We start from the raw sequence: 288,358 nt of genomic DNA, 5'->3' as shown, positions 1-288,358 counted from the left end.
ATATGGTAATTTTATTTTTAGTTTTTTAAGGAACCTCCATACTGTTCTCCATAGTGGCTGTATCAATTTACATTCTCACTAACAGTGCAAGAGGGTTCCCTTTTCTCCACACCCTCTCCAGCATTTGTTGTTTGTAGATTTTCTGATGATGCCCATTGTAAGTGGTGTGAGGCGATACCTCATGTAGTTTTTTTTTGTTTTTTGTTTTTGCGGTACGCGGGCCTCTCACTGTTGTGGCCTCTCCCGTTGTGGAGGACAGGCTCCGGACGCGCAGGCTCAGCGGCCATGGCTCACGGGCCCAGCCGCTCCACGGCATGTGGGATCTTCCCGGACCGGGGCACGAACCCGTGTCCCCTGCATCGGCAGGCGGACTCTCAACCACTGCGCCACCAGGGAAGCCCCCTCGTAGTTTTGATTTGCATTTCTCTAATAATTAGTGATGTTGAGCAGCTTTTCATCTGCTTCTTGGCCATCTGTATGTCTTCTTTGGAGAAATGTCTATTTAGGTCTTCTGCCCATTTTTGGATTGGGTTGTTTGTTTCTTTAATATTGAGCTGCATGAGCTGTTTGTATATTTTGGAGATTAATCCTTTGTCCGTTGATACGTTTGCAAATATTTTCTCCCATTCTGAGGGTTGGCTTTTCGTCTTGTTTATGGTTTCCTTTGCTGTGAAGCTTGTAAGTTTTATTACGTTCCATTTGTTTATTTTTGTTTTTATTTCCATTACTCTAGGAGGTGGATCAAAAAAGATCTTGCTGTGATTTATGTCAAAGAGTGTTCTTCCTATGTTTTCCTCTAAGAGTTTTATAGTGTCCAGTCTTACATTTAGGTCTCTAATCCATTTTGAGTTTATTTTTGTGTATGGTGTTAGGGAGTGTTCTAATTTCATTCTTTTACATGTAGCTGTCCAGTATTCCCAGCACCACTTATTGAAGAGACTGTCTTTTCTCCATTGTATATCCTTGCCTCCCTTGTCATAGATTAGTTGACCATAGGTGCGTGGGTTTATCTGTGGGCTTTCTATCTTGTTCCATTGATCTGTGTTTCTGTTTTTGTGCCAGTACCATATTGTCTTGATTACTGTAGCTTTGTAGTATAGTCTGAAGTCAGGGAGTCTGATTCTTCCAGCTCCGTTTTTTTCCCTCAAGACTGCTTTGGCTATCTGGGGTCTTTTGTGTCTCCATACAAATTTTAAGATTTTTTGTTCTAGTTCTGTAAAAACTGCCATTGGTAATTTTTTTTTTTTTTTTTTTTTTTGGTGGTACACGGGCCTCTCACTGCTGTAGCCTCTCCCATTGCAGAACACAGGCTCCAGATGTGCAGGCTTAGCGGCCATGGCTCACGGGCCCAGCCACTCCGCGGCATGCGGGATCCTCCCAGACCGGGACACAAACCCGCGTCCCCTGCATCGGCAGGCAGACTCTCAACCACTGTGCCACCAGGGAAGCCCTGCCATTGGTAATTTGATAGGGATTGCATTGAATCTGTAGATTGCTTTGGGTAGTATAGTCATTTTCACAGTATTGATTCTTCCAGTCCAAGAACATGGTATATCTCTCCATCTGTTGGTATCATAATTTCTTTCATCAGTGTCTTATAGTTTTCTGCATGCAGGTCTTTTGTCTCCCTATGTAGGTTTATTCCTAGGTATTTTACTCTTTTTGTTGCAGTGGTAATAGGAGTGTTTGCTTAATTTCTCTTTCAGATTTTTCATCATTAGTGTATAGGAATGCAAGAGATTTCTGTGCATTAATTTTGTATCCTGCAACTTTACCAAATTCATTGATTAGCTCTAGTAGTTTTCTGGTGGCATTTTTAGGATTCTCTGTGTATAGTATCATGTCATCTGCAAACAGTGACAGTTTTACTTCTTCTTTTCTAAATTGTATTCCTTTTATTTCTTTTTCTTCTCTGATTGCTGTGGCTAGGACTTCCAAAACTATGTTGAATAATAGTGGTGAGAGTGGACATCCTTGTCTTGTTCCTGATCTTAGAGGAGATGCTTTCAGTTTTTCACCATTGAGAATGATGTTTGCTGTGGGTTTGTCATATATGGCCTTTATTATGTTGAGGTAGGTTCCCTCTCTGCCCACTTTCTGGAGAGTTTTTATATAAATCGGTGTTGAATTTTGTCAAAAGCTTTTTCTGCATCTATTGAGATGATCATGTGGTTATTATTCTTCAATTTGTTAATGTGGTGTATCACATTGATTTGCGTATATTGAAGAATCTTTGCATCCCTGGGATAAATCCCACTTGATCATGGTGTATGATCCTTTTAATGTGTTGTTGGATTCTGTTTGCTAGTATTTTGTTGAGGATTTTTGCATCTATATTCCTCAGCGATATTGGTCTGTAATTTTCTTTTTTTGTAGTATCTTTGTCTGGTTTTGGTATCAGGGTGATGGTGGCCTCATAGAATGAGTTTGGGAGTGTTCCTCCCTCTGCAATTTTTTGGAAGAGTTTGAGAAGGATGGGTGTTAGCTCTTCTCTAAAGATTTGATAGAATTCGCCTGTGAAGCCATCTGGTCCTGGACTTTTGTTTGTTGGAACATTTTTAATCCCAGTTTCAATTTCATTACTTGTGATTGGTCTGTTCATATTTTCTGTTTCTTCCTGGTTCAGTCTTGGAAGGTTATACCTTTCTAAGAATTTGTCCATTTCTTCCAGGTTGTCCATTTTGTTGGCATAGAGTTGTTTGTAGTAGTCTCTTAGGATGCTTTGCATTTCTGTGGTGTCTATTGTAACTTCTCCTTTTTCACTTCTAATTTTACTGATTTGAGTCCTCTCCCTCTTTTTCTTGATGAGTCTGGCTGATGGTTTATCAATTTTGTTTATCTTCTCAAAGAACCAGCTTTTAGTTTTATTGATCTTTGCTATTTTTTTCTTTGTTTCTATTTCATTTATTTCTGCTCTGATCTTTATGATTTCTTTCCTTCTGCTAACTTTGGGTTTTGTTTATTCTTCTTTCTCTAGCTCCTTTAAGTGTAAGGTTAGATTGTTTATTTGAGATTTTTCTTGTTTCTTGAGGTAGGCTTTTATTGCTATAAACTTCCCTCTTAGAACTGCTTTTGCTGCATCCCATAGGTTTTGGATCATTGTGTTTTCATTGTCATTTGTCTCTAGGTATTTTTTGATTTCCTCTCTGATTTCTTCAGTGATCTCTTGGTTATTTAGTAACATATTGTTTAGCCTCCATGTGTTTGTGTTTTTTACGTTTTTTTCCCTGTAATTGATTTCTAATCTCATAGCATTGTGGTCAGAAAAGACACTTGATATACTTTCAATTTTCTTAAATTTACTGAGGCTTGATTTGTGACCCAAGATGTGATCTATCCTGGAGAATGTTCCATGCGCACTTGAGAAGAAAGTGTAATCTGCTGTTTTTGGATGGAATGTCCTGTAAATGTCAATTAAATCTATGTGGTCTATTGTGTCATTTAAAGCTTCTGTTTCCTTATTTATTTTCATTTTGGATGATCTGTCCATTGGTGTAAGTGAGGTGTTAAAGTCCCCCACTATTATTGTGTTACTGTCGATTTCCTCTTTTATAGCTGTTAACAGTTGTCTTATGTATTGAGGTGCTCCTATGTTGGGTGCATATATATTTATAATTGTTATATCTTCTTCTTGGATTGATCCCTTGATCATTATGTAGTGTCCTTCCTTGTCTCTTGTAGCATTCTTTATTTTAAAGTCTATTTTATCTGATATGAGTATTGCTATTCCACCTTTCTTTTGATTTCCATTTGCATGGAATATCTTTTTCCATCCCCTCACTTTCAGTCTGTATGTGTCCCTAGGTCTGAAGTGGGTCTCTTGTAGACAGCATATATATGGGTCTTGTTTTTGTATACATTCAGCAAGCCTGTGCCTTTTGGTTGGAGCATTTAATCCATTCACGTTTAAGGTAATTATCGATATGTATGTTCCTATGACCATTTTCTTAATTGTTTTGGGTTTGTTTTTGTAGGTCCTTTTATTCTCTTGTGTTTCCCACTTAGAGATGTTCCTGTAGCGTTTGTTGTAGAGCTGGTTTGGTGCTGCTGAATTCTCTTAGCTTTTCCTTGTCTGTAAAGCTTTTGATTTCTCCATTGAATCTGAATGGGATCCTTGCTGGGTAGAGTAATCTTGGTTGTAGGTTCTTCCCTTTCATCACTTTAAGTATATCATGCCACTCCCTTCTGGCTTGTAGAGTTTCTGCTGAGAAACAAGGGAGTTCCCTTGTATGTTATTTGTCATTTTCCCCTTGCTGCTTTCAACAATTATTCTTTGTCCTTAAGTTTTGCCAATTTGATTACTGTGTGTCTCAGCGTGTTTCTCCTTGGGTTTATCCTGTATGGGGCTTGCTGCGCTTCCTGGACTTGGGTGGCTATTTCCTTTCCCATGTTAGGGAAGTTTTCGACTATAATCTCTTCAAACATTTTCTCTGGTCCTTTCTCTCTCTCTTGTCCTTCTGGGACCCCTATAATGCGAATGTTTTTGAGTTTAATGTTGTCCCAGAGGTCTCTTAGGCTGTCTTCATTTCTTTTCATTCTTTTTTCTTTATTCTGTTCCGCAGCAGTGAATTCCACCATTCTGTCTTCCAGGTCACTTATCCGTTCTTCTGCCTCAGTTATTGTGCTATTGATTCCTTCTAGTGTAGTTTTCATTTCAGTTATTGTATTGTTCATCTCTGTTTGTTTGTTCTTTAATTCTTCTAGGTCTTTGTTAAACATTTCTTGCATCTTCTTGATCTTTGCCTCCATTGTTTTTCTGAGGTCCTGGATCATCTTCACTATCATTATTCTGAATTCTTTTTCTGGAAGGTTACTTATCTCTACTTCATTTAGTTGTTTTTCTGGGGTTTTATCTTGTTCCTTCATCTGGTACATAGCCCTCTGCCTTTTCATCTTGTCTATCTTTCTGTGAATGTGGTTTTTGTTCCACAGGCTGTAGGATTATAGTTCTTCTTGCTTCTCCTATTATTATTTTTATCTTTGTTATTACCACTGCATTATTATTATTATTTAGGAATATGCACCTGATGGCAAAACTATAAAGCAAGGAAATGATTAAAACAAAATTCAGAGTAGTGGTGTCTTTTAGAAGCTGCTCAATTATTAATCATGTTCTGTTTCAGGAGCCAAATGGTGAGGACACAGATATTCATGCGATTATTATTCTTTAACTGCATATATAGATTTTCAGTGTTTTGTAGGTACGATCTGTTTAACGGTATAAATTTTAAAGATTAAATGGAATTAATTATTGAAGAGGATCAGAACCTTTCTCTTCCCACTCCCAGCTGAAATCTGGCCTTCCCTGCAGGCCTCTTGGTGATGTTTTTGCCTTCACAAAGGGAGCCTCAGCCTTCTGGAAAGGAACTGATCTGTTCAGCAGCTTTCCCCATTCATCATCCCCCAAGCAGTGTGTTTTACATTCATCTGCAGATGAAGATGAAAGAGTGGTGTGTTGCCCTCTTTAAGATTGCTGGTGGGATAAGCGTGAAAAGGAAGGCTTTCACATTTTACCCTAGGCTTTGCAGCACTTGCCTTCCTCGGAATTGAAGAATCTTAGCTTGCTTGTAAGTGCTATTTGAGAAGCAAAATGCCCAAGGAAGAACAGGAGATTCTAAGTCCCAGAAAAGCAACATCTCCAGGTTAAGATTTTCTCACCGATGCCATCACATCATGTGAGCAGTCTGATGTTCCAGGGATTTACCCAACAGGCTTGGTGGCTGTTAGTCCTCCATCACTTTTGAGCTCAAAAGCTTTATAAAAATAATAATGGTAATAATTGATTAAGCACTTGCTATGCACCAGGCTCTGGGCCCAGCATTCTGTATGCATGATATCCTGTAACCCTCACAACAGCTTTATGAGGAGCTCACATCTATCCCCATTTTGTAATTATACAGAGAGCCAGAGAGGTGAAGACACTTGCCCACGGTCACACAGAGCCAGGATTTGAATAAAAATTCATCTCCTTTACACTCATAATCTCCTTTGATTGCTCCATAATTCTGAGAGAGGAGAGGCTTTCCCATCCCTCTTTGACAGATGAGTAAGCTGAGTCTCAGAAAGGTGAAATACCAAGCCTAAGGTGATGCAGCTAGGAAGTAGCAGGACTCAGTCCGAGCCCCATCTGACTCCTGAATGGAAAGGCTTGGCCACTCCCCACCCTGCCTTCCATTCCCATGAATAACAAAGGTGAATTTCCTGTGAGCACAAATGCCAGTCTACACTACACTCCAAGAGTTGATGGGGGAAAATAACTGCCTTCCATGTAGGGTTTGGGCAGAATTGCCTCGAAAACACTGGACCAGAAAAAGGATGGAATCAGAGCACAGGGGGCAGGAAAAACATTAGAGGGTGTGAAACTGAGTCTGAAAGGGCAGTGAGCAGGCAGTTTGCAGCTGCAGAAGTGAGGAGGGTCACAGGCATCTCTGAGGAAAATGTATGTGGTAAGGACATGACAAAGCGGTAGAGGTAACAGAATACATGAAGCGAGAACATGTCATGAGAGGCTGTATACAAGAAATCTTGTGACAGGTATGGTGCCTTAGCATCCAAATGTTGGGTGTTGTAAGGTTGTCATGGGTCCCAGTGGGTCCCCCATCTTTCCTCTCCATCCATCCACCCATCCATCCACCCATCCATCCATCCATCCATCCATCCATCCATCCATCCACCCATCATTCCAGCTATCATTTCATCCATCCATCCATCCATCCACCCACCGTAACCCTAACTCCAGCCTCTAGAGTTAGAGTCTATCTATTCATCTATCTTTTTATTCATCCATCCATCCATCTACCTATCCATCCACTGAGAAAGTGAGGTCCTTATGAGTAGGAACTTCACCCGTATTGCTCACCACCATATCCCCAGCATCTGGAAGAGTGCCTGGCACAGGGTAGGCATTTAATAACTGCTTGTCAGATGAATGAATAAACCCTTCCACTGGGCAAACATCAGCCACCCTGAGGAGAGCATTCTTTACTTCTTGGAGCTTATGTTCTAGTGGGAAGAAATAGACAATAAAGAAAATAAATAGATAAATATATATCATGTCACATAAATGCATCTGGCCAAATAGTGCGTTTTAGTGTGGTTCCCCCTAAAAGAAGACTGAGCAGGGGATTCAAGTAGAGGTCATTTATTTAGGAGGTGGTCCTAGAAAGTACCATCAAGAAATGGGAAATTGAAACAAGGAAGGGAAGAAAGCCAACAAATAGCATGTTAATGAGTAGGTTTTGCTGTGGGCAACTGGGGTTCCATCCTGCAAAGAACACACTTCGTATTTGCCCACCAAGAGGCAGGGTAGCTGAGCTATTTTCCACCGACTCCTGCCTCTCGCGGCAGGGTATGGATGCGTGTGCGTGGATGGGGGTGGTATTTTATATAACATAGTCAGGAAAGGTCTCTCTGATAAGACAAGGTTTGAGAAGCGACCAGAGGAAGTGAAAGAGTGAGCCGTGCACGTGTCTGGGGGAAGAACACCCCAGGAAGTGGGAAGTCATGTGCAAAGGCCATGTGGTGGGTGGAGTGGGCAAGGAGGGGAGAGGCGGAGGAAGCCAGATCACAGAGGAGCTTTTTTAGTCACTGGTAAGAATTTCCACTTTGACTCCAAGTGAGATAGGAAATCATTGGAGAATTTTGAGTGCAGAAGTGTCATGATTAGATTTTGTTTTAAAAGGATGCTTCTGGCTGCTGTGTGAAGAGTGGACTGTAGTGGCCGGGACAGAAGCAAGGAGGACCACGGCGGGGGCTACTATGGTAATCCAGGGTGTATTCGAAAGTTGCCAAGATATTAAAGTTGTCATCACAAGGAAAGAATATTTAACTCTGTGAGGTGATGGATAGTAACTAATCTTATCATAGTAATCATTTCACTATATATATGAAATCATTATGCTGTACACCTTAAACTTATACAATGTTATGTCAATTATATCTCAATAAAAATGAGGACAAAATAATCCAGGTTATATATCATGATGACTTGGGCCAAAATAATAACAACAGTGGAGGTTTTTAAGAAGTCATCAGACTCTGGATTATTTGGAAGGTCAATATTTCCTGACAGATGATACATGGAGAGTGAGAAAAAGGAAGCGACAAAATTCAGTCTGAGCAGCTGGAAGGCCAGAGGTGCCACTGATGAGATGTGGGGGAAGGTGGACACCTTAGGTTGGATGCCTATTAGTCATCCAGGATGTCCTAAGCAGGACGGTCTGGGTTTGGAGAGACGGAGGCTGGGGATGTGTACTTGACGTGGGAGTTGTCAGAGCACAGCTTGTATGTGAAGCTCAGACGTTGGATGAGACTCAGTGGAAGTGAGTGTAGAGGGGAAGGGTCCTGAGTCCCAGGGTGTCCCAGTGTGTAGAGGGCAGGCAGTGAGGAGGAGCTCAGAAAGAGATGGGAAGCAGAAGCCAGGGAGGGAGGTAGAAAACCAGGAGCACGTGTGTCCTGGAAGCCAAGTCAGGAACGCGTTTCAAGATGAAGGGAACAACCAGTTGTAGCAAATGCTGCTGACCTCCAAGAAGATGAATGTTGAGGGTGGCCCATTGCATATGGCAAAATGGAGTTTATCAGTGACCTTGCTACAGCTAGTTTCAGGGCAGCCCGACTGGACTGGACTCAAGGGAGAATGAGAGAAGAAGTAAAGGAAGCCGGACAACTCTTTTGAGTCTTTTTTTTTTTTTTTTTCTAAAGGGAACAGATGGTGGCTGGAGTGGGATGTGGAGTCAAGGGAAGTTTCTTTTTTGTTATTTTTGTTTGTTTTGTCTTAAGAAGGGAGCTGTTGGACCAACTTTGCTCACTGATGGGAATGACCCCATAGAAAGAGAAAAACTGATGATGCCAGAGAGAAAGGGATCAGCTGCTGGGGTGAGGAGTTTACGTAGGTGCAAGTGGAGGAGCCCAGGGTCCCAGGGTGGGGTCTGCAGCTCAGATGGGCCTCGCTGGGCACGGGAAGGAGGCAGGAGCACAAGTTCACCCCGGGAAGCTTGACAGGTGTGGATGTGGCAGGAGCACAGCACGGGGGAATAGCTTCCTGTTTTCTCAGGGGAGAGCACTCGAGGTTATTAACTGAGACCAAGGAGGAAGAGTTGGAGCGTTGGAGAGAGAGTTAGGAAAGTCGTCCAGCAGCTGGGATCAAGGAAATGCCACAGGGTTGTCAGGTCAGCGAGCAGGAATTTAAAGTGAAAAGCAGCAGCAGTGATGTGGATCTGTGGAGCCACAGGTGGGGAAGGCCGGGACTCGGATTTAAGCTGGGTTGAGGCTTTGCCAGGTGAGTGGGAAGGAGGTAGAAGGTTGAGAATATGAAGGTTGAATGCAAAGGAGTGATTACACCAATGGGCCATCTCTCTCTGTCTCTGACACACACACACACATTTACACACCTAGATACCTTGAGGGGATGTGGGGTAGGTGTTAGTAACTTTCAGAAACACAGTAGAGCTGTCAGCTGTGTGTAACTGTGAAGTGAGCTACATACATTGTGATCATAAAGTGACTGCCGCATCTGCTCTGCAGCAGTGTATCATATTTTTTCCCCGTCAAACCAGAGAAGAACAACTGTGAGCATCAGGGAAGGAGGAAGTGGGAACAACCATGACAAAACTAGAAGCAAGTGTCTGAGATTGTTTTCCACTCCTCCAACCCAGTGTGTCTTTAAAACAAAGCACTCAGGACTCAAATGGGTCCTGAATGATCCTCTCTCTCCTCCCGCCCTGGAAGGGCATAAATCTCAAGGGGACCCATTTGGGACAAGCAGGCTCTCACTGGCATCTAATTCAAGTCCAAGAAAATGGCTTGGGACTGGCAGCGGGCAGGGAGCTAAATTCAGCGGGGAGGTGGGAGGAGTATGGACAGTGGTGATCAGTACAGGTGGGAGCTTCAGTCTTATTGGGAAGGACTCCTAATTATGTGATTCAACACCTAGATAAAGGATTTTTTTGAAGCACAAATAGCTCTTTCTGTGATAGCTGTTTCTTTTCTCAGACGTCCCTGGGCAGAGAGCCAGAGGACAAAGGAAGATGTCCTAGTGACCCAACCAGTGCTGAGCCCTGTGTACTCAGTAAGGCATAGCAGCCCAGGTTCCTGGGCTCACGACTGCCCAGGGCAGGACACTGGGGCTGGTGGGGGAGGGTGGGATAAGAGCAAAGAGTTGCTGCTCCTGGACCCAACACCAATCTCTCATAAATGGCTGCCCATTTACAATAGCCCTAGACAAGGAAAGATGCTGAGGCTCAGTGGGGAAGACTGTGGGGATTGATTAGCAATGTCTGCCATGAGCTCAGAAGTGGAGAGTGGTGGTCTATATGCCATGTATCAGCCACTTGTGACCCAGGGTACTTCTGTGGAAAGCCCATCAGTCCAGCTAGATGGGAGTGTGGCAGTAGGGCAGAGTGTCAGGTCATTAGACCCTTTCCAGAAGATAAATCTATTGATAAAACCCCCTTCCACCATTCTGTTGGGTTGGCCAAAACGTTAGTTCAGGGTTTTCCAACATCTTACGGAAAAACCCGAACGAACCTTTTGGCCAACCCAATATTACTCATGTGATTGGGGGCAAATGACTACATCTCTTAGAGTTCCTTTTTTGTTTTTTTGGTCTGCACAATGGGGGGAATAATCACTACCTCATTGGTGGTTATGAGGATAAAACGACTATTAAAACCCTTTGTGAATTTCTGTACAGGCACAAGGTATTGTTAATATGGTTACATTGATTTCTGTTGTTTCTACTATTCGTTTTTTGTGCATTGTCAACTATGGGACAAGGACCCTGCTTGGTGCTTTTCTGTATATTATTCCTGTCTCGTAATGGCTTTGCAAGTTAGGTACTCATCATGGTCTCCATTGTACAGAGGGGGAGGCTGAGTTTCATAAAGGGGAGATGACCCACTCATTGTCACACGGGCAGTGGAGATAGATCCAGGATATGAACCAGGCTGGAGAGATCCCTCAGCCATTGATTTTCATCTCCATCCTGTGAACCTCTTACCACCAACCAGCCTAGGAACCCAGCTTCCCGGGTCCCAGTCCCAGTTCCTTTGAAGACTCCCTGTGTGTCTTAAGGATGCTACATCCCCACCTGGAATTCAGTCTTTACCTCCTGGAAAGAGACAGTTGGACTAGACCCATGGCTTTCAGACTGTGTTCCTTAGAGTCCCAGAGGTCTGCAGAGTTTCCCCCAAGGGAAAGTGAAGGGAATCTAAGCCTGGGAATGAGGGAGATTGGCTTTATTTCTCACGTCAGGGTTCCAGGTATGATTTAATTTGAAAAGGAATACTGCTGCTTAAAAGAAGTTTGGGAACCATCCCCTTAAATGATGGTGGCTGTCATTTATTCAGCACCCATTATATGCCAAGCCTTTCACATATACTATTCCCAACCGTCAGTAACAAAACTATAAGGTAGGCATTATTATCCCATTTTTAAGAAAAAGAAACCGAGGTTCAGAGAGGCTCAGTCTCTGGCTCAGTATCACCTAGGTAGTTGTGTCAAATCAGGGATTCCAACTGAGCTCTGTCATTTCGAAGCCGGTGGTTAAACCCTCAGGCTGCTGGACCATATCTCTCATTGGAGGCAGTTTGTAATTAGTCTTAGTGCGACGTTGTTGTCAGAAAAGACATTTCCAGGGAGTAACAGTCCAAATGATGGCCGTGAGGTCAGCTGAGGGAGTGTTGGGATTCCTCACCAGTAGAACTGGCTGACAAGGGCGGGAACCTGTTTTAACAAGCAATCTTCTCGTTCTTTGAGACCTTTCCAAACAGAGTGAGCGTTCGTAGCAATGCAGAACTGAGAACGAGATTTCACCAGCCGAGACTGCATCAGAAAACTTTTTTAGTCTTTTGGGAGCATCACTGGCAAACATAATTTGAAAATCTTTCTCCTTAATCTTTCTCCTTTGACGCTGCCTCCTGTCAAAGACTAGGATTCTCACGCATATTTCATTCCATTTCTTTTTTTTTTTTTTTTTCGGTACACGGGCCTCTCACTGTTGTGGCCTCTCCCATTGCGGAGCACAGGCTCCGGACGTGCAGGCTCAGCGGCCATGGCTCACGGGCCCAGCCGCTCCGCGGTATGTGGGATCTTCCCGGACCGGGGCACGAACCTGTGTCCCCTGCATCGACAGGCGGACTCTCAACCACTGTGCCACCAGGGAAGACCCATCCCATTTCTTTTTAATTAAAAGCTATTATATATTTATTTTTCAGCTGCTGTAGAGGGAGGGAATGTAAGCATTCATTCAATAACCATTTATTATGTCCTTTTCCGAGCCAGCCCCATGAAGTGCGCTGGGACATGCAAAGATGATTAAGCCACAATCCCTCCCCTCAAGGGGGTTACAACCCAGTTGTGGGGAAAGAGAATAGATGTGTAAGTAAATAAGCACATGAAGGGGTGCCAAGTGCTGTGGTGGAAGCGTATTCATTGGAGGGTGGTTCTAACCAGTGCTCTCTGAGTCAAATTCGGCCCATCAGCATATGTGGAGGCCCCCATAAAAATTGAACTTGTGGGGCTTCCCTGGTGGCACAGTGGTTGAGAGTCCGCCTGCCGATGCAGGGGACACGGGTTCGTGCCCCGGTTTGGGAAGATCCCACATGCCACGGAGCGGCCGGGCCCGTGAGCCATGACCGCTGAGCCTGCGCGTCCGGAGCCTGTGCTCCGCAACGGGAGAGGCCATAACAGTGAGAGGCCCGCGTACCGCAAAAAAAAAAAAAAAAAAAAAATTGAACTTGTGGCCAAGAATCATCTAGAGTTTTCACATAAAAATCTAGATTTAAAGCTCCCCAGGAAGTCAAGAAATCTGCCAACACCGGGCCTGGATTTCCACGTAGTAACATCAGCTGGAGCTGAGTGGTGGCCACCCTCTCCTGGAAGGACTGCGTTCTCTACTTTGCCTCAGTCACCACCACTCCCTGTTGCCCTACACTTGGCCTACTAGGCTCATTGATGCTGCCACTCCCCGGCCTCTGGAGGGTTTGAGTTTGTGACTATCGGGAGGTAAGATAGCAAGGCCTGTGGCCTTGACTGGCTGCTGCTTTGATTTTCCCCTGGGTTACACCTCCTGGTCTTTAACTCCAGCTCTTGATGACCTGGGGGAGATCACTTCTTCTCTGTAGACTTCAATTTCCTCATGCTTTGTAATTGTTGAATTCTTGTCCAGGGAGGCATTCCAAAAAATGTTGAGGGAAGGAAAGAAAGGAGGGAAGGAAGGGAGGGAGGCAGGGAGGGAGGGAGGAAGGAAAGAAAGAGGAAGAGAGGGAGGGAGAGGCCGTTGCATCACCTTCACAGACTTTTTGTGAGAATCAAGCAGGATGTTATGAACATGCTTGTAAAATTTAAAGTGATATGCACATGTAAGCTACTTCTAATAACATAGTTGTGTTTCTGCACTTTGCAAAAAGCCTCCTGTGGAATCCTACAATAGTGAGATTCTACTTTAAAAACAGGTATTTCAGAGAAGTTTTGGAAGTGGAGTTAAATTCGTTATTATTGGTTTTTTTTACTGCAGAATTGTCAGAGCCTTCATTATACCTTAAAATGTAATATGTGTTCTCAGTAGAGGAAGATCCCGTGTGGGTATCTCATACCTAGTTGGCCAGGAAACGCTTCTTTCACAGAAGTTCATGAAGAACCAGTGTTCTGTGGTACATCCTCTGAGAAATGCTGACTTGGTTTCATGCAGGAGACCACCCAGGTCACTAGGGAAACCGACATGTTCATTATTATGGAAAAAAAAGTGGCAGAAAGTATAGATGTTGATTCTGAATTTCAGTCCAGTGTTTTTTGTGTGATAGTATCTTTCTTCAGGGATCCTTCCCTGACTACGATCATTTCTCCCCACGCTTTAGGCTGATTTGGGGTCTCCCCTTGGTTCCCCAGCTTCCCCCTCCTCCATGCTTGCTGCAACCCAGTATATAGCAGCTGGGTTATAATCCCCTAGATGATAAATTCCATGAGTTCCATGAGCTCTTATCATGTGCGTCTTGTACATCACTGAATCCCCAGAGCCTGGCACAGTGCCTGATACATAGATTCTCTCTCTCATTCTCTGATACATATTAGATTCCCTTATATTATATATACAGATGAGATTCTATACATAGATAATAGGTGGGCAGAAAGAAAAAAGATAGGATCACATGTTTAATATATGTTCAGATAGGTACAGATAGATAGCTAGAAAGAAAAAGAAAGAAAGAAAGGATCTAATGTATATCTAATATACATTCAGATAGATATCTATATAGCAAGATGGATAGATAGATAGATAGAGATAGAATAAACCTCTGTTTACAATTGTGTTTCTATATAAAATTTGAGGACGGAAGATTTTTCTTGAAGCACTCAAATAATTCAAGAGGTGAGGGAAAAGCAACATTTTTATGCTAATTATCTGACAGACAGATTGCTGCATGCTCATCCGACTTCCCTTCTGGGTCTGCCTTTTCAGCCTGGAGACATGAACAGACTCAGCCTCGCTCTGCTCCAAGTAAATTACCTTCCATAGAGTGGATCACGCTGTTGGAAGCATGATGGAATGTTCTTTCGCTTCACAAAGTGTGTCCTCAAAGTTTGCCTTTGATTTGCCTTCCCAAGGCTTCACAGCCTCCCGGCTTCTCCAGAGTTGCTCCTTTGATAAAAGCGTTCAGTCTCTCTGGTTTCCATTTTGCTGGGTACATTGGGAGCCTGTGGGGAGGCAGGTCCTGCTGGGAAATGAGCAGAGCATTTCAGCCCATGTGACCTGAATTTCACAGCATCTCCGGCCTCCTGGCTCTGTAGCTGGCAGCTAAGGGGCTGTGCAGAAACCCAGGACCCCAGATGGGAAGGGACAGTGGAAGACATCTCCCCAGATGTACTCCGCATCAGGAAACTGAGGACCAGCGAGGGGAGAAGCCTTCCCCAGTGTTCTGAGACTGCTCCCCTGAGACAACATGAACTTTGTATCTTTTCAACATCTCTCTTTAGATGTTTTTATGGGCCATGATGTTTGTTTATTCAGTTGTTCTTTGTTGTTTTGTTTGTAGCCAGAATTTCCTCAGCCAGACCCTAGAAAGAGACAGTAGATAGTATAATGATTAAAGGCATGGCCTCTGCAGTCAGACTACTGGAGTGCAAATCCTGGCTCCACCGATTTTCCTGCATTGTGACCTAGGGCAAGTTACTTGACCTCTCTGTGATTCCGTCTCTGCATCTGTAAAGTGAGGGTAATCATAGACTGTTGTGAGGATTAAGTAGGTCAATTTGTGTAAAGTGCCTAGAATCTAGTAAGCACTGTAAATGTGCTTGCTACTTTCATTACCCACCAATGCCATTATTTTCCTAATACATCCTTTTTTTAAAAAAAGCCTTCCCTTCATGAATATCTTTTATTTATTTATTTAATTAAAAAAATTTTTTTAATTTTGTTTTTGGCTGCGTTGGGTCTTCATTGCTGCACGTGGGCTTTCTCTAGTCACGGAGAGCGGGGGCTACTCTTCGTTGCGGTGTGCGGGCTTCTCATTGCGGTGGCTTCTCTTTTTGCGGAGCATGGGCTCTAGGCGCGCGGGCTTCGGTAGTTGCTGTGTGTGGGCTCAGTAGTTGTGGCTCGCGGGCTCTAGAGCGCAGGCTCAGTAGTTGTGGTGCACGGGCTTAGTTGCTCCGTGGCATGTGGGATCTTCCCAGACCAGGGCTCGAACCCGTGTTCCCTGAATTGGCAGGTGGATTCTTACCCCTGCGCCACCAGGGAAGTCCCCAATACATCTTCTTTTAAGACTTATATTACGTATACATATATAATTTGTTTGTTTGTTGTTTGGCCGCACCACGCAGCGTGCAGGATCTCAGTTCCCCAACCAGGGATTGAATCCAGGTCACAGCGGTGAAAGCCCGGAATCCTAACCACTAGGCCACCAGGGAGCTCCCTGAGTCACACTATTGTCCTTCTTTATTGAGTTCTTACTATGTGGAAGACGCTGTGCTGGCCACCTGGGCTGTGTTTCCTGGTTTCATCTTTACATTCTCCCCATTTTTTTTTTTTTTGGCCATGCCTCATGGCTTGTGGGGTCCTAGTTCCCTGACAAGGGATCGAACCTGGGCCCTTGGCAGTGAAAGAGCTGACCCCAAACCACTAGACTGGAATTCCCATATTCTCCCCATTTTTGAGAAGGGAAAACAGAGGCTCCTCAAAACCTGTGAATTGCACAAATCAACTCTCTGAAAACATCATGTGGCCTCTTTGTACCTACATCACCAAGCCAGAACCAAGGGAAACTTCGCAGGATCTCTCATTTTCCTCCTGCATCACGTGGGTTTTCACATTTACCTCTGCAACAGAATGGAATAAGCAGGCATGCGTTTGCAAAGGTCGCAGAATTCAAATAACGGGCATCGTGCTTCCTTCTCCAAGAAAGCACAGGAAAATAGCAGGAGTTGGCATTGCTTTGCATTCATTACTGGGTCGGTTCCTGGGGAGCGGTGGGTGGCAGGAAACTGATGAGCTGGTCCCCTAAGGTGGAGCCATGCAGCCTGAGAAGCCTCTCTTGCCTGAAAACAAAAAGGAAGTGATGGGCATCGACACTTCCTGTGAGCAGTGAGGATGCTCCTTCCTCCTTGGAAATGCAGAGATGAACCCCTAGGACACCTGCCAAGGGGCGCCTCTACTCTCAAATGTTTCCTAACGCACTGTCACAGTGCACAGATTTCTAGCATGACTGTTACCTTTCTAAGAATAACACAAAGGCTCAGTCAGTCAGTAACACAATAGTGTGAATTAGTTAGATCTCAGAGTGAAACAAGTACTGGACTGGGAGTAGAGAAACGTGGCTTTTTTTTTTTTTTTTTACATCTTTATTGGAGTATAATTGCTTTGCAATGGTGTGTTAGTTTCTGCTTTATAACAAAGTGAATCAGTTATACATATACATATGTTCCCATATCTCTTCCCTCTTGCGTCTCCCTCCCTCCCACCCTCCCTATCCCACCCCTTTAGGTGGTCACAAAGCACCGAGCTGATCTCCCTGTGCTATGCGGCTGCTTCCCACTAGCTATCTATTTTACGTTTGGTAGTGTATATATGTCCATGCCACTCTCTGGCATTGTCACAGCTTACCCTTCCCCCTCCCCATATCCTCAAGTCCATTCTCTAGTAGGTCTGTGTCTTTATTCCTGTCTTACCCCTAGGTTCTTCATGACATTTTGTTTTTCTTAAATTCCATATATATGTGTTAGCATATGGTATTTGAGAAACGTGGCTTTGAAACCACTGTGGCTTCAGCCACCTTGTCAGCAGTGTGGCCTGGGCAAATTGCATTTCCTCTGCAGAGCATAGAAGCTGAATTAGAGAGAAAGTTACAAGTGGTCTGTGAGCCACGTGGGGCCCCCTGGCCTATTTTTATCTCTGTTAAATATTTTTAAATGTTTAAGTGGGATAATTACTTTTAAATGACCAATTCATTTAATAATTTATTTAAATATATTTAATGCTTAATATTTCAATGTAATGATTTATTTAAATCATAAATTTTCAAATGATTTTTGATTTAGGATAATTAATTTTTTGGGGTTTTTTGTTTGTTTGTTTTGTGGTACACGGGCCTCTCACTGTTGTGGTCTCTCCCGTTGCGGAGCACAGGCTCCAGACGCGCAGGCTCAGCGGCCATGGCCCATGGGCCCAGCTGCTCCGCGGCATGTGGGATCCTCCCGGACCAGGGCACGAACCTGCGTCCCCTGCATCGGCAGGCAGACTCTCAACCACTGCGCCACCAGGGGAGCCCAATTTTTTTTATTTTGAATTGAGATAATTAATGTACACAATTAGGATTTGCCCCAGACCCCAGTGTTCCCCGATGCCTCACATATGACTGCCTCTCACATTCACTACATCTGCTCTGGCCTCTGTACTTATTTGATTTTGATTCTGGATTGGAAACATCTCTCTGGACTTTGATGTATGACAGTAGGCTGAAGGCTGAGCTCTAAAAGGATGGGTCCCCAGTCAAGTAAGTTTTGATGAAGGGGAAGACAGAACGTCTGTCTTTACAAACGAAGTGTTTTCTGGAGAAGGTGAGGTATAGTGAGAAGCCAGGAGGTACCAAGGACACAGGCAGTGTCACTTCTCCAACAAAATGTTAGTGACCTTGCTGTGATGTAGGATACATACCTAGTTGAGGGACTTCCTTGGTAGCGCAGTGGTTAAGAATCTGTCTGCCAATGCAGGGGATACAGGTTCGAGCCCTGGTCCGGGAAGATCCTCACATGCCACGGAGCAACTAAGCCCGTGTGCCACAACTCCTGAACCTGTGTGCCTAGAGCCCGTGCTCTGCAACAAAGAGAAGCCACTGCAATGAGAAGACTGCACACCGCAACAAAGACCCAGCACAGCCAAAAATAAATAAATTAAAAAAACAAAACAAAACATACCTAGTTGAAAGAAGAACCCTGGAGTCCAGTCTAAACACCAGGCTTCAAACCCAATTCCAACCCTCTTTCCCTTGGGCCAGTTACTAAACCTCTCCGAGGCCCTTAACACACAAGTCAATGGTAGTTACCTTTTCCATGTTTTTATTTTTTTCAACTTCCTGTCTATACAAGGCAGGACATTTCTATGTATACTTCCTCTCTTCTCCACAAAATAAGGAAGAAATTTCTTTCCCCACTTTATAAATGAAGTGTCTTCATAGACCCAGGAGTGTAGGAGGTCACACAGCGGGCCCCAGGCAGGTGTCATCCAGCCCCATCTCACCTTACGTGCCACCATGATGCTTCTGGGCTCCACCTGTCAAGCTGGGGTGTTGATGAAACACGCCTGCCAGGTCAGATGTAAGGATGGAATGTGAGTGACCACCTGACTGCAACTCAACTATGTCATCCAGAAGATGCTCATTCATGAAGCAAATGATTTAGCGGGCAGTTATGGAGCTGCTGCCCACGGGCTGCCTGCAGGCCTGAGAGGGAGAAGGACGGGTTCCTCCCTGAAGAATGGCTGGTGGTGGTGTTCCTTCCAAGGGACCAGTTCCTCACACTTGTTTCTGGACAGCCTGGAGAGGGATGCTTTACCCTGAAATCAAGATGAGGAGGGGCCTGATGAGCCGTTTCCTTTCAGAATGCATCTCAAGACGAAGAGGAAGGAGTAGCGCAGGGCATGATGGAAAGGGAAGACCATATCCATAAACTGCTCCCAAAAGGAATTACCTAGCAGCCCATGGCCCATCCAGAAGCTGGTGATGGAGATGAAGCCAGGAAGTCTGCGGGGGAGAAAAAAATCACCCAGCACTTCCCTCATATGTTATCATAGTTGATTCGAGTCGCTTTGTTTTTCCTTTTCTTAAATTATTACCATTTCCACCTTCTCCCTGTTGAGTTTCATGGCCCGTTACAAGGGTTTTCCTCTGGAACAGAGCACAATGTAAATTCCCTGAACACTTTCCTCCTGAAGCCTGAAAAGGAAGCCTGAAAAGTGATCCCTTTTCTGCCCAGACCGGCTCCTCACAGTTAAGAGGAAAATTGGAGAGTTATCTAGGGAATGCGGCAAAGTGGGCCTTGCCCCCACCAAAAAGAAATTAAGGATTTCATATATATTTTTTTCTTTTTAGACGCCTACTCAGAACCATGATCATATTTAAAGTCTCACACCAGCCCTGCGAGTAGGAAGGAGAGGAATGATCCTCAGGTGGGAAAACAGGCCCAGAGTGGGTAGGTAAGTTTGCACAAGATCACACAGCAAGCCCCAGCAGAGCCAGGTCTTGGGATCAGACCTTCTGACCAGACCTGTTCACCATACCCTCTCTAGAGGGGTCGAGGGGAATCTGTTCACTTCCCAGGCAGAAGTCCAGCCCATAGTTTACAGACTGGACACCCAGGGTGTCCCAAATCAGGAGATGGGGGTTGTGGGTCTCCACACCGATGGTGGTCACTGGGCTCTGAGTTTTTCCCCTCTTCCCCAAGTGATATATATCAAGGAGATAAAGGCAGCTCTTTCTCTCCAAATAGGTAGAAGCCCTTCATCTGGAAGGTGTTCAATTTTCCACTACCTTGTTCATTTTCCAGGTAAGTTTCATGTCTCTCTTTCCTACATTTGATACCATAATTGGGGCATTTTCCTGGTGCCTTAATTTAGCGGCTCCATTTTGAAAATGTTCATTCACTGTCTCTCCAGGTCTCCTTTTCCACACTCCTCCGTCCCTCCTTCCTTCCCCACCTGGTTTCTATAATAGCATCCCTTCATTCAGTGCAAATCAAAATAGTTTTTTTTTAAAAAAAAATAAACAAAACCTTGTCCTTACAATTGATATCCTTCAGAAACAAAAATTTAATGACTTGAAATATTTCTGGATCATTTTAAAGCTCCAGCAGGACTGCTGCTCTAGTCAAAAAGATGTCTGCAAACCCCCTCCTCATCTTTCAGGGACAGAGAAATAGACGTGGAAACAAAATGATTACACAAATCCTGTGTTTCGTGTTGGGTTTCCTATCAAATATTAGCAACTCACCTCAAGGTGAAGGAAAGGGAAAATGAGATCTCAGTTGGAAACAGCAGGAATCACCAAGCAGACGATGCTCTTAGCTCCTGGCTTCAGCTCACCCCACCCCAGCCAGAGCCATGCACTGGACTCTCTGCTTAGGAACTGGGTTCCAATCCCAGCTCTGCCACTTAATGGCTGTGTGACCTTGGACACTAATTTCATCTCTCGGAGCCTTGGGTTCCTCTTCCTTTACTTGTGGAGTTGTCGGGAATGTTTATTAACATAGTAGTGATAGTCTTAAACAGTGATAGAGTCAGGCACTCGTTAGTGATGCTTACTCTTCACCCACAGGGGGGATTTTTACTCCATCCCTGCCGCAGTTTTACAAGGGTCAGTGTGATGATTATATCCATCGTACCGCTGCAGACACTGAGGACCAGAGAGGTGCTGCAACTTGCCCAAGGTCACACAGCTAATATGCAGCATGTCAGAACTGATTCTGACACCTGTGTTCTTAACCATGCTTGAAAACACCAGGACACCGTGCCCTGCACAAAGTACATACTTGGAAAAATTTTGTTCCTGCTCTTCTTCCAAAAATGACCCTGTTAGGACAAGGGCTCACCTTGTCTGTCTACAGCATAATAATTCTATGTGCGCCCTCTCCAGAGACCTCTAGAATAAAGGCCCCTTTAATTAGTAGAATGGTGCTCTTTGGGGCCAAAGTAAAGAGACAGTAAAGCAACTCCCGGAGTGGACAAGCACGTGCACCCAAGCCAAGCACTTTGTCCTGACACAGAGGAGATTAACGGCCCATAAAGAGGTGTAGCAGGGCTTCCCTAGCGGCGCAGTGGTTAAGAATCCGCCTGCCAATGCAGGAGACTCGGGTTTGAGCCCTGGTCTGGGAAGATCCCACATGCTGCGGAACAACTAAGCCCGTGCGCCACAACTACTGAGCCTGTGCTCTAGAGCCCATGAGCCACAACTACTGAGCCCACGTGCCACAACTGCTGAAGCCCACGCGCCTAGAGCCTGTGCTCCACAACAAGAGAAGCCACTGTAACGAGAAGCCTGCGCACTGCAATGAAAAGGAGCCCCCGCTCGCCACAACTAGAGAAAAGCCCGTGCACAGCAGGCTTTATTTATTAATTATTTAATAAATAATTTAATAAATTAAGTTTAGAAAAGGGGAACAACTGTGAAAATGATTTATATAAAAAAAAGAGGTGTAGCAACCGTGAAGTTCAAGCTGCGGCTTCTGGAGGGCAGTCAGCCCACAGTGGTTTTGGAGTCACTGATGGCCGGGGAGTGGTCAGACCTGCTTCCCCAACACCTGGCCCACTCAGCTGCTGTCATGGAAGCCTCATCTGGCCAGGGTTGGCAGCCCTCACTATGGAGTGGGTCCAGAAACCCCAGGGCAGTCTAATCCCAGGTACCCAAGAGGGATGCCAAATGCTTCCCTGCCTGTTAATTGTAACTGCCCAGTCTCTCTTGTTTCTCAAACTTATTGGTCTTAAGACTGTTGACACTCTTAAAAATGCTGGAAGATCCCCAAAGAGCTTTTGTATATATGTGTTTCATATCAGTAAAAATCATCATATTACAAATTAACACCGACACATTTTTAAAACATTTATTCATTTACAAATCACAATAATAAACCATTACAAGTTAACATACCTAACATGTTCTACTGAAAAATAACTATATTTTTGCACAGTAGAAATCCGGAGAAGAGTGACATTGATGATGGTGATGACAACGATTTATAATACATCCCAGACGCTGACTACCATCATGGGGATCTTTACAAGAGCCCCATACGTTAATTCCAAGATTCTTTTCATTTTATCATTGAGGACACACAGAGATTAACTTGCCCAAGGGCAGAGCCGGGATTCAAACCCAGGCAGACGGGCTCTGGGTACTGTATTCTTGGCCATGACAATGTGTAGACAGTCTCCATTACAGATAACAGTCTCAGGCAGAGAACTGTGTCAGCCAAGGTGGTACATCTCCGGCGTTGCACTTGGCAGCTAAAAACACCAAGAGCATATGCCAACCAGGCAAGGCTGGGTTTATCCAGTGTTATGTCTGTTAAATATTTGATCTGGGACAATTAAATGGCAGCGTCTCTCTAGAGAGCCAAAGCTGATGGGCCCAGAAATAAAGTTGATGAAAACAGCCCTAATTGAAATCATACTGGAATGTGTACAGTTTACAAAACCGTCCCATATGTGTTAGTTTATTTAATCCTCTGTTTAAATGACGCTCACCCATCTTCCCGCAAATCTGCACTCTGTGCTTCGTTCCCACAGCTGCATCCTTGAACCAGGCATTAACCTTGCTGCTCTGGACTTCTGCCGCAGCCCCTTTAATCCCCATCCTCTGTCTCCCGACGGGCTCATGCCACTTGAATGCTACCTCCAGTGGTTTCCTTCAATAATAATAATGGCAGTGAATATTAACTGATCACTTGCCGTGTGCCAGACACCCCGCTGAAAGCTAGGCATGGATTATATCCTCTGCGTCTCTCGGTAACTCTGAGTTATGTATTTTTAATCACCACCTTCCCCATTTCGCAGCTGAGGACAGCAAAGCTTAGACCTGGCACATGATTTACCCAAGGATACCAGCTAGGAGCCCCAGCCCTGGGGTTTGTGGCAGCAGTCGGACTCCCCGGCTGGTCCTGAGCCTCTGAGCAGCCGTACCTCCCATCAGCAACGCACCCTGATCCACCGCTGCCCTCCCTGGTCTCCTCTGGGTCCTCAGTGCCCGTGAATGCTTCATTGTGGCATCCAGGTCCTTTAAAGTTGGGTTCCTGACTCCTCTCCCGGACTCTCCCTCCTGCCTCACCTTATTGCCCTGCACTCCACCCTCCAGCCACACCGAGCTCCCCCGTTCACCTTGTCACAGGGCCACCACACCTTCGCACGTGCCGTTTTGTCCCCGAAAGCCATGCCCTCCTCACCAAACTCCTACGCAGCCTTGACGACCGAGCCCCGCGGTCCTGTCCGTTCTGAAGTCATGGGTGACTTTTCACTCCCTTCTGAAGGCACCGTCAGGGTCCTCCATCCCCACGCAGATTTAACCTTATCACCTTGTGTTGTTTAGGGCACTGGAGGAGGGCAGAGACGGTGGATTCAGAACCGTCGGGGATCCACTGGGTTGTTGCCAAACGGGTAAGCACTTACTTTGCTGTTTCTCAGAAGAATTTGCTACTTCCCTATCAGAGCTGCAGCACCCACACTATCAGAGCGGGCGTGCAGGGTCTCCTCCCTGCCCCAGGGTTTAGGAATGCAGCCTGAAGCTCCTGAGTAGCTTACCTTGAAACGTCTTTGCTGGCTCTTGGTCTCAAAAAGGAGTGTAAATTTTATGTTCTATTCAATATTATCTGCATTTGTTTTAATATAAAAATGTTTTGCATTACCTACTTTTTCTGCCAAAAAAATCTTCAAGTAAAGATGATCTAGGAAAATGAAAAACAAACAAACAAAAACAAAAAAAACATCGGGTCCATGTCCAGCCTCCACTACTTACTAAATATGTGTAACCCTGCTCAAGTGATTTTGCACCTTTCTGAGCCTCAGTGGCCCCATCTGTGAAATGGGTCTGATAACAGGGTGACTTGCCCTCACAGGGGTATTATAAGGATGCAAGGGGGGACTTCCCTGGTGGTCCAGTGGTTAAGGCTCCGAGCTTTCACTGCAGGGGGTACGGGTTCAATCCCTGGTCAGGGAAGTTCTGCATGCCGTGCAGTGCAGACAAAAAAAAAAAAAAAAATGTAAGGGGACAAACTTTCTGGAACACTAAAGAGGAGGGTAGAGAGGTTGCCCAGGGTCACCTGGCCACTGCCTTCTCCTCCCAGGTGTGGCCATGGATCTAAGGATGGGGCTGCATTTGCCTGAGAACTAGAAGAGGCCCAGGTGTCTGAGATTTTCCTAAGACGGGCATAGACTGTGAAGGTTCAATTGAAAGGAGATAAAAACCTCAAGTAAACGGGCTTGTGGGGCCACGAGAAACAGGTGTTTCTGGGATCTGTCAGGACACACGTCTAACCTCACGGAGCGTGTGTTGGAGTTGGGATGAGTGGGCAACATCTTCTCCAGTCAATCCCTGGCCATCTACCCGGGAGCCCGCAGAAGGCCAAGTCACTTCCACAGCACCCAGGACAAAGTAAATGCATTATACATGTTACCTGTTTTTAATCACAAGAACAGTACAGACCTGTTCTCTGTTTGCTGCTTGAGGCATCTCGCCCTGATCTGGTTGTGTTGAGAGCTGGGGTCATCCCCCTTGGTATAAAAAGATCAGTTTGCTGAGCAAAGGGTCCTCTGGGCATTTGAAATGACTGATGAGAATGTGTGTGTGTGTGTGTGTCTCTGTGTGTCTCTGTGTGTGTCTCTGTGTGTATGTCTCTGTGTGTGTGTCTGTGTGTGTGTCTGTGTGTGTGTGTCTCTGTGTATGTCTCTGTGTGTGTGTCTGTCTGTGTGTGTGTGTGTCTGTGTGTGTGTCTCTGTGTGTGTGTGTCTCTGTGTGTGTGTCTGTGTGTGTGTGTGTGTCTCTGTGTGTGTGTGTGTGTACACGCCATCTAGTAACCGCTCCCCGGCTGCTCAGTCACCATGCACGGTGCTCACCCCACTCTGCCCTGACCAGCCTCCACTCAGCCAGTTTCCTCTTCAGCCTCCTTACAGCTGCATGTACTCCAGCCTCTCTGTTTCCCCTCTCTGTTCCATCTCTTGCCAACCATCTCAAGAAAATCTCACGTCCTTTCCAAACCGACTGCCACATTGCTAGCTGACAGTTTCCTCCCCATCCTTTTCTGAGCCCCCTCCCACCACCAGCCCAGTGCTGGGGACTTTCCGAAGCTCTCAGCCCTCTATCATTGAAGGGAGATGCTGCAGCCCCCTGTAGGGAGGAGAGAGCTGCCACCTGTCAGCATCGCCACCTCCACCAGCCAGGATTCTCTCAGCAGGAGTGAGATCAAAACTTCACTCTGTCCCCTGCCGGGAGCTGAAGGCTGTGCCCTGGTGCACCGTCTCTCTCACCTGAGTTTCTGGACCTTGTACACGCAAGGTTCTCTACCTAGAATTCTCATTTCCCCACCTCGTCTTCATTTATCTAACTCCTCCACTAACTTCAAAACTCTTCCTAGACATCACCACCTCCTGGAAGCCTTCTTTGATCCCCAGACTGAGTCAGAGGCCTCCTCTGGATGCCCACAGCTACCTCAGTTCCCCCCATTAGAGCGTTCAGGATACTGAATCATCATTGCCTGACTGTGAGGTCGTGAAGCCAGGCTTGTTCACCACACTATTTCCATGACCTGGCACGTAGGACACCCTCAGCTGATTGCCGACGTTGTTTAAATGAATGATAAAAATGCGATCTGCCCCCAGGGAAACAAACACACGACTGTGTGTTTCTGGATGATTTTCCAGGAAGTTTCCCCAATATAGCCTCTGTTCCAGAGACAGCTAGAGTTTTCTGGCTCATGATGTATAAGTTCCCACAACAGTGGTGGAGGATGTGGCTGAGAATCCAGAGATGCTCTTCTCTGTCCAGCCTGGTGCCAAGGCTGCGCTCCTAACCTCAGCCCCTGCAGGGTTAGCCGGAGCGCACATGGCTCAGAGCTGTCCACTGACTCCACGGGTGAAACCTCAGTGGGTTTAGGCAGGGACGGGTGAGGGGTCCAGTGGGGACCCAGAGTATTCTCTCTGCTAGGGCCACCGGGAGGCTGTCATATTATCGTTTGTCTCTTATAACTCCTTTGGGGAACCTGCCGTCATAGAGCATGGGGGTTTTGGTCCTAGGAGGGTATTAGTCTCTTGTACAACTGTACAATGGTTTCTGTCCATTGCTATCCGAACGTTGCCTTTTCTAGGGACCTTTAATGATATATTTTTACCTAAGAGCCATGAAAGAGCTTGGCAAGTTGTATTTTCCAAGGATGGAGATAGATACATTCCCATAAACTCTTCCTATAATGGGACTGACACTCCTTCTGCTTAGAAGGGGGTCTGTGTCTCCTCCCTGGAATCTCTTCAGGGACTAGTGACTGTTGCAATCAATAGGGTGTAATGGAAATAAAGCTATGGGATATCTAAGACAAGATCGTAAGAAAGGATACAGTTCTTTCCTGGAGTTCCCACTCCCCCTCCCCCCCATCTTCACTTCAGACCGCAGCCATCTTGCTAGGAGGGAGCCCAAACCAGCCCATGCTGAGAGACCACCTAGTGGGGCCATGCTGGGAAGAACTGAGCCTACATCCAATAGTCAGCTTCAACCGCTTGTCACAGGAATAAATGAGACCCGAGATGGTTCCAGCCACAGGCTTCAAGTCTTCCAGCTGAGACCCCAGGCATCATAGAACAGAGATGAACCATCCCTGCTGTGCCCTGGTCTGAATTCCCAGCCCCCAGAACCCATGAGCATATAAATGGTGGTTTTGCTGGGTTCTGGGGTAATTTTTTATGCAGCCGTAGTAACTGGAATGAGACTGGAACACAAAAATATAGGGCAACTCCAAGAAATTGTAGATGCAGAGAACTGGGTCACGGAGGCCACCAACCTCCCATTTCTGTATGAGCAAGGGCTTTAAAATCAGAACCCACCAGCTAAAGGGGAATACCACAAGGGACCACCTCAAAGGAGTAAGATGATTAATAACCCCATCTTATAGATGAGGAAACTGAGGCTCGGAGAGAGTGGCCATGAAATGATCAAGCAGAGACCCACCCACATCCAGGCACATGATATATATAATGTAAGCATCTCTCCTGGTGAGAATTGTAGTAACAGTGAGGATTTACTGAGTGCCCATCACACTTCACCCAAGTTGCTATATGTAATCTTCACCATACTTCTTCAATGTAGTCATTATTGTTCCCTTTCCACAGATGGTAAAATTAAGGCTCAAGGATGGGGAAGTGACTTGTCCCTGGTCAGATAGCCGGAGGGTGACGGCCCTGAGTTCTGAACCCAAATCTGCTCCACCCAGCCCAGGTGGCTTCTCACAATTTGTGCTGCTTGTTCCCTTACTGACACTGCTGGCTTCCCCCCATTCCAAGAGCACAGATGCTGTCTTCAGTGTTAATGCCGTGGAGACACTAAGTTAGTGGAGGGTGTGGCTGCTGCCTTCCAAGTCAGAGGCTCATGGTTCAGATCTTTCATCTGCTACTTACAGCCTGTGTAACCTTGGGGTAAGATGTCACTTAACCTCTCTGAGCCTCACCTCTTTTGTGAGTAAAATGGAATTAAAATGCCTTCTTGCTGTAACTATCAAAGGAAACACGATATATAAGGGACCGAGAATGGCTCCCAGTAAGCATTAAGGATCTGATCCAAGTTGGTTTTCCTCTCTTAATCCCCATTCAAAGCACCCCCTTCCAAAAGGGTTTCGATAATCATACTGACAGCTTACAGCAATTGAGAGCTTTGTCGTGTAGTTTGGCATGGTTTAACATGCTTGGCATAAATTGCATTTAATCCTCACAGCAACACCATGAGGTCTAGATACTATCGTTATCTTTACAGATGAGAAAACAGAGGCACAGAGATGTAAAGTTGTTGTATTAATGTCCTAGAGCTGCCATAACCAAGTACCACAGACTGGGTGGTACTAGTTTAACAGCATAACAGAAATCTTGTCTCATGGTTCTGGAGGCTAGAAGTCCAAGAGAAGGTGTCAGCAGGCTTGGTTCCTTCCGGGGGCTGTGAGGGAGAATTTGGTCCCTGCCTGTCCCCTAGCTTTGGGTGGGCTGCTGGCAGTCTCTGGCCTTCCTTTGCTGCAGAAGCATCACTGCGATCTCCGCCTTCATCTTCACACAGCTTCTCCCTGTGGGTGTCTGTGTCCAAACTTGCCCTTTTGATAAGGACACCAGTCACGGTGAATTAGGAGCCCACCCTACCCCAGCGTGACCTCATCTTAATTATATCTGCAGTGACCCTGTTGCCAAATAAAGTCATGTTCTGAGGCACTGAGGGTTAGGAATTCAGCATATAAATCGGCAGGGGTGGGGAGCACAATTCAGCACATAACCGTTGACTTATCTAAGTTCACACGGTTAGTAAACAGTGGAGATCAACTTCAAGTCCAGTTGGGCTGCCTCCAGCACCTGGTGCTCGTGACCACACCACTGATAATGATCCGAATGCCCCATAGGTGGATGAGGCAGAGGGTTTCCTGGGAAGAAGACATCGCTTGCAATCCCAGTTGTGCTCCCTTAGAAGCTCTCTGGCTTCCCAAGACCAGCCCCCATTCTGGTGGTGACTCAGAGGCAGCCTGGGAACACTGGGGGTGGCTTCACCAACAATTTTACCAGAGCACAAGAACAGTTCGTTTGCTAAAGCAATTAAAAACATAATCTGTGCTATTAAATGCCTCCTCTATTTTTCTGCTGTATGCATCCCCCAGCATGCTGAGTTATGTGCCTTCCCTAATCATAGCTGGCATGTCATCTCCCTCTTCAGCTGCCATCCTTAGAGATGATGGGGATTCAAGACAGTTTGTTTTAATGTCAGGATCTATGTCTCTGATAATTATATACACACACCCCATTTTCGGGGAGTTCACTGCTTGAATAAGAGGCTAGGTTGACAGCTCTGACACTCCAGCCCTCGCGTCAGCTGCAGATAGGGTGCATGCCAAGGGCACAGGTACCAGTCTCATCACTGTGGGAGTTCACTCGGAGCTGGCTTTCGGTAGCGTCAGATGACAGTCGCTACAGGGTCTGAACCAGAGATGTCAGTCCCTGACAGCCCAGACCATGCAAGGAAAAATCACCCAACCCACCACACTGCCTTTTCCACAACACATTACCATTTGGATATGTGAGAATGAAAAATGAGATGTACACATAGAGAGGATACTCTGGTCCTCTTTTAATTGGAAGCATTTATTGTTGAGGCTATCATGGGGGTGTGAATGGAAAATATCACTAATTAAGTGCCTACTATGTGTCAGGCACTGCTAGACCATTAACGTTGTCTAAATTTTCACAATGACCCTAAGAAGGCATATTTTATTGCCGTTTCTGGATGATTAAACTAAAGCACACAGGAGAGAAGGATCTAAGCAAGTTAGCTCAGCTGAATTGGATTTCAAAGCTATGATTTGACCTCTGTATGCCACTTTACACTTTTGATAATACCTTTTCATATAACTCGTTTTCCATGATCCTCTGAAGCAATTCTTGGCTTCATTCATACCTCGCTGGACCTTTCTTCATATTTCTCTTTCTGTCAAGGTTCTTCTCTGTTGTTCTATCGTTGAATAACAATGCTCTCTAGGGATTTTCTGTGCTCATTATCCCCACTACCCAAAACCCTCCCTAGAAGATCCCACCGAAACCAAATGGCTTCAACCTTTAGCCACAAGAAATAATGATGTTATTTCTTGAATGAATACATTTTAAAAATTAATCAACAAACAAATGAATAAATGAATGGAGGGGTGGATGGATGGATGGATGGAGAAATGGGAAGATAGATGGGTGAGTTGGAATTGCTAGGCAATATTCTTAAGAAACTAATGACCTGGTATAGGAGCAGAAATGTACAGAACTAATGATACCCAGCTTAGTATTATAGTGAGTTCTGAGGTATAAGGATTTCATGCTGTAACAAACATGGAAAGTACACATCAGGTGAGCAGAGGAGAAAGGGAATTAGAATAGGCTTCCTGAATAAAGTGGAACCCAGGATGGATCCGGAAGATGGAAAGAAATTGACAGATGCACATGGAAGGAAAGAGTATTCCGGGAAGAGAAACCATTGAGATCCCTATACATCTATTCTCTCTATTTTACAGTGGAGGAAACTGGGACTCGGGCAAGATGAAGTGAGAGTCAGAATTCACTTTCCCAAAGCGACACAAAAAGTAACCAAAGTGACATGGGATTTAGACTCAAGTTTGGCAGTCCTGACAGCAGATGATTATGATTTGCAGATGACTGGAGAATGAGGCAATAGCTAAGTATAAATCCCTCCTCAAGTTTGGATAAGAGGGTACTCATCTCTTACTGAGGGTCATGGATTTTGGTTGAGTGTCCAGCCTCAAATGAGAGGCAAGCTGAGACTGGAACATCCAGGGGGAGGTGGGAGCAGGGGCTGAGGCAGAAGCTCGTGAGAGGGGGCATCCCATTAGCCCTGACACACTGTCCGACAGGGACAGGCAAATCTGGTCCCTGCTGGGCAAGTCCATTAGGTAAGTCAGATTCGGGATCAGGGGCTCGTGTGGAATAGAGAGATGGCCCTAACTGCTCTTGATCACCTACTATGTTCCAGTTCTACATAAAACTCCCACTTATTGACCCTTCATTACGTACCTGGTGCTTTATTAAGCGCTTTATGAGGAAGCATCTATTATAAACATCTCCGTTGTACAGATGAGGAAACTGAGGGTCAAGGGAAATTACTGGCCCAAAGTCACATAGCTTATTAGTGGTGAGGTGTACAACTGGAAGAGGTATGTCTGATTCCAGGGCCTAAAGACTGTTTGCCTACATCAGAATAGTTAATCTCCTTAACGGCCCAATGGCATTCATCTCACCACCCCACCCCCACCTTTATAGAGGAGGAAACTGAGGTTCAGAGAGATACAGCAAGCTACAAACCATTACACAGCAGTGGGAAGACAAATTTGAACTCAGGTCTCAACTTCAAACTTTCCCCTTTACATTAATGCAGCTTCTGTTTATATGCAATAAACCCAGTGGGTTGGAAGGAAGTGGTGAAGGTATGGGACCAGGGTGACTCTTTCTATCCTGGATGGAAGCAGGTGATGTATCTAGATCAGTGGTTCTCAACCAGGGAGAGTTTTGCTCCCCTAGGGGACATTTGGCAATATCTGGAAACAATTTTCATTGTCACAACTGGGATGGGGGAGGAAAGGCTACTAGCATCTGTGGGTAGAGGCCAAGGATGCTGCTGAACAGCCCACAATGCACAGGACGGTCCATCACAGCAAAGAATGATCCAGCCCAAGTGTCAGTAGTGCCAAGGTTGAGAAAACCCAATCTAGACCCTTGGTGAGGGATTTGGGGTTTAGGATTTAGCCATGTTCTTGGGGTTCCAACCATAGTGAGAAGGAGGTATGCGTTGGAGATAAAGGCAAAGGCAAGGCTTTGGGCCAGAAAGAGGAGAGAGATGCTCGACGTCTCACCAGCTGTGTGACCTTGGGCACGTGACCTCACCTCTCTGCATCTCAGTTTCCTTGCCTATGAAATGGAGAAGATAACACCTACTTCTGGGATGGTTGTGAGGTGGAAATGAGTTCACAGTGGTTCTCAAACTTGAGCATGCTTCAACATCCCTGCAAGGCTGGTGACAACACAGATTGCTAGGCCCCGGAGTTTCTGATTCAGTAGATCCGGTGTTGGGACTCAAGAATTTGCATCTCTGATACATTCCCAGGTGATGGTGCTGTTGGACCAGGGACTGCTTTCTGAGCCCCAATAAGTTAATTCCTATGAAGAAGTTAACAGGGCTTCCCTGGTGGCGCAGTGGTTGGGAATCCGCCTGCCAATGCAGGGGACACGGATTCGAGCCCTGGTCTGGGAAGATCCCACATGCCACGGAGCAACTGAGCCCGTGCACCACAACTACTGAGCCTGCGCTCTAGGGCCCGCAAGCCACAACTACCGAGCCCGTGAGCCACAACTACCGAGCCTGCATGCCACAACTACTGAAGCCTGCACACCTAGAGCCCGTGCTCCACAACAAGAGAAGCGTAGCCCCCGCTCGCCACAGCTAGAGAAAGCCTGCGCGCAGCAACAAAGACCCAGTGCAGCCAAAAAAAAAACGTTAACGCATCGCCCAGCATATAATAAGTGCTCAATAAATTACTGGCTGTCATTGCCAGCTTCATCATCACTATCATCATCATCATCACCATTGCATGATCCTGCAGGCTCAGAACTTTCTGGAAAGGGATCTGGATCTTGCTAGCAGCAAAGGTGACAGGAATCAGGACAGGCATGGTGGGAGTGTGTGACTTTATGTCCCCTGCTATGTTCCCTGTAGGGAAGGGAAGAGGAAAGAGGGTATTAAAAATCCTGTTCATGGGGCTTCCCTGGTGGCGCAGTGGTTGAGAGTCCGCCTGCCGATGCAGGGGACACGGGTTCGTGCCCCGGTCCGGGAAGATCCTACATGCCACGGAGCGGCTGGGCCTGTGAGCCATGGCCACTGAGCCTGTGCATCCGGAGCCTGTGCTCCGCAACGGGAGAGGCCACAACAGTGAGAGGCCCACATACCGCAAAAAAAAAAAAAAAAATCCTGTTCAGAGTGACACCTCCTGAGCCAATGAGGGTGAGCATAGGGGGCTGGGAATGCAGAGGGTGTGAGTCAGAGGATCCAGCTGTAGTAAAGCAGGGTCATAGCAGTCTACAGCACTGGGCTCCCTACAGGGCTCTGACATCTGGCAGAGCTGAATTTGAATTCTGGTCTTGCTTCTCCCTGGCTTTGTGACCCTGGATAAGCCACTTATCCTCTCTGTTCCTCAGTTTCCTTGGCAAAATGGGAATGATACTAATGGTTTCTACCTTCCAGAGTTACTTTTGCAAATTAAATAAGATATTTATGGAACGTGTTTAGCATGTAGCACTCAAGATCTGAACTCTGTTGTTCGTCTCCCACCCTCCCGGTGCCCTGAGAATAGAAAACATTAAGATCCTTGACTTCCTGGCCTCAGAATCCGAGACTCATTCTGGAAGCCGGAGCTCTGTGTCTGCGGATCATTTTTAATTTCTTTGCATTTTCCTCAGGGCACCTGCCTCTTTGGATGAAGATTTGAATTGTTACCTCCTAGAGCCCATAATATACCTCACCTCTCTACAGACAAAGGTAAATAGAATTAAAAAGTGATTATAATCTGGGACTACTTTCATAAGCTTTGCTAGACCTAATTATACAGTGAGCGCAAGTCTCTGGGCGTCAGATCCTTCCTAGGAGGAGCTTACTGACACTGTCAGCTGTGTGCTGGTTGAGCAGGGGTGAGATTTGTGCTGTTGGCATCAGGGTCTGAGCTGCAGGAGGGGCACTGACCCAGGGCGAGCCATGTCTGGGCTTCAGTGATGCTCTTGGTCCTGTGTTTGTTCATCCAAGGAGCATTCATGAAGCATCATCCATGGGTCAGATCCTGCTCTCAAGTCTTATTAAGGGAGAGGGGCTTGTCAGTAAAAGCAGAGTGATAAATTCGTAAAAGGGCATTGATTTACTAAAGAGGATATAGAGATGGCAAATAAGCACATGAAAAGATGCTCCACACCATTAGCCATTAGAGAAAAGCAAATTAAAACCACAGTGAGATATCACTACACACCTATCAGAATGGCTGAAATTAAAAAAAAATAGTGACAACACCCAGTGCTGGCAAAGATGTGGAGAAATTGGATCACTCTTACATTGCTGGTGGCCGTGTAAAATGGGACAGACACTCTGGAAAGCAATCTTGCAGCTCCTTACAAAATATGCACATATCATAAGACCTGGCGATCACACTGGGCATTTGTCCCAGAGAAATGAAAATTTATGTCCACACAAAAACCTGCACATGAATGTTTATAGCAGTTTTATTCATAATAGCCAAAAACTAGAAACAACAAGATGTCCTTCAGTGAGTGAACGGTTAAACTAACTGTGGTACGTCCACACATGAAACACCACTCAGTAACAAAAAGGAAAGAACTGTTGATACCTGGAACAACCTGGATGAATCTATAGGGAACTATGCCTGGGGGTGGGGGGTAGCCAACTGCAAATGTTACTGTATAATTTCATTTATATAACGTTCTTGAACTCCAAAATTATAGAAATGGAGAACAGATGAGTGGTTACCAGGGGCTAAGGAGGAGGTGGGTGTGGGAGGGAAGTGGGTGTGACCGTAACTGGGTGACAGGAGGGACCCTTGTGGTGGTGCATCAATTCTGTATCTTGATTGCATCGATGTTAACATCCAGGCTGTGACACTGTACTCTAGTTTTGCAAGACGTTACCACTGGGGGAAACTGGGTGAAGGGTGAGTGGGATCTCTGTATTATTTCTTACCACTGCACGTGAATCTACAGCTCTCTCAAAATTAAAATTTTAATTTTTTTCAAAGAGCATTGTCTCCCTAACTAAAACCATCCAAAGTGTCCTACTGACTTTGTGATAAAATCCAAACTCTCATCTTGACCTACAGACCCCACTGACCTCCCAAATCATCCCACAAAGCCACATTCTCCAGCAGACTCTAGCCACCCCAGGAAGCTTTCATTTTGTCTCTCATATGATTTCAAACCTCCCTCTATGGTGTTTCCTCTCTGTGGAATATTTTTTCCCCACTTCTTTGCTCTTCAGCTCCTTCACATCATTTGGATTTCAGCTTAAATGTCACCTCCTCATGAAAGCCTTCCTTGATTTCCTCCAAAGCAGACTCCTCCACAAGTTTTCTTTCCCTGTTCCTTTTGCTTTGCTTTTTTTCATAGCACTTCGAGTAATTTATAATTATTAGTGTGTTTCCTGGTTTACTTACTTTATTTAGTCTTTTCTGTTAGACTCTAACCTCCTTGAGGGCAGGGACCACATCAGCCATGCTTATTAGTGCCTCCCCAGAGTCAACTGAGTAGCCGGTACATAGAGGAGACTCCATAAGTATTTGCAAGCAGAGGAGAGAACAGCAGGGAAGGAAGGAGGGAGGAAGGATGGAAAGAAATGAGAGAGGAAGAGAGGGAGAAAAAAGGGGGATTGGAAGGAGGGCAGGGTGGGTTTGGGAGATGGCAGGGAGACGGCATCAGTGGGACTTTGGCAGTGGGTGAAGGCAGGGAGGAAAAGTCTGTGATGACACCTGGTTTTGGCTTAAGCATCCTGGCAGATGCAGGGACCATTCATCCTTCCAGAGGAAGGCAAGTGTTTATGACGGGAGAAAGGGGAGAAGTTTGAGTTCATTTCCAATGTGTTGATTTCCTTCATGCCCCCGTCTCCTCATATCCTTCTTTACTTATTTATTTATTTTTTTAGTATTTGTTTAGCTACGCTGGGTCTTAGTGGCGGCGTGCAGGATCCTTGTTGCTGCGTGCAGGTTATTCGTCGCAGCATGAGAACTCTTAGTTGTGGCATGTGGGATCTAGTTCCCTGACCAGGGATTGAACCTAGGCCACCTGCATTGGGAACGCAGAGCCTTAGCCACTGGACCACGAGGGAAGTCCCTCCGCATATCCTTCTGCAACTGGTTATCTTGTGTATACAGAGGAGCCGTCTTATCAAACCCATGTAGGGCCAGTAATTCAGTGAATCAAAAGGAACATGGTTAAAACTGAGAATGAAAACGATAAATTCCTTAACACTTGTTTTTTTTTTTTTAATTCAAAGACATGGGCATAGATTCACTAACCTTATGACAGAAGGGAAGGCTTTTTTCCTGAGTATGTTTTTGCTATTAGGGCTTCCTATAATTTCTCTTGCAAAGCCACCACTGGGTGCTATGCATTGACTCTGAACTTTCAGTCACCTCCCACACCTAACTTGATAGCGGGATTTTTTTTTTTTTTTTTTTTTTTTGCAGTACGCAGGCCTCTCACTGTTGTGGCCTCTCCCGTTGCGGAGCACAGGCTCCGGACGCGCAGGCTCAGCGGCCATGGCTCACGGGCCCAGCCGCTCTGCGGCATGTGGGATCTTCCCGGACCGGGGCACGAGCCTGTGTCCCCTGCATCGGCAGGCGGACTCTCAACCACTGCGCCATCAGGGAAGCCCGATAGCAGGATTTTTTTTTTCCCCAGGAACTCTCCTTTTCACTGAGTTTTTGTAGAGCATTGAGTTTCCTATTCATAGCAACATTTTCTTTTCTTTTCACAGTACATTTAGTGTAATTGGTTTACTTAATTAAATTGTATAATTATAAAAACAGGTACAACTGGCATAAACAGGTTTGGGAATAGACACAACTGACTTGGAGGAAGCGTACAACTTGGCAAGGGGGTTGCCAAGTGTCCCATCGAATGAGAATCGTGTCTGTAGCCATCACAGGGTGGTGGGCATCCCTTGTCATGTTTAGTGGAGAGAATGAGTATCTGTAAACATGGCAAGTTGGTTAAGAGGAAGTTGGCTAAGATTCCATTAGGTATTTACTTAAACGCATAGTTAATATAAACCTGGCACCTGGTTTCTGCCCAAAGCTGGAGCTAGAGCAGATCTTTCCAGAACCTTCAGGCTGTGAGGTCCGCATATCGACAACTTTTTACAAAAGCAGCCAGGATCCCCTTTGCCACTATCCCTGATGTTTGTATATATAAAATAGAAGTCTGATTTCCGGTATCCCCAAAACTCAAAGGAGAGTCACGCTCCTCCCTCCTGAGAAGCCCGAGGCAGCCCATTAAAGGGCAATGACTCAGACACTGAGATCAGGCAGATGGGATTTGAATCCCGACTCAACTGTTTATTGGCTGTGTCTTCCTGATCAAGTGACTTAAACTTCCAGAGCCTCAGTTTCCTCATGTGTAAAACAGGAGTTAACATGAATGTATGTGGAATGCCACATTTAAGTGCAGCGCATAGTAGGTGCCTCATAAATAGTAGTTGCTATTATGATTATCATTGAAATCTGGGAGGGGGCTTCCCTGGTTGTGCAGTGGTTACGAATCCACCTGCCAATGCAGGGGACGCAGGTTCGAGCCCTGGTCCAGGAAGATCCCACATGCCGCGGAGCAAATGAGCCCGTGTGCCACAACTGCTGAGCCTGCGCTCTAGAGCCCGTGAGCCACAACTACTGAGCCCATGTGCCACAACTACTGAAGCCCACGTGCCTAGAGCCCGTGCTCCACAACAACGGAAGCCACGGCAATGAGAAACCCGCACACTGCAACAAAGAGTAGCCCCTGCTCACCACAACTAGAGAAAGCCCACACGCAGCAGGAAGGACCCAATGCAGCCAAAACTAATAAATGAATGAATGAATAAATGAATGAATGAATGAAATCTGGAGGAGGTAGGCAGCCCACCCAACAGCCTCTGGTCATGCAACAAATAAATGTTGCTTTTATGTCCTAGAGAGGGAAAAAGCAATTTCCATTTCCTCTCCCACTTGAGTTGATTGCCGTTTCCTTCTGATTAATATTTATGAGACTGGCTTTGTGCCTTTGCAGGGAAAGGGCCCTGTTTGTTGAGCAGAGGTCCATAAATCTGTGTGGTAATTCTCCTCCCCCCTGCTCCACTGCCCCTAGAAGCAAAGATAGCTGAAACAAGGCACCCATGAGTTTAATGGGCAGGAGACACTGCCCATAGAGAAAGCTGGTATGAAAAACCTCTGCAGGAGATGTGCTGGGGGAAACCAGGGCCTCAGACTCCTGGGATATCAGGGTTAGAGGATCCTCAGAGGTTGTCAGGTCTGATTTGCCAGCCCAGCATTGATTCTACCTGCTCTGGTCACACCACTCTGATTTTCACTGGGAAGCCATCATTCCCCACCTGCAGGGGGAGTCCAAGATCTAGGTCCGGTCAATCAGCATAGTCCAGCCTCCTTCTCCACAGTGATTGGCTTATAATGGGCCCATGACTCAAGCTGGCCCAATCAGAATGAATCTTGGGCCTCTCTTACAAAAGAGGTGCTGCTAAGCTGGGAGAATGTCAGTTTGGGAGTGCCAGAGGTGATTTCCTGGAGGGTGCCTTCCCAAGAAGATAACCAAAACAGAACCTTGGGAAGACAGAAACAGCCACTTCTTGATGATGTTGTTTGCATCCTGGATGCAGCTGTGCCTGAAGTCCTCCTCCCGAAACTTCACAGTTATGTGAACCAATAAATGATTATTATTGCATTAAGTCAATTGGTTTTGGCTTCTGTCACTTACAATCAAGAGAATCCTGTGACTTTTTACCCCTTTGTTTGATAGATAAGAATATTGAAGCCCAGAGAAATGATGTGACCTGCCCAAGGTCACAGAGCAAACTTGTGGGCAAGTCCAGTATGGGTTGATTTTTGTATTTTAAAAACACACTTTAGGCAAACTTTTTTTTTAAAAAAATGCTAATAGCCAATGTTGGCATGGTATGAGAAAACTGCACACCCATGCAATAATTAGAAAGCATGAATATTGGTAAATCTGGGGGGCATTTCGGAAGCAGGATAGTTAGAAATCATGTTGATATTTAATCTGCAAATAGATCATATTATACAGGAATCATGGCTGCATGAATCCTGCCTAAAATATATCTGTCTTTTCACCCAGCAATTCCCCTTGAAGAATTTGTCCTACAAATATTTCTAAAGAACCTACAAAGATTTAGCCACAAAGATGTTCATCACTGTACTGTTTACAATAGTATAATTTGGAGTGAGGAGAAACCTTAATGGGAAAATGGTTAAAGAAGTAGGGTATATCCATAAAATAGAATACCATGAAAGATTAAAAATCACGTTTATGAAGAATATTTTATTACACAGGAAAATAATCTATTAAGTGAAAAAGGCAGGTTACAATCTGATTTATACCATGTGATACCATATGACCCAACTTAAGGGAGGAAGCACCAGTATTTACATACGTATGCATACGTGAACGTGGCACAGAATACGCAGAGCAGAAAAATAAGCCAAAGTGTTAGCAGTGTTTATCTCTGGGTGATATTTATTTGCTTCTTTGTGCTTTTCTGTGGTTTCCAAATATACTACAATGAACATTTGTTACTTATATAATCAGAGAAGATGGAAGTGTAATATAAAAAAAATTAAATGATGCAGGTTGGTAAGAAATAACTGGGCCAGCCAGCGATGGGGACGTGGTACAGCCTCTGTCAGCTACTTTGTGGGCTCCACAGAGGCTCCAAAATAATTGCCTCAACAATAGAACCGAATCCATAACCTGAATTATTATAGTAGCAAACCTGTATTAAACCTGCACTCAGTCAGGTTTAATACAATCTTAATTCTCACATCGACTTCTAAGAAAAGGCATTATCAGTCCCATTTTACAGGTGAAATAGCTGAGGCTCAGGGAGGGTGAGCGTGTTGCTTGAGGTCACACAGCTGAGCGAGGGCCAAGGTTGGAATTCAGACCCCATTTATCTGAATCAAACTTTAGCTTGTGAGGACTACCATTCTCTTCTGTCCTGGAGGAGGCCTGGAGCGGTGGCCCATTTTACAGGGAAGGTAACTGAGGTTCCGTGGGGTGAAGCTGTTTGCCCAAGATCACGCAGCTGGGAGATGGCCCATAGGTCCTCAAAGTCTGTCTGGGTGCTATCTGCTGCGCTGACTGCCTCTGGACCAGCCCAACTCAGGCTGCGGTGGGAGGCACAGCCTCTCACTGGTCTGGGCTTGGGAGAACTGCCATGTTAATTGCCAGAATCAATTGGTGCTGGTCCCACACAACTCCGAGCCTGCTGAGACCTGTTTCTATGGCCTGCAAACCTCAAATTGACCACAAGTAACGGAAGTCATTTCTAAAGAGGTGTTTATTGTTACCAGACTCGGCTGTGTTCTGAGCTAGCATCTATTCCTCAAACAAGTGAAATTAAAAGAGCCTTTGAGAAGGAAAGTGGAGGAGGAAATTCACCAATTCCACCTGACCATTCTAGAAACGGTGCTCCTGGCCCACCTTTGGCAAGGAAGCTGCCCAGAGGCCTCTTTAAATTTAAGATCTGAGAGTGGAGCTGGGTTTATGCTGACTCATCCCCACTCTCTGGCCCAAAGCTGTCCTCCTTTGGGGCTCATGTATCCGTCATTCCTCCAACACGTACGGAGCAGGTGCTGTATACCTGGCATGGCGCTAGGCGCTGAGGTTACAGAGATGAAGGAAACACAGTTGCCCGCGTGGTGAGCTCACGGGCTGGAGGGGGAGGCGGAGAGGGAGACAGAGCAATCATTCACTCAGGGGATTCGCTCATCCATCTATTCTCTCAGGAAATATTTAGTGAGTAGCTACTCAGTGTCTCCAAACCATCCTGGGACTGAAGATGTGGTAGGACGGGTTCTTGGGGAAGGAGAGCCTGAGAAAGGGTTCACAGGCAGTAAAGAGAAGCCCTCGAGAGGATCACCTGTAGAAGGGTGGAGAAGAATGCAGGATGGGGCAGAGAGAGGAGAAGCCACATACAGACCAACACCAGCCTTGACCAACCCCATGAGGGCCCTGGAGCTGGGATAGCCTCCCAGCATTGGTCCAGATTGGACCATACCAATCACTCACTGGGTGTGACCACCCCGAGAAGCCTGTGACCTTGGACGAGGCAGCTTTCTGCAACTAAGTCTTCCCTGAATGGGACTGAGAGCACAGCGCTGCCTGCCAGCAGCACTGGGAGAGGTACCTGGGTGGTGCATCCCCAAGTCCATGATAGGAGAAAGAGTAATGAACAAGACAAACACAATCTCAGCCCTGCCAGAGCTTTCCTTCTGTCTGAGAAAACCTATTCCATGGAATACCTAAAATTGAGCAACCGAGACTGATCTATTCATTATTTTTTTATTTTTATTTATTTATTTGGCGGTACGTGGGCCTCTCACTGTTGTGGCCTCTCCCGTTGCGGAGCACAGGCTCTGGGCACGCAGGCTCAGCAGCCATGGCTCACGGGCTCAGCCGCTCCGCGGCATGTGGGATATTCCCGGACCGGGGCACGAACCCGTGTCCCCTGCATCGGCAGGCGGACTCTCAACCACTGCGCCACCAGGGAAGCCCATGATCTATTCATTATTGATTAAACAACTACTGTGTTCCAGAGACTGCTAAGGATAACAGCCATGACAAGAGAGATGCAATCCCTGCCTTCACAGAGGCATTAGATAGACAGTTCCGTAATGAATTGTTTTAGTATAGTTATGACAAGAGCTACAACGGAGAAGCAAAGCATGGGTTATCGTAGAAGTACATTTATCTCGAACGGTGTACAAGGTACAAAGGCGTTATCTGTGATTCATTCTAGGTGATTCATTCTAGGGTAGTGCATTCAAGGAAGGCTTCCCAGAGGAGGTGACATTTGAGCCAAGTCTTGAAGGAAGAGTAGGAGTTCACAGTAGGTGGAAGCAGAGGGACGCACATTCAGAGAGAAGGAGACAGCTTGTGCAGAGCTACAGAAGTGCAAGATTGTGACCCCCAGATGGAGGAAAAGAGTTCTTCACAGTCAGGGAAATGCTAAGGTGACCTCAGTCAGGCGTTTCTCCACGACATGACAGTGACCATGAGTCCATCTGATGCAGACTCTTTCGTAGATGCCCTCGGCAGCTCCCAGGAAGGTGGGGGACCCTTAGCCCGGTTGCTGCCTCAGCCATTACCTCCCTTCACAAAGTCCACGGAGTGTCGATGGCAACATTGCTTTCCTTTCAGAGCAAAAATGCCTACACAGCCTGCTTCTCTTGGACCAATGACATCTGGACTCTTTGGCTGTCAACTGTTTCTATAGACATCCCTTCAAGGCTGTCCCTTGGCAATAACAATATTAATAATAGCTAATGTTTTTGGAGGGCAGTCTATGTGCCAGGCGTATGGTTAAGTGGTTCCTCATATCATTTCAAATAATCCTCACAAGCCCTATGGAGGGGGTACTGTTATCTCCATGTGGCAGATGAGAAAGAAATCTTCACAGAGGTGGAGTCATTTACACAAGGTCACATAGTCAGCAAGGTGCCTCACCAGACTCGAGCCCTGTCTACCACCAAGCCCAAGGCCAAGTTCATCATCACCATGAAACATACCTCCCTGCACTGCTTTCACCTCCTCCATCACCTTGAACCCTGCGTCCATGCTTGAAGACCTGGCTTCTTAAAGAGCTCAGGTTGTTTCCCAGTAGGAAGCTAACTGGAAAAGGTTTTTCTTACAAAAAAATAACTTTCCCCATTACCACATACACACACACTGTAGAAATATTGTTGCATAAATGAAAGCAGAACAAAGAACAGTATCATCAATTCCAACCCTGCAACACAAGGGTGGTTAGTATTTTGATACATTTCCTTCAGGTTTTGTTTAGAACATTATTTTTGTTGTCGTGGATTTGTCTTTCTGTGGTTGAGATCAGTTACCCAGGCATTCCTGTGTATTATAAGCATTGCCCAGGTTAGCATACATACTTTGTAATCATCAATTTGAGTGGCTACATAATATTCCATTATGAGCAGAATGGGGCAGGATTTATTGGCCCTTATTTTGGACAGTTAGGCTGTTTTCAATTTTTTACTTGCTGCAAGTACCACTGCAGCGACCATGCTTGTGTCTGTAAAGCTTGTATTTCGTATTGAGGATCATTTCACGAAGAAAGAATCTCAGAAGTACAGTTACTGCAACCAAAGTCATAAACAATTTAAAGAATCTTGATACGTGCCTGCCCCTGTTGCTTTTTGCATCGATACAAGTGGCCTCTGGCAATGAAGGAAACCAACAGTGTATTTCTCTCTTTATTTCCTTTTTTCACACAAGTAAAACGCGTTCGTTATAGAACAGCACTGCAAGTTTTTAATAACCCTAGATTGAGATTTCTTCCCCAAGGTCGGGGGAACCATCTTTCTCTCAGATACTGCCAGTTTTGTCTCCTCCATTCTTAAAGTGTCTCATTTCCAGCACCTGGAAGGGTTACCATAGCAGCACAGAAAACTTCAGGTGGTCATTAGCTCTCAGGAGCTCAGCATTATAAGAATAGGACAATTACAGCAGCCACCTAAACAGAACCAGTCGTTAGAATTTTTCCACGATAGCCTCATTTGGGCTGATCCCACTAGGATGTTCTCCTGCCTTGCAGAATTGGCTGCTGCAGCTGCAGTAAACACATGGAGGTGTTCCAACCCTCCTGGATATCAGGACTGCCTCGGTACCATGAAGTCCATGCAAGCAGACCTCCGGCATGGGGGGCAGGGGGCCGTGGATGTGCTGACTGGCCCCCGGGCCCCACCCCCTGTTCCCTTCCTTGCTTCCAGTTCTGACCTTGTGACTTGTTTCTGGTTGACCTTCTTCCCCACCTCAGATCACAGGGGCTCCATCAGAGACCTGGCTTCCAATTCCTTGTTCATGAGAGATGCCTATCACCAGCTACTGACCTCTCTCCCCTCAAACCTACCTCTTGAATCTGCCCCCTCCTCTCCACCTCCATGGCCACCCCTGCATGCCCCCACCCCCCACCCCATCATCTCTGGTCTGGGCCAATTGGTCTCCCTCCCTCTGCTCTTGCCCCTACAGTCCGTTCTGCAGAAGTCTTTTTCTTCGTAAATTAAAGTGTAGTTGATTTACAATGTGTTAGTTTCCCGTGATTCAGTTACACATATATGTACATCTTCTTTTTCATATTCTTTTCCATTATAATTTATTACAAGATATTGAATATAGTTCCCTGTGCTATATAGTAGGTCCTTGTTTATCTATTTTATACATAGTAGTGTGTATCTATTAATACCAAACTCCTAATTTATCCCTCCCCCTACTTTCCCCTTTGGTAAGCATAAGTTTCTTTTCTATGTGTGTGAGTCTGTTTCTGTTTTGTAAATAAGGTCATTTATTTTTAGATTCCACGTATAAGTGACACCATCCGATATTCGTCCTTCTCTGTCTGACTTACTTCACTTACTATGATAATCTCTAGGTCCATCCATGTTGCTGCAAATAGCACTATTTCAATTCTTTTTTATGGCTGAGTAATATTCCATTGTACATATAGACCACATCTTCTTTATCCATTCATCTGTTGATGGACACTTAGATTGCTTCCATGTCTTGGCTGTGATAAATAGTACTGCAATGAACATTGGTGTGCATATATCTTTTCAAGTTAGAATTTTCATCTTTTCCAGATATTTGCCCAGGAGTGGGATTCCTGGATCACTTGATAAGGAGAGTTCTCTCTCTTTTTTTTTTTTTTCTTTTGTGGTACGCAGGCCTTTCACTGTTGTGGCCTCTCCCGTTTCGGAGCACAGGCTCCGGACGCGCAGGCTCAGCGGCCATGGCTCACGGGCCCAGCCGCTCCACGGCATGTGGGATCCTCCTGGACCGGGGCATGAACCCGTGTCCCCTGCATTGGCAGGCAGACTCTCAACCACTGCGCCACCAGGGAAGCCCGAGAGTTCTCTTTTTAATGAAGTTGGAGTCAGCACTTGAAAGTAAGAATCTAGTCATGATGAATCTGGTTATAACCTTGCAGTTATTTCCCATTAGACATTGAAGTCACCTCGCCTCCTGCTGTAATATCTCATCTTTTTTTAACCTGCCTTTGCCATGCTGTTCCCTCTGCCAGCAGTGCCCTTCCTCCCTCTTTGATTTCTGGACTCCTCCTCACCATCCAGGTCTCAGCTTAAATGTCACCTCTTCAGGGATGCCTTCCCTGACCAGTCACAAAACAGGATCTGAACCCCCTCCCTGGTGGACCTTGTCAAAGCTCCCTGGGCTTTTCCTACATAGCACTTGTTATAGTTTAAAACCATGCCTTTGGGTAATTTTTGTGTCTGTGTGTGGTACGCGGGCCTCTCACTGCTGTGGCCTCTCCCGTTGTGGAGCACAGGCTCCGGACGCGCAGGCTCAGCGGCCATGGCTCACGGGCCCAGCCGCTCCGCGGCATGTGGGATCTTCCTGGACCGGGGCACGAACCCGTGTCCCTCGCATCGGCAGGCGGACCCTCAACCACTGCGCCACCAGGGAAGCCCTATGCAGTATTTTTTATGACTGGCTTATTTCACTTACTTTACATTCCCACCAACAGTGCACAGGGCTCCAGTTTCTCACCAACCCAACACTTGTTTTCTGGTTTTTTGATAGTGGCCATACTGATGGATACGAGGTGGTATCTCATTGTGGTTTTGATTTGCATTTCCCCAATGATGAGTGATGTTGAGCATCTTTTCACTTTCTTATTGACCATCTGTGTATCATCTCTGGAGAAATATCTATGTAAGTCCTATTTTTGAGTCAGGTTGTTTGTTGTTGTTGAGTTGTAGGAGTTCTTTATGTATTCTGGATATTAACCCCTATCAGATAGACAATTTTCAAAGACTTCTTCCATTCTGTACATTGCTGGGTAATTTTTTATAGTGTGTCTCTACCCCACAACTGTAAGATTCAAAGGGCAGGGAGCAAGTCTGTTCTCTTTATCAGTGTATTGCAAGCACCTAACACGGTGCCTGAATGTAAAAGATGCTCAATAAGTATTGGATGAATGAATGAATCAATCAATCAATCAAGTACTGTTTGGAGACCCCTTTACTGGGCCCTCCTGACAAGCCTCCTAATGGCTGGACCCCAAGTAGACTCCAGTAGGGAAGTGGGAGGCATGTTGCCACAAGAGTTCAAAGTTTTTTGTTTTTTCTTTTACTTCCATTCCTCACTACAGCTTTTTCCTGATGACTAAAAACCTATTTTATGTGAAGCTGCAGTCTTTGCTCGTTTTCTTTCCCCTTGCACTGAATCACATTTTGGTTCACGGCAAAGCCAGAGCATCTCCAGTAACCGAGCCAGGAACAAAACCTTGAGAGAATAAAAGAGGAAAAAAAATCAGCTTGCTCAGGCAAAAATAAATGCTGGAATCCCTGGGAAGTTGCCTGCCGCCAGAGTTCTTGCAGGAGAGCCAGAGCCGGAAGCTGCTGGCCTGCGGGGGGAGTTAGCGTGGGGTTTGATCTGCCTGCTCGGAATGGCGGCTCCGTGAGTCTCGACTGCAGTGTCAAGTGTTGTTATTAGATGTGTGGTCCCCGCGGCCAGGCTTGGAGGGCCGACTCCACGAGGCCAAGAGGAGAGGAATGAGCTGGATATTCGCTGTGACAGCGCTCTTGAAGCGGAAATATCCACGCGGTAGACTGAAGGCAGACCACTTGGAGGGAGCAAAGGGTTGCACCTGAGGCGGAGAGAGGGCGCAACAGGGAGTGGAAGGAGGGTGCAGCCCCGTCCCTGGTGCGCAGTGGTCTCCCTGGATACTCACATAGGAGGAATACAGTTGAGACAGGCTCTGGGTGGCTGGAAGATGCGGTCCCACCCTCGTCCCCACCATCATTCCTGAGGTGACCCCTGACCCCTGGAATGGTCTCTCTCCTTTGGACCCCTAATCCCCTAAAGCCCCGACCACAGGGATGACTCTGCAAGATGCTTTGAGGGCAGGGACCTCGTCTGTCTGTTCACCACTGAATCCCCGGCACTTGGTACTGGCCTGACAGGGAACAGACTTCCAATAAATATTTGCTGAGTGAACAAATGAGTCATTCTGTTCCACACATAGTAGATGCTCAGTGAGCATTTGTCGATGAATGGGCATATCCCTGCACGATTCATTGTGGCAGCCTGGGTGTCTAGCCCAGAGCCAAGGGTAGGTGTCATAAATTTGATGAGTGAATACGTGAATGTGTGAATGAATAAATGAGTTACTCTGGGGGCACACAGTTGAGTGGTCAGTGCGTATTTGTTGAATGAATGGATGTGAATTCCTGTGGCAGCTCAGTGTCTAGTACAGAAGTGTTGTCATACCCAGGTTCGTGTGGCTGACACACAGTGAGGCCAAATAAACCAAAACATCAGCGTTTGGAGCAGAGAAACGTTTACTGCAAGGGCCATGCAAGGAGAATGGGTGGCTTGTGCTCAAAAGACCTGAACTCCCTGATGGGTTTCAGGGAAGAAGTTTTTATGGGCAAAATTTGTGGGGAGGGCTGCAGGGCATGTAATCCTCCTCTGATTGGTTGGTGGTGAGGTAAGAGGGTGGTGCTCCAGGAATCTTGTGCTCAGCCTGAAGTTACCGTCCTCCATCTGGGTGGGGGCCTGAGTTCCTGTAGAAGAACTCAGAGGTCTGTATCAAATTGTTATGCACATCCCCCGAGAAGGAACCAGGACCCTGTCCTAGGGCTGCACTATTGTTTCTTTCTGTATTCCTCACTCTCCTAGTTAGTAACTGCTTGAGTCTATCCTTTGGAACTCAGGGAAGGTCTGGGAGGCTGAAAGTCTTTTTTCTACAAACAAGAAATGGGGGACACGGAAAGGCTTTTTTGCCTAGGAGGGCCTCACAGGGTCCTGCTCAGTTTCAGAACCACAGAAAGGCAGTCGGAAACTTGATGAGTAAATGATTGAATGAATGACTCTTTCATATTCACTACGGTATCTCCAGTACTTACCCCAGGGCCTGGCAATGAATAGGTGCTCAGTAAATGTTTGTCAGTGAGTAAATTATCCTAAGAGTACAGCAGCGTGTGCAAGGTGCCTGCCGGAAGTGCAGTCCTCGCCACCACCAGTGTTTGTTTCTTACTTTAACTGCCTAACTTGGGTATGAAAAGGCCATAATTACCAATGCTAAATATTGGAGTTAAGAGATTAAAAACTTTTAACAATTTTTTCACTCTACACTGGCCCTTGTATCCTTGAGATCAATCACATGCACCTCAGGAAGGGGTAACTAGGAAGCCTGAATCTCTCCCCACCCCCTCTCTGTCTGTTTCTGTCATTTGTATATACACACACATCTCTCCACAGCTGTGTATATGGGGATGTGTACGGGCTCTCATGCTCCTGGACATAAACATTCAACAGTGCGTGTGCACTAACCTTGTTCTTGGGTTTAACGGGCTTCTTGCTGAGGTTTGAGCTTGTGAAAAGACGGCATTTTGGCCAGGGAGAGCAGGAGACTGCGGGGTCTAGAGTTCCTTCCCTCCCCTTTCTCCCTGCACGTCTGACTCTCTCCATCCGTGGCCACGCCTGGAAGCCTTCTCCGAGGAAGTCACTGCTCCCTCTGCATGCACACATGCACGTGCACAGATACACTTCCACACAGCCACTCATTCCCACACGCTCACCCACACACTCACACTCACACCCACATCCTTACACACGCTCACCGCCTCTCACACACACTCATGAGCTGACACTTCCTTGCACACGTGTACAGCCGTCTGCTCACTCACAAGGCCTTGATACTCCCGTGTGCCATCTCACACTCACAGACTCACGCTGACTCAAATGCACACTCACACACGCTCTCACACTCACAGACTCTCATCTATTCACACTAGCTGCACCTTTGACCTTGAGCAAGTCCTTAACCTCACCGTATCCATTTTTCCTTCCATGAATTGGTGGATAATTCCCAGGCTAAAGACATATTGGTGGAGCATCTTCTAAAGGCATGTCCTCTGTTAGTTCCTGGGGATTCGCAAGTGTAAGGTACAGCCTGTCTCATGGACCTTGAGTCTTATCAACTGAAAAAAATGCACAACCTAAAAGTTGAGAATTATGTCTTATTTGGTAGACATACTGAGGACTTAAGCTCAGGAGACAGCCTCTCAGAAAGCTTTGATGGACTGTTCTGAAGAGGTAAGGAAGGAGCCAGGATATATAACAGTTTTTGCAGCAAAAAGCAGGTAGTTAGAACATCAAAAGATTACTGTTAATTAAAGAAAAAAACAGACATCTCAAGTTATTGAATTTAGCTCTTTTCTATGTATGGGAAGATGCAAGAGTCTGGGCTCATTGAAATCATTCCTTTGACGTGCACCTTAGCTGTCCAGGGCCAGTATCCTGTTTTTTTCCATCCTGAATCCCCTCAGGCTGCACAGTCAGGGGCAGCTGCAGTGGCTGAGGGCTTGATGGCCACAGCATCCTTTGTTTACTGATGCGGCAGGTGACTTTCTTCATCCACATTCTGAGATGAGAACCGTGAGCCCACGTATAACTGTTATGGGTTGAATTGTGTCCCCCGAAATTTATATGCTGAAGTCTTAACCCCCAGCACCTCAGAATGTGACATTATTTGAAAATAGGATCGTTGCAGATGTTGTTACTTAAGATGGGATCATTGGGGGGGCTCTAATCCGATATGACTAGTGTCCTTATAAAAACGGAGAATTTGGACACAGACACATAGACAGGGAGAATGCCACGTGAAGATGGAGGCGGAGGTCGAGACTGTGCTTCTAGAAGCCAAGGAACAGCAAAGATCCCCAGAAAATCACCAGAAACGAGATCAGAGGCATGGAGCAGATTCTTCTTCACAGCCCTCAGAGAGGCAACCCTTGTTGACACCTTGATCTTGGACTTGTAGCTTCCAGAACTTGGGACACCAAATTTCTATTGTTTAAGCCACTAGTCTGTGCTCTTTTGTCATGGCAGCTCTAGTAAAATAACACAGTAACCAAGGGATATCCAAGAAGAATCTGCTCATTCACTCCCCAAGCATTTCCCAAGACCGCTTTGTACTTACCTGTGAGCTCTGTGAGGGCAGAGGCTGTCTCTGGTTTGTCACGAGGTCCCTAACTCAGAGCGCAGGCACAAGAAATCCTGCAGATGAAAAGATGAATCAATGAGAGACTGAGTGAACAGTTGGTACTGAGACTCTAGAAATATAGTCTGCGGGAGTCTTTTCACAGTGTGGTGATGATGGATGGATGGATGGTACCTCTGGAAAGCAGGATCCTAGCCACAGATATGTGAGCCTCCCTGGAAGGCAGTCAGATGAGATACACAGCTGATGTTTACATGATCGTTTTTTGTATGGGAGGTAAAATCCTCTCAGTTTGTGGACTTCATAACGTATTCTGAATGTATCCATAGCAGCGTAATATATTGATATTAAAAACTGTATTTATGTTCAAGTCCTTGTGCCCCTTTTGCCTACCTTTCCAACAGCAGAGAGGAATCCTATCAGATTGCCCTCAGGGAACGGAGGCAAAAGAAATTGAGAATCAAAGTATTGGCTTAGAGTTCTTAGGCAGACTTCTGTGAATCTACAACAGAAACCGTGGTGTTGAAAACCATGGATTTCACCTGAAAATGTCAAATGTTTGAGCAAAAAAAAAAAAAACCCGCCTTCAAAAAAAAAAGTCTGGTTGCTGGCTTCAAATATCAAGAACCTGGGACATAAATCAGAGTGCAGAAGACAGTGTGAAGGCATAATATCCATTCTTCCATGTCAGTGGGCTGGAAAGAAGAATCTGCAGGGTCCTGAGAAGGACCCCAGGGTCCTGATCTTTAGGCAGAAGAAGAGACAGAGGGGCCACTAAAACTTCCCTAAGTAGAGATGCATCCCAGGGGTCCTGGCTTCCCGGATAAGCCTGAAATCAACATGGCTCCTGACCATAGAGTAGCAATAACCCAGGGAGTTGTCTGGACTTGAGGCAACCTCTCAGAGCTCCCGGGGGAAAGTAAAACCAAAGCCCCCGCAGCTGGAACCAAGAAGAATGGCATGTGGGCCTTACAGCTGCAGGCCTTGGTGCCCTTTGGGCATCAGCCAGGTGAGGGCTGACCCCTGAGACCTGGCACCAGGTCAGCAGAGGCCAGCCAGGACAGAAGCCTTCTCTGGACTCAGATGGCACCCAGGGATAAGCAAAGGGGATGAGGGAGAAGAAGCCTGAATTGTCCCAGTAACTGCCCAAAAAGAAACTGAGTTTAAATACTCGCCTCCGGAAGCATCTCTAACCCTAACCCTAACAACACCCACCCCAAAGTAACTCAGTTGCCTTGACTTAGCAAAGTTAATACAGTTGGCCCTCTGTATTTCTGGGTTCCATGTCCAAAGATTCAACCACATTCAGGGGACTTCGCTGGAGGTCCAGCGGTTAAGGCTCCGCACTTCTACAGCAGGGGGCACGGGTTCAATCCCTGGTCTCCTGTATGCCACGCATCCAAAAAAAAAAGGAAACAAAGATTCAACCATATTCAGAAATATTTGAAAAATAAATGGCTTTCAGAAAGCTCCAAAAAGCAAAACTTGAATTTGCTGTGCAGTGGCATCTGTTTATATAGCATTTACTTTGTATTTAGAACTCTTTGTACAGCATTTACATTGTATTAGGTAGTATAAGTCATCTAGAGATGACTTACAGTGTATGGGAGGATGTGCATACGTTATATGCAAATACTATACCACTTTATATAAGGGACTTGAGCTTCCATGATTTTGGTGTCCACAGGAGTAGGGGAGTAGGGTCCTGAAACCAATCCCCTGCAGATACTTAGGGACGGCTCTACCTCTGTTCACAAAGAGGGTCATGAGCTAAGCTGAGTGAATAATGAAGAGTAAAGTACACAGAAGTCTGTGGCCAACTGTGACTGTGTATCAACTGTGGTTAACTTTGAGATTAAACTGAGCTGCTGGAGAGAGACTTTTGGAGTCTCTTGAATTTGTAGCTCTTGTAGGGTAGACAGATTGAGCAAATAAAAATTCAGGACTTCCAGATTTTATCTGGCAACCCTAAGGTCTTGGCCCCCCTTGCCTAGTGCTCAAGTGCAAAGAACCAGCTCTTTGACACAGGAGGTTGGGGTTCTTTTTAGGGACCTTAGAGAGCCCCTGGTTTGGGATCTGCAAAAGCACAGTGTAGGAGCAGCCCCGGAACACACCAGCCTCCACCTCTGTAGTGACAGATATTACAAATAGATTGCTGAACCTCAAGATTCTTTTCAATACAACACTCTAGACAGCAGCTAGCAGTGGATAGGAGTTGGCATACAAGTCGGAATTAACTGCCCTCCTTGATTGAACTCAGACTCAAAGAGGAAAAGAGTAACCACTGAGTAACGGTGCCAAGAACAGAGCCAGGTGTCCTTGCTCCCCAGCTGGACACTTTCCACTGGAGGTGCAAAGTTCTGTTGTGCTGTATTTATAGCTCCTTTGTGAGCAGCATCACGCCCCATGTGTGCAGGAGAGAGGATACCAAAGATTGGTCTGTGCAGCACACCCTCTGGGCCAGCCCCAGGAGGGACAGGTTGCTGCCACGTGTATTGACATTCAGGGAAATTTGTTCTGAAGCCACAGTCCTGAGCTCACATCTTCACCCTTGTACTTCCTGACCGTGCAATCCTGAGCTTTTCTTTTCGGAGCCTCAGTTTCTGCATCTGTGAATTGGGAACTGTTGGCCTTTTCCCTGCTAGGTTGTTGTGAGGATTAACATGAGACGATTTATGGAAAGCCCAACCCCTGGCTTTCCTAAGTGCTCACAAAATGGTAGTTGGTACTACCATTCTTGATCTTGATCTTGCATTCAAGATCCTGCAAGACAATCCTGGTGCCTCTAAAATCCTCCCCTCCAGCTGCTGTGTTTCTTTCTTTGCACGAGGCTCTCCAAGGAGAGTGCTGTATTTTGAGCTTGGTTAATGAGTCATTTGCACCTAAGAGCAAACAAGAAAAAAAAAATGGCATAAAAGGAAGGACAGTCAGCATCTGAAGAAGTCCGGACTTAAGCCCCTCGAGGATGTTCTGCAGGCAACCTTGCCTATCCAAGCCTCAGTTTTCTCATTTGTGCAATGCGCATCGAGCTGTGTGTCCCTGGGGGCTCTTTGATGGCAGGGGAGAGCGTGGGTGTGTGCGTGCCTGCTCGCCTGGACACTGCAGGTGGTGAATTCACGCAGCATAAGCTCATTGGCCAGGAGCACACTGGCCTGGCATCTGGCCTGTGGCGGGCTAGGCTCCCTGGGCAAGAGGAAATGAAGTTTGACTCAAGCTCTCCTTAACGCTCCACTGCGGCTGGCCAGGCCTCCCTCCGCTGGGGTTAGCGCTGAAGACGGGGCTGAGCTTGGCTGGGGGCGTGAGGCTGGAGGGAAGCTGCTCTGCCAGGCGGAGGGTGGGCAGGAGACTCTAAGTCACACATCACTGCAGTCAGCGGTGGATCCCATCCAGGAGGAGAAAAACAGAGAAGCGGAATTCAGACACTCCTTCCCAGTCGCTCATTTCTGGACTTCTCCCCCAACAGAGGATGAATATTATACAAAGTGAAAACTGTCCTCAGCTGCCCTCCAGCCTTCAGCCACTGAGGTGCCCGGGTGTGAGCAAACTGCCCAGGGGCTTCCTGGCCAAGAAAGCCGGGAGCCTGGACTCACGTCCAGGTCTGTTAGATCCCCAAACGCAAGTCGTTAACTAATTAACATGCCCTTTATGAGAAATTTAGAGGGTTTGTCTGGAGGAAAAGGAGGGGGGAAGGAATTAACATTAATTTTGTGTGTGTGTGTGTGTGTGTGTATAAAACTAATTGGTAATTGGTCAGGCAATATGTTGGCTCCAGACAGGTGTTTTTTTTTCACCTCCTGACACAAGCCGGCTCTCTGATTCTCTGAAACCAACTGGGGGTTTTACAGTTCAGTTCAGTTCTGACATTGATGACCCAGGTTAAGGGCTCAGTCCCACAAGACTGCCTCACTTGGGGTACTGGTCACAAGTCGGGGGTCCCCAGGTTCTGAACACTTCGACCCAACTTGGCTACACATTCCGGGGGTCCAGCACCCCCCACCTCCAGGGTTGAATAATTCACTAGAATGGTTCAGAGAACTCAGGAAAGTGTTTTACTTATTATTACTGATTTATTGTGAAAGATACATCTCAGGAACAGCCAGATGAAGAGATGCACAGGATGAGGTGGGGGGAGGGGTGCAGGGCTTCTGTGCCTTCTCTGGAGTGGGCGTGCCACCCTTCCAGCACCTGGACTTGTTCAGCAACCTGGAAACCCACCGCTTCAGGGTTTTATGGCGGTTTCAGTAGTAGGTGTGATTGATTACATCATTAGCCACTGATGATTCTCCAGCCCCTCTCTGCTTCTGGGAGGGGTGGGGCTGAAAGTTACAAGTTTCTAATCAAGGTCTTTCTGTGGACCAGCCCCCATCCTGAAGCTATCTAGGTACTTGTTAAAACAGAAGATGCTTATCACTCAGGAAATTCCAAGGATTTTAGGAGCTCTGTGCCAGGAACCTGACCCAAAGGCAAATAGCTGTCTTGTCATGTTAATTGACTCACTACTATCCTGGTAGCTTTAACTCTGTTTACCTTACTTGGGTATCATAAAGACCAAATGAGTTTATGAACATAAGGTAGTTAAAAAGGTGCTTGGCACATAAAAAGACATCCAAGAATGTCTATTTCTGCCATTATTTTTGTTTCTGTTATTATTATTATTACCCAAGATGAAATTGCTACAGAGTGGTGAAGCCACATTGAAAGCCAGGTCTGTATAATTTTTCCCCCATCCCTGGGTCACCCGGCCAGTAGTTCCCAGACATTTGGACATCACTGATCAGTCAAAAAAGTAAGCAAATAAAAATTAAAATAAATACATGCGGATTGACATAGTGTTTCCATTTTCTTATAAAAATGACTCCCATCTCTTACCACCATCGTCTCATAAAGCAAAGGCATTTTAGCACCTAAAAGGTAGGCAAAAAACATAATCGCAGGGTAGAGGAGAGCCCTTGAAATTACATGAATGTGGCTTTCTGAGTACTCTCAACATTCTTCGTCTCATTTCCCCACAGACCAGGGGAAACCTCATCAGCGGCCAGCCCAGGTTTCCGCCCAGGTTTCCAAGGCTTTGGTGGGGAGGTGGTGCCGCTGCGCAGAGGTCTGGGTGTCAGAGCATGTTTCTAAATTAATGTGTTTTCAGAAAAGTGTCAGCTGATAAGCAGCTGGAGAAAATATACATATATATACTTTTTATACTTGTATATTATATATAATTTGTTCTTCCCCAGGTAATAGCACAAATTTAACAAACCTGAAAGAAGATTTCTTATAACAGTAATGTAGAAACAGACTGGGATGAGCTTATCTTACAATATATAGGGGATGCATTAAGCAGAAGCTGAGAAGCTCCTGGTATGAATACCAATCTGGGAATAAGCCCACGGGACTCAGACACACCTAAGCAAGAGCTGATTTCTTTCTGCATCAGTCGTGCAGGGGCGGCAAGCGTGGAGCAGGTCTTTCTCTGTAGCCAAGTCGAGGCAGCAAACCTACAGGCCGAGTCAGCCTCCAGAGGAACCGAGAGAACAGATGAAAGGGGTTCTGAGATGGGAGCCTGGGCCCCTGGTGACTGGAAAGGAAAGCCAGGGCTGAGCTGCCGATGAGAAAGGGTGGCAGCCACAGGCAGCTCATAAAGCTTGGGTCTACATGATAGACGAATGTGAAGTGGAATCAGATTTCTGCCACTTCCTACCTCTGAATCTCAGCTTCCACATCTGTATAATGGGCTGGTAGTATGGATCTCGGGTGGCCTCGGCCTGCAGTGGCTTGAAGCAGGATATTTGTTCCCCAGCCAGAGATTGAAGTCAGGCCGTGGCAGTGAGAGTGCTGAATCCCAGCCACTAGACCACCAGGGCCAGTGGCCAGTGACAAGGCCTTGGCCCATTGGCTTTGTAGAAATGAACTTCCATAAAGAGACAGAAAGTAGTGAAACAAGTAAAGTGTTTATTAGGAAGAAAAAGAGTATGTGTGGATAGATACACACGGGCGAGCTCAGAGAGAGAGTCGCGCCCTGGTGGTAGTTTGAAACACTTTTATGGGGCATTTCTTCCAAGTTTCCTCTGGCCAGTTGTCTTGCTTTGGCTCCGAGTCCATATCTTTTATCTGGGCAGGGCTCAGATCCTCCTTCCTCCTGCTATTATCTTTATCTTGGAGTATCTGTCCACGGGGGACAAACTCCAGCTGCTCAGCCTGGGGCCCATCCATCTCCTACCTCACTAGTAAGTTGAATCATGTGAAATGCCTTTTGTTTTGTTTTGTTTTGTTTTTGCGGTACGCGGGCCTCTCACTGTCGTGGCCTCTCCCGTTGCGGAGCACAGGCTCCAGACGCGCAGGCTCAGCGGCCGTGGCTCACGGGCCCAGCCGCTCCACGGCATGTGGGATCTTCCCGGACCGGGGCACGAACCCGTGTCCCCTGTATCAGCAGGTGGACTCTCAACCACTGCGCCACCAGGGAAGCCCCAAAATGCCATTTTTAATAGGCAAAAAAACAGTTCATAATAAAAAAAGACTTTAGCAAGCACTGGTGAGTGTGTCAAGAAACTGGAACTACGTTGCTGGTGGGGATGGAACATAGGACAGCTACTTTGGAAAACAGTTGGCAGTTACTCACAAATTTAAACGTAGCCTTACCATACGACCTAACAATTCAACTCCTAGGAATTTATCCAGGAGAAGTGAATACACGAAGACTTGTACACGAATCTTCAGAGCAACATTATTTGTAATTGCCAAAAAGTGAAAACAATCCAAATGTCCATCAATGGCAAGTAGATAAACAAAATGTCATCTGTCCATACAATGGAATAAAGAGCAATAAAAAAGAAAGTACTCATCCATGCTGCAACGTGGATGAACCTGAAAGACATTATGCTAAGTGGAAGAATGCAAGAGGTCACATATCATATGATTCCTTTTTATGTAAAATGTCTAGGAAAGGCCAATCTAGAGAGAGACAGAAAGCAGATTAGTGCTGCCTAGAGCTAAAGGTAGGAATGGAGGATTGACTGCAAAGAGGCAGGAGGGGTCTTTTGGGGGTGCTAGACATGTTCTAAAACTGGATTGTGGTGACGGTTGCGCAAGTTTATAAGTTTACTAAAAAGCATTGAATTGTACGCTTTAACTGGATGATTTTTATGGTCTGTATATTATACCTCAACAAAGCTATTTCAAAAAGTCACATGTTAGCTGCAAAATATATGAACGAAAAACTGATAGAAGTAAAAGAAAAAAAATGATAAATCCACAGTTATAGTTGGCAGTTTCAACATCCCTATTTCAATAACTGATGAAACAGTAGACATAAAATCAAAAAGGGTGTAGATAACTGAAGAACGCGATCAACCAACTTGATCTAACTGGCGTTTATAGAACACTCTGCCTAACTACAGCAGGATACAAATTCTTTGTACATTAATATAGAGCACTTTTACCAATATAGACTGTATTGTAGACCATAAAACAAGTCAATACCTATAAAATGATTCAAATTATACAAAGCGTATTTTCTAAGCACAGTGGAATTAAATTAGAAATCCCTAACAGATATCTGGAACATTTCTAAATATTTGGAAACTAAAAACACACTTCTAGGGCTTCCCTGGTGGTGCAGTGGTTGAGAGTCCGCCTGCCAATGCGGGGGACACGGGTTCGTGCCCCGGTTCGGGAAGATCCCACATGCCGCGGAGCAGCTGGGTTGGTGAGCCCTGGCCGCTGAGCGTGCGCGTCCAGAGCCTGTGCTCCGCAACGGGAGAGGCCACAACAGTGAGAGGCCCGCGTACCGCAAAAAAACAAAAAAAACACACCACACTTCTAAATAACTAATGGAGCAAAGAATTTTTAAAAAAGGGAAATAAAAAGACATTTGAACTGAATTTTTTTTTAACTGAATTTTTAAAGAGGGCGACATATCAAAAGTTGGATGCCACTGAAGCAGTACTGAGTGAGAAATTTAATGTTAAACACTTATGTTAGAAAAGGAGAAATCAGTGACCTCAGTTTATACCTTCAAAAACTAAAAAAAGAAAATCAAGTTAAAGCCAAAGTAAGCAGAAGAAAGGAAATAATAAAGATCAGAAATCAATAAAATAGAAAAAAAAAACAATAGAATTAATGAAAGTAAAGCTTGTTCTTTGTGAAAGTTTAACAAAAGTAGTAAACCTCTAGATAGAATAATCAGGAAAAAGAAGACACAAACTACTAATATAAGAAATAAGAAAGGCAGCATTGCTACAGATACTATAGATATTTAAAAAGCAAATTAGGGAATATTATGAATAATTCTATGCCAATAAATTCAACAACTTAGGTAAAATGGACAAATACCTCAGAAAGTGCCAACTACCAAAGCTCACTCAAGAAAAAAGAGATTGCCTGAATACGCTGCGTTTATTAAAGGACTTGTGTTTGTAGCTAGAAATCTTCCTACAAAGAATGCTCCAGGCCCAGATGACTTCACTGGTGAATTCTACCAAACGTGTGAGGACAAAAATAATACAATTAAATACAAATATTTTCAGAAAATAGGAGAAAAAAGAACTTCCCAATTCATTCAGTGAAGGCAGCATTACTCTGATACCAAAATCAGACAAGGGCATTACAATCAGATCGATATCAGTCATAAACATAGACACACAAATGGTTAACAAAGTGCTAGCACATCACATCCAACAATGTATAAAAAAGAATAATACATCATGACTAAGTGCAGTGTATGCCAGAAACTCAGGATTGTTTCATGATTTGAAAGTCAATAGATGGAATTCATCATATTAGGGAATATAAAAAAGGAAAATTAAATGAGCTTCTCAGTAGATGCAGAAAAGCATCTGACAAAATTCAGTATCCATTCCTGATAAAAATCCTCATCAAATCAGGAATAGAAAGAAATTTCTTTAACCTGATAAAGGGTATCTACAAAAAAAAAAAAGAAAAGAAGAAAAAAACCCTACAGCTAACAGCATCCTTAATGGTGACAGACTGAATGCTTTCCCTCTTAGATCGGGAATGAAGCAAGGGTGTCCACACTCATCATGTCCATTCAACATTTTGCTTGAAGTTCTACTCAGGGCAATGAAGTGGGAAAAACAAATATTAAATGCATATTGATTGGAAAAGAGGAAGTAAAGCTAACATTATTTGCAGAAGGCATGATTGTCTCTATAGAAAATCCTAGCGATTTTACAAAGGAATCCTTAGGAATCCACAAAGAAGCTGCTAAAAGTAATAAGTGAGTTTAGCAAGGTCATTATACAAAAAATGAATTGTATCTCTATAAACTAGTTAACCCTTTGGAAGTTGAAAGTTAAATAATACCACTGCTATAGCATGAAAAATGTGAAATAATGATAAATTTGACAAAAGGTATTTAAGAGCTCTACTCTGAGAACTATAAAATATTGTTGAGAGGAATTAAAGAAGGCATGAATAAATGGGAGAATAAACCACATTTATGGGTCAGAACATTTAATAGTGTTAAAATGTCAGCACTGCCCACACTGATCTACAGATTCCGTGCAATCCCAATTAAAACCTCAGCAGGACTTTTTGCAGAAATTTACAAGAAGATTATATAATTCATATGGAAAAACAAAGAACCTAGAAGAGCAAAAATCATTCTGAAAAAGAACCAAGTTGAAGACCTACACTGCTTGATTTTAATATGTATTATAAGGTTACAGTAATCAAGACAGTATCGGTTTGGTATTGACATAAAGACAGACATATAGATCAATGGAATAGAATAGATAGTTGAGAAATAGACCCATACATGTATGATCAATTGATTTGCAGTGGTGTTGCCAAGGCAATTCAATGGGGAAGGGACAATCTTTTCATTAAATAGCGCTAAAACAGTTGGATGGCTATATGCAAAATAAATAAATGAAAGAACCTTGACTCTTACCTCAGATCGGATACAAAAATTGCTCAAAATAGATAATAGATTTAAATGTAAGAGCTGAAATTATAAAACGTCCAGGAGAGAACATAAGAGAAAATCTCTGTGGACTTGGATTTGGCAAAAGTTTGAAAAATATGACACAAAAAAATCACAAACTGTAAAAGATCATTTAGTTGGATAAGATCGAAATTTAAATATTCTGTTCTTTAAGATACACTTATGAAAATGAAAAAGCAAATCACAAACTGAGAGAAAACATTTAGAGAACATGTATCCAACAAAGGTTTTGTCTCTAGGATATATGAAGAACTCTTACAACACAATCATTAAAAAATACAAAAATCGTTTAAAAAAAAAAAGTTTTCGGCCGTTCCGTGAGGACTGCAGGATCCTAGTTTCCTGACCAGGGATCAAACCCGTGCCCCCTGAAGTGGAAGCACAGAGTTCCAACCACTGGACAGCAGGGAACTCCCCTAAAACAAATTTTAAATGGGCAAAAGAATTGAACATAACACTTCACCAAAGAAGATATATGGATGACAAATAAACACATGAAAAGATGTTCATCATCATTAGTTATTAAGGAAATGAAACTTAAAACCACTACACACCCACTGTATGGCTTAAATTAGAAAATTGAGTTATACCAAGGGTTGGCATGGGTGTTCAGTGACTGGGACTCTTACAAGCTCCTAGCGGAAATGTAAAATGATGCAACCACTTTGGAAGGCCATCTTGTTGTTCCTTAATTAGTTAAACATACACCTACTGTATGATGTAGTCATTTCACTCCTAGGGGTTTACCTAAGAGAAACGAAAACGCATGCCTCACAACACTTGTAAACAAATTCTTGTAGCATCTTTATTTGTAATAGCTAAAAAGTAAACAGCCTGAATGCCCATCATACAGGTGAGTTGATGAAGACAAATTGCGATCTATCCATGCAATGCAACACCACAGGTATCTTGATACTTCTGATTCATCTAGTATATTTCACCACTTTCCTTTACAGCATCAGATTACGGGGAAAGTCTGCCTGATATCAGAGAGCTTAAAATAAAACACTCCGAGGGTATATCCTAATTTCTTTACAGACCCACCCCAGGCCTTTGTACCCTCCATGCCCAGAGCCCATATCTTTATCCTGATTGAGAGATCCAGTCCCATTTCCATATAGTCACATAGTTTTATTCATCTCAATATATCCTATTCCTTAAGAAGATAAGTAAGCATGGTCACATCTTCAGACCTTTGTTAAATGGAAAGAAGAAGTTTTCTTTGTCTAACCACACACAGGAATTTTGGCTTGGGAAGTATGGTTATCAGACTCGGTTTGGATTCCTACTTTACCTTTTCTTGCTGTGTCTTTTCCCTCATTTTGGATTCCCAGAGTCATAATGTCATCTCTTCCTTTTGTCTCTACTGGGGAGAGGTAACATATTAATATAGTATAAGATAATGTGGGTTCAAAACCTGGCTCTTCCACTTAACTAGCTGGGTGACCTTGCGTGGATTACTTAACCTCTCTGTGCTTCAGTTTTCTCTTTTGGAAAGTGGTGATAATCAGAGTAGTACCTCCTGGAACGTTGAAAGCTCTTAGCGTTGGGCACATAAGCAGTCGATAAATACTTGCTTTTCTTAGCACATGAACCCAGTATCAGGAAAAGTTCTAAAGGTCTGATTCACCTTATCACACTGTCGTATAAAGATCAATTTTAATAGCTGATCCCCCCAGAGGGAGATTACATTTCAACATAGACTTGTTATAGGAAATAGATTCTTCCTGGGATTTCAGGCCTGATCAAATCGTGCTGGGTGGAAGAGGGGCTAAGGGCAGGCTTTACTGTCAGGGACCAAACTGTGTCCTAATCACAAGGTACATCAGAACTACATGAGAAACTCCTTAAAATCAACATCTCTGAGGGATGGGCCTGGGAATCTGCATTTTAACGAACCCTCCAGATAATTCTCATTTCCAGGAAAGTTGTAGAATCCTTGCCTATGGGATGCCCACCAGAAGAGAAACTCTCTTTTTCACTCTCTCTTGCTATTACATTCTTATGTTCTTTTCTCCCCAATTTCTTTCGTTGGGGGGAGGGGGGTGGAGAGTGATGCTTAAAAAAAACACCCCAAATTTAATTACCTGGAAATCTTTTTTCTTCTTATTTTGTTCTTTTCAGGACTTGTATAGTTTCATTTTTTTATTTTTATACCTATGCGGTAAGGTACGTATAGAATTTTGTATCCTGCATCCAATTAACATTATACCATCTGTATTATTTCATCCTGCTACATTTTTTTCTCACACCTTCTCTTCCTCACCCCTTGCTTCTCTGTCCAGGTGACCATCTAAGGTGGCTAGATGGGTATGTGCCTGTGTCCACATTCATCTTAATGCAAGTCTATAGTTACGTACATTGAATTTGGGGAACTTGATAGAGCTTTGGTTTCTCATACTGTGTGTATTTTATAAGCATTCTGAAATATTTTTTTTCCTGCAAGCTAAATGAATAAATAAAGGATGCGGTTAGTCTGCCTGTGCTTAAAATTCATATAAGATCTCTATAGTGAAGCTTGCTTTACATTAATGAGGATTATATTTACTCTTTTCGCCTCATTTGCAATTACTGGGTGAACTCAGGTCGCCTTAGTTCGTGACCACCATTAGTGCCTGTCAATAACAGAGGGTGTGCCTCAAATGCACAAGTACCTGGGAGCTCATGACGTCTTCCCTCTTCTAGCGGAGGGCAGCTCTGGCCCGCGAGGTGGAGGGCTGGGTTCTGATCATACACGTTACTGCAAATTAAATCTCTCCCTGAGCCTCAGTTGTCCCATCTGTAAAGGATGGTTATTAGGCCCAAGTGGTGCTTCTCTCAGAGAGCCCTGTGGACCACCTGCTTCAGAATCACCATCATACCACTTAAAATGCAGATCCCAAGGCCCCACCCTCGGCCCATTGAACCACAACCTGGGGTGGGGCCCAGGAGCCTGCATGATCAACAAGTCTCACAGTTGGATCCCATGGACTCTTAAAGGTTGGGAACTACAGATCCCTGTGGTTGAATATCCTGGCAGTTAATCTCCAAACTCTTCTTTGTTCTTTCTCAGGCAGGAAGGAGTTAATCCTGGCTAGTCAGTGTGGTCCTCACCTGCTCCTGCAAGAGCTGCAGCATCTAATGGAGTCAAGAGCTAGAAGTCTACATCCTGGTACATAGTCAGTGGTACTTTTCATATGGATGGGAGGGAAAGAAAGTAGAGAGGAAAGAAAAAAAAAATAGATAGCCTCCTTTCAACTCGAGGTCTCTACAAATGCTGCTTTCTTAGCCAGGAATGATGTCCTGTGGATGATCTCCTATCTACTTAACTCCTGAGACTCTTAATGTCTTAGCTAAGAACTTGCTTCCTCCGGGAAGCCTTTCAGACCTCTCCATCACGTTGCGTGTGTAGATAATGCTAACCACTCTCCTGTCCCCTGGTATTTCCCCCTAATGTAATTAATTGTTAAATGGCTAACTCACCCCAGTGGACAAGAAAATTTCACCCATGTTCCCAGAGTGCATCAAAAGACCTGGCACATAGTAAGTGCTCAATGAATAAATATTTGATAAATGACGTGGACATGGTACCTGGCTCAGCTTTAACATTAGAGCCAAGGCTTTCCTGGGCAGAGCTAGCGCTCCAAGAACTATCTCTCTCTCTCTCTCACGCACACACATACACCCACACATACACACACACACACACACACACACACAGACACACACACACACACACACACACACACATGCTGTTCCCACCCCCATAGCACCCCAAACCAGCCAAATGGCAAATTGCACCCAAAATCTGGGAAAAGCCTTCGACAAGTTATCTTAGAATAGTAACAGCTTCTGTCCCAGCCAGTACTGTCACAGGCAGCTTAATTATGGTAATTAGCCACATTAAAAGACGATTATAACATAAAATTGGAATTAGTCATATAACACATTCAAATTTTTTGGTATGCTTATTGATTTTCTTTCCCTGTTAATCAGAGGGCTACAGTAAATTCAGATAGATCTGGTACAATTAAAACTGAGCCTGTAAATGCTAGTGAAAATTTTAATTAGCCTCTGTCTTTTGTTAAGGACAGTGAGGTGAGGATGTATCTTTTTACAGGGAACATAATCAAGGCATTTGTCTTTGTTTTCTGGATCCTAGGTGGGGCAGACCATACCGTTCTCATTCCTTTTTAAGAAGTGTTTTGAAAGAAGATGCAAGTTGTGAAGACATCTAAGAAATGCCTAAACAAGAAGTGGTCGGTTTAAAGAAAAACAGTCGCACTTGGTGATTGGAGGTATGTAGACAAAACAACCAATTGAATTGAATCATTCTCTTTTCTGTAGGGTGGAGTGGCTTTGAAGTTGGGCAACCACGAGTTTACATCTTAACTCTGCTGTTTACTAGCTGTGTGATCTTGAACAGGCTTTGTTTTGCCTCTCTGAGCCTCAGTTTCCTCATCTGCGAAAGGGGGATAATGGTAGACCCTATCTCACAGGATGATTGAGAGAATTAATGGGATTACACATTTTCAACGTGAAGTAACACCTTAATAATTAGGAGTTGTTATCATCATCATCATCATCATCATCACCACCATCATCTTTATCACCACTAGCATCATCATTATCATTTTCATCCAATAAAGAGAAGACTCTTGTAATACCTGCCATGACTCTTGAGCTTCATGGTGTAGGGGAAAGACCATGAGTTTGGATTCAGGTAGCTCTCTAATCTGTGCCACTTATAATGTATGCAACCTCAGGCAAGTCATTATATTTCTTTCCTTATTTGTAAGGAATTTTCAGGGGGATGTTGGGAATGTGACAAGGGATGCGGGTCATGCCTGGCATGGAGCTAGCCATGTGAGCCATGTTGATTCTCCATCTCGAATATCCAGTCCCATCCGCTCAACAGATTGCTTTGGTGGTGGTGTAGCTCAGGCATGTATAGAATATAAAAGCAAGAATCTCCAGGTTTCAAATCACAGCCTTCACTCAGAGGCTTTTCTGTGCTGCCTCCTGCGAGGCCCGTGTCCCACTGTCATGACCTTAGTTGCCGGGAAGTGTTTCTGCCGTCTGTGTATACAGAAGAGATAGTAGAGCTCCTCAAATATTCCATGTGGTCCCCTGAATTTCCCAGCCTCCCTCGCAGTTGGAGTGAGGCCGTGTGACTCCTTCTGACCAGTAGACTGTGAGCAGAAATATGTCACTTCCGTTTGGAGGCAATTAAAGAGCGGTGGCTGGGAAACCACATGTAGAGACAACAAAACTGCAAGATGGAAGTTATCAAGTCACTGCAGGGAGGACAGCTGTCCTGGAGAGCAGTGGAATCCCTGTTGGACTTGTGTGAGTGGAAAGTAAACCATTGTTGCATTAAGCTACTGGAAGTTTGAGGCTTCTTTGTTACAGCAACATAACCTAGCTTATGCTGATTAATACAGTGATGGGTCTCTGCCATGAAATCCACTTTTTTGTTTGTGCCTCTTGCTCTGAATGCACTAATGGCTTGTTGGCTATTGGCCATTCTCAGACTGACTGATGCGCCTTTTTTCCAGAACTGATTTTAGGTAGACTGGAGGGGAACTGGGGCTTCTAAGTTCAGAGATTTGCCATAACGCTCATGCCCATCGATGCAGCCTACAGCTGGCCCCTCACTGTTCGGACAGCACAGGTGACTGGGAGAAACAAACATAGAAAACTCAAAATAACAGGGTCCTTGCATGGGTCATTCATAGCCGCATAGACTCCTGCCCATACTGGGGTGCCCAATGGAATTGATATGTCAGATATCATGGGCATCTAGTGTTTCCCCTGACCAGAATTCACGCCCATCTTTATTTTGGTATCAACACTTAGTGTTTTTTTTTGAGACCCACTCATCAGATTCCGGCTTGGTGGGCTTGTCAATCCAGAGGCTTTACCCTCTTCTGTCCAAGAAGTGGGCACATGACCCAACCTCGGTAGTGATTCATACCAAGTGCAGCCTCTTTAAAGGACTCGGGAGAGTCCCAGCTTCCTAGGTCCTTAGAACTGCTGTGATGCTGTCCTCAGACCTGCTTTCCCAACTCTTCTTTGGTCTGTGAGATACTCCTATTCTTCTGACAAAGCTCTCCCACCTTTTTCTGGATGAATTTAGCCAGAATCAGCTCCTTTTCATCAAAGAGTGTTAAGTAATACATAATAATGAATTCCATCCAATATTGACAAAGCCCCTGTCATGTGCTGGGTACCATGCTGGACTCTGTTGCCCTATTACTCTAAGTTTGGAATGACGTTTATGATTGATGGCCTAAGATAACAAAACTCCGAGGTTAAGTAAAACACAGACTTTTAAAAAATAATTAATTTATTTATTTTTGGCTGCATTGGGTCTTTGTTGCTGCGTGTGGGCTTTCTCTAGTTGCAGAGAGCCGGGGCTAGTCTTCATTGCAGTGTGCAGGCTTCTCATTGTGGTGGCTTCTCTTGTTGCAGAGCACGGGCTATAAGCGTGTGGGCTTCAGTAGCTGTGGCACGTGGGCTCAGTAGCTGTGGCTTGCGGGCTCTAGAGCACAGGCTCAGTAGTTGTGGTACATGGGCCTAGCTGTTCCATGGCATGTGGGATCTTCCCGGACCAGGGCTCAAACCCATGTACCCTGCACTGGCAGGTGGATTCTTAACCACTGCACCACCAGGGAAGTCCCAGTAAAATGAAAACTTATTTATTCATTCAACAAACATACTGTGAGTGCCAATTATGGGCAAATGAACATCTAGGTGCTGGGGATACAGGACTGGAAAAAACAGACCAAAATTTTGTTTTGTTTTGAGAACCACTCATCAGATGCAGGCTTGGTAGGCTTGTCAATCAAAAGGCTTTACCCTCCTGGGCTTCCTTGGAGGGGAAGCAGCAAGGAGGACTCAACGCAGGCAAAAAAAAAAAAAAAAAAAAGGCTTTACCCTCTTCTGTCCAAGAGGTGGTCACGTGACCCAACCCGGGTAGTGATTCATATCAAGTTCAGCCTCTTTAAAGGACTTGGGAGGGTCCCAGCTTCCTAGATCCCCAGAACTGCTGTGATGCTGTCCTCAGACCTGCTTTCCCAGCTCTCCTTTGTGAGACTGATATTCTGTTTGGAGGAGGCAGGTGTAAGTAACACAGACAATAAAAATATAGAGTAATCAGATGCTCAGAAGTAGTATATGGAGAAATAAAGCCGTACAGGAGGATGGGTAGCATGTGGTGTCAGGGGTGGGATAAAGAGGGCTTTCAATTTAAAACTCTTTGGTCAGGGAAGACTTCACTGAGATTTGAGCAAAACCTGGAAAATGGAAACGTGCGTTCTCTTGTTCTTGTATTCCAAAGTCCATTTTGCAGGTGACTTGGTTTATAGGGCTGTTGTGGAGACAGGACTTGACACTTAAAATGCACACAATAAACATCAGCTGGGAAACAAGTACAAAGAAGCCATTTGGATGCCAAGTCAGCACTGTGTGTGGGGAGCACCAGCACTCATCCTCCAATCCTAAACCATCACCCTAGGGATGCTGCATCCCAGCCCTGAAAACTGCTGAGGCTGTGGCCTCACAGGGTGGTTTGTAATCACCAGTCCCCTTCCCCCATCCCAGCTCCCATGCTGCTCTAATTAGGGACCTCGGGCAGCCCCAGCTGCCGGCTGTTTCTGCTGCTCCCAGCCACTGCTCCAGAAGAACTGGGGGTGGGGGAAGAAGGGAGAGAGACAGAGGCGGGGAGGCAGGGAAGGAGAGAGATACAGACAGAAACACACACAGAGAGAAAGAGAGAGACAGAGGGAGGGAGGGCGGGACGGCGGGAGAAGAAGAAGAGAAAACAAGGAACAGAGAGGGAGGGAAATGCATTACCCAAGCCTGAGAGAGGCAGATGGAACTCCTCTGCAGTGAGCTTGTCCTGGGTGGCCAGGGTACTTCTAACATCTGCAGTTCCTCCCAGCTGCCCCACCCTGCCTACATTCAAGAAATACTCAAGGGCATAGGCTCTGGACACTGGGTTCAGATGGACCTGGGTTCAAATCCTGTCTCTGCCATTGCCTGGACGTGGGAACACAGGCCGTCTCACAAGTATCTGAGTCTCAGTTTCATAATGCCAACTTCATAGGTTAGAGAGAGGATTCTGATGTGAAGCGTGGAAAGCACCTAGCCGCCTGCCGTGCACACAGTGCAGGGATCTTGGCTCAGTCCTGGCTCTGGGTCCTTGGACTCCGCCCGCAGGAGACCCTGGTCCCACACATTCACACAGAACCGTGATTGGGACTCTGAGAACCCTGAGCCCAGTGGCTCTTTTCCCGGCTGCACCCTGGGATCACCTGGGGAGCCTTAAAGAACACAGATGCCCGAGTTCTCTCCCCGAGAGAGTCTGATGTAACTCACTTGGGACGCAGCCTGGGCATCAGAATCTGTGAAAGCTCCCAGGTGATCGCAAGGTGCAGCGAAGGTTGAAAGGCACTGCTTTGTCTCGGGTGTTGATTTAACCCCCCCCCCATTTATTCCCAAAGAATGAGAGACACTCAGACAACCTCTCAGACACTTTCGACAGCCTCTCAGACCAGCTGCTTCTTCCTTTTCTAATTTGGTTCGACAAGCATTTATTGAGCATCTATCTGTGCTCCTGGCACACTGTTAAAATCAAGCACTGTTCCTGTCCTCCAACAGCGTGGTGTCTGGGTGACCATATCCTGCTACGCTTGAGGGGACCATGGGAAAAACTGGGAGGAGAATATCTCACCCAGATTGCGGGATGGGTGGGGAAGGAGGGAGGTTACAGGATCAGACCTAAACTGTGACTTGAAAAACTGAGTAGCAGCTGGCCCAGCAGAGATGTGGAAAGAAGAAGGGTAACCCAGGTGGCTGGAACAGTACGATGTGTGAACCATCAAGGGGAGAGGGACAGAATGAGGAGGGGAATTACCTCCAGGCAGGTCTATGAGACAGGAGGACAAAGGGCAGGAGTGGAAGACAGCAGAAGCTTTACAGCCATGCCAAGACCCCTGGCCTTCACATTATTGGCACTAGGGAGCCGTGGCAGGCTCTAGGTTATGAGGCAGTTTTGATCCCGTGCACAAGTATTGAGAGTGCGGCTGCCTCTGAGTGCTGGGGGGTGGCGCCTCCAGAAGAGGAAATAGCCTTTGTTTGGCAATTTTTCCACAAGCAATTTTATTCCATTCCCTTCCATCCTGTAGAAACATGAAGTTATCCAGAGAACATCACTGCCATGGTAACGGTAAGAGAAACAATGCACCCATTTGTGTAAAACTGTCCATAAAGCCTGTTTATTTTTCATACCATTATTTTAATAGATGGGGATGGCAGTGATGGGATGGGGAACAGCAGGCTTTAGTGGTGCCGCTAACGTCGCCTTTTCTTGAAACAACTTGAAATGCTCACAGGCATTCAGACATTGGCACTCAGATCATGTCTCCGGCTAGGAACTCCCGCTGCTTTAGAATCTTACGGCTGGGAAGCATCCCCTGTTCCCGGAACTGAAAGGCAGTATGGTCAAGTGGTTATAGACTCCCTCCTTGGGTTTGAGTTCCCGTTCTGTCACTGGTTGGTGACTGTTGGCAAATTTCATTACCCCTCTGAGCCTCCGTTTATTCACCTGCATCATTCATCCCCCTTAGAATCTAGGGGGAGAACACAGATTAGTACACCTGGAAACACATAAGGAAATAAGAAAGATGATTTTAGAGAGTGATACATGCTTAAAAGGATTTAAAACTGAGGAAGTTCTCTCCAAGGGGGTGCCGTTCTGGCTGACCACAGGATGAGAATGAGCCACGTGTGTACCTATCAGGAGGAAAGACCTCCCAGGCAGGGGATCAGCAATCACAAAGAATAAGAGACAGACCTGAGTTTGGAATGTTTGCAGCTGGACCTTCGTAAAGGGAAGCACAAGAAGAGGTCAGAGAGGGCAAAGGGGCCAGATCTGGAGGACCCTGTAGGCTAGGGTAGGAGTTTGGGTTACAATGATACAAACTCTTAGGGTGGTTGCAAGGATTAAATGAGATATTGAACAGTAAACTCCAAAGCAGCTGCTTGAAAACGTCAGCTTATCTTCTCACCAGGATACCTGCAGCCCATCATCTCTTGGGTGTGGAAGCTACTACCACAGAATGATCGAACTGCAGACCTGGGAGGGCTTTCAGAGATCACTTTTCCTAATTATTTTCCTTTTTCCTATGTGTGAATTAAGGATCAGAGAGGGCAAGGGACTTACAGACATCGCACAGGAGTCAGTGGGACAGCCTCTGGGCTCTCCGACTTCTGCCCACTCTCCCTTGGGCTCCTGGACTCAAGTCCATCCATGATCTCTAAAGAGAAATCCCTTGGTCTCTGTTCCTGCTGGTGCCAGGTGGTTTTCTTCCTGGGGAACAGTGTGGGGTAATGGAAAAACACAGAGCCTCAGAGGGTTATCAGACATTAGTCCTCTTCTCCCGCCCTCTTGTCCTCCTGGGAACAAAGGCTGGGCTTTGGCTGGGGAGCTGGAAGACAGGTCAGGTAATGGGTCAGCAGGGACCTGACAGAGGCTGGTATTTCAATATTCCATTATGAAGAGAATGGTGAGATAGGAGAGGAAGGCGAAGGGCTAGAGGATGTTTCTGCAGCTGAACAGAGCAGTACCGCCTTGCTTAATTTCAAGTGAGGCGAGTCACATGGAAAATGAGTTAGATTGGCTAAGTCCCTGATGGGCTTGGGTGTTTTACTGATTCTAAACCCTTAACCCCAGCTGGACTTTCCTCTGGTTCTAGGCATACAGAAATACACTTAACAAATCCTGTTAGAGAAGAGCTTTTTATGGCATTTGGGCCATGTCTTTTCACTTACAATCTGTATAATACATGATAATTCCTCCCGCTTACTGAGCACCTACTACAGCATGGGTACATGGTTCAGCACTGAACATGCATCCTGTCTCTTACTATTACAAAACCTCGGAAGTAGTTACTAACATCCCTTGCTTCGTATAGACAAGGAAACTGAAGTTCAGAGGTGACACATACAGGAGGGAGTTCTGACTCCCTCAAACTCAGACATGTCTGACTCCAGGTAAACCTGCTGATTCCAAAGGACTCAGGTGCTCATAGGGTCACCAAATATGAAAGTCTTAGAATAGCGCACAGGTGTGTACTTCTGTGCAGCTATAGGCTGTTCTTTATGGTCTGAAAAATGCGTGTCACCGTTTATAGTGCCAGCAGAGTATATAGATATACACAGTACCTTTTGTTGATTTTTTTTTCTCACCTTTGAGACTCAAAAACCTAAACCCAGGAAAATCTCCCGGCTGGGTTTGCAGGAACTTGACCGTGGGGGCCCCATCAGATCCTATATGTTTGTCCCTCTCCTTCAGCCTCCTTCCTGTTTCTAACAGTTTTTCCTGGTTTTCCTTCTTGTCTGGCCAGACAGGCCTCTGGAGAATGCACATCCATCTTGCAGGCTCACTTTGTATTCTGTAAACTTTCAGTTTGAAAATAAAGGCAAATCTCTGCTGTGCAATGGGCATTTCTCAAGAGCCAGGACAGGTGATAGAGACAGATGCAGCATTTTCGGGAAAATCAAATAGGCATAATTGCTTCTTTCCAGGTAATGCAGATGCACTGGATGGGGGCGGCTGTGTCACAGTTGATCATTCCCTTGTTAGCATCTGACCAGAGTGATGTGATAGCCACGGGCTTCCTGCCTGGGGGCTGCACAGGCTCAGCTTATGAAGATCGGGTTGAAAACACATGATGAGAAGATGCTGGTTTGATGCTTTGCCTGCTTTTCAAAGACCCAGGGTGGATTTGTCTCCTGGACTTTACTCTTGCTGGGTTTTTTTTTTTTTTTTCCTTTTTACTAGCTCCCTCTCTTTCAGTATGTCTCCTTTATATTCCATTTTTACTCTAAGACAGAAGATTTTTTCTCTTTTTTATTTTCCTCCAGTGATAAAGACGTTTCCAATTCCGGATGTTCCTAGGGGGAGAAATTGATGCTGGGTTTGGGCGGGGCAGGACTGTGAATAAAAATGGACACTTCCTATATTGTATGTTGATGGGGAGAGTAATTACTGAGTATAGACTACCTGGCACACTCACAGTCAAGCCCCTGGTTAATTATGATCTGCGTAGACAGAAAAATGGCATCAGAGAAATATGACGACAATGGCTAGCATTTATCGCCACAGCCCTTTTTCAATCTCAGAGCCTTGCACTTGCTGTGTCCTCTACTTAGAACATACTCTTCCCCAGATCTTCATCTGGTTACCTTTTTTGCACCATTCACTCCTCTGCTTAAATGTCTCCTAGCCTGGGAGGCCATCCCTGATCACTCAAAAGGAATGTGCCTCGTCTACTCTCAACTCATCTTGTTTTATCTTCCTCGTAGAGCTTTCTGAAATTCTTATCGAGGTTTTACTGTCTATCCCTCACCTGACATGGTAAGCTCCAGAGAGCAGGGACTTTGTTTTATTCATTTATGTATCCCCAGTGCCGAAAACGGTATCTGGCACGTAGAAGCTGCTCAAAAAATATTTGTTGAAAGGATGGATAGATGGATGGATAGAAGGATAGATGGAGGGATGGGTGGACAGATGAATGGAGAGTTTACTACATGCTACGTGCATTATCCTAAGTGCTTTATAATGATTGTCTCATTTAATCTTAAATGACAACCTTTCATTGAAGCAGCTTCAGAGAGGTTAAGACAGTTGTTAAAGGTCACACAGCTGTGTGTAGGAGAGAAATAATTCAAATTCAGTTCTGTCAGGTTTCAAAGCCCACTTTTAACCACTCTGCTTCCCCTGGCATAGAACATTAATCTTGAAAAGGATCTGGGCACTCAGGTTACCAGACTTCACTAGACTATCAGCTCTAGAGAGCAAGAGATGGAGTCTGCTGTATCCACAGCACCTTGCATAGAGTTTGGCACCTAGTAGTCACTCAATAAATAGTAGATGCTCAAACAATATTTGCAGATAGATGGGATAGATAGATGGAATAGATGGATGAGTGGGTGGGTGAGTGGGTGAGTGGGTGGCTGGCTGGCTGGCTGGATGGACAGATAGGTGGATGGGTGGATAAGGAAACAGAGTCCCAGAGAAGCTGGCGACTCACCTAAAATCACACAGCATATCAGCAGGAAAGAGATCGGAACTCAGGACTCCTATCCCAGTACTGTCTGGCTCACAACACCAAACATTTGAGGATGAAATTGAGTGTTTTCCTGGTTTGCACTGGGCTAAATGCTCTAGTTTATTGGTTCAAGGGATGCTCTCTGTAACCCTATAAACTAAGTGCTATTGTATCTCCTCATGTCACAGTGATATTATCCACTTGTGTCAGTCACCTCACATGGTAAGTGTTATTTTTATCCCTACTCCTCAGAAGAGGAATATAAGGCTCAGAGAGGTTAAATAACTTGCCCTTCTTACCCAGCAGGAAGAGGTGAGGCTAGAATCAAACTCTTTGTCTCCACTGGACCAATATTAGCTGCGTAAGAGCTGATTTATCAAGTGGCAACATATAAAGTAGACAGAGTTGTGAGCACACGTCATCTGCTCTGCAGAGAATCTGGGATTCTAGGCAGCAGTGGGTAGCAGGAAGTCCACCCTGATGCCAGAATCGAGGCCAGAAGTGCCCTATGGTAATAGAGCATAAGCCTGAACAAAAGGTAGACCAAGTACATGATATTGAGGGGGTCATTTTGCCTTCCTGAACCTCAGTTTCCTCATCTGTGATATGGGTATTGAAATTGTGCTCGGGGAAGATTTTCATCTGCAAGCTGCTCTGGTTCCTTGTAGAATTCTATCCCTATCATGGTATTTCTTCTTGGGGGAAAAAAAAAAAGTCAATATTGCTCTTAGAGAATCCCCTTATATTCCCACCATCCAATTTCAGATTACTGGGTCTGTGTCCCATTCTCTCAGGACTTTGTGCCATGTTTCAGCTGGCAAATGGAATGAATAAATCCCTGCCCATGTGTTCAATGAGTTAAGGGTTTGCAATGTCATTTCTGCCACATAAGACACCTGCATGCAAGCAACTGATCTTCGAGAGGCCCCGTGACTTTACCAAAAGGAGTGTCTCTGATGGTAGACTTTTATTCACGCTGGTCTCCTGGTAACAAGGAGGTGTGGAAGCACCAGGGAACATCCATGGAATCATAGCATAGAGGTAGCCATCAAATACCTGGGAAATAGCATATTGAGATGCAGTGGGTTCTAACTCTGGACTCAGGCCTGGCATTGAATCCTGTCCAAGTGACCTAAGCTGGGTTGTGCCGCTCTCTAGGGCTCAGGTACTCGTCTGTCAGATGGAGACAATCACACCTCACTGGCAGGATCATTGTGAAATTATATCATTATAGCACCTGGCAAACAGTAGCTGCTTATAAACATTAGTTTCCTTGCTTCCATGTGTGGAGCTGGCCTATCTCTGTTTTCCTCTCCCTTGCTTTCTCCCTTTTCCTTTTCCTCCGTCTTTCTTGCTTGTTTATGTTTCCATTCAACAAGTATTACTGTGAGCCTGCTGGATGCTAGCACTGTGTCAGCACTGAGCGGATGGTGATGAGCAAGACAGGCAAGGCCACACCTTACAGAGCCCCCACCCAACCCAGCAAAGCAACGGAGATGCTTCATCTTCCCCAAAGGAGAAATCAGCTCTTGGGCACCGTGTGCCTCAGCCTCCCCCTTTTTTTCTTTTTCTTTTTTGAGGTACGCGGGCCTCTCACTGTTGTGGCCTCTCCCGTTGTGGAGCACAGGCTCCGGACGCGCAGGCCCAGTGGCCATGGCTGACGGGCCCAGCCGCTCCGTGGCATGTGGGATCCTCCTGGACCGGGGCACGAACCCGCATCCCCTGCATTGGCAGGCGGACTCTCAACCACTGCGCCACCAGGGAAGCCCTCAGCCTTCCTCTTTATCAAAACTGATTGGCTTTACTGCCAGGAATGGAAACTTCTTGCAGCCACTGATGGGGTTTTATTGGGGGCTCTCTACCCCCCAGAACCTGATGCAGATCTGGACCTGTAGTGAGGACCCTGTAAAAGAACACTGAATGCGTGAGTGAGTGGGGAGACTTTGGGTGTGGAGGGTCTTTTGGAAACCTGGACCAGACTGCTCCCTCCCCCCTCCTTCCTCCTCCACCCAGTCAGCAACTCCCCCACCCATTCTTTATAGGGACTCCCAGCTCCTCCACTCTGCTGAAGGCATATTCCTCCCCGCTGCTGCCTGCAACCTTCTCTCCATCTGCTCCTCTGCCTGCTCAGGCTGCAACGTGGGGATAGTGTGGCAAGGTGGAGTGGAGGGAGGGAGAAGGAGGGCTTTCTAAATTGGGGTGACAGGCCTGGGAAGCTGGCTGGGTCTGCAGAAGTAGTCCACACAGTGAGTCTCCAGGAGTGGGTGCAAGCTTGTCCCCGTTCCAGCCACTGCCTGTGCCCAAGCATCTGCCTGTGCCCCCCCATCACCCCTATTTGTGGAGAAGAGACAAGTTGCTGAGAATCAGGGCTGGGCAAGAGCAAAGCGGATGAGAGTAGGCCTTGAACTCCAGCTCAGATGGGGGAAGGGAGTACAGCAGGGCTAAAGGACTGAGCTGAGAGGAAGCCTTGGTGAGCTCTGGTGCCCCGTTAACAATGGAAATGTGAGAAACGGTGCTCAGATTAGAACATGGATAAATTTTCAGGTTGGGCTTCAGGGGTGTACAAAGCCCCCGGGTATTGGATGCACAGTTTTGTGGCCATTTGTATCCTTCTAGGGAGATTGACAGCTCCCATCAGATCCACAGAGTTTGAGACTTTCTAGGTTATGGGGACTCACTTTGGAAATGCGGAGGGCTGTCAGGGAAGAGGCTGGCTGGGGCCGAGAGAGCTGAAGTTGGGATCTCTCCGAAAGGCTGAGCAATGGAAAGCTCTAGGCTGCGCACAGGCTGAGGGCTGCGCTCGGTTTTGAGGCCTCCATCTCACCTTCCGGAAAATGGTCAGGACGCTCTCCAGCCTCGCCTCGCCGGCGCAGGGCTGCAGTGAGCATCCGCCAAGAGGAAACGCTCGGCCCACAGGACGCGAGGGGAATCGGCGTTAAACTTTGCAGGGCCGACGGGCCAGCGGCCAGAGGAGGAGGCTGGCACCCCGGGCGCGGCCGGCCCCTCGCGCTCGCTGCCCGCCCGCCCCCTCCCTTCCTCCCCGCACTGGCTCGGCACAGACTCGGCCCCAGCCCCCTCCCTCCTCCCGCTCGCGCCTCGCTCGTTCGCTCGCTCGCCGGCTCCTCCTCACTCGCCCGCCCGCGCCCGGCGCAGCTTGGCCAGAGCGTTCGCAGGGCTGAACGCGCGTCCGCCCGGGGGGCTCCGGCGGCTGACCCCGGCCCGCGGCCCCCTCCCCGGCTCCCGCCTTCCCTTCCTCGCTCGCTGCCTCTCTCCTTCCCCGGCTCCCGCGCCGTCCGCCCGCCCCGCAGCCCGCGGCTCCGCGCCCCCCGCAGCCAAGATGCCCGCGGCCCGGCCGCCCGCCGCGGGACTCGGCCGGATCGCGCTGCTCCTCGCTCTGCTCCTGGGAAGCCCCGCGGCCGCCCCGGCAGAAGGTAAGCGCCCAGAGGGGCGGGGCGGGGGAGGGGGCAAAGTTGCCGCGAGTGCGGGGCGGCTGGGGGTCCTAGCCGACCCAGACGACTCGCTCCACGTCTGCCGGGATGTGGAGCGGGGGCGGCTGCCCAAATTCGGGACTAGGAACCGCGTCCCCTTGGCCCGGGCTGCTGGGAGTGTGGAGGTGGGGATGTGTCTGAAGGACTCGGGCGCTTTCCTGCCTCGGCCGCGGGCTCCCTTTCTTCCTTCCCGGCTGTGCGGCTGACTCCCCTGTGCAGCCCCAGAGAATCTCCTTGGAGCGGGGTCGCCTCCAGACCCCAGATTCCCGGAGCTCTCTGCAGCCGCACCCGGGGCCGGTTGCCAGGTAATTCTCACCCTTTCGGGGAGAGGACGAGAAGCGGGGGCAGCTGACCCGCCGTGCAAGTGAGGACTAGACTCGAACAGTGCGTCTGGGGGCCGTCGCAGTGCCGCGTCCTCCCACGCTAGGACCCCTTGCTTCCTTTTGGTTCAGGCTGCCCCGAGGGACCGGGTCCCTGGACCGATCCCAACCAAGTGTCTGGAAGCCGAACTTGGGTGTGGCTTTCGCCTGGAGGCCAGTGGAGGGGGCTCCGGGTTCTCAGAACTTAGCGGGGGAGGGAGAGGAGATCTTAGGTCACAGGCGGGAACCTGAGCGGACTCCCCCCTTTCTTCTCTCTTCAACAGCCGGGTGTCTCTTAACACTACTCTGAATTGGGGGCGGGGCGGGGGGTTGCTAGTTTCACCCGGCACGTGCTAGCCGGTTGGGAAGAAGGCGGGGTGGGGGGGGGTGTCCAAGTTTAGCGGAGGATGGCGGCTCCTTCTTCCCAGACCTGGAGCCGCACCCTCTCCTCCACCCCGCTGAGGTTCCCCAGGGAAAATTGTGGAGGGTGGTCAGGTGTGTGGGGCTTTGAGATGGAAAGGGGAGTATGGCGCCGAACTCATCCAAAACTAACCCGGAGAGCTTCGAGGGTTTGATGAGGCCACTAGGAGACCCCAGAGTGGTGGGAAGCGTTCGTAGACCTCGCCTTTTGAAAGGTCCAACTCCTGTTCCCAGTAACTCGCCCCTCACGTGGGAAAAAGCAGGCAGTGCAGGGTCTCCCCAGGCTGAAGACAACCCGGAGGGCACACACTCTGTCCATCTGGAGCCCCGTGTTTGGCTTGGACCGTCTTGACCCCGAGCTAGGGGACCGGCGGTGTCCCTTCTCCCTGGGGAATTCTGGACCCCTGGCGCGCGCACCTGCTTTCAGCACCGAAGACCGCGGACAGCTCTCCGCCCGCGGGCACTGGCCCTGGGTCTCCTTCTCTTCAACTCTTCCCCACGGCCTGGAGTGCCCTCCTCAGCATAAATCAGGCATTTTATCCCCCACCCCTTTCTCTTTAAATGTGGAGCCCAGAGTACAGAGCAAAGGAAATAACTCATCACCTTTTGTTTAACAAAGCATATCGTTAAAGAACCCCCCTTTTATGAGGCAGTAATATTCACAATTTACACCAGGTCTGGACAGTTTCTCTGGGAAAGATGGGAGAAGAGAATCGGCTTAAATAAGTCGTCTCCACCACAGCATGCCCTTTCTTAATTAGCTGTCTTTTCCAACAATGGCTTGGTGGCCTTGAACAGAGTCCAGATCTCCCTCCCTCACCCCCTTTTTGAATCTGAAAGCTACCCAGTGGCTTGCTGGCTTTTCTAAAGTGATTCTACCTCTGAGGACGGCACTCTCCGATATACCACCCTCCAGGAAAAATGTCTTAACGGCACATATTGAATTGTCATCCAAGACAAGGATTTCATATCCTGCTTCCTCCCCTGGCTTCAAACACAAAATGTGTGTGTGTGTGTTTTAATTTTTAAGACATTTTACATTATTTTTTCCAACTGCTCGACTCTGTAGCTAGCCAGCATATATTTTTAATTAACTTCAGGTCATTGCCAAATTAAAGTCAACCGGTGTACTACTTCAGAAGGTTCATTAATAACGGTGTGGTTCTGACTCCAAGACTGTGAGTCATAAGGAGGAAGTAAGGATAGCCTATGAGCGTTTGGAAACAATTGACCTTCCACAGTATATTCTGTTTTTAACGTGGAGCCCAACTTCCACTAATATCAGATGGAGACCCATTCGTCTCATGCCGTGTTGCAAGCCGGTCCTTCTGTTTGTGGTGCAGTGAGGAGATTTGTAAATACAGTACTTGAAAGAGACTTGTTGCTAAAGTCTTATGTAGGTCACGTGATTCTCTGGGCCATTTTGCCGTAAGGCATGAATAAGTATAAAGTATAACTTGTTTTTGAAGAGGCTTCCTATTGTCTAAGATATGCACATGGGGTATAGCTGTAACTACATGCCAAGACTGCAGAGCCTGAGTGTAATTTCTTTTCTTTTTCCTTGAATTAATAAAGTAAATTCAGTATTGCTTAATAAGACTCAAATGTGCGGCTTCCTCCAGTCTCTAATGTACCCCGTCGTTAGATTCACTTAAGGACTATTTTCATGGTGGATCGGCTTTTTTTTTTTTTTGAGCTGTGGAGTTTTAGCCGCCCCTGCTGGGGCCACCTTATCAAAGCCTGAGGGATTCTTGGGTTCGCAGGTCTCAGCTGGACATTAGGAAAATAATGTTATATTCCTTTCCTTCCTCTTCCCAGGCAAAAGGATGTTTCCTGATCAGAACGGTTTGTTTTCTAGTTTTGCTTACAAGTTCATTCCTGCTATTCAAAAAGCGATTCGAAAGGGCTCCATTTACAGGTCCTCATATTCGGTCCACATTCTGCAACATGCCATTGGCACAGACCTCCACTAGGGGCGCTCAAGCTACGGTTGGTGATTGAGGGCAGAAGAGGTGAATTCTGACCTTTGGAACCACCAGGTGTGTGCAATGCCAAAGGTCAGTGAAATGGAGCTCTCCTATTTCTAAGAGAAAAATTACTTGATGGTGCTTGATATACGCAGTGAAAAAGAGGAAGGAAAGGTGAAAAGAGGGAGGGGGGATGCCCCAAGGAAGGCATCATTAGAATACAGAGTCCAACTGCCCTTTTTTTTAATACCAGTTTGTGGTTTCTTTCATGGAGCCAGATTGCAAAACACCAAAGAGGCCATGGCAAGGCTGTTCTGAGGAGTTTGACTCAGCTGGCCACTGGGATTAGATTCCAGAAAAGAAGTATGTGGTTTTGGAATCGGAGCGACCTGGGTCAGGCCCAGCTGCGTTGTTTATGAACGTGTGACCTTTGTCAGGTCGATCTTCTCTGGGCCACCATTTCACTACCTGTGGGATGGGGATGGAGGTGGGGTGGAGATTAATGGTCCCAGTCTGGAAGGATGGTTGCAGTGATTACATAGCACTTATACCTGTAAGGCACCTGGCATGTAATAGATGCTCAAGTAATGTTTTCTCCCTTTTCTTCCCTACTTTCCGAAGAGCAAATTGCCCCTCCTGGTAGTCACCTGGAAAGCATGTCCTTGAAGTTGGTGTTGGAGATGTTGGAATAAATATCTGGATAATTTAGGCCCAAGTCGAAGGGTTGGAGGTAGGGTAACGAGTAGCCCAGGCGAGAAATTTTCATGACCTGATGCAGACTCCCTTTCTTTTCAAACTCTCATACTGTATCTCTTTGAACCTCAATATTACCACCAGAAAGCAGAGTTCACCGTACCAGAGATATAGGATAGCAGGATAGTGGTTGGAAGGAAGACCTAAGAAGAGAGTCTTCTGGAAAAAACAGTGATCCATTCATTCATTTAACATTTACTAAGCACTTCGTATGCATGCAGCGGGCCCTGTATTTGGTGCTGGAGACACAGAATAATACGATGAGGTCCTTATCCCGGTAATGGCAGCCTAGCAAGAAAGACACTGGTAAATCACCAGTGTCTACACCATGGGATACGTGTTGGGAGGGGGTGATTGTAGTCAGAGTGCAGGGATCTCACAGGTGGGTGTGTTTAATTCTGGCCGGAGGTAGTCAGTGAAGGTTTCCCTGAGTTGATAGCATCTGAGCTGGCCCTAAAGGGATGTGACAGGTACCAGCAGCCATGGGAGATTTCTTCTTTGGGGCAGTGATGATCCTGAAGAAGGCTTCACTTTCGGAACACATCACACACCTGTGGAATTGGCGAAACAGGAGCGAGTGGGCAGGGAAGGGAGGCAGTCACACACGCACACACGTGAGAAGGATGGAAGGATCCTGGGATCTGCCCACCCTTTTGGCGTTCCCCTGGGTTGCATGGGCCGCTGAGGAGGTGAGAGCTGGAGCAAAGGCCTGTGAGCCGCGGTGTTCACTGTTATCCACTAGAGGTTGTGATGACACCGATGGAATCCTCTCCGAAGACAGCCGAGCCCAGATGCTGAGTATAGACAGCAGTGCACAGCCCTGGGTGAACATTGCTTTACAGGATTTGCATATTTGCATAATCCTCTGGTTACTGTAGTTCCTCTGAAACCCTTTGGTGGTGGTGGAGGGTGGGGATTGGGCAGAGAACAGGGCTGCTTTCAGGGGAGGTTAAAAGGGTGATGCATTGGGCTGAGGTCAGTGGACCCCTGTGACGTAATTTACTAGACCATGGCTGGGACCGTGTCAGCGATGAAAACAGCATTTATTGAGTGTTGATTTCATTCCAAGCCTCGTGATGAGTGGTTTATATAGATTTGTTCAGAGCATCCTCACAACAGCCCCGTGAGGTAGATGCTGTTATTTTCCTAATTTTATGGTCGGGGAAATCGAGGCACAGAGAGGTTAAGCAATGTGTTGAAAGTCACAAAGCCAAGAAGTGGTTTCAGTCTGGCATCAAACCCAGGCCTGAGCCAGAATCCTTTAGAGCCATGCCCCACTACTGCCTCTTCCTTGCAGCATTCCCCAGGCTCATGTGCAGATTCTGCAGACCCCTGGGTGGGTTGGGGGCAATAAATACTTGTCAGGTGTGTGTTGGATGTGTCTCCTGTGCCTACACAGTTCCTGGCACATCGTAAGCACTCAAGTGAAACTGGTCAAATTGAAGTGAGTCATAAAGGGAAGTAGGCTACAATTAAAGTGTAGGCAATTGACTCATAATCATTATATCTAACGAGTACTTAATATATATTCAGCCCTCACATGGGATATTTAATCTCCACCATTTCTCTGCATTGTGTGGATGAGGGGCTGTTGTCCGTTCAGGAAGCTCACAGTTGTTAGCCAGGAGGTTGCAGAGGTAGGATTTGAATCCAGGTAGCCTAGCTGCTGCGTTTGTGAACTTGACTGCTGGGCACAGCGCCTTCCAAGCTGGGTCCTGCTGTGTTTCCAAGTGAAATGTGTACAAAGCATGCTTTCACCGTTAGTGTGCAGCCCGGCGGGGTGGGTCCAAACCCCAGCTCACCCAACTCCAAAGACTGACAGGACAGAAACCAAAATCAACTAGGATTTTCCCAAGCTCTTAATAGCTCTCAAAAAAAAAAAAAAGAAAAAAGAAAAAGCATAGGGGTTATTCTTCCCAGGCAGGGAAAGGAGACTTCATGAAAGAAGGTGGGAGATACAGCTAGTTCATTGGTTGATTTTGAAGCTGTGGCTGTTTGTAATTTCTCATGTTCCCAGGCCACTCAACCATCCATGGAGAACTCACAGTGTAGCTTGGTTTCTGTAAGCCCCTGAGTTCAGGACCTAAGCTCAGCCATCTCCTAGCCATGAGCCTCAATTTTCCCATCTGTAAAATGGATCACAGTAACCACTACCCCGTACACAAAGCTCTCCTCACAGGGCTGGGATGAGACCCAGGAGTCAAGATGCTTTATGCATGCCGGGAGTTCAAGCTTCAGGGAGATGGGTGCTGGCACGGAAAGCTGAAGACCCCAGACACCCACCATGTGTTTCTTCCTGGGCTTGTTATGAGAGAATTACAAACTATAACGTGCTATTTGACACTGAGCGTGCGCTACTCTGTGCCACAGGACCGTCCACGTGCTTACTCTGTATTCACTCATCTGATCCTCACCCAACCCTATCAGATGATGTCACTAACTACATGTTACTGATGAGGAAGCTGAGTCCTAGAAACATACAGGTGTCATGGCAATGAATGATGGAGTTGCTTAAGGTGTCATGGGCAAGCAATGATGGAGTCAGGATTCAAACCCGAGACTGGTTGATTCCAAAGCCCAGGTTTGTACTACATGCTAGAGTATGAGCATATAGGTGTCACATAGCAATGGATAAATGAAGAGCTGATGCAAATCCAGAAATCAAGGCGGTTTGACTGGCCTCCAGGAGGGGAGATGTCTCACCCAGTGGCAGATGCCAGGTATCTCACAGCAGATCACAAAGAGGAGAAAGAGTTCGTACCCACCCTGATGGCTTCTGGGTGAAGCACCCTTCTTGTCTTCTCATGCTGTTCCTTCATCCTGGACTGTCATCCTAGGAGGCTGAAGGAGTTCAGAGAGGACCAGATTAAATTCCCAGATAGCTGATTTAGCATCATGATTTTGAGCTATTTGCCTTAGCATTCTGAACCTATTCTGGCCTGGTATATAAAATGGGAGGGTCGTGTCTCCCTTGAAAGACTGTCAAGAATGTATGTAGCTATGTGTAGCCCATAGCAAGCACTCAATAAAAAGTTGCCATTATTGCTAGTATTGTTCACCTGGTGAACTTCTATTCATCCTTCAAAACCTAGTCCCTAATTGTCTCTTTCTATAAGACCTTCCCTTGCCTCTCTCCTCCTTATACCAGTTATGAATGATCTTCTGTCTCCCCGCTCAACGTGCTCTATTCCCCTATTATGCGTAACTCACACACTGATGTGTTACCAGTTTACATGCCTCCCTCCCACTAGACAATGAACTTTCCAAAAACCTCAGCTGAATCATACTCGTCCATAGCTCTCTTAGCCTGTATCTAACCCAGTGTAAGTGGTTACGTTTACTCTGTTAAATGACCTTTCATCTTAATCTTAGCGGTGAGGTGGTAGAGTCCTGAGATCTGCATTTCATTCCCGACTCCTCCTCCTATATCTGTGTGGTCTTAGGCAGCGGGTATGAGCCTTGGTTCCTCATCTGAAAAATGAGACTAAAAATAGAGTCCTACCTCATAGGATTGCCATGAGGAAAATCAATGAGATAATAGATGTGAACTCACTGAAGAATTCTACAAATAGGAAAAGGAGAAAGGAAAATTAGAAGATGAGGGAGGAGAGAAATTTTGTAAAGAGAAAAAACCCACCTTTGTGCAGACACGTGGCCACAAGATGGACCATTCATTGAGTGCTTGCTGAGGGCATCTTTCTTTCCAAGGGGAATATTGGTTGCAATTATTTACCCTGTGGCTTAGCTCACTTAATTTTAGGAACTTTCTGGACACCACACTGGTTGTTGTAGACTCTGCCTTCTCTTGGCTCCCTGGCAGCTGCAGAAACAGCAAATGCCCAGCTGAAAACTGGGAAAGAATAGCAAAGTGAATGAAAACCCAGGCTCTAGAGTCAGAACAATCTGAGTGTAACTCTGTTGCTTTTCATTAGATGTGTGACCTTGGACAAGCTGCTTTGTCACTCTGAGCCAGCATTGGGCCTCATTTGGGGGTAATGGTCTATTCTCTGCCCACTTCCCAGGGATCATGGGATGGAGGGGGGCTTGGTATAGAGATGCTCTGCCACAAAAATAAACAAGCTGCCCTTCCTGGGATCTGTACTACTCATCAGACAGTAGCAGTTCTTCAGGCTCCCCACCTGCCTCAACCCTCCCCCGATATTTTCATTTTATTGAGGAAAGAGACCCAAAGATGAGAAGGGACTGACTTACTCAAAATCCCACCGCAAGTGAGTGGCAGAGCCAGGACTGGAACCTCTGACTTGTGTCTTCTCACTTCCATTCTAAAGTGACTGCCTCCTCTTTAAGACAGCCGTAGAATCCCAGCTGTCCTCAAGCGTATGTTCTGAGACCCAAGGAGATGTGGCAATGAAAGCCTTAAGGGCATCTGTCTCCGTTAAACCAGTGGCATCCCTTACCCACATTGGATATTTACATTATGTGGCCATGGCGGAGTGGCTGCATTAAAGGAGCTTCAGCAGAAGCTGAAATCAAGCTCTCCCTCCCTCCTGTGCTGACTTGGCACCTGAATCTTCGAGGCATCAGTGGACCAGCTTGCACCTGGGAATGGAGCCATCCGAGCAGATGGCTCGAGTCAAGCAAGCAAGAGTAAAGCCAGGGAGGCTCAGAGAGGTGCAGGTCCCAGGCCAGGTGCACCTCCCGGGCTTCCTTGCCCTCACCGTGGGTTGTAGAGAGTGGCTGATTGAGAAACCCAGCGTGGGGCGTGGGGTGTAGAGAGCCAGGGAGGGGTCGCAGGAGGCATAGATGGTGTGGTCAGGACCAGCTTTGGGCGGAAAAGACACCAGGGATGATCCAGGGTCTGGAGGTGAGGGCAAGATGGGTGGATACAGGGGCTCCTACCCACCCTTCTTCCAGCTCAGACTCTACAGGTGTGCCGCCTTCTGTGGCAAACACTAGTCACGTGTGGCTATTTAATTGTAGATTTGAATTCATTAAATCAAATTAGAATTTGAGTGCCTCAGTCCCACTAGCCACATTTCAAGTACTCAGTAGCCCTGTGTGGCCAGCGGCTGCCATATTGGACAGCATGGAGAAAGAAGGTTTCCATCTTGACAGAAAGCTCTATTGGATGGTACTGCTCTGGACCACGGCAGTCCAGACACACCTCCCGACACTCAGCCTCTTCATGTTTCCTGGTTCAGGTTCCTAAGAGGAACATGGCTTGTCCTGCTCAGGCAGAAGTTTGGCCGTTTGTGTTTGATCCAATCATGTGCGGCTGGGATGGTAAGCATGCATGGGGCATAACATGGGGCCGTTCAGGTCTATACTGTGGGTTGAGTAATCACCACTAATGACATTTCACACACTTGCTCCGCTGCCCTCCACAGTTGCTTCCTCAGCCCTTCTCACTGCGAGGATGTGGCTCTGGAACTCGTTTTCCAGTACATCCATATTCATCAAGCTGTGACCTCACGGATAAACACATCCGAGGAAGCTGGAAGGAATCACAGTGTGTTGTAAGTGTCTGTTGATTGGGTTGACTCTTATTATCTCTCTCTGCTCAGCTGTTTTGTTGAGTGGATGCGTGAGAGGAGGGAAGGAAGGAAAGGAGGAAGGGAGGGAGAAAGGAAGGAAGAGAGAAAGGGAGAAAGAAAGAGAGAAAGGAGAGAAAGAAAGGCATTCTTTGGCCATGAATGGCTCAGATTTGGGGGGCATAGGAAAAAGCATATGTAGGAAATATACAATCTTTACATCATGTGGGTAAACTTAGGAAAAAACAATGTAGGGCGGGAGTTGATGAGAGGGGTCCTCTTAAACTGGTGTATTTAGGCATTTCAAGGTGATCCATCATCTCTGAAAATCAAGCTAGGGTAGAAAGTGAAGAGAAACTTCAAGATAGGGTCCCAGGAGCCCTCCCCATCCTTGTGAAAGGGTCTTCCGGAATGACAACAATGTCTTTAGAAGCAGTGATGGAGGCCAGTGGGAAAGCAGGGTGTGCTTTTTCAAACATGTTGTTCTATGGGTGGTTTTAGTAACACGGCTATTATATAAGGTTGTGATTTCTCCAAAGCTTTAACATTATGGAAACGGGGAGGAGGTGTTTAAAAGAACGTACTCAGAGTGAACTTTCTCAGAGTGGTGAACTCAGCCCTGGGTTAGGACTGAGACAGGCGTGAATGTGGATCCCAGCTCTGGCATTTATGTGCTGTGTGATGCTGGAGGAAGTCCTCTCATCAGCTCAGTTCCCTGGTTTCCATCTGCAAAACGAGAATAGAGTACTTCCTCAGCCTCCCTCCACAGGGTAGCTTGTGAGAATGCAATGCGTGTGGTCACTTCCATGCACAGCTGCAGGAGGCGCTATTCATACTGTAGTGTCTGTGAAAGGCTCCCCTGAAGTTAAGCAGTGCACAGCGTATGCAACTGTACGTGGCAGCCCTGAATGTGGAAGGGCACCACTAAACTATAAAGCGATTTGCACAGGGAGAGGGCCAGTGCTTCTCCCACTTCTCATTCCCTAAAGCCTGCTGATCAGGCCTGCACCTCTGTGCCCCTCTTTAGAGCAGGTTTACTGAGTTGTAAAGCTAACTGGGGGCCAACCACCTTGGAAATGCACGCAAAATATGTGGAATCAGGCCTTATTTTCCAGGGCTTTGGAAGGGAAATTTGCCTTCTTTATGGCATAAATAAAAAATGATGTGCTGGAGCTAATTTGCATACTGTTACTTGCACTGGCATTAGAAACAACATTTTCTTGTGGTTGTTTTTAAAGAAAACCTCAGACCTCTCTTGTTAATTCAACTGTGTAAGTTTAGGCAAGTTATTTAACCTCTCTAGGTTTCAGTTTCCTCAACTGTGAAGTGAGCATGACAGATGGACCCATATCATAGGATTGTAGCAAGGAGCCATGAGTTAATCCTATAAAACTTGTAGAACAGTGGTTGGTACCCATAGTAGGAGCTCAATAAGCATAGGAACATATACAATATAACATACATCATCGTCACCCTCCTCATTAATTAAACATGTATCTAGACCTGCGGTTGATGTCACAGGAAAGTCAGAAGGATGCGCTATCAGTGTGTACCCACACGGAGTGATTTCGAGTTCGGGACCTAGACTTGCGCCAGGACGTAGCAGGTGTCGGTTACGGGATGCACGATCAACGGATTATCATCATCATTAATCACTTCCCACAGATGCAGGCATTGGAAAGCCCTTCTCCCCTTCAGGACAATGGGGTCCTCCAAGGCAGGGAATAGATCGCATTTCTTCCTCAGTCCCCACCTCGCAACAGTCCATCTCCAGAAAACAGAAGCTCAGTAAATGCACAGTTGTTGGTTGAATGGCCGCTGAGGTGTCGTCGCTCTTAATTAGTGCTCAGGAGATGCTTAATATCCGCATGCCTGCTAAGGCGTGATGTCTTCTTCCCAGACTAAGAACTCCTCAAGCCCGTGTCGCCAACATCTGGCTCAGAGCATGGCACGTCGTGCAGTCAGCAGGTGCTCGTTGGGTGTAGGGCAGTGGCCGAGAGCTCGGAGTTTAGGGCTGCAGAGACCAGAGTCTGAAAGCCAGCTTCATCACTTACTAGCTGCATAACCTTGGCAGGTTGTTTGTGCCTTGTGGAAAAAGCATGGGCAGGGAAAATAACTGTACCTTTTTCATCTATTTGAAATAAAGAAAGAATTGTTCATCAAGAGCTAGCACGGTGCCTGACACAAATTAGGTACTCGATATAGATACAGCTATGAATAAATGAATGAATGACCTTTCCCAAGAGTCTCGACAGAGGAAGAGGGACTTGGTGTATAATTCACCTTACCAGTGGGGACAGAATTCACAATTGCATGAACCCCACAGATAAAACGGTGTGTTGGAATTCGCAGAGGTGTACTGACTTTACAGCACCCACTTCTAAACTATGCTTCCTGATTTAAGGTATTTTATTATCTTACTTAATAAAATTGAGGTTCTAAGCAGAATGCAGGGATCTGGGTGGATGAAGCCGTCACTCCCTGGCCAGTTTTTTATGAGCAAGGTTCATCTCACATCAGCCACAAAAGCCCAAACAAGGAACAACTTGGGTGTGGCCTGGTCCTCTGTGAGGCCTCTTGCTGTCAGGAGCTTCCAGAGGGCAAAGTCTGGGTCTTATCTGTCTGTCTCTCTGCTGTGCCCCTGCCCTGTTTCCAAAGAAAGTAGACCTCTGGAAAGGCTGAGAAGGAAACAAGCTCCTATAATGCCCTAGAATCCCTGCTCTGGCTTCATTTGTAGGATTTTGCTTAATTATTAGCAGAACTTGAAAGGTGACTGTTACAGCCATTTAGTTATAGGTTAGGAAGCTGACTGAGGCTCAGATGGCTAAATGGTGGTGGATTAGGATTCATTCATTCATTCATTCAAGACCACTTTCTCATCCTTCAAGACCTTCTACTCTGTATCAGGTACTTGGCACGGGCTAGAGCTAGATGAATAAAACGTATCCTTGTCCTGAAAGAACTTAACAGCTAACCATTCTTTTCTGTTTTGTTTTGAATTAATTTATTTTATTTTATTGTTTATTTTTGGCTGCATTGGGTCTTTGTTGCTGTGTGCAGGCTTTCTCTTGTTGCAGAGCACGGGCTCTAGGTGCCCGGGCTTCCGGAGTTGTGGCTCGCGGGCTCTGGAGCACAGGTTCAGTAGTTGTGGCGCACAGGCTTAGTTGCTCTGCGGCATTTGGGATCTTCCCGGACCAGGGCTCGAACCCGTGTCCCCTGCATTGGCAGGTGGATTCTTAACCACTGTGCCACCAGGGAAGTCCCAACAGCTAATCATTCTTCAAACTCAAGTGTGAGTCAAAAATGCAAGTTTTTCTTCTCTCCTCCATCCTGTCTTGTGTTACCCTGATGATTTCCAGGCAAGTGGGCAGCTCTCTCCAAGGGATCAGGGCTGGGAGCCGCCAATTCCCAGAGCACTGCCTGCGGTCCTGGCTAATATCTACACAAAGCAAACTGGCTTGGTCTCACCCACCCTCATTTCTAGAAGAAGAAAAAAAATTAGTAGGTGCTCTTTCATGGGCCACATAAGTGTGCCACTTGAAGAAAACCTTCAAGAACCATTCCAGACTTCATAGACACAGACAAGAGAGCTCTGTCAGGGCCTGCTGAGAGCAATGTCACTGATTTCACTTATGGCAACTATGTTGGTGCTGCATTCTCTTAGGCATGTGGGAAAATACACCCTGAATTGCAGAGAATTATATAGATGTACCTGGGTGTGTGTATATATGTAAATTACGTACCCACTATGTCCATAAAGCATAAACTTGGACAATCAGTTGATGAGGTTTGGCCACAAGCAAATGACCTCTTTCAGGTCCTGGAGTAGTTTTATTCTAAGTAGTAATAAAAATAGTCGTTTACTTGTGTGCATGTGGCAGAGGGTACCCGTTATTGTAGTAGATGGTCACGAACAACTTTGAGAGGCTAGTGATATTGAAAATGAGTCCTGGGCTTCCCTGGTGGCACAGTGGTCAAGAAGTCCCAGCATATACACTTTGAATTCTTACAGCCTGGTACCATGCTCTCCATATTGGTCCGTAACTTGCTTTTCTATTTCTTGGGCCTCTTTTCTGTAACTGGAACAAGGCCCAGAATTAACCCAAGTCAGGCTGTCTTCACTGGTTCCCTCCCCAGTCTCCAATACCGTGTACCCACTTCCGGGTTCCCTTCCCTAATGCGTCCCCTCCCCCTCCCTCTCCCTGTGCTGGCCCCAAGGCCCCAGGCTGGCACCCCTGCTGTAGTAATAAGCCTATACTAGTCTCAGTTTTTATTTAAGCATCTGTCTTTCCCAGGAGGGTGCTGGAAATTCACTGATTCCACCACAAACAGCAAATATTTAATGAGTGTCTACTGTGTAGGCTCTGCTCCAGGCCCTGAAACAAACACCAGTGCCAGCCCTCAAGGAACTTACTCTCGGTGATTTTTCATTTATTCACTGATTCAGCACATTCATTGATCCATCAAATATCCATCCATGTGCTGGGTGGGCTGCATCCCCCGCAGCCATCACTCGTTATTTGCATAGTGGGGTAAAAGTGATGGCCCAGCCCTGCAACAGGAGAGAAAGGGTTCAGCTTGTCAGTGTGTGATAATAAACAACATAAAGAGTTTCCGAAGAACTTCAGATATTCTCCCGGGGCGCTGTGTACATGAAGAGGTTAAAAAGGGAGCTGGGGACCCTGAGAGTACTTATAACCTCTGAAGAGTATGAGCTGAGTACGTGAGCGCAGCCCTCACACTGCCCACGGGGGCTTAGCCAGAGCCAGGCACCTTGGTTTAACCTAACTCCTTGGCATGGACTAGCAGAAAGACCACCCAACCAGGGGTCAGACATCTGCATTCTGGAGCTGTGTGTGTGTGGAGATGTGCTGTGTGACCTTGGGCCCATCGCTGTCCCTCTCTGGGCCTCAGTTTCTCCATCTCTAAATTTAGCGTCCTGGACTGAATCAGTAGTTTTCAAAATGGACTTAAGAGGGAGTTAAAATTCCTTGGGGAGCCTTTAAAGACACAAATACTTGGGCTACACGCCTGCCTACTGCCTCGGAAGCTCTACCCACTGTACCTGGAGATTTCTGATGCATCGATAAAGTGTACCTGGATTATTTGACCCCTAAACCATGACCTTTTATGATTCCTTTGTTCATGATAATTATGCTTACCGTTTATATGCCAGACACACGCTACGCCCTTTACTCCCATTTAAGCCCCCATCATGTCCAGCGGGTTAGAGACTATCATGCCCATTTGACAGCAGTCACCACTGGGGCTTGGACAGGGTCAGGGATTTGCTCAAGGTCGCACAGCTCTGGAAAGACTCTGAGCTGGGATTTCTATTTGAGTCTGAGGGACTTTAAAAGAATCCACTGCCTCTCTGTGGTATATGGGTGCGGTGGGAGTCTACTCTGTGTTCCCTCCCCAGGGGCAGTCCCTGTCTCCCAGCTCTTCTCTTCCTGGAAATCTAGTTAACTCCCTTAATGAGCCAAGTAAATGTGCCCCGTGAAGCATGGGATCGATCACACCCAGCCTCCTGCCCACCAGCCCAGGTTTGCCGTGCACAGGGCCGGCCTCCCTGACTTGGATTATCCCTGCCATCAGCCCTCTCCCCCACCTTTGCTCTTGCAGGGGCCAGGCTGAGCCAGGGATGTGTTAGCCGCCAGTATCTAGCTCTGGCCTTGGCCAGGGTAAGTCGCCAGAGTTTGGGGCATTCAAAGAACTAACGGAAAGCCGTTGTGGTCAGAGTGTTGAGAACTGAGAAGAAAGTGGGCATGATGACATTAAGAGGTGGTGGAGCCAGATCCCGTAGGGCAGGGAGGGCTGCCAGGAGACACTGGGAGTTTGTTCTCTTGTGCTTAGAAGCCATGTGAGCTGGAGAGTGGCCTGATCTGTTTTGGAAAGCTGTTGATGAAGTGGAGGAGGGTTATTTAGGAAGCCCTTGCTGGTAGGACTTGAAGGAATTTATCCCACCCCCTCACGCCCCTACCGTGAGACAGGCCCACCTGTCTCCTGCCTCTCTGGAAGGTCTGGAACCATTTGAATTCCATTCAGCCCAGCCCACCCCTCCTGGCACAATCTCTCCAAGCACAGTGGAAGTGAGGCTGATGCTCTGAGTCTGCTCAGAAGTCCGTGGATTCGCAGCCCTTGACCCTCCAGCAGTGTTTCAAACCTCCAACCAATCCACACACTTGCCTCCTCAAACCTGGTCAGGTGCTTTGAAAGGCTTTCTTTGTCCTCCCTGCAGTGGCTAGAACACAGAAAAAGCAGAGAGCAGAGGAAAAGAATATAAATTTGGACAAATGATGATTAAATGCCCCCCCTCCCCTCCTTTCAGTCCCTGATCAAACTGTCCAATAAAGATCTTATATGTATTATCATTGGCTCTTGGTTTCATGGAGGCCTGACATTGCAGGGTAAATTAAATGACATAATATAGCTTAACTATAAAAAATGTGCTTGGGGCAGAAATTAGACATACCAGGACTTTTCCAGCAAAAGACATTTTTATAAGTGCGTGAGCACCTGAACAAATTTGGAGGCTCTGTCATTTTGATTTAAAGCCGGGGAAGTGGGGCTGATCCCTAAAGAGGAGAAACAATTATTCAGGTGAGAAAAGATTTAAAAATCCTGGTTCTTGTCACTTATCCGCCTTGGACTCAAAAGCATCATGTAGAGAAGAGGCTTGACTCGTGTGAGAGCCAGGGCCCTTTCATGCCAGCATCAGCCGTAAATCCGGTATGCCTTCACATGCTGTCTCTTCTGGGAAGCCATCCCCACCCCTTGAAGCTGGGTTAGGAACATCTCACTGGAGCACTGACATCACTTTGTTTCAGTTAGCTATCGCTGCATAACAAACCACCCCCCAATCTTAGTGGCTGAAAATAGCAACCATCTATTATCTCAAACGATTCAGTGGTTTAACAGGGCTCAGCTTGGAGATTCTTCTGGTCCATGTACTGTTGGACAGAGCCATGGTCATCAGGCAGCTTGACTGGTCTGGAAGGTCTAAGGGGCTCATCCGTATTTTGGGCAACTTGAGCTTCTTATCACCAGAGCACCTTAGTTTTTCCCTCACGTGGCCTCTCCATGTGGCTTGGGCTTCCCCCAGCATGGCAGCTGGATTCTAAGCAGGAGTGTTCCAAGAGCAAAGGCAAAAGCTAAAGATCTTGCAAGGGCTGGCTTTCTGTTGGTCAAAACAAGTCACAAGGCTAACTCAGATTCAAGGGGAGGGGAAACCAACCTCATTCTTGATGGCAGAGTCTTGGCCGCCTTCTTTAATCTACCTCTCGTACTCATTCACGATATAGAATTTATTGTGCAATTGCCATGTGCTTGGGAACTGCTATGCTAGGTACTCACCTCTCTATACTCAGTTTATGTCTGTATCTCCTCATGCCAGGCGACCCTTGTTAAATTCATTTCAGGTACAAAGGAGGTGCTATTGGTTCAGGTTCGATAGAGAGGCCACAATTCTGGGTGTTCATTTCAAGTGTGGTCACTCTTAAATTTTTTTTTTTTTTTTTTTTTTTCAGTACGTGGGCCTCTCACTGCCGTGGCCTCTCCCGTTGCGGAGCACAGGCTCCGGACACGCAGGCTCAGCGGCCATGGCTCACGGGCCCAGCCCCTCCGCGGCATGTGGGGTCCTCCCGGACCGGGGCACGAACCCGTGTCCCCTGCATCGGCGGGCAGACCCTCAACCACTGCGCCACCAGGGAAGCCCAAGTGTGGTCACTCTTAATCCAGGAGGTTATCGTGAGATATTGCAGGAACCTAAGGACTAATATTATATTCTTTTATATAGTAGCAGCAGCAATAATAATAACAGTAGTCATAATGATGATTAATGTACCAAGTATTAACAATAGTATAATCCCTACTGCCCTAGAAGTAATAGCTGTGCCTTACACTTAAGTAGCATTTGGCCCCTTAAAAGGCATTTTTATTTCTGTTATCTTACTACTCTATCCAGCAACCTTGAGAAATACCCCAGGAGGACTCCTGTTATAATCCGTAGTTTATATGTGAGGAAACTGAGCCCGAGAAGGGATGGAAAACTTACCATTGGCCAATCATAATGGATATAATTTATCAACGACCTACTATATGCTGGACACTTTATACCAACCATTTAATTTCCTTCTCGTAGCAATGGTGTGCGGTAGATACTATTATTGCCATCATTTTACAGATGAGGAAACTGAGGCTCAGAGAGGCAAACTCCTTTACCTGTCAGTTTCATGGCTGGGATTTGCTTCTAGATGAGTCTAACTCATGAGTCAGTGACTCCACAGTGCTACACTTGAGTGCCTCCCAGATTGCCATTTTCTAAATTACTTTAAGCTGAGAAGATAGATGACGTTCATGTAAAAATAGTGTGCAAAATCAGAGTGAGGGATTCTTCCATGGATAACTTCCGCCAGCTTTGGCGCCCACCCTTTGCCATGTTTTTTACTGTAAGCTTTCATTTTTCACTCGTTCTTAGTTCTTAGCAGCTTCCACTTAGCTGAGGCTACCAGGAAGTAAAGTTCCAGAAAAGTGAGTTGTCGTATGTATGAAATGACTTGAGGTCATTCAGTCCAATTCACCGAGGATTAAGTCACTTTGAAGCTGTAAACTAAGCACTTAATGGGAGCAAACATATATTTTTTTCAGCATCTATGATAAAACCCATCAACTGGTATTTTCGGAAGACAGAGTATACACCAAATATTAAAGGCAGGATATTGCAGGATTAGGCATGCTGTCTTGAAATCAGGCCACCTGGGTTCAAGTTGCATCTCTGACATTTATCAGCTCTGCAATCTCAGGCAAGTTATTGAATCTCTCCATGCCTCAGTTTCCTCATCTTTAAAAGAGATTTATAAGGGTACCTATTTCACAGGGTGGTAGAGAGGATTAAGTAGGCTAATATATGTGTATACCATATAGTCAGACTTGGTTTATGTGCTCACCTTTGAACCAATGACTGGAGCTGGAGTGATGTAGGACCTGATTGGCCAGGGCTGAGCTCCCCCAACACATGGATTAAGAGGGAGGAATGGAGGCCTCCCAAAGGAAAATCAAAATGCTGTCACCAAGAGAAAAGTCACAGACAAGTCCAGTATGTTGGGAGACCAAGAGCTTCTTTTTTTCCTACCATGTTTCAACTGATACCTGAAGGACTCGGGAAGGGACAGAGTATGTGCTAAGAATAAGATGGCATGAGCATGAATCAAGCAGAGGTGTTTCTCCTGAGCAGAGTCTACAAAGTAGACTCTGTTGTGTAGACACAACACTGCCATTCACCATTCTGCCTTTTTCAGGAGACAGCAGGGAAAGTGTGCAGGAAGGATTGTGGGGCTTGGCAAGACAGAGACCTGTCAGTTTAGCAGCAAGTTGCCATCAGCTGTGAAACACTATCCTATAAATACGTAGGGTGCCTGAGAAATAGGCGTGTGCCAGGTCTCTCCAAGTGGCAAACATTTAAATAACAACCTCCTGCTTGATTAGAATAAAGGAAATGTGCCATCAGCTGAGTCTCTTCCTTTCTCTGACCCTCAGTTTTTTCATCTGTAGGATGAGCAGGTTGTACTAGGTGATCTCTCGGGACCCTTCCAGTCCTTGTGCTTGAGGAACTGTGACTAAATTTAAATGGCTTTAATAACAGCTTGAAAGTGAGGAATCAGGGCACATCCACTAACTCACTGAGAGATATTGGGCAGGTAACTTCATCCATCCATCTATCTGTCTGTCCATCCACCTGTCCTACCAACCATCCACCCGTCCATCCACCTATCCATCCATCCTTGTCCACCCATTCATCAACCCATCGATTTATCTGTCCATCCATCCACCTATCTGTTCATCTGTCCTTATATACAGCTGTCCATTCATCCAACCATCTTTTCATCCATTCACCTGTTGATGAATCCATCCATTCATCTGTCTTTCCATCCATGCATCCATTCATTTGTCTTTTCATCTATCAACTTGTCCATTCATCAGCTCATCCTATGGAAGGCCATTTTAAGACCTTGGTTTGCCCTAAGAAGTCTTATTTTGGAGCCCCAAACTCACATCACATCATACAAATTAAATGCATTTTTTATTATTTATTTTAATTAATTAATTAATTAATTTTTGGCTGTGTTGGGTCTTCATTGCTGTGCATGGGCCCTCTCTAGCTGCAGCGAGTGGGGGCCACTCCTCATCGTGGTGCGTGGGCCTCTCACTGTAGTGGGCTCTCTCATTGCAGAGCACAGACTCTAGGCACGTGGGCTTCAGCAGTTGTGGCTCACGGGCTCTAGAGCGCAGGCTCAGCAGCTGTGGCGCACGGGCCTAGCTGCTCTGCGGCATGTGGGATCTTCCCTGACCAGGGCTCGAACCTGTGTCCCTGCATTGGCAGGTGGATTCTTAACCACTGCGCTGCCAGGGAAGCCCTTAAATGCATTTTTATTATAACATTTTAAAGGAAATATTAAAATTATACTTTTGGAATTATTTTGTTACCACAGTAACTCTCTCAATTTACGTTTGTCTGTAATTTCTTGAAAAAATCATCACACATACTCACATTTCTTATGAAATGAGACTTGAACCCATCAGCTCTTTTCAAATTTAATGAAACTTTGTGACACGAAATTTAAAAAATACTAAGATTGACATAATGGTATGGTTATGGAGCCGTTTCAGTTGAGCTTTTATTAATTTTGCTTGTGCAGTTTTATTACTTTGGAGCCAATATATTATTTTTAGCTCCCAGATGTTTTCATGGGCTCTTAAAAAGCTTGTAGGCCTCAGGCCTTAATGGGTAAAATAGGCCCATTTCCCAAGTCCTCTATTATGCCTCCTATATTTTTTGTTTCCTAGTTGAATGAAAGGAAGGGGTGGTCATACAAATGAGCTATCTGGTCAACCCAAAATAATGTGATTCGTGAAAGAAACACAAAATGAAGCATAAACGTCACACCAAAGAGATTTCTTCACGTTCACCCTCCACCCCTTTAGGCATTCCTGTCCTAAATAGAAATAATAATTCTGGACAGATGAAAGAGGACAATAAAAGCAGTTTTCAGCCCTCGCCATAAATTGTAATCAGTACCTACCTAGTAGGGAGCATTTTGATTACTTTCTGAAATGTGAAATAGCAGATTTATCTCCTGTGATCACATCAGGAACAGTTTTTTTCCATATAAAAAGTGGTTTCAAGAATTGCTGAAAGCTTTAGGATAATGAAGGCAAATTGCTCTTACAACAGCAGGGAATTGTGAGCAGTTTTGTGCGTCTTTGAACACGGAAAAATGAGACAGTTCCCCAGGGGAAAAAAAAACCCTTTCATTTGTCACCAGAAAATCCATGTGAAAAAAACATGGCTCGATGCCTGAGGAATGTATATGCATCAGAGCACTTGGTGAATACCCTGGTCCATCTCCCTTACTTAAAGATGAAGCATGTAGGACCCAGAGAGGGCAGATAACTTACGCAAGGTCACAAAGCGAGTTTGTGTCAAGGCCAAGAGCTCACCCTGGCCTGATGTTTTTCTCCAATCCTGTTGTTTTACATTGTCCTAAAATAGTGGGAAATGCATGAACAAAAAAGGTACTATTTTTACAGTTTGTTTTTTTTCTTCATTTGACATTTTTGAACATTGAGGAGATGTGTAGAGAAAATTGGTTATTCCATTCCCACCCCACCATGGCATTAGACTGACTTGCCATGGCGTTCATTTTGCTCAGTTCCCTGTGGCTGTTTGATTCAAATTCTCCCAGGAATAATAACCGTGCTGGAGATTATGGTGCTGTGTGTACAGTGCACCCGTGCTGGGTGTTTCTTGAGTGTCAGGAACCGTGCTGGCTGTTGAAGGAAAGAAGTTGTCTAGGACAGAATCCTTGCCCTCAAGAGTCTCAGAGGCTGATGGGGAGGTTGGATGTATAAGCAGACAATTTTGACACATAGCAGTGTGTCCCAGGATAGAAATAAGCCCCAGAGCTCCAGGGATGCACGTGACCCAGACTAGGGTTTGAAGGCAGGCGGGCCTCCCAGAGGAGGCAAGCCCTGAGCTGAGTCCTGGAGGATGAGTAAAACTCAGCAGAGACAGGAGAGGGAAGGGCATTGCAGACTCAGAGAAGAGCAAACTCAAAGGCTGGAGGTGAGAACTCTGGGACTAAAAGCAATCTTAGATGCAACTAGACCCTATTCCTGAAATTCCTATTTCACAGATGGGAAAAGCAAGGCATTTTTGAGGTTAGGGGGCTTTTATACAGGCTAGCTCATTCTGTTGACCTTCTTGGCCTTTAGAAGACAGTGGTATTGTCAAAGATGATTATCTTTGATATAACTGGATCTTTGTTATAACTAGTGCATCTTGAAGCAAAGGAGATGTGGATTAAATGTGTATGTGACTGTCTCTCCCCACCCCTGAGTTCAGAGAGCCTTACCTTACCCTCACTGGTTGACGAGCTTGGACTGCACATCCATTGTCTGTGATCCACAGTACCTGTTTCATCTTGGCCATTTCATGGTATTTGGGAATCTGCATATGAATCTACCATTGGGCAATGCAATAGGTCTTTAGAAAAGGGTTGGGGGCTCATGGGATGGGGGTATTCCTGATGGTATAGGAAAGAGAATTCTGGATCTTTACCTACCTCAGTGGGAACCCCAGATCCACCACTTACAGGCTGTGCAACTTGGAGCAGACCCCTGTCTCTCTCCATCTTCTCACCTGTAAAATGGGGATAGGAAGAGTTCCCACCTGAAAGGACTTTGGGTGGATACAAATCCATGTAAGGATCTTCACTGAGGGCTCAGAACATCCGAACAAAGAGCTGTTTGCATTATCTTACTTTAATCCAAACCAAGTTCCCTCCGCCTGCAGAACTGTTTAGGGCCAGCTACTTCCACCGACATATTCTTTTTCATCAAGGTTTGTGCTGGGCATAAAGCAATAGGGAGATGCTCCGTTCTGCAGAGCATCTCAAATGTCCTGCAAAGCCTCCCACGCACAATCGGGGGTGACTCGGTGAGGGGAGTTATTTTCATTCGCCCTTTGTCTGCTCTGCTCTGGTTGTTCAGATAACTGAACTTTGCCTGACTTTACAAGACTGGCCAGACTGAGCTCACCTGAAATGCCATCTCAGACTCTCAAGCTACCTTTGCTAGGCCTGCTGCCTATGGGTGAAATATTCCTCATACAGCAGAGTAGGGAAGGGTGAAAAAAGCATCATAAAACTCCTCAAGGTATTAGGAATTCTATAGTGATTGAAAAGTCCAGCTTTGGGAGTCAGAGTAAGCTGAGTTCTAATTTCAGCCTAGCCACTGACTGCCTGGCTGTGTGACCTTGGTCCTATCAGCTCTTCTCTCTGAACCTCAGTTTACCATCTCTAAAATGGGGATAATAACACCCATCTCATTGGGTTATCATTGAAGATTAAATGAGATTCTATGTTAAGTGCTTGGCATTGTGCTTGGGAAGTTGTAAGCACTCAGCAAATTCTAGCTATTTTATTATGTTATATTCATTCACTTAGAAAATATAAATATCTAAACACTGTCTATATATGCCGTGCTCCAGGACAGATGCTGGTGACATTGTTGGAACCAAATAGATGTGGTCTCCGCCCTCATGAAGCTCAGTCTATAAGAGGAGAAAAACAACAAGCAAGTTAAGTATATATATTTATACACACACACACTGTTACCGAATCGGGTCCAGCTGCACGCTGCTCAAAAATCAGTACTTGAGAGAGAGAGACAGATGTTCGTAGAAAGGAAAGTTCCTTTTATTTATTTATTTATTTTTGCGGTACGCGGGCCTCTCACTGCTGTGGCCTCTCCCGTTGCGGAGCACAGGCTCTGGACGCGCAGGCTCAGAGGCCATGGCTCACGGGCCCAGCCGCTCCGCAGCATGTGGGATCTTCCCGGACCGGGGCACAAACCCGTGTCCCCTGCATCGGCAGGCGGACCCTCAACCACTGCGCCACCAGGGAAGCCCGGAAAGTTCCTTTTAATAAGAATGCCGGCAATCTGGGGAGATGGTGGACTCAGTGTCCCCCACAAACCTGCTCCAAAGATTATGCTCAGGCATGAAAGTTTTTAAAGAGAAAAAAGGACATAGTCTAAGTTAATCATTCAGATAGGGGGTCAGAATCATTGCTGTACCCCACTGTGTGCAGGCTTGTCGACTTCTTCTGATTCTTTTTTTTAAAATATACTTATTTATTTATTTTTGGCTGCATTGGGTTTTCGTTGCTGCGCGCAGGCTTTCTCTAGTTGCAGCGAGCGGGGGCTACTCTTCGTTGTGGTGCACTGGCTTCTCATTGCAGTGGCTTCTCTTGTTGCGGAGCATGGGCTCTAGGTGCACGGGCTTCAGTAGTTGTGGCACACGGGCTCAGTAGTTGTGGCTCATGGGCTCAATAGTTGTGGCGCACAGGCTTAGTTGCTCTGCAGCATGTGGGATCTTCCCGGACCAGGGCTCAAACTCGTGTCCCCTGCATTGGCAGGCAGATTGTTAACCACTGCGCCACCAGGGAAGTCCCCTGTTTTTAAATCAAAGTCAATAGATTTGTTGGATAAATGTGGGAAAAGGGGAGAAAACAGAATCAAAGTGTCCCCCAGGTTACTGCTTGAGTGACTGGCTGGATCGGATGATACCATTTACAGGGATAGGAAAGATTTCTGAGATTGAACAAGAGCAGCTCTAGAGCTCTTGTCATGCTGTCACTGAATGGAAGATATCTGTCAGCCTCAACCCGGTGTGTCCAGAATGTGGACACATCTCATAGATGGATAAATTTAGGTGGGTGCATACAGATAGCTGTAGATATAGATACACCCCCTCTTACATGTACACTAGGCTGTTTCTATTACGTCCCCTTATTTTATTTCCTTCAAAGCACTTATGAGAAACAGAAGCAGCTTGTTTATTTCTTTCTTTCCATAGGTACCATCTCTCTCCCCAACTAGAATGTAGGTTCATCAGGGTGGGGCATTTGATGATTTTGTTTACTGCCGATCCCCGGTACCTAGCACTGGGTCTGGCACCCAGTAGGTGCTCCGTGAATTCCTGTTAAAAATGTAAGTGTGTACGCTGATGTGGCAATGTGCATTTAACTTCTTTTGCTCGCCAGGTGTTCAATTTCATGTAGCTAAAGTGACCAAATGGAGTCTCAATAGATTCTGTCCATGGGCCGGGGAAAGCCTGAGGCTGGCCTTACTAGGTAAGCTGCACACTGTCACCTGTGCAGTTCTGGTGGAAAGAGAGCCAGGAGGGGTCCTGGTGTAAGGACAGATGAATGTCATGAGCTTTCTGTTATGGAAAATAGGGTGGCTGATGGCCTTCCAGGAAGACTCAACAATGTCAATTGACTGCAGGAAGAGTTAATAAGTCCTCCTAGCCCAGCCAACTTGGCTCAGTTGCTAAGCAACCACCTCCCTGGAGTTATATAATGTGTAAGAGAAACTTTTTTTTTGGCAAATGGAACGCAGGCTTTCTAGATGACAGGGGCTTTTCACCGTAATGTTTCTGATCTGCAGTTGGCTCGGGCAAGTTAGACAGGAGAGTGGCCTTGCAGTGGCTTTCAAGCCCCTCTGACTAAAGAGAATGCCTTCATCTGATAAGGGATAGATTTGGAGAGAAGGGTAAAAGGGCCATCTTTCCTCGCATGGAATTCCTGGGGAATTCTGGCATGGTCCAGCCTCCCTCTGTGGATACTCCAGAGGGCTTTGGTGACTTCGGATTTCCCCCGAAGCTTGCACCAGACTCACAGCTGGATTTGGGCAAATAGGGAGAAGCTCCTGGTCCACCCAGGGTTTCATTAGCTCATGGAATTATCCATCTCTTTGGTCTTTGAGACTACAAACGTGTATTGAATAAACGAAGAGATGACTCATTTCAGTAATCACAATGCAGTATTAGAGAAGCAGAGGGGTTCAGGAGTGAATCACAAGCTTTGAAATCAGACCAAACTTAGTTCAAATCTGGGCTCCCACTGGGGAAATTATTTAACCACTCTGAGCCTCAGTTTTCTCACCTGTAAAATGGAGGTGATGATGATGGTAAAACCAGCCCTAAGTGCTTTGCAGTGCTGTGGCCAAGATCTAGTGGGATGATATATATGAAAGTGCTCCAGAAAGCCCATAAAACTAAGCCATAAGACGTTACGGAAAAAAAACCAAACGAACTTTTTGGCCAACCCAATATGTAGGTATTAGTTATCACTGGAATCAGGCTGAGACTGTAACTTAGACTCAGGGGTTCCTCCGGAAGCTCATGCTGTGAACAGTGATAGCCGGAACAAGCATGTATACAGAGATGATGGGGGAAAAAACAAAAGAGAAACAGAAAGGGATTGCAAGGTAAGGACAACTCATCCTAAAGGTGTGGCTGTATTAGCACGATAGGCAAATCAGGAATTGATTTATAGAAAGCTCTCCCCCTAGATTCCTTTAATTCAGTGGTTCTCAACTACTCAAGGAACTGGGAAAGTTTTATTTTACTTTATTTTTTTGGCCATGCCACGCGACTTGTGGGATCCTAGTTCCCTAACCAGGGATCAACCCATGCACTACCCACCTCCCCGTGTCCCCCCTCTCCCCCGCAGTGGAACGCAGAGTTCCAACCACTGGGCCACCAGGGAGTTCCCTTGGAAAGCTTTAAAATGCATAGATACCAAGACCCCACTCGAGACCAGTGGAGCCAGAATCTGTGCTGGTGGATTCTGGGACATTTGTTTTTTCACTTCCCAGATAATTCCATGGAATATTTATGGAGTGCTTTACTACAGTGCTAGGTACCAAGCTAAGGACTTTGCATTCAGGTCTCAATTAATCTTCACAAGAATCTTGTGAGATGAATACAAACACCTCCACTTTGTAAATGAAGAATATGGAGGTATAGAGATGCTAAGTAACTTGCCCAAGGCCACACAGATAGCAATAGAGCTGAACTTCACTTCTAACTCCCAAATCCTACTCTTGACTACCCCAACATACTGCTTCTCTGAGCACTTTGAAAATGTGATTGAAGGCACAATAATTCCATTTACTCACACATTTCCACAATCTTATTATTGGGTAAAGCAAGACTCACCTCTACAGGCTGCATAAGTTATTAATAATATTGGGTCAACTGCTATGTCAGAGGGATCAAAATATACCTGTGGCTTAATTAAGACAGGACTCTGTTTCTCTATCAGTGTGGATGGTCCAGAGATAACAAGACAGATCTGGAATCTCCAGGGACCCCAGGCTCCTTCCAACTCAGAGGATGCTCTGGCATCCTCAGCTTGGACCTTCCTTCACATCTTCAAAGACAGCTGTTCCAGCTCCTGTCCTTATACCACCTTCCAGCCAATGGGAAGGGGTAAAAATAGGGAGTGGTGGACACTTCTTTCTGAGGGCTTTCAGCGGAGTCATACCTATCACTTCCCATTGGCCAGAACATAGCCCCATGGCCATGCCCAGCTGCAAGTGAGGCTGAGAATTGTAGTATTCAATATAGCCTAGATGGCCTATCTGCAGCTAAAATGTGGAGATTTTATAATTAAAGAAGAAGAAGGAAAAATCTACTGAGGGAAACGAGTTTCAGCTTCCCAAGTCCTAGGGGAGTTATGCTCAAGAACCTGGAAGGACACTGGAGTGATCAGAGAGTCATTGGCAATTTCATAGCAAGTCTAGACTATTGAAGACAATTTAGAGATTATCAGCTCTGGACGGGTCCTTAAAATCAGAGTTGTCTGACCACTGGGAAATGAGAAAACGGATTCCCAGAGAATGGACAACACTGGCCCAAAGCACTTGCAAATTAGTGATGGAGAAAACCAACCCATTGCCTATCTCCAGCCAACCTTTTGTACCAATCACTGTATTAGAGCCTGTGATTTAAAAAAAAAATGTAGATGGAGAACCACACCCAGGTCTCAAGTTGCTTGGGATCTGATGCTGAGCAGGGGCTGTGGTAGCTACCACCATCCCGCTAGTGTTCACCCTCTGGGCTAAGCTCAAACCTGCTGTCTCCAGAATAGACAGCCTGGGAGGGAGGGGATGTCTGGGAACTGATTTAATTTGTGTCTATTCATCCGAGAGGAAACCCGCAGTGTGATGACATCGGGAGCTACTTTGCACAAAATGATAACTTAAAAGAGAGGCAAAACCATTCTCTTTAATTACCTTGGTTTGATTCGTCTACCTGATGCTTTTGGGGAAAGGTTAATTTAATTGATTCTCTTATGTGCAGTCCCATTACCTCTGAATATTTCCAAAACATATTTATGCGGCAAAACTTAAGCGAAGAGTGGTACATCCAGGGCCCGAGGCAAGGATTAATTTCAAACTGTCAGTGCGGCTTTTTAGCAGTTTGGTGAATCCTCTTCTGCTAATTTGTACTTAGCCATTGGGTAGAGTCCTCCTACAGCATGGCAAGAATGGAAGTTGTGTAGCGTCAGCCCCCATGGGTCTTTAGACTTAACTAAACACGTGAAGATAAGGAAGGAGAGCTGGCAGCTACAGGGAACCGCTCGCACACCTGTGAGCCTGACACTTCTTGTACGTTACCACTTTTATTTGTTTTGTTTTGTTATTTTGCGGTATGTGGGCCTCTCACTGCCGTGGCCTCTCCCGTTGTGGAGCACAGGCTCCGGACGCGCAGGCTCAGCGGCCATAGCTCACAGGCCTAGCCGTTCCGTGGCATGTGGGATCTTCCCGGACCGGGGCACGAACCCGTGTCCCCTGCATCGGCAGGCGGACTCCCAACCACTGCGCCGCCAGGGAAGCCCTGTTACCACTTTTAATCTGTGCTTATCATGAGCTCGGTCCTGGGCCAAGCACCTCATCTGGATGGATTCCTTGAAATTTCACGACAGTCCTCTGAACGTGGTACTGTTATTGTTATTTCCGTTTCATGGATGAGGAACAAAGACCCAGTGGTTAAGTTCCTTAGCCAAGATCTCATTGATAGGAAGTGGTGGGGTGAGATGGAAATGTAGCTGGTTCCCAAGACTTCCTGAATCCTTCTCCTTCCTTCTCCCTTCTCCTCCTAACGTATATATTTTCTTTTAACTCTTTTCCTTTCTCTAATATTAGAACTTTGGATATATATGTGTTTGTTTGCATATATGTTTACATCTGTATATGTCTGTGCATGTGTATATGTCTCTGCATGTATATGTGTGTGAGGTTATGTGCATGGGATCCATCTTTTCAATAATTTTTGAGCTCTTTGCCAGGCTTGGTTGTTGATGCTGGACACACAGCCTCTGCCTTCATGGGACTCACGGGCTAATGGGGGAGGGAGGGGTCTTCCCTCTTTCTCTCATCCCGTCACAGGTCAGTGGTCAGGGCTTGTGGAGTCCCCACTGGCCACTGCCTCCCCAGCGTTACCTTCCTTGGCCAGGATCTCACTGTGTCAGGAGCAATGCGGTATTCTTCTATTTGAGAAGGGGTCGAAGGAGGTGAAGAAGACGGTATGGTTCCACATATAAGCAATATCATACATTTATCATTCTCTGTGTAGCTTACTTCACTCAGTATGACAATCTCTGGGTCTATCCATGTTGCTGCAAATGGCATCATTTCACTCTTTTTTATGGCTAAGTAATGTTCCATGGTATATATGTACCACGTTTTCTTTATACATTCATCTGTCGATGGACATATAGGTTGCTTCCATGTCCTGGCTATTGTAAATAGTGCTGCTGTGAACATTGGGCTGCATGTTTCATTTTGAATTTTGCTTTTCTCCAGATATACGCCCAGGAGTGGGATTACAGGATCATACAGCTACCATATATGATAGCTACCATATATGATGTGATTTTTAGTTTTCTAAGAAACCTCCATACTGTTTTCCATAGTGGCTGCACCAATTTACATTCCCACCAACAGTGTAGGAGGGTTCCTTTGTCTCCATACCTGAGGGGTCCATTTTCTACCTTCCCTCATACCTATGTTTGTATCCCCATGGATCCCTTTAAACAAATGGTTAAATTTCTGATTCATGTAAAAGCAGGATCTGTTGCTTGATGATCCCAGTAAGCAAATGGAAAGGTCCTTCCCCCAACCTCCCTAGCCACAGTATGGTACAGCTGAGCAGACACAAAGGTCCTCATGGTTTTCCGTAAATTCGCGCTGGCATGTTCTCTAATAGACACTGAAGGAGTCATGGGCTGTCTCAGGAATGTTCCTAACCTTTGAGAGTGATGGATGAGAAGGCCACCCATCTCCTCCCCTGAATGCTCCCTTGAGGCCATTGTCAGACACAGAATCCTGAGCTAGAGGGACAGGGAGGTAACAGGGGTTAACTCTGATATTCTTCTCCCAGTAAACAATTCATCAGTTTTATGTCTTACTTTTTTCTGAGGAGGTTAGTGGCAGAGGAGAGGGAGAGTTTAATGATGATGTGGTTGGAAGGGAAGATCTGTTCTTCAATCACAATCACACAGAAATAGAGGGGACCTTCGGAAGAACCATCAGTCCCTGGGTGATTTAGAATATTCTCCGCTCACCGTATTATAGAGTTTGCATGCAGGGAATCATTAATCATCATGAACTAATGTTTAATAGAAATAATTTAAAAATTAACACGAAGCTGCAATAATTTTCCTTAATTGTAATACTTATACAACAGTATTTAATTTTTAAATTTAAATTTTTAGGTTTCTTTATATACTACTTTTGTTTTTCTAGTCAAACAGCTAAGGACAGATTATGACCGCAGCTCCCCCTGGTGGAGCAATTCCTAGAGTTGCCCTGGTGAGAAGCAGCTTGGCTGTAAATCTGTGCCTGCAACTCAGAGCCTCTGCCCTTGTGATTGATTTATGAATCAAGGTGTCAGTGTCTAGATCATCTTTCTAGGACCTAGAACATTGTGGGTACAGGAATATGTCCCACAGACATTTGTTGAGGAATAAATCAAGCTGACACTCAACTTGCTTTCTCTCATCTCCATGCCATACACCTTTGCCTGGAATGCCCTTTCCCATCTCTCACCTTCACCTGGGTGGCCTGTCCTTACATCTCTGTGGAGCCTTTCCTGGAACCCTCCAGATTCACTTAGGTGAGACCTTTATGCTCCTTTAGTCCCAGGTATCTCCCTTCTTGATAGCAGCCATGATGCATGTTGTGACTATTAGCTTATATCTCTGTTTCTCCCACTAGTCTCTGAGCCCCTCAAGGTGAAGGCTGTATCTTGTTCATGTCTTTGACAAGCAGTAGGCAACAGAAGGGTTGGTACAAGCCTCTTGAATGGATGCATCAAATCACTCGTTTTTGTCCTTTGTCACAACCCTTCCTTTCCTGGGATTAGTTCCTCTGTGTAAAATAAGGATGTAATAACCACAGGAACACTTACTAACCACATACTGCATGCCAGGCAGCACTTTATCATCTCAACTTGTCAACAACTCTAGGATATGGACACTTTATCACCTCCGTGCTATGATGTGGAAACAAAGGTCCAAAGAGGACTTGACCAAGGTCCCGTGGCTAGCCGGGATTGGAAGCCAGGTATGTTTCACTAGAGACCTGAACCATCGCAGCATCCTGCCTGCCCCACCTCCAGGTGAGGGCCAGGCTGGGCTGTCTGCATGATGTAGAGGCCAGGAGCTGAGGGGGAACAGAACTGGAGAGAGGGAGAGCATAAAACGATGTTTCAACCTCTCTTTCTGATTTTTGACAAGGAGGGCATTGTGATTATGAGGCAAGAAGGGTTTTACTGCCAGGATTTGAGTGGAGAATTTAAAAATTTCCAAAATGCCTCCCCAAAGGTTCCAAATTTTAAGGTACCTTAATTCTAGAACCGACTCTGCAATCCTAGTACCCACTCCCTCTGTGGCCTTGGGAAAGTACTTTCCATCCCTATGTGTCATTGCTTTCTCATCTGCAGCATGAAGATTTGGTTAGATACACTCATCCAATACATATTTTTTAGTATCTAGTATGTGCAGGGATTGGAATCACAGCGGGACACAATGCAGACGTGGTCCCTCTTGGGGTCTTTAATCTACGTGGGGGTCAGCCATGACATAGTTGCTCACACACATAATGATTACTACCATTGTGACAAGAACACAATGCTTGGGAAAAAAGTAGTCCAGAGGGCTCTAACATAGCTGTGTCACCAATGTAGCATTTGCTATGTGCTAGTCATTGTTCTAAGCACTTTACATGCCCTAACTCAATTAATAATCACATTAAATTATGAAGCACATGCTATTAATATCATCCCCATTGTATAGATGAGGAAACTGAGGCTCTGAGAGGTTAAGGCATTTTCCCAAGGTCACACAGCAGCTAAGTGGCATAACCTAAATCTAGGCAGTTTGGCTCCAGAGCCTGTGTTCTTAACCACCTGGGTTTGTTGCTTGGAGGGCATCTAAAATGGGCATCTAATCCAGTCTGGGAGTTGGGAAAAGCTTCCTTGAGGAAGTATCTTTCTACTGAGAGTAGAAGGATGTGAAGCAGTTTACTAGGTGGAGGGTGGAAGAGTGTTCTGCCAGAGGGAACAGTATATGAGAAGGCTTCAGGCAGGTGGAGCTCATCAAGTTTGCCAGAGACTGAAGCAGAGATGCTCTAATGAGCTGTAGTTCCAGGATCTTACCTTCTGGATCCATTTTCTGGACCTTCTAATAGCTTTCTTAAGAAGCTTCACAGAAATGCCTGTGGTTCTGTGTCCTGCCCCTTCCCAGCTCTCTCTCTCTCTCTCTGGTAAAAGGTCCCACTTTAAACCAGCGTGACTCGTGAGCTTCCAAGCGAACAGACTCGTATCATGTAACCAAGAGATCTCTGAACCACCAGACCTGACTCCCTCTTGCCTTCGTTTGCCCCCCCATTATTCCTTTCCATCGGTATAATTGGCAGAGCTAACTCAGTGTCAGATCTAAAGAGAGGTGGAACTCCATTTATTTGGTGGATTTCACAGCCTCTCCTTGTTCAAGAATATATGGCTGTTGGGCTTCCCTGGTGGCGCCGTTGTTGAGAGTCTGCCTGCCAATGCAGAGGACACGGGTTCGAGCCCTGTTCCGGGAAGATCCCACATGCCGCGGAGCAACTGGGCCCGTGAGCCACAATTACTGAGCCTGCGCGTCTGGAGCCTGTGCTCCGCAGAGAACAAGAGAGGCAGCGGTAGTGAGAAGCCCGCACACCGCGATGAAGAGTGGCCCCCGCTTGCCACAACTAGAGAAAGCCCTCGCACAGAAACGAAGACCCAACACAGCCATAAATAAATTAATTAATTAAAAAAATATATATATATATGGCTGTCGTTGGCACCTCCCGTCCGCTACCACCACTGCTTACCTAGCATTCAAGCTTCTTTCAAGTCTGGTTTCTTTTTGCCCTTCAAGGTTATCCTCAATGAGTTAACATCTGCCAGGATGGTCTTCTCGTTGCTGGTAAATTCCTCACCTGAATGTGTTCCCCACTCCTCCTCTCCCCCTTTAATAGTCAGCTCACAAGTGACTTTCTTCCTGAAGTGTTCCCTGATTGCCTAACCCACAAAGCCCTTGCTTCAATTTAGTCTTGTATGGCTTTCTAACTGCTCCCTGACTGTCACTCTGCTTTCCCTAAATCCGTTTTTCTCAAAGTGGGAGGTCTGGGTCCCCTCCCTCAGATTCACCTGGGGCACCTACTAAAAATGTGGTTAATGGTTTCCCATCGTAGCCTTCCTGCACCAGAATCTTTGAGGGAGGGGACCTGGAATTTGTATTTTAACAACTCCTCCAAACCAATCACACTGACGTTTAAGAACCATGGCTCGAACCAAATTGCTTTCTTCTTGAATTAATTTTAATTCTCCTGAGAGTCCTTTCAGAAATCAATTTAGCAGAACATCTTCCTCTTCAGGAGAATGAATGAAGCCTTCTTTCTCTTCAGGTATTTTTCGGCGACTAGTTAGTCGTCTCTGGAGTGATTTTAAAGTCCATCCTTTCTCCTTCCCCCTCCACGGCCACTACCCTGTTCAGGTCACCATCCTCGCTCTTGGGAGCCATCATGCCAGACCTTTCAGACTTCTTCAGGCCTCCTCGTTATGCCTCTGGAGTGCATCCTCCACCCTCTTGCCGGAGTGCTTTCCCCCAGAGAGCCTACAGCGCGTCCCTGTCGGCCTTCGGCATCTTGGCAGCCTCTCCTGTAGAATGGGTGCTCAAATCCTTCACTGCACAAATAGGCCCGCTCACAGCCTCATCATAGCATAAGTGTCCAGTTTTCTTCCCATCATTCCAGACAGTGTTCTACCACAGAAGCCTTGGCAAATGTTCTTACTACTCTGGAATCATCTTTCCACTCAACCCACTTAGAAAACTACCATTCACCCTTTAGAACTCAACCCAAGTTGTCCCTCCCCTGAGAAAATGTACAGGACCATCTCCTTTTCTCTCAATTCCTACCCCAGGCCAGAGATAGTAGCTCTTTCCTCTACCTATGGCGCAACAGTTCTGCATAGCGTACAATTGTTTTAAACTTTTAATGAAGTGTGTCCTATATGCCAGCCACTTTATGTCTTTTACATCCATTATCTCCCCTAAGCTTCCAAAAGTCCTATGCAGTCGGTACTGTTATTATTGTCTGCACTTTGAAAATGAGAAAACAAAAACCCAGAAAGGGAAAATTACTTGGCCAAAGTTACACAGCTAATGAGATGGAGAGTCAAGATTCAGAACTACAGCCATCTGACTAGCACTAAGCAGCCACCAATAACACGCAAAAACTCAGCAACCCAGAGAGAACAGGCTGAACACTGTCTGTGTCAAGACAGTGAGATGGTCCAGCATCCACACTGTATTGTCTTTATGGTAAATGAGGGTAATCGGAATATTCTAGGAAATAGGAAGCAGTACGCATTTGAGGTGCTGTCACATAACCTAGAGAAACTTGTTTTAAGCTAAACTATCAGAGAAAGGTAGAAGAACCCAGAGAAACTGAGCCATCTCTTTGTGAACAGAAAATTGAAAATGGCACTGAAGCATTGGATTTAGAGCTAATCTCCGATGCCTGATGAAGCCACAATAATTTATTTTGAAAACTCCAGGGACAGTTTATTCCTAATAGGTATCTATGGAATGAATCCAGTGTTTTTTGAACCGTGACAACCCTTATTTCCTTCTTAATGCATCTAAAATTTTGTTTAAAGCAAAAAGCATAAACTTTAATATTAGCTCTACGAGGGGGTGTTATATGAGGTCACTCACTGAAGGTAGATGTTGGGACAGGTATTTTCTCTTATGCTGCTCTTTTCCTGTTGTTTTTTCAAGTCACTTATACCCACTGTAATTGTCATGAGGTAGTAGGAAGGAAGAGGCAATGCAGCACTCCGTTTTTCTTGCTCTGACACCACAGTACTGATAACCACCCTAGAGGAAGAATGCTATAGAACTATCAGAAGCTTTGCAGTTAGACCTAACATCTTGGTTCTATTAACATCACACTTTAGGCAAGACATTTAATCTCCCTGACCCTTGATTCCTTCATCACCATGAAATTGACTGTTTCTCCCACAAAGTTGTTATTAGGACCAGATTAAATAATGCAGATAAGTCACCCGGCACATAGTAGGTCCACAGTAAATGGCACCTGTCGTCATATTAACATTTAAGGTATGTGTTGACGTGGGTGAATTTGAATCTTCTGTTTTAGTAGCTTCATTTGTTTGTTTTTTTTCTCTTTGTTTTTCCTTCCTCTGTTCCTCCTTAGACTAAAAGTTTTTCTTGGAGTTTTGGCTTTCCCAAGTAGCACTGACTTCACCCTGCTCTAAAGCTAAAAGCCACAAAAGCAAACAATTGAACCCTTGTTTATTTTACTTCTTTCAAGTTTTGACTCTCTTACAAGTCTGTGTATTTTTGTTTACCTTCCAGCGGCTCTGGAGTTTATAGGTGTTACCTGAGGGAGGGTCAGTTATCCAACATCATCACTATATTATTACATTTTTTTAAGTTTTCTAGTCTTCGATCTTTGAAGGATCATTCTTGGGCTCTGACTTAAAGAAGGGTACTGTGTATGAGCCACAGTAGCACGTGTGTGTGTGTGTGTTTAACCCACAATCTTTGACACTGGTATTTTTATCTCTATTTAAAGATGAGTAATGAAGCCACATGGGCTGGAAATTGGGGTGAATTGAGTTCCAGCCTGACCCCAGGACAGGACTGAGTGGATTTCTGAAAGAATGCCTGGGCATTCTTTGCTATAATCACTTTGTCAATGAAGGCTAGGTAAACATCTGCTTGTGCAGAAATGGCCCAGGTAACTGAAATTGTTATGAGTCGTGCGTGTTGGGAAGATGGGAGTTGAGGTGTTTACTTCTTCAGCTGACCAAATCATTGCCTCAGTTTGAATTGCCTTGTCTATGAACAGGTAATGCTCCACATAGAAAAGTCACACCTTATATCCATGGTCGAGGCTCTAAGGTCGGCTTATAAGGTTAAAAAAAATTACATAGCATGGAGCCACACTGGAGAACCACACATCTCCTCCCTATCTGTCCAGTATGGCTGGATTTTAATCCAGTTTTGCCACAGATGATCAGTTCTTCGTTTGGTGAAAGAGCTGATATACTAGTTAGGGTAGGTAATGCAAGATGCTATAATAAACCCCAAAATTGTGTACTTAGAGCCTTAAAAGTTTATCTTGCTTATAAAATGTCTATTGAAGACATTCCAAGTCAACAAGTAGCCTTCCTCATGGACATTCAGGCATGTAAATTCCTTCTCTCGTGGGGCTCTACCGAGAACCTTGGGTCTTGAGTTCCTTGATGAGTCCTCAGCATCCACCTGGAAGAGAAGTGAGTAATACGGAGGATGACACAGGGGCTTTTAATACGTTGGGTCTGGAAGTGACGCAACCACAGGCAGGACTCACTCAGTACCTAACTGTAAGGGAGGCTGGGATGTGGAGTCTAGCTTTATGCGCAGGAGGAACAGGAAATGAGTTTTAGTGAAAACCCACAGTCCTCCACCACACTTTTCTAACATTGGGATCTAAAATCACTGCCTCTTTGCAAGAGGCTCACACTTGGAGAGGTGCAAGAGGGTGGAGACTAAGAGAGTGGCAGATATTCGTGACCTATTGCTTAGTCAGTAGTCATCTTGTAGAACGTTAAGCCAAGTTGCCCAAATTATTTAACTCTCTTTCTGTATCTGAGCTCATGTAGATGGATTCATGTCACTTAACTGTGCAGCTGATGTGATTGAATTAGGTGTATCTTATCCCTTCTGCCCAGCACAGTGCCAGAGAGGGAGAGAATGCTCAGTAAATGTTTACTGAATGAAGGAGTGGATGGAGAAAGAGGAAGGGGAAGGAAAGGGAAGGGAAGGGAAGGAAAGGAAAGAGGGAGGGAGGGAAGGAGGGAAGGAGGTCAGTCAGTGGAAAAATACATCCTGTGAAGCTGCAGATACCATGCACCTATTTAGCAAAAAATATCATTCATTTGTGAACCAAGGTGGGAGCATAACACAGTCCCACCACCTGGAAAGCCTCTCAGTAAATATAAACCATTACCCTACCCCCACCCTCCGCCCCAATGCACACACCACATATTTCCATTGGTTCTCCTCTGAGATCTATCAGGTCAATTTCTGTTGGAGGAAAGACAAAGCAATAATAAAACAAACAAACAAAACTTTTGCGTGAACTAATCAAAAGCCTTAGTCAATTCTCCCTGTTTCCTTCTCTCCCCCAGAGAGGAAGAGGGAGGGCTCCCATTCAGAGCACTCATTTTCCTCAGTGGATTCTGATCAAGGACAGAACATTAGGTTTCTTTCCTTTAAGAGAACATAGCACTCCTTTTAAATTCATTGAGACATTTTGGAACACAAACAGCAACCGTGGAAGGCACTCCAGTGGTGATAATTTAATGCCATTCCCATGTCAGTGACACACCGTGATGGCCTAGTCAGCTTCCCTGGAAGCAGTTTCTTTTGTTTCTTGCCTGGGAGAGTGGGTGTCCGTACACTCATACGCCAGCCCAGCGCCCTCACCCACATTTCCTCTTTTCCCATCCCCTTTCTCACCGTTCAAAGGACTCCTGGGGAGGCAAAGGAAGTTGGACTTTTTTCCAAGCTTCTAATCAGATGAGGGAGTCTACAAGCCAAAACTAACCCACATGCATTTTTAGCTTTGGCCAGGAAATATTTTACATTTTCAATGAATTATTCCAGCATTTAACATGGAAGACGTTTGCATGAAAAATCACAAGTTCAGGCATCCCTAGAAAAATCAGAAGAGTTCACAACCCAGGACCCACATTCCCGTACTGTGAATAGGCGAGCATGCCCCTTAATTTGGCATGGGTTTTTCCCCTGATATGCCATACTGTCCACTTCACTCATACGCATTTTCTCTCAGTTTTTATAGGCATCTAACCTTATGAACACTGCCCGTAAGCTTCGTTATCCCCCAAGCTCTGATCTCCCCCATAGATTTGCCCGGGTTTTTCCATTTCTTGGAGAAGAGAACCACAGAAGCTAACCGGAGCTGTACTGTTGTAATGGAAATTTCCACCCCATGAAAGGAAAGACTAGTTCAAGATTTTTCATTTTTTCATTCAAGAGGTTTTGCTACAGTCAACTTTCAGTCCTGCCAAGGCATTTAGTTGATGGAGTCGGTTGGAATGAGATTGGGCTGTTAGTGGTGTTGGCCAAAGTCTTTGCCATTTCACTGAAGAGCAGTGTCATCGGAAACAAGGCTATGGACAAGAATGTCACCCAACCCCCCTCCTGCCCTAGATCCTGAGCTGGGTCCAGAAGATAAAGTCTAAAGGAAGGAAGACCCACTCTGCCTACCTGCCCGTCCTATTTCATTGTATATGCACTAGGACTGCAGAGTTCTCGAAAGCTTCGGGCTCAAAAAATACAAGTGATTCAGTCCAGGGGTTTTTCCATCAGGATCCGGTGGAAATTGGAGAAGTCAATGGTCAGCCCAGGGGGCTTCTGAGCTTCCCATCACATTCAGGCTTTCATAAAATATTCATCAAAGCTATTTTGTGACGGGTAGACAGTGGTGAGCAAAAGTAGACAGAATCCATGCCCTCAGAAAGAAAGTCAGACATAAAAGAGGGGGGAAGGGCACTGGGGCCATGCATTCGTATGTCAGAGAATCCAGTCTGGGTTTGGTGGCTGGGCTTGGTGGCTTCCTGGTTAAGTGATAAAATCCAAAGGACAAATGGAAACTAACGAGGTGAAGGGGAGCAGGTAGGGAGCGCTTCAGAGAAAGAGGATGGCGGTTTCAAGAGCTTGGGGTGGAGGGAACCTGAGTCGTGTAAGGAATTAGAAGCAGGTCAGTGACTGAGATAAAACAGGGAAATGGGAAGGTTTCAGGCCATGCAGGGCTTTTCAGATCATGGTATGGGCCCTGGGCTTTATCCTAAGAAAAATTTAAAGGTTTCATAGCCCCCGTGGAGTCAGCCAGAAAATCCCATTTTTACCATCTTTCTATGCTGCGATTCATGATCTCACTGAAATAGTGGATTCTGTAGTTTAAAGCAGTTGGAAAAACCATTGCTCCGGCCACCGCTTTATTTGTTTTTTATTAAAAAAATAAATATATATTTTTTATTTTAAAAAAAATTCTTTCTTTATTATTTTTTGGCTGCATTGGGTTTTTGTTGCTGGGCACAGGCTTTCTCTAGTTGCGGCGAGCGGGGGCTACTCTTCGTTGAGGTGCGCGGGCTTCTGATTGCAGTGGCTTCTCTTGTCGCGGAGCAAGGGCTCTAGGCGCGCGGGCTTCAGTAGTTGTGGCTCACAGGCTCAGTAGTTGTGGCGCACCGGCTTAGTTGATCCGTGGCATGTGGGATCTTCCCGGACCAGGGATTGAACCCGTGTCCCCTGCGTTGGCAGGCGGATTCCCAACCACTGCACCACCAGGGAAGTCTCCAGCCACCGCTTTTAGAAGTGAGGAACCAGGCTCAGAATGGGACATAACCAGGCACAGCCCGAGAAGATAGGGGGCTTTGAAGCAGATGGTCCCCCTGGAGAGAGAGAGAGGTGGCAGGTGGGGTGCAGCTGGAGATGAGAGGAAAGGCAAAATACAATGCCTGGAGAGGAAGACTGCAGATGGTGGCCAAGTATCAGGGTGGGATTAGAGCAGGAAGCTGGACCCCAGCCTTGGGTTCAGCACTCTGGTCCTTGAGACAGGGATTGGCAAGACTAAGCAGAATTGATAAGACATGGGCTGAGCCTGGGTCAGAGGCAGAAGCCCTGTTGCCAGAACCAAAGCCCAATGCAGTATTAGTCATCTGAGAACCCAGGAGGACTGGGTCCTAAATCCCAGAGTGGGGGTGGGCTGAGGGGCCTTAAGCCCCTCCCACCAGTGGTCAGAAGTACTTGCAATGAATTGTGTGACTGCGATGAGGCTTAATTTGTCCACATAACCCTCTCCTTGACCCCCAGTTTGTTTTTAAAGCAAAATAGCTGTTTCGTCACGGGGAAATTGTCTTTCACTTATCCCTGGCTGATTGCAATTCCAAAAGAGAACAGCAGAAACCTAATACGAGGAAGTAAGGAAACGGATTCAGTTCCTGGCGGTCGGCACAGGCTGGATGGCCCTGGACATGTCTCTTTACCCTGCTGGGTATCAGCTTTCCCGTCTGCAGGGTGGAAACAATGATGCATTCCACTTTATCTTGAACTTCATGGGAACTGTCATAACACATGTGATTTGTATCTGTTTAGAGGACCATAACCAACTGAAAGGGATGGACACCATCACCCCAAAATGCACACACCCTACACCACTGGGCATATAATTTAGTTGGTTCACAGACCACATCCCCCCAAAGCCTATCCCTGCAGCCCAGGTTAAGAACTCCTATTTACTTTTTCTTTGTTTTCTTCCGTGAGAGCAGAGCTTCAACTTTCCTTTCTCTTCCTAGCACCCAGCACACAGCTGGACTCAGTCTAAGTTCCTGAGTTAGGGGGGAATTGAATAACTCAGGCAATAGCATGGATTGGGCCCATGTGACGTGTCCAATGTTGTGCAAGGCCCAGAGGCAATGCAGGGGCTACACGATGCCATTTTCTGCCCACACTTTGCTTGGAATTTAGTTGTACCCACAGCAATATCGTGAGGACCAAAAAAGAAACTACAAGAGAAATGGATGACTTTTGGGGGTCAGCGACCTCCTAAAGCATTGAAGGAGGGGGAAGTTGTAAAGTCTGGTGGTTAAGAAAGAGGCTTTGGAGTAAACTTTATTTGAAACCTAGCTGTGTGTCCTTGGGCAGGTCCCTTCACCTCTCTGAGGCCATCTGAAAAATGGAAACAGTGATAGAGCCTGTCGCACAGAGCCATTCTGAGGATGAAATGTGCTGATGTACATGAAGTACTTAAGATAGGGCCTGGCACATGGAAAGAGGCAATAAATGTTAGCTATTCTTAGCTATTCACATCGAGACCTGTTTGCCCAGATATGCTGCAGGACCCAGGATTCAAGGTTATAGATTCTGTGATGAAAAAGAAGAGGGAGCTAAAACCTGGAACTATACAAAGCAGGAATATCATTTGGAGGATGACGTATGAGAATTTGCTGGCTGGAGCTCAGAGGGAATTTCAGGGAGGAAGCAGCTTGCCCAGAGGAAAGGTGTGAACAGACAGTAACACCTTGTTTTTAACAAACCTCAACAAAAGGAATTTGGAGCCAGTTGGCTCAGATTTGGAAGGGAGGGAAAGAAGAGTGGGCAGCTTACACTTAGAAAGAGAGAAAGGAGAGATAAAAGTAAAACATAGAATCGTGGTTTGGGGGACAGATAGGGGCCGGTTGGAAATTGAACTCTTAACATTGATGAACAAAATCATATGCCTGGAGGTCATGTGTCTGGATCCTGGTCCCACTTTTCTCTCAATATTTTGCTGCTAGCCCTTTGGCCGGTCATTTGGAAGAGGAAGGGTTTAAAGTAGGTGACCTACAAGGTTATTTTGCTAGATTTCCACAAATCTAACCATCCAGACAGGACTAGCTCTAACAATTTAGGCAAGATCTGTTGACCTCAGGGCCCCAGCGGTGGACACAGAGTTGGGGGACTGAGGGCCTGGGGCTGTGCAGGAAGAGGATGTGAGCTTGAATCCTGGCTCTGTCACATGCTGGCTATGTGGCTTCACTGTCTGAGCCTCGGTTTCCTCCACTGTAAAATATTTCATCAACTCTAAGATGGCATTGGTTATAAGATACCTAATATTTTATGGGTCACTAAGGAATTTTAAAATGTAGCCAATGGGACAAAGACATACTGTGTGTCCAGATTTCAGAGATGTGTCTCATCTCAGATGTTAAATTGTCAATCAATGTGGACCTGAGAATCGGTGAAATACAGTAACACCTACTTCATGGGGTTGCATGGGTGATAAATGAGATGACGCGTTTAGAGTGCCTGGCATATAAGTGCTGAAAGTGAATGACGAGGTATAAATTAGGCAGGCCCTCAGTATGTGTTTATTGAACTAAAGAAGTGGTTTCCTCAAAGGAGGAGAGCAAAATGGTTCAAGAGAAACATTTCCCAGAACCGAACTTCTATCAATTTTTACATGGGTGGTATTTGGTTAGAACTGCATTATATATATGTAAATACCTATTGTAATTTTTTTTAATTTTAAAAATTAGAATGTTAAATGAGATCATTGTATGGTTCAATTTTGGCCTTAGATACAGTTTTGCATATCCAGGTAAGGCCCTGATTTTCTTTTCCTCTGCCTGGAGACCTTTCTTGATGGACTACTCCTGCCATCTTGGATTGGCGAACCAACACGGCAAAGGCAATTCCTCTTGTTCTCAAAAGAAAATTGGCCCCTAATGGAGACACAGGAAGAGATAAGAGAAAGGAAGAGAAGGAGAGACTCCATTCAAAAGGGAATTGGAGAGCAAAGCTGTGAGAGGTAGGGAGAAACCCCATAAAGAAGTGAGTGATCCTAAAGATGCTACCAGAAAACTACTAGAGCTAATGAATGAATTTGGTAAAGTAGCAGGATACAAAATTAATGCACAGAAATCTCTGGCATTCTTATACACTAATGATGAAAAATCTGAAATAGAAATTAAGAAAACACTCCCATTTACCACTGCAACAAAAAGAATAAAATATCTAGGAATAAACCTACCTGAGGAGACAAAAGACCTGTATGCAGAAAATTATAAGACACTGATGAAAGAAATTAAAGAGGTACAAATAGATGGAGAGATATACCATGTTCTTGGATTGGAAGAATCAGCATTGTGAAAATGACTCTACTACCCAAAGCAATCTACAGATTCAATGCAATCCCTATCAAACTACCACTGGCATTTTTCACAGAACTAGAACAAAAAATTTCACAATTTGTATGGAAACACAAAAGACCCCGAATAGACAAAGCAATCTTGAGAACGAAAAATGGAGCTGGAGGAATTAGGCTCCCTGACTTCAGACTCTACTACAAAGCTACAGTAATCAAGACAGTATGGTACTGGCACAAAAACAGAAATATAGATCAATGGAACAGGATAGAAAGCTCAGAGATAAACCCCCACACATATGGTCACCTTATCTTTGATAAAGGAGGCAGGAGTATGCAGTGGAGAAAAGACAGCCTCTTCAATAAGTGGTGCTGGGAAAACTGGACAGGTACATGTAAAGGAATGAAATTAGAACACTCCCTAACACCATACACAAAAATAAACTCAAAATAGATTAAAGACCTAAATGTAGGGCCAGACACTATCAAACTCTTAGAGGAAAACATAGGCAGAACACTCTATGACATAAAATCACGGCAAGATCCTTTTTGACCCACCTCCTAGAGAAATGGAAATAAAAACAAAAATAAACAAATGGGACCTAATGAAACTTAAAAGCTTTTGCACAGCAAAGGAAACCGTAAACAAGACCAAAAGACAACCCTCAGAATGGGAGAAAATATTTGCAAATGAAGCAACTGACAAAGGATTAATCTCCAAAATACACAAGCAGCTCATGCAGCTCAATAACAAACAACCCAATCCAAAAATGGGCAGAAGACCTAAATAGACATTTCTCCAAAGAAGACATACAGACTGCCAACAAACACATGAAAGAATGCTCAACATCATTAATCATTAGAGAAATGCAAATCAAAACTACAATGAGATATCATCTCACACCAGTCAGAATGGCCATCATCGAAAAATCTAGAAACAATAAGTGCTGGGGAGGGTGTGGAGAAAAGGGAACCCTCTTGCACTGTTGGTGGGAATGTAAATTGGTACAGCCACTATGGAGAACAGTATGGAGGTTCCTTAAAAAACTAAAAATAGAACTGCCATACGACCCAGCAATCCCACTACTGGGCATATACCCTGAGAAAACCATAACTCAAAAAGATTCATGTACCACAATGTTCATTGCAGCTCTATTTACAATAGCCAGGACATGGAAGCAACCTAAGTGTCCATCAACAGATGAATGGATAAAGAAGATGTGGCACATCTGTACAATGGAATATTACTCAGCCATAAAAAGGAACGAAATTGAGTTATTTGTAGTGAGGTGGATGGACCTGGAGTCTGTCATACAGAGTGAAGTAAGTCAGAAAGAGAAAGACAAATACCGTATGCTAACACATATATATGGAATCTAAAAAAAAAAAAAAAATGTCATGAAGAACCTAGGGGTAAGACAGGAATAAAGACACAGACCTACTACAGAATGGACTTGAGGATATGGGGAGGGGGAAGGGTAAGCTGGGACAAAGTGAGAGAGTGGCATGGACATATATACACTACCAAACGTAAAATAGATAGCTAGTGGGAAGCAGCCGCATAGCACAGGGAGATCAGCTCAGTGCTTTGTGAACACCTAGAGAGGTGGGATAGGGAGGGTGGGAGGGAGGGAGATGCAAGAGGGAAGAGATACGGGAACCTTTGTGTATGTATAACTGATTCACTTTGTTATAAAGCAGAAACTAGCACGCCATTGTAAAGCAATTATACTCCAATAAAGATGTTAAAAAAAAAGAAGTAAGTGAATGGATAAAAGGAATTCCTTAGGCCTTCATTTCACAGCCTGAAGTTTAGGCCCCTGCAGCCTGTATTGGGCTTAGGATCAAGTTTTCATTTCCAGTGCCTTGTCAGGGATCATTTCAAATATGTTCACCTCTAAAGAAGGGCCATTCATTCGGCTGCTGGCGGTGAGCAAGGATCTGAGGAAAGATGGAGGGCAGCTTGTCTGATTAGCTGGGCCTTATCTGCAGAGCCAGATACCATGAGCGAGCTTTGCAAGGTGCTAAACCATCCCGACTTCTCTCTGACACCAGCAAAGCTGAGGTCCCAGCTTCTCCTTATCAAGTGACAGGAGCACTTGGTGAAGCCACAGAAAGTGGATTTGAGTGATTCCCATCCTCCTGTCTCCCTGCCCCCAACCTAGAGCATTCTGATCAGCCCGCTAGTTAAAGGGACAGTTCCTTTTGGGAGCAGTGCCCAGAGAGGAAGAAACAGAGAACCCTGGAAAGCCGGGGCCTTGCCAAGGCCACACGATCAACTGGTGGAGGGGCTGGGAAAGGAATCCAGTTCTTCTGGCTACATCAGTCTTTCCCTTGTCTTAGAATTTTTCCCAAGAAATCACTCAACACCTGACGGTACAGCTGACCCATCCCCAAGGTTCTGGATATTGCATTTATTGTTCTAAGAAATGATCTAGGAGGTAGAGGCATTGCCCTTAATGCAAATAGAACTTGACCACAATAATAATAATAGTGGCCATAACTTATCAGACATTAAGCTGCTAATTTTCATTAAATTCATACAACGACCCCATGAAGTAGTTCCCATTATTGTACCCAGTTTGCAAATGGGAAAACTGAGGCTTGGAGAGGAAAGGTCACTTGTTGAAGGCCATGCAACTAGGAGGTCAGTGGCAGGGTTTGGCCTGGATCCCAGGTTTCTGGTGGCAAAGCCAGAGCTCTTAATCAATGGGCTCTTCTGCCTGCCCAGAGGGGTACATGAGCAGAATCAGGATTTGAACCCAGGACTCCTGACTCTTAGCTCTTTTGACTAGTGATGACTATAGTAACTTGTTAATTACTATCTCATTTACTCAGCAACCTCAAGAACCGGTGTGATGACCTGCAGTCACCCAGGGTCACACCACTAGTCAGCAGGGCTGGGACTCAAAAACTCCCCTACTCCCCTCCCCCAAGCACCACAGGGATATTTTAAAACCCCCAACCTAATTGTGTCAGCCTTCTGCTCACAACCCTCCTTGAAACCAAACCCAGACTCCTCCTCGGGACTTCAAAACATGCATGATCCAACCCCTGTTTCTGTCTCCAACTGCATTGCTACATCCTCCCTTCACTCTGTTTGCTTTGACCATGCTGACTCCTCCCACCGCAGGGCCTTTGCACCTGCTGTTCTCTCTTCCTAAACATTCCCTTCATATGCTCCTCCCTGCCTTTTGGCCTCGTTAACGTCTCCTCCAGATCTCAACCTGTCACTTCCACAGAGAGCTCTCTCTCTTACGCTGGGGTATCCATCCTTTTGTGATTCCACATTAATGATGGGATTATTTAATTGTGTAATTAGTTAAGTTCCCACCCAACCAGTTCCTATTTGTGCAGCCATGAGCCCGTCCTTTCCCCTTTCTGGCCCTCACTCTCTTAATCTGTAAACAGATGACAAGCCTGCAAGGGCTGGTCCGAGATGGGCTCCCGGGGCCCTGAGTGGGCCTGGCAAACGTGCTTCTATGGGAAATCTCCTCCCCAAGGGATTTCCACTTAGACTTGCCATAGAACTGCTTCTAAAATCCCTTTGTCACCTGTTGGCGATAGAAGGCGAGGAGCCTGGCTTTTTCTCTAAGAGGTGAATTGAATCCTGAACGTGGGAGGCATTCTGAGGCAGGTGCTGACAAGAAATGAACACAGACGTTCATTTCACTGCTCCTTCTACAAACAGTTCCTGGAGATCAGTCAGTCTCCTGGATGCTGGGGCACAGAGGTAAATTAGACATGCTCCCTGCCTTTTATAAACACGCAGTTGAGTAGGGAAACAGATGCACTGGTGCAAATAACCATCAAGTAGGAGAGAAAACTGAGGTCTCCCCTTTGTTGAGGGCATGTATGTTTCAGGCAGTGCTAAGTGCTTTATAAATACCATTTCATTGTCCCTTTTCAACTCCAACCAAAGCCCTCTGAAGTACTAGTAATATCCCCATTTCACAGATGCAGCAACCGAGGCTCAAAGAGGTGAAGTAAGTATCCAGGCCCTGCGAAGAGCAGTGGGCTTTGTTCTGTTTCTTTGCCAAAGATGACTCCCTGGCCACAGCCAGAATTCTCACATGTTTTGATGGGGGCAGCATGCTATAATATTGGAAAAGTCCTGGATTCAAGTCCTGGTTCTGGCACCAACAAGCACATAACTTTTCTAAGCTGACAGAGTAGGGATCCCATCACCTTTCTCGCAGGGTGGGTTTTTTGGTTTTGTTCTGTTTTGTTTAAACTCTTTTTTTTTTTTAATTTATTTTTTAAATTCTGATAAAATATACACAACATAAAAGTTGCCATTTTAACCATTTTTTAAAACATCTTTATTGGAGTATAATTGCTTTACAATGTTGTGTTAATTTCTGCTGTATAACAAAGTGAATCAGCTATATGTATACATATATCCCCATATCTCCTCTCTCTCTTGCGTCTCCCTCCCACCCTCCCTATCCCACCCCTCTAGGTGGTCACAAAGCACGGGGCTGATCTCCCTGTGTGATGCAGCTACTTCCCACTAGCTATCTGTTTTACATTTGGTAGTGTATGTATGTCAATGCTACTCTCCCACTTCGTCCCAGCTTACCCTTCCCCCTCCCCGTGTCCCCAAGTCCATTCTCTACATCTGTGTGTTTATTCCTGTCCTGCCCCTAGGCTCTTCAGAACCTTTTTTTTTTTTTTTTTTTTTTAGATTCCATATATATGTGTTAGCATACAGTATTTGTTTTCCTCTTTCTGACTTACTTCACTCTGTATTGACAGACTCTAGGTCCATCCACCTCACTACAAATAGTTCAATTTCATTCCTTTTTATGGCTGAGTAATATTCCATTGTATATATGTGCCACATCTTCTTCATCCATTCATCTGTCAATGGACACTTAGGTTCACAGGGTGGTTTTAATGTTTAAGTGAAGCAAATCTTGTGAACGTTTCCAGTTTCTCTTCATAGAAGACGGGAGAAAAAATGTAAGTTTTCCTCACTCCTGGCAAACGTCAGTGGGAAAGCAGGTAGGATGTGGATAGCATCACAGTGGAAACATAAACAAGATAGAGTCCTGTGTGCCTTTTTTACAGAATCTGTTCTATATAAGGCCAATTTGAAAGAATTAAGCAATTAGAACTTGTCATTGAGCAAATGACTTGCTGCTTTGTTTTCCATATGAACTCTCGTCTCTGATGTCAACAACCTTTCCCTTGTGAATCTGTCTTCTGAGCCCAGGGAACCTACATAAGCCGGGAAATCCGCCACTTTCTAAAAGCATTTTTTCTTAATCCCATGCCATGAGAAAAACCAATAAAAAGAATTAGGCAGAAGCCCAAGGGGTACTCATTAAAGCTTCTGGCTGTGGGAATAGGGCAAATTTGTCCTTGGCAATGAAGAGGGACATGCAGTGCCCAGTGACAGCAATGACAATGATTAGAACAATGTCCGTCCACCAGGGCACCATGTAGGTGCCGAGGAGGCTGGGCGAGTGATACCATTGAGTTTTGGTGGTACAGTTAAGCCTCACAGCAAGTGGAAAGCGCATGAATGCTGGCGTCTAATGGCTCTAGTGAGAACCCTGGGTCCACCACCTACTTGCTGTGGGACTGTGGATGCGTGCCTCCATTCTTTCTGGCCACAGATGCCATATCTGCCAGATGGAAATCATCATACACTCATTCGTTCATTCAACAAATATTTACTGAGCACCTGGTATGTACCAGGCACTGTTCTAGGTACTAGGGCCGCAGTGCTGAACAAGACTGGCAAACCACCACCAGTGGAGCTGACATTTGCATAGAATCTTAAGTCAGAGATAGTAATAATAACGAACCTTCACTGACCCTGTCCTCTTCAATCCCCTCCACATCTCTTTGAGGCAGTCAGAGCAGCTGTTGTGTCTTCACTGAACAGATGAGGAAACCCCCAGCATTAGGGTGTGTCCTCCCAGCTCTTTCCACTCTACCAGTTGTCTTGGGGGGAACCAGATCTTATTGCCAGGTGAGATCACGGGACAGACACTATGCAGGCTTCTTCCTCAACCTGAAATTCATCCCTGGGATGTCACCCTATGTAGCGTGTGCAGAATCTGTGATGGGAATTGGCAGGTAGTCCCACAATCCCCTGCCTCTCTCTCCCCCATCAGATTGTGAGGTCTTCCAGGGCAGGGACCATTGTATCCCCAGGGCTTAGCATGAAGTCTGGCACCCAGTAAATGCTCAGGGAATACATGTTGAAATAGAAGAAGGGATGAAGGAGGAAGAAAGGAAGAGAGGGAAGGGAAGAAGGAAAAGAAGAGGAATTTCTGGCTTATATCACACAATAAATATTAGACTGATGGATTGATGACTGGATGGATGGATAGATAGAAGGAAGGCAGGATGGATGGGTGGATACATGGATGGATAGAGGATGGATGGATGGATGGATGGATAGAGGGTGGATGGATAGGTGGATGAATAGATAAATGGATGGAAGGAAGGAAGGAAGGAAGGGAGGCAGCATGGATGGATAGATGGATGGTTGTATAGACAGGTGGAAGGATAGATGGATGGAAGGAAACGTGGGTGGGTGGGTGGATGGATGGATGGATGGATGGATAGATAGGTGGATGGATAGATAGATAGATCCATGGGTGGAAGGAAGGAAGGGAGGCTGCCTGGCTAGCTGGATGATAGCAGAAAGAGAGGAAAGAAAAGAAGGGAGGGACTTTCCTGCTGGTCCAGCGGTTAAGACTCCACACTCCCAGTGTATGGGGCCCGGGTTTGATCCCTCGTCCGGGAACTAGATCCCACATGCTGCGGCTAAAAGATCCTGCGTGCCATAACTAAGACCTGGCACAGCCAAATAAATAAATAAATGTTTTTTAAAAAAGAAATAGAAGGGGAAAATGAAAGGAGTAAGAATGGAGAGAGTGAGGAATAGGTGAGCTTCCTTTGGAAGAGTCCATGAATGTTGAACAAATAAAGAATGAAATGCAACTCAAATTCCTTCTGTCACTCCCACAGCTGACCCCCTGCCCTTGCCCATCTGATTCTCCCCACAGCCTTCAAGGCCCCATTAAATCTTCCCTCTGCTGTCTGTTCCAGCCCACAGAGACTGGTCTTTTTTCTAACACGGTGTGTTCCCATTGTCTAACTGCCGGCGAGCATCTTGATTACGCAGTGTCACTTGCCCTGATTGAAACCAGCCATAGCGCTTGTTAGCATTGGGCAGTGGTTAATCATGGGGCTGTAGGAAGAATTCTGGCTCTGCCACTTCCTAACAAAATGACAGAAAGTTATTCCAACTCCTGAAGCCTCCGCTGTCCTGTCTGTGAAATAGAGACACTGTCACTGCCCCGTAGAGGTGTCAGGAAGACTGCCCATGAGAAAGTGTGCAGCGAGCTTCCTGAGAGACTCAGGGCATAGCGAGCCCTCGCTCAGGTTAATGGCCACCGGTATTATTGTTGTGATCTGTGAACATCTCTTCAACCCAACAACATTGTGAGGTTTTAAAAGACAACTACCATCTCTCCTCCGCAGGACACACACACACACCCACCTAGCACAGGGCTAAGAATCCACAATGCTCGTTGGTTGATGTCTGCTTGGACCCAAGTCCAGGAGGTTTCGTTTCTAAAGATCTATGTTAGGTGAGGTTCGCTTTGCCAAGAATTTTATCCAGGCCAACTTTTCAGAAACGAGTGTATTACAGAAAAGAACGAAAAATCAGTGCACGTTCTCAACAAGTTTGTGGAGCCTCTGATGCTCTTGGGTTATCAGTAGGTGATGATAGGATTTCCCAGAGCGTGGGCCCAGAACCCCTTCCATCAGAACTCCCTAAATCAGAAACACTTAAGCGCTGGGCCTGGGAACCTGCATTTTAATCCGTTGTTTAGGTGATTCTAGTGCATGCTTACTTAGGGAACTACTGCCATGCACAGCTTTGTAGAAACCTACAGTTCAGAGCTTGGGACCCTTTGAGAGTTTCTAGTCTAACTTCTTCACTTTACAGATTGGGGAAAGTGAGGCCCAGAGAGGGTAAGTGACCTATGCAAGGTCACACAGCAAGACTGTGACAGGGCCAGGACACACACCAAGAGCTCCAGTTTCACTGCCCCACTAGCTTTCCTTCATTGCACCACTTACCTCTTCCTCTGGAAGGAGTCCTTGCTGGCTCAAGGGGAAGAAGGAAATTAGCATTTATTGAACCTTTACTGTATACCAGGCACTTGACATAGGACTTTCCAGCAGTCCTTAGGGCTAGGTATTATGCCTGTCATTCTAGAGAAGGAAGCTGTGAACTGGAGAGAGAAACCATCATATTTGCTGAGAAACAAAACCTGCTGGTGTGTAAGAACAATTCCAATATTACAGTGGAAATTGAGGGGAGCCTTCTCATCATACATGTGGTGAAAATGATTTTAAAATGGCTTAATAGGAAAAAAATATTTTTTCATTCATGGAAACAGAATATACTACATATTGAAACCCAGTAGGAGTCCCTAATAACACTAGCACGTGACATGCTGTTGCCATTATAATTTTATTCGTAGCAGTGGTTCTCAGCTGGGGGCAATTTTGCCCCCCGGAAACATGCAGCAATGTCTAGAGACATTTTTGGTTGTCACAACTGGGCAGCGACCACTGGCATCTAGTGGGTAGAGGCCAGGGATGCTGCTAAACTTCCTGTGGTGCCTAGGATTGTCTCCCAAACCAAGAACTGCCAGTCCAAAATGCCAGTAGTGCCAAGGCTGAGAAACCCTGATCTGTAAGATGTGAAGTTCTTCCTTTGGTTGTGATGTCGTTTGTAGTTGTCTCTACCATTAGGAGGCAGTACAGCCTCTGGTCCTGGCGGCTCACCCCAGACGTGATAGGCTTTCAACTCTTCCCTTGGATGTTTCATCTTCTATCCACAAAATGAGTCTGTTAGGGTGGTGTGAGATGAGGTGTGTGGAAAAAGAGAGAAAATAGGTTATATGTGAATGAAGTCTCCTGGCAGAGACTATGCAACTGCTAAGAAGTTAGATGTCAACCCCAGGTCTGCCTAAATCCAAAGGTAATGATATTTCAAGTACTGTCTTTTGCCTTATAGATGAAATTCTCACAAAGCGAGATGTTGCAACATAAGCCACAGTAATTCCTTTGTATCAAACACAATCTATTTTTTTTCATAATATATATATATATTTTTTACATCTTTATTGGAGTATAATTGCTTTACAATGGTGTGTTAGTTTCTGCTTTATAACAAAGTGAATCAGTTATACATATGTTCCCATATCTCTTCCCGCTTGCGTCTCCCTCCCTCCCACCCTCCCTATCCGCCCCCCTAGGTGGTCACAAAGCACAGAGTTGATCTCCCTGCGCTATGCGGCTGCTTCCCACTAGCTATCTATTTTACGTTTGGTAGTGTATATATGTCCATGCCTCTCTCTCGCTTTGTCCCAGCTTACCCTTCCCCCTCCCCATATCCTCAAGTCCATTCTGTAGTAGGTCTGTGTCTTTATTCCTGTCTTACCCCTAGGTTCTTCATGACATTTTTTTTCTTAAATTCCATATTTATGTGTTAGCATGTGGTATTTGTCTTTCTCTTTCTGACTTACTTCACTCTGTATTTTTAATTACATTGTAGAGTAACTTGAGTTTCTCAAGTTGAATTTCAAGCATAATTTATGACACAGAATATCTGCTTCTCAGCCTCTCCTTCAGTGGGAGGAAGTGTTGCTTAGGGACGGAGAATGCAGATTTTATGCTCAGCCCGAGTCTGAATCGTGGCCCTGATGATTCTTAGCTATGTGACCTTGGGACAATCCCTTCATTTCTCTGGGGCTAATAATAGAATCCACATGAAAAGATTATTGTGAGTTTTAATTCAGATAATTCAGGTAAAGTGCTTAGTATAGTGTTTGGTACATGGAAAATAATCAATGTTGACAGTAATAATTATTATCGTTGTCCTCATTGTTGCCATAATTAAGTCCCCAGGATAGAGAGAAGGTGGGAAATTGAGAGTCTGGGGCATAGCCGGCATTTGTAAAGCAAAGCTGGTACTGTCTGGGTCTGATAATTCATAGCTCATTAAATCTGACCTGTCATCTCTGCTTTTAATGAAAATATATTCAATATCAGAATTAATTACTATTCAAGTGGCCTTGTTATTAAGCACTGAGGGATCAGTGGCAAACCCAGTGGGTTATCATCATTGAGAAAAACATCTCAAGGAAAAAGAAAAAAAAAAAAAAGCTGACTTAATGCACCATCCTGAATCCAACTGGAAAATCCCTAACAACACAGGCTGCTGCTGACAATTAATGTAAGGAGGCCGTAAATCGTGAGAGAGCTTTTGGAGGCAGAAACTGAGGTGGGAGGGAAATGAGGAAGAAGCCGACTTATCTTCACTGTCTTGGATGTTTCTAAATTGGCAATTCTGCAACCAAGGAGGAGTTAGGGAGGTTTGAGCACACTTGTTACCCTGATGAGCAGTTACTCTCTGGAGCAGAAGGAGAACTGGACTGGGAGTCGGGATGGCGGGCCCTGCCCCATCTCTGTTCTCTGTAACTAGGGGTGACAGAGAAAGAGAAACAGGCAGTATTGGAGAGGCAGGCAGGGACAGATCACCTCGTGCCTTCAAAGCCATGGCAAAGAGATTGAGTTTTTTTCTAAGTGCAGTGGGAAGTCTCTGTTGGGTTTAGAGCAGCGGGTGATTTAATATGATTGTTTAAAACTCACTTTGGCCACTGGCTGGAGAATAGACTGAAGAAGGGTAAAGTGGGAGAAGTAGGAAGTTATCACTATCATCTGGATAAGAGTTTAGAGATGTTTGACATAGGATTAAGGTGGTGGCAGTGGTGATGGAGAAAGCACACAGATGCAAGGTATGTTTGCCTCCCCTAGATTAGGGATTAAGTAGCTAGATGGATGTCAATACGTGTATCAGTCAGCTGTTGCCTTGATAATGCTGCATAACAAATCACCCCCCCCAACTCAGGTGGGTCTGCAGTCATCTGAAAATCAGCTAGGCTCTAAGAAATCTGTTTTAGGGGACTTCCCTGGTGGCACAGTGGTTAAGAATCCACCTGCCAATGCAGGGGACACAGGTTCAAGCCCTGGTCCAGGAAGATCCTACATGCTGTGGAGTAACTAAGCCCATGCACCACAACTACTGAGCCCACGTGCCACAACTACTGAAGCATGTGCACCTAGAGCCCATGCTCTGCAACAAGAGAAGCCACCACTATGAGAAGCCCGCGCACCGCACCATAGAGTAGCCCCTGCTCACAACTAGAGAAAGCCCATGCTCAGCAACGAAGACCCAACGCAGCCAAAAAATAAATAAATTAATAAACAAATTTCAAAAAAATCTGTTTTAGATATGCCATTAACTATTACTGCAAAAGTTCTACAATGAACACGTTTCACTTTGAGATCTGAAAAGAACTTACTAAAACAAATACGCTACTCTAAACAAAGGGGACAAATCAATGCTTTGAAGAGTTTGTGGTGGAATGACTCTAAAGCTGCTTGAAAAGGTTTGTCCCAGCCATCCTACAATTCAGGGCATCAGAGGATGCTCCGATTTATCCCAGACTCAAGCAATTTCAGTTTTCTGATTAGCAGGAACTTTGCATGGCTAGCAGTAACTTTGTGGGATAGATAGCTTTTCACGCCAAACACAGGACGAGCCTGTCGCTGGTCAGGAAGCTGACTCAGTCAGAGAGATTAGCTTGCTTCCCCTAATCAATGCCATCCACATAACAATAAGAATCACAACCACTGCCAAGCCAGTGCGTGCCCCTACATTACTGGTTTCGAACAGTGGGATCACTCAGCCTGTCAGAAGCCATTAGACTCCGGGGTTGGCTGATTTTGAGAAGGAGGGTGAGGGGTCTTTTCAAGGACAAGCTGAACATATAAAAGGAGAAATAGACAGTGACCCTGGTCCAGCATCCACGGCTAAGGTATTAAGTGACTCCAGGAAGGAAGAGAACCAACAAAGTGTTGCTTTTAGCCATGTTGGGGTAATGCATCAGGAGAAAGAGGGATTAGGGATGCCCTCGAGGAAAATTATTGCCATCCTAAGTGGCAATTTGCAATCTGGACAGAAAGTAAGTAAATGGGACTCAACAAGAACCCTGAAGCAGCTGCCTTTAGGAACAAACGGGGCTAAGTGTGGCTGCCTGAAAGGTGAAAGATTTGCAAAGAAAGGATGGCTTCTAATTCTAACGCAGTACCAACCCTTCACTCGGCCCACACTCCTCAAGCCACTGTTCCCCCCCACCCCGCTCCATGCCACAGACCTGGTCCTCTCTCTCTAGTGTTTGCTGGCTTAGTGAATGGTGCTGCCATATGTGCGCTTGAGCAAGACAAAAACTTGGAAGTCATCTATTACTCCTTGCTCTCCCTCATTCCCCTTATCCAATCCATTTCCAAGTCCTGTCCTTTTTGCCTCCTAAATATTTCTCCAAGCTGCTCACTTTTTCTCCATCCCTGCTGCCATCCTCTGAGTTGTAGCCACCATCAGCTCTCACACAGCCAATGGCAACAGTCCCCTTGCTGGTCTTCTGGTTTCCAACTTTCAATCCATTCTCCACGCTGCTGCCACAGCCATCTTTGCAAAACACAGATCTGCCAACGCCACCTGCCTGTTTTAAAACCCTTCTGTGGCTCCCCATTGCTTTCAGAATAAAGACTAAAATTATGAATATAATCTACTCTTCCCAGTAGGGTCTGGGTCCCTGCCCACCTCTCACTGCTGCAAAAGCTGTCCCGTCAGCCTGGAACATACTTCCCTCCTACCTTCACCAAGTTCACACAGTCGTCCTTCAAATTCCAGCTCAAGCATCAATTCTGCAAAGCAACTGTGTGCCCTTTGCCTTTGAAATCAGAAACTTAAATATACTCAGAGCATCATATTTCATTCTTTCAGAGCCCTTATCTCAGCTAGTAAATGCACCATCATTTTTTTCTGTGATTATTCCGTTAAAATCAGCCTGAACTCTGTGGCTGAAACTATCGACGGATTTACCCAACACTGAGCCCACTCCTGTCCTCTCTAGCCGTTCTCTGCTATGGTTGAATTCCCAGAATTCCTTGCAGGTAGAAATGGCCATGTGACACTGTCTGGCCAATGAGATGCAAGCAGAAGGTGCTGTTGAGACTTCCAGAAAAGATCCTCCAAAGAGGACAGATTCAACTTGGATGCCATTTGCCCTTTTGCCTCTTCCTGTTGTCCCTGGCTAGAGTACAAACCCAGTGAGGACTGCTGCAGCAGTCATCTTTCAGCCATGAAGGGTGGAGTCACACAAAGACGGGAGAGCAGAAGGAGAAGGAGCTGGGGTTCCTTGTTGCCACTGTGAGGTGGCTGGATCAGCCCTGGTCCACTTACCACTGACCTCTTATTGCCATGGGCTGTGGCTTCGTGCGACTAGCGGTAGCTGAGTTAATTCCATAGGACTTGCACCTTATTCCCTAAGATTCTAACTGATACAAGCTCCGTAAAGACATGAACTGTGAATATTTTTGCTCTGCACACATCCCTAGCATGGAGCCTGGCACATACACTCAGCAATGTGTACTGAATGTGGATGGAGAGAGCACTATCCTTGGAGTCCAATAGATCCAGGCTCTGATTGCTGCTCCATTGTTGATGGCTGTGTGGCCACTTAACCTCTCTGAGCCCCAGTTTCCTCAAGTGGAAAACCAGGGAAATAACATCATCCTCATCTGTGGGTCTAATGAGGTGATGTGTAGAAAGTACCAGAAGTTCAATAAATGGGAGTTGATGGTATTATGATTATGAGTGATTGCCTCTGTCACATCCACCTGCCACTCTGAGTGCTGACTATATACAAGACTGTGATAGGCACTCGGGCCAAGGTCTGCAGGGTGGCTTCTGCCCTCCAGGATTTGACAGCTTGGTTGGTGAGAAAAGATTCAAATGAACATGTGGTGAAGTTGAAGTGCCAATGACCAGGGGAGGGGCAGAGACCTCAGACTTACTGGGAGCGGAGAACAGGGAACAATCAGATGCATTGGTAAAGTCGTTCCTGGGTACAGCGTGGGGGCGGGGAGCCGGCTTCCTCTCTGCTCACTTGGTTAACAAGCTCGTATTGGTGCTCCCACCGTGGGGCTAAGCGCTAGGATAACACAGGCACGCTCCCGCAGAGGTGCAGGCGTGATTACATGCAGATTCTTGCCTGTCTGAACAATGGACTAAGCGAGCAAAAGCACAAACAAATGAACTTCTGAAGAGAAACGAATGAGCTAGAAAATAGATGTAGGTGTTCCCGAGGAAGTAACCATGTTCCGAAAAAAGTAAGCGTCTGGGGAGATGGAGGGCCAGGCTTGCAGGCTTGTGACCCAAACCAGAGATGGGGAATGTGGTCAGGAGAGAAGGTGAATGAAGGTGTGGGCGGAGTCAGGGAGGAAAGATAAAGCTTTACAACACCCCACCCCCACCTCAGTGTCTCGTAAGTGCTGGCCAGCATGCCATTTGTCACTTCACCCATTTTTATTGAAAGCCAGGTACACGCCAGCATGGTACCAGGCCCTGGGCACCCAATGGAGAAGACAAGACCACTCAGCCGTTTGCACCCCTCACCCTTCCCAAGTATCTCTCTCCTTTCCAGTTCTGCCCCCTCCTCTCAGCCCGCCATGAGAGTGGAGGTGATGGTGGGTCTAATATTAATGACGGTGCTGATGGGGGGCTTACTTTCAGCAAGGTGCTCTCCAAACATCTCCTTCAATGCTCCCAATAACATTGTGCATTGGGGACCATCACAATGAAGAAATTGAGCCTCAGAGGGGAGGCAAGTGCCCTGGAGTCCCACAGCTGGTACATGGCAGCACCAGAACAGGAACCCAACTCTCTCAGAAGCCCAACTCTGCCCTCTTAATTACTGTGCTCACCTGCTTGAGTTTTTCTTCTGAACCAGTAAAATTCAAAGTTTAATGTGCATACGCAGAGACCTCTGGGGAAAATGTATAGGTCCACTATCTTGACTGTAGTGATGGTTTCACAGATGTAGGTGTATCAGAACGTAGCAAACTGTACTCTTTAAATATGTAGTTTATTGTATGTCAGTTACACCACAATAAAACTTTTAAAAAAGCAATCAAAACAATGAATGTGCGTAACCGTCACCCTGCTTATTAGAAGATGCAGACTCTTGGACCCCACCCGCCACCCACAGAGATCTTGATGCAGCAGGTCTGGGGTGATGCACAGTAATCTGTGATTTAACAAGCATCCTCCAGGTGATCCTGACTCAGCTGCCTCAACGTAGGTAACCAGTGGTCCTAAACTGCAGCTATGCCTCAGCATCACCTGGGGAGCTCTTACCAAACATGAAGGTCTGGTTCCCACCCCAGATCAGCTGAGACAGACTCCCTGGCAATGGGGAATGAGGGATGGCGAGGTTCTGCAGGTCATTCAAATGTGCTGCCAGGACAGAGAAGGTAAGAAGCCCTTTCATCGCCGCCAGACTGGGGCTGTACAAAGCCAGGTGCAGGTGCTTATCAATGCCCACTGCTCCACCAGGATAGGCAAGTCAGGCCTGCAGATGCTCCAGAAGATGACAGAAGCCCAAAGAAACCTCACTAAATTAAGCCCTCCTTCTCTGCCCTGGACTTGTTCTTCTTTATTTTTTTATAAATTTATTTCTTTTATTTATTTTTGGCTGCATTGGGCCTTTGTTGCTACGCGCGGGCTTTCTCTAGTTGCAGCAAGCGGGGGCTACTCTTCGTTGCGGTGCATGGGCTTCTCATTGCAGTGGCTTCTCTTGTTGCGGAGCACGGGCTCTAGGCGCCTGGGCTTCATGGGTTGTGGCACACGGGCTCAGTAGTTGTGGCTCGCGGGCTCTAGAGCGCGGGCTCAGTAGTTGTGGCACACAGGCTTAGTTGCTCCACAGCATGTGGGATCTTCCTGGACTAGGGCTCAAACCCGAACCCGTGTCCCCTGCATTGGCAGGCAGATTCTTAACCGCTGCACCACCAGGGAAGCCCTGCACTCGTTCTTAATGCACACAGTATCGCTTTTGGCCATAAGCTGCCAGGCGCAGTCCCTGACAAGCCATGTACAAAGCCCTCGGCTGCCGTGAAGATGTGTGCCACATAGGAGCCAGGCTGAGCTGTGGCCCTGGCATTGGCATCCCCAGAGCAGGCAGTCCTCCACTTCAGCCCACAGGCTACAGCGCCAAGGATGACTAAGGCAAGAACCTGCTGTTTCAAAGATTCCAGAATCAGAGCTGGTGGCCCATGAGAATAGTGTCACCAAGCCCCTGCTTGCGACTGGGGAAACTGAGTGAGGAGGAAGGTAACCACTTGAGGGTTTTCCTTGATCATAAAGGTAGAAGAGACAGAAAAGGGTTTCTACCCCATGCAGCTGGCCCTGATTATACCACCTCTCATGTGCTGTGGGAGCTTGGGTAGGTCATGCATTCATTCAACAGATACTTATCGAACACTACTCTGTGCCAGGCCTGGGGCTGGGGGCTGGGATGACAGGGGTGAGGAAGATGGGCAAGATATCGGTCTTTGTGGCCCTTCTATTCTAATGGAATAAGTCAGATAAGAAACATGAAACATACAGCTAGAGGAATAGAAAGTGCAACTGGAATGAGGACTTTGAAGAAAATCCTTCAGTAAAAGTGAAATGGAAACTGATCGGAGTGACCAGTGACCAGAGTGGCCAGGAGAGGCTCCAGAGAGACATTAAAGCAGAGGCCTGAGTAAAGAGAGGGAGGAAGCCCCGGAAAGAACTGGGGAGGATATTCTAGGGAAGGGAGCCGTGAAAACAAAGGTCTTAAGAAAGGGACAAGTATGGGGTGTTCGAGGAACCTGGGGGGACCAGTCACCCCCAGGCCAGGCTAGGAGTTAGTAGTGATTGATTGGCGTATAGCTGATTTACAATGTTATGTTAGTTTCAGGTGTACAGCAAAGTGATTCAGTTATACATATACATATTATTTTTCAGATTCTTCTCCTTATAGGTTATTACAAAATATTGAGTATAGTTTCCTGTGCTATACAGTGGGTCCTCGTTGATTATCTGTTCTATATATCGGAGTATGTATATTTTAATCCCAAATTCCTAATTTATCCCTTTCCCCTTTGGTAACCATGTTTGTTTTCTATGTCTGTGGGTCTATTTCTGTTCTGTAAATAAGTTCATTTGTGTCTTTTTTTTTAGATTCCACAGGAGTTAGTTCTATCTCCAGTGCGCTGGGAAAGCTATGCAGGGTTTTCTGTTTTAAGGGGCCCCTCTGTCTGACCAGCAGTCATTGTCTAGCGTGAGTTTGCACTACGGGTGCAGTTTCTACTCCACTAAAGAATGGCCCTAGAGGTCGATTCGTTGCCCAAATTGGTTCTCTTCACCCCTCAGTGTTGCCTTAAAGCTAATGGCTCCAGAGCAGGCCATCCATCACCCCCACCCCCCGCCTCCCATCTCTGCATCTTGGTGGAGACAGAAACCATTCTAGGCTCCCCTGCTCTCATGGGGCAGAAGCTCCAGCCCTGTGGCTAAGCAAGTGGCCGCCAGTCAAGGTCAATTCCAAGCCCAGCTTTGGCCCTTAGCCCTTACCTGAGCAGGTGTGGGGGAGATGGAAGACCCTGGGAGCCAGCTTGGTGTCCTGTGCCCTGGGGGACACATGTATGGGGAGGAGGGCTGCCTGCCAGAAGGTCCCCAGACAGCACTCCACGAAGCACTCGGACAGACCTGGGGTTGAATCCCAGCTCTGCCACCTCCTTACTCTGTCACCTTAAGCAATGACTTAGCCTCTCTGAGCCTCAGTTTCCTCAGCTGTCAAATGGGCTCATGGTGCCTTCCTCCTAATGGCATGGATGAGGAGATCAATGGGAAGCCTTAGCAAGGTGCCTGGCACCTAGTAGGCACTCGTTCAATCAGAATTCCTGAAATCCTTCTAGCATCAATTGGGCAAGTTCCCAGGAAAATTCCTTCCCTCAGTCAAGCCTCAGTTTCCCCATCTATGAAAGGAGGTGGCCCTGTCAGCTGACCTCTGAGATCCCTCCTGCCCTAAAAGACATTAAGTCACATGCATGTGCCCACACATACACACACACACACACACACACACACACACACACACACACACATCTGTGCATATGCCAGGAGCTCAGACTCTAGAAAGAGAGAGACGTGAGTTCACATCTCAGCCTGCTCTGCCCTGAATGTATCACCTTGCCCAAACTACTGCATCCTGTGAGCCTTAGTCTCCCCGTCTGTAAAATGGGGATGTGGCCATGTCAGGTAGTGGTCTGGCACTTCAGAGGGATACAGCAGGTTCGTTCTCAGCACAGGGGTTTTAGAAACGGTGTCTAAATATCAGCCGTTAGGCTCTGTCCTCCCCCACGCACCCCCCTCATGGACTCATTGGCGCTCTGCCACGGGTTAATCTAAGATGGGAACAGAAACACAAATTTTCCATTCCAAACCCACAGACCATTTTTGTTCCGTAATAGATTTAAACAAGGTTTTCTCTCACAGCAATCTTCCCTAATCTCCGATTGTTCCCTTTTTAGAGATGCAGTGTCCTTTTGCGTCGAGTGGAGAATACAAATTAGAGATTGTCTGAAATCTCCCCTTGTCTCTCATGGGGTTTCTTCATCAGGGCCGTCTCGCTCACTCTCTTCAGATGCAGACTCTTCTGGGAGCTGCCTCATCCTGTCGTGTGGAGCGATTCTCCCCAGAACATCCTTGCAGATGGAAGGTGGATGCTTGTCTAGGATTGGGAGCTCAGAGGGTCCTGTAGTAACTTCCCAGGTCCATCTACCAACCGCTCACAACCAAAGAAGAAATACTACTACTAATAAAGGGGGCTATCATATATTAAGAGCACTCCTTATGCTCAGCCCCATGCCTTCCAACACCATGGGGAAGGGAAGTTTATTATGCCCATTTTATAGATGAGCAACCTGAGGCTCAGAGAAGTTAAGTACTTGGACCAGTGTCACACAGCTTTTCTCCAAGATTGGGGTGAATGTGCCAGATCAGACGCCCCTTCCTCATTGCACCTGTATTTCCTGAGTGCTTAGTACATACAAGTCTCTGATCTAAACACGGGATGCAGATGACAAACGAGTAAAGCCACAAATAAGCGGGGTGATTTCAGACTGTGACCACTACAAAACAAGTGGGTTGTAATCATGAGCGTCGGGGGCATGTATGTGTGATATCTGACAAAGGTGGTCTGGAGCCCCTCTTAGAAGGTGCTCTTTGAGCTGAGACCTGGGCAATGAGGGGCAGCCGGCTGCACAGGGATCTGGGAGAAGAGGGTTCCAGGAAGGAGGACCAGGCTTGGGAATGAGGATAGGAATGCAGGAGGCAGGGCTGAGAAGCTGGGAGGAGCCATCCACATGGGGCTCTGAGGCCAGTGAAGGAGTTTGATCTTATTCTCAGTGCAACCAGAGGCCACGAGGGGGGCACAGGGCCACCATTTGACATTTTAAGAACCCCCTCCAACCACCTTGGGCAGCCTGGGTGTCAGGACCCAGGAGCAGGGAAGCCTCCCCAGCCTGGGAGGCACCAAGCAAAGACAGGCTGGCTAGCGGGGGAGGGGAGGTGGAAAGAAAGGAGGCAGGACCAGAAGGGAGCCCAGTCATCCAGGGGCAAGCACCCCAGTACGCTCGGTGCCCTGGGAAGAAGCTCGGGGGTGGGGGACGGGCCTCGACGCTGGTCAGTCCCGACTCTGGGGAGTACAGCCCCCAGTTACTAATCAGACAGGAGAGGGGTGGTGGTACCTTGTGCAGGAGGGAAGTGTGAGATGGGTGGGTGCCTTGTACAGTGTTACATAGGGTCAGGAGCTGTGTGGGAGAGTGGTGAGTTTAGGGAAACCGACTCCCCTGTTCTCCTCAGGTGTCTCTCTCTGTCTCTCCCTGTCCCTTCCTCCCTTTCCCTGCCCCCACCTCTGTCAACAATGTGGATGAATCTCAAAAACCATTATACTGAGTGAAAGAAGCCAGAGCAAAAAAAATAGACTACACACTACATGATTCCATTTATAGAAAATGGTAGAAAATGCAAACTAATGCATAGTAACAGGAAGCAGAGCCATGATAGTCTGGGGAAGCTGGTGGGGTGGAGAGTGATGGGAGGAAGGAATTCCAAAAGACATGCGCGTGCGCTCTCCCCCTGTCTCTCTCTCTCTCTCTCTCTCTCTCTCTGTGTGTGTGTGTGTGTGTGTGTGTGTGTGTTTCTCCCTCTCTTGTTCTCGCTATCTCTGTCTCTCTCTCACCTTACGGACGATATGACAGATAACATGACCCACTGGGAGCGGAGGGCAGACTGGCCTGGCGATCGAGAAGTGGGACTTCTTAGTCACCACCTCCTGGCTTTGAGTCCCAGCTCCACCACTTACTAGCTGGGTGATCCTGTGCAAGTGACCTAACCTCTCTGAGTCTTGGTTTATCCTATAAAATAGGAGTAAAATACCATTGCTTTACTCCTCATAGGTTTTTTTTTTTTTTTTTGCTAGATTTATTGAAGTATAACTGGCATTCAATAAACTGCACATGTTTAAAATGTATACTTTGATAAGTTTCAAGATACACATACACCCATAAAACCATCCCCACAATCAAGATAATGAGCACATCGATCCCCCTAAAAAGTTTTCATACCTTTTGTAAAAAATTCCTCCCTCTAATCCTTCCCCTCATCTTCTCCAGGCTGCCACTGTCACTATATATTAGTTTGCATTTTCTAGAGTTTTCTATAGATGGAATCATGTGATATGTACTCTGATTTTTTAATCTGTCTTCTTTCACTCGGTATCGTGTTTTTTGAGATTCATCCATGTTTTTGTGGGTATCAAGAGATCATCCCTTTTCCTTGACCCACAGTTTGTTTATCCATTCACACGTGGATGGATAGTTGGGTCATTTCTAGTTTGGGACTATTATGAATAGAGCTGCTGTGGACAAGTGTATAGGTCTTTATATGGACATAGGTTTTCATTTTTCTTAGATAAACACCTAAGAGTAGAACTTCTTAATCACATGGTAGGTATATATTTATCTTTTTAAAAAACTTTCTGTTTTCCAGAGTGGTACTGTTTTACATCCCACCACATACATGTGAGAGTTCCAGGTGCTTCTTTTCCTTGTCAACACTTGCTACTATCTGTCTTTATTTTTAGCCATTCTGGTAGGTGTGTCAGGGTGTCCATTGTGATTTTAATTTGCATTTCCCGAATGACTAATGTGTTGAGCATCATTTCATGAGTTTATTTGCCATCCATGTATCTTTTGGGTGCCACAGTGCCTGTTCAAATATTTTTCCCCCTTTGGGGGATTACTTATTTTATTACTATAGAGTTTTGAGAATCATTTTTATATTCTGGTTATAATTCTTTATCAGATATGAGATCTGCAGATAGTTTCTCCCCATCTGTGGCTTGTCTTCATTTTCTTAATGGTGTCTATCAGAGAGCAGAAGTTCTTAATTTTAATGAGGTTCAGTTTATCCATTTTCCCTTTTATGGGTATTTTTTTCCTCACAAGGTGTTAAGATAATTCAGTGCCTGGCACATTAGCAAGCACTTAACAAATGTTAGATGCCATTGTTATAACTATGAAAGGGAAAATGCAGGATACTGAGTGAGGCCCAGGGGCCCAGCACCTCTCACCCCTCTTTGTGTGGCCCAGCTAAGCTCTCTTCCCCTCTCTGAGCCTCAGTTTCCTCTTGTGTACAGTGGAGGAGTTGCATGGCTCAGTGATGTTTGAGAGCCCTTTATCTTGGACAGATCAGAGTGTTAATATTCTCTAAAGGTTGGAAGGGAATATTGAGGGAGAAGGATTGGGGATTGGGAGCTAGGATGGGGAGCCTCCTTTCCAGGGATCAGAAGTCCTGCCTCCCTTTTGAGCTAAAAGCATCCCGTAGGTGGTTTCAGATCCTCTGTGGCTACTTGGGAGATGCTGGCATGGAGGGCAATGGAGAACCTTTCACCACAAAGGCCTCAGTGCTTTCCAGAACTGCTAAGATATTAGGATTCTATAGGTGAGGAAAGGAAGGTGCAGAGAGACATGGTTAAGAAGTGGCAGAGCCAGAATTCAAACCCCAAAGCCCATGCTCCCTCGGCTCCCACCAGGCTGGACCCTGGTGAAATGGGAAATGATGGGGCAGGCAGAGAGAGGAGAACTTCAGCCAAAGAAATGTTCCATCTGAAAGTCACAGTACATTCCCTCCCAAGCAGCTGCGAGTAAAAAATAGAGTGGGTCGGAATTAGAAGACCTTTTTTTTTTTCTCCTTTTTAATTTATAGTTTGTTAGTTGACAGGCTCATTGGGAGAACGTCTTGGTCTCTGGCTTGGCAGCCAAGTCAATGACAAAGTAGTGACAGCCCAGAACAGCCTTCCTCTTCCGTGACCTGTCATGACTGGGGGTGGATCTCACCTGTACCCTTGGACATCTCAGCGGTGGTCGTCCTTACACAGGCCTCTCCCAGGTTCCAGAAGGCAGGGAAACCCCACTGTTGGCTTGAAGGCTGCAATAGTTCTGTTCTGATATTCATTTCCCCAAACATTTAGTAAACCACTCGTTATTCTCCAGGAACCAGAAAAATAAAGGCAATTAGGACACAGACCCTGTCCTCAGGCTGGAGGGGAGACAGTCATGTATACAAATAATTACAGGATGGTCCAATGGAAACTGCAGCAGCAGAGAGAAGGGGCAGACTGAGCCTGGGTTGGGACATCAGGGAAGGCTACTTGGAGGTGGTGATATTTAAGCTGGATTTTGAAGGATAAGTAGGAGTTTGACAGGGTAGAGCTACCCACAGTGCCTGATGCTAGGGTGTGTTCAATAAATGTTTCTGTCCTATTCTTTTTTCTAGTGGTTGCTCAGATGTTGCTCTTACGTGATTTGCCAGATTATAAACTTACTAGGGGCAGGGATTGTGCTTTTGCCTTCTTTCCCATTTCCTACAGCAGTGGATGCAGGACCTGACACACAGCAGAATTTCTCAACCTCAGAGCTATTGGCATTTTGGGTTGGATAATTCTTTATATGGGGCAAGAAGGGGGCTGGGGGCATGTCCTGTGCATTGTAAGATATTTAATAGCCTCCCTGGTCCCTCTCCCCCTGCTCCCCACAGTCATGACAGACAAAAAAAGAAGTCTCCAGACATTGCCAAATGTCCCCTGCAGGCAAACACACTGGAGAATCACTGTCATGGAAACTCCATGTAGTCATTCATTCATTTAATTTTTCATTCATGCATTCAACAGACCTTTACTGAATACTTACCACGGTAGGCATTAGGAACACAAGAACGTGTAAGACACAGCCATGGCCACTGTCCTCGGGGAGTTGTCAGGCCAGAGAGGGAGAGATACAAACCAATAGCTATGATGGGAGAGCACAGAGGCTATGGGAGCATGGGGGGGGGTGTATTCAAGGAAGGCTCCCTGGAAGAGATGACAGCTGTACTGAATTTTAAAGATAAATAGAAATTAGCCAGGTGAAAGGGAGAGAAGGCATTCTAAACCAAGAACATGGGTTAAGCAAAGCCCTCGAGGATGGGGAAACCTGGCCCCTTTGGGGGAGTACAGCAATTCTGCATATGTGGGGCATAGATCTTGCCCTGCCCTCCAGGTTCCCTTCGCAGAGGAGACATTTCGGTCTCCCCCTACCTCTCAATGGCTCTGTCTCCATGTCATCCTCGCCACGCTCTGCAAAGGCCACCTTGCGGTCCAGCAGTTTCTCCGTTATGACAGTCCCTCCGGGTTGACATAGGGAAAAGTTTTAAGCTACCTCTGCTTTTAGACCTGTCATCCAGCCCCTGACTGTGTTTGGAGTTTGAAGACAGACTGGGATATGGTACGAGGCTCATCTCCGGAGAGTCACAGCTGCCAGCCCCTTAGGTCTCTGGAGCTGAACACAGAGGCTGACCCTCTAATTGCTTGAGAACTTTGGTGTCATTGAAACTTCCTCATGCCTGAATGATGTATGATCTTCCCAGTGTGGCCCCGGCGTTTCTAGCAGCTCTCCAAAAGAGACGACCTTTTTTTTTTTTGAAGTATAGTTGATTTACAATGCTTTGTACAGCAGAGTGACTCAATTATATACATAGAGACATTCTTTTTTTTCATATTCTTTTCCATTATGGTATATCACAGGATATTGAATATAGTTCCCTGTGCCATACAGTAGGACCTTGTTGTTTATCCATCCTATACATAACAGATTGGATCTACTAATCCCAAACGCCCAATCCATCCCTCCCCCACCCCCCTCCCCCTTGGCAACCACAAGTCTGTTCTCTATGTCTGTGAGTCTGTTTCGTTTTTTTTTTAACATCTTTATTGGAGTATAATTGCTTTACAGTGTTGTGTTAGTTTCTGCTGTATAACAAAGTGAATCAGCTATATACATACATATATCCCCATATCCCCTCCCTCTTGCATCTCCCTCCTACCCTCCTTATCCCACCTCTCTAGGTGGTCGCAAAGCAACAAGCTCATCTCCCTGTGCCATGCGGCTGCTTCCCACTAGCTAGCTATTTTACATTTGGTAGTGTATGTATGTCAATGCTACTCTCTCACTTCGTCCCAGCTTACCCTTCCCCCTCCGAAGTCCTCAAGTCCATTCTCTACATCTGTGTCTTTATTCCTGTCCAGCCCCTAGGTTCATCAGAACCTTTTTTTTTTTTAAGATTCTATATATATGTGTTAGCATACAGTATTTGTTTTATGCTTTCTGACTTACTTCACTCTGTATAACAGACTCTAGGTCCTTCCACCTCACTACAAATAACTCAATTTCGTTCCTTTTTATGGCTGAGTAATATTCCATTGTATAGATGTGCCACATCTTCTTTATCCATTCATCTGTTGATGGACACTTAGGTTGCTTCCATGTCCTGGCTATTGTAAACAGAGCTGCAATGAACATTTTGGTACATGAATCTTTTTGAATTATGGTTTTCTCAGGGTATATGCCCAGTAGTGGGATTGCTGGGTTGTATGGTAGTTCCATTTTTAGTTCTTTAAGGAACCTCCATACTGTTCTCCATAGTGGCTGTATCAATTTACATTCCCACCAACAGTGCAAGAGGGTTCCCTTTTCTCCACACCCTCTCCAGCATTTATTGTTTCTAGATTTTTTTGATGATGGCCATTCTGACAGGTGTGAGGTGATACCTCATTGTAGTTTTGATTTGCATTTCTCTAATGTTTAGTGATGTTGAGCATTCTTTCATGTGTTTGTTGGCAATCTGTATATCTTCTTTGGAGAAATACCTGTTTAGGTCTTCTGCCCATTTTTGGATTGGGTTGTTTGTTTCCTTTAATATTGAGCTGCATGAGCTGCTTGTGTATTTTGGAGATTAATTTGTCAGTTGCTTCATTTGCAAATATTTTCTCCTATTCTGAGGGTTGGCTTTTTGTCTTGTTTATGGTTTCCTTTGCTGTGCAAAAGCTTTTAAGTTTCATTAGGTCCCATTTGTTTATTTTTATTTTTATTTCCGTTTCCCTAGGAGGTGGGTCAAAAAGGATCTTGCTGTGATTTATGTCATAGAGTGTTCTGCCTATGTTTTCCTCTAAGAGTTTGATAGTGTCTGGCCTTACATTTAGGTCTTTAATCCATTTTGAGTTTATTTTTGCGTACTGTTTTAGGGAGTGTTCTAATTTCATTCTTTTACATGTAGCTGTCCAGTTTTCCCAGCACCACTTATTGAAGACGCTATCTTTTCTCCATTGTATATTCTTGCCTCCTTTATCAAAGATAAGGTGACCATAGATGCGTGGGTTTATCTCTGGGCTTTCTATCCTGTTCCATTGATCTATATTTCTGTTTTTGTGCCAGTACCATACTGTCTTGATTACTGTAGCTTTATAGTATAGTCTGATGTCCAGGAGCCTCATTCCTCCAGCTCCATTTTCCTTTCTCCAGATTGTTTTTGCAATTCGGGGTCTTTTGTGTTTCCATACAAATTGTGAAATTTTTTGTTCTATTTCTGTGAAAAATGCCATTGGGAGGCTTCCCTGGTGGCGCAGTGGTTGAGAGTCCACCTGCCGATACCGGGGACACGGGTTCATGCCCCAGTTCGGGAAGATCCCACATGCCGCGGAGTGGCTGGGCCCGTGAGCCATGGCTGCTGAGCCTGCACGTCCGGAGCCTGTGCTCCGCAACAGAAGAGGCCACAATGGTGAGAGGCCCGCGTACAGCAAAAAAAAAAAAAAAAAAAAAAATGCCATCGGTAGTTTGATAGGGATTGCATTGAATCTGTAGATTGCTTTGGGTAGTATAGTCATTTTCACAGTGTTGAATCTTCCAATCCAAGAACATGGTATATCTTCCATCTGTTTGTATCATCTTTAATTTCTTTCATCAGTGTCTTTTAGTTTTCTGCATACAGGTCTTTTTACCCTTAGGTAGGTTTATTCCTAGGTATTTTGTTCTTTTTGTTGCAGTGGTAAATGGGAGTGTTTCCTTAATTTCTCTTTCAGATTTTTCATCATTAGTGTATAGGAATGCAAGAGATTTCTGTGCGTTAATTTTGTATCCTGCTACTCTACCATATTCACTGATTAGCTCTAGTAGTTTTCTGGTAGCATCTTTAGGATTCTCTATGTATAGTATCATGTCATCTGCAAACAGTGACAGTTTTACTTCTTCTTTTCCAATTTGGATGCCTTTTATTTCTTTTTCATCTCTGATTGCTGTGGCTAAAACTTCCAAAACTATGTTGAATAATAGTGTGAGAGTAGGCAACCATGTCTTCTTCCTGATCTTAGAGGAAATGGTTTCAGTTTTTCACCATTGAGAACGATGTTGGCTGTGGGTTTGTCATATATGCCCTTTATTATGTTGAGGTAGTTTCCCTCTATGCCTACTTTCTGGAGAGTCTTTATCATAAATGGGTGTTGAATTTTGTCAAAAGCTTTTTCTGCATGTATTGAGATTGTCATATGGCTTTTACCCTTCAGATTGTTAATGTGGTGTATCACATTGATTGATTTGTGTATATTGAAGAATCCTTGCATTCCTAGGATAAACCCCACTTGATCATGGTATATGATCCTTTTAATGTGCTGCTGGATTCTGTTTGCTAGTATTTTGTTGAAGATTTTTGCATCTATGTTGATCAGTGATATTGGCCTGTAGTTTTCTTTTTTTGTGACATCTATGTCTGGTTTTGGTATCAGGGTGATGGTGGCCTTGTAGAATGAGTTGGGGAGTGTTGCTTCCTCTGCTGTATTTTGGAAGAGTTTGAGAAGGATGGGTGTTAGCTCTTCTCTAAATGTTTGATAGAATTTGCCTGTGAAGCCATCTGGTCCTGGGCTTTTGTTTGTTGGAAGATTTTTAATCACAGTTTCAATTTCAGTGCTTGTGATTGGTCTGTTTATATTTTCTATTTCTTCCTGGTTCAGTCTCGAAGGTTGTGCATTTCTAAGAATTTGTCCATTTCTTTCAGGTTATCCATTTATTGGCATAGAGTTGCTTGTAGTAGTCTCTCATGATCCTTTGTATTTCTGCAGTGTCGTTGTTACTTCTGCTTTTTCATTTCTAATTCTGTTGACTGGAGTTTTCTCCCTTTTTTTCTTGATGAGTCTGGCTAATGGTTTATCAATTTTGTTTATCTTCTCAAAGAACCAGCTTTTAGTTTAATTGATCTTTGCTATTGTTTCCTTCATTTCTTTTTCATTTATTTCTGATCAGATCTGTGTGATTTCTTTCCTTCTGCTAACTTTGTTTTTTTTAATTAATTAATTAATTAATTTTATTATTGGCTGCGTTGGGTCTTCGTTGCTGCATGCAGGCTTTCTCTAGTGCGGCAAGCAGGGGCTACACTTCATTGCGGTGCTCGGACTTCTCATTGCGTTGGCTTCTCTTGTTGAGGAGCATGGGCTCTAGGCACTCGAGTTTCAGTGGCATGTGGGCTCAGTAGTTGTGGCTTGCGGGCTCTAGAGCACAGGCTTAGTAGTTGTGGCGCGCGGGCTTAGTTGCTCTGCGGCATGTGGGATCTCCCCAGACCACGGATGGAACCCATATCCCCTGCATTGGCAGGCGAATTCTTAACCACTGTGCCACCAGGCAGTCCCACTTTGGTGTTTTTTTGTTCTTTTCTCTAATTGCTTTAGGTGTAAGGTTAGGTTGTTTATTTGAGATTTTTCTTGTTTCTTGAGGTAGGATTGTATTGCTATAAACTTCCCTCTTAGAATTGCTTTTGCTGCATCCCATAGGTTATGCGTCGTTGTGTTTTCATTGTCATTTGTTTCTAGGTATTTTTTAATTTCCTCTTTGATTTCTTCAGTGATCACTGGTTATTTAGTAGCATATTGTTTAGCCTCCATGTGTTTGTATTTTTTACATTTTTTCCCCTATAATTGATATCTAGTCTCATAACGTTGTGGTTGGAAAAGATACTTGATACAATTTCAGTTTTCTTAAATTTACCAAGGCTTGATTTGTGACCCAAGGTATGATCTATCCTGGAGAATGTTCCATGAGCACGTGAGAAGAAAGTGTATTCTGTTGTTTTTGGATGGACTGTACTATAAATATCAATTAAGTCCATCTTAATTGGAGGGGTTGGGGTGGGGTGGTGGTGTGATGAATTGGGAGATTGGCATTGACATATATACACTAATATGTATAAAATGGCTAACTAATAGGAACCTGCTGTATAAAAAAATAAAATTAAATTTTAAAAAAATTTTAGGGCTTCCCTGGTGGTGCAGTGGTTGAGAGTCCGCCTGCCGATGCAGGGGACACGGGTTCGTGCCCCGATCCGGGAAGATCCCACATGCCGCGGAGTGGTTAGGCCCGTGAGCCATGGCCACTGAGCCTGTGCGTCCGGAGCCTGTGCTCCGCAACGGAAGAGGCCACAACAGTGAGATGCCCGTGCACTGCAAAAAAAAAAAAAAAAAAATTAAAAAAAAGAGGAAAAAAGAAAAGAAAAAAAAATCCTTGTCTGTGGGGGTGGAGTTTGGGGGGGGCGTGGGGGGGGAGGGTAGAACTTAGGCAGGGGCGGGGTTTAGGGTGGGGCGGGACCTAGGCAGGTTGGGGGTGATGTTTGAGCATGGGGCGGGGCCTAGGTGGGGCAACGTTCAAGCATGGGCGGGGCCTCTGCTTAGGACCTGCGCAGAAGGGGAGAGACAGCACATGGAAAGGAGGGCGTCTGGAGTGTGGAGTTCTGGAGTTTAGAGGTAGGGCCCTGAGTGAGGGTGTGTGGGTGGGGTTTAGGCCCAGGGGTTGGAGGGGGTCTCTGATTGTAGAGGTGGGGCCCTGGGTGGGGGTGTAGGGGCGGGACTTGGGATATGCGCGGCAGGAGGGAGGCTCCGAGGGCAGAGGATTAGACCTGGGAGCCCAACAGTCTCCCCGGTGCCTAAGCGGATAGGGAAAGCACTGGCCCCGTTCGCTTCTGTTCCTTCGTGCCCCTCCCCCAGGGCCTCCCCTGCCGCCACTGAACCCCCGAACCGTGGGTGGGTACCGCTGGGTGTAGGAACTCCTTCCCTCCCCCAACCCCTCAGGGGCGCCAGTCCCGTCCCGCCTCCACTTATCCTCCCCCTTCACTCCCCCCCACACCCCATGTCCTACCCGGTCACTGGGAGTTCCTCCCGTCCCCTTAAGTGTCAGTGGTTCGCTACCAGTGCCTGGTAGGTGCCCCAGTTGTGAGGAGACGTGAATTCCGTGTCCTCCTAGTACGCCATCTTGACTCCGCCCCTCTGTTTCTGTTTTGTATATAGATTCATTTGTGCCCTATCTTAGATTCCACATATAGGTGATAGCATATGGTATATTTTTTTTTTTTTTAGTTTAGTTTATTTTTGGCTGCGTTGGGTCTTTGTTGGTGCACGCGGGCTTTCTCTAGTTGGCGGCGAGCAGCGGCTGCTCTTCGTTGCGGTGCCCGGGCTTCTCATTGCGGTGGCTTCTCTTGTTGTGGAGCACGGGCTCTAGGCGCGCGGACTCCGTTGTTGTGGCTCAAGGGCTCTAGAGCGCAGGCTCAGTAGTTGTGGTGCACGGGCCTAGTTGCTCCGTGGCATGTGGGATCTTCCCAGACAAGGGCTTGAACCTGTGTCCCCTGCATTGGCAGGCAGATTCTTAATGACTGTGCCACCAGGGAAGTCCCTGTCTTTTCTTCCTGACTTACTTCATTTACTATGATAATCTCTAGTTGAGTCCATGTTGCTGCAAATGGCATTATTTTGTTCTTTTTTATGGCTGAGAAGTATTCCCTTGTATATATGTATCACATCTTCTTTATTTATTCATCTGTCGATGGACATTTAGGTTGTTTCCATGTTTTGGCTATTGTGAATACTGCTGCTATGAACACAGGGGTGCATTTATCTTTTTGAGTTATAGTTTTGTCTGGGTGTATGCCCAGGAGTGGGATTGCTGGATCATATGGTAGTTCGATTTTTAGTTTTCTGAGGAACCTCCACACTGTTCTCCATAGTGGCTGCACCAACTTACATTCCCACCAGCAGTGTAGGAGGGTTCCCTTTTCTCCACACCCTCTCCAGCATTTGTTATTTGTAGACTTTTTAATGACAGCCATTCTGACCCGTGTGAGGTGGTACCTCATTGTAGTTTGGATTTGCCTTTCTCTAATAATTATAGATGACTTTAAAAAGAAACCATTTATTTATATATTTGATATATATACATATATATTATGATATGCCTAGGAAGGGAAACATTAAATATTAGGAATGGGATTGGGATGGGGGGGGTCAAACCTTTTGAGCTTGTGGACTTGATTAATTCCAGTTGTGACATTTCAAACAGGCCACTCAAAAAGGTATCAACTAAACCGCCAGTTTCCGGGCTGGGGTCCCCAGATCCTAATGGTCTTTGAAAAGAGTGATGGGGGAGGGTCTGAGAAAAAGGGTAAGGGTTTTGAAAACCCTGCTGGGGATTCCATGCTTAGCAAAACTAAGGCTGAATCAGGTTATTCGAGTTTAAAATTTGTCAGTACTGTCTGCAGGATGACAGCCTAACTTTGACCTCTGAGGCTCAGCTTGGTATGGGCACTGCCAGGCTCTAGGACCTCACTGCCACCATGTCCCTTCCAGCCTCACTCTGCTCTCTTCTCATCGCTTCTTGGCCTTTTGGCTAAGATCAAGTGCTCTCTTCTCTGCCACACAGAAGCCCATACACACCGGATCCCCACACTCACCAGCCCCCCCCAAACACCCCCTCCTACACGCCAGCCCCCCATACACACCAGCCTCTCTCACATCCAGATTCTGCTGGAGACCCTTCCCTGCTCCCCGTTCATCATCTGCCTCACCCAGTTCTCAGCTCACCATCCTGCCTTCCAGAAGCTTCTACTGACCTTCTAGACCCGTGTCCCGGGGACCCTCTAGGGAGTGGGATCTTGAGTTACACAGACCTGGCTTCAAATCCCAGCTCAGCCACTTCCCTGAAGCATGAACGCAGCTCTCTGGGCCTCCGTTTCCCCACATGTCAAACAAGGATAATCATGTTTCTACCTCACAGGGTTGTCACGGGGATCTAATGGAATTGTGAAGGCTCTCAGCACTGACTTGCCTCTGAGATAGTACTCTTCATGTCAGCTGTGGCTTCCTGTCTTTGTTTACAAGTCTGCTTTCCCCACAGCATCCTCAAGGGGACAGGGACCAGGTCTTGGATCGTTGTCCTCAGATTCTGGTGCAACACCTCACAAATAGGAGACTCCCAGTACATGTTTGCATGAAGATGTCCAAAGACATCAAGGAGGGAGCCGGAACCACTTACCAGCTGGGTGAACCCAGGCAGGTTATTTTCTCTCTCTGTGCTTCAGTTTCCTCATCTGTAAAGTGGGTATCACGATAATAGTACCTACCTTGTAGGGTTGCTGGGAGGATGAAATGAGTTAATACATGTAAAGTGCTTGGCACAAAGCAAACACTATTTAAGTGTTACTCTTATTATTTGAGTAATAAAACCAGGGAACTGAATGACTTATTACTTCACCAAAGCACTGTGGAAGACAAAACATATTTCATAGTATACAGTGGGGTGAGGGGGCCATTAATGTTCAAATGTTTGTGGCTCTTAAGGGGGTCCCATCTCTCCCCTAACCTGTCCCTCCCACTCCCCGGCCTCCAAGCCAAGCCAGTGACTGCGGGGAATAAGGATTTGGGATTTCTTTTTTAATCAGCAGAGTGAGGGTGTGCTATTTCACACACCACCTGTTTAAGTGTATACCTAGTTACAGCTGACTGCATTGGATGATTGGTTGAGGGGGCCGAGTTCCTGTTTGTCCCCAGTCAATCTGGAAACTGAAAAGCGGCCAGAATATTCATTTTCCACCATCAGGCCGCAGCCTGGGATTATTCTGGATGGAGGAGCTGTTCGACCCAAGGTCTTGGGAGGAGGGTCAAGGGCTGTGGGGTCTTCCCGATAACACAGGACGGTAGGTAGATGGACAGAGGCGGGGGCTTGAGCAAACCATGTCCCCGTTATTAATTAAGGGGCAGGCACCAGTCAAAGGGGCAGGAGGGCTAACTAAGGTGGCTTAGGTGTGGCTTGGAGCCCTGTACTGTTGATGTCAAGGTTATATCCTTGACACAGTGTAGCCCAAGGTAAAGCCCAGGCGTGTAGGCTGGTATTTCATAGGCACCTACTGTGAGTTTCCACTGGGCAAAGCACCCAAGAGAGGAAACACAGACGCAAGCGTCAGAGCTAAAAATACGAGTTCCATCTGGAAGAATGGAGAAGTCGGGGAACTGTGCTTATAAAGATGGTCCCACGACAAGATGGCTTTCATTCAATCACTCCTTCGTTTACTTCGAAACTTGGCACCTTACGAAGAGGCGGGCATGGTTCTGATGAGTTGCAGATTGTAGAGGGGAGTAAAACTCAGGCCTTGCTTCCCCGGGAGGCAGCTGCGTAAGAAGCGAGATCGAGAAAGTGCACACAACAACCACGACGAATACAATCAGAGCAAAAGTAGTGGCCGTTGATCGGGTGCTGACAGTAAGCCGGTCTCCGCGCACTTACTTCATTTATTCTCACAATAGCTGCGTGAGATAGGTCCTGTTTTCACCCTCGGTGTGCGAATGGTGAACCTGGAGCTCTGAGGGGGGTGTGTGCCTCAATGGAGGCCCAGGCAGCCAGGAAAGAATCACGAGTCAAACCAGCCCCATCTGACCCCAAACCACTAGGTTAGCCTGCCTCTCAAAATAACTGGAGCATGTCATTCTGTTCTTGTTTTTAGAACACATCGTTGTAACTGCTGAGTAGGAACTACAGAAAGCATGCACCCAGTTTGGGGGTGGGGTGGGGTGAGCCCTTGGCAGTGGCTTTAGCACCCCGTCCCCAGCACACACCCTAGTGTCTTGCACATTGACTGACACGTTCATTCAAAGCCTTTCTGAGCACCGTCAGGCAGGCGTCTGCCCCCTGTTTCTTTAATGTTCACAGAGCATCATTTTGTCCATCCAGTCCACGAGGAGGGACCGTGCTAACCCTCACTTTGTAGAGGAGGAAACAGAGGCTTGTGAACCCAAGCCCCCAGGACTCCGGAGCCCAAGTTCTTTGACTTTGCATCCACTAGAGGGATGGATTCAAGACAAGACCAGCCCCCAGCCCCCAAATCCTTCCAGTTCCACGTGCTGCCTCTTCCTCAGACCCAAGGGGCAGTTGATCCCACTTGGGTGTCTTATCAACAGGAAACCACCGTGGTGTCTGATGCCTGAGCCACGGAGGTCATAAAACATTCTCTCGTGTCACTTTGCACATTGGAGAAATGCACCTGAAACCTGCCGGCTTGACCTTGGGCTGCTGCATGCAGACCCAAGCAGGAAGCCATTCATTTCAATGTCATCCTCTTCCCTCTCCGACCTCCCACAGCGCCCCCTCGGGCCCCCACCTGCAGCTCAGCCTCAGCTTAACTCAGGGAGGGCGGCTTCCCTCCACCAGCCAGGGGCTGGGGCTTCTTGAGCTACAAATATCATTGAATCATGGGATTTATTTTGTTCCTTCCTTATCATTCACTGGTGTCTCTCAGGCTCTGTTTCTCCCCCTGGCAGGGGTGGGTCTCCTTGGGGAGCCCTCACTGTACCTTCCGCAGGGCGGGGCCCAGAGTAGACGCATGAGAAATGCGTCTGGCTTGACGCCCATGCCTTTGCTCATGCTGTTCACTGTGTCTCATGTGCCCTCTCCCCTTCTCGCATGTTTGACTCCTCCTTGCAAAGGCTGCAACAACCCACCCCTCTTCCTTGGTGGAAGGGAAGTCCCATTCATCAGGGGCCTTCTCTGTTTGGGCAACTGGTAGACAGGGCTGGCCCTGAAAAGGGGACTTGGAACTCAGGACAGAGTGATGTGGAATCAGCCCCTGCCTCTTGACAGTTGTGTGAATGTGGGCACGTTGTCTGTCTTCCCTGAGCTCCATCAAATGGGGTGATAACGGTACCTGCCTTACTTGGTTGTTGGGAGGAGTGGGAAGGTGATTCATGTAGAAGCATCTGGTCCTGTGCCTGGCAGGCGGCAGGCACTTAATGTAACACTTTGAGCAATTTAAATACTAACTTTCATGCTGCCATTTACAGAGCCGCTGCTGTGTCATGGGCCCTAGGGTAGATATTCCAGAGGCATCATTTAGTCCAGAGGAACCAGGCACTTACTATGCGCCGGGCACTGTTTCAGGCACTTGGAATTCATCAGTGAAAGAAAAATACAGATGATAAAGCCTCGCCCTCACTGGGAGCTGGGAGGTGGTCAGGGAAGGTCTCATGAAGGTGTGATGTTTGCTGTCAGTGTCCACCAGTTCCCCAGCACCAAGGACCTTGCCACGTGCAGACAGAGGAGGGTGACTGTTGCAGCAGACCGTTGAGGGAGTGAGTCACGTGGACACTTCAGAGATGGGCATCCCCGGCTGTTCATTCATTTCATCCCCACGAGCTCTGTCGGGGTATTATGATCCCTGTTCGAGAGTTGATGAGGCTGACGCTCAGAGAGGCTGAAGATCACAGAGCTAGCAGGGGACATCCTGGTAGCTCCAAAGTCAAAATATAAGACCTTGTTATGATCCAGAGGTTAGTGCCCCAGGGCACTCTTGCGCCCCTCCTGTGCTGCCCCAGCCGGTTCCCAGCTCCTATCAGCTCTGCTTCCGGGAATCAAGCACAGGTTGTGTCACACGCCCGTGGCTTTGTCTTATGCCCTCCAAGGGGCCCGGCACTGGATGGAGCAGAAAGAAAGGGAAACATCACCTTCTTGCTCTGGGCTTGCCTCCTCCATCTTCGAAAGCGAGTCTCAGAACATCTGCTCAACCAAGCCCCAGCATATTAAACAGCCGCCGAGAATGTATTGTTACCTCCTTCAATACATAGCAATTACATGGCGTGGTTTGCTCATTAGCGAGAAATTGACACAGACGCAATCCTGCTTTTGAAATTGACACTAATCTTACTGCACCTATTTGGGAAGAAGGCAGGAGGAGGAGAAAAAAAAAAAGTTGGTAATAACCATTTCATGATATTTTAAAAACAAACACTTCCAGACTCCCTTAAAAATAGCTTTTGGGGCTTTCAGGCTCCTGTTTTATTTTAAGAGGAGGCCCTTTGCCTCATGCCACAGGCTGGCGTTACTCTCTGTCAACGTCATGGGCTCAAAAGTCATATGTACCCAGGCACAAGGAACAAGGGAGCCCCGGGGTCCGAGCCTGGCTTCCTCGAGGCTATTAAAAGTGAGATGCTGGGCTTCCCTGGTGGCGCAGTGGTTGAGAGTCCGCCTGCCGATGCAGGGGACACGGGTTCGTGCCCCGGTCCGGGAGGATCCCACATGCTGTGGAGCGGCTGGGCCCGTGAGCCATGGCTGCTGAGCCTGCGCGTCCGGAGCCTGTGCTCCGCAACGGGAGAGGCCATGACAGTGAGAGGACTGCGTACCGCAAAAAGAAAAAAAAAAAAAAAAAGTGAGATGCTGTGATTAGTCAGGTGTTACGGGATTGGTGTACACATCAATGACAACCATCATACCTAAGAGGCTTGTGGAAAACTGACTTTTGGGGGGTTGATGGGGGGATGCAGATGCCTTCACTGGTGTCCCCAGGGCTCAGAGAGGGGGAGTCAGTTGCCCAAATCACACAGCTCTCCCTGAAGCTGGCATTCAGACTTGCTGCCCAGACTGGCTGCTAGGACCACAGTGCTACATTTCCCACCTCTGTCTCAGTCCACAGGGCCATGTGCCATGCCCAGCACAGAGGCTCACTGCACAGAGTGGGCACTCAATAAACATCCTAACGCTGCCTCCCGAGGCTCTCCTTTGCCGATACCCTCCAGGCCTTGGGTCTGTCTCATTCTGTTTTTGTTTTTTTCGCTGCACCGCGTGGCACGCGGGATCTTAGTTCCCTGACCAGGGATCGAACCCATGCCCTCTGCATTGGAAGCGTGGATTCTTAACCACTGGACCGCCAGGGAAGTCGCGGGTCCATCTCATTCTGTAGGAGGCAGGCTGCCTTGGGTTGAAGCCCCTCTTTGGCTGGGCGATTTGGGCAAATCTCTCTACCTCTCTGAGTCTTTTCTTCCTTATTTGGAAAATCGAGATATTGATGATAAATACATCTTGAGTTTGTTGGCTGATTGGTGAGAGCCATGTGCAGTGATGGGGCCGAAAGTGCCTGAGAACTTAGGAGTCATGCTATTACTCTGGAATTGATCACTCCTTGGAGAACATGCTGGGGCTCAGTCTTGGGTTAACGAGAAACTTCTTCAGAGCTTAGCACAGGACTTGGTTCTCAGTGAAGACTTGCCAAAGGAATGCATTCGTTCATCTGAAAAAGTACAGATAGAGCACCTACTCTTGCCAGGCAGTGGTCTAGGAGCTGGGGATGCAGGGAACAAACATATGGTCCTGTCCTCATGGAGTTGATATTCTAGTGAAGAAGTGTGTCTGTGCCCAGAGCTGCTGTCATAAAGTGCCACAAACGGGGGGTTACAACAACAGAAATGTCTTTTCTCATGGGTCTGGAGGCCAGATGTCTGAAATCAAGGTATCGGGAAGGTTGATTCCTTCTGGAGGCCCTGAGGGACAGTCTGTTCTGTGCCTCTCTCCAGGTTTCTGGTGGTCGCCAGCAACGCTTGGCATCCCTGACTTTTCGATGCATCATTCCAGTCTCTGCCTCTCTGCCATCCCACGGCATGCTCGCCTCTCTGTCTGTGTCCAAATTCCTCTCATCTTGTAGGGGCACCAGTTATTGAATTAGGGTCTACCCCAATCCAGTATGACCTCGTATTAACTTGATGACGTCCTCAAAGACCCCATTTCCAAATAAGGCCACATTCATGAGTACTGGGGGTTAGGGCTTGAGCATATCTTTTTGGTGTAGACAATTTGACCCACTGTGAGGAGACAGAAGGTAAACAAACATACAGAGAATGTGTCAGAGAGTGGGAGGTTCCACCTTACTTGAAGACAATTAAGAAGGACAATTAAAAATTAAGAGGATTTCAAGTGATGAATGGGCAGAGGAAGCCTCTGGGAGGAGGTGACATTGAGCAGAGAGAGTGAATGAATGAGGGCATGAGCCATGCAGATACCTGAGGGAACAGCATTCAGATTGAGAGAAGAGCAAGTGCAAAGGCCCTGAGGCAGCATTGTGCTCAGGATGTGCAAGGAGGCCAGGGCGCTGGAGCTGAGAGTGAGGGGGCAGATAAGATCAGCCGTGTGGGGCAAGCTATCATCTTAGAGACCAGCGGCTTCAGCTGTTATTCAGAACGAGAGGGAAACCATTGCAGGGTTTTGAGCCATGGAGTGACTTTGTTGTGTCTGAGGTTTTATAAGCATCACTCTAGCCGACGCATGGAAAACAGATCGCAAAGGGATCAGGGATGGTAGCAGGGCAACTAAATGAAGAGGAGAGAGAGCACTGAAGTTCATCAGAAGACTTGGTCTGGTGATTCTGTTTAACCCATTAAGGCCCCCATTAAGAAAAATCAGCAGAGTGGCCCATCGCCCAAGTGGCGTGTGGGTGGAAGCTGAGAAGCCCTGGAATGAGGGAAAGTCACAATGGCCTTTGATGCAAATAAATCCAAAATATATTTGCTTCCTGAGCACCAGTGACTAGAACTTACCACCACGAGGTGCTCAGGAGGTAAATGAAGAGTGCAGGCTCCCTAAACTCAAAGGACTTACAGAGAAGAGGCAAAGGTGCTTTGTACACACACAGCTCGCCCCAGTGAGCTTCCAGAATAGAGAGACATTGGTTCTAAAAGGGGAATCTAGGAAGTCTTACTGGAGGAGGTGGTGGCTTAGCTGAGCCTTTTAAGGATGAGTAGGATTTTGGCAGAAAGAGTTGGGATGGAGACCTGCCTGGTCTTGGAGGAGGAACTTTGAGGAAGGATGTTGAACTTGACTTTGTCTCATGGACGACTGAAGCAGAGGGTCTGCTAAGGGTAGGAGAAATCGGCGTTTTTCACTTTTCATTCCCCTCTCTTCCTTTCCTTGCTGAGTGTCTACGGTGAGCCTGGAGCTGTGCTAGGCACCAGGGAAGCAACAATGAACAAGGGAGACCTGGTCCATCTTGGAGCCCATGGACTGATGGGGTTTTAATGCTTGTGTGTTTCTATATTATGAAGAAGGGGGGCATTTTTAATATCAGAACAAAGAGTTTGTGCTTGCTTTGTCAGGCACTGGGGCTCCATGGCAGGTTTTAAGCAGGGGAATGACATGATTTGAACTGGAGAAGAGATAATCATTAGGGCAGCACGTATAGGATGGATTGGAAGGAGGCCAAAGGCTGGGAGACAAGTGTGCATCAAAGGAAGGCCTGCAGTTGTGCCCTGCCTTTAACTGGGCTTTCTGATCAACCCAGCCCCTTTGTGGAAAGGAAGCGAGGGACAGAGCATCAGGGGAGGGACAATGGGCTGCAGGTCTGGGAAGGGATGAAGGGTTTCCATGGCAACTTTTGCTTGCCCGTAGCTAAGGTAGCTCTGCAATTCCCCAGGCATCATTCCTGTGGCCCTTGAAGCCAGCATCCCTGGCAGCTGAAAGCTTGACTTTAGATAGACTGGAATATAGTAGGATTGGAAGAGGAGAGGTAGAGAGAGTCGGGCAAAGCTGTTCTGCTGGAATTGGGGTACGGGCTTCCAGGCAGCCCTTGAAATGCCCCTGTACCACTTCTTCCTCCCTTTTCCAGGCAGGGATTCTCCCAAGCCTGCCCTTGCCCCTGGGCTTACATCCTACCCCATGGGGGCTTAGGGCATTTGGAAAATGGGCTGACGGTGCCTCCTTTCAGGGTTCTTGTGATGACTTGCAATACTGTTTGCCAAGCTCCCTACACAATGCCTGGCCCAGGGGAATTAGCACCAAATGCTGGCGGTTATTGCTTTCTTTGGCATTGTTATTAAAGAATGCTGGCCTGGGTATCAGGATACCAGGTCCTCCTCTCAGGCCGGCCACTGCCTGGAGTGTGACCTTGAGAGAGTCACTTCCCTTCTTTCCGCTGTCCTTCTGCCATATGGAGATGTTACACTTTCCTATGTGCTGCAGGCTTTTAGGCTGATTATTATTGTTGTTGTTACTATTATTATTGTATTGTCGCTAGTATTAGTACTATTATTATAACCCCTATCCTGTTGGTCCCTTCTGCAAAGGGCAAAGATCATGAGTCCTACAAGCAGTCCCCTTAGTGGAGAATGTGAATTATTATACCAAAGCAGACAATGCAGCACCCTTTCGTCTTCCCTTTTTGAGACATAATTAGAGGAAAGAGCTCATGGAAATTAAATACTGTATCATATATACATCAAGGCAGGATTGCTTGTGGGTATTGAGAGTAATTAGGCAGGTTAATCCTTAAATGTTCATTTGTCTGAGTCTTAATAATTGACCCAAATCTTCTGTCCCTGAGTTCCCACACCAGGTCTGGGTTGTATATCCATTTCCAAACTAGATGATGCTAAATTCGATTGAGAATCCCGAATTCAGACACTTATGAGACATGCCCTCCACCTCCTGTAGAAGAAAAGCACATTCATAGAACAGGTTTAGTTCACTGCTACATTCTTAACCCTCACCCAGTGGCAATAGGTGACACATTGGTTGGAAGGGACAAAGAGAGGGAAGGGGGGGGCATGTTGCTTTCTGAGCTGTTAATCTGGAGAGGAAAGTAGAAGCAGACCCTCTCATATGTGTCTCAGTGGAAAAGCCAATTATTTTCCCCTGGCCCCAGTCTTTCTTTCCTTTTACTCAACGACGCCCAAAGGAAGAAAGTAAATATGTCTAAGATGCGAGAGCATCAGAACTGCAGACCTTCTAGCACTCCTCCTCACAACAGAGTCAATTAACTGATGACATTTCTCCTGGGTTGTTGTCGTTAATTGAATTAAATGAGATAATATTGGTTGAGTACTTAGCACTGCGCCTGGAAATGTTTATTGCACAGAATTGCATCGGTAACGGGCAGCAACTCTTAGCGTCGTTGTTGCTGTTCTTAATTAGTTATTAATAACCCCCTTCCTTAGCACAGCACTTTGGGACTTCCTCCATTTTCCAACGCATTTCCTGATGACACCATCTGGGTCTCAGTTTTCCCGTCAGACAAGTGGGGTTGACAGTGCAAACCACGTGAAGGTGTCAGGAGGCCATTCACACGGGGCTGCGTGTGCGAGTGCATTGCAAACTCTGGAGGGATTTACAAGCATTGAGACCGTGTTGCTTTTTGCTGTCTGAGTGGAGAGGCAGAGGTAGCTCTGTCATAACTGTAGGGAGAGCCCAGAGTCTCATCCCATGGTGTGAAATGACTGCCTGGCTTTCCTCTTTTTGCCCAGACTTTTTTTGACTCAGGCGCACACGAGACCCAAGTAGACAAGGGGCATCGGTAGGGCGGAGAGGTCCCAACTCTGTCATTAGTGGAATAGCTGAAAGCGCAGAGTTGGGCTTTACAGAATCTGGGTTTAAGCCTGAGCTCTGCCACTTCCTCAGACACATCACCCTCTCTCCTGGGTTAATCATGCCCCCTCCAAATTCATGTCGACCTGGAATCTCAGAATGTGACCTTACTTGGATATGACTTGGATAGTTGGGTCTTTGGAGATGTAATTGGTTGAGATGCGGTCATACTGGACTAGGGTGGGCCCTAAAGACATGTGTCCTCCTAAGAAGGCCGTGTGCAGATGCAGAGGAGATAGGAACACTCAGGGAAGAAGGAAGCAGAGACTGGAGCAATGCAGCTACAAGCCAGGGAGTGCTCAGGATGGCTGGGAGCTCCCGGAAGCTGGCGGGGCCAAGCAAGGAAACTCTTCTAGAGCCTTCAGAGGGTGATTGGCCCTGCAAACACCTCGATCTCAGATTTCTAGCCTCCAGACAAGGAATGCTAAGAATGACTGGGAGCTCCCAGAAGCTGGCGGAGGCCAGGAAGGAATCTCTTCAGAGGGTGACTGGCCCTGCAGACACCTTGATTTGGGTCTTCTGGCCTCCAGATCTGCAAGAGAACAAGTTTCTGTTATTTTAAAGCACCCAGTTGGTGGTAATTTGTTCCGGCAGCAACAGGAAATGAATACGCCCTCTCTAGGCCTTGGGTTCCTATAAAATGGGGACAAGATAATACAGGCTTGCATGTGGCTAGGTGGGTGCTGTGAGATGATCCATGTAAAGCTCTTAGAATGATGCTGGGCACATACGTGGTCGCCCAGTGATCATGCCTGGACACCCGACTCTGAGCAAGACGACCAGAGCTCCGCTGTGCCTCAGTCACAGGCCGCCAGCCTGGACGCAGAAGCCGCTGCGTGTCCACAGGATTGCAGGGATGGGCGAAGTGACAGTGCAATAGCCGGACAGAGGCCCTGACGACCACCCAGCAACAGGACCTACTGTGCCCCAGGCACTTTGTACACATCGTCACACCGAACACCCAGAAAGCCCTTCAGTCGCAACGTCATTACACTACCTTCCTAATCTGTAAAATGGGAATAATGACATTACTACCTCACAGAGTCACGATTCGGGTTAACTAAGGAAACATAATGCCTTGCACATAAGTATTTAATAAGTGGGAATTACTGTTGGTATTTAGATTATTATAATTATCTCTTTTTCACAGTTGAGAAAGTAAGGTGCAGAGAGGCAGAGTAACTCACCCCAAGCTGCACAGCCATCAGGCACTGGACCTGGGACCTGGGCATAGGATTCTGACTCTGGCCTCTTGCATCTCAGGCCGTCTCTGGAGAAGCGCCTTTTCTCCTGCTTGTAGCAAGGAGATGGGATGTTTGGGGTTGAGGGTGGGGTTTTCAGTTGAAAACCAAAGGTTCAGCTGATGGTGCATGAAATGCCAACCCTGTTTTTCGGGGTGTTGATGGAAAGGAAATCTGGTTTTGAGGCCAAGAACCCCATGTGGTGCTTCCTACTACAAGCTTGGTGCAAACTGCTCAGTGGCAGAAGTTGCCCTGCAAGGCTGCCCGGCTAGTGGATATGAACCCCGCTGATACCCATGATTTCTAATTCAGCACTGCGTCCCCAGAGGCTACCCCAGGGCCTGCAAAGACTGGGAGGGAGTCAGGCATTGTGCTGTGTGAATATTTGAGGTCAGGGGGTCGGAGCACATTCGGAGTCAGCTCTGCATTCAAATCCCATCTCTGCCCCTCCAACAGAGTTTGGGTCCGTATGCTTCACCTTCCTGAGCCTGTTGCCTCCTCTGCAAAATGGGAATATGGCCAGTGCTGGCCTATCTCAGGATAAATGCGTGGTAAGACAGAAAAGTGCCCTTAGTCGGTGGCCCCTGCAGAGGGGCTGTCATTATCGGGACGCGGTGGTGTTTGTGGAGTTGGAAAGCCTCACCCCAGGGCCAGGAAAACTCACACTCCCTGAGCCAGGGAGGGCCTCTGTCTCCAAACACATGTTCAGATCTTGTCTGTTGGAGCCAAGGGGTAGGTCTGTATGCAACCACTTGTGCACTGGCACAGTTGGGGTCTGCTCTCCACTCCCCCGCTTCATCCCCTGGAGGCTTGCAGAGTCCAGAGCTCACTCCCATCATCTGAAGCACCCCCATGTAAAGCGATGACCTGAGATCACCCACCCCCATGGAAACCCACGGGGGCAGCCTTACTCTAAGGGTGGTCTGCAGCACATCCCCTGGGAAGTAGTTAGAAATGCAGAATCTTGGACCTCATCCCAGACTTACTGAATCAGAATCTGCACTTTAACATGATCCCCGGTGACTCACGTATACACGTTGAAGTTTAAGAAGCACTGGGCTAGAGAATAAGAAGAAAGAAAAGTGTTAGGGAGAAAAGAACTGTGGAATTGAGTTTTTTAGTGATTTATGTACTTACTTGGTACTTATTGTGGTTTCACATCTGAAGGTCACACTCTACCCGAGACCCTTGAAAAACCTTTTGGCAGAGCCATTCCTCACCAAGTGTCTGACAGCCTGCAATGTTCTTGAAATTAACACAGTGATATTAATAATGGTAGCAAACAGTCTTCGAGCCCTAACTCTGGGCCAGGCACTGTGCTAAGAGTTTTGGGAGCATTATATCATTTAATCCTCGTACCCTCCTGGAGGGGTGGGTCTTATTAGTCTCCCTCATTTTACAGACTTGGAATCCAAAGTGACGTGGCTGGTTCAGAGTCACACAGCATGTCAGTTACAAGCTGGGCTTGGAACCAGGTCCTCCTGCCGCTAGGTGCCCCCCCCACCTGGCTGACCATCCTTATTTACTGGGAGGATGTCGCCAGTGTAATCCTTGGTCCAGCTTCTGCTCCTGCGTGAAATGCATCTGCTCACAAACCTTTCACCTGCTTTATTGTCATTGCTGCTACTATTGTTGTTTGTTGTTCGTTTGTTTGTTTTGATTGTCCCCAGACCTTTCTTCAGGCTGTCCATCCTACCTCCCACTTACAGTGCCCTTTCTCAACATCCTCATCTGCATTAAAAATGGCAGATGAAAAGATATTAGAACCCTTGCTTTCTTCGTTTTTGGATCCACAGTGACTAAGTTGTTGCTGGTACATAATAGGCACCCAGGAAATGTTTGTTGAATTTAGTTCATGTCTTTAGCTGAATTATTATTTAGTTCGGGATCATTAGTTCATTATTACTTCACTAAACTATTTAGTTGAATTTAGTTTGTTGCATACATTCTTAATGAGGGCAATATTGAACCCAGTGGGACGAAGATTAGTTCTTGGGGTCCTGTGTATGTATAAAGCACAGACCTACATACAGTACATAAAGAGATATATAGTCTAGCTGCAGGATTAAATTTTCATGGAAAAAATGATCTTAAAACCCTGCTGGGATGGGTGATAATGAAAAAGAAAAGATTTGATAAACACAGGTTTATAATTTATTCAGAGTTATCCTTTTAAAGATCTAGAACACAAATAGAGTGCATAATTACGTAATTCACCAACATGAACCATGAGTAGAAAACTCCTGGGAGACGTTCATCCTTCGTAGAGGTCAAGTAAATGCATCTGATAGTGTCCTTGAGGGACCACATTATGCTGAATAAATTAGCTTAAAATGTTTAAACCAATAAGGCTGGGTGCTGGCAAGGTTACTGTAACATTGGTAAGCAAGGATGTTTGTAATTTGAAAGACCCCTTAGGAAGGCAGTGTGGCAGTTTCGTTCAGCTAGAGCTGTAAAAATCTTCATGCCCTTTGACCAAAGAATTCCATTCTGGGTCTGTGCTTGGCAGTGGATTTGATGGTAGCAGAAGTTGTATGCGTGAAGATGCTCATTAGCTAAAGCTAGCACTGGAAAAGGAAGAGAGGGAAGGAGGGAGATGTGTCCCCCCAAAATCAACACGTGATGAAGCATCTAGCAGAGTACTGAGCTGAGCACGTGGTAAATGCTCCAAAGGCAGTGGCTTCCCCTGGACCTCCCCTCCCAGCTAGCAGTCAGTTAGGAAGAATTGAGTATCTGTCCCATCTGCGGGGTTTTGGGAAAGAAGTACAATGTCAGGGGTCATAGGGAGGAAGGTCTGGAAGACAACCCCAGCAAAGCTAGAACCCTGGACAGCTGCCGAGGCAGGGGGACATCCTACATGGCTCTTTGTCGGTGGGTGTCTCCAGGCATGAATGTGAGGACTGTTTCCTGACCTCAGAATTCTTTTTTTCAATTGAAGTATAGTTGAGGACTTCCCTGGTAGTGCAGTGGTTAAGAATCCGCCTGCAAATGCGGGGGACACGGGTTCGATCCCTCATCTGGGAACATCCCACATGCCACAGAGCAACTAAGCCCGTGCGCCACAACTACTGAGCCTGCGCTCTAGAGGCTGCAAGCCACAACTACTGAGCCCACGTGCCACAACTACTGAAGCCCGCGCGCCTAGAGCCCGTGCTCCGCAATAAGAGAAGCCACAGCAATGAGAAGCCTGCGCACCGCAACGAAGAGTAGCCCCTGCTCTCTGCAACTAGAGAAAGCCCGCGTGCGGCGACGACGACCTAACGCAGCAAAAAAAAAAGCATGCTTACAGAAGCATCAAAAGCAAAACATAACACACACACACACACAAAAAAAGTATAGTTGATTTACAATGTTGTGTTAATTTCTGCTGAACAGCGAAGTGATTCAGTTATACACACATATATATACACATTCTATTTTTATATTCTTTGCCATTATGGTTTATCATAGGATATCGAATATAGTTCTCTATGCCATACAGTAGGACCTTGGTGTTTATCCATTCTATATATAAAAGCATATATCTGCTTAACCCCAACCTCCCACTCCATCCCCCCAACACCCTCCCCCTCAGCAGTCTGCTTCTGTTTCATAGGTAGGTTCATTTGTGTCATACTTTAGATTCCACCTATAAGTGATATCATGTGGCATTTGTCTTTCTCTTTCTGACTTCACTTAGTATGATAATCTCTAGTTGCATCCATGTTGCTGCAAATGGCATTATTTCGTTCTTTTTTATGGCTGAGTAGTATTCCGTTGTATATGTATACCACATCTTCTTTATCCATTCGTCTGTCGAGTCCTGTCCTCAGAATTCTACTACCTGGTCCCCCGAGCTCGTTGCTAGTGAGAAAGTCGGAGCTTCCAGTTTCTACAGTTAACTTGCATTGGTTAACTTGGGTTAAGGAGCCAGCATGGGGTGTGCTGTGCAGACCAGTTCTGAAGAACACTTGAGAATTCTCTCCCACGGCCCATTTTCCTCTGGCCTAGGGATATGAAGGTATCATAAGGCATTGTCCATCTAAAGCCCAGGCATCTGCATTTTACAGACTTGCCCTTTGCTCCTCCTAAGAGTCTGGTTAATGCTTTAGGAAGTCTGTGCTAATCCCCTACAGCTTTCCCACGTGGGGAGGCCTGGAAGGCCTGGAGAGAGACCTGAGATCACCCTGATGGGTAAATGTCAGACAGCTTGACATTTCAACATCCTGGGTTGAAATACAGCTGTTGAGACCAGCTTGAGAAATCGCTCTTGACTACCAAGGATAACTTTTGCCAAGATAGTGGGGATTAGCCTTGTCTCTGTCTTTTCCAGGTAATTTCACAGTCAGTCTGGGCCCACAGTTGCTGGGAAAGGAGTCCTGGGGCTGTCACTTCCATGTCCGCCAATCGCCTGCACGAAGGCCCTTGCCAGATGCAGACGGGGGAGGGTGCCCTGTGGCAGGTGTCCAGGCACGCTCGCGGCGTTCATTCAGCACAAGGGCAGGCGCCGGGCTAGACACTGCCGTCCAGTGAGAGCAAAAACAGACAGGGCCCCTGCCCTCACGGCGTCACATGACAAACAGTGATCACATAATTTAAAAATCATTGTAAAACGACATCTGTGGGAGCTGTAGGGGTATAAGTGCACATGAGAGGGGTTCAAGCTGGTCTGGGAGATTAAGGAAGGCATGATGACTCTGAAACCTCAAGGAGGATTAGGAGCGGGGGAGGGTGGGAAGGGGGGCAGGAGAGAGAGTTCCATGTGCAGAGGTCTGTCATCCTAGTCGTCCAGCTCCTGCCTCCCTGCTCGAGATCAAGACAGGAAAATAAAGGAGCGAAGAGAAGAATGGGGAGGAGAATGAACAGGTAGGTGGGCAGGAGGGAAATGAATGAGACTAGGTGAAGAGTGAGACGCAGATAGGCAGTGGGGTACTAAGGGATGAAAGGGGCGTGTGCAGGAAAGAAGAAACTAACAAAGACACATGGAGACAAGGAGATGAGCTAACAAGTGAACCAGCGAAGTGGATAAGAGGCCAGTTGAGTGAGGAGGGGACCAACACACGAATAGAAAACAGGCTTCTTCCATTCCAGCATTTCCCCACGCCCGGCATGGTCCAAAGGCTCCTTTTGAATGAACAGAATGTAGAAAACATGGAGGAGGTGCTCACAGCTCTCCCTGTGCCGTAGGGCAGAAGGTCTTGGGCTTGTCTGTGACACTGGGAGCTTTGAGAAACACACATGCCTTGTGCCACCCTGAAGATGCTGATGTAGCGGGCTTGGGTGTGGCCGAGTCACAGGAGCTGGTAAAACCTCCCCAGGCGGCTCTCGGGTACCGCCGGGGAGGGGGCCGCTGCCCTAGGGCACCAGTTCTCAGAGTCTGGCCCCAGCATCACCGGGGACCTTATGAGAAATGCAGAATCTCCAACCCCTCCCGGACCGGCTGCAGCAGAAACTCTGGGAGCGGGACCCGGTAGTCTGGCTCTTAACAGGTCCTCTCAGGGAATCCTGATACCTGCTCAAGTCTGAGGTCCACTGCCAAGGAGGGAGCTTGTCACCTGCTGAGAGTCCTTCAAGGGCAAACATGCTCCTGGTGAAGGAAAGAGTCCAGACTCCTTAGCATGATTCTCAGGCCTCCACCGTCTACGCCAGGAGTTCTCCAGGGGGGTGGAGAGCAGCTTTGCTCCCCAAAGGACGTATGGCGATGCCTGGTGAGATTTCTGGTTGTTACAACTTGTTTGGGGGCTGCTGCTGGCATCTCGTGGGTTGAGGCCAGGGATCTTGCTAATCGTCCTGTAATGCACTGGACAGTCCCCTGCCCCCATCCCCACCCCCACAAGGAATTTTCCTGCCCAAACGTCAGGAGTGCTGAGGTTGAGAAATCCCAATCTAGGTGAATACGTCTAGCAAGGCTCTAGCTTTAGAAGAGAGACGTCCAGTGTGAGTTGCTCTCTTCCCCATCTCATTCCTGTAAGCGCATAGACAGTGGACTCAAAAGGAACCCCAGAAAATCCCATTCAACTCTCTCCCTTTACAGGAGAGCAAAGAAGTCAGAGAACCAAAACGATTCCCCAGGGTCTCCCAGCACTCCCAGTTCCTATCCATTAATCCATTCCATGAATATTTATTGAGGATTTACTATGTGCAAAGTACTGTGTTGGCACAAAGGATATAATGGAAGACCAGACGGCGATGATTCCCGCCCTTGTGGAACTCACAGTAAACGGGGCATCAGTAAAATTACAAAGACTTCTTACCTTAAGATGGCCGGAGAAGGCCCTTCTGAGGAGGTGATGTTTCTGCTGAGATTTGAAGACGGCGGAGGGGCAGCCATGGGAAACGGGAGCAGGGGGTGCCGAGGACCCACCATTTCCGTGACTCCAGCCCGCAAGGAGAGTCCGGTCTCCCCTGCAGTCTAGGTGTGCCTGCAGCTCGCTGATCTGGAGGGAGTGGAGGGAGTTGCTGGAACTCGGAGAACAAGCATTTAACTCCAGCCAGCATACAAAGACTTAGAGGAGCCCCGGAGAGTTTATCACATCTAGGACCCTGATAGATCTGTATTAGAAACGAGAGTCTGACCAGACTGCTCATGAAAGGTTAGCTTTAGTTCTTTCAGAATGAGTAGCTCATACCAACTCTAGCTGGCTTTATCAGCGGGCTCCTGCGAGCCGGCCGCCCCTCCCTCCATCAGGATGGCCGCCGCACAAGGACTCCTGGAATGAGTCTGTCGTTTCCAATTCAGTTGAGCTAAAAAGTCTTTTGTGAGCATCCACCCTGCCCAGGTCTGGGTGGAGAGCTGCGGGAGCGGGACTGGGAGAGAAGCAGCAGCCTCTGCCTTCGAGATACACACAGCCTCGTAGGAGAGTTAGATTCTTACATGTCCATTCATCTGACAGATCCTACCCAAGTGCAGGCCAGGCACTGAGGATGGAGAAGGGGAAGATGCAGTCTCTTAACTCACACGGCCTGTGTCAGATGCACAGATGGTTACAGGACATTGTGAGAAGTGAATAGGGATGGGGGAGTCATTAAGCCAGCCCAAGAATCCAGAAAGGCTTCCTGGATTGAGAGTTCAAGAGGAGGAGTTAGCAGCTAACCAGGTGAACAGAGGGCAGAAGTGCCAGAATGAAGCAAGGCACGTAACACAGCATGTGTGATGATACTTTTTAAGAAGGTGTGTGCTATGCTATGACCTTTGCGTGAATTATCTCATTTATGCTACGACAGCCTTCTGATGTAGGTGCTACTACATTTTTTTTCTATTTTTTTAACATCTTTACTGGAGTATAATTGCTTTACAGTGGTGCGTTAGTTTCTGCTTTATATCTATTTTTAAATGAGGAAACGTGTACAAGGACATGACATACAGCTAGCAAATTGCAGAACTGGATCCCAGCCCAGGCAGTCTGACTGTTGGACCTATCTTCCTAACCACTATTCTTATACTCCATGTATCTAGAAATGTATATTTAATTCTGTATCACTGAACAGTTGAATCATAAAGGATCTGGGGTAGGGACCCAGGGGGAGTTGAGGCTGTAAATGCAGGCTTCGACTGGAATTGAAGGACCTTATACACAATGTTCGAAAGAGTCAAACCATATTTTGAGGCTAAAATCTGAAGGATTTTAGGCAGCAGAGGACTATGGTTGTATTTGAATTTTAGAAAACTCACCATGAAAGGAGGATCTTTTGGAGGGAAAGACTGGGGTGAGGGCCACCAGTGAGGAGGCCATAATAATCACCCAGGCACAAGGTGATGGTAGCTTGAGCCAGTGGGCATGGCCGGATGGGGATAGAGGAAGTGGTAAAGTTCGAACAATCACAAGACTTTGTGGTTGACTGAATATGGAGGGACCAGAAGTGGAAGACTTCCAGAATCCTGGCTTCTGTTAGGACTACCCCAATCGCGGAAGTGAGAAGAAAATTATATTTTCATCCCAAATGAGAGTAATAAAAGAGCACTGGGTTAGGATTAGCGTTAGAATATGAAGATGAAATTGGCTGGCACCGAGAGGCAGGATAACGATTACTATTTCCCTCTGTCCTTGACAGACTTGGAGAGTTGGGGAAGAACCTCCTGTGTCTACAGTAATGAGGTTCAAAATAGAGTTTAGCCTTGAAAGGCAGCCTGAGGTGCAGGTAAAGGCGAGGAACCCGGGGAATCACAGCTGCAAGACTCCTCTGCTCTCTCTGGCTTTCCTTCTTAACTCAGGTGGCAAAGCCTACCCAGGAAGAGCAGAAGCACAGATCATTAGGGAAAAGGCAAAAACTGAGTTCTAAGAATGGGACAGCAGGAGAGAGCGTGGCAGGAAAAGGGGTTGGGAGGGTAAAGGGGAGAGTGGACTTGGAGAGACACCCTGAAGTGTCTTAACACAGGTAGGAGGTCTTAAGGGCACAACGCCTTCAAGTCACTATCTGCTATAGGAGCTGCCCACTGTTTAGAGGAGGCGCCTGTTGTGGGGGGCGGGGGGTGGGTGGGTGGGGAGCTGCTGTCCTTTGTCCTGAAATATCAGTGTGCTCAGGGTACCAAAATACCTTCTAATTCTAGAGTACAGATCATGTCTCTCATCTCTCTCCCAGAGCTCATAGTTTCTCTCAACTTCTTGAAAAAAAAAGGTTTTTGATCTCTGTGCTATTGAAGGAAAAAAACTGAGCCATGGCTTATGCGTGACCATGCAGGTATTTAATTTTATGAAGGTTTGATTATGCTTTGAACAATTGCAAGATGATTTCCCCCAACCCTGGGAACTTGGGTAGGGATCTCATCCCCCCGGCCCCCGCCCATATGCTGATTTGTCATCCTTAGGGATCTAAGTAGGGAATAAAAGATACACAGTGCAAAGATAAACATCAGTGTGGGGCAAGTATTTGGTGTATTCATAATGAACACTTGTTGTTGATTCTGCAAGGGATCAGGAAGCAGGGGGTGTGAAGTTGAATCAGGTCTCTGCCCTCATGAAATTTACAGTCTAAGGGGGAAGACAGACATTGAACAAGTAGCTACAGGTGGAACGGGTGTTACGTACAGGAGGTTAGAACCATGTGCCCACTAAGCACACGGCACTACTTGCTGTAAGAATACAGAGTTGGCCAAGACGAGGCCTCCTATTCTTTCAAAGAATATAGTTGAGGTGGTAGGGTAGACACAGACAAAACAACAAAAGCGATGGTTCAGACAGAATGGATACAGGTATTTCAGAGAAGTCAGTTTGGACTGGGGTGATTGGGGATGGCTGTGAGGAGGAGGTAGGGTTGATCAAGGAACAGCAGCAAAGGGGACCCCAAGATTTCAATCATGTGAGTGTGCCAGGGGTGGGGAAGTGGGAGCCTAAGTGGTCAGGAGTCAGAAGGAGATAATAGTGCAGAGGTTTGTTTGGTCCAGGACTGGAGGGTCTGAAAAGCCTAGGGACAGTATTTGGATTCTCATCTCCAGGGGGAGGGAGCTGGGTTGTACTGGGATGAAAGAGGAATTCCAGGAATAGTCATCTGGTGGCCAGGGCTAGAATGATGGACATTTTTTAGAAAGGAATCCATGACCCTCCTGAATTAGAAGGTAAATCTGAGGCTTCTGGATCGTTGTAGTAGATGTGAGCCTCAGCCACTGTCATCTCAGGCAATCTGTAGAAAGCCCTGGGGGGAAGGGAGGGAGAGATACGAATCCAGATATGGGGGGGAGCCAGGATGAGGTATACAGATGCATCCATTCGTTTGTTTGTTCAAGTATTTATCCTCTTGTGTGTGCCCGCCTCAGAGCTGCTGCTAGTGCTAGTTTTGTAAAAATAGATATTGTTTCCACTCTCAGGCTTCTTTCCAAGGGGAGAGACAGATGTTGAGCAAGTAATTAGAAGCACGGGAGCTCAGGGAGCATGAAATGGGGACTGACCTAGTCTAAAAAGCTGCAGAGGTGATGTTTAAGCAAATAGTCTGAAATCTGAGTGAGAAAGGTAGCCCATGGAGACAGAGAGAACCAACGTGTTCAGAGTTTGAGGGGAGGTGGGGGTTGCCAAGACCCCAGAATGTGAAGCCCAAATTATTTATCATGACAATGCTCAGTCCCTAAAGAGAGACCAACTTGAGGTCACTAGAATTCCAAAGCAATCAGAAAGAAGAGGGGATGGTTTGAGCACAAGACAAAGAACTTTGGTTTCTTTTCAACCTACACAACGACTAATTTTGTATTGTAGAGCTTCCACAGGCATCTTCCCCTCTTCCCATACACGTCCCCTGCTAGATTGACTACGATTCTGACTCAGATCTAACGCCACCTCCTCCAAGAAGCCTCCCAGGGCACCTACCCCTTGTTCCCCTAAACTCTTACGGGAAGGACTTGATACCACTCAGCACTTCCGTGCCCCCTGTGGTCTATACTGGGTGCCAGACACCACATTAGCCCTTCCCTTGATCTCATTCTCACAACCACAAGGGGGTGGATATTATTACCTGGATACCATGATCACTGTAGAGCCCTCAGGCCTGGATTCAAAGTCCAGCTCCACTGCTTGTGGTGGAACCTGGGGCTGGTGCCTTCTCCTCTCTGAGCCTCGTGGGCTTCATCTATAACAAAAGGCTGGCAGTAGTAGGCTCTACCTGCCAGGGCAGGCGTGAGGGTCAGTGGAGACAGGCACGGGACTCACTTAGCACAGTGTCTACCTATCCCTGTGTCCGTGTCATCAGAGGAGGAACCAAGACTCAGATAAATGAAATAAAGTATCCAAAGTCACTTGGTGAGTAAGTGGCAGCCTCTGGATTTGAACACCAGTGTCTCTGACTCCAGAAGACCCTTTCTCTCCATCCTGCCACGTGCGTTTGTTGAAATCCTTTCACTCTCATGAACTGCATGTAAGGAACACTGCGTGCTCAGCTCCGCACAAACATTATCTCCCGTGTTCTTCCAACAGCCAACTGAGATAACCATTTCCCCTTTCTGCAGTGACCTACATAACAAACCCGATCTTCCTCCCAGCACTAGTCCTCCTTCAGCATCTTCCTTCTTGGTGATCCACCAGCCTGGGCATCATCCTTGTCACCTTTCCCTCTTTCAGTCCTTCCCCTCTCTACATCCAATCCAGTCCCAAGACCTCTTGACTCTAAGAAGACCTATCTTAAATTTAATTCCCCTTTCAGCCTCCACTGCTAGCCAGACCTCATCATCTTTCACCTGGATTGGTCTCTTTGCTTTTAACGCTGCCCCATCTCCAAGCTCCAGCCAGAAAGTAGAGTGGTCTTTGTAAATCTAGTTATGTCGCCTCTACGCTGCATGTTTAAAACCCCCCATTGCTCTTGAGGTAACACCAAACCCTTCAACATAGACAGCTGAGATGACCTTTGGCCATCTCTCAGATCAAGGATTCCCATCACAAAGTTTACTGCTAGTAGCCCAAAGAATAAACCCAGGGTCATCTCATTTCGGGATTCTTGGCAGACTCTGAGGCTGCATTTGCTAGAACAGCACTGAGGGGGAGGATGTTAATATTCGGTGACTTCGAGGGCACAGAGGTTGACAACAGAGCATAGATTTTGTCAGGGCTCCCTGGGAGGAGCCACAGGGAGCGAGCGGGAAGGGTAGTTACCTTGGAGTTGGGCTCCTGAGTTTGTGTCCTAATCTTGTCACTTTCCAGCTGTGTGACCTTGGGTAAGTCATGTCACTTCTCTGAGCTTCAGTTCTGTTTACTACACAAATACAAATGAGGAAGATGAATGAGGCAAGCTCTGCAATCTGTGGAGTTTTAACAGTGAAACAGAGCATTAGACTGAACCACGTGAAATTGCCAATATTTTACCTTTTTCTTCTTTTCACGACTAAAATGGTGATTTCACATATCCATACTTCAAACCAGAGGCTGGCAAACTTTTCCTGTCAAGAGCCAGATAGTAAATATTTTAGGCTTTGCTGGCCGTTTAGTCTCTGAGACAATTATTCAACTCTGCCATAACAGCGTAAAAGCAACCATAGACTCTATGTGAAAGAGAAGACATTGCCGTGTTTCCATAAAGCTATTTACCATAACAGATGGTGAGCCACGTTTGGCTCATGGGCTGTGGTTTGCCTACCTCTGCATGGGTTTCCCTTTGCCAGTGATAGTTTCTAATGTGCAATTTGCACAGAGGAGCTGTGAGTGCCTAGCAGGGTGTTTGGTGAGCAGCTTATGTAGGTTCATTTCCTTCCTCGTACCATCTTGCCAAGAAAGGCAATTTAGAAAGAACTGCCATGTGCACTCGTATTGCGCTAGATGTGTTTTTAGGGTTGGAGGAATCATATAGGACCATGCATCACTGACCCCCTCCTCCACTTAGCCCCTACTCTCAATGACGTCATAGGCAGTGCTGCAGGACCACAGGTCTCACTCTCTGGAAGATCCTTCCCGTGGAAACACGCTAGAGGAGGTGAGGAAGGCGTAGTTGGGGCAAGTTTCCTTAAATTTGCATCGTGTGCACGTCTCTGGTTGACCTGAGCCTTAGGCTCCTCACCCTTCCAGTCCCCTGGAAAAGTCCTCTGAGCCGGACACAGATTCACATCTGCTTTGTGCGAGCAGAGCCTCGTGCATGCAAGTTCTGAGCTGGGAAGGAAATGAATGCTTCCACCAAATTAGGCCAAGTAATACCTGTTTTCTCTAGTGGGAAATTATTTAAATAGCATCGAAACCAATTTCCGTGCCATTAAGTATTCTGGTCTGTGTTTTAACTGAGACGATTACATATTCCCCAAAAAAGAGAAGAGCTATTTGAAGAATTGTGTCTTTTCTCTCTCGCTCTCCCTGGAACTGACAAGGATAGCACCGCGGAGAGCGGCAGACTGCAGGTTAGCCTGTTTCTGTTCCTGTTCATCTCCTTTAGCACTAACCTGGTTTATTATTTTTCTTTTAGAAATAAAAATGGAGCTCTGAGAGGCACCCAGGGCTCTGGGAACTCTGTGTTCTTCAAATAGAATAAACCAGGTCATTCTCTCTTCTCCTCCTTAAGGAATTGGGTTTTTGATATTCTAAGTGGTAGATGTCCCAGTAGCTGGCAGGTATGTTTGGTCAAAGGGGACAGAGGGATGAGGGTCATTCCCAACCTCGGCTGCTCCCAGGCCCTGCCCCTATTCAGTAAACATTTCAGGTGCATCTTCTAGGTTCCAGGCTTTCAGTCAGGCTCCCTGAAGTAGCTCCCTGTCTGGTGGGGGAGATGTGCCTGAAAACAGATCATTAAAATGCAGCATTCTAAGAGCAGGAATAGAAACCAGAGCCCTGGTAAGTGTTCCCATAGCTCTCATCCTGGCGGCAGTTAATTTTCTGTGTCATTCTTTGTTTCACATCTGTCTTTCCTTCTAGACTTTCAGCTCCAGGAGGTCAGAGACCAAATCAGTTCTGTTTCTACTGTGTCCCCAGTGCGGAGAATGGCAGGCACAGAGCAGGGACTCAGTTAAATTAAATGAATAAAGGAAGGAAGGAAGGCAAACAGGCGGGCCAGCTGGTGCAGGAGAACAGGGCAAGGAGCACCTGTGTCTTCCAAACAGATGTAAAGAGGGCTCTACAGAGAGATGACATCAGAGCCAAGACATTTAAGTTGGAGTAGAGGTTTACCAGATGGCCAAGAAGTGGGAAGGTATTTCCAACAGAGGGGATAATGTGTAAGAAGTTATAACAGTATACAGATCTTTCTCGACTTAGGTTGGGGTCATATCCCAATATACCCATTGTAGGTTGAAAATATCATAAGTTTAAATGCATTTAATACCCCAACCTACCAAACATCATAGTTTAGCCTACCTTAAATGTGCTCAGAACACTTAACATTTGCCTAGAGTTGGGCAAAATCATTTAACACAAAGCCTATTTTATAATTGTTGAATATTTCACGTAAGTTATTGAATACTCTACTGAAAGTGAAATCGAGATGGCTGTATGGGTACTAAGTGGTCGTAAGTGTATTGGTTGTTTATCCTTGTGATCGTGTGGCTGACTGGGAGCTATGGCTTGCTGCCACGGCCCAGCATCATGAGAGAGGATTGGACCACGTATTGCTAGCCTGGGAAAAGATCCACATTCAAAGTATAGTTCCTACTGAACATGTATCGCTTTTACACCATCGTAAAGTACAGAAATCTTAAGTCGAACCATTGTAAGTTGGGAACCGTCTGTAATGAAATCAAGAGCTAACATTTATTGAGGGTCTACTATTTTCTAAGTTTTTTACATACATCTGCTCATTTAACTCTCACAACTACCCTGTGAGGTGGTGCTCTTATACCCATTTCATAGGTAAAGAGACTGAGGTCATGGAGGTTAACTCTGTCAGCTCACACTGCTAGGAAATGTCAAAAATACGACTCAGTGATTCATTGACTCCAGGCTTAGTTGTAAACACTGTATTTTACTGCCTGCCCTTCCAAAACATGGGTTTGGGGAAATATCAAGGAGTTGGAAATGGCTGTAGGGTGAGTGCTTGGAGGATAGGACATGAGGCTGGCCAGGTAGCCAAGAACCTTTCCAGGAAAAGCCTTTTGTACTTCTCTATAGATTACTGTTTCCCAGCCTGGAATTCTGTGGAAGCCTATTTTACGAGACATAAATAGTGAGATGTGGATAAAGGCAAGAGTGGGAGGGGGATTCATATGCAGATGGTTTGGGAAACGTGATTTAAGTCAAGCTGGACACATTTTCTGTTTGCCGCAGGATTTGCTAGAGCCTTTACCAGGAAAGTGGGCATTGTCCAAGAGGAGGAGAAGCATCTCCGAACTTACTTTTGTGGCACACCTCTCTGTAGCCGCCAGAATTTGGGGATGGCTGACATAGATGCCAGAGGTCCATGGAGGGGGGTTTCAGGGAGGGGAAGGTGTGGTCAGATCAAAGAGGGTCACCAGGACTGCAGGGAAGGTGCCTGGAGAACGGAAGGGGCAGGAATTAGATTTGGAGGCTCTGCTGAATTCAAGACCCTTCCAGCCAGGACGTGAGTGAAGACCATCAGGGCCGCTGGCTTGCATCTGGCCTACTGGCATCAGAGAGGGGCTTTTACTCACAGTGGGTCCAGTGGGGAAGAAACTGAATTCACACCCATGGCATTATCCAAACAAAGCCATGTTGCTTCTGTGTAGAACAATGGGCTGGCTTTTCAGGGTAATTTAATGGCTGTGGCATATTGCCTGGGCAATACTACCTAAGTGGAAACTGAGGCTCAGCGGGGAGGGGGCGGGTAGCGCGGCCAAGGTCATGCAACGATTAAATAAGCTGCCTAACCTGGTCTCCCAGAATTTACTTTTTCTTCATTACAATCCATGCTCACTGCGGCAACTAGAGGGATCCAGAGCCCAAACTCTCCAGAAGCATCTCAGTGAACTTCACATCTGGGTGGGACAAAGTAGGGGACGTAGGTCCAGGTTCTCCACGTCGGCATTACTGACGTTTAGGCTGGATGTTTCTTGGAGGTGGGGCTGTCCTGTGCACTGCAGGGTGCCGAGCAGTATCCCGGCCCTTACTAGGTGCCAGTGACTCTCCCCACCCCAGCTGTGACAATCAAAAATGTATCCAGACTTTACTAGCTGTCCCCTAGGGGGCATAATCACCCCCAGCTGAGAACCACCAGCCTCGGGCAAATCCCAGAGAGCATGGTGTGTTGGAAGGAAAGTAAGGGAATCAACGCTGGCTGCTTTGCGTACTGGTAGTAAGGCCTTTGGCACAGCCCTTTACATATCTGAGCCTCAGTTTCCTCCTCTGTAAAATGGGAAGGACAATTTCTTTGCGCAAGATTGTTCTAGGGCCAAAGAGGACAATGGATGTGAATTTGCAGTGTACATGATAAAGTGCTTAACTGTAACACAGTTAAATGCAGTTTTACTGGTGTGATGACATGGTTGTGGGGATATTATGGGATGTAAGTTTCTCCATGCCCAGAATTCCCAAAGGCAATGATTCTTTTTCTTTTTAATTGGAGTATAGTTGATTAATGATGTTGTGTTAGTTTCTGCTGTACAGCAAAGTGAATCAGTCATTCATATACATATATCCACTCTTTTTTAGATTCTTTTCCCATATAGGCCATTACAGAGTATTGAGTAGAGTTCCCTGTGCTATTCAGTAGGTCCTTATTAGTTATCTATTTTATATATAGTAGTGTGTATGTTGTCAATCGCAATCTCCCAGTTTATCCCTCCTCCCACCTTATCCGCGGTAACCGTAAGTTTGTTTTCTACATCTGTAACTCTATTTCTGTTTTGTAAATAAATTCATTTGTACCATTTTTTTAGATTCCACATATAAGCGATATCATATGGTATTTGTCCTTCTCTGTCTGATTTACTTCATTCAGTATGAAAATCTCTAGGTCCATCCATGTTGCTGCAAATGGCATTATTATTTTTTATGGCTGAGTAATATTCCATTGAATATATGTCCAAAGGCAATGATTCTTAAACATCAATGAGCATGTGGCTCATCTGGGGACTTGGTAAAAGTGCAGACTCCTTTTGGTCCCACCCCTCAAAAAAATTCTGATTTACTGGGTCTGAGATGAACCCAGGAATCTGCATTTTAAAAAATCAACCCAGGAGATTCTGGTGCAAGTGATCTTTGGAGAAACACTGGTCTCAGAGAAGGCAATGCCCAGGGCTGTCTGGCAGAGGATCGAGAACTTTAATGAAGGCATAAAAGTGTGGGGAGGTGTGGCCGACACTGTCCCAAGGTCAGCATTGGAACCCTAGCCTCCTAGTTTGGAGGTGTAAGTATTCATTGTGTTTTCTGTGTCCCTTTGGAAAACAGAGTTTAACCTCCGTCTCCAACCTGCCAGCCCCTGCCACTGACTACATTTTTCATTTGCTACTTATACAGCGTGACTGCCTCCCAAACCTATTTTGATACTAACATCACCCAGTCTCTGATCAAAAATTATGGTAAAACATTGTCTTATCATGAGGCTAATAAAGCATGCTATCCTGCTTGTCGCAGAAGCTGCCTTACAGATGCTGTTTGCTATCCGCCAGGGTCCTGCATTAATCTCCCTTCCACTTGGCTACAAGGAATAGAGTCTACCATGGGAAGATCAGTATTGTATTATTTCACCCACCAGTGTCGTTCCATTGGTGGCCAATGAGTTGTCAGTCCTGTGTTACAAGCCTAGTACACAAAGGAAGAGAGCGGGGAGAGGCCTTCCAAGGAGGAGAAGGATGCCATCAGGAAGGACAGCCCTGGGAAGGTGTCAGAGAGCCAAGAACACAGGAAGTCCTTAAAAATACTTGCCCTAGAGTTGGACGAACCCATGGACAGTGCTAAGCCTGTGTTCAGAAGCTTCAGGATAATAATTTCATTTTTCTGAACCTCGGTTTCCTTGTCTATAAAATGGACAAAACACAGGACCTGACACAGAAGGATTAAGTAAGATAATGCATGGTGGCGTGTTGAGCCCAGTTCTTGGTACATAGTAAAGGTTCAATTATTATTAATGAGATGTTGTTATTATTGTCATTGTTGTCATCTTCATTACTTCCTGGGTAACACTGGATAAATCACTTTTCCTCCCCGGCCTCACTTTCTCCAAGGAAAAAATAAGGATTCCTTTGCCTCTATAAGAAAACAACACAGTAGTAGCAAAAGCAAGAGGCTTAAGTTGTAATCGCAGATGCGGCAGAGGTTTTGGAAACACATGTTGGTGCTGATGGTTGTGATGTGTGTGTGCGCTTCTCCGTGTCAGGGAGTTAAGAATTCCTGGTGGAAGAACGACACCAGCAAAGACAAGGTGGCAAAAAAAGTAAGAGGCAAGTGTGCCGAATAGAAACTGTGGATGTCTCCGGTGCCCTGAAGAGGGAAGATGTGGATTAAGACCTCTTGGAGATTTAAATTCAGACCATTGCAAATTGCCCAGTTTCATCTTCGTACCCATCTCTTCTTCATTCAAGAGGAGGTCGAGTTGGTACATAGAGGGTGCATTGCCTCCAGCGTAAAGCCTGATTGCCTAAGGCTGGCTCACATGGAGAGGCCCTCCCTGGTGTCTCCCGGACGCTTGCAACTCCTCCCATGCCTGGACCCCTGCCCCCTGCCTTCCTGCCCCTCTACATGGGCAGCTGTCTTGAAACCTCATTACAGGCGAGCCCCAGCCCCCTGGATTCATTTTATGCTTATTTAAAGAGGGAGCTGCAAGAAGCAATCGCCATTCAAGGGTATAATGAAATGTCCACTAATGGCCCAGCCCACCAAAATGAGGAGGAAGCGTGGCCAGCCAGCCCTTGGAAAATGGAAATCGATATTGCGGTAATGTCCGGTTGGCCTCTCTGGATGTGCTGTTGGGTCAGGTTTTTATCCAAACCATTCATTTGGTGCTTAGCATGTGCTTTTGTTCCCAAGTCATGGAAGGATAGGAACAACAGAACAGCAATAAAAATAGTCATTATTAGTAGTATTTCTATAAACAACATTAGGTTGCTGTGGGTCTACTACTTACAGCGTCATAGGAAAGCAGCTGAATAATTTTTTCATCAAAGTTGAAAGACTTGGACTAAATCTTTGGCAGTATCTACTAAAGATGAACATGCCATACTGTGCAACTAGCATTCCGCTGGGAATATACCCAGCAGTAATGGGTATACATGTGCACCAAAAAAAACATGTAATACAATGTTCATGGTTGTACTGCTCATAATAGCCAAGGTCTGGAAGCAACTCAAATGTCCAACGGCAGTAGCATGGATAATGTATGGTATAGTCACAAAATGGAATACTATGCAGCAATAAAAAAGGAATGAACTACCACTATAAGCGATGACGTGGATAAATATAATGAGTGGAAGAAGCTGGTTACAAAAGAGAACATGTTGCATAATTACCCAATGACTTCGTAAACAGGCAAAACTAATCTTCCACAATAGAAGGCAAAATTGGGCTTACCTTGAGGGGGGGTGTGACCAGAAGATACCATATGTACTGGCAGTGTTTTGCTCCCTGATCTGGTTGCTAGCTGTGCAGGTGTGTCCAGCTTGAGAAAGTTCATTGAGTAGACTTTTCTATGCATAGGTTACACTTCAAGTAAAGTTTATGAAAAGGATGAAAAAATAGGTTTGGGACCAAGAGACTCAAAATATGGTCTGCATGACCATCCTCACTGAGTGTTGGGCACAAGAGACTCGAGCTCTCACCCAATTCTCTTATCACTTGGTGAGTCTCCATCCGGGTATCTTATGCCAAGTGGGAGATTCAGACTGTCCGGGCAGAGGTCAGGGACAAACCTCAGGTCACCCTTTGCTCCTGATCCCATAGCCTCAGACAGATGTGGGTGCTTTGAAAGGAAAAGCAGAGGCTCTGGAGTTAGCTCTCCTCCCTTTCATTTCCACCAGCTCTGAGAAGAAAGACTGCTTCCAACATATTGTATACCTCCTTCCACATCTCTGAGCACAGTGCCTGGCACCCAGTGGGTTCTTGGGGAGTTTGTTGAATGACTGTATGAGGGTATGGATGAATGAACAAATTGCTACTGTGAAAATTAAATAAGATAATGTACCTAGAATGCTTTAAACAGGACCTGAAATGGAAGAGAGCTAGAAGTTAAGGGGCTCATAGGTCACACAGTCCTGGTTTTGAATCCCTGCTCTACCACCCTCTCCCAGCGTGTTCTTGGGTGAGTGAATTTCCCTCTCTGAACCTCAGTTTTCCTCAGCAAAATGGGGAGACTAACAGCCCCCTTATTGCAGAGTAGTTCTAAGGATTAAATGATACAGTGCATATGAAACACAGCACATCATAAGCTTCCAAAAGTGGTGGCCATTACTGTCATTAGGTGAAAATTAGGAGTGGTACTGTGAATGAAGCTGAGGTCATTGTTCACGAAAAGGAGAGACTGGCATCTGTCCTCCTTCATCTCTCTGCATCCATCTCTCTTTCCCTGTGTCACAAGCCCCACATGTGCTGAGCCAACCTTGGCAGAGTTGGCTGCTGAGTGAATAAAAGGCGTCTTCCCCCCGCCACCCCAGGGAGATGGCCCGGCGCCAGTGTGTGCAGGCACAGGGCCTGTGAAGGGGGCCAGGTGGGCGCCAGGGCACTGAGGCTCTCTGTGCGGTCTCCGCCAGGCTCGGGGGCTGACAGTGGCCACTCTGAGGACCATCAAATCCACCCACTCTGGCGCTTCCCCCAAGCCCCGAGCCCACCACCTGCCCAGCGGGTGGGCCTGGGAGTGAAGGGAGGCTCTGTGCACTGCCTCGGCCTCAGGCCCATGCACACCCGAGGCATTGTTCTTGTTGGCTGCAAGAGCTCATTAGGCTCTGGACAGAGGCTGGCTGGACTCCAAGAGGCAGACATCAAGGCTCAGGAGTTAGAGAATGGAGGAGCCTAGAGCTTGGCATTGGATGGTGCCAACCCACTCCCCAGGATGCACTGAGCTCATCTGCCTGGAGAGAACCTTGACCTGTGTGAGGCTGAGGGTAGAGGTGATGTGTTGTGCATCCCTGTATCCCCCCCCAACACACAGTGTGTGCTCAATACCTCATGATGGGTTGGGATGGGATGGGATGGACTGAATTGGAGTGGGGTGGAATAGGATGGGTGAGATGAGATGAGATGGAATGGGATAGGATGAGAGGGATGGGATGGGTAAGATGGGAGGGGATGGAATGATATAGGATGGGTAGGATAGGATAGAATAGAATAGAATGGAATGGCTTCTCCTATTCCCAGCCCAAGTCCCTGTTGAAATTGACCTGGAAGGTAGCAGGTGTGGACCTGGCATGGACAAAGGCACCTGAAAGAGAGCAGGGGAGAGACGGGGGATAAGTAGAAACTATTTCTTCCTCCAAGCCACAGAATTCTCAACCATGGCCCCCAAAGATAAATTGTCCCTTAAAATCACCTATCTCTAAGACATCAGATCTGGAAGGGATATGAGAGACCATCCTTCCAAGTGCTTTACAAAGTATGTTCAAATCTCAGCCCCACCAGCTACTAGTTGTGTTGCTTTCAGCAAGTAAACCAAACCTCTTTGAGTCTCAGTTTTCTCATCTGTAAAAGGAGGGTGGGTGGGTAATGATGCTGAAACGTGGCCTCTATTCACTGGTGCCAAATTGAATCTTGGAGACAAAGTTTTGGGTGGAATAGAAAAGAATAGCTTTGTTGCTTTGCCAGGCAAAGGGGGACACAGCAGGCTCCTGCCCTCAAAACTGTGTGTCCCAACCCAGGGGAATTTGGTGGAGTTTTATATCAATTGTTCAAGGGTGAGTTGCTGTTAGGGATCAGGGTGTTTGCAGGGCCTGTATTCCTTTAACCTGGCCTCAGGTGGTCTCCTGATGCACTTCTCTGGAATGAAGAATGCTTCATCAAGTAGTTAGCATCTTCCGTTTGTTGGGGGTTTTATTTCTGCAGAAAAACTCAAAGATATTGTTCTGTGTATCCCTTGAGGTGGAACCAGGACCTGCCCCAAGGCTGCACTATTGTTTCTTGACTGCTCTTCCCTTGTCTCCATGTCCCCTCCCTTCCCTGATTAGCAACTGCTTGAACCTGCCCTTTGGAACTCAGGGAAGGTCATGGAGGCTGAAGCCCATTTCCTACAAACAGGAAACAGGGGACACAGAAAGGCTTCCATGCCCAGGAGCCCCACAGGGTCCTGCTAGGTTTCAGTAATAACATTACCCACGTCCCAAGGGTGTTGAGAAGAGTAGGTGAAATAATCCAGGTAACAGCATGGATGTAAAGGACCTGGCATGTACTACTAGGCACTTAGCACCTTGAGCTTGCGTCGTCTCCTCACCGTCATCACCAAAGGGATAAGGAAGAAGTTCAGGGGGCAGCTCTCAGACTGCCACCCCCACTCCTGATTCAATCCATGAGGTCCCTTTTCTGGCTGATTATGGGGGTTCAGTCATCCCCAAGACAACCCTCAGGTTCAATAATTTGCTAGAAGGACTCATGGAACTCAGAAAAGCTATCATATCCAGAGTTCTGGTTAATTACAGTGAAAGGATATGGACTAAAATCAGCAAAGGAAAAAGGCGCAGAGGGTGGAGATCAAGAGAGCCCAGGCACAAGCTCCCAGATGTCCTCTACCAGTGGAGTCGCGCACACAGTGCTTACTTCCAGAAACACCGTTATGCAACACCCAGAGTATTATCAACCACCAAAGTTCACCTGAGCCTTGGTATCCAGGCATTTTATTGGGGGTTGATCACTTAGGTGTGACTGACCATCCTTGCGGCCGATCTTAGTATCCAGCCCCAAGGCCCCCACCATAAATCACATTGGTAGCATAGAGTACACGGTGAGGCCCAAAGCCCCCAGCTAAACAAATATGCTCTTATCAGGCAGGATATTCCAAGGGCTTAAAGGTTACGTCCCAGGAACCAGGGGCAAGGGCCAAACCTTTCTTTGGAATGTGCAGAGTATGGACTACCTAGACTGGCTGAGTTAATCCTTTACTGCACAGTTATACATTGTCATTCCTCTTAAGGTTTTATTTGAAGAAATGATTCCATTAAACAGAGGATAAAATTGAGGCCCAGAGATGAGAGTAGGTTTACCGAAGGCCATAGGGTGAGTTGACAAGGCACCCTGACCTTCCTAATCCAGAGCTTTTTCCTTTGCAACACAGGCCTCAGTTTGCCCACCTGTGAAATGGGAATGCTGGGGCATCTTCCCTGCCTCTTTAGGTTCTGCCTTTGTAGAAGCCATTCTCCCACTTTTCTCTGTAGTCCAGGCCTTAGGAAGAGCAACCAGTGTTCTGCTATTCATGGGGCACAGCCAGCATCCTCCTCCATCTCTGGGGACCTCTTAGCTGGAGTAGATCCTATGCTAATTTGTTGGTAGTGGGTAGCCCTTGACATTTTCTCTGGAAAGCAGCCAGGCCAGGGTCAGGGGTCGGCTGGAGGAGAGACACAGAACAAATATAGGTATGGGTTTGAGGGCCAGACAGCCCTAGTTTAAATCCTGGCTCTTTGCCACTTACCCATGTTTCCTCATCATTAAAATGAAGACAACAGGGCTTCCCTGGTGGTGCAGTGGTTGAGAGTCCGCCTGCCAATACAGGGGACACGGGTTCGTGCCCCGGTCCGGGAAGATCCCACATGCCGCGGAGCGGCTGGGCCCGTGAACCATGGCCACTGAGCCTGTGCGTCCGGAGCCTGTGCTCCGCAACAGGAGAGGCCACAACAGTGAGAGGCAAAAAAAAAAAAAAAAAAAAAAATGAAGATAACAATAGCTATGTTTCAGGAAAAGGGGGGGGGAAAGCATTTTAATGCCTCAGGTAAAGCCATGAAAATGTTTTGTTTGTCCCCAGCAAATAAAGCCACTGCTGTCCATATTCTGTCTGAAGAGAGCCCTGCCCTCAGCTCTTCAGTGAAACAAATTAAGCCTCACAGTTGTGAAACTCAATCCTATGCATTACTGCACCTCCACATCGCCCCAATTTTGTTTCCTTAAGGTTGACCAGGCAAAGATGACTGTCTTAACTTCACGGAGCGAGAAACTGAGGCTTTGAGAGATGGAATTTGCCTAAGGTAGATAGCAAAGTAGTGGTACAACCAGTGCCTGAACCCGGGTCTCCTGATTCCCTGCATCTTCTCCACTCTGAGCATGTCTTAGAAGCATCCCAGGATGCCAATCTATTCTTTTTTTTTTTTTAATAAATTTATTTTATTTATTTATTTTTGGCTGTGTTGGGTCTTCGTTGTTGCACATGGGCTTTCTCTAGTTGCGGCGAGCGGGAGCTGCTCTTCATTGCGATGCGCTGCCTTCTTATTGCTTCTCCCGTTGCGGAGCACGGGCTCTAGTCGCCTGGGCTTCAGTAGTTGTGGCACGTGGGCTCAGCAGTTGTGGCTCGCGGGCTCTAGAGCACAGGCTCAGCAGTTGTGGTGCACAGGCTTAGTTTGCTCTGTGGCATGTGGGATCTTCCCGGACCAGGGCTCGAACCCGTGTCCTCTGCGTTGGCAGGCAGATTCTTAACCACTGCGCCACCAGGGAAGTCCCGCCAATGTATTCTTTATTCTTGTCTGCAGATCTGAGCACACAGGTGAAGGGAAATTGTGAGCTTACTCATGATGTCTTTAAACTCACTCACGGACCATCTGGATTCATTCCCAAGTATTATATTTGCCTGTGCGAGCATATAGGTAATTGAATCTAGACAGATTTCCCACTATGAGTTTCCTCTCGGAGCTGTCTTGTGTGTCTGTCTCTCAGCCCTCTCTCAATGACTCACTGGATTTCATGTACACAAATAAATCACAGTGTGTTCCTCTCCCCCTCGCTACTGGTAAGAAATCGCATGGCAGCACCATGAGATGTGAATAGAGTTGGGGTTGGAGGGAGGGGGATGGAGGTGGGAAGGGAGAAGAGCGTTTAAATGCTAATCAGTTGGCACTGATGTCAGCCACAGTTAATCAGATTGTTAAAGACAAAGGCAGGATTGCACCCCTGTGCCAACAGCTATCTGGGCTCATTCACGGGGAAGATGGATGCGCCGCCCAGCCTTCGCTCTGATGAGACGCAACTGGACATAAAAGAACGTTCAACGCTTTCTGAACCCAACATGAATTACAAAGGAGGCCCATTTGTGGGGGAGAAGCCAGCTCACAGAGGACAATTATCGGATAATTACTCTTGCAGCCGAAACACTGAAAGAGTCTTTTCTTGCCTGTACAAACTTGTCCTTCTAACACCTGCTCCAAGTCCCCTGCAGCCCCCTGGGCTTCTGCTCTAGACCCAGGGGGGTTGGGGTGTCCCTGGGCTTCTGCTGCAGACTGGGGGGTGGGTTCAGAGTGTCTGTTCACAGGTGCAGTTGGTGTGCTCTTTGGGGTGATACGTACATCACACCAAAATCTCCCCTCCATCTGTATGATTATGGCATATTGGGCTGTGCCAGGGAAATGAAGAGACAGACAAACAAATTCACGAGGTGGGTTTCTATTTGCCCTCCCACTGCTAAAGCCAACTGTGTGATTGATGGGAATGGGCCGCCTTCCTGCTCTCTGTACCGTGATGAGATTATCTTCTGTAATTAGAACGAGTAGGTATGTATGTTCATGGAGAACAGCTCTCCAGCCTCGAAATCTTAGACCAAAGCATCTTTGTTGACTAAGGATTTCCCTTTATGGTAGCCAGCAGTGTTAGCTGCCTGCTGGTCTGTAATCCCTCACTTAAAGAGGCGGCCTTGATCTAAGACCCCCAGTCTTGTTCTTCACAGTGCTGCAGGCACAACCATGATTCATCAAGTAGCTATTGATGAGGGGCCTCCTGTGTGTCAGGCTCATGGTCATGGAATAAGTTCTGGGGTGACAGTGACGAATAGGGCAGGCGTGATTGCTGTCCTCGGGAAGCCTACTTCTAGTACGGAAGAGCGGGAGAGATGCCAGGCAAGTACGATGGTGCGACTTATTTGTGGCTTATCTTTTTGGTAGGAGTTAAGTTGAGAAAATGCAGGAGTATCTTTTTGATAGTGTTAGGAGTTAAGGGAAGGACAGAAAATCCGGGAGAGACTACCGGCCACTAGAAGGGGGTGGTTTAGAAAGAGCCCTCTGGCTGCTGTGGGTAGAGTGGGCGGAAATGATGAAGCAAAGTCCGGAAGAGAAGCAGGGTTTTCATAACCATGTTGTGGGAATAATAGGATAGCTAAAAATATCTTTTTAAGGTACAGCTTGCTCGCTTTGCATCTTTCATGGCGGCCCTCAGGTTCTCTGGTGCCTTGTGAAAACGAAAAGCCGAGCTCATCTGCCTCCCCACTGGACTGTGTGGAATGGAGCCCTGGTGCCTGCCCTGGACGCTTCCCATGCTCTGTCTGCGACTACTCAATACTCCTGGAAATAATCTCCTTAGATGATTTTTTTTCAGAGTGATGAATGTCTGAGCCTGGTGGAGAGGATGGCTAGATGATCTGGGTTATGCCTATCCCATATTGAGGGATTTTCCTTCCTCTCCTCTGCTGGGGGTCCTGGGCCTTTCCTGTGCCCCCATGATGGAGGTGTTGAATCATGGATGGTCAGTCAATGATCCTAGCCTCCTCCCTTTTTCCTGGCACTCATTCCCCTGTCAGTTAACTCATCTCCAGGTGGAGGGAGGACGTGGGACAGAAATCTGTCCATTTCAGTCCTGAAGAGAAAATTGGTTGAAAAGGAAGGAAATTACTAAAAAACCAACGGGTTAACGAGGAAATCAAAAGGGAAATTTAAAAATGCCTTGAGACAAATGACAATGAAAACACAACCATACAAATTCTATAGGATGTGGTAAAAGCAGTTATTAGAGGGAAGTTCATAGCGATACAGGCCTACCTCAAAAAACAAGAAAAATCTCAAAGGAAACAATCTAACCCACCACCTAAAAGAACTGGAAAAAGAAGAACAAACAAAACCTAAAGTCAGCAGAAGGAAGGAAATAATAAAGATCAGAGAGGGAATAAATAAAACAGAGATTAAGAAAAGGAAGGAAGTTAGAACAATGGACCTATGAGAGGCTGAGAACTGGACCGGAGGAGCTTTCACCACAGTGAGGCCAGGGCACTTGGCCTTCGTCAGTAATGTCTGCACCCTGCTACCCACCGCCCAGGCACGGCCACATTCAGAATTCTAGAATTTCTGGATTTGAAGGGAACTTCATTATCTCCTAAGCTCTTGCTAAGTGTTCCAAAGCACCCTTTCTCTTCTTCACCCACTACATTCATTGGACGTCTAGCATGTGCAGAGCTTGCAAGAAATCCGAAGATGCGTTGCCTATCCCAGCTTCCCTTTTTTCTCCCCATCCTTCCCCGTTCTCCTCACTCTTCCCTCTCTACCGCCTTCCTTCCTTGATGAATTCAGTAAATTTTTTTACGATTTCTTCTCCATAGAAGACACTATGGTAGTTGGTAGGGGATATAATAGTGAGTAAAATAAATAAAGTTTATGTACTTCTACTGTGCACTCAGCACTGCATTAACTTAGCTTTCCAAGAAAATACAGGGGATACCAAACCCAACACAGAGGACAGCAGTGTAGGGGCTCTTGTGGTTCCCAGACAGCTTCTGAATGTCACAGTCATTCTACACTTGGGACACACGTATTCATGAGAGGTGACATTGCATGAGTGTGGACCGTCTTGTGGGAGACAGTGAACATGAGAACAAGTCACCAAGACCAATTCAGGTTGTGAGAAGCACTCTGAAAGGAATGATGCAGAAAGTGAAAAGGGGGATTTTGGAGAAGGAGAGCTGAGACCTGGATGACCAGAGGAAGCCAGCCAAGCAAAGATATCAAAGAGAGTGCCAGACTGAGGGAACAGCATGTGCAAAGGCCCTGAGGTACAGAATGAATTTGGAAGTTTTAAGGAGAAAAAAGTGCATGGGGTCACACTGTAGTTTGAGGGGAAGCATGGTAAGAGATGATGTTGGCCGGGGGGCTGAGGGGGTGGTGGTCCAAGGCTAGGCCCAAAAGGCTTTGAAGCCCACTGAAAGGAGTTTTGATCTTATTCTCAGTGTTATGGGCAGCCACTGATGGGTTCTAACCAAAGAGATCCTATGACCTGATTTACATCTTAGAAGTACTACCCATCCACTCCAGATGATTTGATCATTTCCAAGGACTCATCTGGTACAAATCTTGATTGGGGATCGATTTTTGAGGTGTGGTGGGAAATCTGCAGTGGCTGACAGTCTACCTGTGTATGAGGATTCCCATCTGTCTTGCCCAAAATAGAGGACCACCATGGGTCCCTTGATATAACTGCAAAGTCAAGACTTCCTTGAAGAGTGTGAAGTGCTAGGTGAAGTTCAGGTGACTTGTGTTTAACCTAAATGTTATTAATAAGCAAGTCAGTGAGGCCCATGCAAAGTTTCTCCCGAGTCTCTGGGCTCTAATTAGTCAGCACAGAGGGTGGGGATGGTCGTCACTCCCCTCAGTGGTCCTCTTCGCTGATTTTAACCAAGTGGGAAAAAGAGACCCAGGGAGCCAGATGGGACCAGCTTGATTACTGAGGAAGCTGGGCTGTAGACCATAGATGGACACCTACACTCTGTCCTCCCCAAGTGACTTTGATTCAGCCTACCCAGGCCCAAGGAGAGAAGTCTGGAAAAGAGGGGGGACAGAGGGGGAGACCCACTGCTGGCTTTTTGGTCCAGTGCTGTTGCCCTGGAAACGGGATGCCATGGATATCAGATATCCCAAGTACCTCCCTCCCTAACACCGCCAATCAGATGGCCCCTCCTCTCTCAGGAGAAGTGAGGGAGAGATGGAGCAGTGGACACTCCCTGCTGGAGTGACGCACATTTTCCCCACCCCCTGTGGAAATGTGAGGGCCGTCTGCAACCCTGAGAAAGGTTGGGGTTTGTTCTCTGCCCTCCTCTGAAACTGGGGTGGCAAACCTTAGGGAGTTAAGCACTATTACTAATTAGTATTGCTATAAAAATAGCACACACATGGCAAATCAATGAAATTATTAAAAAATGATGCACAGTAAAAAGTGGTTCCCTCTCCCACTGCAAGCCTCAGTCCTGCTCTGCTAAGGCAATTCCCATTACTTTGCTCAAATGTAGTCCTTTCACTCCCATGAGAGCTGTTATACCCACTACTCTACCTTGATTTTTTTCACCTCACACTGAATTGTGTTGGCACATAGCTCTGCTATTCTTTATGTTATTTTTAAATTAGTTACATAGTTGTTGAATAGGTAATATTTTATCGATACACACACAGCTATGTATGTATATATACATATACATACACATAGATACATATGTATCGATGTGAAGGTATGTAGTGAAAATTCTCCTTCCCACCATTACTCGCCATCCTATTTCCAGTGTCCCACCTCCCTTATAACCATCATGATTAGTTTCTTGTGTCTCCTTTCAGAGTTTCTTTATGCACATATAAGCAAATGCCAACATATCTAGCTTTATTTTCTTTCCCCATTTCTACACAAAAAGCAACAAATTCTGTGTACTGTTCTGCACTTTGCGTTTTAACCTAACACAAACCATGGCCGTCTCTCCTCTTTGGTCCACAGATAGCTTCGCCATCCTTTTCTCGCAGCTGCACAGTCTTCTGTCTGGATGTTCTGTAATTGATTTAACCTTATTGATGGATACTTCGTTTGTCTCCAGGTCGTTTGCGGAGAGTGCTGCATTGCTTAACCTTGTATGTATGTCATTTTGCACGTGGGCAGACATCTCCCTGCAGGATAAATTCCCAAAGTGGACTTGAGTCAAAGGGGAGGTGTAATTCTGAACATTCTCGCCAGGTTACTCACCATGTAATTCACCAGGGACTTCATCTCATCCGTTTGAGCCCTGCGTGTATTCCATCTTGTGTTTCTACAATCATTTAACTAGCCCCCTATAGATGGGCAGGTAAATTGTTTCCAGATTTTTGCTAATAGAAATAATACTTGGTACTGTGAACACTTTGTACCATCCCACTGGGTGTCATGACCGTAACTGTCCTTCTGTTTGGGGACCTGACCAAGCAGCCCATCTACCTAGAAATCTACAGCTGTTTAGATGGAACTTCTTTTGCTACCAAGCCACTGCATCCACACTCTCTTGCTAGCCCTCATGTGCCACAAATCCCCGGCCTGATCTGTGACACAAAGTCTGGCTGCGGTGGGGTGGGCTTCCTGGGTGCTCTGGAGTAAAAGTGTGGTGAGGCAAGCGAAAGGTCGACCAACCGTGGGCACACCTGCAGCAACAACTAGAGAAAGCGAGAGAGCACCTTGGAATCACCTGGCGCGGGGTGGGGTGGTGGTTGCATTCTAGAAACCCACTATGCCTGGATCCAACTGCCCCAGATTCCAACTTCGATGGTCAGGTTAACAGTCACCAGAAGTTAAGCATAGACAGAGCTGGAGGGCAGCAGCACTCTTGTGTAGAGTAGGTGTCAGGGTAAATAAACAAGTTTAGGTTATTCTGGAAGGTGTTTTTTCAGCATCAATCAAAATGTTAAATATGTAAGTCTTTTGACTGAGCAATACAACTTCTGGTACGTGTTCCTGAAGAATTACCTGGACATGTTCACGAAAGGTGTGTCTTTATTGCAGTGTTATTTGAGAAGACAGGGTGGAGAATAACAACCGGAATATGAATCGATTAAGAGCCTGATTCAGTAATGTATATGTTTATATTTTAATGTAGCCATTAAAAAAGCATGAAGTGGCCACATATGTGCTGACAAAAAGATGGATTTTAAGTGAAAAAATGGTGGTGGGGCACTAGTGTAATGGAATACTATACAGCAGTGAAAATGAATTGATCAGAACTACACTTATCAACATGGATGAATCTCACAAAATGTTGAACGAAAGGAAAGGAAAGGAAGGAGCAGGTTGCAGGAGGATTCATATATAAAGTTTTAAAACAGGCTGCACAATATATTGTTCAGAGATACTGACACATAATAAACACATGCACACAATAACTAATAATAATAGTAAAATATACATAATGCACATAATAAATGAGAATGCTCAAGGCCAAATTCAGGACGGGAGTTACTCCCAGGAGGTGGAGAAGAAGAAGGAGAGGGTGGTAGGGAGGAACAAACAGAGATTGCCTGTGCTGGTTTGCCTGCTGTTTCTTAAGCTGAAGGTGTACACACATGGGTACTGTTGCCTCACTCTTCAGCTCTTTCTGAATGGCTGGAATATTTCAAAGCGCACTTCTTATTGCCAGAGCAATATATGCGATGTCATAACTCTGTGAATGTTTAGATTGACAGTGACAACAGTGCTTTATGAGGGCTGACAGCTGCTCTGTGAGCCGTGCTGTACACTCATGGTCTCGTCTTACTCTCTGACAAGCCTAAGAGATAAGGCTGGTGTGATCCCACCTTACAGATGAGAACAGGGAGGCCCAGAGAAGGGAAGGGACTGTCCAGGGTCTCGTGGGCAGTTAGCAGGCTGAATCTGGAACCCAAGCAATTCTGACTTCAACCCCACACGCCTATGTGCTGTCACACCTTTTAAGGTGAAAATGCTTTATTATTTTTATATCAGTACATTTTATTTGGAGATTAAACAAGATCCTATTAACAGGAGTTCCCTTGGGAAGGCAGGACTGGTGGATGGGTCGGGGTGGTACAGGGCGGATACTTCTGATTTTATACCTTTCAGGTATTCTTGCATTTTTCAAATAAACTATTTTATGTGGAAAAGAGGAAAGGACACAGGAAACAAGGTCAGAACGTGTCTAATCCTACCCCAATTTGCTCTATGATCTTGGACAGGTCACTTCCTCTTTCTGAGGCTTGATTTTTATTTTCATCTATAAAATGGGAAAAACAAAATGCCAAGTTCACAGCATTGTTTGGAGGTTGGAATGAGATCGCAGCTGGGAATGCACTTGGCAGAGTTTCAGTCGCCGTCTGAGTGTCAGTATTGTTAGCCCGGGCACAGGTAGAGGGCTCTGACTGAGCACCCGAAGCCCACCCCCATCTCTGCCCTTTCTGTCCCAGAAAGTCTTCTCAAAGTCCAGCGGGTCCTTGTTCCCGCAGGACTGAGTGAGCTGGGTCTGGCTGAAGGGAATGGGTCGTATTCATCAGCTCTGACTGTTTGCTGTCCAAGGTGGACCTCTGGATGCCAGCACCTGCTGCCTGTGTCTGGCACATAGTAGGTGCTCGCTGAATGAATGAATGGTCAAATGTGAGTGGGAGAAAGAAATCCAGCCCTCACTGATGTCAGTGTCCTTATCTGTAAAATGGGGATTAGCCTAAGACCTTCTCCGCCCTAAAATTCAACGATTTAAGCAGAGCAAAGCACATCAACCCCAGGAATGGGAGGGAAAGTCTGTTCAGTTCTGGGGGCAGCACCGATGGGCATCACTTAGAGGGGCTTTTGCTCCCCCCGCCCCCGCCCAAGGGACATTTGGCAACGTCTGGAGTCAGTTCTGATTGTCACACAGGGGGTGGGGGGAGGTTGCTACTGGCCTCTAGCGAGTGGAGACCAGGGATGCTGCCCAACCTCCTGCAATGCACAGGACAGGCCCTTGCCCCACAGCAGAGAATCATCCAGCCGAGACGTAGAGGGCACGGAATGAACTGACATTCTTTGTTTCTGGTTTTGTCTGATGGGCTTTGATGTGGTTTTTCAAGCCTCAAATAGCCTTGTGTTGTTATGGCTGCCAACATGCTGTGTGACCCTGGGCAGCCCACTTTCCCTCTCTGGACCTCAGGTCCTTCCTCTGGGCACTTTGTAACCAGGAACTCTGCGACACTTTCCATCTGTAAGAGGTGACATTTTGTATTTGGTTTTGTCCCTGTGAGGGCCAAGCAAACCCACCAGCGTGGGCTGAGCAAGTCCTTATTGTGGAAGGTGAAGGTACAAGAAAGCACCACTGAGTTAGATATGAATATTGTTGATGAGAACAGTGACTAACGTTTTTGTACTGCCATTTATCAAAAAGATATCCATTGATCCACCTGCCATTCCTACTTCCTAAAAGTAGCCACTTTGACTACTGATTCACGAGTCCAGCGAGAGAAGAGTTATCGTCATCCCCACTGGGAGACTGCATCCCAAAGGGGTTCAATGACTAGTGAATGAAGCAATTCTGTGATTACAAATGTTTGTCTCCTTTCCCTCCTCCTCTCCATCACAAGGCAGCATTTAAACCCTGCTCTTTTCATAAAATTTTTTTCACTTAAGAAAGTTTTGAATACTTCTTATGCACATTTTAGAAAATGTCAAAAAGTAGAAGGAAGAAAACACACCACTGAAAGGCCCACCACCCAGAGGCAACCAGGATCACACTTGGGGGCCTTTCCTCCAAGTCAAAAAATGACTCTCTGATTGCGATTTGTTTGAGTTGGTTGTGTCTAGTCGTTTGCATCCACACCATAGAATTTTACGTCTTGCTGTTTTCACAGAACATTATAGCAGAAGCATCGTCCGGCTTCTGCTTGCTCCACTTCTCCTTCTATCCCTTCGTGCCTGTGTGATGTGCTATTGCTTAGAATCCAGGCTGTTCCTGGCCATTCTGCAGGCATTTAAGATCTTCAGCTTCAGAGCCTCAGAACTTGTGCTTTTTCGACTTCAGTGGGATGCTTCCCAGTCTAACCTCCCATCTCCCCATCAACGTCAGAGAAAAGACAGAGGGAGATGTGTTTCCCCCACAACTTGGGTAGCAGAACAAATGCTCAGTTGCCTTCAGCGTTGCTCCATTCTGTCTTGAGAGAGAGAAGCAGCATAAGGATATAATTAAAGCTCTGTCTCTTCGGTTTGGTACCCGTATTGGGTTATCGCTGTGCGTCTGCCTTCCTAACTTCGTTGTTTTTTTAATCGAAGTATAGTTGATTTACAATGTCGTGTTAATTTCTGCTGTACAGCAAAGCGATTCAGTTATATATATTCTTTTTTTTTTTTTTGCGGTACGCGGGCCTCTCACTGTTGTGGCCTCTTCCGTTGTGGAGCACAGGCTCCGGACGCGCAGGCCCAGCAGCCATGGCTCACGGGCCCAGCCGCTCCGCGGCATGTGCGATCTTCCCGGACCGGGGCACGAACCCGTGTCCCCTGCATCAGCAGGCGGACTCTCAACCACTGCGCCACCAGGGAAGCCCTGTATATTCTTTTTCATATTCTTTTCCATTGCGGTTTGTCACAGGATCTTGAATATAGTTCACTGTGTTATACAGTAGGACCTTGTTGTTATGCCTTCCTAACTTCTTGAATGCAGGGACCATGTCCTAGAGTGTTGACTCTCTCATGCTGAGGGTCAACCAGCCAAAAGAGTCAGCACCCAGTGCTTTCACTCATCAGTTGATGGACAGCATTCCAGTGGGGCACTGAACACACACGATAAAGGGAGAACCAGCCAGACGTGACCACGGTGATTGAAAAAGTCAAGTGCTATGGGAAAGAGGAGTTAATTTAACCGGGTGGTCACTGGGGCCCCAGGAAAAGCTGGCCTGTTTGAGCAAGTGAAGTCTCTGGACCTCTGAGGCCATGGAATCCAATTCTGGCTAATTCCCACTGGGATGTGGTTTCACATGGCACTCATTTGGCCAGCGTCCCAGCTGAGAGCAAAGGCCGGGTCTCACGGGCTGCATGCCTTGCAGATCACAGAATACACTCATCTGTCTTGAACGTGGCCTTCAGTTTGGAGCCAGCCAGCAAGACCCCAGCGTGTGTGAGCTCTGAAGAGTAAGAAGAGGCATCGGGGGCAGGGAGATGAATGGTGTGTGTTGCGACGCTTCTTGGGAGTCAGGTGTTCAGTGAGAAAGGGCTGACGCGGTCCAGTGGATCCGCTTCCTAAAATGCTTTCTAGCTGCTGAGCTTGGCACCAGTTTTTCCCCGGGGGACCCCGGAGGTGGAGCAGTGATTGGGGGTGGGGAGGAAGTTGACTCCAGGGTCCTCTTTGTTGTATTTCCTGCTGCTTTTCTTGGCTCTGCTGGATCTCCGTGGGCTCGGAGGGGATCCAGATGTGATGGGTCTGCCACAGGAGACCAGACCCATGCGGTCTGGTTAAAATTCGTATTTTAACCAGGAACATGTTGGTGTTGCGGGGTGCTATCTGGGGGGTTGAAGGACGCTGTAGCCCACCCAGCAGAAACGCGAACAGACCAGGGGCTTAGGAGAGAGGGGTTTTGTGGGGAGAGGCCAATTCAAGCCGAGGAGAGGCTGCAGGTGATAATACTCCGTATTTCTTGAAGGCTGGCAGCGTGGTCTTTGCCATCAGGAAAACCAAGGTTTGAAACCCAGCTTTGTTGTATGACCTTGGAAAGTTACTTAATATCCTAGAGCCTCCATTTGCCCATCCGTAAAATAGGAATAATGATTTCTAATTAGCAAGGGTGAGAAAGATTTAGGTGAGGTAATGAATACAAAGCGTGTAGCACATGCCTTTGCACATATTCGGCACTTGGTAAAGTCATCAGAAACGAAATGTTATAAATACCACTCTTATTACAGCCAAGGCCCGTTGATGTGCTTTATGTCATGTGTAATCTTTTATCACCTTTGACACAACTTGTTTTCCAAGTATTTCTATCTCTCACTCCCTCTTCCACTTCCTCTCTCTCCTCCAGCCCCTTGTGATCAAGGGGGCATTTTTGTGAAAAGACTGGCTGAAACGAATGTAGCCACAGGACCCAACAAAACTCACAAGCTAGTGTCAGGACTGAGGTTGTCGCTTGGCCCTTTTTAGCAAGATTACCAACAAGCTCTAAGAATAATTGCCAGTTACCTGATTGTTTCAAAAATCAACAGTCAGAGCTGGAAGGACCCTTAGATTTTATCTAGTCTGGCTGCCCATTTGACACACAGAAGAGGAAACCCACCCAGTAATGATGGGGAGTAGTGGCCAAGACAGGACCACTATCCGAGTCCCCCAACCCCTGCTTGCATCCAAGCTCTGTGCATCAAACCACAGCTGGGTCTTGGGAGCCAGGTGTCCTGAACCCTCATCCGCGATTGTTCTTGTCTTATCACCTTCTCACTTGACAGTCTACAAAGATGGTCAATACCAATCATTTGATAAAAGTGACCGTGAGCATAAAAGTCACAGCTTTCAAGCAGGGCCACAACTGAGCTGATCCTATGAGGTAGATGGAGTGTCTCTACTACAGAAAAGAGGCTTAATGGACTTGCCCAGGTTCACGCAGCTAGTAACTGTCAAAGGCAGAATTTGAACCCAGGTCTAACCCCAAAGCCTCAGCGCTTCCCACCTTGGACCAGGAAACCTGCCTGGCACCTGAATGACCTGGATCTGTCCTCAGGTCAGATCTGGCCCCAGGGCCATCGTCGTCCTGGAATGTACACGGGCTTGGTAATCAGTGTCACACGACAGGAATATTTGTTGATGCCAGTTGCACACTGTTGCAGTCTAGATAGATCAAGCCACTGCCGGTGCTGACTCGTGAAAGTAAAAGAGCCTTTCCAACGGCTATGGAAATAAATTTAAATGACAGTGCGGAAGGGACCCGAGACTGTGGCTGAGTGAGTGTCTTTTTCTGCGGAAAATTGACAAGGACAGCTATCAGTCCTTTGTCCCCAGGACATAATTCCTCTCTATCTCAAGATCATCATCGGTAACATTCTGACTGCTCCAGCCCTCTGCTGAGGGCACGATTACAATGACAAAAGTATAAAAAACAATGACGGATACAGCAGCGGATACGTACCAGGCACTCTGTGGGTGAGGGACCCACATGTGCATACATGTACGTATGCTTTCCATAATCAACCTCTTGAACGATGAAAACCCTATGAAATAGGGACAATAGCCCCATTTTACAGCTGAGGAAACTGAGGCTCAGAGAGGTAGAGCCATTTGCCAGCTTGCAGTTGGCAGAACTGGGTCTCAAATAAGTAGATGCAGCTGTTTTCAGGCATGAGTCTGCTAAACAGTAGCCTGGGCCAGCCCTTATTTAAAATTATTAGGTGGTTTTCCTTTCAAGGCAAAAATAAATCACAAGGAGTCAGCAGGGCATACAAGGCCCACCAGAGACTGGCCCCCACCTCCCTACCTCACCAGCTCTCTCTTTAATCACCCTCCACCTCTGTCCCCTGTTCTCTTTCATTCCTCTTTTGCGCTCACCTCAGCCAGGCCTCGGGTCTTCCCACACCCCTCTGTTCTAAACCTGCCTCACGATTCTGGATCCTCAAATCTTTGTGAGTTTCCCACAAGGTCACTTGTACATTATTTAGTTAAAACAAAAAAAAATCAAACTCCCCCAATCCCAGGATAATATAGCCCTGAGTCAGGGCACACAGCTTAGAGAAGAGACTGTGGGTTGGTTACAGCCCCACTCATCCTCTTAGTGGGATAGCCTTGTGCAGTGAGCAACCTGCCCAGCTGTACATGGTGGTTCTGCCCCACAGACTGGGTGAGGGGCCTGTCCTCTTAGCACACAAAACTTTTCTCTTTCTAAGCGTTTATCACATCAAATATGATTATTTCTACTTTCTTATTCCCCCTCCCAGGGCATATGTAACTGGACTGTGAAATTCTTGTGCCCTTGGTTTCTGTACCTCTAATGCTTAGCTCAGGCTGGCCATGATCAACCCCAGTCTCCCTGGTTGGGAAAAGGAAGTAAGAAAGGAAGGGAAGAAGGAATGAAAGGAGGCAGCCCCACATTGGTTGATTGGGCTGTACCAGCATCCTAGCAAGACTTGGGTACCACCTCAGGGGTGCCACCCTCAGAGTCTGCCAGTTGAGGACCTAAAGCCCCTGGCCCCAAGCTAACTGGTGTCCATTCTCTTTCCAAGATGCGCCACTGGAGGGAGATGCTGGCCCTTCAGGTACTTACTTTCTGCCCTTGGAAGCCCTGGGGAGCAGCAGTCTGAGCCACGAGACCCCCAAAGAGAGAGTGACCACGGCCCCTCTGAATCCAGCGCAGTCAGGGGACGAGCTTCACAAGCCAGAGTTGGAAGGGATGGTCCCCTCCGCACCTCAAGACTCCGCGGCCGCGTCCATGCTGCTTCTGCTTCCGGAGGAATCCGGCACCGGGCATGCCTTCCCCCCGACGAAGAAGCCGCCTTCGCTCAAGCAGGTGAACTTGACCAGGAGGCAGCTGAGGCCGAAAGCCACCACCGCAGCAGCTGTGCAGAGGGCGGCGTCCCAGCCAGCATCCTCGGACCTGGTCCTCCTCTCCTCTGCCACGGAGAAGCTCCGCCCACCTGGGGACCAGGACCCCATGGCCTCCGCAGGGGAGGAGACCCACCCACTGTTGCTGTCATCGGAGGAGCCCCTCTGGCTGGAGCAGAAGGAAGGTGCAGTCCCCACGACGCCCGCGCCCCTACAGATCGCCCCCTTCACCTCGCAGCCGCTGGTGGCCCACACGCTCCCCCAGAGCCCCGACCCCGGGGCGCCCGCCGTGCCTGAGGAGGCCCACGAGGCTCCCCCAGGGGATGCCAGCCCCATGACCCTGATGGACAAATGTGAGAACGAGCTGACCGGGTCGGCCTCGGAGGAAAGCCAGGAGACCACGACGTCCACCATCATTACCACCACGGTTATCACCACTGAGCAGGCCCCAGGTGTGTAGCCCCCAACCCCTCCAGCCCTCCCAGAACTGCGATGAGGCACCTGCTGTGTGCAGGGCATGGGAGAGGGGGGCCGGGGAGGTCCACGTCCCACCATTGGTTACCATCTATGGAGCCCTAGCTATGAGCTTGACCCTGTGGCCCAGAATTAATATCCCTATTTTAGAGATGAGATCCCTGAGACCGTAAGACATCGAGTACCCTGCCCAATGCCACACAGCTAAACAGCGGGATTCAAAGCCTTTCATCTTGGAACAGAATCCTTTTGTCTGCCTAGAAGGCCCTGGCCTTTCAAGGTGCTTTTGCTTTTACCGTTACTTGAACTTGATAAAATGCACATCTGTGTTCCAGTCTTTCTTCTACCTTTTTTTCCATCTTCAAACACAGAGGAGAGAAATCAGCTGTCAATCATACATTGATTTTGGACAAATGCAATGTGGCCGCTCAGGAAAGAGTATGAGCTCTAGGTTTGACTCCTGCTTGCTGTGTGAGCTTGGCCCAGATGCGCACCCTCTCTGAGCTTTGCTTTACTTAATCTCTGAGATGAGAATGAAATATCAGTCCCTCTGAGAATGAATGGGGTCACCCCTGTAGACCGATGAGGTGCCTAGCAGCATGTAGTAAGTTATTCTGTGTCAGATGCTGCTATTTGATTATCATGTTGATTCTGGAACTGAAGGAGAATGAACAGCAGTGGGAGGAGTGGGGACAGGAGAACACAGGTGTCCCCAGAGGCCCTGTTCCAGCCCGCAGCCCATCTGAGAGATGACATCTGAGCTGTTCTCTGTGTCCTAATGACAGTGCTTTTCTCCAGCTCTCTGCAGTGTGAGTTTCTCCGATCCTGAAGGGTACATCGACTCCAGTGATTACCCACCGCTGCCCCTCAACAACTTCCTGGAGTGCACGTACAACGTGACAGTCTACACTGGCTATGGGGTGGAACTCCAGGTAACCCCATAAAGGTGCCCTGCAGTGGCTGCCTCTTCCAGCAGGAGGTCTCTGAAGGATTGTCTGAGTCAGGCTTGTTTTTATCATCCTAACCAGTTTGGTTCTGGCTTTGCCCTAATGGGGCAATTTAAGCTGGGCTTTGGTGGATGAATAGGAGTTCCTAACTCAGGGCACAGCTGAAATAGCTTGGCACACATGGAGGGAAGGGGATGTGTTGATAAGTTGTGAATCATTACACCCAGAAGGAAAGTCCTCTGATATCCTGCTTATCAAACACACACATAGTCATGGAAGCCCCATGTGGCTCATTTGATTCATAAACTTTTGGCTGCAAACTAAGAATGGAAAAGCAGGGTAGCATAGTGCTCAAACATCTGGGTTTTAAGTCGCGGCTCTACCAGTTAATGCTATATGACTTTGGGTAAGGGACTCCAGCTCTCTGAGCCTCAGTTTCCCCATCAGTAAAACAGATGAAAATGTTGCTACTTTACAGAGTTTCAGGGAGGAATAAATATGACAGTGCACAGAGGACATTCATCCAGAGCCTAAGGGAGAGACAGCGGGCACTCAATGCATGTTACCAATTATCCCCACCCTAGTTCCAGGCCATCCCCAACCGACCTCCCCATCTTTAGAAGCACTTTTTGGTATGAAGTAAGATGACATGCCAGGAAGTGGTGAACTGTCCAGTTCACTGTCCCACAGAAGAAAGGGTGGACGTGAAGCCAGAAAGCCACCAGAAGATTTCAAGCAGAGTCAGTTGTATGACATAAGCAGAACTTTACTTTAAGAAGGTTTTCTGATTGCATAGGGAGGATGAAAGGTAAGCCTCTCGGCAGAACTCGTGTCCAGAGCTTAGCACAGCACGCGGCACGTGGTAGGTACTTCGTAAACGTTCATGGACTTAACCTGGAGAAAAGTTGCAGTCCAGCTGATGCTGGCACTTCATGAGCACTTCCTCCACTTGAACAGACCCACTCTGTCTAATACTGTACGGAGCTTTTCATCAGGCACCGTAGAATTCCTTCATTAGCACCTGCTCTGTACCAGTCACAGCAGTGGGGGGCAGGGTGATATGTAAAACTGCTGCAGTGCCTGCCCTAAAGGAGTCTGCTGTTTCGTGATTGAGATAGACACACGTGGAAGACATTGGGATGCTTCTCCCAATGGTCTGTAGTAGATGTTCATAGTGGATGTTGTGGAATCACAGTGGAGAGACAGGCAAGCTCCTCGGCAGTTAGGGAAGGTTTCACGGAGAAGGGTAATTTTAGTGGGGCTTTGACGAATGAGTAGGCATTCATCAAAGAGAAAAGAGAGTAAGGTGTATGGCCTGAAAGAGGAAAGGCTTGTCAGTAATGCCTGCCTTGCTTACACAAGAGACAAGGGTCTGGGGTCCCAGGCCCCACTAAGAGAAGCAGAAATACTCATATTGGGAACTGGGGACTGACTAAGGTCCCCACCCCACCCCCGCTCCATTTGTTCAGCATCCTTGTCTGCGAGTAAAGTATCTCCCTTCTTTCTCTCCCAAGCCTGGAAAGTGGACTAGGCAAACCAAGTACATGGAGCTTTGAGGAGCCTCTGCCACTGAAGCCACCATTGAGGAGGATAAGAAAGTGGGCCTGAGAAAGCCCTAGAGATGAGGCCCCCCACCCCCTCACCAGTTTATGCAGAAGGGCAAGAATGTATTCAGTCAGTCCATAAAGATTATTGAGCACGTACTACGTGCCAGGCACGATTTTAGGCCCTGGGGACCCTGAGCAGCACGGAAAGTTTCCTGCCTCCCTGGAGCTTACCTTCTGGTGAAATGCCTTCTGTCTCCCTGGAGATGGGACCTCAGGCACAAGCTGATCAAACCCCTGCCCCCACCTGCCAGCTCCAGAAGACTCTGTCTCGGCTGCCAGCATCCAGAAGCCCCTTTCATGGGACTCAGATAAGGGGGCTAACAGATGCCCTGTCCCAAACACGACTCAGATTCTGTCTACCCCTACCTGTCTCCAGGTGAAGAGTGTGAACCTGTCCGAGGGGGAGCTGCTTTCCATCCGTGGGGTGGACGGCCCCTCCCTGACCATTCTGGCCAACCACACCCTCCTGGTAGAGGGGCAGGTGATCCGAAGCCCCACCAACACCATCTCCGTCTACTTCCGGACCTTCCAGGACGATGGCCTTGGGACCTTCCAGCTGCACTACCAGGGTAAGACAGGCTGGGGCTGTTGAGATGTCGCTTTTGTCTCCCTTTCTCTCTGGAGCCAAGGATTCTCACCCTTTTTGTGCCAGGGACCCCCTCTGGCAGTTTGGTAACACTGTGAACCCCTTCTTAGATTTGTGTTTTTAAGAGCATAAAATATGTACAATTCAAAAGGAAGCCATTCGTATTTAATAGCAGTTGTCAAAATATTGTTTTCATCTATGACATCATAACCTCTGTGCTTCTTGATTAACACATTAGATAATATTTCCCAGTGGCTCTGATAATTATGTAATTTCAAAGGAGCATAAGAAATATGTCAAGATACTCATTTTGATATGAAAATATCTATGATTTCTCTTGGTGACAAAGTCACATGTTCTGTGACTATGTTACACATTGTTGCCTACATTTGTGATTGAAGGAAATACCATTGTTAAGTGAAAGGTTAATGAAGGATGAGCAAGCCCCCTTTTCCCGTTCAAGTTCATGTCTCCTGAATCTGACACACAAATCCCATGAGAGTCCATGGGTTGCTGGGAAACAGCCTTTGCTACTGGAGTCCTTCTCTCTTTTTTCTTCTTCTCCACTGTTTCTTTCTTTCCTTTTTTGTCTGTTTCTAGTCTCCTCTCTTTTGTTTTCTGTTCACCTTTCTCCTCTCTTCTCCTCCCTCTTTTCTTGCTTCCTTCATATCTTTCTTTCCTCCCCTCCCTCTCTTCATTCCCACCCCCATTCTCTCTTCCTTCTCTCTCTCATTTCAATGTCATCCCATTTTCCCCACCTCCTGGGCGTTTCCCAAGATCTCCGGTTACTTCCCTTACTAGGAGCTCCCCCTGGATACTTGCCAAGTATAAGATGGGGAAGGGGAGCCCTTAGCCACACCTTGGGAGGTCAAAAGCCATCCACATTTACGTCACATTGACTAAATGTCTGGAAAAACAATTCATTTAAAAATTTCCCCTTGGATGTTTCTGAAACAGATGGGTGACTGTATACAGGAGTGTCCGTTTCCTCACACCTTCTCAATATGCAGACTACCGTCTGTTGTCTTTGTTAATTAAAAAATGGAAAAAAAATAGCTCATTGAGCCATGAGCTTGAATTTAGTCCTCCTCATGGGAACTGGGAATGCACATATCCTAGGCTGCAGGAGAGGTCAGACCATAGTCTAGTGGTGGAGCTAGGACGGGTTCAGCACCCTCTTATGAAAATGAAACTCAAGGAGCTCAACGTGGTCACGTACACCCTTCTGCCACCCCATCCCGTGAGCTCTGTGCACCAGATATTGGGCTAAGGAGGCTCTTCTTTGGCATTTCACATGTAATCCTTACCGCCACCTGTGAAACAGGGACGATCACAGAGAGGAGAGTGAAGTTCAGGGCACTGTGTCAGTTTCTCAAGGTCACACGGTTTCTGAGTGATGGAGTAAGAGAATGTAAACTCACATTCATCACCCTCAGAGCCCAAGTCCTTACCTCCCAGGACGGTTGTTTCCAAGCTTTCATATCTTGGGCATTTCCTGAAGAACTGGTTATTCTAACTCTGGTCCAAGAGCCTGCATTTTTATCAGACACCTAAGCTGTTCGTGCAGGTGAGACTAACCTACCTGGGTGATCCTGTCCCTCCTGTGCTCAAGGAGAAGGCCGTTGTCTCCAGGGAGAGATGGGAACACATTTGTCGCCCCAAACCTGCTGTCTCTGCTTAGGCAGGGTGGGGAGCTTTGAGCCTAGAAAAAAGCGCTCATCTGGCAGTCTCAGCACCACGTGATCAACTCGAGTCACGAGAATACCCTCCTCCAGCGCTCCAGGGGCCTCAGGGGCCTCATCTTTTCTCCTCAGCAAAAATTGACTCCCAGGATGTGGGTCATGTTCTTTGTCTCTGCCTCTGAGAGATGACTGTCTGCCCCTGCATTTCTTCCCAGCCTTCATGCTGAGCTGCAATTTTCCCCGCCGGCCTGACTACGGGGATGTCATGGTGATGGACCTGCACTCAGGTGGGGTAGCCCACTTCCACTGCCACCTGGGTTACGAGCTCCAGGGTGCCAAGACGCTGACGTGCATCAATGCCTCCAAGCCCCACTGGAGCAGCCAGGAACCCATCTGCTCAGGTACATGCCAGCCTCAGCCAGACGAAACACGATGGTCCTCTTAAGAGGGGAGGGGCCAGCCCCCAGGGTATTAGCATTGACCTTAGGGAAGGGACTCCTCCAAATACAGGTGGCTGCTGCCGTTTAACGTTTTGTTATATGATAAAATTGACCATTAGTGACACTTAGTACATTCACAACATTGTGCAACCATCACCGCTATCTTTATCACCCCCAAAAGGACACCCTGGACCCAGTAGCAGTCATTTCTCCCTGTCCCCAGCCCTTGGCAACCACCAGTATGCTTTCTGTCTCTATAGATTTGCCTATTCTGGACATTTCACGTACATGGGATCGTACAATATGTAACCTTTTGTATCCGGCTTCTTTCACTTAGCATAGTGTTTTCAGGGTCCATCCATGTTGTAACGTCTGTCAGAACTTCATTCCTTTTCATGACTGAATAATATTCCATAATATGGATAGGCCACATTTCATCTGTTCATTCGTTGGTGGACATTTGAATTGTTTCCACTTTGGGGGTATTAGGAATAATGCTGCTATAAATGTCTGTATGCAGGTTTTTATGTTTTCATTTCTCTGGGGTATATATACCCCAAAGTGGAATTGCTGAGTTATATGCTAATACCACGTTTAACTTTTGAAGGAACCGTCAAACTGTTTTCCACAACGGCTGCACCGTTTTACTTTCCCACCAGCCATGTATGAAAGTACCAGTTTCTCCACATCCTCACCAGCACTTATTTTCGATGTCTTCTTTTTATTATTATAGCCATATAATAATGTGGGTGTGAAGGTATCTTACTGTGATTTTGATTTGCATTTTCCTAATGGCTAATGACATTAGTATCTTTTCATACGCTTGTTGGCCATTTGTATATCTTCTAGGGAAAATGTCTATCCAAGTCCTTTGCCCATTTTTAAAATTTGGTTGTTTGTCTTTTTCTTGAGTTGTAGGAGTTCTTTATATATTCTGGATACTAGACCCTTACCAGATATATGATTTGAAAATATTTTCTCCCACTCTGTGGGTTGTCTTTTCACTTCTTGATAGTGTCCTTAATTTTGACAAAGTCTAATTTGTGTAATTTTTGTTTGTTGCTTGTGCCTTGGATATGACAGCTGCCATATTTTGAGCCCAGTCCATATGCCAGGGCTCTGATAAATCCTCACAGCAATCCTACATGGTGGGAACAATATCCCCATTTTACAGATGAGGAAACTGAGGCCCATGGAGGTGAAGTTTCTCCCTCAAAGTCACCAGATAGAAATTGAACTGAGTCCAGAACCCTTCTCTCCTGAGCTCTTTTCCTTACACCTTCACTGTTCAAAGTACAATCTGCAGACCAGTGGGTTTATTAGAAATACACAATCCCAAGCCCCATACAAAACCAAGCGAATCAAAATCTACATTTAAGATGCTCCTTTTGTGGTTCATGTGCACATTATAGATTGAGAAGCACTCTGTACCACACTCTGTCTGCCCCAGTGGCCATAACCTTGACCATCCTCAGTTATCAAGAGAGCAAATCTCTATTAGATTCTCAAAAGTCCTGACCATGGCCAGGAAAGTGTAGGCTGCCCACATTAACTGAGCACCTTCTCTGTGCCAGGCCATGAGTCATGTACAAGGAGAATACTGGGAATAAGAAAACATCACTCCTGCCCTCCAGGCATTCATATAGTCAGTAGAATTCAAAATGCAAATGAGAGCTGATGATAAATTCTCAGATTTAATTGTTGCAGTATCGTTCCCCCAAGGCCCTTCAGAATTTTTCTTTTTTTTTTTTAACGAAGAAAAAAAATTCAAACCATAGGGAAGTTGGTCTCCATGCCTCCCTCACGTTAATTTTTATCTATGTATGAAATCAGAGAGGAATTAAGCCTCAATTTGTGCTAAGAAAGACGGATGGGGAGCCGCGGCTGGCAAATTGAAACCAGTCATCAGTCGGCTTAATAAGGCAAGGAATGGGAGCAGAGAGGCCGCAAATGAGTGGCAGCTCGGGGAGGACAGATGGCCGACGCCCCCCACCAGGGACAGTGTCCATCTCCTTGGCTCCTGAGCTATGGGGCAGTCATGCTGGCTACACTTTGAGCACCTACTCTGTGCCAGGGACAGTGCCAAGCCCTCTACATGCAGTGTTGCATTGACTTAACCACCACAGTCCCATAAAGAGGGTGGAATTAGTATTAACATTTTACAGTGACCTAGAGATTCGGAGATCTTCAGTGGCTCGTCCTAGATCCACAGCAGATAAGTGGCGCTGGCCAGATTTGAACCTTCACTTTTGGATGGGGATTCAGGAGAGGTAGCTGGAGAGCCTGCGTCCCAGTGCTCTGTCCGTGGTCCTGAAAGAACTACGGTACAAGACCTCTTGGTAGTGTCTTTGCTGTACGTCACAGCAGAGTCCAGAGCAGAGAAGGGAGCTATCTGCCTTTCTCATCAGTGCACGTCCTTATTAGTCATGCAGTCATTCAGCAAACATTTAATGAAAACCAAATATCCTAAAAATAAGTCTACCTCCCCACATTTGTATAACTCTTTCTAGTTCACAAATCACTTTTTAATATTTATTAAATTTTTATGATAAAAGTAATACATGGCTCTGGTAAAAAAAAAAAAATTCCAAGAAAGTGTTGAAGACTGTAGCAAATCACTTTTACATTCCTGGTCTCAGTTGATCCTTGCATATAGCTCATTGAAATGGATATAGCGGACCATTTTCTAGCTTCTTTTTTCCCACGTAAAATATAGTGAATATTGTCCTATGTTCTCAAGTTCTTTGAGAACATGTTTCTTCAAAACTATATGAATGACACGTATTTATTTCACCAAGCATCTGTACACGGACATTCATGTTCCTTCTGTTTTTTGCTCTTAGAGGCAATCTGGCAGTGAACATCCTCATTCATACATTTTTGTGAAACTCTCTAAATCTTTTCTTAAGGTAAATTCCCAGAACCTTAATCACTAGGTCAGAGTGTTTGAACATATTTTCCAGAGTTTTCATCAGATTGCCCTCCTGAAAGGCCACAGCAACTTGCAATCTAACCACTCCTGAATGAGAGTGACCATTTCCCATCACTGGAGATAGCTTTCCAGTTCATTGCTGCTTTTTATCTTGACCAATTAGGTGGATAAAGATAGAATATAGTTTAGATTTGCATTTCTTTTATCACCAGTGAGGCTGTATTTTTTTAGTGCTTACTGAGTAATAAAAGTATATTTCTTCTTTTGAGAACTGCCTATTTATGTCCTTCTTAATTACCATTTTGTAGTTAGGAATCAGGGCACAGCCAGCGCATGGAAGAATCCTTAAATCACAGCCATTCATTCCCCACCATGGAACGCACATGGCAATGGTTCTAATCATGGAATTAGACCACCTGTCAAACAAGATGAACCTGTCTCAGGAGGATGGGACTTTTCCCATGGTTTCTCTCTTCCCCAGCCTATTTCCTCCCATGAAGGGGTGGGGAGTGGGGAAGGATGAAACCCTCACTTCCTGTCTCTCTCTGTCTCTCTCTGCAATCTTCTCACTGCCCACCCACCCCTACTCTCTGACCCCAGCCCCTTGTGGAGGGGCGGTGCACAACGCCACCATCGGCCGCGTCCTGTCCCCAAGTCACTCTGGAAATACCAATGGGAGCCAGTTCTGTGTGTGGACGATTGAAGCTCCAGAGGGCCAGAAGCTGCATCTGCACTTTGAGAAGCTGTCACTGCATGAGAAGGACAGGTAAAACTCTGAGCGTCCCCAGCCAGCCTCATTCCTTCCCAGAGTGTTAGAACGCGGCTTGGGATTTGGAGTCTTGAAAGGACTAAAATGCTGCCTCATGGACGTCAAGAAAGGAAGAGCTGGGGAGGGTGGCAAGGATATTAGAGACCATCATCTTTGATCTCTTCCTTTTACACATAAGGAAACTAGAGGGGAAGGGACTTACCCTAGTCACACAACAGGGTAGGGGGAGAGACAAGAAGGGAATCCAGTTCCCCGACCTCGAACTGCCCCATCCCTTCTCCTGCGCATCCCTTTTTGCAGTTGAACAAGGAGGGAGTGTTTACTGAGCATCAGCTCTGTGCCCAATCATGTATTAGCCTCCATGGAGAACAGGAGAGAAGTAGGAAACATTGGTTCCTGGCAGTTGAGATGGAAAAACCAGACTTATGTACAAGAAGGAACTAGAGAAGATACAAGACAACATCTAAGCAAGAGTATGTCTGTAGATGCTAAGTTATATGCACAGAATCCAGAATCTGAAAACTCTGAGAACTTATTCTAGAATATTCTGGAATGTTCTAGAAAATTAGGGTCTTAGCTGCTTAGACTTGCTGTCTTAGGTTGAGTTTCCTTGGAAACAGACAGAGTGACAAAGATGTGAGAGAAAGTGGTTTGTTTGGGAGCTGATCTTAGCACCAGGAAAATGAGCAGAGAAGGAAAGGGAGTAGATACAGTATGTATTAGTAGGCAGGTGACTGCAGAGACAACTGGGTCTCTATCTTCTGCGGGCCTCCAGGAAGCTGCGTTGAGCAGGGCTCAGAGCGTTCCTATCGGAGGGTGAGGGAGCTGGGTATTTATCCACCCCCACCATCCATGTTGGAGGAGGCGTGCTCCTGGACACACTGACTCCCCAACACTGCCTGCCACCCTTGGAGCTGGCTGATTCTCAGAGACTCTGGAAGCCAGCCGAAAATGGGTAAGGAAAGAGTGCTATGGGGATGTGGGTAGGGCACCGACAGAGTGTCGGCACCTTAGAATTCTGGAATTGTCCGATGTTGATCTTAGAATTATATAGTGTCCTGGCTTCTTTGAAGCTTCAAATCTAGACCATTAACCTCTAGGAAAGGATTCTGAGAGAAAATACCAGAAAACTGAATAAGTTACCCAACTCTGGAGGCTACTTCCTTCCAAGTCATCCAGCTTTATCCTGAACGACTCCATATCAATAAATCACTGCTTTAAAGTACAAGGTGTGGGGCTTCCCTGGTGGCACAGTGGCTAAGAATCCGCCTGCCAGTGCAGGGGACATGGGGTCGAGCCCTGGTCCGGGAAGATCCCACATGCCGCAGAGCAACTAAGCACGTGCACCCCAACTGCTGAGCCTGCGCTCTAGAGCCCGCGAGCCACAACTGCTGAGCCCACGCGCTGCAACTACTGAAGGCCGCACACCTAGAGACTGTGCTCTGCAACAAGAGAAGCCACCATAATGAGAAGCCCACTCACCACAACAAAGAGTAGGCCCCGCTCATCACAACTAGAGAAAGCCCATGCAGCAATGAAGACCCAACGCAGCCAAAAATAAATAAATTTATAAAAAAAAAGAAATTCTCTTCCACCTGGGAACTCTGGGAGCCAGTGTAGACACACACACTAACTTCCCCATTCCTAGCAGCGAGAGAGCGGAGATCATTGTCCCTCATCTCCCATCAGTTAGATGATGGCTGCTCTCAGAGTTTGTTAATTCCCTGACACACTGGCCTGTCACCTGTGCCAGTAGCTGGGGCGCTCCAGAGAAAGCCTGCAGGAAAAGGAACACAAGTGCAGAGAAATGGTAAGAGCCTTGAGGAGCAACTAAGCACATGCGCCACAACTACTGAGCCTGCGCTCTAGAACCCACGAGCCACAACTACTGAAGCCCGCACACCTAGAGCCTGTGCTCCGCAACAAGAGAAGCCACTGCAATGAGAAGCCCGCGCACCACAATGAAGAGTAGCCCCTGCTCACCGCAACTAGAGAAAGCTCAGTGGGTAGGGAACTGGGGACTAAAAATTGGGACTCCTGACTGCAGGCACGGTGGTCTTAGGAGATAAAAATCAGTGACAGAGTGTAGTAGGGGTCCAATGCTTGGTCATTTGACTTGCATACCGACTCTGTCCTGCGCACTTTATATCCATGGTCTCTAATCCCCACACTCTGGTGTAGGTGTGCTTGTACCCATTTTACAGATGAAACAGAGGCTCAGTGGGGTGCAGTGTTTTTGTCCAAAGTCACTCAGCTCAGAAGTTAAAGTCGGAACTCTGTCTGATTATATATATATCAGTGTTTCAGGAATGATATTAGCCCAATCATCGCAGCTTCTCAATTAGTAATAATAATCAGTATCTATTAATTCATCTGGTCATTACATCACACCCAGCACTTTCCTTAAGAGCTCAGAGTCTATCCATGAGTCTGGGACAAGCATTGTACAGAAAGGGAGACAAATTCGAATAGATGAAGCAGAGTGCGCGGGCGAGTATGGGGTGAAATCGGGATGTGAGTCTGGGATTGAGGCCGCGGAGTGGGTGGTCACAGCACACACCTCCCACTGCTGTGTATCAGCGGCCCGAGAAGACCTCATATTGGCTCTTGTCTCCTTCCCCACTGCCAGGATGATGGTCTACAGTGGGCTGACTAACAAATCCACTCTTCTCTACGACTCCCTCCAAACCGAGAATGTCCCCTTTGAGGGCCTGCTGAGTGATGGCCACACCATCTGCATCGAATTCACGTCTGACCAGGGGCGGGTGGCCTCAGCCTTCAACATCCGGTTCGAGGGTGAGGGTCCCGGAGGCTGCCCCGTCTCCTAGGGTGGCAGCGTGGGAGCAGGGGAAGCATGGCGGGGCCGGGTCATGGGAGGTAGAAATCTGACCTGCAAAGGATTGGGGAGAAGCCGTAGCTAGAGTGACTCTTGGACTTCCCAAGGCCGCCTCTGCAGGGTTGGGAGAGCAGAGGTTCTTGTTCCCATTTTAGATAAGAAATAATGAGGCCCGAGAAGCCAAGTGAATGGCCTAAGGGCCCTCAGCAGGTCAGTGGGAACTGGAATGTGGGGTCTGGTACCCGTTTCCCTTGGGGCTTCCCTGAACAGCAGGAGGGGCCCCTGCTTCTGAGACACAGCCCTGTGAGCCACCCCTGACTCATTTGAGCGGCTGCCCTCTTTTGTGTCCTGGCCCCAGCCTTTGAGAAAGGCCACTGCTATGAGCCCTACATTCAGAATGGGAACTTCACCACGTCTGACCCGACCTATAACATCGGGACCATAGTGGAGTTTACCTGCGACCCCGGCCACTCCCTGGAGCAGGGCCCGGCCATCATTGAGTGTATCAACGTGCGGGACCCATACTGGAACGACACGGAGCCCCTGTGCAGAGGTGAGTGGGTCACAGCCCTCCTCCCAGGGCACCCCAGAGCCCTCCACACCTTCAGATGAAAGGCCCAGCTTATATACCGATTTTAGGAGTAGAATCCTTTCTGGAGCTCACCCTCCTTTGGGTCAGGTTTGCTGCTGGTCCTTGAGAAAATCACAAAATGGGTAAAATTGAAAAGTTGCCTCTTCCTCCAGGCACAAGACCCCATCATGCACAGCTTGGTGAGAAGATCGCTGCATGGATTTCAGCTCCTACCTGTGCTATGCAGACATGTGCAGTGCACAGCCCGCCCAACAGCACATGGCAGCCCTGAGTCTAATTAATGATAATGATAACAGTTGTTAATAGGAATGCAAAAAACTGTGTTTTTGTGCAGGCACTGCACAAAAACTGTGCAGGCACTCTGTGCCTTATCTGATTTAATCCTCGCTACAACCCTGTGAGGTGCATATTATTATTGATCCCGTGTACAGCTGAGGAAACAAGCTGTGACGTGACATGCTTCAGAACACACTGAGGGTAATTGGCAGAGGTGGGAATGGAACTCAAGTCTCTCTGTTCTCAGAGACCTGTGCCCTGAGCCCCTTTGGACAATGTCAGCTGTGTGGAATCCTCATCTACGGGGACTCCCAGTGCCCTGCCCTCCCCTATTTCTCCGTGTTCAAGGCCACTGAGCCACCCCGAGCCTGGACCCATGTGGGGAATGTGGAGTAATGAACAGAGCCCTGGCTCCCGGCAGCCGCCACCTGGATGGTGGTTGGCGTGAAATCACAGCCTTGCCGTGGTGAGGGATTGATCCCTGTATTAAATGTGCTGGTTTAACAGAGTGGAATTTATTGGTGCTTTGGCCTCTGCCACACTGAGAATTTTCCAAAGCAGTAAACACAGAGTGAAATTTAAAGGGCCAGGTGCCAGGTGCGGCCACATCTCCGCTTCCAGTTCAGAGCCAGGGCGTTCCACAGTAACGTTAAGAATTACTGAACGCTTACCTTGTGCCAGGCGTTGTGCTGTGTTTGACATCCATGAGCTCACTTAAGCCTCAGAATAACCCAGTGAAGTCAGCACTGGTGTTTCTCCCTGCTCTACAGAGGGAGGCATCTGAGGCTCCAGGAACTTATTACATGCCTTGTCACAGAGCCTTTGGTGGCAGAGGCAAGACTCGAACCCAGGTCCATCTGACTAGAATGTACCATCTCTAGTTACTATTCACCCTACTCAAGGGGAGGGCTATTAAGGATGCACTTGAAACTTTGAACTCTGTCGTTCGTCCTGAAAGAACTACAGTCATCCTTCAGTATCCACAGGGCACGGGTTCCAAGGCACACCCCCCCACGCCCCCAATACCAAAATCCGTGGATGTTCAAGCCCGTATAAAAGGGCACATCCTCTCATATACTTTAAATCATCTCTAGATTACTTATAATTCCTAATACAGTGTAAATACTGTGTAAATAGTTGTAAATACAATGCAAATGCTATGGGAATGTCCTAAATGCAATGTTAACGCTATGTGAATAGTTGCCGGTGAGTGGCAAATTCAAGTTTTGCTTTTTGAAACTTTCTGGAATTTTTTTTTCAAATATTTATGATCCCCTGTCGGTTGAATCCATGGATGCAGAACCCACAGTACGATGTCCTTGCCCCACCTTTGCCAAATTTCAGCTAAAGGAGGCAGGTGGCCAGTCCTAATTTAATCATTCCGCACACATGTATGGACTGTCTGACTTCATAGACCACACTCTTAACTGTTACACCAGATCTGCTTCCTTATGAGTAATGTGTGTGTGTGTGTCTGTGTCTTTACAGCCATGTGTGGTGGGGAGCTCTCTGCCGTGGCCGGGGTGGTGCTGTCCCCAAACTGGCCAGAGCCCTACGTGGAAGGTGAAGATTGTGTCTGGAAGATCCACGTAGGGGAGGAGAAACGGATCTTCTTAGATATCCAATTGTGAGTGTTTATGATGGGTGGACCCCCCAGGCCAGCCAGTTGGGGAAGAAATTGCTCCTGCTTTATTATTTCAACCAATATTAATTAAGCATCTACTGCGTGTCAGGGACTGTGCAAAGAACTGGTGTCCTTATGGTGAGGAAGTGACAACATCATACACACCCAGAAGGAGTTCCTGTCCTCAGGAAAGTCAGTTGTCTAAGGAAACAGGCACTAAGTGAGGAATTGCAGCGATGTAGCTTTGTTAAGCACTGTAAGGAAAGGTGCCTGATGCCATGAGATTCTATAACGGGGACTTGATATAAAGAGGAAGGTCAGAAAAGCCTTCCCTGAGAATCTGACAAAGCTCAGAACTAAAGGATGAATTGGAGTGAATTCATCCAAGAAGGAACAGAGTATGCAGAGGCCCTGTGACAAGAGCAGGCACAGCATTTTCAGAGGACCGAATGGCTAGTATGGTCAGGAGGAGGAGGGAAATATAACATGTACACTCTGTACCACAGTAGTTTATTTTCCTGTCTATCTCTCTCAACTAGACCAGAAGGTCCTTGCAGTCAGGACCTGGTCTGATTTATCTCTGTTTCAGGGTCTAACACAGAGCCTGACACATAGTAGATGCTCAGAAAATGATTGCTGAATGAAGAAATGCTGTCATGAATGGACTTACCTGGCTATGTGGCTGTTCCCAATATTCAGTGGGGGTACCTATTAGATGCTCCATCCAGAACTTTCCCTAACTCCCCAGGAATCAGGAGAAGGGGACAGAGACACACAGTGGTGGCTAGAAAAGCAGAAGAAAGGGCTGTCCAGCAGATCCAGACACGTGGCTGGGACAGTGAGGGGATGGCAAGTTTGGAAGAGCCTCTCTGGATGCAGCCTAGGGGTCAGCTCTCCCCTCAAGCCTGAAGTAGAAACCCACTTGTGTGGGAAGCATGACTTGGGTGCTGCTTGGCTTTGCAGAGGAGCCTGGCGAGAGGGAAATTATTTGCAAGATTTTGTGCCAGCACCCTACTGTTTTGATTACTGTAGCTTTGTAGTATAGTCTGAAGTCAGGAATTGTGATCCCTCTAGCTCCATTTTTCTTTCTTAAGATTGTTTTGGCTCTTCGGGGTTTTTTGTGTTTCCACACAAATTTTAAAATTTTTTGTTCCAGTTCTGTGAAAAATGCCATTGGTAATTTGATAGGGATTGCATTGAATATGTAATTGCCTTGGGTAGTATAGTCATTTTAACAATATTGATTCTTCCAATCCAAGAACACAGTATATCTTTCCATCTGTTTGTGTCATCTTCAATTTCTTTCATCAATGGCTTATAGTTTTCTGACTATAGATATTTTGCCTCCTTAGGTAGGTTGATTTCTAGGTATTTTATTCTTTTTGATGCAATGGTAAATGGGATTGTTTCTTTAATTTCTCTTCCTGATATTCTGTTGTTAGTGTATAGAAATGCAACAGATTTCTGCATACTAATTTCATATCCTGCAACTTTACTGAATTCATTGATGAGCTCTAGTAGTTTTCTGGTGATAGGAAACCCCATTCTAAAGCTCCTTCCTCCAGGAAGCCTTCCATGGCTCCCCACTGCCCTCATGACAAATATAAATTTATGGTCCCAGTTGATGAGCACCCCGCCACCAGAAGTTGCTGGGCAAACCACCTCAGTCTTCAGCCAGGAGAAGAGGAAATCAACTCCTGATATCCTGGCTTCTGCTGAAGGTCCTCCAGCTCCATGCCCCAAGACATGGTCTGTGGTCCCCTCCCTTCTGCCCAGCTCAGCATCCTCTCCTCACAGCATGCATCCCTTACGGGTGGTTTTGCTTCACCAAGACTGACCCACATCTCCCCTTGGTGTCAGAGGCTTGAAAGAGGAAACAGGAAAATGGGAACCCTGCTTTCATCCCCTCCAGGCATCAAATATTCAATTAACCTTCATCTCAACATGGGATGGGGTTTTATTTCCACTACAAAGCGCACGATGCAGCAGCCCATCCAGGAAACTGGAGCATTTAAGCAGAAATACTTCCCCAAAGCCAGGCCACCAGCAGCGTTAGCGTCAGAAAAGGAAGCCTTGCAGGGGGTGCTTTCTTCTGATCATCTTGGCAACTCTAGAAGTGAGTGCTGGCTAGGAGGGAGGACCCCTGGGCTCCCTCCTCTGTGCCCTGACAGTGGTCCCTGAGCAGCTCTGGACCCGTCACCCAGCCTCTCTGGGCCTCACACTCCTTCTCTGCAAAGGGACGGGTTGCCTTGAACAGAGAGGATGCAAACGCTGACTCCTGCAAGGTCAGGCAAGTATCATAAAATGGGAAGTGGGGCTGTGTGAGATAATGTAGAGCTGGGGGAACTGTGTTGAAGTGGGAACTACATCCCCACCTAACATCATGTAAATTCAAATTTTTAAAAAGTTTATTTTATTAAAGTATAGTTGATTTACAATGTTGTGTTAGTTTCTGGCATACAGCAAAGTGATTGTTATATATACATATATATATACACATATACATGTATATGTATGTATACATATGTATATGTGTACATGTATATGTGTATATATACACATATGTACCTATATATGCACATATATGTTATATATACATATATATGTATATGCCACCATATATACATTCTTTTCCATATTCTTTTCCGTTACAGTTTATCACAGGATATTGAATATAGTTTCCTGTGCTATACAGTAGGACCTTGTTGTTTATCCATTCTCTCTATATAATAGTTTGCATCTGTTAATCCCAAACTCTCAATCCTTCCCTTCCTCTATCCCCCTCCCCCTTGGCAACCACAAGTCTGTTCTCTATGTCTATGAGTCTGGTTTTGTTTCATAGATAAGTTCATTTGTGTCATATTTTAGATTCCACATATAAGTGATATATGGTATTTGTCATTCTCTTTCTGACTTACTTGACTCAGTATGAAAATCCCTAGGTCCATCCATGTTGCTGCAAATGGCATTATTTCATTCTTTTTTATGGCTGAGTAGTATACTCTGTGTGTGTGTGTGTGTGTGTGTGTGTACGTGTGTGTGTGTGTGTATATATATATATATATATATATACACACACACACACACACACACACACCACATCTTTATCCATTCATCTGTTGATAGACGTTTAGGTTGCTTCCATGTCTTGGCTATTGTGAATAGTGCGGCTATGAACATAGGGGTGCACATATCTTTTCGAATTAGAGTTTTGTCTGGATATATGCCCAGGAGTAGGATTGCTGGATCATATGGCAACTCTATTTTTAGTTTTTTTTGAGGAACCTCCATACTGTTCTCCATAGTGGCTGCACCAATTTACACTCCCACCAATAGTGTAGGAGGGTTCCCTTTTCTCCACATCCTCTCCAGCGTTTGTTATTTGTAGATTTTTTAATGATGGCCATTCTGACCGGTGTGAGGTGGTAACTCATTGTAGTTTTTTTTTAGTTTCTTTTTTGGCTGCATTGGGTCTTTGTTGCTGCGCGAGGGCTTTCTCTAGTTGCGGTGAGCGGGGGCTACTCTTCGTTGCTGCGTGAGGGCTTCTTGTTGTGGTGGCTTCTCTTGCTGTGGAGCACGGGCTCTAGGTGCGCAGGCTTCAGTAGTCATGGCATGTGGGCTCCGTAGCTGTGCTCATGGGCTCTAGAGCGCAGGCTCAGTAGTTGTGGCACACAGGCTTAGTTGCTCCACGGCATATGGGATCTTCCACGACCAGGGCTTGAACCCATGTCCCCTGCATTGGAAGGCAGATTGTTAACCACTGTGCCATCAGGGAAGTTCCTCATTGTAGTTTTGATTTGCGTTTCTCTAACATAAATTCAATTTGTTAAAATAATGCCCCCTCCCCTCCAAAAAGTATCTGCTGGTCAGATTCAGACTTGAGGGACCACAAGTCTAGATCCTTTCTCATGGAGGTGATAAAGAAAGCCATTTTCATCATTGAGCACTCAATGTTTGCAAGGTTCTTTCCAAATGTTAATTAATTTACTCCTCAAAGTTCTCCTAGAAGGAAGATGCAACTATTATATTCAACTTATTCCACCTGCCTTCTTACCTCTTACTTGGATGTCTAAGAGGCATCTCCAACGACGTGTCCCCAAACTTAAACCCTTGATTCTCTTTCTCCAAACCTATTTCGCCTCATCTTCCCATCTCAGAAAGGAGTCACCCATCCTGCCTGCTGCTCAGACCCAAAAGATGCGGAGTTATTCTAGAGCAGGAGGACACTGGTCAGCATTCCACAACGGCTTTTCTTGACAAGTGGGGTGGGGAGCAACTTCCTGATTTGCAACATTTGCCCATTTCCATGGTGTAAATACTCCCACTGTGGCCAATATTAAGCAACCAACACAAAGCCAACAGGGTCACCAAATGCCTGGACAGTTAACAGCGCACATGGCCCAGTAGGAGCCACCGGCTCCAGCACACTCCCTGTGAACAGGATTCTTCCCGTTCTCCTACACCTGTACCCAGGGCCTCAGTACATCCCGTTGATTCTACTCAAGACTTCAATCTGCCTGGAGTTGAAGCATCTCTGACACCCCCACTGCCACCACCACTGTGGTCTAAGCCCCCGCTGTCTCGTCCTCAGTTGTCTCCCTGCTCCTGCTTTTGTCCCTTTGGGGGCTGTTTTTAACCCAGCACCCTCCCTGGGTGATCACATCATGCTCTGCCTCAAACCCTGCAATAGCTCCTCATTCTATTCAGAGTAAAAGCTGAAGTTCTTACAAAAGCCCTATGTGATCTGACCCTGGTTACGGCTCCTGCTTCACTTCTTTCCACTCTCCTCCTTGGTCTCTCCTTTTGGCCGCACTGGCCTCCTTGCTGTTCTGTAAACATACCTCAGGGCCTTTGCACTGGCTGTCTCCTACCACCCCACCGCCACCCCGCCCTGGAATGCTCTGCCCTGAATATCCATATAGCTCACTCCCTAGCTTCCTGCAGGTCTCTGCTCCCATATTGCCTCCTCTGAGATGTCCCTCAACACCCTTATCTAAATTAGCTGGGGGCTTCCCTGGTGGTGCAGTGGTTAAGAATCCGCCTGCCAATGCAGGGGACACAGGTTCGAGCCCTGGGCCGGGAAGATCCCATATGCTGCGGCGCAACTAAGCCCATGTGCCACAATTACTGAGCCTGCGCTCTAGAGCCCGTGAGCCACAACTACTGAAGCCCGCACACCCAGAGCCCATGCTCTGTGACAAGAGAAGCCACTGCAATGAGAAGCCTGCGCACCGCAACGAAGAGTAGCCCCCACAAGCTGGCAAGTAGCAACGAAGACCCAATGCAGCCAAATAAATAAATTAGCAGGACCTGGAGAAAAAGCTTTCCTGAGAAAGCAACTTTTCTAAGTGGGCGGTTCTCAACCAGGGATGATTTTGCACCACCCCTGCCCCGGGACACTTAGCAATGTCTGGAGGCATTTCTGGTTGTCATAATTGGTGTGTGTTGGGAGGGGGGAGATGCTACTGGCTTCTAGTGGGGAGAGTCCAGGGATGCTGCTAAACATCCTGCAATGCACAGGACTGCCCCCACCGAGGAATTAGCGGACCCCAAATGTCAATAGTGCTAAAGCAGAAAAACCCTGATCTATGCTGAACCGAGACCAAAGGACAGATAGAAGATGAGCAAAGTTGGAGGGAACAGTGTTCCAGCCAAAAGGAACAGCATGTGCTAAGGTCCAGAAGCAGGAAAGCGTGACTCTCTTGTTATTGGTCTGTAATATGGAATATATGCTGAGCGTTTAATGCATCCCAGGCATTCACATCCCAGGCACCTTCACAACAAGCACATGCAGTGGGTCCTCGTATTATCTCCATTTTACAGAGGAGTAAACTGACGCTTATAGAGTAGAACAGTGACTATGATCACATGGCTGGGATTCCAGCTCTGCTTGCCCTGTCTCCAGGGTCTGTGTTCTTCACCAGCTCATGAGAGGAGCTAGAGGAAGCCCTGTGTGTCTGGAGCTCAGAGATATAGGAGGCGTGGCATCAACAAGGAAGCAGTAGGATCAGGCAGGGCCTTGAAAGCCACATGAGGAAGTCTGGCCTTGCCCAAACTCGGCAGCAGGGGAAGGGGTTTAGGAGCTCGCAGGGTTGAGCCTTTGCAGAAGGGAGCTGAACGCGTGGGTCCCAGCCCGAGGCTCCCCGGCAAACCCTGGCTCACGCTCGGCAGAGCGGCATCTGGGCCTGGCACCCCCTTCCTCCCACTGAGGGAGTGAAAATAGCGTCTCGCCAGCGAAGAATGCACGAGGCCCAGGAGCTGCTGGGTTTAAATTATCTTGCTCGGTTTCCGCTGACAGTTTTAGTAAACTAATTTGGGTTTGATAGTAAAAATAATTCCATCCTCGGGGCCCCTCACGTGGCCTAAGTGTTTGCAGTTGTTATTTATCACGTTGGCGAAGGGGAAGGAGTTTGCACTGCTGACCGAGCTGGGTAGGTCGCCCATAGTAGGTGCTGGAATGTTTGCTGAGTCATGAGGATATCAGCTGAGTGTGCCACGTGAGAGGGGACTTTTCTTCCCCTCATCCACTGGGCAGGTCTGTGGTGCTGTGGGTGTTAGGATAACGGTTCTAATTAGCCATCATTTATGAAAGACCTACTGTGTCCTAGGCCCTGAGCTGCATCGTTTATACCCATGAGCAATAATGAACGTGAACATTATTACACAGAGATAATGATTACATAAATTAGCGCTAATGTGAGTAGAGATAATTACAGAGGGGTAATTACCCAAATTTAGAGATAATGTATGCAACGCACATCACGTGGGGTCTGGCACCTAGTTGGCACTTCGTAAATGAAGACTGCAATTGCCAGGAAGCCTCATGAGACAGCTGTTCTCATCACCGCTTTATGGTTTTGGAAATGACAGCACAGAAAGGTGAATCGGCTTCCTCAGGTCACACAGCTAATGAAGGACAGAGCCAGGGCTTGTGCACACACTGTAGCGTCTACTTTCATTGACTTGAACGGCCTTTGGGGGCACCAGCTATATGTCTCAGTGATGAAGCAGGAAGGCTCCCAGGCCTCCAGCAACTCAAAGGTCAGGAAGGGAAGTAGGGCCATGAACAAGATGCAGGCAAAGTGCTGTGGCTGGAGGAATGGGGTGGGGGGTGGGGGGCAGTATGGGGCACTGGATTTACCTCTGCGCATTGTGGAAATGTCACAGAGCGGGTGACATCCAAGCAGGATTCTGAAGAGTGTCAGTTGGTCAAACTGTAATGGGGGAATGGCATTCCCCGAGAGGCCCTTGTGATCAAAGGACCCAAGCAGTGTTATAGTGACCAATAAGCACCCAGTGGATGCCCTGAATTGCAGCATTAATTAGAACCCTCTGCCTTGTATTGTCAGTATTACAGATAAGAAGGGGTGGGTGCATAAGGTGAGTCAGGAGCCCCCAGGCTAAACCTTCTTCCCACCCCAAATGCCTAGTCCCTAACCCACCATGTACCTCCCAGCTCCATCAGGAGTCTGCTGCTTACCCTAAAATGCAACCAAGCATGAATCTTTTACATCCTTAAGCATTTCTTAAATCTCTCTTCTCTCTTGCTCTTGCTCTCTCAAAGTGTAAAACATAGAAAGGAGAATAAAAGAACTAAGGAATGGTTGGAGAAGACATTCTAGAATGGAAGAGCTGGGAGGTGCCCAGAGAGGGGAGGTAACTTGCCCAGCATCGCACAGCAAGTCAGAGTTAGGACCTGAAAGATAGCCTGAGTGTGGCCACAAGAGCCGAGCCCAGGGGCCAGCCTTGAAGATGCCACATGCCAGAGGAGACACGAAGGTTCTAGAGTCAAAAAAAGAATTGCCTTTAAAGCCTGACTGTACTTCTCACTGGCTCTGCGGCCTCAGGCAGATGACTGAAGGTGGTGATCCCTGCCTCACAATGGGATGTTTTATTTACTTTATCCCCAGGGCCTGGCATACAGTAAGTGCTCAATAAATATTTGTTGAATGAAAGAGAGAGAGAGATGGTGAGTGTGTATGTTAGTTAAACAATACGTAAAGTTCTTAGTAAGGTTTCTGGCATAAAATAGGCAAATAACCATCCCTACTATATGCCAGATTTTTGGTTAAACATTTGGCAGGAATTATTACATGAATGATAACGGCAGTTATCATCAGCATCAAAATCATTGTCTAAATTCATTGAGCGCTTACTGTTTGCCAGTCACTAAGTGCTTTCCCCATGTAAAGTCATTTAACTCTTCACCAAGAAACCTATGTGATAACATTATGATTACCCCCATTTCACAGATGGGAAAACTGAGGCTCAGAGAGGTGAAGTCACTTGCTCAAGGTCACACAGCTAGAAAGAGGCCAAGTCAGGATTTGAACACAGGTCTCTGAGGCCAAAGCCGGTGTTATAACCACCCAATAAATGGTAATGAGGTGCTCCACAAGGGAGAAATCCCTTGCCCCATCTTACAGAAAAAGAAATTGAGGCTCAGAGAGGTGCCTTTCTCCCATTTCCTGGACACCTACATATGTTTCTGGAAGAACAGAATTTCAGCCAAGCTCCAGCTTGCCTTTCTTAGCTCCACTGTGGGGCACAGCCCCAAATATCTCCCTGTTTATGGGCCCCAGCACAGTCCTCCAACCAGGAAATAAAAGAACCTAATGACAAACCCCAGTAACCATATGATTGATAGCTGTGGAATATTTCTCTTCAGCTGCTGCCAGCCTGTTCTGTGCTAAGTTAATTCCAAGCCCTAAAAATTAAGTGCCTGTCCGGAGGCACTTCCGTCCATCAAACAGAGATATAGCTGCTTTGGGTGGAAAGAACTCAGCTCAAGAGCCAGACAAGAAGGGAGAGTCAAGACTTGAGGGCAGCCCGCCAGCAGCACAGATATCCAGACATCAACAGAAAACATGGGAGAAATGGCCACAATAGAAATGAAAGCTTTCCAATCCATTAGTGGAGGGAGAAGGGATTTCCCCAGAGCCACACATTCTAGGGAATCTGAGAGTCATTCTAGGGAATCTGAGAAGGAACAGCACAGTTCATAGGGCCCAAATTCCATCCTATTGCAGATGAGGAAACTGTGACCCAGAGATGGGAAAAGACTGTCCCAAGACCATTCTATCAGTCAGCTATGGCCATGTAACAAACTACCCCAAGCTCAGTTGTATTATTTCTCATGAGTCTACAGATCAGCAAGGTGGTTATTCTGGTCTGAGGTGGCTCACTCCTGTGTCTTTGGGCAGCTGCGGGTTAGGTAGGTGGCTCCGTGAATCGTGGCTGGCCTTTCTTACATGTTTCTTACTGGCTGTCAGACAGTCTAAGCAGCCCTAGCCTGGGATGGCTCACCTCTGCTCCACGTGTCTCTCACTCTCCAACAGTTAGCTCGGGCTCCTTCCTGTGGCGACTGGCCAGGGTTCCACAACCATGAGCAGAAGCATTCAAGGCCTCTTGAGTGAGCCTAGACTAGGAATTTTCTCAGCATCATCTGCCGTATCCTATGGCGAGTCACAACGCAAGGGCCAGACCAGATTCAAGGGGAGGAGAAACAAGCTCCACCTCTTGGTGGCGGATGCTTGGAAGCCTCCCTGCAAAGGGTATGGACAGAGGGGCAGAGCTTTGAAATCATTTTCACACTCAAGCTACCTCAGCCAAAGAGGAATAAGGGTTAGAGCTCGGGTCTCCTGGTCCTAGTCCAAAGCTCCAAATGACATCCCTGTGCACAACTGACCCTAGGAGGTGGCCATCATTATCCCCATTTTACTGATGAGGAAACCAAGGCTCAGAGAAGTGAAGTAACTTGCCTGCAATCCCACAGCTAGGAAGTGAAGGAGACAAGATTTCTACCCAGAGCTTGGTGCCTGGCATAAAGAAAGCTCAGAAAATGTTTCTTTCTCTACCTGATGCTTCCTACTTGTGGGAGGCACTCTAGAAAGATCCTGAGTTTTTTTCAGGAAGAGGAAAAGGCTTTTTTTGCCAGTGATAGGAAGTCTGGAGTTCAGGTCCTAACTCTTCTACTTATTGGCTGTATGACCTTGGATAAGTCACTTTACTTCTCTGAGCTTCAGTTTCCTATCTTTAAAAAGAATAATACTGTGGTGTACCCACCTCTTAGAGTTCTCGAGAAGGTAGAACTCTTGGCAAGGGCCTGATACCGTGCACACACTCAATACTTTAATTGGCAGCTCTGATGATGAGGGTGATTAATTCCTTCCATGACGTGTGAACAAATTGAGCTCCATTATACAACTACATACACACACACACACACACACACGTTGCCCCTGACCATGGGGTTTTGGTTTGACACTGAGGGATGAAGTGGCTTCATCCTAAGGCGCTCTCCAGGCACCCCACCTGATTGAACACTCCCCTTTCCCAATTTGCAAGGGATTGTTGTGGTCAGTGGTAACTTGGAAACACAAGCTCCAGGACAGGTCCTCCCGCAGCACATGCCTATTCTCTGCTCCTCAGCCATGCCAGGCTCTTCCCAGCCTTGGTGTTTGCAGCTCTGGGAGGGGACCACCCCCTGTCTCGAGCCAGGCCCCTGCTTTGCTGGTGCACACCTAGGAGCCCACGGCATTCGGATGCAATTAGATCCGACATCCTGGGAGCTGCGGCTGCTTGTCTGGTAACTACCTGACGTACAGTGGCCCCAGCACTTACTCTCCAGCAAGTGCTTAGTGAGGATCCACCACCACGCGCCTGGTGTTGCGTTAGGTTATCCGAGGCCTGGAGATAACAGTAACTCACTGCGTGCCAAACTCTTCTGAGTGCATCACCTCCATCAACTTACTTAATTCTGTAAACAACTGATGAGTTCACACGATGATGTTCCCCATGTCATAGCTGAGGACACAGATGCTCGGAGGGCTCAGTGGCTGCCAGGTTTGGACCTGGCTGTCTGACACTGAGCCCACGTCCTGCATCACCTCCCAGCCTCGCCTCACCTCACGTAGTGGGACCACATTGTCCTGATGGCAGCCAGCCTCCCTGGAGATTCTGAGCAGGCCAGTGACACGGTCAGACCTGTGGTTTAGACAGCAGACGCTGGCAATAGGCGGAGGGTGGAGGGAGGGATCAGGCAGCTGGGTGGCGGCAGAGGCCCTGGGCGTGGTCCTATGATGTGTGGCCCGGCCTGGGGAACCCCTGCACGCCCATCTTGTGCCTCCGGGGTGAGCTCAGGTGAGCCCTCGAGGTTCCAAACGGTTCGTTTTTTTCCTGGAGGACAGTTCCTACCACTCCCTGAGACTGCCCTCTGTCGAACAGGGAGTGTTTTGGCAGCTCAGACGAGCCACACCAGGCTGCACGAGGTGATGCCTTCAAGACTACGCGTCATGATGGGGATTCGAAGTGACAGGAAACGCATGTCCAGCAGCTGTCACTCCTGCTTGGCGACAGCGTGGAACATCTTCCTTCAGTGATGCAGAGTCCCGGGCCCACCTCCCTCTGCACACGTGTGTGTGTGTGTGTGCGTGTACTCACATATCACACACACACCATACACATCACACACGCCACACACATCACACATACCACACACACACCACTTACATCATACACACCACACACAACACAGATATCACACACTGCGAACAGACCACACACACACCATGCACATCACACACGCCACACACATCACACATACCACACACACACCACTTACATCATACACACCACACACAAACACACAGAACACAGATATCACACACTGCGAACAGACCACACACACACCATGCACACGCACACCATACATAACACATACAAACCACACACACCACATACAAACCACACAAACACACACAACACACACACGTACAAACATAACAAATACCAATCCACCCTTAATTAAGCTCTAATTTACTTATGCTTTAATTATACTCTCTCAAGTTCAGCTCTTTCACCCTGACTTAGAGGTTCTGAAATGAAGAAGGCCTCTGGTCCCACCCACTAATTTTATAAATTTGGGGAAACTCATATCCAAAAAGAGGGAGAGATGTGGGCATCTCCACAGAGGAAAGTCAGGGAAGGGCCACCCTTGGGTCTGAGAAACCCAAGCTTCACCAGCCTGTGTCTGAATCCTTGAATTCCCAAATCCGTCCCTTAACTACTATCGAAGGAGGCGGTAGGGAGTCCAACCTTCTGAGTAGAAGGAAACTGTAGCCACTGTTTATATATATATATATATATATATATATATATATATATATATATTTTACAACTCATGGATTCTGAGATTTTCATCTGGGGAAACTGAGGCCCAGGCTGGGCAAGCGACTTGTTCATAGTCACAGAGCAGAGAAGCGCTGGGGGGGTGGAGGAGGAGCCCTCAGTGAGATCTCCTGATACCACACCTTCTCTGCCCTGAGCAGGCTGTATAGTTCATTGGAAATATATTTTTTCAAAGACAAACAATGCTATGTTAATTGAATTCCTGGCACTAATTATGTTAGTTGCAGCTTTCAAAAATATTATCTCCATTTTACAGGTGAGAACATTGAGGATCAGAGAAGTTAAGTCACTTTCTCAAGGTCGCCCAGCTAGAAACCAGCACACTTAGGATTTGAACCCAGAGTCCATTCTCTTAGCACTGCCTCTCAAGATGGAGCAAAAACACCAGGGTGATTGAGGACTGATTTCTTTCTGCTTTCTCAGCAAAGCAACTGAAAAGTGTTGTTGGGTTTGCCCCTGGTCTGCAGTGCTGGGTGGGAAATGCCTTGCTGACCTTGCTGAAGTTTTGCCCACCGCATTCTTAGATGGCTCAGTCCAGGGATGTGGCAGCTCAGCCCGTGAGGTGGTCCCAGAGGAAAGGCACATCTAGTGAGGGGATCTCTTTCTTCTCTTTCTCTTTGGGGGAGTTGGTCGAGGAGGGGGGAAAAGGTGGAGGAAAAGGAGGAAAGAAAGGCAGAACAGAGGTGAGGTCTCATCCACACTGAAGCTTCCAGGGCAGTGGCTTTCAGTCCTGGCAGCCGGCACAACCTCCTCGGGAATTTCAGCAACACTGATGCACAGGACCCACCCCCAGAGATGCTGAGGGTCCAGTTGGCCTGGGGTCCAGCCTGGACCTCACTGCGAGTTTTTAAATCTCCCCAGAGATTCTTATGTGCAGCCAGGACTGGGCGAGGGCTGGGTCTGAGCCCGGCACAGACAAGCGCTTGGGGAGTATCTGGAGGAGAAAGAAGAGAGGAAGGAAGGAAAAGACATAGGGAAGGACAGAGAGGAACTGTTCATTTTTTACGCTTTAACGGGTCCTTTTGGGGAGCCAAAGAGATTGGTTTTCTCTGCTCCTTGGAGGTGACATGGTTTCTTGTCCCACCTGCCATTTTATCAAATTAAATTGAAACCAAATTAGCACTGGGCCAAAGGGCCCCTCAGCAATTCCACAGTGCGGTGAAGCACCTGGTGCTGGCTGTGCGGCTTCGTGCAGGCGCAGAGGCCTTGGGACATGGGCCTTCCTGGCGTGAGTTTACTCATCTGTGAAATGGGATTAGGACATTTTCTTGGACCACCTCACCATGTGGCTGAGGGGATGTGATGAGAAAATGAATACAAAGGAATTCTAAACAGGTCTTTCTTTAAGGCCTTCAGAAAAAATATAAGTGTTTTATAAAAGTTTTGTTGCACTTACAACTGCATTTATGGCTTCTGCTTCTCTCCTGTCCCTTATTTAAATCCGGTGTATTTAATCACCCATCTCTGCCGTCCCGTGGAAGTCCTGCCTTGACTGCAAGATGGTGTTTTCTTGGGAAAGTCATTGAACCCCTCAGTTTGCTCACCTGGAAAAAACAGATAAATTCACCATAATTCATCCGTGTAAATGACATTTATTTCACCTGTGCCAAGCCCTGCTGGGCTCCAGGGATACAGGGCATGGGCCTGCAGGGAGCTTGCAGCCCGACATGGGAGCTGACATGGGCGCTGACCTGGGCAGGTAGAGTCCTGTGGTTCAGTGCTGGGGTCTTGCCTTCCAACTACATGGGTTTAGACTCTGGCTCTCCTGTATGACCAGCTGTTTGAGCTTCAGTGTGTTTCTCTACCTCTGGGTAGCTCAGTTTGCTTATCTGTGAAACAGGTGAGAACAGTATTCCTTAGAGTGTTTGTCTAAGGATAAAGCGAAATGGTCATCTGAAGTGCTGGGAACAGCTCCTGGCACCAAGGAAGCCTTATGAAGCCTTGGCTAGTTATTATATGGCCATAAATACAGGAGGGTGTAAGGAGCACAGAAGGACCTATAAAATGATGTCAAGCAGAGAGGAGAGGAGAGGAGAGGAGAGGCATTCAGATACAGGGGACCAGCCTGGCTAAGGCAGGTCTAGGGGCTACAAAGGATCTGGTATCCAGAGATGTTTGAGACAGCAGAGGTGGGCTGGGGCCCATCTGTGGAGCTCATGGAAGTCTTGGAAGGCTGAGAAACTGAGCTGTATTCTGTGGGCTAATTTTTGCCATTTCCACAGTCCAATTCTACTACCAGCTGCTTTTTATTTTCCCCTTCAAATTGGCTTGCATTTTTCTCTTGGCTTCCTCTAAACAAAATAATGTCCGTGAAATTAGAAGTTGGATGTGCAAACCATATATTTATATATTTTTCTAATTCACATTTAAATAAATGCATAACCATTAGACATTTCCAAATTTGTTTGTCTACCTACAATCGTCTTATGAATGCTACTCAGGAAAGACTTTGAAAGGCAAGATATCTAAGCAAGGGTCAGATGTTTGTTGGGAGGGGAATAAAGAAAAGCAAGGTGCTCATCATTTCTTTCGACACCTTCTGTGGAATATTAACTGCAGCTCACCTACCACCTTCTCCCCGCTTCCAGGGTCCTGGTTGGCTGGGGTAAGGATGGGAAGGCAGGGGCGCCCTGCAGAGCAGCGGCCGCATATGCCTTGCTTAGGTGCACACTGCCTTCTGCTGGCCAAGAGAAGATACACTTGCTGATGTGTGTCAGGTTCAAATTTGCCTTCCATCGTCACCTCTTTGGCTCTCTAGACCCTAGTGAAAGCCATAATGAGCGTCCCTCGGGCTGTTTTTATCCCTTTTGAAAAGGTACAACATTCACATGATTCAAAACCCAAAGGTACAAGAGGGTCTACTGTGAAAGCCGTTCCCACCCTTCCCCAGCAAACAGCCCCTCCCTCAAGGCAAGCGCTATACCAGTTTCTTAAGCATCCTTCCCAGACTCTTTTAAAATATTTCCAAAGCCATAACAGAAATCTCATTCCACTAAAATAAAGCCACCCAGACTAAGCAACCAGTTTAATGCTGATTTTATCACATTCTCTGTCGTGTGTGATTGGCAACAAAATGAAATAAATTGTTACCGAGAAATGTAAAATGTTTAGGAGACCAAAAAAAATGTCTATTGGAGTAAAATTGCTTTACAATATTGTGTTATTTTCTGCTGTACAATGAAGCGAATCAGCTATGTATATATTTTATATATATATATATATATATATATATATATATGTAAAATACCTATATCCCCTCCCTCTTGGACCTCCCTCCCACACCACCCATCCAGGTCATCACAGAGCCCTGAACTGGGCTCCCTGTGCTATACAGCAGGTTCCCACTAGCTAGCTATTTTACACATGGTAGTGTATTTATGTCAAACCTAATCTCCCAGTTCGTCCCACCCTCCCCTTCCCCCCGTATCCACATGTCTTTCTCTGTGTCTACGTCTCTATTCCTGACCTACAAATAGGTTCACCTGTACCATTTTTCTAGATTCCACATATATGTGTTAATATACAGTATTTGTTTTTCTCTTTCTGGCTTACTTCACTCTGTATGACAGACTCTAGGTCCGTCTACATCTCTGCAGATGACCCAGTTTCATTCCTTTTTATGGCTGAGTAATATTCCACTGTATATATGTACCACATCTTCTTTATTCATTCATCTATCATTGGACATTTAGGTTGTTTCTGTGTCCTGGCTATTGTAAGTAGTGCTGCACTGAACAGTGGGGTACATGTGTCCTTTTGAATTATGGTTTTCTCAGGGTATATGCCCAGAAGTGGGATTACTGGGTGATATGGTAGTTCCATTTTTAGTTTTTTAAGGAACCTCCATACTGTTCTCCATAGTGGCTGTATCAATTTACATTCCCACCAACAGTGCAAGAGGGTTCCCTTTTCTGCACACCCTCTCCAGCATTATTGTTTGTAGATTTTTTTGATGATGGCCATTCTGACTGGTGTGAGGTGATACCTTATTGTAGTTTTGATCTGCATTTCTCTAATAATTAGCGATGTTGAGCAGCTTTTCATGTGCCTCTTGGCCATCTGTATGTCTTCTTTGGTGAAATGTCTATTTAGATCTTCCACCCATTTTTTAATTGGGTTGTTTGTTGTTTTGATGTGGAGCTCCATGAGCTGCCTGTATATTTTGGAGATTAATCCTTTTTTCCATTACTTCATTTGCAAATACTTTCTCCCATTCTGAGGGTTGTCTTTTCGTCTTATTTATGGTTTCCTTTGCTGTGCAAAAGCTTTTAAGTTTAATTAGGTTCCATTTGTTTATTTTTGTTTTTATTTTCGTTATTCAAATGAACTTTATGTATGACATTATGAGAACAAAAGGATACAGGGTGGCAGTGAAACAGGGCTTCCTCATCCTGCAGGCTTTATTTGTAATTTTAAATTTGCATTTTCTGAGGTAAGACTGAACCTGGGCACACTTTTTTTTTAATTGAAGTATAGTTGATTTACAATGTTGTATTCGTTTCAGGTGAACAGCGATTGATTCAGTTGTATTTTTTTTTCAGATTCTTTTCCCTTTTAGGTTATTACAAAATACTGAGTATAGTTCCCTGTGCTATAAGTAGGTCCTTGTCTGGGTACACTTTTCGGACACATGTGTATGTGGCTTTCATGGGACATCGTATGAAATAGTGGTTCCTATCTCAGGCGTTGGCTTGGCAGGCTTAGGTTTGAGTCCTGAATCTGATTCCTACGTGACCTTGGACAGGTGGCTTCTCCTGGCTGAGCCTCAGTTTCCTTATCTGTAACACGGGGATGGTTGTAAGTCTTAGCTTGCGGGGTTATTGTTGTTTGAGTGCTTAATACTCAGTAGGCAGTGTTGTTGTTCAAAAGCTACATGAGGTCTTGGTAGACCTTTTGTCCCCAAACACCCATGGGACCGGTGTTTTTACAGCTCTGATAGAGGGCAGAGTTGAAAGAGGAGTTCAGAAGCGGAAGCGGTGGATGGCGTGCCCACAAATGCTTGCTCAGGCACTGGATAGGTCTCGGGATGTGCCTGGAGCAGGGTCAAGGTGGGGGAGGGGAGGAAACTAGAACCCAGCTGGTCAAGGTCATGGGTTGACATTGAAGTGGCTTATCAGGCATGTAGGGGCGTCGTGGTATCAGGCTTGATTCTGGTGACCTGCATATCTAAGAAGAATGGAGGGTGTGGGCAACAGGGGTCCAGGAGGCAGGTGGGGCAGAAATCATTGGGGGCAGCTCCCATCACTTAGGGCTTTCAAATTAACCTCTGGGAGCAAGTCCTAAAAGCAGCCAGGGCCAGAGAAGTCCCACTCCCAAGGCTGGTACAGGTAAGAATCCATTTGGGGTCAGGGTCCCCGGCAGAGACGGGATCAGAGCCGCAGTCCGCCTTGTGTGGGAGCTGAGGCTGAGACCCGGACAACCGCTCTGGGCTGCTGCCGATTCACCCAGCACACACTCAGTGCTGTGCCAAGAGCTGGGGACACAGCTGTAAGCAGGCACACGTGCTCCCCAGCCTCAGGGAGCCTCTGGTCTCATGCAGACATGCCAGACCACTGGGGCACGAGTGCTGAGCTCTGTATGAGGGGTGAGCACGGAGGGGCTCCCAGTCCAGACTCAAGGGGGAAGGGGGGAGCTCTACGCGTGAGCGAATCTTGAAAGACTGAGAGTAAAAGATGGGAGGGGTTACCCAGGTTTAGAGAGGGAAGGCTAAGGAAGGATACAGGGTCCAGGGAACAGCATGTCGAAAGCCCCAGAGGTGGGCAAGGGCCACATTCTTTGGCGAGATTGACAAGTAATTCAGTCTGGCTGGAGGGTAAAATATTTGGGTTGGAATATTGGGTTGGAGAGATGAGTCTGTGAGGAGGGGAGGGGATGAAAACATAGATACAGCCTTGACACTGGGATCAAAAACGTGTACTTTACCTAAGGTAAGGTAGCTTTTTTTTTTCATTGAGATGAAATTCACATAACACGTTGTGAACCGTTTTATCATATACAATGCAGCGGTATTTAGTGCATTCACAATGCTGTGTAACTACCACATGTTCATCATCCCCGAAACAAACCCATATCTATTAAGCAGTCCCACTCCATCCTCCTCGCCTGTCTCCCTAGCCCTTGGCGATCACCAAGTTGCTTTGTGTTTCTGTGGATTTACCTCTTCTGGATATTTCTTATAAATGGAATCACACAACATGTAGCCTGCTTTAAACTTTCTCTTTTGTAAGGCTCATCCGTGTTGTAGCGTGTGTCAGTACTTCATTCCTTTTCACGGCTGAATAAGACTCCATGGTATGAATAGACCATGTTTGCTCATCTGTTGAACTGTCAAGTGAAGGGTCCAGCTTTGTGTTTCGGAAGGATTTCCCTGAGTGCTGATGGGAGAGACATTGGGACCAGGGAAGGATGGAGGTAGTAAGCCGTGAGGTCCTACCCCACAATCCAGCTGAAAGATGGAGAAAAGCCTATGGCAGAGACCAAGGGAAAAGGGGTGGCTCGTGGTGTAGGAGGAGACACAGAGGCTGAGGTCTTCTGGCAGGAGCTCAAGACCCTGTGCCCAAGGAAAGCCTTTCCCTCTGGCAGTTAAGAGGGGCTGGCACATGCAGGGACTGGCCTTGGGGAGCTCTGTCTTCCTGTGGAATTCTCCCTGTGGGGGACCTGCTCCACCCAATGCCAGTCAGATCAAACCCACCTGCCTGCCGGAACCACTCCATTTCCCATTAGTTCTGGAGTAAAACTGACACCCTGATTTCTTGGCGCCTCCTCAGATTGTATCTGGCTGACATCTCTCTTCCCTCCTCGGCAAAAAACCCTGCTCTGCCCTTTGGCCAGTCTCTCTGCCTTAATAAGTCTCTGCATTTTCCTCTCAGCAGCTGAGGATGGCCCAGCGGCAGGGACCCTGGTTGTACTCAGTATATCAAACACAGCTGGATGGGCCAGCAAAAACGCAGGCTCCTCTTTGGATCAGGACAGAAAATGAAGTATCAGCATTTGTATATATCATGGGAACCAGCCTCTCAAAAAGATGGACCCAGAAGGATACAGGAGAGAGTAACTTTACTCTTTCTCCCACTGCCCTTCCTGTACCTTCTCCATTTTTTTTTTTTTTTTTTTTTTTTTTTGCTTCTCAGGCTGAAAGTTTTGTTTTCATGGGTCTTTAAGAAGTGTAGTTCAGTCTGCTAATCATACAGCTCTAAACATTATTCGTTTTCGAAAGCTCGCCCCTCCCTCAGCAGGGCTTCTTGGGCTGGGAATTCTGCAATGAGAGAGGGCCTTGTGCGCTGCTTCTTTCTCACAGGACAGTCTAATGTCACTGCACTGTTATATTATGGAAAATGTAGAATGCTGATTTTTTTTTTCCTCTCTCTTACGGGGCATGCTTGATATGGGCAGAGGCTGGATGCACTTGACCTTCGCCTCTGCTGGATTCCATCACCCTTTCAGAGTGGGACCATTTTTAAGGAGATGCACAGTGGCTGCCTTCATTAGGGTTCACATCTAGACCTAGGAAACATCCCCATTCTCATCAGTGATGGGTAGCTCACTCCCAGCACCCCCCTTTCTCCCTTTGCTCTGCCCCCAGGTAGGCGGGCAGCTCCAGGCTAATTTTTCTCATTCCTCTTTTCTTGGTGAACATCAAATGCAGTCACTGTCAAGCCACCAAGAGTTTCTTCGAAGCCCTCTTCACCAGATGAGGGTGTACACCGTCTCCCCTCCCCTTGGTTCCCTCCCACAGTGACCTGCCCCTTAAGGCAGCCTTTCCTGCAAGCCTCTTCGATCGCCCAGTGAATTCCTTGCCTTCATTAAGCTAGAAGTGGGTGAAGGGCTCAGATTGAAAGAGCTGCATAGATGGTGGTAGCAGATGCCACTGGTGCCTTATGCAAGCCCTGTAGCCCTTGCCACTGTGTACTCAGGGTGGCTTCCTACTGCAGCCCTCTTCACCTGAAGGCTCTCTCTGGTACCACGTGGGCAAGTCAGAAGTGCTGGAGATTTAGTACCCCAGTAGCAGTCCTCAGCCAATGAGGGATGGGAGCCGGAAAATAAATACCCCAGCTCCCTCTCCCCCAAGGTGTGTTCTGCACCATGTCTCACAGTTCCTGCAGGACTGAGCCCACTGCCCACAGTGGAACTTGCCCATCTACGCACCATGCACTGGCTCATTCCCTTCCTTCTGTGTCACTTCCCCACCAGTGCTGCTTGGGGTGGCCTCCCAGATAAGCCAGACTCCAAGAGACACTCACATCTTTGCTCAGGCTCAGCTTCTGGAGAACCCAGTCTTTTTTTTTTTTTTTTAATAAATTTATTTATTTTTGGCTACATTGGGTCTTCGTTCCTGTGCACAGGCTTTCTCTAGTTGAGGCGAGCGGGGGCTACTCTTCTTACGGTGCACGGGCTTCTCATTGCAGTGGCTTCTCTTGTTGTGGAGCATGGGCTTTAGGCGCACGGGCTTCAGTAGTTGTGGCACGTGGGCTCTAGAGCGCAGGCTCTGTAGTTGTGGCGCACGGGCTTAGTTGCTCCGCGGCATGTGGGATCTTCCCGGACCAGGGTTCAGACCCGTGTCCCTTGCATTGGCAAGTGGATTCTTAACCACTGTGCCACCAGGGAAGTCCCGAGAACCCAGCCTTAAACAACGGCCACGTCTATCCCTTTAGAAAGTAGGAATGCTTAGTCCCTGTTGGCTTATTCTTAGCTTAGGGGACTTTGAAATTCCAGGATGACAGGAGAAGTTGCATTTAATAGTTTGTTGCACACAGTTTACAAAATGCATTCCCATAAATAAGGGTTTCTCAGCCTTAGCACTGTTGACATTTTGGACCAGATAATCGTGGTCCAAATTCTTTATTTGGGAGAAGGCTATCTTGTGCATTGTAGGATGTTTTAACAGTCTCCCTGACATGGACTCACCAGTGGCATACCTCCCCCGCCCCCCCGGGACAACCATGTCTCTAGACATTGCCAACTGTCTCCAAGGGGCAAAACCACCTCTAGCTGAGAATCACAGACATAAGCCGTCTGATGTCATTTGGTGTAAATGGCAATCCAAAAAGAGAATGATGGTGATGGCGGTGGTGATGGTGGTGGTGACAGTGATAGTGATGATGATGGTGGTGGTGGTGATGATGCTCATAGTAACATTACAACATGACATAACATTCAAATGACCTGACCAGACTTGTTCAGGTGCTACCAGTGAACCTAGAGTCTCATCCCAGATCTTCTGCCTGCCTTACCTCACTCTGAAAGCCCATGACATAGACTGGAAATATTAAGCCCTGTTCGCAGACAAGGAACTTCAGAGAAAACACATGCCCTCCATGAAAGTGTCGAACCAAGAATGAAACCAGAGCTTTCTGATTTCCAAGGCTGTGTGCTCCTTCCTGTTTTAGAAAGAACAGAGAGTTGTGCTAGGGTTTTCACATGAAAGCTGTTTGCACCCTTGAAGATGCTTCTACTGCATTGAGATCATTGAAATGAATGATAGAATAAAGCCAAGTTGTACACTGTCTGCAACCCACTGTTACCAGCGGATCGGCTGTGAAGTTGGCCTATGGAATATATCTGCCATCTACCACGTTTCGCACTAGCCTAATCCAGCACTTTCATGAGCTATTGATGTTTTCATGGTACTGGAGTTAAGAGGCTCTTCCATAGTTCAAAAGCTGACATCAACCCTACTATTTCTGTTGTCAAATAGGGTCTCCAGCAGACTCTTTCATAGCATAGCATTTATTGAGCACCTACTGTGTGCAAGAGAAGGTGGCGACTCCAGAATGTCAATGTAATAGGGCTTTAGCGGCTGTCGCCTGGTTGTAAACTGGCGGGGAGTAGGTGGAGTCTCGGAGCTTAGTCTGGAAGCCCTGTGTGCAAAGCAAGCGCACAGCTTTTGTTAGGAGAGGATGTTTGGGGGTGGTGCCGGGGAAGCTGATGGAGGTTATGGGGACAGTTGGAATCTCCCTAAGCCACCTGTTGGGACAACTTGACATGAGGAATTATGGTAGATAAAATATGTCCCCTGCCCTCTGGAAAGAGACCTTCAGCAGTGTGCCTTGTGTTTCTGTTGCTTTGTTCTTACTACTTGAAGCACCAACAACATGGGTGGTTTCCACATCTCCTCCCTGCTCCTGGAGTGGCAGCAAACACCGCCCTTGGGCAGTGGATGAAGCGGGGGCGTGGGGAGGTGGGGACGCCTCTCCTCTGGCAGTGAATTGCTCAGTCAGGATGCTCCTGTTTAAAATCCTTTACTGTCTCCCATCCCCAGTAAGATGACATCCAAGTGACCTAAACTTGTCTCTCTAAACCCTTCTGACTCCTGCTTCCATGTCTATACCCAGAGCCAGGCACACTGACCACCAGGCAAGTTCCTTCAGGAGTTATGACCCCTCTTCCTTCTTCCCTCTGCCTCAGGCACTGCCCTCTCCCCCCCACCTCCTGTTTATCTGCCTAGTGGTTCCCTTCTCTTTCTTGAGGATCACTTCCTCCAGGGAGGCCTCTCTGAAAACCCCCATCTGAGTTAGACACACTTCTCTGCACCTACCTTGACTGTAACTCCTACCACAATCCCTGGCTTTCTCGTCTAAACAGACCTCTGCTCTGTGACTCCTTGTGTCCTCTGAGCACAGCATGGTGCCTGGCACATAGTAGGTGCTTGGAAATATTAGGGAGGGGATACAAGTAAAGGAGAAAGACATAAGAGAAAAAGGGAAGAAAGAGAGAAGCGGAGAAGGAGAAAGGAAGGAAAGAGGCGTAAGTTAATATCTGTCCATGATTGATGCAGCCGAAGTTGAACTGTCTGGCGTTCCTACAATCACAGATCAATTTTATCCAGCACACCTAACATAGCACAGGTTTCTTTGCCGTACTGAAGTGACTTCTGGATTATTAACTGTCCATCGCTGTCCAAATATTTAGTGTCAAGGTACTCTGTTGTGTTTGGGTCTTTAAAAATGTGTCATCCTGTGATGCTATGAATAGTGGTGGCAGGTTGGAGCGTATTTCATGAATAAGTGCTCCATCCCATTCTCTGTTCCGTCCCCTAAACATAATAGATTAGCTGGTTGATTTTGAGGAATTTGCCAACATAAGTGGAAGGATCATTTCACCTTGTATAAGAATGCAACTTATCATTAGCAAGCAGTCAGCTTGCTCTGCGTCACAGAAAAATGGAAGACCCATGTCACACCCCCAGCAGGTGGCTCAATGCCCAGCACTTAGTTTCACCCAGGAAAAAAAGTTGTTAATGACAGGGGTATTGAAGGCAATTCTACAGACAATGCAGCACTTGACTCTGCAGTGAGCTCCATGCTGGGAAGGTCGTTTCATGAATGAGTCTTCAAAGGCCCAATCCATCCACAGATCTGTGTGTGATGCTTTTAGAAGGATCAGCACATCCTGTTCACAGGTTCAGTCGATGCCTTCCTCACCCCCAGTTCCTAGCTTGGGATCTGACGCATAGTATATCTCAAGAAAATGAGTGTTGCTTGAAAAAAGAAATCAAAGGCTTGTTGAATGCCTGTTAACTTGGCTTCACAAAACCCCTCCTCTTCTCTCTGCCCCCCAAGCCTGAACCTAAGCAACAGCGACATCCTGACCATCTACGACGGTGATGAGGTCATGCCCCACATCTTGGGGCAGTACCTTGGAAACAGCGGACCCCAGAAGCTGTACTCGTCCACGCCGGACCTAACCATCCAGTTCCACTCAGACCCTGCCGGGCTTATCTTTGGGAAGGGCCAGGGATTCATCATGAACTACATAGGTAAGTATTCTAGCCAGTCACTTTTTCTCCTTGGGTTTAGGTGCAAGTTAAGACAATTTCTTCTAGATTTGTCTTTTGGGGAGGGTTGTGCTACATGCGTTTTTTAATACATTGACATGGTAAATATACGTCGTTTTTTTTAAGAGGTTGGTCTCTCTAGCCGGAAGGACAAGGGTTCAAATCTTAGGATTATCATTGATGACTGGGTGACCTTGGGCAAGTCACTTAACCTCTCCGAGCCTCTTTTTTGTCATCTGTAAAATGGAAATAGTGGTACCTCCTCCACAGGGTTGATATCAGGACTTAGGAGATAACATCTCATAACTTTAAGACTCATCATTTTTCATTTGCAGTCAGCTGTGACTTTATATCATCAACACACTCTTCCATATTTGCAACTTCTCAAAGCATTACCTATGCCATCTTGCCTGAACTGAAGCTTGGCTCTCCCCTAAGGACTCTTCTTCTCCTGCAGCCCCATCCAACCAAGACAGCCCTTTCTCTCCTACTTCCCATACTTTATTTTTTTTAATTTTTATTGGAGTATAGTTGATTTACAATGTTATATTAGTTTCAGGTGTACAGCAAAGTGAATTAGTTACACATATACATATATCCACTCTTTTTTAGATTCCTTTCCCATATAGGCCATTACAGAGCACTGAGTAAAATTCCCTGTGATATATAGTAGGTCCTTATTAGTTATCAAATTTATATATAGTAGTGTGTATATGTCAATCCCAATCTCCAATTTATCCCTTCCCCGCTCCCCCCCCGGTAACCATAAGTTTGTTTTCTACATCTGTAACTCTATTTCTGTTTTGTAGATAAGTTCATTTGTACCCTTTTTTTAGATTCCACATATAAGCAACATCACGTGGTATATGTCTTTCTGTGTCTGACTTACTTCATTCCATATGACAGTCTCTAGGTCCATCCATGTTGCTGCAAATGGCATTATTTCATTCTTTTTTATGGCTGAGTAATATTCCATTGTATATAGGTACCACATCTTCTTTATCCATTCCTCTCTTGATGGACATTTAGGTTGCTTCCACATCTTGGCTGTTGTAAATAGTGCTGCTATGGCGTTGGGGTGCGTGTATCTTTTCGAATTATGGTTTTCTCCAGGTATATGCCCAGTAGTGGTATTACTGGATCATATGATAGCTCTATTTTTCGTTTTTTAAGGAACCTCCATACTCTTCTCCCGTACTTTAGATTCTTTCTTGCTGCTCAACGTGTCTTCCAAACCTTTTCTCTTCCCATCATCTTTAAAAAAAATCCTGCTATAAAGTTCAAACTGAGTTCACACGTGAGCATCCAGTACCGGCTTCTTAATTATTTCATCCACCCACACCCTTCCCCCCTCCCTCCTCACCCTGAAACTCCCCCTTATTCATTCCTGGCTCCATCCCCCTCCTCTGCTCAAGCTCTAAACCTTGGAGGGTCCTATCCTGGACCCTGTCCTGCCTTCTATCTGTGTGCTGTCATCCAGGCCCATGGTTTTATCTGTATTCCATTGACCCCTAGTTTGTACCTACAGCCTTGACCTCTCCCATGAACTCCAGATCTCTCCAGCTCCCTGCTCACCGCGCTCTTGCATGTCCCACTGGCAGCTCAAGTTTAGCACGGACAGAACAGAGCGACCTCTTTGCCTCCCTGCCCTCACCACCTCTCACTGCTCCTGCTGTCTGCCCAGTCCAGGAGGCGGGACCACAACTCTCCTGGTTTCTCAGGCTGCTTCCCCTGTATCCAGTCCATCGTCTCAACTCTACTGCCACAATATATCTCAGATGCAAGTACTCTTCTCCATCTATCCACGTCCACCACCCTAGTCCAAGCTGCTATCCTCGCCAGCAGCACTGTGAAGTCCCACTGATCCCAGCCCTGGAAGGGACTTGAACTTACAGAGTGTCTGGTCCAGGCCTGTCTCATCACAGCACAAGAAGCCCTGGACCACCAAGGATGAGGGACTTGATCATCAGGGGCGGACCTGAGGCTCACACCCAGGCTTCCTGGCTCCCAGCTCTTAGGGTTCTCTACCCCCAATATTTTTGGCAATAGCAGAGAACCTGGGAGACGCAAAGAGGTAGAGAAGCCCTGACTTCTTTCAGCATCCAGGATGGTGGGTGCTTGCCTCCTGGGGGTTTCAGTGGGCAGGATTCAGCCAGCAGTTAGGGGACCTGCTTGCACCCCCCAGGGAAGAGGTTGACATCTTGATTTCCAAGAGGGAACCGGGGAAAGGAGGACTGATCCTGCCAAGCCTCTCTGCCACCACCAAAGACCCTGGCTTGAGCACAATTCCGTGTCTTTGGTTCTTCCCCTTGGCTTGAAGATTTGCCCATCTCTAGCTAATACAAAGTGTTCTCTTTGTATCTCCTACTGCCTCCAGAATACAAGCTAGTTCCCTGACCATTGGCTGTCTCAAGGAGCCTCATGCATATGAAAATAAGTCCCTTGCTTTTTTTATTTCCGGCTGGTGGACACTTCCCATCCCCGCTCTGCTCTGCAGGTACCTCTCAGAGAAGCAATCACAAGTATTGATCTTTTTTTTTTTATGTTACTCAGGGGCCTTTTTACCCTTGATGGCGACACTGGGTATTTTCAGGGTGTTACTGCTGCCACTTTCCATGCGTTCTTTACTGGGTGATGCCCTGGGCAGAGGCTCTCCAGGCGACGTGCCCTCCAGAGTCAGCTGCCTTTGGAGGGAAAGTTTCTGGTGACTTGGCTTCAGTCTGTCTCCTTAGACCTTTCCTCCCCGCCTCCCTCCCTACTGGAAGATGAGGTCATAGTTTTGCTCATTTGTCTCCTCTGGTGCCCGAGTCAGTCTTGCAAAACTGCATTCAGCTTGATGGAAGAAATATGACTCTATCCAAGGCTGCCCAAGGTTGACCAGAAAGCCTGGCCATTGTTCAGTTTGGCAATATTTTGAAGAGGAGGTGCTTTTGTTAATTGAAGCTGAAACTTAGATTAGTGTGACAATTTGCAGTTGGCAAACACTCTTACATATATTATTTTATTTCATCTTCAAACGCATTATCTCCATTTTCCAGAGAGTTTGGTTCACAAACTTTCATGCTAGGCCCTGTCCTAGGCATCAGGATACAGGAATGAATAGAATTCTCTCCCTGCCCTTGAGCCAGTTAGTGAAAATGGAAGAGTCCCATTAACAGACAATATCAGGATCATATGCTGATGAGCACAGGATTTCAGAGAGTGCTTCCCAGGGGTACACAGCCTGGCTAATATGGGTAACACAAAAAGAGAGAACAGCTCAACTTTTTTCTTATTTCTCTTAAAGAAACACAGGTTAATTTCACAGAAAAGGAAAGTGGGCCTTTGTATGTCAATGTTGATGTCAATCAATTGCCCATGACTACCTGGGTTGAAGACCTTGTTGTTTTCAGAGGAGGCCATGCCTGAAGTCAGTGGAAAAGAATGCCGTGATTGATTAGTGATGTCTGTCATGGGCATGGGAAAGGTATTTGCTACCCTGGGTCTAGATTTAACAAGACACAGATGCAACTCCCATCCAGTAGAGGGATCAGATGGAAGGGTTAAGGGTTTCTGTTGTCATCTAGAGAATTCGTTTTTTCTTTTTTGGCTGCATTGGGTCTTCGTTGCTGCGTACGGGCTTTCTCTAGTTGCGGCAAGCGGGGGCTACTCTTTGTTGCAGTGCGCGGGCTTCTCACTGTGGTGGCTTCTCTTGTGCTGGAGCACGGGCTCTAGGCACACGGGCTTCAGTAGTTGTGGCTTGTGGGCTCTAGAGCGCAAGCTCAGTAGCTATGGCACACAGGCTTAATTGCTTTGCGGCACGTGGGATCTTCCTGGACCCGGGCTCAAACCCGTGTCCCCTGCATTGGCAGGTGGATTCTTAACCACTGCACCACCAGGGAAGCCCCTCATCTAGAGAATACTAAAGCTCCTACACTGATCTCAAGGCCTGACCCCAGCTCTGGAAAGTGGCCGGGCTTATCTGCTCTGGCTGCTGTCAGAACCTTCCATAGGAACACTGGGCTTACATGGTTCTGACTTCCCATAATTCTCCTTTGCACAGACAGAAGCAAAGACCCATTCTTCTCACTGCTTCTTATGTTTTGCTGTTGTCTGTGGTCAAGTGCATGGGAGGGAAGGGAATTAAAAAGCAGAGGTAAGTAAGCAGTGTTTTTCAAAGAGATATTGGTCACTTGTATGTTTATTCCTCTAATCCCAGGATAATAAAAAGTTCCATATTGTAGGTTAACTCCAATCAATGACAAATGACAAATGTGATGAATGCTACGGAGGAGATGGGAGGGCCCGTGGAAATGTATAGCCATGCCGGCTCATCTTGAAAAGTCAGACAAGCAAACCTTTCTCAGTCCCAAAGCATCTGGTACAAGGCAGACCGCATAGCAAGTATTTGCCCCCATTTCTCCTCTTTCATCCAGAGTTCGAACATTTGCAGCTGTGTCCCAAATCCAGGGCTTGGCTGATTTTTCAAAGGCCTAAAAATAGAGGCTCCTGTCCCCCACCAAGCACTTCTAGAAGCCATTTCCCGCTCCCCTTCTTCTTGCAGACACCCAGGAGATCTCCTTCCCCCAAATAAAATCATGATGAAATCCCTGGAAAAGCCATTGCTTGTTTCTCAGAATGACTTCCCTGCAGACAATGGAGGTACTTTGCTTTCCCCAGAAGCACATTAGAACCGCAAATTAATTATAGGGCATAATTAGCCCTCTTCTCAGACTCTGCGCGGTGGGCACTTGGAAGCGAGGGTGATAGTAGTGGGCTTTGGATTGCTGCCTTAGGGACGAAGGTTTGCAGGAGGAAAACAGAGTTATTCCAGAGGAAGATTCTGTGACGGTAAGCTGTGTGTAGATTGTCCGGAGTGTGGTTAATGTTCACTGGTGGTAGGCAATGTGATTGGAAGAATGCAGCCAATAATTATTTCTGTCTTAATAGTTACGTGTTTATCTTAGTCTGCATTACAAAAATGTATATGCCTAATCTATCAAACCCATAGATTTATGGACATTCTTAGGATAAGGCTGAGTGTAGTAGCAACCTATTGCTACATAACAGATGACGCCCCGCAAAATTAGCAATAAACGTGTACTATCTCACAGTTTCTGTGAGTCAGGAATTCAGGAGTTAATACTGGGCGGTCCTGATTTGGGGCCTGTCATGAGGTTATAGTCAAGATACCAGCTGGGGCTGCAGTCCTCTGATGGCTTGGCTGGAGGTTCCACATCCAAAATGAACAGAAATCATTGTAAAGTCCCCCTAGGGAAGAGTTCTTGCAGGTTAAGGGATTTCAGAAGTTGTGTTGCTTACTTCTGGGGGCTTTTTCTTCTATTTTCTCTTTCCTCTGACATTCATAAAAGGAACCCCCAACAACAAGGCCACCTCCCCATCTAAGGATGATGTTTTTGTTTTAAAGAGGTGTCAAGGAACGACTCCTGCTCAGATTTGCCCGAGATCCAGAATGGTTGGAAAACCACTTCTCATACGGAGCTCGTGAGGGGAGCCAGAATCACCTACCAGTGTGACCCCGGCTATGACATCGTGGGGAGCGACACCCTCACCTGCCAGTGGGACCTCAGCTGGAGCAGCGATCCCCCATTTTGTGAGAAAAGTAAGAGTAGTCTTGTTATTTTCCTCTAGGTCATTGGATGGAAAATCCCTCCCATGGAGTATTTTTTGCGTGGATGCAGAGGAGCTATTCAGTGTAGAATCTGGCCTCTCTTCTACTCCACCAACACACTGGTGCTGTTCACCAATGTCATTTTGTAGCCCAAGGGCAAGGATCTCAGACCCAGGTGGTTTCAAAAGCCTGGCAGATAATGGAAATAAGTAAAGCAGGCTGGGTGTGAGACATTAGGGAATGGTGTGGACTGTGGTCAGCAGGAATATATGTAGCCTGTGTAAAAACATCATTCAAATTCAAGTCGTTAAAATACCTGCAGAAGCCAAGCAAAACAAATCTAAGTTGGCCCTAGGGCCCCAGTTCAAAACCCCTATGGTAGGTAGCCAACTTTTTTTTTTTTTTAAGGCACATGTTATTTTCTCAACAGTTCCAAAATGGAAATAGTTTGATCGATGATAATTTTTTAAAAGAAGTAGCTTGAATTTTCTGGCAATGCCTTAGTGAAGGTGTCTAGAGAAACAAGAAAACTTCTCCTTGTTTCTAAACCTTCAGTGGTCTTTCTCTTGCATTTACATTGAAGTAGACACTGGTAGGTAGCTGCCTTTATCCAGACAGCATCCAGCCCAGTCTCCTGGTCCCTTCTGCCTGCTCCCCTAAGTGCTGGCCTGAGTGCAGGCCAAGTGTGTCTAGTGGTAGCTGAGTTTCGCGTCTTGAAGAGGGGTAGCGACAGGAAGTGCCTCTAATGGTTTCTACCCTGATGTCTTAGTATCGGGGTGGGGGGAGCTAAATTTGGCCTCTCCCCTCATCCATTTGCTTCCCACCTCCTACATAAAGCTCTAGTCTGCAACCTTCTTCCTGGGAATCCTTGGATCCTTGATGATACTTTGGTAGATCTGTTCAGCATGACTTAAATCACCAATTGCCCAAGAAGAAATATTAAGTGCAGCAGAGAAGGAGGCTGTCAGGGAAGGAGAGCATGGGGGGGCTACATACAATTCCTGTCACAAACATTCCAACATCAAGGAAAATTATAACGGTGGGAAACATGAAAGAACTCGCTGAAGATCCCTAAAACTGGCTACACAGACACATCGATTTGTTCTGCAACAGAATGTGGGGTGTGTGCATGTGTGTGGATTGTGATAGAAAATAAAAAGGGACCGTGAGCTGTGCAGTTAGGAGAGATCCGTCACGAGTCCACCAGTGCTATCTGCATCATCATTATTATTCTTTAAACATTTTTAAAGGCTTGGAGGGGACATAACTAGCTCTCTATGGGGGGATCCCCTCCCATGCCTCAATTTTTGCCAAGAAAAGGCCCAAAGTAGAGCAGATAAATGTGTATTGGGCCTGTTGTGTGCCTGCGTGTTTATGTTCCCAGGCTGGGTGCCACGCTCACTCTGCGTTCAAGACACAGACCCACCGAAGCGCTTCTCTTCTAGTGAAATGAGAGCCGAAGAACCTCCCAGAACAATGGGGTCCCACCTAGAAGTCCCTGGATGTTATAGCCACCTTTCATTGGTTAAGCTCCACTCTTGACAGTAAAAGATGTAAATATATGACTATATCTTAAAATTGTGCCGGTAACAAACACGGTAATCAAGTGGTGGCAAAATAATGAGGCAGACGGTGAGGACCCCTTACGATCTGCTCTCAGGAGTTTATTCTGTTTTATTCCAATTGCATATGTTTGTATGTGTCTGTTACACACGTACGTAAATGTGTGTGTGTGTGTGTATTGTCGAGATATATATGGCTACACATACAGACATAGCTGCAGAGACAGATACTTTACCATAATAGGCATCAATTGCTAGAAACTGCCTTGCAACAGCTTTTTTCTTCAACTCAGAAATAGACATCTTTTCATATCACACATGTGATCTACTTCATTCCTTTTTATTTTTATTTTTGCAGCACAATGAGAAATAGGTTTTATTTAGTCTTAAGACGTTTCCTTTCTGCATAAATATTAACAATAGTGTATCATGAGTCACAGTGTAAGATTTACATTACCGTTGTCAATTTAAAACCCAGTTTCTCTCTTTTCCATACTTCATTCCTTTTTAATTGGTTTATTATTTTCCTTTTATCTATATTGACTTTTTAACTTAAAAGTAATGGACACTTAGGACTTCCCTGGCCGTCCGGTGGTTAGTACTCCGCGCTTTCACTGCCCTGGGCCCGGGATTCGATCCCTGGTCGGGGAACTAAGATCCCACAGGCGACACGGTGAGACCAAATAAATGAATGAGTGAACGAATGAAAGAATGTAATGGGCGCTTATTTTCCTGTAGTTAAGTACTGCAAAGAAAGCAGTGAGAAAGAGCTCTTTGTTCTCATTAGTGGTTGGTCAGGATTTCATGGAATGGTTGCCGCATGATATTTAACTCCTCTTATGTTAAAGGATTGCTTTTTAACCATTACAAATATAATATTATTATGTGCAGTGTGCAGTCTTGTATATGGGTCTTTGGGCCCTGATGCAAACGTTTCTTTGGGCAAATTCCTAAAAGTGAAATTAAATTCAAGTCTCTTTTGTCCTGGCCTGTTTTCCAGCCGCATGCAGTGTCTTTCAGACAGGGAAAGAACTAAGTGAGGAAATGTTCTAGATCATTCTGTAGTTCTCGGCAAACCAGTGGTCATCAGGCCCTAACACCCACCTGGTTTGGTTTCATCTCGTGTAGTTATGTACTGCACCGATCCCGGGGAAGTAGACCACTCGACCCGCTTGATTTCGGACCCCGTGCTGCTGGTGGGCACCACCATCCAGTACACCTGCAACATGGGCTTCGTGCTGGAAGGGAGCTCCCTCCTGACCTGCTACAGCCGTGAAACCGGCACGCCCATCTGGACCTCTCGCCTGCCCCACTGTGTTTGTGAGTCCTCGTTATTGGCTTGAGCCTCCGGGATGCATCTGGGGGTTGGCTTCTTCTTATTCCCGGTGGAGGGCTGGGCTGCTAGGAGGCGGTACCCACTCTTGGGAGCGTTTATCATCACTGTCCCCCAACAATAGCTACCAGGGATTGAGGGCATGGCTACTCTAACACTTATGGTAAGTTTATCAGGCACTGTGCTGAGTCCTTTACCAGATTTCCCTCTCTTCTTCCCTGGGTAGCTTCGTGAGGATGGCAGTACTGTCTCCATCTTCCGAAGAGGATACTAAGGTTCAAAGAGGCAAAATCATTGCCCCAGGTCACACAGCTAGTTAGTTAAGAAGAAGGCCAGAGGCAAACCCAGGCCTGCGTGACTCTAAGTGATTAAAATGGAGCCGTCCGAAGGGCAGTAAATAGAGTGATTCAGACTCTCTTTGACCTCCTCTGTGGGGCCATCAAAGCAAACGTTTGGTTAAAAAAACACTTTGGGGGGTTCTCTACCATAAAAACTCAAAAAAAGTCTTCCAAGGTCACTCTGAGAATGGAAGAGTAACTGCATATTCTCACCAGGCAGAGGAGGTGGAGAGCAGGGGTCTTGAGGGGGGTGGCGGGGTCTCAGCCTCGATGGCACATGGGAATCATCTAGGATGTTTTAAAACGCCCTGGAGATTCGGATGCAATTGGTCTGGGGTGTAGCGTGAGTTTCAAAAACTCCCCGAGGTTTCTGACGTGCTGACAGGGATCGGACCCATTGCTTAAGAAGAGCTTGAGGCTCTGCAGAAGGAACAAAGCCTCACACGATACCTGGGGTTTAGAGATGTCAGCTGCACTGCTGTTTTATGAGTGTGTTTTGAAGAGATCCATTAAGGGCACAGACAGCCCAAGCTCCCAGAGCTACACTGAGGTCTCGATAGTGCTAGGGAATCAGACTTTAAACAACAACAAAAGAATAGATGTTTATTGTATGTTTATGTTTATTGTAAACTACATCTTATGTGATGAACAGAGTGTAACTTAAGGACGTGGCTCTCTCTTGAAGTAGCTGTTTTGTCACTTCTCACAAGTATCAAAACAGGCTTCGTGGAGTTTTTTCATGGCCACAAACAAGCAGCCCTGCCATTTAGATGGATAAAAGCATTCACGGTTTGGAAGACAATTGGAAAGCAAGAAAATCCTTGTCCTTTTCCATTGGATAAACAGATACAGGCAGACCTCAGAGATACTGTGGGTTCAGTTCCAGACCAACACAATAAAAGAAAATATTGCAATAAAGCAAAATTTTGGGTTTCCCAGTGTATATAAAAGTTACGTTTAGCCTATACTGTAATCTATTAAGTGTGCTATAGCATTACGTCTAAAAAAAAAAAAAAGTATGTACCTTAATTTTAAAAGACTTTATTGCAAAAAAAAATGCTAACCCTCATCTGACCACGCAGGGTTGCCACAAACCTTCAATTTGTAAAAAAAAAACCACACACAGTATCTGTGAAGCGCAGTAAAGCAACGTGCAGTAGAACAAGGTGTGCCTGTACTTACTGAGCACTTACTGTATGCCAGGCACTGTTCTGAGCAGTCACATGCATTCATTCACATTCACATAATTAATTCATAACAGAGATGTTTGTTGCTTCTGATAAAGAGCAGAGCATGGTCAAATTCAAACTCTGGGGAGACCTTCCTCTCTTTCTATTCATGAGGCAGCCAAGGCCAGGGTCCCCTGTGGTAGTCCATGAATTCAGCTTTCTCAGCCCACAAAATGGATTTATCACACAGACCCAAATAAATGAAAAATTTAAGTGTACATCATCTACTTCATAGATTTTCCTTAATTGACATCTGATTCCTTTATTAGAGGAAGATTTATGTTTCTGGGTTCCCATTTTCTCTTCTCAAAAAGGGGGAAGGCGTGGTAAGAACACAACATGAAATGGACCCTTTTAGCAAATCTTTAAGTGTATAATAGAGTATCATTAACTCAAAGGCATGGTGGTGTACAGCAGATCTTTAGAAGTTACTGACCTTGCATAATGGGAACTTTATGCCTGTTGATAAGCAATTTCCCCATTTCCCCTTCCTCCAGCCCCAGGCAGCCACCATTTCACTCTCTGGTTCTATGAATTTGACCTTTTTTTAAAAGATTTTTTTATTGAAGCATAGTTGATTTCCAATGTTGAGTTAATTACTGCTCTACAGCAAAGTGATTCAGTTACACATATATATACAGTCTTTTTTTTTTATACTCTTTTCCATTATGGTTTTTCATAGGCTATTGAACATGGTTCTCTGTGCCAACCAGTAGGACCTTGCTGCTTATCCACTCCATATATAAAAGCCTACATCTGCTGACCCCAGCCTCCCACCCCATCCCTCCCCCAGCCCCCTTGACAACCACCAGTCTGTTCTCTATGTCCATGAGTCTGTTTCTGTTTCCCAGAGAGGTTCATTTGTGTCATATTTTAGATTCCACGTATACATGATATCATATGGTATTTGTCTTTCTCTTTCTGACTTACTTCACTTTGCATGATAATGTCTAGTTGCATCTATGTTGGCCCAAATGGCATTATTTTATTCTGTTTTATGGCTGAGTAGTATTCCGTTGTATATATGCACCACATCTTCTTTATCCATTTATCTGTTGATGGACATTTAGGTTGTTTCCATGTCTTGGTTGTTGTGAATAGTGCTGCTATGAACATAAGGGCGCATATATCTTTTTGTATTATAGTTTTGTCCAGATATATGCCCAGGAGTGGCATTGCTGGATCATATAGTAAGAATTTGACTATTTTTTAAAATAAATTTCCATTTTTAAAAAAATATTTATTTATTTATTTAGGCTGCGCTGGTTCTTAGTTGTGGCACACAGGATCTTTGTTGCAGCATGTGGGCTCTTAGTTGTTTCATGTGGGCTCTTAGTTGCGGCATACAGACTTCTTAGTTGTGGCACACGAACTCTTAGTTGTGGCATGCAGACTCTTAGTTGCGGCCTGCGGACTTCTTAATTGTGGCATGTAGATTCTTAGTTGAGGCATGCGGACTCTTAGTTGCGGCATGCATGTGGGATCTAGTTCCCTGACCAGGGATTGAACCCAGGCCCCTGCATTGGGAGCGTGGAGTCTTACCCACTAGACCACCAGGGAAGTCCCTGAATTTGACTATTTTAGATGCATCCTATGAGTAGAACCAGACAGTATCTGTCCTTTTGTGACTGGCTTATTTCACTCAGCATAATGTCCTCATCCATGTTGTCACGTATGGCAGAATTTCCTTCTTTTTCAAAGCTGAACGATATTCCATTGTAAGTATATACCACGTTTACTGTATCCATTCATCCATCCGTGATGTTTGTTTCCACATCTTGGCTAGTGGAAGTAGTGCTGCAATGAACACAGCGGTGCTAAGATCTCTTTAAGATCCTGATTTCACTTATTTTGGGTAAATACCCAGAAGAGGGATTGCTGGATCATAATGCTTGTTCTACCTTTAATTGTTTGAGGAACCTTCACACAGTTTTCCATAGCAGCTGCACCATTTTGCATTCCCACCAAGGGTTCCCTCTTCTTCATGCCCTCACTAACTCTTGCAGTCTTTTGTTTCTTTGATAATAGCCATCCTACCATGTGTGAGGTGATATCTTATCGTAGTTTTGATTAGCATTTCCCCGATGACCATAACGTTGAGCATCTTTCGTGTACATGTTGGCCATTTGTATATCTTCTTTGGAGAAATGTCTATTCATGTTCTTTGCCCTTTATTTTTTTTTTTTTGCTGTACGCGGGCCTCTCACTGTTGTGGCCTCTCCCGTTGTGGAGCACAGGCTCCGGACGTGCAGGCTCAGCAGCCATGGCTCACGGGCCCAGCCGCTCCACGGCATGTGGGATCTTCCCAGACCGGGGAACAAACCCGCGTCCCCCGCATCGGCAGGCGGACTCTCAACCACTGCACCACCAGGGAAGCCCCCTTTGCCCATTTTTTAATTGGGTTATTTGTTTGTCGGCTATTGAGTTGTAGGAGTTCCTTACGTATTTTGGAAATTAACCCCTTATCAGATACATGGTTTGCAAATATGTTCTCTCATTCAGTACACTGAAGATTTTTCTGATTGTTTTCTTTGAAATTGGACCCTTATCTGACACCATACACAAAAATCAACTCAAAATGGTTAAAGACTTAAATGTAAGACCTGAAACTGTAAAAATTCTAGAAGAAAACATAGGGGAAAAGCTCCCTGACATTGGTCTTCACAATGATTTCATGGATATGACACCAAAGGCACAGGCAACAAAAGCAAATATAGACAAGTGGGAATTCATCACAATAAAAAGCTCCGCACAGGGCTTCCCTGGTGGCGCAGTGGTTGAGAGTCCGCCTGCCGATGCAGGGGACACGGGTTCGTGCCCTGGTCCGGGAAGATCCCACATGCCGCGGGGCAGCCGGGCCCGTGAGCCATGGCCGCTGAGCCTGTGCGTCCGGAGCCTGTGCTCCGCAACGGGAGAGGCCACAATAGTGAGAGGCCCACGTACCTCACACACACACAAAAAAAAGCTCTGCACAGAAAAGGAGAGACTTTATTATTCTTTTTGCACAAGTAACAGGGAACCTTGGACCACACAACCCTGTGTTCCCATCTGCCTTATTCCTAGAATTTCAGAGCTGAAGGGAATCTGGGAGATAAAATGCAACTGAGGATAACCTTGAGATAAAACACAGCTGCCCTCATTTTACAGATAATAAAAATAGTTGTTATCTATCGACTGTGTAAGACATTTTGCTAAGCATGTTATATGTATTTGTGAACATATATGTATATATGTGTACAGTATGTGTGTATATACACGCACGTATACATTAAGGAAACTAAAGCTCAGAAGAAAATACAGATAACAGTAGTTATCATGTATAAAATACATTGCTAACTAAATTATATATATATGTATTTTTGTGAATGTATATATGTGCACACACACATATATAAATGCGTGTGTGGAGGGGGGTTTGTAAAGGAAATTGATTCTCAAAGGGAAGTATGACTAAGGTCACAAAACTTCTTTGTGGGCAGAGCTAGGATTCAGATTTAGGGCTCTGATCTCCAAGGCCAGCATCCCTTCCACCAGCCTGGCACCGCCATCATTTCACCATGGGTGGCAGGGCACAAACTCATACAGGGCTGTCCCAGTGGAATTGTAGTCTATGGTCCTAACCCCTTAGCCACCACCACATCCCTTCCCAGTCCCCAGACCTATGGGCTAAGTTCTGACACTGACTGGTTGGTTTCTGTTTGGGGCTTAATTGTGTACCCCCAAAAAACAATGTTGAAGTCCTAACCCCCAGTGCCTGTAACCATGAGGTTTGGGGAAATAGGGTCTTTGCAGATATAATCAAGTTAAGATGAGGTCATACCAGATTACGGTGGGCGTTAATCCAGTGACTGGTGTCCTTACAAGAAGAGGGAAATTTGGCCTCACATGGAGACACAGACATAGGGAGAGCATCGTGTGATGACAGAGGCAGTGACGGGAGTGTTGTACCTGCAAGTCAAGGATGCCAAGAATTGCCAGAGACCACCAGAAGCTAGGGAGAGGCAGGGAAGCATCCTCCTTCCGGAGGTTTCAGAGGGAGCAGGGCCCTGCTGCCTCCTTGAATTCAGGCTTCTAGCCTCCAGAGCTATGAGACAAGGAATGACTGTTGTCCTGCGACCCCTGTTTGTGGCACTTTGTTACAGCAGCCCAGGAAGCAAATACAACTCCCATTTCCCCTTTAAAATACTGAAAGGTGGAAATATTTTTTAAAAGAAAGAAAAGGCACCTCACTAATGAGGCACAGCCTCCAAAGACCCTCTGGGCTGCAGCACCTGCTGGGTTTCCGAGAAGCAGCCCCAGTCCCTCCAGGGCCGCCGCCTTTCCCCAAGATCTGCAGAGCTCTGGTGAGAAGGTGTCCCTGACACCCATGCTAATGAGTTCACGAGTCAAGCTGGGTGTCAGGAGACACGCCATCCTCCTCCCACATGCCAGGAGAACCCAGCATGGGGTTCCAGCATTGATCCAGGCAGATGAGGCCGACGGGAGATGACACACGAGGCAGGAGAACAGTCAGATTCTAGCAGCGAGGTGCCCAGACTGAGGGGGTGGTTGTATCTGGGTTCCGAGAGTATTTTTTGTTTGTTTGTTTGTTTTTGTTTTTTTTGTGTGGTACGCGGGCCTCTCACTGTTGTGGCCTCTCCCGTTGCGGAGCACAGGCTCCGAACACGCAGGCTCAGCGGCCATGGCTCACGGGCCCAGCCGCTCCGCGGCATGTGGGATCCTCCCGGACCGGGGCACGAACCCGTGTCCCCTGCGTCGGCAGGCGGACTCTCAACTGCGCCAGCAGGAAAGCCCCTGAGAGTATTTTTAACAAGGTTATTGGACATAAAACAGCTTTATTTATTTATTTTTTTAAATTTATTTAGTTAGTTAGTTTTGGCTGCGTTGGGTCTTTGTTGCTGCATGCAGGCTTTCTCTAGTTGTGGCGAGCAGGGGCTACTCTTCGTTGCGGTGCGTGGGCTTCTCATTGCAGTGGCTTCTCTTGTTGCGGAGCACGGGCTCTAGCCAAGTGGGCTTCAGTAGTTGTGACACGCGGTCTCAGTAGTTGTGGCTAGTGGGCTCTAGAGCACAGGCTCAGTAGTTGTGGCACATGGCTTAGTTGCTCCGTGGCATGTGGGATCTTCCCGGACCAGGGCTCGAACCCATGTCCCCTGCATTGGCAGGCAGATTCTTAACCACGGTGCCACCAGGGAAGTCCAATAAAACAGCTTTAAAATGTTTCTTCTGCTGAACCAAGGAAACAGCACTGATTTGATGAGCACCTTGGCTGTGCCCAGCCCTTCCCCAACATTCACACATTTAACCCTCACAAAACTGCATGAATGGTTTGCGTGTCCACTTAAGAGCAGGCAGAGAAGGCCCAGAGAGGGTTAGAAGCTTTCCTGAGGTCACACAGCAGGGAAGGGGAAAACCCAGCTAAAGCCTGCCTAACCCCCAAAGTGTCTTCTTCCTACCTCGTACTCTGCAGCCCTGGTTCCTGGGTGAAGCTCTGGGGCTCTACTGTTGACCAAGACTTTCCACCAACAAGCAAATCGTATAAGCTCTGGACATCTGCAGCCTCTGTTCACAGTCACTTGCCAGCGCCATCGTTCAGTCCAGCTGGGACTCAAAGCCATGTCTTTACACTCCTGGTCCGTTTACCCCAGGCCACTTCAAGAACAGACAGGTCAAGCGTAGGTAGAGGGAAGAGTCTGAAATTTGCTGTCAGACCCACCTCCAGCTCTGCTGTGTGACCTTGGACCAGTAGCTTGCCCTCTCTGGACCTAGGGCCCCCATCTATGAAAACGGATTACTACTTCCTACCACACAGGTTTGTTGGATGTAATTCGGTCATTTAACAAGTCCTCTTATCTGCAGGTGCGTGCTAGGACAGAGGTTCCCAAACTTTCTCAACTCACAGTATCTTTGGAGTGTCAGGATTGTTTCGTAGATTTCCTAGGCCAGATTACCTAACAATTCTATTTATTAAGCAGTTGGGTCCAAACCACTTAATAAGCAGCTGTATCCTGACAACGTAGGAGCTGCTTGAAAAAGTAATGCACATAAATTGAGAGAAAAGATTGTAAAATTTTTATTTCGTTCTTAAGTAATACTTATTTACAATTACAATTTACAGTAATAATCCAACTACTGCTGCGGGAGTGTGTATGCCTCCTGGGCTCTGCCACACTTCTCAAACTCTTAGCATCAGACTGGACTCTGCCACCTGCATCTCCTGTTCCACACTGATTTTGTCACAGTTCTTGCTTTTTAGCACAGCAACCACAGAAAACCTAGCTTTGCAAAGATGGGGCATCATCAAAAAGAATGCAGCTCCATTGTGAAGCAGTTATACTCCAATAAAGATGGTAAAAAAAAGTAAATAAACTACAATCTATATGCAACCAAAAAAAAAAAGAATGTAGCTCAATCTGATGTTAAAACTGAACTTTCTCAAGCTAGGAGTTCACATGAGGCTGGAAGATGTCACTGTGTCTCCTCAACATTTTTTAAAAATCTCACAACACCCCTGTGAGTTCATGGTGGCACCCGGGGGCATCATGGTATATAGTTTGGGAACAATGGTGTTAGGTCCTGAAAATATGGCAAAAATGCAGCAATATGTAAACAGACAGAGTCTGCATTGTCAGGGATCCTGGGGTATATTGAAGATGGGGGAGGAGAAACAAGTCTATGAAAGAAATAACAATGGATCCACAGTATCACCTCCTCCAGAAGGGCCTCCCTGACTGCCTAGGCTAGGTCATGTTTCTCTCATCTGCACTCCCATGGCTCCTATAGCTACACAGCACTTGCTGCAGCTTATCGAAATGATCTGTTTATATGTTCAGAGACTCAAACACATACCTTGCTTGCTAGGAATATATCCAATTGGTTCTTGTATCCCTTGGGCCCAGCAGGCTCAAAACATGACAGTATTTGTTACTATTACTGTCATCGTCCTTGTTAGCAGTACTAATGCAGGCTTTATTGAGTTTCGTGGCTTTGTTGCAGCTTCCTTCTTTGGTGGCGGCATGATAGATGGCTGCTGGGGGTCCCATCCAGAAGACATAAACCACAGCATGAAAAGTAATGAGACTCTGACAAAGACAGCGAGGGTTTTATGGGTGGCTCTCCAGAGAGGCATGTACGGATTCCCCAGGAGGCCCTGGCCCTTCACAGCCCTGCCCGCAGAACACCACAAGTACAAGATGTGGAGATTTCCTGACCTGGATAGAACCCACATGGCCAGACGGTGGCCACAGTAAATGTTTCCATTGATGAGTCATCCCCAGCAGCCTCACCTCGGCCAGCATGCCAGGCTCTAGCTGGGTGCCCTTCTTCATTTAAAAATTCCTGTCTCTGAGGAAGCAATAGCTCAGAGCAATTCACGATAGCCCAGGGAATTTGGGCAGGAGAAGGGCCCTTCATTATAGCAGAACCGTTAATTGCACAGGACTTCAAATCTAGCAGGTCAGGTTTGCATCTCAGCCCTGCCACTTGCCAGCTGCGTGACTTTGAACAAGCCAAAGCCGGTGTCCTCATCAGAAAGAATGATCATGCCAACCATCAATATAGACGCTCATAACAGTGTGTCTGGTATATAATAAGTGCTCAGTTAACATTGGTTGCTAATTACCACTCAGTTTCACTGCTCCACTACTGTAGAGTATATTACAAATCATTTATAGCAATAACCAAGAAACCTGATTTTGAGCGTTTCACACAGATGTGCTCTAAAAATGTACATTTTTTCCTATACTTAAAGAGAGGGGGGAAATGGGAGGAAGATAAAAATGAGGGTAGGTTTGTGATTATGTCTATAAGACCATCAGTCCAAGTCACTTGAATTCCTGGGAGAGAACAGGTTGAAATCACACGGATTGCCGTCAGAATTGTTTAAACCTTAGACACGTGATTCTCAACCAGGGGTGAATCTGCTCCCCAGGGGACAATTGTCAAAAGCAATTTCTAGAGACATCTTTGGTTGTCACAACAGGGGAAGAGGAGTGCTACTGGCATCTAGTGGGCAGAGGCCAGGGATGCTGCCCAACATCCTACAGGGCACAGGACAGCCCCACCACAAAGAATTACCCAGCCCCAAATGCCAACAGCATCTAAGTTGAGAAAACAATCTTATTTCGAAGTGTGGGTACCTCCTCGGTGTAGGAATGTCATTGACCAGCCACCAGCCACATCTCAGCTTAAGAGTGGGGTCTTGGTCCAGTCCGTATATGTAGCAGGCAGGAAAAAGTGAAGTCCAGAGACATTAATTGATTCACCCAAGGTAACACAGTGGATCCCGGCCTCCAGTTTCAAATTCAAGTCACTTCCTCATCACTTTCCTGCCATCTTCTGGGAGCTGAAGATAAATACAGATGCCTTCAAAGACAGCTGGTTTCTGCCAGAAGTGGAATTCCATGTGGAATTCTTTTCAGACTCTTACTGATGGTTGGGTCAAAATTGAATTGGATTGACTTTGGAGGCAAAGACTCAAATCATGACTCAGCCACTTCCTTCTTGTGGGACCTTTCGCAAGAGACCTTCCCCTGAGCCTCAGTTTCATCATCTGTAAAATGGCTGTATGGTGCGGTGATTAACAGTGGACTCGGACCACTTGGATTTGAATCCTATCTCTCCCGCTAACTAGCTTGACAGGTTACCCAGCGAGACACCCAACAGTTCTGTGCTTCATTTGCACCGATATGAAATGGGGAGAGTCATAACAATGTCTGCGCCTTGGGGTTGTTGTAATAATTAACTGAGTTTATAGGTGCAAAGCTCCAAGTAGTGCCTGGCCCATAGGATGCTCTCAGTAAACTGGCTATTCTGGTCAGTACTGTTACCACCTTTAAAGATTTAGGGGAGGATTAGAAATAATATCTGCAAATCATCTGGTACAGGATGGGTATTTGAATATTTTGGAAATCAGTGGATTAAATTATTAATTTCTTAACCATGTCAAGACACCTGAGCTGCAGTTCTGAGCCCTAAACCCTTCAGCCCTAAAGTTCTGGCTGGACTTTAAGAGTCTATTTCTGTTTTGTAAATCAGTTCATTTGTACCATTTTTTTAGATTCCACATATAAGTGATATCATATGGTATTTTTCTTTCTCTGTCTGACTGACTTCACTTTGTATGGTCATTTCTAGGTACATCCATGTTGCTGCAAATAGCATTATCTCATTCTTTTTTATGGCTGAGTAATATTCCATGGTGTGTGTGTGTGTGTGTGTGTGTGTGTGTGTGTGTGTGTGTGTATTCCACATGTTTATCCATTCATATGTTGATAGACATTTAGGTTGCTTCCATGTCTTGGCTATTGTAAATGGTTCTGCATGTATCTTTTTGAATTAGAATTTTCTCTGGGTATGTATGCTCAGGGAGTGGGATTGCTGGATCATATGGTAACTCTATTCTTAGTTTTTTAAGGAACCTCCGTACTGTTTTCCATAGTGGCTGCACTAATTTACATTCCCACCAACAGTGTAGGAGGGTTCCCTTTTCTCCACACTCTCCAGCATTTGTTATTTGTAGACTTATTTTTTTATTATTATTATTTTTTGCGGTACTCGGACCTCTCACTGCCGTGGCCTCCCCCGCTGCGGAGCACAGGCTCCGGACGCACAGGCTCAGCGGCCATGGCTCATGGGCCCAGCCACTCCGCGGCATGTGGGATCTTCCCGGACTGGGGCACGAACCCGTGTCCCCTGCATTGGCAGGTGGACTCTCAACCACTGCGCCACCAGGGAAGCCCATTTGTAGACTTTTTGATGATGGCCATTCTGACCGCTGTGAGGTGGTACCCCATTATAGTTTTGATTTGCGTTTCTCTAATAATTAGCGACGTGGAGCATCTTTTCATGTGCCTCTTGGCAAGCAGTATGTCTTCTTTGCTGGCTGGACTTCAGAATCACCTGGGGAGCTTTAACAAGAATATTTGGGGGGACTGATTAAAATTCCTTAGGGGGCAGAGCCGGCTCACTGAATAACCTAGGGTGATTCTACTATGAAACCAGGTGAGAACAGCTGAGGACACCTCCCCTTCATCTTCCGACCTGCTGTCAGTCTCTTCCTTTACCTCCAGATCTAAGAATTTGTCCTTTGTCACTTTCTATCTCCGCAGGGCCAGGACAGTGCCTGGTACAGGAAATATTGTGGAATACATGAACATTAAGTTACATGAAGGCAGGGGCCATGTCTGTCTTGCTCATTGCTGTATGTTCAGGGCCTGGCACATAGAAGGTGCTCAAGAAATATTTGTTATACTCATTAATCTGTTCATTTATGAAAGAAAATTCCAGGGGAAGTTTGTAGGGAAATCCTTCTGCATTGCCACTGCCACCTGCTGGCCACTCTGCTACACTGCAGGTAATACACTTTTTTTTTTTTTTTTTTTTTTGTCTTAAGGATTTATCTTCTCTTGAGGATCACTTACTAGGAAGCTGGACTCCCAGGAGGATGGAAAGCCAGGGAATCAGATCAGCACTTACCTGGGGTCTGAGTCTTCACTCTCTCCCAGTAGAGCACTGGATTTCCAGGTTTCCTCTGAAAACCTTCCCTGACCTTCCCACCTCTGACTGACTCAGTGAGGTTTCTGCTCTGTGTTTCTCCCATCACAGCTGCTACCAAGCACTGGGTTGTAATTACCTGATAACTATTCCTCTCCCCCACTAGACTGAGTCCTGGGAAAATCGGAACCATGCTTCTTTAGTTCCCTACTCTATACCAGCTCCTAGCACAAGCCTGGAACATAGGGACAGAGCAAATGTCTGCTGGACTGAAATTTTTTTTTTTTAAAACCCAAAGAGTGAATTCTAGACTCTGGAAGTTCATAAACTGTAAAGTGTAGTGCATGGGGCTGCATTTCCCAAGGAGTATTATATACTCCATTGGTGATACCCATGTGGCTTTAGGCAGTGCCCAGATTAACTTTTCAAGGTTAAGAAAATCTTTAAAAATAAAACTGACATTTGAAACCTGTGATTATAAGAATGTTATTATTTGGGGTGAGGCTAAATTATGTAGCACTGTTTAAATGGAAAAATAAGTTAATAGAAATTTTTAAAAAGATTAATAAAGTTGGATTGAAAGTATGACCAAAATTGTAAAACCCAGAAAAATAACCAGCGTTTACTGGGTGCTGCTATATGTTGCTCACCCTCACGTGCATGAGCTCACTTCATCATCCTAGCAACCCTACGAGCTATCCCATTTCACAGATGAGGAAGTTGAGGCTCACAGAGGACAAATATCTTACCCACAGGTGCATAACTAGGATCTGAATCCCGGGCCATTAGGCACTTGAGCCCAAGAACTTCTATTCTGTAATCTTCTTTCAGTTGAATTGATGTAAGGTCTTTTAAGAAACATTTATTGGGCACCTACTGTGTGCCAGACTGCTGAAGATACAGCAGTGAGTAAAAGCCAACTCCAGCTCCACAGAGCCCAACCAGGTTGAAGAGCAAACTTTCAGAGGAATCATTAGGACTTGGGTGCAGGGTTTGGGTCGTGATGTTATTGCCTGTGTGTATTATAAAAGTAAGGCGTGCCCAACCTGTTTTTAAAACGATACATCAGTATGCTATATAGGACTATAAAATGTCAAAGGAAAATTTTCCCTTCCTACAGCTCATACCCCAGGCACACTCCGCAAGGTTAATGATACCTTACCAGTCCTTCTAGGTGTCTTCCGTGGACGCATAATACAATGCTGTCTTTAAGGGTTCCCGTGATTGATTGAAGGAAGACATTGTGGTTTGACCGGGGGCCCAGACATGGTAACATTGGCTGTTCTCAAGTGCCCGTGGGTGAACTTCAACCATAGAGATGACCTTGGTTTAGTGGAGGGATTAGCTTTGGTCAGGCGTTGGCTGAACCACCTGGTGCCTCATTTCTGGGAGTGTGAACTGAAGGGAATGCTAGTCCATATCTCTGCCTCTCTCTCTCAGCTGCTCTAACAGCCCCGCCCCCGCTGACTTGGGGGTCTCCTCCAGGTGCCCCTTACTCTTTTGAGCTTCTCTCTCTGATAGCAGCTGCCATCTCTTTTTGTTTAATTGTCCATTTGCATTTGTTTGCTTAAAGCACTGAGACCACAGTCGCTGGAGGGCAGGAATGGCGTCTGATTCGCCTTCTGGCCCCACTGCTGGGTGCGTTGTCTGGCATGCAGTAAACACTTGCTAAATGTTTTCTGAATAAAAGCTCGAGCGCCTGCCAAGGTGCATCTGCATTGTTGTAGCCACCTAGCGACCCAGCAAGTCCCTTTCTACAGGCTGGCTTCCTGGATTGCAGGTATGGGAGGAAAACAGTTCTTCACTCCTGACGAAGGCTGTTATTGAATTACAAAGAAAAAAACCTTTCAACCTCAAGAGGTTGGAACCCTAGGAACCTTCGGAACCTTCTAAGCCAGGTCCCTGTCGACCCACCCATTCAAAGAGATCAAAGCCCCAATTCCTCATTAGTGGTGATTACTGTCTCTAAGGCATAGTCATTCATTCATTTGTTCCTTGGAAAGGTGATACATTAAAATGCCTTCCTGAATGTCAGGCAGGTACCATGTGTAGAACAGTAGGGAGTGGTAAGGATTGTGGCTAACTGGGGAACATACTTCTTATCTAAGGGGGACAGCTTCTACTCAACACCATGTGAGTTGAGTGCTTGGGCTCCAGGTCACAATCATTGCCATGTAGTTATGTGAGCCCAGTATTATCTTATCTTCCAATGTTTCAGAAGAAGCCAGAAATTCAGATTATTACATGAAATACCCTGATTTGCACAAGCTAAGCAGAGCCCATGTGTAGGTCAAATTCACAGAGAAATAGGGTCTAGTTGGGACTTCTGTTATACTATGTGCCATCCACAATTTCCATGGGGCGAGGGGTTATATCTGTTTTTTTCACCTCTGTGTCCTCAGTGCTACTTATGTGTTGGCACATAATAGGTGTTCAATAAACATTCATTGACCCAGTGAATGAATGAATGCTTCCTGTGATGCAGGCAAGGTGCTAGGCACTGGAATTCCTGGCATGAACGTAAGATGAGTTTCCAGCCTGAGAGTGAGTGGGCAAGGTGTCAAACAGTGCCATAAAAGATTCTGAGGCTGTGTTGGAGGTCTGTGAAGGTTATAGAACAGGGTTCCAAGAACAGGGCAATTCATGCTGCTGGGGACAGATCTGGCTCCTTGGGGGAATTCTTGAGATCTGCCTTGTAAAATAAGGTGCTTGAAACAACCCATATTTATTATCTTACAGTTTCTATGGGTCTGGAATCTGGGAACAGCTTAACTGGGTCCTTTGGTTCAGGATCTCTCATAAGAGAGACCTGAGTCTCATCTGAGGCTGGAGATCTCATCTGAAGGCTCAATCAGGGGAAGGATCCACTTCCAAGCTTTGGAGCTCCTACTCCAAAGACAGTGGAGAGTCTGCTAGCAAGACAGAACTACAGTCTTATATAACATCCTCATGGAAGTGACAGCCCTTTGTCTTTGCTGTATTGATACTTTATTGGTTGGAAGTGAGTCACAGGTCCTGCTACAAAGAGCTGCAAAGAGTGTTAATACCAGCAGGTGAAGATTATTAAGGGCTGTTTTAGCCTTTCCACTGCACTCTCCTTTATTTTTTTTTAATTGGAGTACAATTGCTTTATAACGTTGTGCCAGTTTCTGCTGTACAATGAAGCGAATCAGCTACATGTATACGCATATCCCCTCCCGCTTGGACCTCCCTCCCACCCCCCTCCCCATCCCTCCCCTCTAGGTCATCACTGAGCACCAAGCTGAGCTCCCTGTGCTATACAGCAGGTTCCCACTAGCTAGCTATTTTACACATGGTAGTGTATTTATGTCACTCTCCTTTAGATAGGAAGGGGAAGGGCATCTCAGACAGAGGGAACAGCGTAGGCAAAGCACAAAAGGGTGAAACAGAGTAACCCATCTGGCAAAATGTGACTAGTTTGATGTAAACTAAGGAACCATTTGAGAGGGAGGCAGGAAGCAGATGGACAAAGCCCTAATAGCCCAATCTGGAGACCCTGCCTCTTCTCCAAGCGCAGTGGAATCACCAGGTGTGAAATAATAAAAGACCCACCTGCTCCACGTTCTAAACCGAGGGCCTGCAGAGTCAGGATGATGGCAAGCTGGGGGATTACACTAGTAAATTGTAAAAATCACTCAGATATTATAGGAATCCTTCAGGTAAAAGAGGCAGCATGTCATCTCTTCCGAGTTTCACTAATCAACTGAGTATTGGAAGCTGTGGACAGAAGCTTGTTTCTCTGAAACATGTATGGCAGGTGCAGCTGTGATATGTAAAGACTTGGGTCTTTGTACAGCAAAGCAAGATCCAGAAGGAGCAAAATGTTTTAGGATTTGGCATAGAAAACCCCTTGTTCTCTGTTTGTGGGAATGTAAAATGGTGCTGCCACTGTAGAAGACGGGATGGTGGTTCCTCAGAAACTTACATGTAGGATTACTGTATAGTCCAGAAATCCCACTTCTGGGTATCTACCCACAGAATTGAAGGCAGGGTCTCAAAGAGGTATTTGCACACCCATGTTCATAGCAGCTTTATTCACTATAGCCGAAAGGGGAAGCCATTCAAGTGTCCATTGACAGATGGATGAATAAACAAAATGTTTGTCCAGCCATACAATGGAATATGATTCAGCCTTAAAAAGGAAGGAAATTCAAACACAAGCTACAACATGGATGACCCTTGAGGATATTATGCTCAGTGTAATAAGCCAGTCGCAAAAAGACAAATACTGGATGATTCCACTTATATGTGGTCCCTAGAGTAGTCAAAGTCATAGAGACAGAAAGTGGAATGGTGGTTGCCAAGGGTTGGTTGGGAGGGGAGATGGGAAGTTAGTGTTTAATGGGGACAGAGTTTCCATTTGGGAAGATAAAGAGTTCTGGAGGCTGATTGTACAACAATGGAACTGCACAGAATGAAACTACTGAACTGTATACTTAAAATGGTTAAGATGGTAAATTTCATATTATGTAGAATTTTACCCAATTTAAATTTTTTAATAGTAAGACTTTTTAATGTTTCAGGATGTGTAGTCTTGTGTGCACAGCAGTTTTTGCTGGCTTTCCAGCCCATCCAGGTGCTGAAAAGGAACTAGATCACACGCTGGCCCTGGAATGGGTCAAACTGTCAGGTTCAACTCTCCAATAAGTCTTAAGCTAGCAGGTGTCATTTATGATGCTCCTACTGTATATGTTAGGGTCATTTGTGTTCCTACTGTATACCAGGCCCTGAGCTTCCAGCATGCCTGAACAGGCTCATCTCCTGGTAGTAATAAGACTGGTAGTAAATAATTAAATACAATACAGTGTATGCAATGCTGTGGTGGAGGAAGAGCCGGAGAGATTAGTGACTCAATTAGGGGTAGGGGGCATCAGGGAAGGCTTCCTGAAGGAGGAGATATGAGGACTGAGTATTGAAAAACAAGACTTATCCCGGCTGTGTGGACAGGTGAGGTATAAGGTGAGAAGCAGGAGGAATATTTCATAATTTAGCGACACCACCGTCCATTATTTACTGATTACTTACATTTCAAGGGCGTGCTAAAGCATTTGCACGTTATCTTGTTTAATCTTCCAGGTCCCTGTGAGATAGGTACTGCTATTATTGCCATTTTACTGATGAGGAAACTGAAGCTCAGAGAGGTTGTGGCCCTTGCTGGAGGTCACACAGCTAATAAGTAGCAGAACCCAGATTTTTAACCCAGATTCCACAGCTCAGTATATCCTACTGTGCCCATGTGTAACCCATGCCCAGAGGTGGGAGAGGGAAAGGGGAGTTTGAGGAGTGGGCAACAGTTCAGTTCAAGGTGGGGATGCAGAGAAATGATGCTGGAGAGACTGGCCTCAGATCACACAGGCTCTGAGTAGGAGTCCCCAGAGATTTACATCGTCTCATCAGAGCTCCTTTTGGCTTGCATTTCAGCGGAGGAGTCCCTGGCATGTGACAACCCAGGGTTACCTGAAAATGGGTACCAAATCCTGTACAAACGACTCTACCTGCCAGGAGAGTCCCTCACCTTCATGTGCTATGAGGGCTTCGAGCTCATGGGCGAAGTGACCATTCGATGCATCCTGGGACAGCCATCCCACTGGAATGGGCCACTGCCCGTCTGTAAAGGTAAAGAAACCACCGCCTCCCCACCCCCGGAGTCCCGGGGAATGAGGGACCCAGAGATGTAAAGACTGACTTGCAGCGATTCTAAACTTGCTCTAAAAAGCCAGGCTACTGTGTTTCACTAAATTTAAGACACCACCGTTATTGTCTGCACTGCTGAGGAAGGACATGGCTTCCAATTAAACTATGACACGGTGCCTTCTCCTTTCTTAGCATTTTTGTTTTTACTTACTAAAAGAGCTTAGGTTTTTATCATAAAGGAGAGGCAGCCTGCTTTTGACTCCTGCTTGGACAGCGTGGCTGAAACGTTTCCCGCCTCCTGCACCCCCTTCTCACAACCACTTGGTTCCCAAGGGTGATGGGTGTTCCCCTGTCGCCTCTGGGCGTTCTCCCAAGATGCTCACACCTATCCTCCAGGTACTGATGGTCCTGGGCTGCTGATTGCCCAAGCACAGGCATCTTGAGCGCCACCTGGTGGCAGCGATTGTAATACCCCAGTGATTGTAAGACACCCCCCATCTCAGAGATGGTGAAAAGGGGGGGAAGTGTATTTTAGAATCAGTGAACCACTCATCGTTGAAATTAAGTTAGGGCACACCTAGTGAGATTTGGATCCATTTATCCGTGTCTTTGAGGTGTGAAATTCATAATCATATCCTAAGTATGTTCAGCGCTTTAGGCAAGTGGATTTAACTTTTTATGGTGTTGGTACCCTTTTGAGAATCAGGCAGAAAGCTCTGAATTCTCTCCCCCGGGGGAACTGAAACATGCAGTTTTACATTTCTACTTGGGAACCCGTAACTTCAGCGGATCCCCAAATGCTCGTTCATGAAGTCCAGCATTAAGGCTTAAAAATACTTTCCCGGCCAGAATTTCTACTCCTGGGTATAGGCACAAAGTAATTGAAAACAGGTATTCAAACCAACACTTGTACAAATGATCGTAGCAGCATTATTCACAAAAGATGGAAACAACCCAAATGTCCATCAGCTGGTGAATGGATAAGCAGAATGTGGCATGTTCATATAAGGGAATATTGTTCAGCCGTAAAAAGGAATGCTATAACATGGATGGACCTTGAAAAGGTGATGCTCGGTGAAAAGAAGCCAGACACAAAAGGTCACGTATTGTATGATTCAATTCGAATGAAATGTCCAGAGTAGGTAAATCCGTAGGGATGGAACTCAGATTAGAGCTCCCCAGGGGCTGGTGGGGAGGGAAGAGTAACTGCTTAATTGATACCGAATCTCCTTTTGAGATGATGAAAACGTTTTAGAACTAGATAGAGGCGATGCTTGCACAACATTGTGAACGTACTAAATGCCCCTGAATTGGACACTGAATTAAAATGGTTAATTTTATGTCATGTGAATTGTACCTATAAAAAAAGATTTTCCCTGCATCACCCCATTGAAGCCTCATGACCATACTCTGAGAGAGGTGAGCCGTCATACCCATTTCACAAATGTGGACAGAGAAGCTCACAGAGGTTAGGTGACTTACCCCAAACCACACAACTGGTATAAGACAAAGTTAGGATTTGAACCCACTTCTGCTAATTATAAATTCCCTGCCCTTGAAACCCCACCGGGTGAGGCAGTGCTGGCCCCTCAGGTACAACAGACCGTCTAGCAGGAAAGACATTGTCTTGGGAGACCATTGCCCTTTTCTCTCCTCTCCACTTCCACTCCTGTGATCCACCCTGCCAACTCTGTAATGAAATAATAAATCACTTCCTCTTCCCCAAAAAAGTGGGGTCCATCGTTTGTGGTCTGGAGTTGGAGAAATGACAGAGCACCAGTGTGAGACCACCCCCTGGGACTCAGGGGCCCTGGGTTCCCAAGGACACTGCCCTGGCAGGTCCAGGAAAGGGCCCAGGAAGCTGCCTCTTAGCACGTGCCCCCGGGGCCCACTGATCACACTCAGAGGTTCAACATTTCCTTCCATTTCTAAGATTTCATGGAAGCTCATGCCCTCCCAGACACGCAGTCAAGGTCCCATTCATGTCTTGGGTAGGAAGCATCTGTCTTAATCTTTCCATGTTCCTAATGCCCTGGCTCCAGAGATGTCTGCAGTCAGTTAGTTAGCTTTCTTGTCGGCTGGTTTTGTTATCATCACATGATAACGATGAAAGTCAGAGAGTCACTTTGACCGAAGCTCTAACTAGGAAATCTCCGTATTATGTAGGACACCGCTATTGCTGGGCCTTTGGGGGGCAGCTCCTCCCACGACCTTATCATGCAATCTTTCCATCGAAGCCCTTCACTCTGGGGGTTTTGCATCCCTGAACCCCGTCCCTGTGGGTATATTTTTGTGCTCAGGTATCATGATGACTTTGATGCCAAAGCGTGAAGACACCAGCCCCCATCATCCTGAACTTCCAGAGGAGTTGTACAGGGAATCCAGGGGAATAAACCAACTGCAGAGAGTTCCAGTCTATGGCAATGAAGGAATGAAAATATGGAATAAAAATCCTATATTCCAAATCAATATGGAATAAAAGTGAAATTAGAAAGGTTCATATAAATGTATATTTCAAAGCAGGAAAACAATTTCACCTCTGGCTGGGCTCAGGATTTCGGATTTGGAATTTTGTCTTGCCCCTCACCATTCATCAGCCTTGGTCCGACGCAAAAACACTGAAGAGACCAGGACTATGTAGTTCAGAGCAAAGGCCCAAGAAAGCCAAGCAAGTTTAAATCCTGCCTCCATCACTTAGGAGCTGTGTGATGTCAGAGAAATCACTTCGCTTCTCTGAACCTCTGTTTGCTTATCTGTTAAATGGGGATGAGAATAGTATCTACCTAATGAGATTGTTGTGAGTGTTAAGTGAGCAAATATATATAAAGCTCTTGATGCCCAGTATCTGACATATGGTGAGTATTCAGTAATTATCGTCCTTTTCCTTTCATATCTGTCTCATCTTCTCTCAGGAACTTAGGAAGGGAATGAGGCATTTCCACTAATTCCGGTAGCCTAAGATTTAAAAAAATAAACAAAACCACAGCACTACAGCAAAGCATGGAATGGACTTTTGCACCTAATTTGGGGGGGGGGGTGCTTCATGCAAACAGAGTGAATTCACTTGACATTGAGCAATGCTCCAATTTCTCTTTCAGTTAATCAAGACAGCTTTGAACACGCTTTAGAAGGTGAGTCCCATGAAGAAAAAAATCCCATAAACCAAGCTAATAGCAGAAAGCAAGGGAAGGTCCTTGGAGATCCTTATCGAGGCATTAACAGAAAGTTAAGCAAAAATGCTGCCTTCACACTGCTGAGGATAATTTCAAAACAAATGACATTGTAAAGAAAAAAAAAAATCATTGAATTTGCAACTTATAGTCCTAACTATGACCTAAAAGAGATTTGACGCCCGTTCTGTTCATGATGACGAGGTAAAAACATCTGGGAGTTCACGTGCCTGAGAAACACATACCCTCTTGTAAAACTTTTCAGCCATGTGGTGCTATTTGGGGGAGCTAAATCCAGAGATGCCTCACCTTTCATGCTGAGCAAGCTCCTGGTTTTGGGAGGGAAAGGTCTTCCCCAGGGGATGCTCTGTGGTCTGTTTTCCCCTCCGTCTTTTTCTTCCCCAAAATAGCTGTCCCTGGATCCCCCTTGTTTTCTGTTCTTGTTAGAAATTACCAAGTGAGATTTATTAATGTGGAACAGATGCTAAAAGTGATCCACGATTTTGTTTTATCTTCCCTTTTCAGTGCATCCCACACGTAAAATGTTCTGCATTCTGTATAACCTTCGTTCAGTTTGGTACAAAACCACTCACTGGGCTGTCGTGTCAGGAAAAAAATAACATATTTTGTTTAAAAAAAGTTTTAACTAATTGGACAGTTTTTTATATTATTTTTGGAGCCACTTATCTTTCTGACAATAAATTGTTCACTCAGAATCTGGGGCAGTGGAAATTACATGTCATTAGTTGCTCTCTTCTGCAACAGATGACATTTTAATCCAAGCAGACAGAGCTGGAGCTCAAATACATGTGTAGGCTGTGGGGAGCATGTATCGGTCACTCCGCTAGAAGAAGGGCACTTGTGGTGTTAGGCTCTATGCAGGCCCTTCCTTCGCTGTCTTGCAACGGCCAATGGACCATGAGAACATCTCAAAGGCCTGGGTTGCTCAGCGGGTGTGATGCCATCGTAATGTTCTGGGCTCGCACATTTATCGTGGGTATTAAGACTGATTTTTCAGACCCAAGGAGTGGTGGCTAACGGATTGCAGATTTGTATAACGCCGAGCTCTGTTAGACGTGGCTGTGGAGAACGGCAGAGTGTGTCCAGAAGGGATGTGGAGTCTGCCTTCAAGCCTTTCTCGGAAAACGCCCCCTTCCCCGCCTCCACCTCCACAATAATCATCATAGTTCTTGTGATTTCCTCTAACCACTGGGAGGTAGCGGGAGGCCCCAGGTGAGGCCGAGAGGGTTGCCTGAGAGTGTGCAGCCATGGCCTCTGAGGATGAAAACTGTGTCTTCATGGTTAGGGTGTCATGGGGTGTGCGGTTGGGGTGTCATGAGGTGTGCAGGTACCGAGCACTGACCCAGCTGCTCAGCACCCTCTGCTGGAGGGTCTGATTGAGCAGGTCTGGGAGGGACCTGCCAGTCTGGACACAACTCTGTCTTCTCCATGGACTGTCAAGCAGATCTGCCTTTCCAGTTAGCACGTTGGGGATTTTCTCCAGGTCTTCCCTGGAATTGGATTTTAACCAGATTTCAACTGATGACCACCCCATCCAAGAATAGGTCTGGGGCTCTGTTGCCAAGAACCAGCACCATTTCCTTTACTCTTTGCCTCTTCTCCCTTCTGGAGATGGTTCTCCAGTGGCTGGCTCTGTGACATTAGGTCTTGGAGTGGGTGCGGGGCTGGGAGGGCGGGTACTCCCCTGGGAGCCAGGGGCCTTCACCGGCTTGTGCATTTAGTAGCAGAAGCGGCAGCCGAGACGTCTCTGGAAGGGGGAAACGTGGCACTGGCTATCTTCATCCCGGCCCTCCTCATCTCCTTGCTGCTGGGAGGAGCCTACATTTACATCACCAGGTACGGGGCTTCGGGTGGGAGTGGGGCTCTCACCCACTCGGCGACCAGCGTGCTGAGGGGCAGGGCTCGTCATGGACCCTGAGCCTCAAGGTCTCCACTCTTGGGGACAGTGGCATTTGTGTGATTGAAGGGATGGTGTGATTCAATTCAACTCTGAGAAATATTTAGATCGTGCGCCTGCCAACCCTTCATGGTAGGAGGGCTGAGCATGCAGCAACAAATCAGACAGACACTCTCCTGACCCCACAGAGCTAATGTTTAATGGGAGAGAGAGACACTTCCTATTGCCAGGCACACTGACTCATTCTTCCCTTCATTCACTCATTCATTCCCTCACTTATTCAGCATGTATGTATTGACAGTCTAATGTCATTGTCCCAGGTGTCAGGGATCATAGAACGTGCCTTTAACAAGGAAGGAAGATATTCATCTATGGCTAGCATATTCACTAATTCGTTCAATTTCACAATTATTGAGCACCGACTCTGTACCAGGCCATTTTCTGGGCTCTAAGACCATTGTCGTGAACAAAACAAAAAGAAATCGTTGACATGTGGGGCACAGGTTCTAATGGGGGAAGAGAGACAATAAGTAAAGTATAATATAAAAGTAAGTAGTACATTAGAAGGTGAAAAATGCAGGGAGAAAAAGAAAACTTAGAAGAGAGAAAAAGGGAGCTGGGGTGAGGCAGTGGTTGCATTTTAAGTGGGGGAGGGGTAGAGGAGGCCCCAGTGAGAAATCACATTTGAGTAAGAGCTTGAAAGCAACAATGAGTAAACTATGCAGATACCTGGGAGAGGAGGATTCCAGGCAGAGAAGCAGCAAGTGCAAAGGCCCTGAGGCAGGGACCATTAAATGGTCCCTGTGGAGCTCACAGTCTGGAGGGGGGAAGAGGAGAAATACACACATTATCACACACTATAATAAACACAATAAAGGAAAGAGACAGGGTGTGGGAACAGAGACCAGATCTAAATAGGTGGTCAGGGAAGGCTGCTCTGAGGCAACACAATATATGCTTAATAAATGCTCATTATTATTGCGCTTGCCCTTTGCATTAAAGAGGGACTTGTATCATCTTACAGGAGAAAACACATTAAGCTCCAGTAAGGGGAGGTCCGGGGTTTTAAGGATCACCGACTGGGTTAGAAATTGAGAGCGATTATGATTTCAGCTTTTACCCCACTCGGATTCTCACCTACAAGAGGCCGTCTCCACACATCCTCCTTGTTATCCATGGAGGTGCCCATGCTCAGGAAGTGGCACCCACCACTCCCCTGTGGGACTGGAAGGTGTCTCCTCGTCCAGGAAAAGTAACTTCTCTTCCCTTCACCGTCTCTTCTCCAGATGCCGCTATTACTCCAACCTCCGCCTGCCCCTGATGTACTCCCACCCCTACAGCCAGATCACCGTGGAAACCGAGTTTGACAACCCCATTTATGAGACAGGGGTGAGTGGGTCTCTCTTCTCTCCCTGGTGCCTCCCTCTTTGCTCTGAATCCATCGACGTCAAAACGGGAGGTTTAATTTCCTTTTGCTCACGATGCTGCTGGCAGAAAGGCATGGCCAGTGGTCCTCCTGTCTCATCCCCGCCAAGACCCCTATTGAGGTAACTGCTGGAGAGCTCAGCTCGTTCTAGGAATTGATGACAAGCCTGTAACTCTTTGTTCTTAGCAGAATGGCCACAGAAAGAAGGGGCTGCACCAGAGACCCATGGAGAGACAGCTAAAATGGGTCCGAGCCCAGCGGTGGCCTGGTGGCAGTGGGCAGCATTCCCAACATCTTATTAAACTATATTCCTTATTGAATGGCAGTGCGCACCATCCCCACACATTTGAGCAGCAGCCTTGTGTTGGTACTAGGGACACAGCTGAACCAAATAGACACAGTCCTTCCGTTAATGAGCTTATAAGCTCACAAAGGAGACAGATATCAATAATAGTAGTAGTAGTAATGGTAATAGTAATATTATGGGCCAGGCGCCTTAAATGCATAATCCCCTTGAATCCTTGTAACTCTTTGTGATGGATTCTCTGGTTATTTCTGATTGGCTGATGAGGACATTGAGGTTCAGGGAGAGGAAAAACGATTTGGTCAAGATTGCACACAGCCAGAACACACAGCCTGCAGCCAGGATGCAACTCTGTTAGCCTCTCTTGCCTCTCCTTGAACCTCAAACAATCAAATATGCCAGTGAATATCTTGATTGCAACAAACCGTAATTTTTAAGGGCCAACCATAATTTTTAAGGGCCATGAAAGAAAGTGGACAGGGTGCTATGAGTGTGTGATGGGATGGGAGAAGGCCATCTCATCTCATCTTTGAGAAAGCTGAGTCATATAAGGTGGCTGAAAAAGATGCCAGGAAGACAGGAGAGCACGTGCAAAGGCCCAGAGGCATGTGTGAAGAACAAGAAGGCTGGTCACGAGTTTGCAAAACCACAACCTTCAAATTCACTGTGTGACGATGTACAATCATCTCCCAATATTGGGGGCATAAACTTGTTCCGTGTCCGTGCTAACCTTGCAGCACTCCTGCTTCCTCTGACCTCCTGTTATCAATTGATGTGTAATAATATTTTTGCAAATTTAGGAGCCTAAAGGACACACATTTATTACCCCATAGATTCTGTAGGTCAGGAGTCCAGGCACAGCTAACGTAGGTCCTCTGCTCCAGGACTCACAGGCTACAATCAAGGTGTCAGTCAAGGCTGCAGTCTCATCTGTGGCTTGACTGGGGAAGGAACCACTTCCAAGCTCACATGACTGTTGACAGCATCCAGTTTCTTGCAGGTCGTTGGACTAAGGGGCTCAGTTTCTTGCATGCTGTCAACCTCAGTTCCTTTGTATGTGTCCCTCTCCATAGAACAACTCACAACATGGCAGCTTGCTTTTTCAGAGTCAGCGAGAGAGAGAGAGAGAGAGAGGTCGCAATCCTACAAAATACAAACACGGAAGTGACATCCTAGCACCTTTGCTGTATTCTGTTGCTTAGAAGCAAATCATAGGTTCTGCATACAGTTAAGGGGAAGGGATCATACAAGGAATGTGAATACCAGGAGGTTGGGGACCATGAAGACCACCTTGGAGCCTGCCCCCCAAACTTGCATCTACCATGAAGCACAGACAGAATTGCATATCTGTGTTGACCCAGTGGGAACTGTAGACCTCCATTAAAGCATGTGACAGTGACATGGGGCCGAGCCTATGACTTCTTATATCTCCCTACTCCTCTGCCCTGGGGGCCTGGAGTATATTACACACACTCCACGAGTATTGGAGAAATTGAACTGGTTGCTGCCTACGTGTTGTGGTCATTTTAGATATGGCACTGGTAAGACAAGGTCATATGTTATTTTACATTGTGTATAGCTTGTTTCTGAATCCTCAGAGAAGGTCAAGCTGATGAAAAATAGCCCTTTAGAAACTAGACCTTATTAAGACTTATTCGTGTATGTATCAGTCACCTAGCACTATGATAATGCTGAGTAACAATCCCAAAACTCAGTCGCTCAAAGTAACAAGCGTTAATTTGCTCATCAGTCCATGGGACAGTGTTTTCAGCTAGTTTCAGCTGGGTGGTAGTCCTGGTTTGGCAGTGCTCACTCACACATATGTGGTTGGCTGATGACTCAGCTCTGCTGTCCATGACTCTCATCTTCTTGCCGGCACTAAAGGCCATCAAGGCATGCTCTACTCGTGGTGAAGGCAGAAGGGCAGGACGCCAGCAGCAGAAACACACAGGCACTTTTCAGGCCCCTCTTATGACCCACTTTCCCATAACCCATTGGTAAAAGCAAGTCAAGTTTAGAGTAAAGAGCACTGCAAAGTCCTATGTCCAATATCTTGGATACAGAGAAGGGTGAAGATCCAGAACGATTCATGAGTCACTCTGCCACACAAGGGGTCAACAGATCTGTGCTTCTCTCTCACACAGGAAACCAGAGAGTATGAAGTTTCCATCTAGAGAGAGCTCCACGTGACAAGGGAACTTACAGATACAAACTCAACTACGGCCTCCTCGAGAAATTCATCCAGAGACCATGTGGCATTTGATGGAAAGCCCAGAGTGTCGGCTGTCTTTTCTTTAGACTCTTTACTGAAGACTTTCTGTTTTCTTCACTGTATTTATTATATTTAAAATCGAAATAGGTGTGGTTGGATGTATTGCAGCTGCAGCCAAATTTGTGGTACAGCCTCAATCCTGAAGGCAGGTGGAGGACCTGTAAAATAGCAAACACAGCAGTAGAGGGAAAAGGAAAAAAAAAAAAAACAGCAACAGGCTGTTTCTCCTATCAGCAATGCCGTGCTACGGCTGCATCAACTTGCATGCATCTTCAGGATCCATGCCCATGGTGTTTTTCGTACAAATCTAAGTCCCAAGATTAGGTTGGAAAAGGGTATTTCTTGTTGGATTAACTTGGGTTGAAATTTAGCACAGAGACTTAAACAGCACTACTCCAAAACCAGTCTGTTTTCTCCCTTCCATTTTCCTCAGCTGCTAAAAGAACCTGCCCCGTCCCCTCCCTCCCATGCCCCTCTGAAGGCAGCAAAGGTGTTACACAAACATTCTCTTTCACCACCCTGGCCTCACTGGATGCTGGCAAACTAAGAAAATGTTTTCTTTCTATAAAGGTGACAGGTGACAAAGGAAAGTTTTCAGAGAAGATGAGAGATCTGAGAGTTCCAGTGAAGAAGTGGATGAGGGGCAAAGCTGGCTAAGGGAATCGAGAGAATAAAATGATACTCTTTCAACGATGAAAGAGCAGGTAATTTATGCTCCAAGGGCCAGAATCGATCACCTTGTTCAACAAGGCCACCCTCAAGCCGTGATGATAGATTCGTAGTCTTTGCAGGCGTGAGCAGTACCGCCCGTAGTGTTAAGAGGCTTTGGGTTGCAGGGGAGAAATCCAGGGGTGAGCTCTGTTTCCCTCCCAGGGTGCTGCACTGCCAGAGCCCTCAAAATAGGGGAGACTCAAGTGCACTGTCACTCTAAAAGGTGGCACCTTCAGAATACACTTGCAGTCAAGTATTTGGGAGGGAGGGAGGGTCCTATGAGAAGAAACCACTTTTCTATTCTCTGAAGCTCTGCCCGGATGTTGGATGGTGGCGTGAATGCTTGACCATAGAGGTGCCGAGGAACAGGAACGGGGGGCTTAAAGCCACAACGGCATCCACATCACACGATTTGAACTCCAGTGAGGAGAGAAGGAGGAATTTTAGGCCAGAAAGGAACTCTTAGCATCTCATTAATCCCGCATCCTGGTATTTGATCAGAGTCCTTTCACCTCAACCCAGTAGGACTGGTGAGTGTGTGATTATCTGGAAGATTCTTTTCTAAATATAGGTGTAAAGAGAAGGCAAGGGGTGAGGATGCTTGGAAGGAAAAGTGCACGTGAGGCCAGTTCATCTCCCTAGTGTCAGAGTGGCTCAGAGAGGCACGCCGGCCCAGTGGCTTTTGGGGTGCCCTTTGGAGCCTTCCCATGCTCTCTAGTTGTTTTAAATCAGCTGGTTTTCAAACAAGACCTTTCTGGCTGCCATGCCTTTGGGAGAATGGCTGGGAGTCCATGTTTTGGTAGCTTGCTTAGGAAGCATCCGAAACAGAATATGGCAGTTGGCTTTGCGCATGTGCGCGCGCGCGCACACACACACACACACACACACACACACACACACACACACACACACACACACACACACACACACACACACACTCTCTCTCCTCCCAGCCGGGACCGTGGACCTCAGTCCTGGGGGGGTCTGAGGCCCAAATATTTTCCTTCTGCCATTCATGATGCACAGCAAGAGATCATAAAAGGCTGCTGTTCAGCTGCCCAAAGCCCACCCCATTATATGAAAGAACCAGAGGAGAAATGTTGCAGACCGTTAGAGAGCAATGTCATGTCTGGAGAAAGACGAGCAATGCAAATAATGCAAACTTTTTTTTGAAGGCGGAATCACATCTTTGCTTTTGTATCTATTTGATGCTGATTCTAATCCTAACCCTGGGTCGTCCAGAATGAAGAACTCTATTAATGATATTTAATTTTAGAACATACTGTGGTTACATGAACACTAAATATTTGCCTTTCACAAAGACTGACAAAATATAAAATCTTTATTCTAACCCTGTTCCCCGAAACTGGCCAGGCCATGGCCCAGGAGTTCTTATTGGCTGTTGGATGGGGTAGAGAGGTGTTGATTTTTCTTTTTCTTCCAGGATTCCAATGTCTTAGTTCTGTCCTAGTCATATAGCACCTGTGACCATGTTTTATTTTTTTAATTTTTTTTGTGACCATGTTTTAAAAGTTTGTTTTAGTCAAAAGATGGATCATGCAAGCTTGACAATGTACAGTGTGATTGAAAAGACAGGTTGGTGTCTATTTTTCTTTTTAAAATACCTGAATGTGTCTTTGTAATATGTAAAGGTAAAACAAATCATAATAATCGTGCCAAAAATTTACCAGGCATCTCATTTCAGCTCATGTCATGTCTGTTTTTAATAAGCTCAATGTTAAAACCCGCTGGGATTAAATATTTTTGAACAGGATACAATCTTAAACTTGAGAACAGACTGAACCTTCCTACAAGCTACTCTTTGTAAAACATCGGGGAAATACGTTTACAGAGATTTCGAGCTTCAAAGAATGCATGTGATGGTGCGTATTACATGCTAATTCGTATAAGCTGTATCTGCCAGCTACCACCCTGTGCTTTAAAAATGCACACACTCAACCCTCTTCAGCTTGGGACTCATCTTTCTGCTTCTTCTGGTGGTAGAGGGTAGAAATATTTAGCCAACTTAAGTATTCTGGTTGCTACTTGATGGCCATCCTTATTTAGTTCCACGGACATGCTTTAAAAATGACCTTTTGAAGTCAGCTCCTTGGAGAGCCTGCAGAACCTCAGGCTGATAGCTTTGGAGACTGCCGAACAGCCCAGCAGGAAACGAAGTGGCTACGTGATCCAAACGGTTGTATGAGCAGACGGACGGGACTGGGCAAATACGTGGGTACGTGTAGGCTGAGCGTGAGCCTTGGGCAAAAATGACCTTTCTTTTGGTCAATCCGAAGGGTATGACTTTCCTATGTTTTTGAGGTCGCTGGGTCATTTGAGGTCCCGTTTTCTTGAGTTGTTCGGAACCCCCAAAGGTAGGCTTTCTCCTGGGAAGTTTTCATTTCCATTTTATGCCCAAATAGAATTAAACGCAAAACAAACTTTCTAAGCTAGAATAATGAAATGAAGTCATTTTCCACTTTGTATATATTGATGCTAATAAAAGAAATGAAAAAGAGTCAAAGCTATGGGGTTTTTGTTACAAACACTCCAGGCTGGCGCTGAGTGGAATGTTTCCATTTTCTGGGGATTCGGCTGGGATGACTGAGACTTTGAATGCCAAGACAGGACTGGTTGGCTGGTGACTCGGAATGGTTCCAGGAGCATTTGGGGAATGTTTGGAACAAGACATGTCCACTGCCATCATCACATACCACCACGCAGGACATACCAGGAGCATCAGTGTCCGAGGACAGGAGAGCAGAGATGCTGCAGCTCAAGCAGACAGCAAATTCTCCATCCTCCGCCTTTTGTTCTCTTCAGGCCCTCCGTGGGTTGCAAAGATGCCCATCTGCCTTGGTGAGGGTGATGATCTTTACTCAGTTTCCCAATTTAAATGCTAATCTCTTTGGGAAACACCCTCACAGACACACCTGAAAATAATGTCTGGCCAGCTATCTGGTCATCCCTTAGCCCGGTCAAATTGACACATACAGTTAGCCATCACCGGCCTGTCTCCATTTGACAAAGAAAGCAATCCTCCAGGTGGTACCCAGAAGAAAGCAGAAAAATCCTGATAGATGACGACAAGCAAGGATACGAGCCAGGAGTGACCAGTGCAGGCATGAGCCAGGTGCGGCTGTGGTTAGGGGTGGGCGGTCAAGGAGGTGATTTTAAACTGGGACTGAAAGGAGAGTAAAGCCATACGGGGATGTTTGGGGAAGCTTCGGGGCAGAGGGAGGCCAGTGGGAGCTTGTCCCCTTTGAGGGACAGCCAGTGTGGCTGGAGGGTGGAGAGAGGGGGTTGCATGGTGGGAGGGGTCAGAGCAGCCGAAGGGGGCAGACCACACGTAGATAGGGAGGGGAGGGATAGGACTGGACTTTGTGATTAATGCTCCCTCTGGTGGCCACGTGGGGAATCCAATCCAAAATTTAGGTAATTTTCAAGGATGGGGGAAGGGGGCTCCAAGTTCACCTTATCACCTCAGGGACGACTCACAGTAAATGGAGAACGGGGTGGGGGAGGCACGTAGGGCAGCATCCTGGGTGGACGTCGGGCGTGCTCCTTCCCTGCAGCTATCCAATCACCTTCCGTTATAAAATGAAGGAGTGGGGCTTCTGATAGGTTTCCTGGAGAGAAGTTTCACCAGTGGGGCGGGGCCACTGGCAGGACCAGGGTGGGGCTGAATCATCCATGGGCCTGTCACTCAAAATCAGGTATGGAACCGAGGAGATTCCGAGGAAGGACAGACAAGGTGAAGAAAGAAGACGGAAAGGCAGAGGGTACCCGGGATGCTTGCGGAAACCAAGATTCTGTTTCCCAGGCCTGGCTGCCTACAAGTTTAGAACAATAGTGGAGAGACAGAGCTTCCCCTGAGACCATGAACCCACCTGCACTAGTAAATGTACTTCAGACAAACAGCAGAATGGGCAGCCCTGGGCCAGGAGAGGGAGAACAATAAAGCAGTGACCAAAGAGATCCCTGCCAGGATAACACAGTAATAATCATAACAGTCATGGTAATAGTAGCTGGCGTTCGCCGGCTGCTTGCTAGTTCTTTTTGTTTTGTTTTCTACATTTTAAATGCACTTTCTCTTTTGGAACAGTTTTAGATTTCCTAGTTATTTGATGCCCTTTAATATCTCATTTACTCCTGTCAGTAAAATTATTATCATTCTCCTCTTACAGATGTGGCGTCTGAGGCTCTGAGAGGCTAAGTCACTTGCCCAAGTCCACCTAGCTCATCCATGAGGGAAGGGGACACAGGAGGTCTGGCTCCTGGTCGGTGTCCTGGGTAGGAACGCCTGAGCCAGCCTGAGCAGTGCTGGGCACCCAGAACCCAAGCAGGCTCTGATCCTGCGGACGCCCTGAGCTCGGGGACTCTGCCTCACTGTTTTTGTCCTGGGAGGTGTTTGGCTGTGTTCAGCAGTAGTGAGGAGCTGCAACTCTGGGTTTGAGTCTTGACTCCATCAGCGACTAGCAGCGTATTGGAGTGAGGGACCCCAATAGGGAGGAGTCGCCTTTCTGTGTCAGTGCGAAGCTCCTCGCTATGGGGCTTCTAAATCGCTGCATAAAAGAGGAAGGAAAAGTTACTAACTGTCCTGAAAGCAATGGAATGCTGGGGCAGACAGTATCCAATATCTGTTTATCTTCTCTCTGCTAACGGAACCCTAATTTTGTTCAGAGCAGCCATGAACCCATCTTCCAACAAGGGGTCATGGCTGGTTTCAATTATGACAATCCTGTTACCCAGTTCCCCAGCCTCCCTTGCTGTTAGGGTTGATCTTCTGACCCATCCTGGTCAACAAGCGTTAGCTGAAGTTGGCTGTGTGTGTGTGTGTGTGTGTGTGTGTGTGTGTGTGTGTTGGTGGAGAGTGAGGGTTGCCCTAAAAAAGTGTTTGCTTTCCTGATAAAAGGGGACAGACACAGCTGCTACAGCACCAGCCCTCTTTTCTCCTTTCTGAACCCAGTCAGTGTTCATCTCGCAGTGGAAGAGTCCAGCGTGAGGACAAAAGCAAGCCACTAAGAATGGACACTAAGTGGATAGAAAACCCTGGCCCGCTGATGGCGCCAACATCAACCTACCTGTCCCAAGTGTAAAGCATAATAATGCATGGAACCAGCTCCACAAATACAGGTGATGGTTCTGTATGTTCTGCAACAGTAGAAACAGAGGAAATACTTCACCAAAGTGGAATCTGAAAGCAAAGATAAGGTATGAATGCCACTTTCTGGAAAGTTCAATCACCACCAACCTCCCATTCCAAGTTTCTCGCCCTCCCTCTGCTCCCCACTCTTTCTCTCTCCATGTTATAACTCTGTCCAAGATTTACTAACCCTCTACCCTAAAAGATGGCGTAGGATAGAAAAAAATAATTTCGACATGAATTTCATGGCTTAACAAGTTTTAAAGAGCTACTTTTTATTTCCTTACGTTTCCAGTATGTTTTTATTTGCACTCAACTAAAAAATTCCCATTTTAAAACAATGCTATTAATACTACTGTTTGCAACATGGTTGCCTGGCACATATAGGCATTCTTAAATATTTGTGAAGAAATGAATATCAACAGGGAAGCCCAAGCAAGGTATGGCCAAGGTTGCCAGCGTCTGAGTCCCTTTCAACCACCAGATGGCAGCCTCAGCCACACTTCACTGCCTCACAAGGGTTGTTCCCTTTGGACAAAGTCATCTGATGAAATGGACTGTTTCTGATACAACAGCTTTCAGTTTGGAGGATGAGTGGACTGCCCTTGACTCTTGACAGAGAAAGAGAAACGAACATCGTTGGTACTTCCTCCTTGCCCATGAAATAGAGCCAGGCAGAAGGTGTTATGGTTATCAGTCGGGCTCTAACCCACGGTACTGCGGGATCCCACCTGCAGGGAGGCTCTTCTACCTGGACCTCTTCTCTACCGTGGATATCTACCCACTCTGCCTCAGTTCCCACCCCTGCCACACACACACCCCAGAGTCCCTCCTTCCTGAATTTCAACTATTTTCTACTGGAGGATTCTCTGAGCGGTTTATATAATCAAAATGATTTCATCAAATTATGTTGCAAGAACCATACTTTTATCCCCAAATCATGGCAACCAACCGTATGTCTCTTTAGGAAGACCCTGGTGTATTTTGGTCTACATCCCAACATTTTCCAAAAGGAAGGTCCCTTTTTCGTGGCGGGTACGCCACATGCTGGTTGTAATGGACATCTAGGCTCCCTTCTTTTAGTAATAGCTCCTCCATTTTACTTTGGGAAACCACGAGAGAGAGGGGATCTCAGTCCACGTGCTTGGGTGGAGCCACCCTACCGCCTGACTCTGAGCACGTGACCACAGTCTGGCCAATCAGAGATTCCAGAATTAGCTCAGCGGTGGTCACGTGACCCAATCTGGGCCAATGGGAAACAGGCTCACTCTGTGTGTGGAAGTTGCCAGGCTGCTGGAGGGATGACAGGACCTGCCGGCAGCCATCTTGCTGTCACGTGGGACAAACCTGGCTGTAAATGAAAAAAAGACCAAGAAAAACAAATCCCAGAAATGGAAAAAAAGAGATTCCTGGTGACGTTGTTGAGGCTCTTGGGTCCAACTGGACTGAAAGTCAGACCCACTTCCTCTTGCCTTTGCAATCATATGAACCAAAACTTCTCTTTGGGATAAAGCCAATTTGAGTTGGGTTTCTGTTCCTTGAAGCTAAGAGGTATATTACTAATGGACTATTATTTGTATGTCGGGTAATTGAGAAAATATGTCTTGTGTAGGTGCCTCTCCCCCCAAACACACACCTGCAGTCATATTCACAAAGCATCTATCTACATCTGAAAATTTGTAATATTTGTGTAGTGTACCAACAATTCTATATTTAGTAATAACTTGTATACCGAATGTCAAGACCCACAGGTAAGAATTAAATACTCTACGTGGCTTACAGGGCATCTGGACGCGCTAGAGGGATATACCTGGGAGCAGTTCTCAGCCAGTGAGGGATGGAGTTGAGGGATTACTATCCCAGCTCTTACTTCCCTTGGGAGGAACAACTGTGAGGTATGTTCTATGCTGTCCCCAGAGTTCCCAGTGCTCAATAACAATAATAAGACATTTTTATGGTCTTCCTTCCCTTCTGAGGGTTACTTACCCACTGTCCTTTGGTGCTTCCTGGTATCACCTCCCAAACAACCACTTTTAGTGGCATCTTAACTCAGGGTCTGCTTCTGGAGGGCGCCCACCAGGAAAGCTACATCCAGGTGCAGGAGAATCAGAGCTCACTCCCACCCCCAGGCTAAGAACCCCCGTTCCGGAGGACGTGACACATCCATCAGGTGGTGTCCACTGCAGCGCAAACTGACACGATGTGTTAGCGACTTCAGAGAAACAAACCACACTTACAAAACCGTAATTCCTTGCACCGGATGCTTTCACTACACATCACATGCTGAATTTCTGAACTCTGCTCATTCCCGTGTCCCTAGGGCACAGGCAGGCTGTGCTTTTGGGGCCGTGATTTGTTGCTTCCTGCCAATTCTGCCCATACCCCAGTATGTGAAAACTCCTACATTTATGTGGAAGAGCCTTCCTCCTGTTTAAAGTCTACTCCCCTTTTCATCTCTGTAATTTCCCTGCTCACCAGAAATCATGAAGCAGATGCTCCTTCCTACTGAGCCTCACTTTCTGTCTCCTGTTCCTTTCGGAAGAGCAATAGAGACAGACAGGCCTGAGAGTAAAGAATGAGGGCTCTAGGCCAACAGCCCTGGCTCTACAACTTAGTAGCCCTGGGACTTAAGCCAGTGGCCTCAGTTTCCTCATCTGTAAAATGGGACTGGTGATAATAACAGCCATGCTGTCTCGTTATTAATGAGAATGAAATGAGATAATACACATAAAATGCTTAGCACAGAAAAGTACTTGAGAAATGGAGGGTTTTGTTGCCATATTTAAGACTGTAGCTACAGGCTAGCAGTCTTAAATATCTGTTGAATGAATGAATGAAGTTAACAGAGAAACCCAAGGTAGAGCCATTGCCTCTTGCCATTCCCAGAGGCCCTGGGGTCCTCGCTCTTCCACTCACTTGCATCTAAGTGAGGGGAGTAGGTGCCCTGGCCTTGGAAGAGCCCCATGCTTGGTTTAATGATCAGCTGTCAAGGTCTTGATAATTTTTGAACAAGAGGCCCCATGTTTGCATTTTGAAAATTATTTGCCCGGTTCCAGGCTGTCGGTAGCTCCCAGGGTCTTTCCAAAGTAGTGTCCTATGAACAAGCATTGAGTGCCTAGGAGAAGTGTCTACTTTGGGGCAGAAACTGGTGGGGAAAAAAGCTAGGACAGAATCAGATCCATAAACCTCTAACATAGCCTGGATACTGGGCTGGGGTTCAGGGCTTCCACAGGCATGAGATTGTTGCTAATTTGGCGCTCCACCTGCCAGAGGAAAAATACAGGAGACAGAAATGGGGAAAGGTCCTCACTGGCTAATCAGATCCCTCCCGCCCCCTCCCACCTCCTTTCTCTGCTCCCCTCAGCCTTTCTCTCATCTGTTTCCTTTTTCTCTTTAATCTTTGTCTCTTTCTCGCCTCAAGTTCTCCCTGCCTCCGCTCTTTCTCTCCGTTTTCTTGCCTCTCTCTTTTCTTTTCTCTTTAAATTAACAAATGTCCTCTTCTCTCCTTCTTTCTGTCCTCTCTCCTTCTGATTCTTTCTGTCTCTCTTTGTATCTCTGTCTCTTTCTGTTTCTCTCTCTGCCTTTCTCTGTGTGTTTCTCTCTCTTATTGTCTCTCTCCCTCTCTGCTTCTCTGTGTCTCTGTTTCCCTCTGTATCTATCTCTCTGTTCCTCCCTCTGTTTCTCTCTTGGTCTCTGTCTGTATCCCGCCCCCGTACCCACATCATCCCGGCACCAGCTCCGTCTCCCGGGGACCGGATTGTCAGGCTGCACACATCTTGGGCTGCCCAGAAATCTGCCTTACACAGCCATCGCTGAATTTCTCCGGTGTCCACCTCTGTTAAAAATACCTTTTGACTTTTGAGATTCCAACAAAAAGAGCACATACACACAACTCATTCCTAAGCTTTGTGATTTTGAAAGACACACAACTGGAGGGTCTGGGAGGCACCTGGAGGTCCCCATGGGCGTTGCCCCACACCCAGTCTTCCAGCTCCTCCCTTCCCACCCCAACTGTAGACTCCGGAGGTGAGCTGAGGTGGTCACAGCTTGTTCTCTGGAGTCTGTCAACGTGTGCAGCAGATGTGCCCAGCAGTTGCTTCTAAATCCTGCTGAGCCATTTGCCACAAATCCCTCTTTTGTCACAATTTAGCTGTGAGTTTAAGAGAGTGACAAGAGTGGGGAAAAGGGGAGGAGATCTAGGCTGTGAAAGGATCCTGGGGAGGTGTTAAGAACACAGCCGGAGAGCTAGACATCCCTAGGTTCAAGGCTGGCCAGACACATAAGGTCTGGATAACCTTGGGCAGAGCGACAGCTAACAAGTGGTAAGCACTCATAACGTGCCTGGCGCTGTGATAAGCTCTGTAGAGATGTTCTCATTTAAGCCTGCCAGCAACCTTGTAAATGACAAGCCAGTATAGGTAAGGAAGCTGAGGCTCAGAGAGGCTGGGTAACTTGCCCAGTGTCACACAGATAAGTGGTCACCCTTCAAACAGTCCGGTTTCTGAGCCCAGTGCCTGGAGATCTTTGGGGGAGGGTGGTTTCTGGGACCTCCCTCCCAGTGCCCTGACCACCACTGTAGTCCCCACGGGAATGTCTTGTCCATCACAGACCCGCGTCTGTGGGCTGTGTAGCTGCTTCTACTGCTGCCTCCCCCCGCTCACCCCCCCACTCCCCCACTCAGTGGAATCCGTGAAGTCTCTGCAAATCTGGGGACCCAAAGGACCCTGGTCGTCAGGAAAGATGAGTGAGTAGAGGGCATTTTCTGCAGGTGTTGGGGGAGACTGTGTCGGTTTCCTGAGCGTCCAGAGCGTCAGCCAGCAGCCTCCCAATGCTTGTCCCTAGGCCACTAGAAAAGAGGAAAGAGTGCGTGGAGAGCTAAGCAACTCTCCCCAGGAAACACCTCTCCACTCTTCAGACAGGCTCTCCTCCAGGGAGGGCAAGATGGCCAGCAATGTAAGACATTTTTCCTTTTCACGTTTGAACATTTCTGAAATCAGGCTGTATCTGACAAATGGTGCCCTTTCATAACTACTTGGCAGTACTCTCTTTACAGTGAGTCCTACAGTCAAAGACATAGCATTCTATTCCATGAACTGCGGTAGCGCAAAGGCTGGCTCTCGTTGGCCCAAGCGGATCACGTGCCTCTCGTTGGCCAATCACTGCAACTCTGGTTGTTACGCCTTCGTCAGGGGCACCTCTGGTGTTAGGGGTTGCGGTCAGCAACTCTTAGCCGGAGGACCAAAGGAGGAATGGTGGTTTTTGAGAAGAAAATCAAAGTGTTGCGGCCAGAAGAGACAGCTGTGGATTCCAGGAAGGTAGAAACAACTGCTGCCTCCTCTACCCAGAGTCATTTTGAGATTCGGTAAGAATATGTGTGTGGAACAGTGGGCCCCTACTACGCGCCTAGTACTCTTGTCTGTTATTATTATTTAAAATGTTAAGTTGAGGGCTTCCCTGGTGGCGCAGTGGTTGAGAGTCCGCCTGCCGATGCAGAGGACATGGGTTCGTTCCCCGGTCCGGGAAGATCCCACATGTTGCGGAGCGGCTGGGCCCGTGAGCCATGGCCGCTGAGCCTGCGCGTCCGGAGCCTGTGCTCCGCAACGGGAAAGGCCACAACAGTGAGAGGCCCGCATACCGCAAAAAAAAAAAAAGTTAAGTTGAGATGTTTCACCTGAACCTATTCAGGCTTTTAGACAAAACTCCCAGTTTACAGAAAATACACAAGATGGACAAACGGGTTAAATGACACCACCAGAAACTACTCCGGCAAATCCAAATTGTTGAAGCTAAGCGGAGGGTACACAGGTGTTCTGTGCTTTGTGTTCTTCTTTAACACTTTTCCATGTGTTTCGGAACGAGCACACGGAAAAGGTATTTAATGAGGTATTTCACACCCTCTAGGATAAGCATAATTTTAAACAAAAAATAGTAAGTGGTGGCGAGGATGTGGGGAAATTGAACCCCGTGGAGATAGTTGGGCAGTTCTTCAAAAAGTTAAACATTGAATTATAAGATGCAGCAAATGCACTTCTAGGTAATATAGGCCCAAATGAATTGAAACCAGGGACTCAAACCAGTTCTTGTACGTGGATGTTCATAGCAGCACTATTTACAATAGCTTAAAAGGTGGAAACAACCCAAATACCTATTAATAGACAAATGAATAAACAAAATTGGTGCATCTATACAATGCAATATTATTCACCTTAAAAAGGAATGAAGTACCGACACATCCTACAACGTGAATCAACCTTGAAAGCATTATGCTAAGTGAAAGAAGCCAGACTCAAAGTCACATATTATACATTTTCATTTATGTGAAATATCCGGAGTGGGTAAATACATAGAAACAGAAGGCAGATTGGTGGTTGCCAGGGGCTGAGGAGGGGGTGGGGTGGGGGAGTAACAGCTTAATAGGTGTGAGGCTCTCTTTTGCACTGCTGAAAATGATTTGGAATCAGATAGAGATGGGGTTGCACAACTTTGTGACTGTACTAAATGCCAGGGAATCGCTCACTTTAAAATGGTTAATTTTATGTTAGCATGTGAATTTCACCTCATTTTAAAAAATTGGTAGGAAAATAAAATTAAATCTATAAAAAGCCCTCCCAGGAATTATCCACAGGTCAGTAGGGAAATGAGTCAGGAGAAGAGAGGCAGTCAGTAAAAGGTGCAGTAAATAAGTGCATAACTTGCTTAATGAAATTCTCGGGACTTCCCTGGTGGCGCAGTGGATAAGAATCCGCCTGCCAGTGCAGGGGACACGGGTTCGAGCCCTGGTCTGGGAAGATCCCACATGCCACGGAGCAACTAAGCCCGTGCGCCACAACTACTGAGCCTGCACTCTACAGCCCGCGAGCCACAACTGCTGAGCCCGCGCGCCACAACTACTGAAGCCCGCGCACCTGGAGACCGTGCTCCGCAACAAGAGAAGCCACCGCAATGAGAAGCTCACTCACCGCAACGAAGAGGAGCCCCTGCTCGCCACAGCTAGAGAAAGCCGTGCAGCAACGAAGATCCAACGCAGCCAAAAATAAATAAATTTATAAAAAAAGAAATTCTCTTCCACCTGGGAACCCTTGGAGCCAGTGTAGACACACACCCTAACTTCCCCATTCCAAGCGGAGATAATTGTCCCGTATCTCCCTTCAATTGGATGATGGCTGCTCTCAGAGTTTGTTAATTCCCTCACACACTGGCCTGTCACCTGTGCCAATAGCTGAGGCGCTCCAGAGAAAGCCTGCAGGACAAGGAACGCAAGCACAGAGAAATGGTAAGAGCCTTGAGGATACGTGGCATCTCCTGCAGATTCTAAGTTGAGCATATCTGACAAGGCAAACAGAGGTCTTTCTTCTGTGGCCAAGGCTGATAAAATCTAGAGCAAAATAAATATAACAGTTTCTCCTTTTGCATTTGTGAGAGTGGCAAGGTGTTTGTTGAATCTCATTGAGGATTTCTTTTTTTTTTTAAACACACGCCACACCCAGCTCCTTAGGAAGCTGGAGAGGGAGGTCACCAGCTCTCCTGCTGACAGTGCCCCATACCTAGCCCACGTGTAATTGGACTTTTACAGGTGGGTCACACACCTACCAGGAATGTCTCCCCAAATCCAGCAGAATCTCAGGGTCTGTGAGAAATGTATGCCCCTCTCTCTCTGCTACATGCAACTATGTAAAAACCATGAATTTTTTTAAATTTACAATGTTGTGTTTAATTTCTGCTGTACAGCAAAGTGACTCAGTTATACATATATATATATATATATTCTTTTCCATTATGGTTTATCGTAGGGTATTGAATATAGTTCCCTGTGCTATACAGTAGGACCTTGTTGTTTGTCCATCCTATATATAATAGTTTGCATCTGCTAACCCCAAACTCCCAAACCTTCCCTCCTCAACCCCCTCCCCTTTGGCAACTCTCACAACTCTCACAAAAACAGACTCACAAGACTCACAAGTCTTGTGAGTCTGTTTTTTTTTATAGATGTTCATTTGTGTTGTATTTTAGATTCCACGTATAAGTGATGTCATATGGTATTTGTTTTTCTCTTTCTGACTACTTCACTTCATATGATCATCTCTAGGTCCATTCATGTTGCTGCAAATGGCATTATTTCATTCTTTTTAATGGCTGAGTAATATTCCATTGTATATATGTACCACATCTTCTTTATCCATTCATCTGTCTATGGACATTTAGGTTGTTTCCATGTCTTGGCTATTGTAAATAGTGCTGCTGTGCACATTGGGGTGCGTGTATCTTTTTGAATTATAGTTTTGTCTATAATTTATACTCCTGGGGTATATGCCCAGGAGTTATATGATTTCTGGATCATATGATTGCTGGATCATATGCCAACTCTAGTTTTAGTTTTTTTGAGGAACCTCCATACTGTTTTCTATAATGGCTGCACCAATTTACATTCCCACCAACAGTGTAAGAGGATTTCCTTTGCTCCACACCGCCTCCAGCATTTATTATTTGTAGATGTTTTAATGATGGTCATTCTGACCGGTGTGAGGTGGTACCTCATTGTAGTTTTGATTTGCATTTCTCTAATAATTAGCAGTGATGAGCATCTTTTCATGTGCCTGTTGGCCATCTGTAGGTCTTCTTTGGAGGAACGTCTATTTACGTCTTCTGCCCATTTTTTGATCGGGTTGTTTGTTTGTTTTTGTTATTGAATTGTAGGAGCTGTTTGTATATTTTGAGAATTAAGCCCTTGTCGGTCACATCATTTGCAAATATTTTCTCCCAGTTCATAGGTTGTCTTTTCATTTTGTTTATGGTTTTCTTTGCTGTGCAAAAGCTTATAAGTTTGACTAGGTCCCATTTGTTTATTTTTACTTTTATTTCTATTGCCTTAGGAGACTGACCTAAGAAAACATTGGTATGATTTATGTCAGAGAATGTTTTGCTTATGTCCTCTTCTAAGAGTTTTATGGTGTCTTGTCTTATATTTAAGTCTTTAAGGCATTTTGAGTTTATTTTTGTGTATGGTGAGAGGGTGTGTTCTAATTTCATTGATTTACATGCGGCTGTCCAACTTTCTCAACACCATTTGCTGAAGAGACTGTCTTTTCCCCATTGTATATTCTTGCCTCCCTTGTCGAAGATTAATTGTCCATAGGTGTGTGAGTTTATTTTTGGGCTTTCTATTCTGTTCCATTGATCCATATGTCTGTTTTTGTGCCAGTACCACACATTTCGATGACTGTAGCTTTGTAGTATTGTCTGAAGTCTGGGAGGGTTATGCCTCCTGTTTTCTTCTTTTTCCTCAGGATTGCTGTGGCAATTCTGGGTCTTTTATGGTTCCATATAAATTTTAGGATTATTTGTTCTAGTTCTGTGAAAAATGTCATGGGCATTTTGATAGGTACTGCATTAAATCTGTAGATTGCTTTGGGTAGTATGAGCATTTAAACAGTATTAATTCTTCCAATCCAAGAGCATGGGATTCCTTTCCATTTCTTTGAATCATCTTCGGTTTCCTTTGTTAATGTTTTATAGTTCTTAGCAATAAGTCTTTCACCTCCTTGGTAAGGTTTATCCCTAAGTATTTTATTTTTTTGATGTGATAAAAACCGTGAATTCTTAAAGCAATGAACCCAATCTGAAATTTCCTAGCAAGACACATTAGGGTTCTTGGGAATGAATTCCACAAGGCAGGAAATGTCAGCTAATAGGCAAGTCACCTACCTTACCAGAGCTATCTCCTCTCTCTAGCCCAGTGATCACACATGTTTCGCAGACAGCAGTCACCACATCTGCTCTGCTGGTGGCTTCAAAGTGGGAGTGCTGAATGACTTGGTGATGGAGAGAGGAACAGAATACAGACCCGAAATTCTGGGGGGCGGAAAGGACTTTGTCATCATCATTCTGTTTCTCTTTCTTTAGAAGGTCAAGTTGGCCATGTCAGAGAAAGCCCCAGAAGGTGGAAATTTTGCCACTGACTTTAGCTGACATACTGACACACACTCCCCATGGTAGCTGGTTTGTGCTGAACCTGTCACCGCCTCTTCAAAACGTTGCTGGTTGCCATGGAAACAGAAAAGCACTTACTGAAAGAGCTGCTGGAAATTTCAAGTCAAGATGTCCAAAACTGTCCCTGCAATATATTTTTCGAAGACCTGATTCGAAAGAGAAACAATGGCACAACTTGGCAAAGAAGACAACGGAAGATGAATGATAATAAGAATGGCTTGACATAATTTCTAGGTCCCGACATCCTATCTCGATTCTATCCTTTTAAAAATCGGTCCCAGGGAGATATTGGGTGAAGCAGATTCATGGGCTCCTGACTTGAGACATGACTTTGTTATGGACGGCAAGCCTGTTTGCTGTTCTCAGCATTTAAATCTTGACAGGACAGTGTGGCAACATAACTCGGAATATACTTGCTAAATGAACCTCTTGCATGCCAATCTACCTCCTACTCTCTGAGCTAAAAAAGAGCCTTGCGACTCAGATGATTATGTATCTACTTTTTAAATCCAGTCTGGAAGGCGGTAATGTGAAACGAAAGATGATGCCTTTCTTTAACCTTTGTCAGATTGGCATACCAGAAGATGAGATTTTCTTTTAAACTCCTAAAGAAGATATTCAATTAATTAAAAAAAATAGATTCAGAAAATCATTAGACAAACTGGAATTTTGGAAATTTCTCTTGTGATATAAAAAGTGTCAACTGTGTCCTCCTGTTCTGGCCTTTGGATTCTGTTTGGGCCATTCAGAAATGGTG

The 288,358-nt window shown here is 46.4% G+C and overlaps 1 protein-coding gene and 1 long non-coding RNA gene across 5 annotated transcripts; one reads left to right on the top strand and one right to left on the bottom strand.

Moving 5' to 3' along the window:
* Positions 1-68,755: 68,755 nt before the first annotated feature.
* Positions 68,756-77,675, bottom strand: LOC137203722 (uncharacterized). Its single transcript, XR_010933261.1, has 3 exons — positions 77,548-77,675; positions 69,728-69,874; positions 68,756-69,134 (listed from the first exon to the last, which is right to left on the bottom strand). It is a non-coding gene; the product is annotated as an uncharacterized lncRNA (long non-coding RNA).
* Positions 75,521-274,986, top strand: SEZ6L (seizure related 6 homolog like). 4 transcript variants are annotated; one of them, XM_067700410.1, is made up of 17 exons: positions 75,521-76,048; positions 197,403-198,173; positions 198,994-199,127; positions 201,126-201,318; positions 203,233-203,418; positions 206,990-207,155; positions 209,788-209,954; positions 210,353-210,547; positions 212,351-212,489; positions 236,234-236,430; positions 241,856-242,050; positions 244,750-244,941; positions 262,455-262,649; positions 265,766-265,798; positions 267,580-267,694; positions 269,042-269,144; positions 271,630-274,986. In XM_067700410.1, exons 1-17 carry the CDS (start codon positions 75,955-75,957, stop codon positions 271,657-271,659), a joined length of 3,105 nt encoding a protein of 1,034 aa, XP_067556511.1. In that variant the 5' UTR covers positions 75,521-75,954; the 3' UTR covers positions 271,660-274,986. The 4 variants fall into 4 exon arrangements, with proteins under 4 accessions (XP_067556511.1, XP_067556512.1, XP_067556510.1 ...); XM_067700409.1 differs by having other exon boundaries at positions 75,727-76,048; positions 267,586-267,694; XM_067700408.1 differs by having other exon boundaries at positions 75,728-76,048; positions 267,583-267,694.
* The last annotated feature ends 13,372 nt before the right edge of the window (positions 274,987-288,358 follow it).

The sequence above is a fragment of the Pseudorca crassidens genome, chromosome 12 (genome assembly GCF_039906515.1).
Source record: "Pseudorca crassidens isolate mPseCra1 chromosome 12, mPseCra1.hap1, whole genome shotgun sequence".
NCBI lineage: Eukaryota > Metazoa > Chordata > Mammalia > Artiodactyla > Delphinidae > Pseudorca > Pseudorca crassidens.
This window is presented reverse-complemented; position numbering and strand designations above follow the sequence as displayed.

Coding starts and splice junctions, on each gene's coding strand:
- SEZ6L (XM_067700410.1), top strand. CDS start 75,955: ATGCCCGCGGCCCGGCCGCCCGCCGCGGGACTCGGCCGGATCGCGCTG. Junction 207,156..209,787: donor TCACTGCATGAGAAGGACAG/GTAAAACTCTGA, acceptor CCCCACTGCCAG/GATGATGGTCTACAGTGGGC. Junction 209,955..210,352: donor CTTCAACATCCGGTTCGAGG/GTGAGGGTCCCG, acceptor TCCTGGCCCCAG/CCTTTGAGAAAGGCCACTGC.